Here is a 288,358-nt window from a genome sequence, read left to right as displayed (position 1 = left end):
ATGTAGAGTTCACCTTCCCACACAAACATATCACAAATGTATCTCCATGTGGAACAATCCTCACTGCAAACCAACCCAAAACTGGCAGAAGAACTCTTACACAGCCAAGGCTGTAAGAATGATATACCTGGGCTTCCCTGGTGGCTCAGGGGTAAAGAATCCACTGGGCAATGTAGAGGACATAGGTTCCATCCCTGGTCCAGGAGGATCCTACATGTTGCAGAGCTACTAAACCTGTGCATCACAACCATTGAGCTAGCACTCTAGAGCCCATGAGCTACAACTACTGAAGCCCTTCTCTGTGCTCTCAACAAGAGAAGCCATTGAACCACAATGAAGAGTGTCCCCCACTCGCCTGAATTAGACAAAGCCCATGATCAGCAACAAAGACCCAGCACAGCCAGCCATAAATAAATAAGTAAAAACTAAAAAGAAAGAAGGAAAGAAAGATACTCACAAAATTGTGCCTGAAGGGAAGAAAAGTAATCATATAGGGACCTGTGCCCCTGGTAGGAAAATGGAGACTGCGTGAGCAGACATCCATTATGGGAAGTGGCTGAGTTGAGCCACAGTCTGGGCATCCTAATCCTGGGGTCCAATGTAGAGGGACAAGTCCCCTTGTCTGGTTGAATGACTGCTGGGTCATAGAAAGGCTGGAGAAAGCTGGACTCTGCTCATAAGGAGAGAGGTCTTCCACAGCAGCTGCTGGGTTTCCTGTGACTACCACTCTGCACACCTTAGCTCGAGCTGAGCAAATCTCACTCTCTCCAAGCCACAGTGTGGCACTAGATCTGGGGCTAGAACCAGGGAAAAGACTTGACTGTGGGATGCAGAGGTGACCTAGCCCTGGGGTGGAGTTGGGGTAGAGCAGCAGCCATTTTTGGTGCTTACGCAGCACCACAGAAGCTGCCAAAATCTCTGATGGCAGTCATTCTACCACAACTAACCTCCTGACACATGCTGAGATTTCACGCGGGTCCCTGCCAGCCCTGAGAAGCACTTTCGCAAAAGGGTGGGGGTGGCAGAGGCAGGGGCAGTGACCAGTGGCTATGGGAGACAAAGGAGGCTTACACCCAAGGCTGCATATGAATGGAGCTCCAGATGCCTACACAAGAAGTACACTGGACCTCTGTCTGTGGGGGTTGGAGGGCACTCTCTTCAGCACTCCCCTCCTCTGGGGCAAATGTCCTGGTATGCGGAGAGGGAAAACACAAACTTAAAGGAAACAAAGCTAGCTCAAGCCTGATGCTCAGGGCTTCTGCTGCAACAACTTGGGCTCAGACTCCACCTTTGACAGGGTGGTGATGGCCACTAAGCAGAGAGGAAGTCCGGCCTCACACCCAGCACAGGACTAGCCCCGCTACCCCAGCCACACCCTCTACCAAGGTGGTAGCTGCATGTACAAATTGAGAAAAGACATAACTGGTGTCCACATCAAATCCAGCCCTCCCACCAAAGACATTGAGCACACACAGTCTGTAGAAGAACACTCCCACAGGAAGACATCCCTTCAAGAACTGAAATAGGCAACTATTTCACCTAAATTCAGAGAGGCAGAGAAAGTTAAGAGGATCTTCACAGGGGAATTCTATCAAACATACAAAGAAGAACTAATACCTATCTTTCTCAAACAATTCCAAAATATTGCAGAGATTGGAACACTCCCAAATTCATTCTATTAGGCCACTGTTATCCTGATACCAACCCAGACAAAGAACTACAAAAAAAACCCAAATGACAGGCCAATATCTTTGATGAATACTTTAAAAAATCTTCAAGAAAATATCTTCAGATGGCAAATATTCTTAAGATACCCAAACTGATTTATAAAATCAATGCAATCCCAATCAAAATTCCAGTTGTTTTTTTTTTGTAGAAAAACATTTTCATAGAACTTTCATGGAAATTCAAAGGAGCTAGAATAAACAAAGCCATAAAAAAGAAAGTTGGAGGATTTACCCTAGTAAATTTCAAGACCTACTGTAAAGTTAGTTTGCTATTGATGATAAAATAGACACATTCATAAGCAGAACAAAACAAGAATTTGAATGGGAAAAAATAATCAACCCTTACTATACACCATACATAAACATTAGTTTAAAAACAATCTAAATGATCTAATATAAAATGATAAAATTTCTATAGGAAAATAGAGATGAAAACATTACCCTCTATCCAGAATATATAAAGAACTGTTTCAAGTAAACAATAGACAAACATAACAGAAGATAATATGCTCAAAGTTGTTAATCATCAGGGGAATAAATACAAATTAAAACCACAATGAGAACTCACACAAAATAATGTCTAAGATTTGAAAAACTCACCCAAACTGGAAACAACCCGAACACCCATCAAAAGAATAAATCCAGAAGTTTTTGTATAGTCAGACAATGAATACTATTCATCAGTAAAAAGGAAGATATTTTCGGCCTTCCCTGGTGGCTCAATGGTAAAGGATCTGCCTGCCAATGCAGGGGGCATGGGTTCAATCCCTGGTCCGAGAAGATCCCTCATGCTGCAAAGCAACTAAGTTGTCCTTCATGCTGCCACAACTACTGAGCCTATGCTTGTGCTCTAGCGCCTGGGAACCACAGCTGCTGAGCCCACGTGTCACAACTATTTGCGCCTAGAGCCTATGCTCTGCAACAAGAGAAGCCACTGCAACAAGAAGTGCATACACTCCAAGGAAGAGTAGCCCCCACTCACGGCACCTAGAGAAAGCCTGCACACAGCGAAGAAGACCCAGCACAACCAAAAGTAAAGAAGTAAAATTATAAAGTGGGAAGATATCCTCAATACACATAAATACTTTAGTGAATCACAAAATGGTTATGCTGAGTGAAAGAAATCTGGATACAATAAAGCACATGGTCTATAACTCCACTTGTATAATACCCTAGAAAATGCAAACCCATTTATAGGGACAGAAAGATCAGTGATTGCTTGGAGACTTCATGAAGGGAGGGATAGATTACCAAGGGTCACATGATAACTTTTGGAGGTGATGGAAATGTTTTTTTTTTGATCGTGGTGTTCACGGGTGTATGTGCGTTTGTGCTCAGTCACTCAGTTGTGTGACTGTTTGTGATTCTATGGACTGTAACCACCAGGCTCCTTTCTCCATGGGATTTGCGAGGCAAGAATATTGGAGCAGGTTGCCACTTCCTTCTCCAGGGCATCTTCCCAACCCAGGGATCAAACACATGTCTCCTGGATCTCTTGCAGTGGCAGGCAGATTCTTTACCATGGAACCAATACTATGTCAAAACTGATCAAACTATAGACTTTAAATATATGAAGATTTACCTCATTTATATACCTTAATTATAAAATGAAACAATATCAGTGGACATTCTTTGTAGCTCTATACCAAGCAAAAGCAAACCTTGTTTCTCCCAAAAAAAAAAAAAAACTAGAATTTGATGCTAAAATATTAATTTTAGGGATGTATACTAAATGCATATAGTATGTATATAAATAAATACATATTTAATATTTATTGTGTACATTAAATCATAAGCTTCATGGAAGGTAAGCATTAACCATAACATTTGTATCTCTGTCTTCCATTGACCTGGAACAGAGACAGTAATGGAATTTTAATGCCTTTTTATGAAAGCATCTTTTATTAGACTAAAAAAGTTGGGGCAGTTTATCCCACCTTTCCTATTTAAGATCTATTGAAGAGTGTCAAAAGACCAAAAATGCATAAACCATATTAAGATGAAAAAAGAATGGAAAATTACCCAGAAACATATCAATAAAACAAAAATATATCTCTGCTAAGAAGACCATCAGGGTACTCTCAGGACATGAATTTATAAGAGCCTTTCAACTGAAACACACACACACACACACACACACTCCACTTTTATCTTTGCAATAAATGAAAAGGAGAATCATAAATTGGAGACCCCTCACACTGTATTTAAAAGTAACCTACAATTAACTTTAAAACAAGTTACTTTATCCAGACTAACTGAAGGGTAAAAGCTTTGAAAACACTCAGCTGTTCCAGTCAGTGCTTTTATGCATTTAAGTAATGGGCCATGCTTAGCGATGCTCTGTTTTCTGCCCTACACCAGGCAAACCTGTGTTGGGCTGTGACTTGAAACCCTATGCCCCTGCACATTTGTTAAGTTTGAATTCCAGTTGATGATCTCTCGGTCACTTGAAATCTTCCCCTAAATTTTTGTTGTTGTTGTTATTATCCTTTGGCTGATGTTCTCCAAAAACAAACTCCTAAAGAAACTCGGTTTTTCCTCCTAACGCTGACTCAGAAGAAATGTTCCCTGTTGTTTGTTGATTTTTAACTCCTCTGGGTGGCAGTGGAGAGGCTGAAGCGAATGGATTTGTCTCAAAACAGAGGGTATTTGTACACAGTTTTATGTTACACAGTACATCAGACACTTCAAATTCCAAAGTGCTGTTATAATTTTTAAATAATGCATCACTGAAATTTAGTCTTAGTGTAGAACATTCCAGTCCTCCACAAACATTTATGAGCCCCATTTTTTCCCGCTTATTAAACAGGAATCTTCCTGGCACATACATCGTGCTGTGCATCCTAGCCAAATAAACTACTGTCAGATGAAATTAGTAAAATTTAATGCATATTCATGCAAGGCTGCAAACAAATTTAATACCCACTATAAATAAATAAAGATCTTTTGATGTCAGGATGTGAAATTTCGGTCATCTTAAATTTTTGAGTCTCAATACAATTTAACATTGATTTGTTAAGGTAGTGTGCATTTTGATTGCCATTAGATCTAGTGAAATGATACACAGAGGCGGTTTTGCAGCTGTGGAAAGGATTACCAATAGTTTTGCCCCGCCAACAGTTAGCACTCTGAAAGAGCGTGAAATACTGCAGTTCATTGCTCTGTGTGAACATAATCGTTATACTGAGCTGCCTTGTAAAGAACTGTGATCTTTGAATTTTGGGAGTTGCTTAGGCACTGCAGAAATGAAAGAACAGTTAACTGGGAAAGTTTTAAAATTGGCATTGCAAAATAACTTTCCTAAAATGATTACACTGAAAGAAAGAAATGAGAAGAAACACCCATCCCATTCAATTTTCATTTTGCTGAGACTCAAGGAATGAGATTACAAAATTAAAAACTAAATTTTTCTATCAAACGGTAAGCATCTAGTTTGAGATGAGTAACAGAACTCTCTCACTGGAACTTTTTATTTCTTTGGCTCCCTTCATTCATGGAGAGAGTATGAGGAAAAGCAAGTAGTAAGCTTAGTGCCTGTGGATTTGGTGCCAAGCAGCGTCTGTGAAACAGAACAGAGAACATTTGCTTCTCTAGCAAGTCCTCCTAGGAGTCCACACTATCTCCCTAAAACACATCCTTTATGTTCTGTGGAATCTCAAGTTCACTGCTGAAATTCAGCTTCGTTACCAGAGGAGGTTCTGATCTGCAGTGGGAAAATACATCCTTACTTAGAGCATTCGTAGATCACAAGCATGGCAGGAATTTGTTAGTTAAATTGATCTCATTTATTCATTTTTTAAAAGATTGCATTTATTCAATCAAGGAGTTTGGAACTGTTTCATCATACTCTTCACTCTATCCTTCATATTTCTCATTGTTTTATTCATTTAGTTTATTTAAACCCCACTGTTATTTTTCTTTGAAATCATTTTCATGATGAACTATGGAACAAAGGCTGTTAGAGGTGTAAGGGGTTTGTTAAGTCACTTCAGTCGTGTCCAGCTATTTGCGACCCCATGGATTGTAGCCCACTAGGCTTCTCTGTTCATGGGATTCCCCAGGCAAGAATACTGGAGTGGGTTGTCATGCTGTCCTCAGAAGGGGCTTTAAGGATCATCTAATCCAATATTCTCACTTCACAGTTGAAGAAATGAGGGTTCTGGACATGAAGCTAGTTGCAGAGCCCAGAACTAGCTTTCTAAGTCCCCAGTTTGTAGTTAATGTTCTTTCTGTCTTTCCTTACTTGCTCTCAAGACACATGATCTCTCCTTTTTGGGGGGTGAGGAAACTCGAGCTAAGTTTTTACATTGGCAGCCTTATGTGTTATAATGGAAAGGCATCAGTAATCCTGCTTGAAGCAACATTTCTTCACTGCTGGCAAGTATGCAGGGAATTTCCACCATTAGATCATCATCAACAGCAGCAAAAAAAGATGTCTACTGTTTCTTATGAATGAATGTTGGGTCCAACACAAAGATTTGCCCTTTGAAAACTCCTACAATGATTCTGGCAAATGGATATTCTGTCCCTTGTCCCTTACCCTTTGACATTCATTAGTCCCAACACATTTCATCAGATACAAGGAAAATTAGAGTCATCTTTTCTTAGGATATTGGTCACCAGTCTTGAAGAATGTTCAAGGGGACTTCTGATATTATACTTCCTAAGTGTGTAGATTGCACAATGGTTCTAAACAGATACTGTATTAATGGTTTAGAAGTAATTGGGAGGAAAATAGGAAGGAATGAAAGAAGAAAGGGAAAAAGATAAGAAAGACAAAACTGATGGGAAAAAAGAAAGTCTGAATACCATTAATTGCTACAGGCTTGAGTTTTTCCTAACTTGGATATGGCCAAAATGACAAGTTCTATGAGTTGATAGGGCCATACAAAATTTGTCCAGACTAACAAAGGAACTCAGCATTAAAACGAATTTTCATTAGATTATTAAATGAGCTTGAGTCCATAAGAATAAAGAAATTGAAATTAGGGTTTTTCTAAGATAATAATAACCAAATAAAGTGAATAGAGAACTCATGAGCTTTAACCACAGCTAGAAATTTCCCTATCTGGTGCATCATTGTCTTCTGGTCACAAGTGGGTTTAGGATTTCCTTATTACTCTACTGCTTTGGCATAGGTGGAATGGAACACGTGGATTCCTTTTATTTATTTATTTGTCTATTTCTTTGTAGTTTAAAAAAATTTTATTTATTTATTGTTTTTGGTTATGTTGGGTCTTCATTGCTGGGCACAAGCTTTCTCTAGTTGAGGGGAGTGGGAGCTACTTTCTATAGTTGCAGTATGTGGACTTCTCACTGCAGTGGTTAATCTTGTTGCAGAGCACGGGCTCTGGGGACTCAGGCTTCAGAAATTGTAGCTCACAGGCTCTAGAACATGAGGGCTCAGTAACTGTATTACACAGGCTTAGTTTCCCTGCTGCACGTAATTGTCCCAGACCAGGGATCGAACCTATGTCCCCTGCATTGGCAGGTAGATTTTTAAACATTGGACTGCCAGGGAAGTCCTATTTATTTGTAATTTTTTTCTTAAAAAATTTTTTTAAATTTATTTATTTTTAATTGAAGGATAATTGCTTTACAGAAGTATGTTGGTTTCTGCCAAACATCAACACGAATCAGCCATAGGTATACATTTCCCAATTTAGTGTCCTTGAAACTTCAGTGTTGTATAGATAAAATGTTGTCATCCATGATGAACAGAGTGATAGCTTCTGGAATCACTGTATAATAATGGAAAAGTAGGTTATGCTGGTTTTGTGTTTTTAAATTTTTGATATACATATATATTTTATTGAGATGTAATTGACATACAACACTGTTTAAGGTATACAATATAGTGATTTGGGTTACATACATTTTGAAAGGATTATCACAATAGGTTTAGTGACATCCATCATCTCATATAGATACAATATTAAAGAAACAAAAAAAAACTACCAGGATTGATTATATCAGGGAGTAATTGTATCAGGGAAAGAGCAGGGATGAAGTCAGAGTCTCCAGTGTAGACCTTGATAACTGGATGAATGATGATGACATTCAATGGACAAAATACACTGAATAAAGGAGCACAGGGGGAAGAACTCATTTGGATTTGGAGATAAAAAGTAGGACAAATGCCGGAGATCTGGCAGGTAGTTTCATATATGGGTCAGAAGTCCAAGCGAGAGGTCTGGGTTGAATAGAAGATTTTGGGGATTGTGAGTTTAGGGATTTAACTGAATCAATGAGAACAGAAGCTACTCCCTATGGAGAGTATGAAGTTGAGAATTAATGAGGACTGAAGGCTGACATTGGGAGAACACCTACATTAATGAGATCCTCAGAAAAAAAATGCACAATTTGACTTCTACTATGTAGAGGAATAGCAATTAGTTAAGATGGTGGTGGTCAGGTTCTCTCCCCATGTCCTCTCGCGGTCACCCCACATCCTGTAAACAATGACTTCGCATGGTTATGTAACAGCTGAGATCACTTAGAGCAACACGCATCCGCGCCATGATGCACTCGCTTGACCACATGCCCCCTTTGTTCTGTATGCCTTTATAAGCACCACCTGAAAATCTCTTGCTGCGGTGGCAGTAGCAGCCATTAGAGAACAAAGCATGTTTGCAGTTCCTATGGCTCCTCAGATTTTTTCCAGCTTCCCGACTTGAGCTCTGTCTACCCTGGGTTCAGCGATCAGCGAGACCTATGGTGACAAATTTTTAACTGCTGAATAACAAAACAATAGCTATACTGTATAATTAGCTCAATACACTGTTTGGTCCCCCATACTTCGATTCTTTTAAAACTAATATATATTTCAGTAAGTATCAAATGACTCCAATCCTATAAGTATATTCAGCAGCATCATCATAAACAACAAAGTCAAAGCTCTAACAGCTAGATGGAGTGGATCCCATATGCCTCTTACCCTAAATTGGTGACATATGTATGTGGGCTCTTATCTCATTAGGCTCGTGATGTCTCTACAGCAGGTGTCAAAGCAGCAATCAGACAAGCTGATTCTGCATGTCCACACAGCTGGCATTCTTCACCCAAGCACGTGGCTTCATTCTTCCTTCTTTCATTCTTTATTGGTGCTCTGTCTTTGAACACCTAACAAAAATATTTCAAGGACATGTAGCAATTATAAGATATTCATTGACCTGCAGCAACAGAGTTAAAAGTAATAAGGGTTGCTATGAGTTAAAAGCAATTATGCTGTTTTTAAGGAAGCATATAAATGGAGTCACTGTTAGACCCCTGTGAACAGTTTGTTTAGAATACTTTAAAAAAGATAATGGATAAGAGGGGAAAGACAGTGGAAGTAAATTAAAAGAAAAAAGAGTAAGTAAAGTTGTACTTTTTTTTTTTTTTTTTTAGGTCAGTACTTTGGACACCTGATGCAAAGAACTGACTCATTAGGAAAGATTGTGATACTGGGAAAGATTGAAGGCAGGAGGAGGAGGAGACGACAGAGGATGAGATGGTTGGATGGCATCACCGACTCAATGGACTTAAGTTTAGCAAGCTCCAGGAAGTTGGTGATGGACAGGGGGGCCTGGCATGCTTGGCTTCCCTGGTGGCTCAGACGGTAAAGCATTTGCCTGCAATGCAGGAGACCCGGGTTCGATTCCTGGGTTGGGAAGATCCTCCGGAGAAGGAAATGGCGATCCACTCCAGTACTCTTGCCTGGAAAATCCCATGGACGGAGGAGCCTGATAGGCTACGTCCATGGGGTTGCAAAGAGTTGGACACGACTGAGCTACTTCACTTTCACTTTTTCAAAGTTGCACTGTCAACCATCAAGTATTATTTGGCTATACCCTGAGAGTTAAGACATTTTATTTCTCTCATATTTCAGAAATAGTTTAAGTGTTCTGTTTGCTCTGTAGATTTAATGTAGTTAGAAGTCAGGTCTCTGCTATTGTCTCTGCTAATCTCCTGCTATTGCATGCCAGTGAAACAGGATATTATTTTAAGATTAGAAAGACAATTTGTTTATTTTACATCCACATTTGGGGAAGAATACACGTTAGCCTTTTATTGCCATATACTGAGAATCACTGCCATGCACAGAATTATAGCCGTTCACATCAATGTGAAGGCTCATAGGACCACTAGAGCAAAATGCATTCTCTCAGATTGGAAGCAGAAGTGGTGTGTCCACTGAATAAATTCAGACTCCATACTTAATCCAAAAAACAAGATACACATTGACTCTTGATCTGAGGGGGGAAAAGATCATCAGTTCAGTTGGTCACGCAGTCATGTCCAACTCTTTGAGACCCCATAAATTGCAGCATGCCAGGCCCCCCCGACCCCGTCCATCACCAACTTCCTAGAGCTTGCTAAACTTATGTTCATTAAGTCGGTGATGCCATCCAACCATCTCATCCTCTGTCGTCCCCTCCTCCTCCTGCCTTCAATCTTTCCCAGCATCGGAATCTTTTCTAATGAGTCAGCTCTTTGCATCAGGTGTCCAAAGTACTGGAGCTTCAGCCTCAGCATCAGTCTGAAAAGGATCATAGTCAAGTCACAAGGCATCTGTGCCCGGACAGCCCTTCCCCATCTTTGGTCATAGCATGGCTGACTTGACATTAGCCAGGCCATCTTCCTGTCTATAGCTTTGTCTGTGCTGTGACAGCTGTGCTTGTGTACCTCGAGCAAAGAGCGAAGGACTGAAAGAAAAGAAACACTTGCTTACAAATGTCTTGCTTTAAAACTAGGAGGTCACAGCACAGTTACACCAAACCTGTCATAGGGCTATGTGGACAATGGCACCCAGAGCAATGCTCTTAGAAACAATGTGTTTCTAATGACTTAGCCAGTGTGACACTTCTAAGTGTCACATATGTTTTTTTAAGTTGGAATACGTTTTCCTGTTATATCTTAGGATACCTAGTATGACTGGAAGATTTTATCTTACAGTACATTTTCTTTTATTTTCATAGCATTTATAATTACCAAATATTTGTTTCAAAGACTGATAGTCTTCTTCTGTGTGCAGTTCAGATCAGTTGCTCAGTAGTGTCTGAATCTTTGAGACCCTATGGACTACAGTGGGTCATTATTTACGGTTTTAAACAGATTGAAAAATACATATCTTGAGATAAAAACTCTTTGCACAAGTAAATCAACCTAATCTATAATAGTTTAAATGTGTCTATGTTATTTCACACTGTGAAAGAGAAATTTTAGGTCTAAATAAGTAGGGGTAGTATCTTCAACTCTGACTTTGAGGTACTTTCTCAAAGTATTCTGTCACTTTTGGAAACTGAGTGGGGTTTTTCTCCTGCAGTTACATCGCTATAGTTCTCTGGCCAATTCCAGCTTATTCCACCTGTCTTACTGCACCGCCCAGAGCATGTTGAGCAGCAGATGTTCTGCTGAGAACTTGATGTGATTAGCATTCTGAGTCCTATCCATCTTTGTTTTAAAGGAGGTACAATTTGACCTATTAATTTTTTCTACATTGGATGTGATGTCTGTGTAAAGGCAAGATCCTCATTCACTCCTCTATGGAATTCTGGGGTATATTTAACATTATTTTCCAAATCTCTTATGTGAACAAATACATCAGTATCTTTCATTATCCATAGTTTGACCTACCAGTCCATTATTTTGCAATTCTGTTCCATTTTGCAGAGTACTATTTGAAGTAGTTTATAGATGACATGTTTGGAAAATACAGCCTGTGTTCACTGAATCAGCTAAGAGGAAAACAACTTTAAGGATTATTTATGACCTAAAGCATAGACTTGAATTAAAAAAAAACAACAATCACTTTATAGTGACATTATGAATGCTTTCGAAACCCATCCTAACAAAGCTCTACTTGACTGTTACTGCACATACTGATTCCTTTAGTGATGAACATATTTTTTGTAAACTCAATATGCACGTGGTAGCAAGCAGCATTTCAAATGAAGGAAAATGATAAATTTGTCCTTATGTCTCCTATATAAAATAGAAAGGGAAATATTTTTGTCATTTAATAAAAGAAAAATGGAAAATAAGTGTGCATAATCCATGCAAAATCATATCAATAAGCCTGATATTCACAGTTATCTTGATTCTAGCTTTGTGCTTCCCTTCTGGCCATGGCAAATATTAACCACCTTCTAATCTTTCGTGGTGCCCCAAAGATGAACAACTGAATGAACTTCTTCTCATATTGTTTTCACTTTAATATCTTTTTACTTTCATGTTAACATCTGTCTAAATGCTCCAGATAATAATCATATTTTAAAAGAGACTTTTGGTGGCTCAGCAGGTAAAGAATCTGCCTGCGATACAGGAAACTTGGTTTTGATCCCTGTGTCAAAAGTGATCAAAGGGAATAGCAACCCATTCCAGTATTCTTGCCTGGAGAATTGCATGGACAGAGGAGCCTGGTGGGCTACTATCCATGGGATCACAAAGAGTTTAACACGACTGAAGATAAAACTAAATTCGGCAGCTAATCTATAAAGAACAATATTTAATATGCCAGCAAATTTGGAAAACTCAGCAGTGGCCACAGGACTGGAAAAAGTCAGTTTTCATTCCAATCCCTAAGAAAGGCAATACCAAAGAATGCTCAAACTACCACACAATTATACTCATCTCACACGCTAGTAGAAGTAATGCTTAAAATTCTCCAAGGCAGGCTTCAGCAATACGTGAACCGGGAACTTCCAGATGTTCAAGCTGGTTTTAGAAAAGGCAGAGGAACCAGAGATCAAATTGCCAACATCCGCTGGATCATGGAAAAAGCAAGAGAGTTCCATAAAAACATCTATTTCTGCTTTATTGACTATGCCAAAGCCTTTGACTGTGTGGATCACAATGCTGCTGCTAAGTCACTTCAGTCATGTCTGACTCTGTGTGACCCCATAGACATCAGCCCACCAGGGGTGTCCCACCCCTGGGATTCTGCAGGCAGAACATTGGAGTGGCTTGCCATTTCCTTCTCCAATGCATGAAAGTGAAAAGTGAAAGTGAAGTCGATCAGTCATGTCCGACTCTTAACGACCCCATGGACTGCAGCCTACCAGGCTCCTCCATCCATGGGATTTTCCAGGCAAGAGTACTGGAGTGGGGTGCCATTGCCTTCTCCAGTGGATCACAATAAACTGTGGAAAATTCTGAAAGAGATGGGAATACCAGACCACCTGACCTGCCTCTTGAGAAACCTATATGTAGGTCAGGAAGCAACAGTTAGAACTGGACATGAAACGGAACAACAGACTGGTTCCAAATAGGAAAAGGAGTGCATCAAGGCTGTATATTGTCACCCTGCTTATTTAACTTCTATGCAGAGTACATCATGAGAAACGCTGGGCTAGAAGAAGCACAAGGTGAAATCAGGATTGTGGGGAGAAATATCAGTAACCTCAGATATGCAGATGACACCACCCTTATGGTAGAAAGTGAAGAGGAACTAAAAAGCCTTTTGATGAAAGTGAAAGAGGAGACTGAAAAAGTTGGCTTAAAGCTCAACATTCAGAAAATGAAGATCATGGCATCTGGTCCCATCATTTCATGGAAAATAGATGGGGAAACAATGGAAACAGTGTCAGACTTTATTTTTCTGGGCTCCAAAATCACTGCAGATGGTGATTGCAACCATGAAATTAAAAGATGCTTACTCCTTGGAAGGAAAGTTATGACCAACCTAGATAACATATTAAAAAGCAGAGATATTACTTTGCCAACAAAGGTCTGTCTAGTCAAGGCTATGGTTTTTCCAGTGGTCATATATGGATATGAGTGTTGGACTGTGAAGAAAGCTGAGCGCTGAAGAATTGATGCTTTTGAACTGTAGTGCTGGAGAAGACTCTTGTGAGTCCCTTGGACTGCAAGGAGATCCAACCAGTCCATCCTAAAGGAGACCAATCCTGGGTGTTCATTGGAAGGACTGATGCTGAGGCTGAAACTCCAATATTTTGGCCACCTCATGCGAAGAGTTGACTCATTGGAAAATACTCTGATGCTGGGAGGGATTGGGGGCAGGAGGAGAAGGGGACGACAGAGGATGAGGTGGCTGGATGGCATCACTGACTTGATGCACATGAGTTTGAGTGAACTCCAGGAGCTGGTGATGGACAGGGAGGCCTGGCGTGCTGTGATTCATGGGGTCGCAAAGAGTCGGACACAACTGAGTGACTGAACTGAAGTTAACTGAAGCTATTTTTGTTATTTATACCACTGGGTACAAATATTTAATTGCAAGAAACATTATTATTCAAATATGAAGCAGTATGAGGTAAGGTACATTGTGCCTTGTACATCAATTTGTACAAGTACTAAACCAAATCCTTACTGCTCATCAGATATTCTTAAACATATTACCAGCATTTATAACTATCAGAAATTACTGCATTTAGTTGTTGATTTATTATTTATCTCCTATTATGAATATGTAAATTCCAGAAGAGTAGGGACTTCTGATGGTCTTTCCCATTGCTCTATCCCAGGGGCTGTATCTCCAGCAATGACACAGACAAGATACCCAGGAAATATCAGTTGAATGGATAAATAAATGAATAAATGAATGAATGAATGCTATATATCAGGATCTGCATCTGGGGTCTAGAAGATACCTACATCTTCCTTCTAACTGTTTTATTTAATAGTTGGAAAAATGGAGTTTAAAGGGGATGAAATAGCTTGTAGCAATCTATTTGGGATTATCAGTAGTACAGGAGGTACTAAAATATGGTCTCTTAATTCCTGGTCTAGTGAACTTTCAAATGCAATTGAACTTGATCATGAATGGCAGTGATTTTTCAGATGGAAATGGTAGAAATTACTTCTCCAATTGAGGGGCCTGGTGGGCTGCAGTCCATGGGGTTGCTGGGAGTCGGACACGACTAAGCGACTTCGCTTTATTTTCTCACTTTCATGCATTGGAGAAGGAAATGGCAACCCACTCCAGTGTTCTTGCCTGGAGAATCCCAGGGACGGGAGAGCCTGGTGGGCTGCCGTCTATGGGGTCGCACAGAGTCGGACACGACTAAAGCGACTTAACAGCAGCAGCAGCGATCCTAATTATAATAAATTATAGTAATTAGACTACTGTGTATGAATATATGTATACAAAGAACTGGTAAATGAAGATACAAATTTGAGTATACTGTCTAATAATAACAATTAGTTGTTGTCTAATTACAACTATGTGCACCATATCTATGCTAATTAATAAGAGCCAATGGACGTAAATGGTTATAAGTTGAAATAGATTTGACTTTTTCTATAAAATTAAAATTAATGAAAGATCATTCTTATTTTAGCTCTTAGAAATTCTGCTTCTTGCTTCTTTTTAGATAATGTTAGCTTCTGGTATTAATTTGAACATTGTTTGGAATTATTTGTTATTCATTCAAAGAGTTTGTATCACAATATAAATGTCCACACATAAAACTTGTGTCTTCTGATGTTAGTCTCCTTGAAATCCTGTCTGTTATTTCTTCTGTCTTTCCTATACAGATACCATTCCCCAAAGAAATCTATTGCTCTTATACTTTTAAAAATCTTAATTTGCATTTTTTACAGCGATGAGTCATTACAAATATATTTTTACGATAGCTTACGATCACTGATGATAGATAAGCTGGAAGGAAGTCTCCTGAATATTCCAAGAGGTAAGGGAATATTTCAGGTCAAAATCTTTCCACAGTGTAACGACTAAGACTTTCCACACTGTAACTACAGAAACAGAGAACTTTCACCTGGAAGTAGCATCTTATTCTGAGCTTTCTCCCAGACTCGCATCAGTTAAACTTCCTTGACTTTGAAACTTTATCATATAGTTCATTAACAGACCTTCTTCAAATTGATTGGAAACCTAGTATAATGTGATGTCCAGGTTAAAATTCAGTAAGAAATACCAAGGAAAATATCATTTCTATATCATTTTCTTTGATTTTCACTTTTTGAATCTTTGAACTATGTCAGTCCTTAAAGGGCCTTGTGCTGACAGGACTAAGTGAAAATTCTTCAGAATGCCTTTCTAAAGGTACCTCCGGGTCGCTTTCCCTGTGCAACTCCTTCTTACCCCTGGGCCTTGTTTGCCGTAACCCAGGAGGTCATGTGATTTTTCCACTCTCCCTGACACTTACCATGTTTTATTCTCTGCTTAAAACCATCTTCTACTATTTCTGTGCAAACCCCTCTTTTAATACCCAGTTAATACCTCTATCATACCATTATTTTCTGCCTTCTCTCTGTTCTCCACAGAACATTTGTTACTTCCTTCCTTACCACACAGTATTTTACATTTACCTCTGATTACATTGTATAGTGATTGAAAAAATGTCTAGGCTGGTAACAGACTCAGTAAATCTGTTTGAATCAGAAACTAAGATTGTTTCTGTTTCTACAGGGTCTAGAACAGTATCTGGCACTCAGTAAGATCTCAAAAATTAATCAGTGAGTCATGGGTACATGAAGGAATTCATTAGCGACATGAAACAAATGATTTATTATCTGTATTAATTTGCTAAATGTGAAAAACCTGGTAAATACAGAGATTCCTCCATATGACTTAAATAAAAACATTTGAAGCATATAAAATGCCAAGAAAAAATTAACATTGTTTCAACTTTGCACATTTAAGCATAATAAACACATGCTATGATTTAACAGCTCAAAATAAAGGTGAAAAATTAGCACACAACCATCTGTTTTATGAAAAACCTTGAAAAATTGGTAGATCTCATTGTCCTCAAAAGTTTTAGTAATTTTTACAGTAAGAATAAAGGTCAAGGGATGTTTATTTCAGTTTATTTGAGATAATATAGACTATTCAAGGATGTCTATTGGTGGATCCAAAATTGGAATATAAATGAGATTTTGCTACAGTTAATGTATAGAATGTCTGTTTTATTTCACTGAAATTTTCCTCACTCAATACTTTGTCTTTTCCATTCTCCTTCCCACTCCCTGGAGAGATGAAGTTCTTTCCTTTTCACATATGTGCTCAATATGGAAACTAATTATTTCTTCCTGATATTGTAAGCAATGATATATAAGGATGTGTATTCATATACACACATTTATTAATTAAATATTATGAGTAATATGTAATACTAATATCTTTGAGTACTTATATGGAAACTTTTGCCAAGAGGCAATGTCTCATTTATTTCTTATAATTCTCTTTCAAGAAAAGTATTTCATGAATCAAGGCTCAGAGATAGCCTCCACTGGGAGGTGCATTAAAAAGGCAATGGAGTGTCTGAACTTTTAATTTTGTTAACCAGCAAAGAATCCTTTACAAGTTGTTCACAATTTTCTCCATCTGGAGATGGAGCTGTCAATTCACCAGTGGAAGAGATTTTGATTTGGTGGTGGAGGTTATGGGAACCACCAGAAGCCAAGCTTAACTTACACGAGTGTAAGACAAAAATCCCCTAATGTTCCTGGAAGAAATGGTGACCGAACCATGAACTTGAAAGATAATGCTTCTGCTGAGATGTTAGGGCTTCTATTCAGTACTAAACACTTGACACTTTCAGCAGGACCATTCCACACTGAAGACAATCTCCCACCAAATCTGCTTTTAAATTTCCTAATGCCTAAAAATACCGATAATTCTTGGGGGAAGAGAGACAGACAGAGAGAGAGAGAGAGAGAAAGAATTTTCTTTTTGCCTAAACATTGCTGTTACAAGGTCCATAAGAGTAGACTGTAGCAAAAAAGCACAGACCTGATTTCTTCCTCTTTGTGCAGGGAAAACACGACACTAACTTGACTTCACTTTGGTATCCCACACAGTGTTCTTTAAGGCTGATTTAGCTGTCTTTGAGAACCATGCTGGGGTGCCCACTGTTGTTTCCTTCTCTGGGCCATGGGGCCCAAGCGCACCTGGTGAGTGCTGAGGGGGCTTTTCTCCCTGAAGAAGTGTGTGTTCTCACTGTCGTGTTCCCATGGAAGCTTTGAGGGAGGGGGAGGCTGAGGCAGAAACAGAAGCTGCGCGTGAGCCATATGGAGTTTGGAATTTGAACTCTTCTTCCTTTGTCTAGTACTCTGGGTGGTTGGTCTAGGAACCAGAGGTGATGTTGACATCTAGTTTCCCATTGCTGGGTGGAAATAAAAGGAAGGCCACTTCTAGTGTTGGGTCCCACATACTTCCATTACTCTGGGGTATCAATAATTTCAGTAGTGACTTAGCCGTGTCTAACCGAGAGTGAGAACAGGGTATTAAGAGAACAACCTGGCAGAATACTTGGGAGGCAAAAGGAGGTGACCTGCAAAGCTCTGGAGCAGGGGAAGTCCTGTATGAGGGGAAATACAGATTTGCAGAACATACTGCTACTGCTGCTGCTGCTGCTGCTGCTAAGTCACTTCAGTCGTGTCTGATTCTGTGCGACCCCATAGACGGCAGCCCAACAGGCTCCACCGTCCCTGGGATTCTCCAGGCAAGACCACTGGAGTGCGTTGCCATTTCCTTCTCCAATGCATGAAAGTGAAAAGTGAAAGTGAAGTCGCTCAGTCATTTCCGATTCTCAGCGACCCCATGGTCTGCAGCCTTCCAGGCTCCTCGGTCCATGGGATTTTCTGGGCAAGAGTACTGGAGTGGGGTGCCATTGCCTTCTCCAGCAGAACACACTAGCATTGCTTAATGTGGTGATTTTCTGTTGTATCAACTCAGCTTCTATAAAATAACCTTCCCAAGAATTCCTTTTCAGCATGTTTTGAAGTTAGGATTGGCCAGGGAGAGACTGGAAGGCACACATGAAACAGCAGCGACCACGCTCTGAAGGTCAGTGGAGAGCGCCAGTGCTGTGCATTGTTGCTGATCTGCTGGCCTCGTGTGTGGGTGTTGGGCCACCACTGGCCTGCAGCCCTGCAGCTTCCCCCAAGTCTTCCTTTAGCTTCTTAGCTTCCTGGGCCAGGTGGGTGTGCAGCACCATGGAGAAAGGGATGAGCCCTTTCTTCAGGTCATCCACATCTCAAGTTTGGAGACGTTGGAAGACAGATGTGGGGTCTACTTTTTACTTGTGGCTTCCAGTTTGTCCTTTGGAGTACCCTTTTGCCCTCACATATTCCCATTTCACACCAGACTCTGGGCACTGTTGACCTGCTGGCACTTCAGACCCATCATCAGATGCACAAGTACCTTCCATTAAATTCTTTGTCAGCTCCCACGATTTCATAAGGACCAATCCCTATTTTAAAAAATCCCTTATTCTATGTCAGTTATAGCATTTTCCCTTCCCTGATCAAATGCTAACTGATACACTTGAGGAAACCCACAGACTAGAGAGAGGCATCTGGGTTGCATATGTTCTCAATAAAAATGTTTGGAAATACTGTGAATACCTGCAATTAGAGAGAATGATTAATACACTTATGAATCACAGTTCTATTATCATTCCCTTTGAAGGGTAATCATTTATCATCTTAAATAGGACTATATATTATATGTCAATAATGTCCAAGGATAAGCCAGGGACATACTGAAAATCCACGTGACATTACAGCATAATTATCAAGTTCAAATTCAAATATGCTCATTTAGTCACTAAGAACTCTGCTAAAATTTTTAGTTTAAACTTACAGATGATTAGTGTTCCATTCCATTCAGTTTTTTTTTAAGTGCTACCACTCCTATTTTACTGATCAAAGCAGGTCAGATAACTTTGATTACGTTCAAGAGATAATCATTCTGTATGTCCAGAAGTAGGAAGAGATTGAGAAATACTGACATGCATCAACAATAATTATCAATTAAGTTCTCCTAGTTCTTGATCAGTCCCTCCACATATCCTATCAGCTTCAAACCACATTCACTATGCCAGACACTGTATGCAAGGGACATAATTATGCAAAACAAAGATAGCCCTTTAAACTAGCCAGTTTGGGCATTCATTACTGTGACTGACAGCTGAAAGTAAGACTCAGAAAGCCACATCTTTTGAAATCATTTTTCCAGGCCTCTGCTCTGGCTCTTGACTCCCAGGATTTCAAATCCTTAGCGATACACTCTTAGATTCCAAACTTGCTTCTGCTTCTCCCATCTGTTTGGAGACCGCTGATTTTCAACTCATTTGTATTTCAGTTTCTCATTGTGCTCTGCTTTTTCCTTGCCTCTGACATCTGAAGCCTTTTCCAGTTCTGCCCTAGGGAATCCAAGGGATAGATCAGCCCCACCCCGTCTCTTGCTGAGGAGGTGTGATTCAGGTAAGTGAGGACACAGAGGTGAAATACAGATTTGTAATATAATGAAACAGTGCTATACTGTTTATGTATGAAGTGTTACAAATTCATCAATGCTGATGTAATCAGCATTGTAAAATGTGACCCCCATCAACTTCCTGCCCCGATAGCTATGTATTTATATTTGCACTCTGTTATTCTTCCATTCATTCTACAAATATTTATTATGCAACCAGCATATGCCACCCACATATGCTGCTTTCCTCCACGGTACAGATACCTCTTCTGCTGTTTCAGATTACCACCTTGGCTTTGGGGATACAGTAGATAACAGTGATTAGGCTGCTGCTGCTGCTAAGTGGCTTCAGTCTTGTCCAACTCTGTGTGACCCCATGGACAGCAGCAGGTAGAGTTAATCTGCCTGAGTTCAAGTCTTGACTCACACTGCTATCTGCTTAAGTTTTTTCATCCAGAAAATGAGGATAATGACATTTACCTCTTAGGAGTATTGTTAAGGTTAATACAAACAATGCTTTGAAGCCCTACCCTAGTGCCTGGAATGGTTAGGTAAATACTCGGTAGGTATAACTGTTATTATCATGAACGACCCCATCTTTTCATCTGCTATATGACCAGTTTTTCATTTTGTTATATTTTCAATCGTTTTTATTTATTCCTTCTACCCCATACAGTCTACAAATAAATGCTCCTGTCTCATTTATCAATAAATGTCCTCCATTCTATGTATCTCTCAAGCTTCTATTCTAGTCATTCCTCTTTCCTTTAGGATCAGAATACTTAGAATATTGACACTATTTTTTTATTTCCTTATATTCAGTTCAGGGCTTCCCTGATAGCTCTGTTGGTAAAGAATCCTCCTGCAATTCAGGAGACCCCAGTTTGATTTCTGGGTTGGGAAGATCCCCTGGAGAAGGGCTAGGCTAACCACTCGGGTATTCTGGCCTGGAGAATTGCATGGACTGTATAGTCCATGGGGTCATAAAGAGCCGGCCAGACACAACTGAGTGACTTTCACTTTCAGCTTCATTTCACTTTGAGCCCTTTCAACCATGCTGCTGCCTTGACTTCAAAAACTCTATTAATTTTCAAGTCCAAAGATCAAATTGGTCCTCTTTAATTTGACTTACCACATGTTTCCTGAAATTTTCTTTCTTTGACTTTTGCACTCTGCTCTTTCTGGTTCTTTGTCCCATTTTGAACCATTTCTTCTCCTTCGCTTTTGCAGAATCCTCCTATTCATATGCAGTTGGCTAGAGAATTCTGCCATTTCAACATTCTGTACACATCTCATATCTTTCCCTTCTTCTCTTTTCATACAAAGTTTCCTTGGCCCAGATCCTTATTGTATTTTATCTGAATCATTGCAATAGTCTTCAAATTGGTCATACTGTTTAGTTTCTTGACCCTACTCCATGTTTCTTCTATAGCAGTGATTTTTCGAAATACAAATATAATACATTTTACATTTCCCAGGCCAAAGCAGTATAGAGATAAATATATGCACAACATCAGTATCAAAATAGTTTTTCTCCTCTCCCAAAATTCAGTCTACTCATGCAAAAAAATCAGGAAAATTCCAATAGAGGAGAGTCCTACCATCTACCTGGCTAGTTCTCCTCAAAACTGTTAAGGTCATTGAAAAAAGGAAAGTCTGACAAAATATCACAGCTCAGAGGAGCCTAAGGAGATGTGACAACTAAATGTAATTCTAGATGGTGTCCTGGATAAGATCACAGAGCAGAAAAAGGACATATGGTAACTACTAAGGAAATCTGAATAAACTGTTGGCTTTTGTTAACAATCATATATCAATATTGGTTAATTAATTGTAATATAGGTACTGTATTGATATAAGATGTTAATAATAGGGCAAAGCAGTGAAAACTCTCTACTATCTGGTCAATTTTTATGTAAATCTAAACTGTTATGAAGAATAAAGTCTATTAATAAAAAATAGTATTCCTCTTTATATTTCACTGACCCCTCCCCATTGAGAAATCTCTAGATCTCTCAAATTCTTCTCCAACGTGGGAGCTTGGGGGGCTGATGGCATTCCGTGTATACTCTGAAGTATGTAGTCTTTTGGTCATCCATTATGTTCCTTCTCCCTTATTCTACCTCCTAAAGAAAAAAGAGAATAATGTTTTCTGCTGAAAGATCTGGAGTCCTCGCCAGGGCACTGATGCCAATGATGGTGTCCAAAGTTTAAGGCTCCAGTGTCCTTGCAAAGCAGCCAGTACCTTTCGTCCTGCCAAATCTACTGACTCCACTGCTGTTGATTTGATGGTATTGTCTTGGGATCTGAGATTCTCATGGGAATCTTGTGAAACAGTCCTTTTGTTTATTTTTTTGAAAAAACTTAAAAGCCTCTTGATGAAAGTGAAAGAGGAGACTGAAAAAGTTGGCTTAAAGCTCAACATTCAGAAAACGAAGATCATGGCATCTGGTCCCATCACTTCATGGGAAATAGATGGGGAAACAGTGGAAACAGTGTCAGACTTTATTTTCTGGGGCTCCAAAATCACTGCAGATAGTGATTGCAACCATGAAATTAAAAGGCACTTACTCCTTGGAAGGAAAGTTATGACTAACCTAGATAGCATATTGAAAAGAAGAGATATTACCTTGCCAACAAAGGTCTGTCTAGTCAAGGCTATGGTTTTTCCAGTGGTCATGTATGGATGTGAGAGTTGGACTGTGAAGAAAGCTGAGTGCCGAAGAATTGATGCTTTTGAACTGTGGTGTTGGAGAAGACTCTTGAGAGTCCCTTGGACTGCAAGGAGATCCAATCAGTCCATCCTAAAGGAGATTAGTCCTGAGTGTTCATTGGAAGGACTGATGCTAAAGCTGAAACTCCATCACTTTGGCCACCTCACACCAAGAGTCGACTTCATTGGAAAAGACCCTGATGCTGGAAGGGATTGGGGGCAGGAGGAGAAGGGGACGACAGAGAGATGGCTGGATGGCATCACCGACTCAATGGACATGAGTTTGGGTGAACTCCAGGAGTTGGTGATGGACAGTGAGGCCTGGTGTGCTGCGATTCATGGGGTCGCAAAGAGTTGGACACGACTGATCGACTGAACTGAACTGAACTGATTTAATTTTTAATTGTAGTTTCCTCCCACTCCCCACCCCCAACACCACACAGCATGTGGGATCTTCCCCCTAAGCCGGGTTGGAACCCATTCCCTCTGCAGTAGAAGCCTGGAGTCTTCACCACTGGACCACCAGGGAAGTTTCTGAAATAGTCTTGTAGATTCCTCACTTGTCATTACAATTCTTTCTTCTTGGACCTCAGGCATCAACCTACAGGACAGGATAATCAGAGCTGCAGACACTGCATTGCTAAGCTTAAAGCACTGCTCTTCTGTCACTGACTTTAAGAGTCCTAGGAACTCTTGCTTCTTACAGATTGACTTATTTTCCAGGATGTTTCTTGATCACTCGTGCAAACAGACTGCTGAGGGTCTGCACCACTTAGTCCCCCAAAACCTGTCCAGACATGTCTGAATCTGAGGGAGAAAACAGCACAGGCTCAAGTTACATAAATATGATCATGTTGTCCTGCTGTTTAGAATTCTTCAATGCCTCTTTTCTCTCCACTTTCCATGACCTCACAATGCACTCTCCAATATGGTTTAGTAGATCTCTCTGGGCTCAGCTGGAGACAAACCCTACCCTGACTCTCTAGTCTAGTGATGCTGAATTACTTTAAGCAACACATTTCATACATTAGACAAGCTTCTCATGTCTGCATGCTTTACCCGTTATGTCCAGAAGTAGCACATTTTCTTTATGTATTTTCACCACTGTATTAGTCTTTTGTATTAGTTACCTATTGAGGTTTACAATGAGTATTTATTATACAGTAAGTCCCTTACATATGAATGAGTTCTGATCCAAGAATGCATTCTTAAGTCCAGTTTATTTGTAAGTTCAACTAAGTTAGCTACTGCTACTGCTAAGTCACTTCAGTCGTGTCCGACTCTGTGCGACCCCATAGATGGCAGCCCACCATGCTCCCCCGTCCCTGGGATTCTCCAGGCAAGAACACTGGAGTGGGTTGCCATTTCCTTCTCCAGTGCATGAAAGTGAAAAGTGAAAGTGAAGTCGTTCAGTCGTGTCCAACTCTTCAAGACCCCATGGACTGCAGCCTACCAGGCTCCTCCGTCCATGGGATTTCCCAGGCAAGAGTTCTGGAGTGGAGTGCTACTGCCTTCTCCGTAAGTTAGCTAAGTACCCAACAAACACAATCGACTATATAGTACTGTACTGTAATAGGTTTATAATACTTTTCACACAAATAACATCAATATATAAAAAACAAACATACACAAAAAATAAAATATTTTTAATCTCCCAGCACAGTACCTTGAAAAGGACAGTAGTATGGTACAACAGCTGGCACACAGGAGCTGGCATCAAATGAAAAGGCAAGAAAAGTTACTGACTGGAGAAGGGAGAGGAGGTGGGAGATGGTAGGGCTGAAGAACTGTCAGCGATTGAAGACGGAGGGCAAACTGCAATTTCACTCACACCTGACTTTGATGGAAAGCGTACTTCCATCTTTGAAAGTTCACAACTTGAAGGCTAGTATGTAGGGGACTTCAGTTCAGTTCAGTCGCTCAGTCATGTCTGACTCTTTGCGACCCCATGAATTGCAGCATGCCAGGATTACTGTACCATAATTTCTGTGGGTCAGGAATCTGGTCATGGCTTGGCTGGGTTGTTTATCCAGGGTCTCTTACAAGGTTGTGATCAAGGTGTTGATCAGAGCAGTGGTCTCATATGAAGTTTCAATTAGGGGAAGATCTACTTTGAAGCTCACCCACCTTGCTCTTGGCCAGTTCAGTTCTACATAGGCTGAGGGACTGAGGGCCTCAGTTCTTCATTGGCTTTTGACACCAGCCTCCTTCAGTTCTCTGCTATGTGGCCCTCATAGGTAACTCACAGCATGGTAACTGGTTTCCACCAGACTGAGGAAGACAGCAGGAGAGAATGAGCAGGGGAAAACAAGTCTTTTGCATTCTAATAACAGAGGATTACTTTAACTTCTTTAAAGGGACTTCTCAAGTGGCTCAGTGGTAAAGAATCCATCTGCCAATGCAGGAGATGAGGGTTCAGTCCCCCTGGAGGAAGAAATAGCAACCTACTCCAGTATTCTTGCCTGGAAAATCCCATGGACATAGGAGTCTGGTGGGATATTGTCCTTGGGGTCGCAAAGAGTCAGAGAGTCAGACATGGCTTAGCACAGAGGCATACAACTTCTTTAAAGTGATGGGATACACCTGTTAGAAACAAGGCACTAGGCTCAGCCCACATTCAAACAGAGGGGATTATACAAGACCTGGAACACCCAGGCTGGGATCATTGAGGATGTTCTGTGATTGTCCTGTGGCAGCAATAAATCCCACCCATAATTGGTTTGCACGTCCAGACTGATGACACCACACATGCACCAAGATGGTACAAAAAGGTTTATTACTCACATAATGGGGTCTTCCTGAAGAAAGTAGGGCAGGCATAAAAGCCAGTCTGGAATGTCTTGAGAGAAGAGAGAAGACAGTGGCTTTAGTTTTTATTATAGTGAGGAGGTGGGGCCTTGGTCAGGGTTCCCACGGGAAAGGGGTTTGGATAGTTTAAACTTTTCCACCGGAACCAGTGGATGGAGCCCCAAGGCTTTCTCACTGTCTTGCTCTGATATGGGTGGAAGGGAAAGGGGGAGAATAGGGCATGAGAGGTGTCAGGAATCAAAGAGCAAAATGCAACTGAAGTCAGACTCCTTGTTCCATGAGGCTATTTTAGAGGCTGTCTACTGTATCCATTATCATATAGTTGCTTATTTTACTTATTTGCCTTTTATAAGATAAGAATGTATTTTAATTTATTTTTATGTTTATTATTTATGTTTTATGTTTATGCAGTGCTTGACATATCATGGTCACTCAATAAATGGCTGAATGAACAACTGAATGACTGCATATATAGACTCTCCCTTTCCTCTTGATTATTATTTATCCCCTGTTGTATGCCTATTGATGTTTTCAAGATTCAGCTCAGGAACTATCTTCTCTATGATGTTTTTCTGGACCTATTCCTCCTTGCCCCCTTTGCCCCCTTCTAGAATTGATCACCTTCCTATTTGTGGTCAACCAGTCTGAGCACAGATTTTTGTCATAGAACTGATGTACTAAGTGGCATTTCTTTCTTTCAGAACTGTATCCCTTGATAGTTTGAAAGCTCACTGAAGGCAAGAATTTGTCTCATTATAAACATTTGTACCCAAAGTATCTAGTATGATATCACACATAGATGTTCAGTTACTATTGCACAAAGGGTTCAGTTCATTCTCCCAAGGAGAAAGGAGTAAGACAAAGCTGCAAAAAAGTGGATATTTAGTCTGGATATTGAAGAATACAAGCTTGACATGTAGGGACACAGGATCGGGGAGACTTTAGAAAGAGAATAATTTAGACCCACTGAGTAGCAGTAGCAAAAACAATAAGTTACAAAAAATCATAGTGTAATAGTAAGATTTAGCTGGTTCGAGATGTGGCTAAAAAGGAGGTTCACGTCCGGGTTGTGAAACTTTGTAGGCTAGATTAAGAAGGGCAGAATGTCTCTTTATGATAATGGGGTTTTAAAACTTGGGTGCAGCTGTTAATGTAACTAAATCTATTTCAGGAAAACAATTTTGATGGCAGAGTAGAATGGATTTGAGTAGGAAGTGACCTGGAATCAATCAGGAGTAGGAATTTGTGGTTTCACTGGGACAAAGTGAACTCTGCTTGTGGAAAATCAGAGTGTAGATAGTAGGTAAGCACCAGCATTCTGAGCGATGCTGAGAGGAATCCAGTGCTCTGATATTTGCGAGATGTGAACAACAGAAAATTCCACTGAAAGGATTGTGAGGGTATATACGCAACAGAGATAAAGAATAGGGAAGAATCAACTAAAGAAGGAAAGATTTACTCTGATTATCTTGATAATTGATCAATCGGTATCCCCAGTAAGAACTTTAGCTCACTTTCAGTTTTGGATACATATACTATAAGACTAATGAAAGAAAACAAAAGAAAAGGAAAAGAACTTATGTTTATATAATACGTATATTATGCCCAAAGCATTACAATGAATACAGTATACAGTTTTTCCTGTTTCTGTGGTACTAATTTCATGGAAGTATATTATCTCTCCAACACTCTTTTTCTATTCTGAAGGAATTATTTCATTTTTCACATGTCAAGTCTCAAAACTATTTTCTAATATGGAATTTCACAGCCCAAGCTTTGTGTTCAAAGAAGAATGTTGCAGTTGTTAGAGGCTAGATTATCTTCCTGGAAAAGAAGAAATAGACATGCTTCCGGTCTTTGGTATTCCTTGTTTAAGCTGGAGTCTGAAGGCACCATGCTTAGAATCCACAGCCATAGACGCAGAAAAAGTCACCTTAATAGTGAGGCAGAAAACAGGATAAAGAGGTGCCCAATAGCTCTATTTTTACACTACTCTAGCCCTTCCAAAGAGCAGCCGAAGAATTGTGCAGGGAATATTTTTCAAGGATTTTTAACATTTCGGATTTGGCAAAATCTCAGATTTCACCAGATACTTTAGTAGGACCTCTCACATAATTTCAGTTGTAATTTTATTGTTAGATGATTAATAAAAATGCAAAATAACAAAATGCTTTTCTGAATTCAGTAAGCCTTTTAAATGAATTTATAGTCTACTATACATTTGAAACATTAGTAATACCTGTGTTAGTGTGATAGTAGGGTTTATTCAGTTGTACATTTGATTTATCTGAACCTTTTTAGTAACTTCATTGCCCTAAACAAGTTTTTGACCCACAGGTTAGAAACTAACTTGATCCAACTTCCTTACCTCACAGATGAGGGAACAAATGATTTAGAACAGGTCATTTACATGAATTGCTCAAGGTAACAAAGAGTTCTAAAGGCGGGGTAGAATCTGGAATTCCTGACCTTTAGACCAGTTAATACCAAATTAGCCGAAAACATTAGACCTATGAACATAAAGGCAGAATTAAATTATAACATGTTTGATAAATGGTCTGATGTATCAATTCTACTCTTCAGAAGGTGCTCTCAGATGCTGAATTCCCTGGCATGTATGACATGTCATACTAGGCCCTATATTGCTACTGAAAATTAAAAATTATTTTCCTGATTTGAAACAAGCTACACACAGAGTTTAAAAATCTAAGTATGAGAGAGTCTATCTACCTGCTTATGTATATATGCCCAAGAACTTGGTACTGTGGCTCTGTTTCTTTCATATTCATTTTTTCTCTTAGAGTGTAGGAAAGATGAATAAAGAAAATAAAAGCCAGAATAACTTGGCTTGCAGGAAGAGGAGCTAAAAAGGGTCAGAAGGGTAGACGTTTGAGATGCTCAACCTGTGTGTGGATGGCTCTGTTCCACTGATCCCACTGGAGGAGTGTATTTGAAGTGGCATAATAATTAGGCTCAAAAATTTACCCTCAGTGTACCCTTCAAACAAAAAGCTTGGGTTGAACCTTGTGGCAATTCATCTCAGTCATTTTTAGACCTCTGTATATTACAGCTGCAGAAGAGAAGTCTCGAGAGAACGAGGTTTTCTCCTTTTTGAGACCTAACATTGCACATTTTCTGATTAACCAGAGTGTTGGTAAAAACCACTTCCCTTTAAATTTCATATTGGTTATTTATTCTTTATGATTAGACCATTATGATTAGCCATTATGATTAAGCCATCAAAACCGCAGCATAAAATCATAATTAAGCCTCATTTTTTTGAACTTACACATGTCTTAAAAACCTTATTATTAGATTCAGTATCTGCAGACAGCAGTATAAAGTTTTCCTAGCCGGATTCTAAACTGTATGTATTATTTGTTTCAAATAATCAAAACTAGGAAATTATAATGACATTACAGAGTTAAAATACAGTTATCACTTCTTTCATGAAATATATTAAATATTTGTCTTTCCTTGATTTGTGAATGGTTTTGAGATAAATATAAGTTTGAATCAGATGACATAAAGGTTTGAATGCTATTTCTTTAGAGCAAAGTTAACATATAATCTTATGTACAACAGACAGTATTGTCAATCAAAAAGATCTTAAATATGCTTAAGGAATATGGCTTTCAACAAACCACCACTTGCTGACACTTAAGATAAGCACTTTAGAAGCGCATGAGAGTATAATGTTATGTTCTGGCACGGAGCCAGAATGTTTTATTTTCTTACCAACATTTTATTTCCCTGAACTCTAAAAGAAGTGACAGGTTATTTTGTCTGTAATGGTGGTTATTTTCAACTTCAAAAACTTTTCTGTGATCTTAAAACCTTATAATTTGTTCACAGTTACAAGTTAATACAGGCACGGAGCAGCATCTGTATGCAATTTTAGCTGAGAGATAGAGTGGGAACTTCTAGTCCTTCCAAACTTATTTCATTAGACATGCATTATTTAGGACAAGCATAGTACTGAGTTAGCTTGTGTCTGATCTGTTGGAAACTGGAAACATGGACATTTAGTCTTTTGACGGGGTGGGTCTTGGCGGTGTCCCCCATTGGGCTAGTTCTCTGTTATATGGACAACCAGGAAGAAGGGCAGAAAAGGAGACATTCTACAAAAGCTCTTTCTGCCAAGCTGTGTTGTAGTGCTTTCTCGTAGGCTAAATCACCTAGTGAAGGGAAAGTTGCTCAGTTGTGTCCAACTCTTTGTGACCCCATGGACTATACAGTCTGTGGAATTCTCCAGGCCACAATACTGGAGAGTGTAGCTTTTCTCCGGGGGATCTTCCCAGCCTAGGAATCAAACTGGGGTCTCCTGCACTGCAGACATATTCTTTACCAGTTTTCAGCTTCCCTTATAGCTCAGTTGGTAAAGAATCTGCCTGCAATGCAGGATACCCCTGTTCCATTCCTGGGTGGGGAAGATCACCTGGAGAAGGGATAGGCTACCCAATCCAGTATTCTGGCCAGGAGAATTCAATGGACTGTATATAGTCCATGGGGTTGCAGAGTCAGACACCACTGAGCAACTTTCACTTTCTTTACCAGTTGAACTACCAGGGAATCCCTATATCACCTATTTCAGCTCAGTTTAGTTCAGTCGCTCAGTTGTGTCCAACTCTTTGTGACCCAATGGGCTGCAGCACACCACGCCTCTCTGTGCATCACCAACTCCTAGAGTTTACTCAAACTCATGTCCATTGAGTCGGTGATGCCATCCAACGATCTCATCCTCTGTCGTCCCCTTCTCCTACTGCCTTCAATCTTTCCCAGCATCAGGGTCTTTTCCAATGAGCCAGTTCTTCACATCAGGTGGCCAAAGTATTGGAGTTTCAGCTTCAGCATCATTCCTTCCAATGAATATTCAGGACTGATTTCCTTTAGGATGGACTGGTTAGATTTCCTTGCAGTCCAAGTATCTCTCAAGAGTCTTCTCCAAAACCACAGTTCAAAAGCATCAAATTTGGAAAACTCAGCAGTGGCCACAGGACTGGAAAAGGTCAGTGTTCATTTCAATCCCAAAGAAAGGCAATATCAAAGAATGCTCAAACTACCGCACAACTGCACTCACCTCACATGCTAGCAAAATAGTGCTCAAAATTCTTCAAACTAGGCTTCAACAGTACATGAACCACGAACTTCCAGATGTTCAAGGTGGATTAGAAAAGGCAGAGGAACCTGAGATCAAATTGCCAACATCCATTGGATCACTGAAAAAGCAAGAAAGTTCCAAAAAATGTCTACTTCTGCTTTATTGACTATGCCAAAGTCTTTGTGTGGATCACCACAAATGATGAAAAATTCTTCAAGAGATGGAAATACCAGACCACCTGACTTGCCTCCTGAGAAATGTGTATGCAGGTCAAGAAGCAAAAGTTAGAACTGGACATGGAACAACAGACTGGTTCCAAATTGGGAAAGGAGTATGTCAAGACTGTATATTGTCACCCTGCTTATTTAACTTCTATGCAGAGTACATCTTGCGAAATGCCAGGATGGATGAAGCACAAGCTGGAATCAAGATTGCCAGGAGAAATACCAATAACCTCAAATATGCAGATGACACCACCCTTATGGCAGAAAGCGAAGAAGAACTAGAGAACCTCTTGATGAAAGTGAAAGAGGAGAGTGAAAAAGTTGACTTAAAACATCACCTAAGTCTGCAACAAAATTCACCTCTCCTTTGCTACATCTTTTCAGGTGTTCCTTTGCTGGGCATTGCCATGACACTACCTTTTTGAGTCTGCCCTTCCAAGACAGTGACTAATATACTCCAGCTTTCTCTGTTCCTTTTTTCCTTTCAGGCATTGTTCAACAGCCTTACCATGGCTTTCCAGAGATGCAGGACTTAACATAAAGTAGTCTGAGAAGAGAATTAAAAAAAAGTATTGTGGGCAAGGCTCTTCAAACCACACAGAGACTACTCTGCTTTCATGAAGAAATAAATCCCGTGAATAGTCCTATGGAAGTGAAGGTAAAAAAATTTACTTTTTAATGTTTATTTGAAAAGAAGGGAAGAATAAAAAGAATGACTGCAGTGTTTTGTTGAAGTCTTAATTATAAAAAAATATATGGAGTTGGGAGGCAAAAAATTTGTAATAAAGTTGGAGATGGTCTATTACTTATATGATCTTAGGATAAATGCTGGCAATGTCGATTTAAAGATCACAAGTTGGAGAAAAATGATAGGAACAGTATCCACTTTTTGAAAATTAACTGCCTTGTTATATTCAGTCTTTATATTTGCATTTGTGCCCAATGTTAAAGCAAATGATTAAAGCAAGTCTTCCCTGATAGATTATTAGACAAATTTGGTGGGTAAAATTTTGGATGGAGTAGGCTTTCTGAAGAAAGCTAAAGGTGAATCTGTATCACTTAAAAACAAAACCAGGGACTCTGCTTGTTAATTTCCATGCAAGGTTCTGCCGACTGGCAGTCAGGACAGGAACTGGGGTGCTTTGTGGTGGCAGCAGAAGGCTGGCAGTGAAAAGTATATAACAATGCCCCTGTTTTCTGTTTCCAATTCTTGCAGCATAGAGCTGGAATCCAGAAAATGTGCCGCTTTGAATAATTCAACTTTCAAGTCTGTTGGTGGTTCATGACAATTTTGATTTTACTTTTCCTTAACATTTTATTCTTTGCTTAGTTTTTGCCCCTAGTTGTTGGTTTTTTAAAATTCCTCTTCCTTAAGTTCTTTGATTTTAAGAATCAGTGTGATGATCTTCTTTAGAAATATTAAGCAAGGCTATTGAGTCAGAAACAGGATATACAAAGAAAGATATATGATAAAAATCAAAGACAACTTCTAAAATAAGAAATCAGCCTGAATTTTACAAAGCTTTATGGATTTATAATGACTCTCTCACCCCTCGCTAATGTTCTAGGAGAGCTTTAGAGCTCAGTTCTTACCCAGAATCTCCTTTGTAGATAACAAGCTTGACATGCTTTAAATATTTACAGTGGGGTCCCAGAGTGTTACTGAAAACAATGCAGCTTCTAGCATATGGACTATGAAGCCAGAATCTTCATTACTGTCACACATGGTGACAGAGTGGAAATAAACAGTCTAAAACAGGCAAGTCTGGAGAGGCTAGATCAGCTAAAGGATGATAAACATTCACATGTGTCCTCCCAATATGTGTTTTATTACATACGTTTGCGTTTTCTTCTGACTTAAAAAAAATAATTTTTGTTTAAACAGCAGGAAAATGTTTAATGAAGACAATGTACACTGAAAAATGGAATTACTATTTTCCTAATAAAAATTTTCTTTCTGCCTCTCTCTCTCTTAGACACACACACACACACATCTCTGAGCTTATCTTTGCTGGCCTTCATTCTCTTCTCCTCCATGCTGGCTTTTTCTCCACATGATCGTGAACATGGCTGGGAGCAGCAGCTCCAATGTTGTTAACATGGTAGGTTTGTTACTGTGAGGAAAGATAGGGGCCCTGTGTCTGCATATGACATTTCTATGGAAAAACGCTGATTAACCAAAGTTTGAGTCTTGTGTCAATCCTTCTTACCAGTCCCTGTTGCTAAAACAATTGAACCATTTGAATGGCAAGCCTGATTCATATGCCCAAGACTGGCAGCCTCACTAATATCAAAAGTTAGAGCCACGGAGGATCAGGTCCATCAAAGAAGAGCTGCATTTACTTGAGGAAGGAGAAAGGGGCATGTTCAGCAGGTAAAGATACAGGTGGCTGAAAGTGAGAGTGAAAGTGTTAGTTTCTCAGTCATATCTGATTTTTTGAGACCCCATGGACTGTAACCCACCAGGCTCCTCTGTCCATGGGACTCTCTAGGCAAAAATACTGGAGTGGATAGCCATTCCCTTCTCTAGGGGATCTTCCTGATTGAACCCAGGTCTCCTACATTGCAGGCAGATTCTTCACCATCTGAGCCACCAGGGAAACCCAAAATATCAAATTTAATTTTTTTGTTGTTGCACCATGAGGCATATGGGATCTTTGTTCCCCAACCAGGGATATAACCTGTCTCGCCTGCAGTGGAAGCGTGGAGTCTTAACCACTGGATCACCAGGGAAGTCTTTAAAAGTGTTAGTCATTAAGTCAAGTCCAACTCTTTGTGACCCCATGGACTATAACCCGCCAGGCTCCTCTGTCCATGAAATTTTCTGGGTAAGACTACTGCAGTGAGTTGCCATCCCATCCTCCAGGGGATCTCCCTAACTCATGGATGAAACACAGGTCTCCTGCATTATGGGTGGATTCTTTACCGTCTGAGTCACCAGGGAAACCCTCTACAGAAAATTAAGGGTACAAGCGGAATTGCCAGACACACTGTTTTGCAAGAACTGATAATGGGATCTTCCACAGAACATGACGACATCCTTATTATTTATTTAATGGACATTTATGAAGTGTCTCCAACTGTAACCCTTGACATTCAGTTTCTTCTGTCTTGGAATATAGGAGTGAGCAGTAGGTGAAACTCAAATGCAAATCCCTTTCCCTGGTGGAGTGATTTACTCAAGTTTCTTGTCACGTTAGGGTGTCCCCCTATAGCCATAAAAGGTTGTTTCTCTAATTCCAAAGTAATTCTGTAATTTGTCAGAGGCCACTGCTACTGGTATGTCATAGGATCACAGTCACACATGGTCTGTTGACTTCCTTTCCTCTGTGCCTGTTCATACACTGAGCTCACACACTTGCTGCTAGGCCTCTCATGACACCCATACAGACAGACCAAATCACAATTCAGGGTTTGTCATCTTCCCTCGGATATCATGCCCATATCCTCATGCTTTTCAATACTTTATTTTTATCCCTGATCACTCTCACCTTCAGCTGAAATAAGAAATAACTTTATTCCCTCCAATGAAATAATTTTTAAAAACTTTTTATTTTATGTTGGAGTATAGCCAAGTAACAATTGTGATAGTTTTGGATGGACAGCAAAGGGCCTCAGCTATACATATACATGTATTCATTCTCCCCCAAACTTCCCTCCCATCCAGGCTACCACATAACATTAAGAAGAGTTCGATGTCCTCTACAGTAGATACATGTTGGTTATCCATTTTAAATACAGAAGTGTGCACATGTCAATCCCAAACTCCTTAACTATCCCTTTCCCCATCCTTCCCGCTGTGGAAACCGTATGAAAAAACTCTTAACTGGCTCCCAAATAGCATCATTGCAATGCCTTAGAGATAAAAATCCTTTCTTAAGTTCAGTTTCTTAAATTTTTCTCCTGAGGTTTCTAAACCCAGGTATTGGGAACTGGTACCACTTATTATGGATCTTTCCGGTTTGTCCCTGGTGCGTATCTGCTGCTACCTCAAGACTGAGTCTTACCACCTCCACACCGTTCACTCAGGTTCATCTGAAGACCACACCCCTCATAGGTAACTAGATTTGCTTGACCCTGGACTTGTTCAAAGGTCTCAGTCACTGCTCGTTTAAGCAGACTCTTTGGATCTTCATGTAACTGGAATCTGATAAATCCATCTTTTTATTTCTTGATAAATTGAAAATTGGGAGTGAATGTACATTTGGAGCTCTTGTCTTACACCCTTTCTACATGGCTAACTATAATATGAAACAGAATGAAATAAGATCAAAACGAAAAGAATACAGAAAAGGTCAGGCGAATACAGACCAGGGACTAACTGATTCCAACTGGGGGAATCAGGTAACATTTAAGAAAAAGTGATATTCGAGCTGAACTTTGAAGGGTGGTTGGATTTTGATTGGGGTTATGGAAGCATTTCAGCTTGAGAGACAGAGTTGTGACATTCATAGTAAGTTTGGGGAAATAAAAGTCCACATCAACAGAACTTTGTAGGGCCAAAATGTATTCTTAGAGATTTATTTAAATTTTCCTCTTCATAGTGGGTCCAAATACAAGTTAAAATACTTATATGTTGGAAAATGAATACAGAAAATAGATTTTTGAATCCCTTCCATGAATACTGAAGAGTTCAATCTTAACTGGGAGGGAGCAAGCATTAAAAAAAGGGTCAGAGCAAGGAAATAATATTTATTTTGGAAAAGTATTATTGAAAACAATGCAAATGTTGGATAAAGAACTGCTAGACTGAAGATAAGGTGACCAGTTAAGAAACTACAGGGGAGACCCTCTAGTCACCTGTTGCAACCCAAGGAGCCCTGTCCATGTGGCAGGCAATACCGAGTTTCCACTGAGTCAAAGATCTCTGTTGTGTTCTTCTACACTGGCTTCTGGAACTCAAGTAAAGGCCCTTTCATTCTGGGTAAAATTCCTTTTGGTAGATTGGACCTAGGCTGGTCTTTGGAGAGCAATAAAGCTCTGAGCCTTTGGAGTGGGAGCACTGACTCCAAGGTCCTAGACAAGCAGAGAAGTAATGCCGCTGCTGCTGCTGCTAAGTCGCTTCAGTCCTGTTCGACTCTGTGTGACCCCAGAGACGGCAGGCCACCAGGCTCCCCCGTCCCTGGGATTCTCCAGGCAAGAACACTGGAGTTGGTTGCCACCTCCTCCTCCAATGCATGAAAGTGAAAAGCGAAGGTGAAGTCACTCAGTTGTATCAGTCGTGTCCGACTCCTAGCGACCCCATGGACTACAGCCCACCAGGCTCCTCCACCCATGGGATTTTCCAGGCAAGAATACTGGAGTGGGGTGCCATTGCCTTCTAGGGAGTATCAAGTAGTGAGAACTCACACAAAGGAAACCACTTGAATACAAGACCCAGCATCACCCAACCACCAGTAGCATTCTGTGCAGTACGTCTCATCTAAACAACAAACAAAACAAAAATACAAACCCAATCATCAGCAAACAGGATTACCACCTCACTCAGCCTTGCCAATCAGAGGAAAAACAAACAAAAACTCAGCACAAATCTCACCCTATATGAAGCTTACACAAACCACTGGACCAACCTTAGGAAAGCAGAAACCAAAAAGAAGAAAGAATTCAACCTTGAAGTCTGGGAAAAGGAGACTTCAAACACAATAAGTTAAAAAAAAAATAATGAAAAGGCAGACAAATACTACACAAATGAAGGAAAAAACTAGAAACACAGAAGTCCAAATAAATGAAGAGGAAATAGGCAAACTACTTGAAAAAGAATTCAGAATAATAACAGTAAAGATGATCAAAAGCCTTGAAAACAAAATGGAGAAAATGCAAGGGTCAATTAACAAAGATCTAGAAGAATTAAGAAACAAACATACAAACAACACAATTACTGAAATTAAAAATAGTCTAGAAGGAATCAATAGTGGAATATCTGAAGCAGAAGAACGAATCAGTGAGCTGGAAGATAAAATGGTGGCAATAACTTCTGAAGAGCAGAATAAAGTAAAAAGAATGAAAAGAACTGAGGATAGTCTCAGAGACCTCTGGGACAATACCAAATGCACCAACATTCAAATTATAGGGGTCCCAGAAGAAGAAGAGAAAAAGAAAGGGTATGAGAAACTTTTTGAAGAGATTATAGTTGAAAATTTCCCCAACATGGAAAAAGAAATAGTCAATCAGTCCAAGAGGCACAAAGAGTCCCATACAGAATAAACCCAAGGAGAAACACCAAGAAACATACTAATCAAACTAACAAAGACTAAACACAAAGGAAGAATACTAAAAGCAGCAAGGGAAAAGCAACAAGTAACATACAAGAGAAATCCCATATGCTTAACAGCTGACCTTTCAACAGAAACTCTGCAGGCCAGAAGGGAATGGCAGGATATATTTAAAGTACTAAAAGGGAAAAATCTATAATCAAGATTATAGTACCCTGCAAAGATCTCATTCAAAATTGATGGAGAAATAAAAAGCTTTCAAACAAGCAGAAGTTAAGAGAATTCAGTACCACCAAACCAGCTTTACAACAAATGTGAAAGTGACTTATTTGGTCAAGAAATACAAGAGAAGAAAAAAGATCTACAAAATCAACCCCAAACAATTAAGAAAATGGCAACAGGAACATATGTATCAATCAGATCAGATCAGTTGCTCAGTCATGTCCGACTCTTTGTGACCCCATGAATCGCAGCACGCCAGGCCTCCCTGTCCTTACTTTAAATGTAAATGGATTAAATGCTCCAACCAAAAGACACAGACTGGCTGAATAGATACAAAAACAAGACCCGAATATATATGCTGTCTACAAGAAACCTACTTCAGACCTAAAGACACATATAGACTGAAAGTGAGAGGATGGAAAATATATTCCATGCAAATTTGAAGCAAAAGAAAGCTGGAGTAGAAGTTTTCATATCAGAAAAAATAGACCTTAAAATAAAGAAGATAACAAGAGATAAGGAAGGATACTACATAATGATCAAGGGATTAATCCAAGAGGAAGACATAACAATTGTAAATATCTATGTGCTCAACATAGGAGCACCTCAATACAGAAGGCAAACATTAACAGACATAAAAGGAGAAATCGACTGTAACACAATAATAGTAGGAGACTTTAACACCCCACTCACACCAACGGAAAGATCATCAAAACAGAAAATTAATACGGAAACACAAGTCTTAAATGATATATTTGAATGAGGTGGATCTTATTGATATTTTCAGGGCATTCCATCCAAATGCAGAAGAATACACCTTCTTCTCAAGTGCACATGGAACATTCTCCAGGATAGACCACATCTTGGGTCACAAATCAAATCTCAGTAAATTTAAGAAAACTGAAATCATATCAAACATCTTCACCAAACACAATGCTGTGGGACTAGATATCAATTACAAGAAAAAATCTGTAAGAAACATGAACACATGGAGATTAAACAACATGTTTCTAAACTAACAGGTTACTGAAGAAATCAAAAGGGAAATAAAAAAATTTCTAGAAACAAATGACAATGAAAATATGACAACTCAAAACCTATGGGGAGCAGAGAAAGCAGTTCTAAGAGGGAAGTTTATAGCAATACAATCATATCTCAAGAAATAAGAAAAAAATCAACAGACAAAATAACTTTACACTTAAAACAACTGCAAAAAGAAGAACAAAAACCCCCCAACATTAGTAGAAGGAAAGAAATCATAAAGATCTGAGCAGAAATAAATGAAAAAGAAATGAAAGAAATAATAGTAAAGATTAATAAAATTAAAAGCTGGTTCTTTGAGGATATAAACAAAATTGATAAATCTTTAGCCAGACTCATCAAGAAAAAAGAGAGAAGAATCAAATCAACAAAATTAGAAATGAAAAAGGAGAGGTTACAATAGACAATGCAGAAATACAAAGGATTATAAGAGACTATTATGAACAACTATATGGCAATAAAATGGAAAACCTGGAAGAAAAGGACAGATTCTTAGAAAAGTTCAATCTTCTAAGACAGAACCAGGAAGAAACAGAAATTATGAACAACCCAATTACAAGCACTGAAATTGGAGCTGTGATCAAAAAACTTCCAAAAAACAAAAGCCCAGGACCAGATGGCTTCACAGAATTCTATCAAACATTTAGAGAAGAGCTAATGCCTATCCTTCTAAAACTCTCTCAAAAAAATTGCAGAGGAAGGAACACTTCCAAACTCATTCTAGGAGGCCATCATCACCCTGATATCAAAACCAGACAAAGACAACACACAAAAAGAAAACTACAGGCCAATATCACCGATGAACATAGATGCAAAAATCCTCAACAAAATTTTAGCAAACAGAATTCAGCAACACAGCCAAAAGCTCATACACCATGATCAAGTTGGGTTTATTCCAGGAATGCAAAGATTCTTCAATATACACAAATCAATCAATGTGATATACTATATTAACAAATTGAAAGATAAAAACCATATGGTAATTAATATATGCAGAAAAACCCTTTGACAAAATTGAGCACCAATTTATGATTCAGTTCAGTTCAGTTCAGTTGCTCAATCATGTTCAAATCTTTGCGACCCCATGAATCACAGCATGCCAGGCCTCCCTGTCCATCACCAATTCCCGGAGTTCACTCAGACTCATGTCCATCGAGTCAGTGATGCCATCCAGCCATCTCACCCTCTCTCATCCCCTTCTCCTCCTGCCCCCAATCCCTCCCAGCATCAGAGTCTTTTCCAGTGAGTCAACTCTTTGCATGAGGTGGCCAAAGTACTGGAGTTTCAGCTTTAGCATCATTCCTTCCAAAGAAATCCCAGGGCTGATCTCCTTTAGAATTAAAACTCTTCAAATAATAGGCATAGAAGGAACCTATCTCAACATAGTAAAGGCCGTATATGATAAGCCTACAGCAAATATTATTCTCAATGGTGAAAATCTGAAAGCATTCCTCCTCAGATCAGGAATAAGACAAGAGTGTCCACTTTCACCACTACTATTCAATATACTTCCGGAAGTCCTAGTTACAACAATCAGAGAAGACAAACAAAAGGAATCCCGATGGGAAAAGAAGAAGTAAAGCTCTCACTGTTTGCAGATGACATGATACTGTACACAGAAAATCCTAAAGCTAGTATCAGAAAATTACTAGAGCCAATCAGTGAATTTAGCAAAGTTGCAGGATACAAAATCAATACACAGAAATCACTTGCATTTCTATATACTAACAATGAAAAGTCAGAAAGAGAAATTAAGGAATCAGTCCTATTCACCATTGCAACAAAAAGAATTAAATATCTAGGAATAAACTTACCTAAGGAGACAAAAGAACTGTACACGGAAAATTATAAGACACTGATGAAAGAAATCAAAGGTGACATAAACAGATGGAGAGATATTCCATGTTCCTGGGTAGGAAGAATTAATATTGGGAAAATGACTATACTACCAAATGCAATCTACAGATTCAGTGCGACCCCTATCAAATTACCAATGGCATTTTTTACAGAACTAGAACAAAAAATTAATTAATTCCAATTCATATGGAAACACAAAAGACCCTGAATATCCAAAGCCGTCTTGAGAAAGAAGAATGGAGCTGGAGGAATCAGCCTTCTTGACTTCAGATTATACTACAAAGCCACGGTCATCAAGACAGTATGGGACTGGCACAAAAACAGAATTATAGACCAATGGAACAAGATAGAAAGAACAGAAATAAACCCATGCACCTATGGGTAACGTTACTTTTGACAAAGGAGGCAAGATTATACAATGGGGCAAAGACAACCTCTTCAATAAATGGTGCTGGGAAAACTGGGCAGCTATGTGTAAGAAAATGAAATTAGAACACGTCCTAACACCATACACAAAGATAAACTCAAAATGGATTAAAGACCTAAATGTAAGACTAGAAACTATAAAACTCTTAGAGGAAAACGTAGGCAGAACACTCAATGACATAAATCAAACCAAGATCGTCTATGACCCACCTCCTAGAGTAAAAGAAATAAAAACAAAAGTAAACAAGTGGGGTCTGATTAAACTTAAAAGCTTTTGCACAGCAAAGGAAACTGTAAGCAAGATGAAAAGACAATTCTCAGAATGGGAGAAAATAATAGCAGATGAAACAACTGACGAAGGATTAACTTCCAAAATATACAAGCAGCTCATACACCTCAATGCCAGAAAAACAAACAACCCAATCAAAAAGTGGGGAAAAGACCTGGGCTTCCTGTAGGAGATGCCTGAATGCTTTTCCTCTGTTGGTGGCTCTTTTGTGGCTCCTCTGAGACCCACCCCCAGTGGTCTCAGGACCTCCATATTGTAACATCCCCTGTCATGGGTGATACTTTCTCCAGCTTATCTTTCAGGGCAACGTTCAGCTTTTCAAGATCTGTCCTGGAGTAGAGCCAGCAGAGTCTTTCTCTGCTGGATTCCCACCCCACAACCAGACAACTCTCTTAGGCTAGGATCTGGCTTACTTCAGTGACATTTGTTTGGTCCACTAGAGCTGGGCTCTGGATCCGTGTCCTACCAAGCTCTGGAAACACAAGTTGGTCTTTCCTACTACCCCACCCTCTTCTCTCTACTCACCTAGCTGCCAGAGGCCACTGCGCCAGATACCACTGCCACTCTGCTCCAGGGGTGCATCTTATACCTAGGCTCTCTGCCCTCTGAACTCCAGGGATTCACTAGGTTTTCTCAAGGACTCTTCTACTTCACTCTTGTATTATACCAGGATGAATCAAGAGGTTTATCCACTTAGAAAGAGGCATACAATGGGAGAATGAGATGTCTGTTTACCTTTACTTTTGAGTATGCCACTTCCAAAGAATGTTCAAACTACCACACAATTGCACTCATCTCACTCTAGCAAAATAATGCTCAAAATTCTTTAAGCCAGGCTTCAACAGTATCTGAACTGTGAATGTCCAGATGTTCAAGCTGGATTTAGAAAAGGCATAGGAACCAGAGATCAGATTGCCAACGTCTGCTGAATTATCAAAAAAGCAAGAGAATTCCAGAAAAAACATCTACTTCTGCTTTATTAACTATGCCAAAGCCTTTCACAACAAGCTGTGGAAAATTCTTTAAGAGATGGGAATACCAGACCACCTGACCTGCCTCCTGAGAAATCTGTATGCACGTCAAGAAGCAACAGTTAGAACTGGACATGGAACAATGGACTGGTTCCAAATTGGGAAAGGAGGAGGAGGTCAAGGATGTATATAGTCACCCTGCTTATTTAACTTACATGCAGAGTACATCATGTGAAATGCCAGGCTGGATGAAGCACAAGCTGGAATCAAGGCTGTGAGGAGAAATATCAATAACCTCAGATATGCAGATGACACCAGCCTTATGGCAGAAAGCGAAGAAGAATTAGAGAGCCTCTTGATGAAAGTGAAAGAGGAGAGTAAAAATGTTGGCTTAAAACTCAACATTCAGAAAACTAAGATCATGACATCAGGTCCAATCACTTCATGGCAAATAGATGGGAAAGCAATGGAAACAGTGATAGACTGTATTTTTTTGGGGCTCCAAAATCACTGCAGATGGTGACTACAGCCATGAAATTAAAAGACACTTGCTCCTAGGCAGAAAAGCTATGACCAACCTAGACAGCTTATTAAAAAGCAGAGATATTACTTTGCCAACAAAGGCCCCTCTACTCAAATCTATGGTTTTTCCAGTAGTCATGTATGGATGTGAGAATCAAAGAATTGATGCTTTTGAACTGTGGTATTGGAAAAGACTCTTGAGAATCCCTTGGACTGCAAGGAGATCCAACCAGTCAATCCTAAAGGAAATCAGTCCTGAATATTCATTGGAAGGACTGATGCCCAAGCTGAAACTCCAATACTTTGGCCACCTGATATGAAGAACTGACTCATTGGAAGAGACCCTGATGCTGGGAAAGATTGAAGGAGGGAAGAGAAGGGGATGACAAAGGATGACATGGTTGGAGGGAATCTCCAACTTGATGGATATGAGGTTGGGTAAGCTCTGGGAGTTGGTGATGGACAGGGAAGACTGGTATGCTGCAGTCCATAGGGTTGCAAAGAGTAGGACACGACTAAGAGACTGAACTGAACTGATGCCACCTCCATCAGTCTATCCAAAGATTGTTCTTTGCTCCCATCACTAGGAATTCATCTTGTTAAAACCCCTAGGGAATTTCTAATGAAACTCTATCCTGATCTTCTATAGATTTTTAGAAGTGATGACTTCCAGAACAGTTATGGTAAGTCCTGTTATGCTGAGTCCTTTAGATCAGAGACATTGTACTTTTCATCCATTGACCTCAGATTTGGGACCTCAGCTGAAGACTCAAGAATGGAGTAGAAGTCCTATTTACTACGTCGGACACGACTGAGCGACTGATCTGATCTGATACCTAAATTATGTTTATGTGAAAATAAGCACATTATGTTGGAGAAGGAAATGGCAATGCACTCCAGTAAACTTGCCTAGAGAATCCTATGGACAGAGGAGCCTGCCAGGCTACAGTCCATGAGGTCACAAAGAGTTGGACACCACTGAGCGAACAAGCACAATCAACACATGCCTAAATATGAATATGAGTTAAAGGTTCTCCAGTAGGAGTGTGGGCTCTGGAGCCAGAGAGGCAAGATCCAAATCCAGACTCTGCTGCTTCTTAGATACATGACGGAAACACCCAGTACTTCACTTCCTTGAACTGAAAAATGGAGTGCTATTTTTTTCCCATCTTCTGTGAGACAGTACTGTGATAAATAAACGAATAATAAATTTAAAGAGCCTAGGTTATTGCTTGAGCATAGTAACATTAGCTACTATTATTGTTGTTCAGTTGCTAAGTTGTGTCCCACTCTTTGTGACCTCATGGACTACAGTGTGCCAGGCTTCCCTGTCCTTCACTATCTCCCAGAGTTTGCTCAAATTTGTGTCCACTGAAGTCAGTGATGTTATCTAACTATCTCATCCCCTGCCACCCCCTTCTCCTTTTGCCTATAATCTTTCCCAGCATAAGGGTCTTTACCAATGAGTCAGCTCTTTGCATCAAGTGGCTAAAGTATTTGAGCTTCAGCATCAGTCCTTCCAATGAATATTCAGGGTTGAATTCCTTTAGGATTGACTGGTTTGATCTCCTGGCTGTCCAAGGGACTCTCAAGAGTCTTCTCCAGCACTACAGTTTGATAGCATCAATTCTTTGGCACTCAGCCTTCTTTATCATCCAACTCTCGTATCTGTACATGATAACAGGAAAAGCCATAGCTTCGACTATACAGACCTTTGTCAGCAAAGTGATGTCTCTGCTTTTTAATACACTGTTTGCCATAACTTTCCTTCCAAAGAGCAAGCATCATGGCTACAGCCACTGTGATAGCAGAGTCCAGTGATTTTGGAGTCCAAGAAAACGAAATCTGTCACTGCTTCCACTTTTCCTCCTATTTGCTATGAAGTGATAGGACCTACTGTTACTTTTTTCTATTTTTGGTATTCTCCCAAATACCTCTTATAGTGGTCTTTGTTTCTTGCTGCTCTCACGTTACAATAATGGAATAATAGCAAAGATTATTATGACAGAATTTCTCTCAAATATCTGAGTTAAAAATATGTCCCTAAGTTATGAATTACAATAGATCCATTTCAGTTTGGTCAAAATTGTTAAGATCAAAAATGGATCCAGTCACTTAGCTAAGGGTGAATTTTGTTCATTGAGTCAATGAATTGGTATTAGGTGGTATTTGAAATTATGGTATTTTAAATTAATAAAATTACATTAATACAGAATTAATGTATCAGGGTTTATGGCTTTTAAGAATGGATAAGAGATCGCTGGGCTAGGGATGAAGAGACCTGAGTTCTATTCATCGGTCTACGATTAACAAAGTGTGTGAATATAGATAACTCACTTTATTCCCCAGGCCTTGGTTTCCACATTAGACAAATGAAGGGTTGCACTAGATAAGAAGACAGCATGGGGAAGAGTAGACTCTGGTGACAGAAAGAGCTAAACCAAAATGAACCCTGACACTTACCAGATCTGTACTCAATTAGCAAGTTATTTCATCTCTTTAAGTATAGTTCCCTTTGTACAAAAAGAGGATGCTAATAGTGCCTGTCTCCCCTGGTTGTTGTAAAGATTAGAGAGTTCATCTAAAGTGCTGAGCCCAGAACATGGCACATAATACATATCCCAGAATGTCATTTTAATAATGACTAACTACTGTTATTTCTGCTTTCATGATTAAGTCCTTGGATCACCACCTGAGGATGTGAAATTTGTATCTGTACTGACTGCATTCCCTGGGGTCAGCCCTCTGTCATTTGGCTACTGTCTCCTACTTTCTCCTGACACAATAGTTAAATATGATGATCTCTTTTTAGTAAGTGTACCTGGGTCTCTTTCAAATCATATTCTTTAGTAATAAGCTAAAAGTACATGTATGTCTTTCCACATGAAATTTGCCAGTAAGTAATCTACCCTTCCAGAGAAGGCAATGGCACCCCACTCCAGTTCTCTTGCCTGGAAAATCCCATGGACAGAGGACCCTGGTTGGCTGTAGTCCATGGGGTCACTAACAGTTGGACACGACTGAGCGACTTCACTTTCACTTTTCACTTTCATGCATTGGAGAAGGAAATGGCAACCCACTCCAGTGTTCTTGCCTGGAGAATCCCAGGGATGGCGGAGCGTGGTGGGCTGCCGTCTATGGGGTCGCACAGAGTCGGACACGACTGAAGCAACTTAGAGAGAGAGAGAGAATCTACCCTTCTTTTCCTTTCACTGATGTGTGTGCAAGCTTAGTCGTTCAATTGCATCTGACTCTTTGCAACCCCATAGACTGTAGCCTGCCAGGCTCCTCTGTCCATGGGATTCTCCATGCAAGGATACTGGAGTGGGTTGCCATGCCCTCCTTCAGGGCATTGTCCCAACCCAGGGATCAAACCCAGGTCTCCCACATTGCAGGTGGATTCTTTACCATCTGAGCTACCAGGGAAGGCACTTTACACTGATATTTTATATTGATCTTTTTACACTGATACTCTATACTGATTTCTTTTGGTCTTGAAGACAAGTGACCAATGTTTTGTTTTCACAGTATATTGAAGAAACCCATCCCATAGCAAAACTCATAGCAGTGATTTAAATAAATATTTATCAACATTTATTGTCTGGTATGTGCTTGGCTCTGTTAGATCCTGGGGCACAGTGTCAGAAAGGCATATCTCTGGCCTCAAATAGACTTACAGTGATTAGTTCCTAGAAATATGAGAAATTTGGTGTGCCTTCCAAAAGGTTGTGTATGCATGTATTTAAATAGGTCTTTAATAATTTAAAATTATTTCCAATAGGTGATATAATATTTCCAAAAATAATTTCCAATAGGTGATATAATCTTAGGAATATTTTAGAAGGCCATTTTATTTTTCCTCAATTGGTTCTAGTGGTTAAGAACCCACCTGCCAATGCTGGAGACATAACAGACACAGGTTCGATCCTGGGTTAGGAAGATTCCCTGGAGGAGGGCATGGCAACCCCACTCCAGTGTTCTTGCCTGGAGAATCCCATGGAGAGCAGTCTGGTGGGCTATGGTCCATAGGGTCGCACAGAGTTGGACATGACTGAAGCGACTTAGCACCCACCCAATATTTTTTTCTACTAGGTGACTAGGTCCTGCTGAAGAAAGTGGCCTAAACATGGGTTTGGTGCCAGCATAGACTCCTCTCCAGCCTTAGGTGGCTTCTCAGTGCTTCTTGGCCATCCTTAAATATCTCCCCCAGAATCTCCTTCTGTGCCCTCATCAGGACCAAAACCTTTCAGACTTTCTCAACTTATCTGACACTTCTCATCTGCTTCCTGACCTTCCTTTTCAGAAGGTGACTTGGTTACTTACCTTAGGGTGAAAGTCTAAGCCTGAATGTAGAATTCCCTTAACTTCCTGCCACCACATTGAAATGTTAATTTGGGTTATAACCTACCCTTTACCACCTGGGTATCTCTTTCTGGTCCACAGCCAGTCCACCTGCTTCTTCCCAGGATACTATCCCCTCCTGCCTCTGACTTCTCTCAGTCTTCAACTGTTTGCTGTCTACTAGCTCTACCCTGTTAGTGTTTGAACATACTCAAGACACTTCTGCCTTTAAAATGTTTAGAAAACAAAGCCCTTTTCAAGTATATGTCTCTCAGATGCCATTCTGTCTTTGCAAAGAAGTTATTTGAACTTCATTCTGAACTCACTGTCTGCACCTCCTCACCCCTTCTCCACATTAATCCTACTCCAGTTTTCTATCAGTGGCTCCATGAAGGTCCTCGATGATTTCCTTTCTGTGAAATCCAATAGATATTTATCACTCCTCATTTTATTTGACCTTCTTACTTGACTACACCTGTCCTCCTGGAAATACTTTGGTTCTTAAGCAATCTAATTTTGAATCATATTTCAACATTCTGTCCTGATATTTTAAGACAGCATTTTATACCATCCCAACAGCTCTTTATTTGAACTGTGATGAACCAAATGTGCAGAGGTAGGCATATCTCTATGCTTGTTACTATATTAAAAAAAAAAAAAAAGATATGATGTCAGAGCAGAGTGATTGAAAGAAAGAGATTGGGAGAGGAAAAGAGAGAGAGAGATGATAGATGTTTTCAATATGCTTTGAGAATTGTTGGGCCAGATTTTGAGAGTAGAGGTTGCTGGGGATCTCTGGTTACATGGCATTCAGGCACTACTCTGGAAAAAATAAAACCCTGAGTATTATTTTAACTCAAAAGAGAGACAAAGTGAGAGGGAATTTAAATAAGTTCACATGTGGGGCTTTGTAATAATAAGTGCAAAATCATGCCTGCCTGTTTTTACTGATTAGTCATAGATGTGGTTTCCATGGTGATTTCACACATAGGCAGAGCTCACCACCCTGCTCCTCCTGTCTTCATTCTGGCTTACATTAAATGAGACAAAGCACTATCAAGAATAATTAACAAATATTTCAGTGCTTTAAGCTCTGATCCAGATTGTGGAAAACCACTGTCAAAAATAGGTAACTTAGCTTACCACTCCTTACTTTGTATTCATTCAAGGAAACAGGGAACTACGTATTTTCCAAATTTCCAACTTCATATGGCTCAAGCTCAGCAGGAATGTTAGAATTCTTGCTTACTTCTGGAAGAAGGGAGAAAACGATTGTGAGAGATGATATCTGGTTTGCGTTTCAGCAGCATTTCTGTTCTGGATACTACAAACTTTGTGTGTTCTCAGCATTACCTCAAAGATAATGGAAAGTTACAATAGCACCTATTTGTATTTATCTAAAGCCACATAAGAGAAGGCAATGGCACCCCACTCCAGTACTCTTGCCTGGAAAATCCCATGGATGGAGGAGCCTGGTGGGCTGCAGTCCATGGGGTCGCTAAGAGTCGGGCACGACTGAGTGACTTCACTTTCACTTTTCACTTTCATGCATTGGAGAAGGAAATGGCAACCCACTCCAGTGTTCTTGCCTGGAGAATCCCAGGGACGGGGGAGCCTGGTGGGCTGCCGTCTATGGGGTCGCACAGAGTTGGACATGACTGAAGCGACTCAGCAGCAGCAAAGCCACATAAGTGAAAAAAGGCTATATAAAGAATTGCTTAGAAAGATATGTGTTCAAAGTGATTCCTAAGAGTTCATTTAATTTAGCTGTGCTTGATAGAAGATAGTTTTATCTTTAATTATATATATTGGATAATTTTGGTCAAGCAGATTATTGGTAGATAGATAGATAGGTTATGCTTACAGTTCTAAAAATATTTTCACCTAAAATATTAAACAAAACATATTTGCTTTTACTGTACTATGTGATAGGGACTATTCATGTTTCTTAAAACAGATTGAAATAATTTTAAAAGAATTTTTCTTGGAGCGAGCCACTACAAAAGAAATTTTAAGGTCCCCAGTGGAGGCCTTAACATGTATTTGAATTTCCAATACCTTCACTATTCAACTGAGAGTAAGTCTAGTAAAATATGTAACTTGGACAATGGGTTAATAAAATGTATATAGCAATAAAACAGGTAAAATGATTTTCTTATATGGCTCATAATTGGGTTCTGAAACCTACACTTTCCCAAGCATTTTTCATGCACTTGCAGACAAAATTAGGAAAAAGCAAACAACCAGAAAATAATACAGAATTATACTTGCTTCATAATGTCTTTCTTAAATTTTCTGTAAAAACAGCATGCTTTTACATGAAATACATTTTCTGTCTCAGTTTACACAGGTGAGTACATGAAATAATGGAGACCCTGCATTTCTGTTGAGTCTATTTCAGTTTTTATTACCCTTATAGTTAAAGGAGTTCTTTTTATATTTGTGTGCAGTGTAAAAGGATGGAACCAAAAAAATCAGTGTGCATAAATCTTATTTCTATAAAACATCTCAATAATAGTTGTGAATTCTTTTCACTTCAATGTGTTTGTGAAACTTGGTTGACTACATGTAATTCATCTGAGCTGCACAGACCTGCACTGGATGGAGAAATATTGGTTTCAGCTTGTGGTTCCCACCATATTTTGTTTCATAAAGGAGTAAAGAATTTCTTCAAGTTCCTGTATTATATCCCAAAATGCATATCTAATATCCATATTGACCTATTTCAGCCCACAAACTCTTCCACTCCCTGGAGATTGTGTGTTTTTTATACTTTATTTCAAGTCATAAAGTTACAGAGACATAAAATATTAGGCTTGTAAATGGTCACCAAAATTATCCAGGCTTGTCTTCATAATTTATTGATAGGAAAACACACTGAGACCTCAAAAGGCTAAGTAAAGCGATTTGACATGTTTGCTCTTTTTTTGTGTGTGACATTGTCCTTGAGTATCTGTCTAATTAGTCCACATTTTTATAAAATAAATGGTTATAATTTTTTAAAAATGTGACAATGTGTGTCGAAATGAAATGCCTGGATGGATTTTTGCTCAGTGTCATTTTCTCCTGAGTGCAGGCATGTACTTGGCTTTTTGCAAACACACTGGTAGAATCTTGTATTTAAACACTCGGTCATCATCTTGTTAGCCTGATGGGTTTCCAGGCACCTCCCCAGATAGAACAGAGTTGTATTATTAGCTCCTCCCTTGCTTCCAGAGTTTTGTAATTCAAGATGAGCTGGGTAAGAGCACTCTTTCTTCTTCTGCCCTTGGGAAGATAACATCCTTTCCTTCATTGGTTTGCTGAAGGCTCCTTGCCTTATTTTCACTCCATCCTGGTGGCATTTCAGCTTATTTAGCATTCAATCATGTCACTGGGGTAAACTTCAAGAATGGCTCCTGTGTTTTCTGATCTTCTGCCATTTTGTTCCCTGGTGAAAAACTACTGGTTGTATGCCACAGTGCTCATTTCCAATTTAACACCTCCTTAAAGGAAAGCTATTTTTACTTTTTCTAAATGTAGTATATCTTTGCTCTCGTTGGAGAAGACTCTTCAGAGTCCCTTGGACTGCAAGGAGATCCAACCAGTCCATTCTGAAGGAGATCAGCCCTGGGATTTCTTTGGAAGGAATGATGCTAAAGCTGAAACTCCAGTACTTTGGCCACCTCATGCGAAGAGTTGACTCATTGGAGAAGACTCTGATGCTGGGAGGGATTGGGGCCAGGAGAAGAAGGGGACGACAGAGGATGAGATGGCTGGATGGCATCATTGACTCGATGGACGTGAGTCTGAGTGAACTCTGGGAGTTGGTGAGGGACAGGGAGGCCTGGCGTGCTGTGATTCATGGGGTCGCAAAGAGTCGGACATGACTGAGCGACTGATCTGATCTGATAGGATTTTAAATAAAGCTTGGTGAAAATAATTTTTCCTGACATTTTCTATCCTAATAGATTGCTAGAATTTTGTCTTATTAGCAAAATGAATTGAACAATATATTATTTAATTAAGTCCAGAAGGAAGCATTTTGTTTATAGGTATCTTTATACTATAAACAATCAAGAACTTGCTTTCAATAATTTTTGACCAAAAGACCAACTTTTAGGAGCAAGACACATAAATTCATGATACTTTGCAGAATTCCAATTATAAAGGCCATTTAAACAGAAACAATTGTGTAAATGTTTTGAAAAACTTACATCCTTTTAAACCAGTTGATGCTTCCAATTCTATTTCATTTTTCATGGACCATTATTATTTGTCTCCATAGAAACTCAGTTGATATATTCAGTGTGAATCCATTGTGTCCAAAATACTTCTATCAAATAATCCTATAATGTTTATACAACCTACAGAAGTTATTTTTATCAGAATTTTCCTGACAATTTTTGCTTGTGAGATTTCTAGTCATGACTCTAGGTTTGGATTAAATTGTGTCTGGAGTTAAATATTTATCTTAAAAGATTATTTTAATATTTAATTACCTGAAGTTCTTTCAAACTTTTTCCATATAGCAAAAAAATAGTGAAGTTTCTTTATAGTAACATGTTACTCTGAAAATGTCTATTATACAATGTATTGCATCACATATACACAAAAAATGATACATATCATTATTATATGAAAATACACAAGATTTCAGACATATGAAATTTCACAAACTACCTGTACAACTAGAACAAAGATAAAGAAATTAAAAAGCACCAGCATCTTAGAAGCTCACCCATCTTTACTTCAATCTTTATTCTCCCCATCCTGAAAATTAGCCACTTCTAATAAATTGACTAGTTTGCCTGCTTTTGTATATTGCAAATAGATTGACTCATTTTGTATGCACTATATTTTGGGAGGAGGGGGCTCTAAGTCTTTCTCTAAATATTTTTTCGGTGAGATTCATTTGTGTTGGTGCATGGAGTTGTAGATTACACATCCTCATTCTGTCTAATTCCACTATGTACATATATCACAATCTGTTGATCTCTTTTACTGTTGATTGGTTTTGTGGTGTTTTCTCATTTTTGGCTATTGATTGCAAAAATAGTGCTGTTGTGAACATTCTTGTACATGTCTCTTATGTCTCTTCTTGAACTCACCAATGCGTTTCTTGTGAGAATATACTCAAGAGTTATATACTATGCATATGTTCAGCACTTTCTAAAGTGGTCATAGTGCTTTGCACCCCCAGCAGTGTCTGAGTATATCAAGTCATTATCACCATTTGGTACTTTTCATTTTTTAAATCTGTTTATTCTGTGGGTATGTGATAAAATGTGTAATTTTAAAATTGTGTGTGTTTTTTATTTTAATCTGCACTTTCTTGTTGGCTAATGATGTTGAGCACATTTTCCTACATTTATTGGCTGTTTTGATATACTGTTTAACCAAATATATTTTAAATATTTTGATTATTTTTATATTTTGTTGTCCATTTTTTTATTTCAAGTTTTTTCTAATATATTCTGGTTACAAATTTTTGTCAGATAAATGTACTATAAATAATTTCTTCCATACTTTTCATTCTCTTAATAGTGTCTCCAACAGAAGTTCTTAATTTTATTGTAATTCCAAGCAAAATTTTTACCTGTGTATATTTAGAACAAGTCCTTTGTCACATACACGATTTGCAAAGCATGTCTTCCACATTCTTTATTTTTCTAATGGTATCTTTTGATTAATGAAAGTTCTTAACTTTACTACAGTCATTTTTGATTGACACTTTTGTATCCTTTGTAAAAAAAAAAGTTGGGGTATGGTTGCTTTACAATATTGTGTTAGTTTCTGCTGTACATCAAAGTGAATCAGCTATATATATACATATATCCCACTCTTCATTTTCATCTCAGTGATTCTCTCATGATCACCTTCCTTTCTTGTTTCACTCCCTTCCCTATTCTCAAAAAACAGTTGGGAAACTTATGGACATCTAGGATGACTTTGTCTTATACCTCAACCACCTTTTCAGACCTGTCTCAGTTTTAAACAAGCTAAGTGAAAGAAACAATATTTTCTGAAATACGAATATTATTATCAATACTGTTTTATGCAACAGATTGTGCTTACTGTAAATCTTTCTTGACAAAATCTACAGACTATATTAGGAGGATGAAGAAAGAAAAGAACAGAGGAGACTCTTGGAAGCAGCATGTTGTTTTCCTCAAAAGTCAGAACAATTGCCTGGTGATAATGAGACATTTAAATCAGATTAGCTTTCCAAATAATTTAGATGTCACTCTGCAAAGTATGGATCTTCCCTGTAGCTCAGACAGTAAAGAATCTGCTAGCAATGCAGGAGACCTGGGTTCAGTCTCTGGGTTGGGAAGATCCCCTGGAGAAGGTAATGGCAATCCACTCTGGTATTCTTGCCCGGAAAATCCCATGGACAGAAGATTCTGTAGCCCACAGAGGCGGGTTACAGTACATGGGGTCACAAAGAGTCAGACATGACGGAGCGACTAACATTACCACTATGCCCTCCTTCTTGGACTTCCCACCCACCACCCCAACCCCACCCTTTTAGGTCATCACAGAGTACTAAGCTGAGTTTCCTGTGCTATGCAATAGCTTCCCACTAGTTATCTATTTTACACATAGTTGTGTATATGTGTCAACTCCAGTCTTCCAATTCACTCCACCACCTCTGTCGTGTCCATAGGTCTGTTCTCCACGTCTGTGTGTCTATTCCTGCAAATAGGTTCATCTGTACCATTTTTCTAGATTCCACATGGGAAGAATACTCTTTGACATAAATCACAGCAAAAATTCTTTTGACCCACCTCCTAGAGTAATGGAAATAAAAACAAAAAATAAACAAATGGGACCTAATTAAACTTAAAAGGTTTTGCACAGCAAAGGAAACAATAAACAAGATGAAAAGACAACCCTTAGAAAGGGAGAAAGTATTTGCAAATGAGAAAGAAAGAAAAGAAAGAAAGTGAAGTCATTCAGTCATGTCAGACTCTTTGCCCATAATCCACCAGGCTCCTCCGTCCACGGGATTTTCCAGGCAAGAATACTGGAGTGGGTTGCCATTTCCTTCTCCAGGGGATCTTCCCAACCCAGGGATTGAACCCAGGTCTCCTGCATTGCAGGCAGATGCTTTAACCTTTGAGCCACCAGTGAAGCCCATTTGCAAATGAAGCAACTGACAAGGGATTAAGCTCCAAAATATACAAACAGCTCACGCAGTTCAATACTGAAAAACAAACCACACAATCAAAAAATGGGTTGAAGATCTAAATAGACATTTCTCCAGAGAAGATATACAGATGGCCAAGAGACACATGAAAAGATGTTCAATGTTACTAATTATTAGAGAAATGAAAATAAAAATTACAGTGTGATATCACCTTACCCCAGTCAGAATGGCCATCATCAAAAAAAAATCTACACACACACAAAAAAATCTACAAACTATAAATGCTGGAGAGGATGTGGAGAAAAGGGACACTTACTGGACAGTTAGTAGGAATGTAAATTGATACAATCACTATGGAGCACAGTATGGAGGTTCCTTAAAAACTAAAAATAGAACTACCATCAGTTCAGTTCAGTTCAGTCGCTCAGTTGTGTCCGACACTTTGCGACCCCATGAATTGCAGCACACCAGGCCTCCCTGTCCATTACCAACTCCTGGAGTTCACTCAAACTTAAGTCCATTGGGTGGGTGATGCCATCCAGTCATCTCATTCTCTGTCATCCCCTTTTCCTCCTGCCCCCAATCCCTCCCAGCATCAGAATCTTTTCCAATGAGTCAACTCTTCGCATGAGGTGGCCAAAGTACTGGAGCTTCAGCTTTAGCATCATTCCTTCCAAAGAACACCCAGGGCTGATCTCCTTTAGAATGGACTGGTTGGATCTCCTTGCAGTCCAAGGGACTCTCATAGGACCCAGCAATCCCATTACTGGGCATATACCCTGGGAAAGACATGATTCAGAAAGACACATACATCCCAGGGTTCTTTGCAGCACTATTTATAGTAACCAGGACATGGAAGCAACCTAAATGTTCATCAACAGAGGAATGAAGAATATGCGGTATATGCATATAATGGAATACTATTCAGCCATAAAAGGGAACAAAATTGGGTCATTTGTAGAGATGTAGATGGAACTAGAGGCTGTCATACAAAGTGAAGTAAGTCAGAAAGAGAAAAACAAATATTCTATATTAACACATATATGTGGAATCCTTTTAAAGAAAGTTTTGCTGATCCCAAGGTCACATATATATTATGTTTTCTTTAAAAGTCTACTGCTTTATCTTTCATATTTAGATATGCAGTAAATCTGGAATTGATTTTTGGGTCTGTTGTGAGATAGAGAATCCTCTTTTAATTATTACTATTTAAGGGATACATGCCCATTGTAGCTAAAATTAAGAATACATATTAATTATGCTCTACCATCCAAGAATACCATCACTGACACTAGTGGGTATCTTTCCATATATGTCTTTTGCTCTCATTTCTTAGTTTTATTACTTAGTGATACTGTTGTAAAAGTTATTATTTTTTTTATTCCTCTCATTTATGAACCAGAAATAAGATGTCTAGTTTTTTGTTTTTTCCCTTGGAATCTCTCCCTTATCACCCATAACAAAAAACAAAACAAATCAAAAAAAGTTTGCCACTAGGATAATGTAACTACACATATTTAAGCTACACATATTTACAGACTAACTTCTCAAGGAGACTTTTGAGTTTCCCTTTTGTGGCAATTTTCTTCGTTTGTGGCAATTTTCTTCCACCAGTCATTTAGACACATTATCTTTAGTATAATTTAAGAGCCTATAGTTTGTTTTCTAGTATTTTATTCTGCTTGCATATTTATTAATTTCTTCATTCTGTTTTCCTTTGATTTTTAAATAATATTTGAATTACTTGCTAAATTATTTTTTCCTTTATTTTTTAAAGTTATCTGAAATTTTAAAATTAAATAAATTTCTTCTGAGTCTTGTTTTACTTTATCCCTACTATGTTCAGCTTTTTATTATTGCTGATATTCTAAAACAATCTTTTAGAAATCTTTAGTATATGTTTTCTACTTGACCTAAGAATTATTTTAAAACTCTCTCTAGAAGCATCTTTAATTTTTCTGCTTTTGTTATTTTTTTTATTTTATTGGACTGTGATCAAAGAATACTGTTGCTGTCAGAACTATTTTTATTTATTGGAATTTATGCATGTTACATGCTTATATAAAAGTCATATCTCAAGATACAACTATTTTATTACTTATGTTATTTAGGTCTTCTGTATTCTCACTTATGTTCTTGCCCTCTGCTATGTCATGAACTGATGGATGTATTTTAGAAACTCCTGCAATTAATCTGTTCTTTCTTGTATCGCCTTTTAATTCAATTTCTACTATGTGGTGTTTGTTTCTATGCAATATGGTTTTATATTTAAAACTGTGATGTATTTGTATTTTATTTTTCATCTTTATTGTTCAGTCGCTTAATCATGTCCAGTTGTTTGCGACCCCATGGACTGCAGCACGTCCTTCACTATCTCCCGAAGCTTGCTCAAACTCATGTCCATTGAGTTGGTGATGCCATACAACCATCGCATCCTCTGTTGTCCCCTTTTCCTCCTGCCCTCAATCTTTCCCAGTATTAAGGTCTTTTCCAATGAGTCGGCTCTTCGCATCAGGTGGCCCAAGTATTGGAGCTTCAGCTTCAGCATCAGTCCTTCCAATAAATATGCAGTGTTGATTTCCTTTAGGATTGACTGGTTTGATCTCCTTACAGTCCAAGAAACTCTCAAGAGTCTTCTCCAACACCACAGTTCAAAACCAGCTTACTTGGTACAATTTTCACTTTGTTCTGTTACTCAACATTTGTTTCAATCTTAGCTTCAACTTAAAATTATTCAAAACTATCATTCATTTTGCCATCATTTACCTATCCTCTCTGCATTTTGGCCGCCAGAAAAATATTCTCTGAGTTCTTGTATATTCAAAATTGTTTGTCTATTGTCTGTACTTAAAGGATAGTTTGGGTGGGTACAATCCTTGTCTCATGTTTTCTTTCCTCAAGTATGTATATTAAGGCTGTCATTCCACTGTCTTGAGATGTTAAATGTTACTGTGGAGAATGTGAATATAACCTATTTATTTTATTCTCATAAATAATATTTATTTTATCTGATTGGGTAAAAACATTTCTATTTGTTTCAAAGCCCAATAACTTTATTAGGAAATGTCTTGATGTTGACCTTTTTTGTCAATTCCTTTGTAGCCAGTGTGTCTTTCTAGATACACTGATTCAGGTGTTCTATTTCAACAAAAGCTCTCCTGAATCATGACTTTAACAATTTTTTTTTTCTGTTCTTCTGTATTTTTTTTTTCCTTCAGGGATGACTCAAAATACATGCATGTTGATTTCTAATACATATCTTTTTATTTTTTCCTCCCTAATCTGTCCATTCTTCTTTCCTTCTTTTCTTTCCTGCCATAATTTCCATTTCAACATGGTCACTTTCCTCATTTTTCCAAATTCTATATTTCTTAATATTTTTCAATTTTTTCTTAAACTGTTTTCAATTTTGTTTTAGTTGTGATGCTCCCCCCACTTCTTTTCTAAATTTTGCTAGAATATATTTTATTTCTTCCTTTTATCTTTCTATACTGTCCCTCATTTCCTGTATTTCTGATTTGAGGTCTAATTTCAAAAGAAATCTCTTCATTGTTTTATAATTAATTCTAAAATATTTGGTCACAATTTTTATCTGCTCCATAACCAGATTTCTCTGACCTTCTTTTTTCCAGTGGTAGGTAAATTTTGATCCTCTTTCCCAGCTTGCTTCTTAGAGTATATTTGCATTTATTGTGGGCAATCCTTAAGGAAAAAAAGCCATCTTTGAATTAACTGAATTTTTCTGGACCAGCTCAGCTACTTGTTGGGGTTGAGAGGTGCAGTAGCTTTCCAGCTACTTTCTTTCTGTCTCATCACAAAGCTTCCTATAGCTCTGGCTCCTTTTTTATTGTTTGCATAGCCTGTTTCCTCTGCTTCTCTTGACAAAACATGGTCTAGGAGAACTCCTGCTAATGAACCTGTTCACATACTCAACTTTTGATGTTTCACACAAGGTCTATAATTTTCAAAAAACAGGGCAAATACTCATCTTAAGAAAGTGTATTTTCCCCTCATATTACTTGATATCTGTGCCTGCCAAGCCTTCTTTCTCCTTTGTGAATATTTTGTTTATTTCTTTCCTTTATTTCTTTGTTTATGGTAATTGTTCTATAACCTTGGAGTTACCATTATCCTTTGTTTTTTAAAAGAATTTCCAGAAGAAGGCGAACTATCCAAATTTATGCAGCAATGTTCATCTTTTAAGTTGACTTTTCCACCATAATTGAAGAATATGAACTATGCCAGTCTTTAAAAACAGTGCATATGCATGTGAGACATTCTACAAGAATAAGGAAAGAACCATCCAAAAGAATCAGAAGTAATAGTGCCCTTGGCTCTTATAGGATTAGAAATAGTGTCTGTTCCCACTAACCAGACTGCAAAACCTTTCCATTCATAAGCATTCATGCACACAGGTCTTGCCTCTAAATAATTATTATTATAATAATACATAAGGGGAATAATTATCCCTATATTGAGCACTGCTTCACTGTTGCTTAATGCATTTTAAAAGTAGAATCAGAAGGGATCTAACTGCATCCCAGAACAAAGCTCAGGAAGATTTATAGGAATACAAACACATGTAGCACCCCAAAATATTCACAATATTCCCAGATGTAATATTCACATCCAATCAAAAATTATCAAGTACTCAAAGGTGCAGGAAAGTATGACCAATACTGAGGAAAAAAATCAATTAGTCAAAACTGGACTAAGAATTTTGTTCATATGTTAAAAACAGACATCAAAAGAATGATTGCAACTGCATTCCATATGTTCAAAAAGTTGAGTAGAGGCATGTAAACTACAAAAAAGACCCAAGCTAAAGTTCTAAACTATAGCTTGTGAGACAAAAGATACATTGAATAGGATTACTGTCAAATTAGACACTGCAGAAGAAAAGACAAGTGAATTTGAAGACAGCAAAAATAATAAACCAAAATGAAACACAGAAAGGAAGAAATAGTATTTAAAGAACTGAGCCTTAAAGAGCTATAAGACAATTTCATTAAATTTCATATATGTATAATTAGAACCTTTAAAGGAGAAAAAGGAAAAATTAAAAAAAAATTTTTGAAAAAATAATGGCTCCCAAGTTAGCGCATTTGATGAAAATGATAAACTTGCAGTCCCCCAAATTCAATGAACTCCAAAAACAAGACACATGAAAAAAATCGCCTCAGGGTACACCATAAACAATTCACACAGCAATAGTGATCAAGAGAGAAAATCATAAAAACAGTCATTACAAAGATACCCCATATACAGAGGATAAGGATGACATACCTTTATTGGCAAAACACTCAAGGAAGAAGACAATAGGTCAAAATCTTTAAATTATGAAAGTGAAAGTGAAGTAGCTCAGTTGTGTCCAACTCTTCGCGACCCAATGGACTGAAAGAGAAAGAAAAAAAAACCTCAACTGAGACTACTATTCCCAGAAAAAAAAGAAGAAAATAGGAAACAAATAGCAGGATAATAGAGTTGAATGTAAACATTAATTATATTAAGTATATATGGCATAAATATCATAATTAAAAGAAAGATGATAAGATTGGCTGATCAGTTCAGTTCAGCTCACTTGCTTAGTTGTGTCTGACTCTTTGGGCCTCCATGGACTGCAGCACGCCAGGCCTCCCTGTACATCACCAACTCCTGGAGTTTACTAAAACTCATGTCCATTGAGTTGGTGATGCCATCCAACCATCTCATCCTCTGTCGTTCCCTTCTCCTCCCACCTTCAATCTTTCCCAACATCAGGGTCTTTTCAAATGAGTCAGCTCTTCGCATCAGGTGGTCAAAGTATTGGAGTTTCAGCTTCAGCATCAGTCCTTCCAATGAATATTTAGGACTGATTTCCTTTAGGATGGACTGGTTGGATCTCCTTGCAGTTCAAGGGATTCTCAAGAGTCTTCTCCAACACCACAGTTCAAAAGCATCAATTCTTCTGTGCTCAGCTTTATAAGTTCAACTCTCACATCCATACATGACTACTGGAAAAACCATAGCCTTGACTAGATGGACCTTTGTTGGCAAAATAATATCAGTTTTTTAATATGCTGTCTTGGTTGGTCATAACTTCTTCAAAGGAGTAAGAGTCTTTTAATTTCATGGCTACAGTCACCATCTGCAGTGATTTTGGAGCCCCCCTAAATAAATCTGTCACTATGTCCCCTGTTTTCCCATCTATTTGCAATAAAGTGATAGGACCAGATGCCATTATCTTAGTTTTCTGAATGTTGAGTTTCAAGCCAATTTTTTCACTCTCCTCTTTCACTTTCATCAAGAGGCTCTTTAGTTCTTCTTCACTTTCTGCCATAAGGGTGGTGTCATCTGCGTATCTGAGGTTATTGATATTTCTCCCCGTAATCTTAATTCCAGCTTGTGATTCATCCCAGTGTTTCTCATGATATATTTTGCATATAAGTTAAATAAGCAGGGTGACAATATACAGCCTTGACATCCTCCTTTCCCTATTTGGAACCAGTCTTTTGTAAGATTGGCTGATAATTTCCCCTAATTCTCCTAGGTTATAGAAATTTTAATATTGGTACTTACACTGCATTTGGTAATGGAGGATACTTCCTCAAACAGTCTGTTTATAGTTCTTCTTCACGTGATGCTTATAATCTAGTTTTGTTTTCAGAAAAGTAAATAGACAATTAGAACATAGTGTAATAAATCCTTGGGAAGTGGAGCTTGGTTTTTTTCTATATACCTGTATATGAATACTGCAAATAACAAGGGTTAAAAGTTATTAATTCAATGGCCACAGCTTGTACTATTTTAACTATAATAATGAAAAATTCCCAGATCTGCTACAACATATAAAGAGTTTCTACTAAACAATTGGTCATTTATAATTAAAAATTAAACAGAAACTATGAGGGTCTCTTGGCAAACCCATTTTCTGTGCATTTACCATTTTCCAACTCTCTCCCCCTGTTAGGTCAGTGGTTCTCAACTGGGGCCAATTTGTTTCCCTGGCGGCACATTTGACAATGTCTAGAAATATTTGGGGTTGGCACAACAGGAGTGAGGTACTCCTGGCATTGAATGCATAGAGGGCAAGGATATTGATAAACATTCTAAAATGTACAGGGCGGCAACTCTCTAACAAAGACTCACCCAGCCCCAAAAGTCAATGGTGCCCTTGTTGAGAACCTTGGACCTGAGTGACCATTCATCCCAGTTTGCTCAGCACATCCTGTTTTCACATTGAAAGTCTTGCATCTCAGAAAACCCTCCAGTTTTAGGTAAACAGTGAAGAATGATAAACCTAAATCCTACCTATTAATACTAGAAAAGTGGCCTGTATTCATTAAGTTGTTTCTTTTGGTATGAATGCTCAGTGTCCTATTGTAATATGATAAAAATCATAGTCAGCATGAACATACATTAAGCTCATATTTTGTTCAGTATTATGCCAAATACGTTACCTCTTTCAGTCACCTTAATGATTGCCTGAGATAACTATCATTGCCTCTATTTTACAGTTGATAAAGAGTAGGCTTATAGAGTTTGAATATGTTCTTGAACTTTACACAGCTGGTCATGGTCAAATTCAGATGATAAAGCAAGGTCTATCTTGAGTATAGTGCACATATATCCTTGCTTTGAAAGATTGGAATTACTTCTTCCACACTGTGCCAATATCATAACATAGCTTGTATTTATAATGATAATTGTTGGCATTACAAATCAAACAATACATTTGATATAATTATGGCTTTGTTTTCCAAGTTGTTGCTGGTTATGACTGTGCTGCATGAGATTTGAGCTAGCATGAAGAATACAGTCTTCTCTTAAAAAGTATGGATTTTGAAACCAAAGAGATTTGAGTCTAACCTGGTATGTGATCTGGGTTGAATTACCTAATTTTTCTAAGTCTCATGGGGGGAAATGCATAAATAAATAAAGTAACCTTTCTAAAGTCCCTTGTATAGTGCTTGGTATGTCAAAGGAATTCCGTAAGTGGTAGCTATAATTGTCCATGTGGAGAAATGTTTGATTTAGATGGCATAGATTAGTTTATTCATGACATGTTCACCGGTAGTAAAGGAAAAAGGAAGAGAGATAAACAATGCAAGATAATAAAGAGAGATAAGTAAATGTTGTGATATTCATCACAACAGTTCTAGTCTGGAATAATGAAAAAAACTCTGGTGTCAGGGTTTTTAGAAATCCAGTCAGCTACTTAGATATTGTGTAACATTTATCTATTATAAAAGGAAAGAAATAATGCTCTTTACTAAACACTGTGCAGATTATAATGACATAAAATACATATCCTGTACATCTTCCTGCTTCTTTAAAACAAGAAAAAACAGTCCTGTTCCTAGGACATTGTTTCCAAAAAGTTAAAGCAGATCAAAAAAAATCAAATGCTCCACTGCAAATACTACTTTGAATGACAAACATTCTGTGATGAAAATGAAATATCTATTTTGCCTGCAGTCGGCAGTCATAGTCAGTTAAACAGGTGCAGTCCTATTTTCTGTTATTTGTATGAAGGTAGGCAGGGACGGGGAAGCCTGGTGGGCTGCCGTCTCTGGGGTCTCACAGATTCGGACACGACTGAAGCGACTTAGTAGCAGCAGCAGCAGGCACGACACCTGGGCTTCCCAGGTGGCACTAGTGGTAAAGAATCTGCCTGCCAATGCAGGAGATGTAAGAGATGCAGATTTGATCCCAGGGTTGGAAAGACTCCCTGGCAGGGGCCTGACAATCCACTCCAGTATCCTTTCTTGGAGAATCCCATGGACGGAGGAACCTGGTGGGCTACAGTCCATAGGGTTGCACAGAGTCATACGACTGAAGTGATTTAGCATGCACACACAGGCATGGTTCCTAAGGTAACGATGCATTCAGAGCTGCAGGGCAATCGGAATGACTCTAAATTACAGTATACTGAAGGTAACCACCAAATAGTTGTGGGTCAAGTCCATTTTTGCTTTGTTTAGAGTAACAGTAGGATTAATTTAGAAAAACACTATGAGAAGTCTGTAATTCTGTGATGAATAAAAAATGACACTTGTGAGCAAGGGGTAGATGAGAAGGGGATGGATTGTGGAAGAATTACCACTATCAAGCTGGGTAATTTCCTTGGCAAAAGTAAGAAAATCTTCCTTGGACAAGACTTCCACATTTGTGGTGAACAGATGGACCAAGGGCATGAAACAGAGGCTTGTTATGAGAGGTCAACTCAGAGGGAACAGTATTTTCATTGTTGAGAGCTCAGAGGAGAAAGAACAGCCAGGGACTAAATTGAGAGTGTATTTCTTTACGATTGTGAAGATTTATTCATCTAATTCCTTTATTTTTTATACTCATACTTTTTCTCTCCCTTAGTTGGATTTGGAGAATATCTGACCACTTCCTCTTTTTTTTTTCATATTGGTTATTGAGAGGAGCAATATGGAATCTGTAAATTAAACAGGTGGATTTGGGTAATGAGAAAGGAGTTCTGAAATGACACTTTTTGCTGCCACTGAGCTTTATCCAGCTTAACAAACCACAAGATGACACAACTGGGTTCAGAGCTACAATAAATGCTGAGGAAGATAACTGTGAATACATGGGGCTATTTGGGTATTATAAACAAAGGTCATATGAATACTGTGAAACTACCCGCAGAAAGTCTCCTAAAAACAATGGCCCACAGACAGGGGTAGATCCAAATTTTGTGGTGGCTGATATTTACATAATTTGGCGAGGCCCTTTATGCAAAATTAGGTACAAAAAATGAACATTGAAATGAAAAAAAAAATACGATGACTACTCTAACTTTGGAGACTGCGCTTCTTTTTTGTTGTTGTTGAATTTCTTTAGGTGATTGTCAGAAATTCTCCCCCAGGAGTTTGTTGATTGCACCTTTGCTTTCCACTCTAGTACTGAAACTCTCAACAACTCCTCGGGTGCACAAGGGGCCCTGCAAATGAGCCCTGGCCATTAAGCATCATTGGTAGCATCCTCTGCCTATAAGATTTTCCCGCTGTCGTTTACTTTATCTTGTTTGAGAAACCAAACATTACCGTGAAGCATAAATAACAGAAACTTTTCATCTGATGCTTGCCATTTCATTGTAAGAACTAAAACCTCACATACCTATCCCCTATCTGGACCTCGGCCGCTCAACTTGAGTCCTAGGTTTTACGGGTACCTGGATGGTGTCCAATTGGGCCTCGGGCGACTCACCACGCTGCACGCCCACAGCGGGAGCCCTCAGGGACCGCACTCCGCGTGCGGCTGGCAGCTGGGGGCGGGACGCTTGCTGGAGGGCGAGCCCAGGCCGCGCCTCCCGCTGATTGGCCCGGAGCGGCCCCTGGGGGCGGGCTCTCCCCCGCGCTAGCCCGGCCCCGGGTGGCTATCTTGGCACCGTTCCTGCTAGGTCGGCTTGCTTCCTCGCGCTGGGCTGGACTGGTGTAGAGGGCTTCTGAGGGCGGTGCGGGCGCAGAAAGCGAAGCGAGGCTGCCGAGAGCGAGCCGGGGGCTGCGGGGCTGCAGTGAGATGAAGCAGCGGCTCAGGGAGCGAAGACTGGCAGTGTGGCGCGACGGGCCGGCCGGGGGCCGAGGCTGCTGCTCCGGAGGCTGCTGAGTCGCCGCGGCGGCCGGCGCGGAGAGCGACAGGCGAGAGGCAGGAAAGGCAGCGGAGCGCTGGGAAGCCGGCGGGGCGGCGGGCGGCTCGAGTTGGCCTCCCCGGTCGGGATCCCCACTGTGGAACCATGCGGGTGGTCAAGTGGCTGACGGGGCTGCTCTACCAGCTCTCGCTCTTCATCACCAGGTCTTGGGAAGTTCACTTCCACCCCAGGCAGGGTAAGGTCACCGCGGGGCGACTTCAGGAGCGAGGTGGGGCGCGGGCCAGAGGGGTTGGGAGGACGGAGGCGGGGGAGCGACTCTGTCCTTTCGGGGACCGTAGCCCTGCCGGGGGTCTCGGGACTTCGGGATCCGTCAGCCCGAAGCATCCCCGGAGGTTGCGGCTATGCTGGGTTTCTAGGAATCGCGCGCGCAGGGACCACGTCTCCCTTCGGGGACCACGCGGCGGGGGCGCGAGGGGCAGGATGGCGAGGGCGCCAGCGGGCACGAGTTGGCGGCCACAGGGAGGAGAAGAGGAACGCGGGAAGGAGGTGGCTGCTGAGGACCCTGAATGTCAGAGTCCCTGCTTGGGGAGGGTGGAGAGAATCAGGGGTGTGGGAAAGCAGGCAGGCACACTCACAGAGCGCACGTGTGTGTATGCGCGCGCGCTGGCCAGCGTGTGTCCATTTGTCGCGCCCGGCCGGGGATATGGGGACCTGGGGCCTCGGCCCTTTGGAAAGGAAGTCTGGTTGATGGAGTTCGAGGCTGGGAAGTTGGAAACGGGTGGGGCTCAATGGCCGTATCGCTGTGATTGCAGAAGCCTTAGTGAGGACACTGGCCTCCTACGAAGTGGTGACCCCCGCGCGGGTCAATGAGTTCGGCGAAGTATTCCCACAGAGCCACCACTTCAGCCGGAGGAAGCGCAGCTCGGAGACTCTGGAGCCCACACCGTTCAGAACCCACTACCGAATCCGCGCCTACGGGCAGCTCTTCCAGCTGAACCTGAGCGCCGACGCGGCCTTCCTGGCTGCGGGATACACCGAGGTGCACTTAGGCACTTCTGCGCACCCGGCGGAGGAGCGCAGCGCGGCGCCCCCAGACCTACGCCACTGCTTCTACCGCGGCCAGGTCAATGCTCGCGAGGATCACACAGCCGTCTTCAGCCTCTGTGGAGGCTTGGTAAGTTCCCTTCGGTCCCTTAGCGTTTTCTTGGGATCCAGTTCAGTAAGCCGGGTATTGGCTTTTCCTGAGTGCGCGGTTGGGGGACCCAAGCGATCAGAGTGCGCCACCAGAGGGGTTAACACCTAGACGAATCCAAGCCAGAGGCCACTCCTTCCTGCAGGGGGAGAGGGGTGTAGAGGATCAGCCTGTCCCTCCCTGCTGGGCAAAACTGACCCTCTTTTGCAAAGCTGTGAGAAAAAGTGTCAGATGCTGAGCTAGTTGGGGAGGCAGGCAGGGCTCTTTGCCCTTACGTGAAGTGCGGTTTCCAGCAGGAGGGCAGGCTCTTTCACTTACACATCTATGCTAGACTCTGTTGAGGTCAACACCTCTGAATTTACTTAAATATGTTCTTCGAATGAAGAGTGATAGAAGAAAAAGAGAATGAATATAGGGTTTGAAAAGAGTTTTGTTTTTTTTTTTGGCTAGTGTGGGGATAATCGTTAATCTGTGAATTACAGGATAGGGAAAAGGTTGAATGTGTCTGTTTAAAATGTTCACTTAAAAATGTAGAGCATCTACAAAGATCTGGTGCCAGCAAATGAGAAATGATTATCAGAATGACAAGAGTAAAAGCTGTGGATTTTCTAAAAATCTCATTGTAGAGAGAGGAAATAAAGGATTCTGTGTTTTATTTGTTTTTCTCCTTCTAAAACAGAGGTTCTAAACCTTCTTTTTTTTTCCCCATCAACTTTTTCAGCATTCTAGGGGAAACTCAGGACCTCCTGTCAGCATAATTTTACCGTGCAAAATAGCATACATGTTCTTTAATTGGCTTTCTTTTAAATACTAACAATAATCAAAATGTTATAAGTATATAATTTGTGATGTCATAATACTTCCTTATTTATTAATGCATTAAATAATATCTGTTGGGGAGAAGACTACTTATATACTTTTGTGGTGGTAATGAGAATAAATAATCCAGATAGTTTCATATTGCATTATGTTAGTGTTGAAGTAGCTATTTTGGGGCTTCCCTGGTGGCTCAGTGGTAAAGATTCCACCTCCAATACAAGAGACACAGGAGATGAGGGTTCGATCCTTGGGTTGGAAAGATTCCCTGGAGAAGGGCATGGCAACCCACTCCAGTATTCTTGCCTGGAGAATCCATGGACAGAGGAGCCTGGAGGACTATAGTCCATGAGGTTACAAAGGGTCAGACACGTCTGAAGCAACTGAGCACGAATGCACAACTATTCTTTTGTTGCTAACAAAGTCACAATGACTGTAGTTTTACCTGCAATCATAATTGAAGGGAATGTTAGGTATCAGAGGTTAGGGAAAATAAAGATGTAACACTTTTCTATTCAAGTTCACAGAACCTGTAGTTGTGAATGCTTAATGTTAAAACATACATGAACTTACTTCATGTAAGTTAGTGTTCAAGAAGAGGACACTAATAATTTGGCTACAGGATTCTCTCCAAGTATTCTGGCTTTCGTTGGTCAAAATTTAGAAGAGTTTCAGAACATCAACATTATTTATTTTTTGATGAAGTAGAAAATTGATAACAGTTCCCTCTAGGCAAAATATAATACTTCCTTCCAGGGTAATTGATGTAAGATGTCTTTCTGGGTGTGAGTATTGGTCATTACTAAGTAGATTTGGAATGTCTCTTTGTTCTTTTCCCTGCTATTATCTTAGTATATATATCAAGATATTACATATATATATCAATATATTTATATATATATAAAATTATTATTTTGATTTATACATACAAGGAATGCCTTGGACAATTTTCTTTCCTGCTATAGATAAATATAAAATTCAACATCAGAATGGCAGAAACATGCTAATATTTACACAGTCATCTACACATAAAAGGAAAGAAAAATATTCTCTTTTCTAGAAACTTTCAAAATGTTTAGTTTGTCTGGACAATTCTAGATTTACTACCACAAATTTGCCACGGTCAATATGTTTTCTTGATTTAGTATTTAAGGCATGGAAAAAAGTCCAGATGGGAAACGTTGTTAGGAATGATGTTTCTGCTCATGTTGATTCATAATGTTGGTGTAGTTCAAATTATTTTTCAGCATCTCCTTTTTGAAAATGTTTTTAAGTCTTAACATAAGTTCATCCTTTCCTATCACTTCATCAATTTGGACATAGTTGTCTATTTATCCTGCGTTATTAATTTGATTTATGTATGTACTTTGCTTTTGATAGACTTATTGATATTATCAGAGTTTAATTTGATTTAACATTTAAAAACATATTTTTCATACCTACGTAACTCAGCTTTATCTCACTTTCTTTGTATGTGTAAGTCTGTGTTGAAGACATCAGTCATGGCAGAGATAGAAAATTTCCAGTAACACAGCAAATAACTAGAGGTACCAGGATCTAAAATTCTTTTGGAAGTGTGATGAGGACCAATTATAAGTCTGAATCACTAATGAGATTAGTGACATTTCTTTGATTTTTTTCACTTATGATATTAGTACTAGAGCAGATATTAGCTATTATTTTGGGCTTCCCTTGTGGCTCAGCTGGTATAGAATCCACCTGCAATGTGAGAGACTGAGGTTCAGTCCCTGGGTTGGGAAGATCCCCTGGAGAATGGAAAGGCTACCCACTCCAATATTCTGGCCCGGAGAATTCCACACACTGTATAGCCCATGGCGTAACAAAGAGTCAGACACGACGCCTGAGCAGCTTTCACTTTATGATTGTTTTATTTCTACTTCGACTCTCTCCTTAGCACTCTTTAGAATAATAGTTCCATCAGGTGGCAGAATTTCTGGTAGGCTTTAGAGTCCGTTTGTTGTAACACCAGATTTCTTTTTTTAATCTCAGATTAGTCTTTAGATCCAGATAAAGTTGCATTACCCACAACCTGAACCAGCTGAGTTTTTGCAGATCCACCTTGATGCAATGCCCAGGTTGTCAGTAATGCTCACCTACAGCCCTGGTCCTGCTTGTTTCTCAGATCATCTTTGTGACTTTGTATATGTGCTGCTGTAATGATCCAGCTTTGATCTCTGTCAGTCTATTAATAGCTAAATTTGAGATTTACTGAAGGATATTTAGAGCAAGTCTTACTGAGGTTCTCTTTTTCTGGTTGCTCCTTGCTTTTAGTTTTGCTTTTAATCATGAGTAGATGTTATACTTAGTTAAATGGTTTTCCCAAATATCTTGAATGAGTGTGAGACTTCCTAATTTTTCTTTTTTCCGTTAATGTTCATTATCTTGAACATTGCTGGATTCAGGCAAATGTTGACCATTGATGAAAATGACCTCATACAGGGCCATAAAGTGTTCTGAGGCCTTTGTATTGCTTGAGAGGAGGGTGGGGAAATCATATTGTCCTCCAGTTCCTCTGGCCTCCAGTGTCTTTTGTACCTTGGTCTCTCTGCATTTTTCTGGCACCAGCAGCTATATTCTGAGCCTGATGGCTTTTCTTTGTTCAGTTGGATTTCACTGACTCATTCCCTCCTGGGTTCTCTCTAGTGCTGTGTGTCCCTCTGAGTTCTGGCTGCAACACCTGTTTGATTTCTTGTCTGCCCGATGCATTGTGCAGCCCTCGACACAGGGTCACTTAACTCCTGTGCAGTGCTGTCCCCATGTAAGGTGGTTTGGTGATGCCATTGGTAATCTTCCAGACCCCACTAAGGTTCTGAGACCCTCCAGGGCATGGGGACTTGATTGTTCCCCTTGCCAGACTCTGCCCTGCCTCTTAGTTCAGTGTGTGTGTGAGAGGGCCTTGCAGAGAGAAATCCCTTCCTTGAATCCTGTGTAGCACGCTGAAGCACTTATCTTGGCAGTCCCCCTAGACCATCTAACTCGCCTTCTGCTTCCAGACCTTAACCCCCAGTGAAAGAGTCAGCGCACACACCTCCTTCCAACGGTTTCCTTTGCACCCATCCTTCTTTTCTTCCTGGAATCCACTAAGTTCTCCTTTCATGTCTCATTCACTTGACTTGTTCCCCTTCCATCTTCTCACTTGAAGTAGCATCTGTCCTTCCTTTCTCTGGTGGCTGCTGAGGAACTTGACTTTTAGAGGAAGGGAATAAAAAACAAATTACTATTTTCCAAACATCTCTGAGCATACAGCCTTTAAAAAAATTGACACCGTAACATATTTATTGATTCCTTTTAGTTGCTAGTGTTGCAACTCAGATATATAAACTAAAGCTTTCTTTTAATTTCTATTCAGCTATATTTTCCCTACTTCTGGAAGTCTTAGGTTTTACATGTTTTTCTCTTTCACTAAACCACTGAACCATAACTTGTATTGTTTAGTTTTCTTAAGTGTTTTAAGACACTTTAAGTGTCTTAAGAACCAGAAGGGGCTATGAGTCTGCCAGAAATTTTCTTTGTTTCATGTGGGTATAACTTTTGCTTTTCTAACCTTCCCTTCCCTGTAATTTTTCTTTCTAATAAGTATTTACCACATGCTCAAACGTTTCTGATTATTTTTATGTTTCTAAAATCTATAGTAGATATGAAAATACAGCCAAATCATAAAGTTACCTATAAGCAATATAATGGCTAATCAAACTCTGTTTTTAGTTCATTGATAAAGTCACAGACTATATAGTTATCAGGCCTTAATACCCCTAGATTCAACTACAGACTTTTTTTTATGGTCATATTATCTATCTTCTCATAATGTTGATAGACAGTTGCCAAAGTAGAGGTCAGTATTCCATAAGATATAATATTGGGGGCATATCCTTGTCAGGATGGCATGTGTAAATTGTACAGAGACATTCCCGACAACCCCTGTCTCTCAGCTCTCTTACATTACCTGGTGGGTTCCCTTCTTCCAAAGGCCCTCAGGGACTAACCCGACTGCCTAGACAATTAACTTCACTGTTTCTTGGTGGGATTTGAAGCAATGCAGTCTTTTTGGTTGAAAGAAACAGTTTCCAGATGTCATAAAACCAGACGTTGCATCTGGCTTTTACAGTATTCTCACGGAGTAGCTTGCAGTGTCTGTGTGCACTTTTTTGAAGTTTCTCATGTGAACCATTCTGCAGCATGTCAGACACTAATGCCCTCTGATGACTGATTATTGAGGTGCTCTAGTAACTCCTTGTTCAGACAGGAAATAACTGCATGGAAACCATCAATAGTGTCTTTACTGTTTTTTTGTCTTCTTGTAAAACTTTTATTTTCTAAACTTTCTATTTGCTCAGAAGTCCTATAGCCTTCGATCATTACACATGCTAGTCTGTATTTTTTGTTGGTAAAATTCACAAGGACCCCTTTTATTTATTCCCATACTCAGTTAAATAAACAACACTAGGGAGACTTCCTTATGCCTCCGCCTTTAACACTGTAGTGTTAGCCTAGGTCCTCAGATGGCAAGGTGGGGTTAACTGTGCAAAGAGTTTATTTAGGGGAAGTGTCTGTGTTAGAGAAAAGGAGAGAGCAGTGGAGTCTGAAACCGGTGCAGAGAGGATGACAGTGTTGGGTAGAAGTACCCCAGGCTGCAGGGCAGTCTAAGCAAGGTTCCGCAAAACTCCCCCTCAAAACTGTTTGTCCTTCAGAGGAATCCCTTGCCTCCTGAGAGAAAGTTTCCTCTTCATAGCCAGGCCACACTTGGTTACTGACTGAGTGGTGCATGGGAGATACTGCTGGGGCACGAGCACGATGGATTTCAAAGCCTACTGTGGGAGTCCTTAGCTAATTATGCTCAGCCTTCTCAGGGCCACCACACAGTGACGTCAGGCACACACACACACACACACACACGCATACACACATCCATTCGATGAAATAGTCTGTTAAATGCTGTTAACGGAGGAGTACAAGAAGTGCTGGGTGAACTTTGAGAAGGCTGCGAGTAAGAGTGTTATGACACCTAGGCTGTAGGAGGCTTCTCACCTGGACTTTGAGGGATGATTAACCACTTGGGGATGTGAAAATTCAAGGGCTTCTTGTGGGTCTCAGGTGCTGAAGCGTAGAGTGGCTTGTGGAGTAAGGGAGAAAATTAAGGTTAAGTTCAGATTAAGGCTTGAAATGTATTATGAGAGAGTGAGGGCTTAAACTGTAGGTGGTATATGAGTCCGATGTGTTAGGAGTGGTCTCCCCTTATGCACGTTGTGCAGGGGCGGAGGAGGCGCTGAAAAGACCACCGTTGTGGAAGGACGACCCCTGTACGGGTAGGGGAGGGGAGCCGCTGGAAGTGATGTGTTCCAGTGGCAAGAGGAGTGGGTCCCTGTGGGCACTGCACAGGGAGAACAGTGTTTCTCAATTGGGGCAGTTTTGTCCCCTAGAGAACACTGGCAGTGTCCGGGGAAACTTTTGGTGTCACAGCTGTGCAGGGGCCAGGGCAAGCTAGTGGCATCCAGTGCGTAGAGGCCAGATATGTTGCCAAACATCCCATGATGCCCAGAGCAATGAAGCATACCAAAATGTCAATGGTGCTGGAGTTATGCAACCTTGTAGGGGACCTATTAGAATTTTGGACCAGAAGAACAGTCAAAATATGGTTCTAATGACTCATGACTTAAATGACTGAGTGATCCTGTAGCCATTAACCAAGAAAGTCAATACCAGGAGGAGGTGGCAAGAAAGAGATACTTATTCTAGAAATATTTGTTTGATTTTACCACAGATATATTTTAATCTTCAGAAGGATTTGAGTTCATATTTACTCTTCTCTTTGTCTAGAATGTCCTTTTCCTAAAACTCCTACTCATCTTACTAGAGCCATCCTGAGCCTTCCTTTCTTTCTTTCTGATCTTCTCTAGGAAGAACTGACCAGGCCTACCTTCATTCCACCACCAGACTTTATGTACATCATATATGGAATTGTGGTCATTTGTCCACGTTTCTGTCATTTATAGATTTTAAGTAAGAGAATGATAGTCCTGTTTACTTTAGTACTTTAGTACCCAGTATAGCATATAGAAATGTTCAGTACTTGAATGAGTGATCTAAAGCAACTTTTATGTATATGTTCCAGGTAATTAGGTTAACTCTTTTCTGGAATTCAGTGCAAGAAAATTATTTTATCAATTTTAGTTGAAATACTTGGACATATTTAAATTTTTTTTTCATATAGATTGAATATTTTTCAGATGTCCAAGTTAGTTGTGTTCCATTTATTACTTCATTTATATGGCTTAGAGAAGGAAATGGCAAACCACTCCAGTATCTTTGCCTGGAAAATCCCACGGACAGAGGAGCCTGATGGGTTGCAGTCCACGGGGTCACAAAGAGTCAGGCTTGACTGAAAGACTAACACTTATATGGGCTTACACTGAACCTTTGTTACTTGTGGCTGTATTTCTGTTTATCTTGTAACTGCTGTTTCCCATAAAATAATGTTAATTAAGCTGTCCGTTTCATACTAATATTTAGAGGAAGAAATAGATCATTCTTTTCAACTGATCCTTATCAGTTCTTATGTACCAGCCACTGTTATATATGACATACAGTCCTGTCCTTATTACAACAGCAGTAAATCTATTAATTAAAAATATTCATGAGTTACATAAATGCTTTATTACCATAGTAACAGAATTGGAAAGGCATACCTAACCTCTTGACTCCCTCAGTCCAAAGGTGACACACACCACTTCTATCTACATTTTGTTGATGAAAACTTGTTGCCTGGCTCTGCCTAGATGCCAGGGGTTAGAAAATGAGGGACGGTGCTATGCCCATGAGGAAGAGAGGACAGTACATTCTGGTGATCACCAACACTTTTCACTGTAGGCTCTTTTTCTGTTCACCAAGTATACCTTTGCTTTTCTCTTCTTACACTTCAAACATATTTATATTGTATATAAGGAGACAAGCCTTCAGGGGCACTGTTTCTGCTCATGTGCAGGATCTCTGGGTAATGCACAGTCTTCGCCATAAAGTTCAGATGTGGCTCCTTGTGGTTTAGCTATTACTGAATTAAAAGGTAAATTATCTGCACCACCCCCAACCCAATATACAACATGGCTGTAATTCAAATTTTAACTTCCTACAGAATGTTGGGGTAGTTCTGAGGGTCTGTAGATTATTCTACAATGAAAGTGTCCAGGGCTTCTTTAGTCTAGGTTTATGTATCTTGGAAAATGTAATCTCGAAAACCCAGTTGACTTCTGATGGGAAGTCAAGTTTTGGTAATTGTTTCAAATTAGTTTCCTGTGACAGTTACCAAAGCTGAAAGGCATTTACATTAAATCCGTGAATTCCAAGACTATTCTATGAAGAGAAGCAAAATATTGAATTCTCATCTTTGGTAAACCAAATTCCAACTGTATTAAAGTATTGACAGAATAAACTTCCTGTATATTATAATCATTAGAGAAAAATGTAAAGGGAGACATAACGAGTGATAAAGATGCTATTTGCTTAATAATTGAAGAGTACCATATGTCAGAATAATTGTAAATAAATTGAAAATTTAAAGTGAAACTATGAAAATATATGCTGTAAATATGACAGATGGTCTGGCAGGTTTATGATATGTGTCCTTCTAGCTGTTTTATATACATAATACTTACATATAAATCTTTGTTAAGTAATACTGCTTTATAATGTTTTGACACTAGATCATGAGCATTTTTTCATTATACATCTATGGAGTAGTTCTTAGTCATTTCTTATTGTTTTAAATTTATAATTTATTATAATGGCTTTAGGCCTTATGTCTTCACAGATATTTTAGTAAGAGGTTGGGAGAGACTTTTCTGAGGACCACTACCCAGACTCCACAAGAATATGGCCATTTCTTTGACAGTTCTCTCCACTTCTAGTGAGTCCACATGACTTCAAACACATCTCAGTTCCTCCAGGAAAAAGAAATGTTACAGAATTTACTCCTTGTTAGGGATGTCTCTGGGACACTGTTTATATAGCTGAGTCATTTGGCTGCATGAATCTTAGGTAGATGGATCCACAGTCTGTTTTATATTCTTAATCCTTATGGGTCAGGACGTGGTGAGAGCATTGTCTTTTTTGGTGAGTATCAGCAGTGTTTCCTTTCATGTTCACAACTGGAGATCTGGAGTTGTCCTGTGGAGTGGGGAATAAAGAATGTTACCGGAAAACTAGCCAATCTGATCACATGGACCAGAGCCTCGTCTAACTCAATGAAAGTAGGCCAACAGTGTGGGGCCACCCAAGACAGACGGGTCATGGTGGAGAGGTCTGACAGAATGTGGTCCACTGGAGAAGGGAATGGCAAACCACTTCAGTATTCTTGCCTTGAGAACCCCATGAACAGTATGAAAAGGCAAAAAGTTAGGATACTAAAAGATGAACTCTCCAGGTCAATATGTGCCCAATATGCTACTGGAGATCAGTGCAGAAATAACTTCAGAAAGAATGAAGGGATGGAGCCAAAGCAAAAACAACACCCAGTTGTGGATGTGACTGGTGATAGAAGCAAGGTCCAATGCTGTAAAGAGCAATATTGCATAGGAACTTGGAATGTTAGGTTCATGAATCAAGGCAAACTGGAAGTGGTCAAATAGGAGATGGCAAGACTGAACGTCGACATTCTAAGAATCAGTGAACTAAAATGGACTGTAATGGGTGAATTTAACTCAGATGACCATTATATCTACCACTGTTGGCAGGAGTCCCTTAGAAGAAATGGAGTAGCCATCATAGTCAACAAAAGAGTCCGAAATGCAGTATTTGGATGCAATCTGAAAAACGAAAGAATGATCTCTGTTCATTTCCAAGGCAAACCATTCAATATCATGGTAATCCAAGTCTATGCCCCAACCAGTAACACTGAAGAAGCTGAAGTTGAATGGTTCTATGAAGACCTACAAGACCTTTTAGAACTAAAACCCAAAAAAGATTTCCTTTCATTACAGGGAACTGGAATGCAAAAGTAGGAAGTCAAGAAACACCTGGAGTAACAGGCAAATTTGGCCTTGGAGTACAGAATGAAGCAGGGCAAAGGCTAACAGAGTTTTGCCAAGAGAACGCATGGGTCATAGAAAATAGCCTATTCCAACAACACAAAAGAAGACTCTATACATAAACATCACCAGATGGCCAACACTGAAATCAGATTGATTATATTCTTTGCAGCCAAAGATGGAGAAACTCTATACAGTCAGCAAAAACAAGACTGGGAGTGGACTGTGGCTCAGATCATGAATTCCTTATTGCCAAATTCAGACTTAAATTGAAGAAAGTGGGGAAAACCACTAAACCATTCAGGTATGATCTAAATCAAATCCCTTATGATTATAGAATGGAAGTGAGAAATGGATTTAAGGGACTAGATCTGATAGACAGAGTGCCTGATGAACTATGGACAGAGGTTTGTGACATTGTACAGGAGACAGGGATCAAGACCATCCCCAAGAAAAAGAAATGCAAAAAAGCAAAATGGCTGTCTGAGGAGGCCTTACGAATAGCTGTGAAAGAAGAGAAGTGAAAAGCAAAGGAGAAAAGGAAAGATATACCCATTTGAATGCAGAGTTCCAAAGAATAGCAAGAAGAGATAAGAAAGCCTTCCTCAGCAATCAATGCAAAGAAATAGAGGAAAACAATAGATTGGGAAAGACTAGAGATCTCTTCAAGAAAATTAGAAATACCAAGGGAACATTTCATGCAAAGATGGGCTCAATAAAGGACAGAAATGGTATGGACCTCACAGAAGCAGAAGATTTTAAGAAGAGGTGGCAAGAATACATAGAACTGTACAAAAAAGATTTTAATGACCCAATTAATCACGACGGTGTGATCACTGACCTAGAGCCAGACATCCTGGAATGTGAAGTCAAGTGGGCCTTAGGAAGCATCACTATGAACAAAGCTAGTGGAGGTGATGGAATTCCAGTTGAACTATTTCAAATCCTAAAAGATGATGCTGTGAAAGTGCTGCACTCAATATGTCAGCTAATTTGGAAAACTCCGCAGTGGTCACAGGACTGGAAAAGGTCAGTTTTCATTCCAATCCCTAAGAAAGGCAATGCCAAAGAATACTCAAACTACCACACAATTGCACTAATCTCACACGCTAGTAAAGTAATGCTCAAAATTCTCCAAGCCAGGCTTCAGCAATATATGAACTGTGAACCTCCAGATGTTCAAGCTGGTTTTAGAAAAGGCAGAGGAACCAGAGATCAAATTGCCAACATCCGCTGGATCATCAAAAAAGCAAGAGAGTTCCATAAAAACATCTATTTCTGCTTTATTGACAAAGCCTTTGACTTTTTGGCTTTGACAAAGCCAAAGCCTTTGACTGTGTGGATCACAATAAACTGTGGAAAATTCTGAAAGAGATGGGAGTACCAGACCACCTGACCTGCCTCTTGAGAAACCTGTTTACAGGTCAGGAAGCAACAGTTAGAACTGGACATGGAACAACAGACTGGTTCCAAACAGGAAAAGGAGTATGTCAAGGCTGTATATTGTCACCCTGTTTTAACTTATATGCAGAGTGCATCATGAGAAACGCTGGGCTGGATGAAGCACAAGCTGGAATCAAGATTGCCTGGAGAAATATCAGTAACCTCAGATATGCAGATGACACCACCCTTATGGCAGAAAGTGAAGAGGAACTCAAAAGCCTGTTGATGAAAGTGAAAGAGGAGAGTGAAACAGTTGGCTTAAAGCTCAACATTCAGAAAACAAAGATCACGGCATCTGGTGCCATCAGATCAGATCAGATCAGATCAGTCGCTCAGTCGTGTCCAACTCTTTGCCACCCCATGAATCGCAGCACTCCAGGCCTCCCTGTCCATCACCAACTCCCGGAGTTCACCCAGACTCACATCCATCGAGTCAGTGATGCCATCCAGCCATCTCATCCTCTGTCGTCCCCTTCTCCTCCTGCCCCCAATCCCTCCCAGCATCAGAGTCTTTTCCAATGAGTCAGCTCTTTGCATGACGTGGCCAAAGTACTGGAGTTTCAGCTTGAGCATCATTCCTTCCAAAGAAATCCCAGGGCTGATCTCCTTCAGAATGGACTGGTTGGATCTCCTTGCAGTCCAAGGGACTCTCAAGAGTCTTCTCCAACACCACAGTTCAAAAGCATCAATTCTTCGGCACTCAGCCTTCTTCACAGTCCAACTCTCACATCCATACATGACCACAGGAAAAACCATAGCCTTGACTAGACGGACCTTTGTTGGCAAAGTAATGTCTCTGCTCTTGAAAATGCTATCTAGGTTGGTCATAATTTTCCTTCCAAGGAGTAAGCGTCTTTTAATTTCATGGCTGCAGTCACCATCTGTAGTGATTTTGGAGCCCAGAAAAATAAAGTCTGACACTGTTTCCACTGTTTCCCCATCTATTTCCCATGAAGTGGTGGGACCGGATGCCATGATGTTCGTTTTCTGAATATTGAGCTTTAAGCCAACTTTTTCACTCTCCACTTTCACTTTCATCAAGAGGCTTTTGAGTTCCTCTTCACTTTCTGCCATAAGGGTGGTGTCATCTGCATATCTGAGGTTATTGATATTTCTCCAGGCAATCTTGATTCCAGCTTGTGTTTCTTCCAGTCCAGCGTTTCTCATGATGTACTCTGCATATAAGTTCAATAAACAGGGTGACAATATACAGCCTTGACGAACTCCTTTTCCTATTTGGAAGCAGTCTGTTGTTCCATGTCCAGTTCTAACTGTTGCTTCCTGACCTGCATATAAATTTCTCAAGAGGCAGGTCAGGTGGTCTGGTATTCCCATCTCTTGAAGAATTTCCCACAGTTTATTGTGATCCACACAGTCAAAGGCTTTGGCATAGTCAGTGAAGCAGAACACTTCATGGCAAATAGATGGGGAAACAGTGGATACAAGTGGCTGCCTTTATTTTTCTGGGCTCCAAAATCACTGCAGATGGTGTTTGCAGCCATGAAATTAAAAGACACTTACTCCTTGGAAGGAAAGTTATGACCAACCTAGATGCATATTAAAAAGCAGACATTACTTTGCTGACAGGGGTAGGTCTAGTCAAGGCTATGGTTTTTCCAGTGGTCATGTATGGATATGAGAGTTGGACTTATAAAGAAAGCTGAGCACTAAAGAACTGATGCTTTTGAACTTTGGTGTTTGAGAAGACTTGAGAGTCCCTTGGACTGCAAGGAGATCCAACCAGTCCATCCTAAAGGAGATCAGTCCTAAGTGTTCATTGGAAGGACTGATATTGAAGCAAAATCTCCAGTGCTTTGGCCACCTGATGCAAAGAGGTGACTCATACAAAAAGACCCTGATGCTGGGAAAGATTGAGGGTAGGAGGAAAAGGAGATGACAGAGGATGAGATGATTTGATGGCATCACCGAATTAATGGACATGAGTTTGGGTAGGCTCTGTGAGTTGGTGATGGACAGGGAGTCCTGGTGTGCTGCAGTTCATGGGGTCGCAAAGAGTCCGACACGACTGAGCAACTGAACTGAACTGAACTGAACCAGAGGAGAGAGGACCCATCTTTTCAAAAACTTTGCAGTGAATCTCCTGCTTTAGGCTCCTGGGGCCAGTTACATGTTCTTCCTATCATCTGTTCATTCATTCAGTGTGTGCTTGTGTATAATATACCATTTCCTCGGCATGATTATTAGTGTAATAATGAGGAGCTGTCAGGGGAAAAATCCTTTTGCATTGAGTAGAGTGCCCTAAAATAAAGATAAAACTCAGAGTTAATCTTTATCATCTTTTATTACATAACACTTATACTTTATTTAGAATAAAAAACAGTGGCTGTAACATTTGTGGTTTTAGTGGAGACTTTTCCATCCTGTGTCAAAATGTAATGACTTTCAAAACAGTTATTGACATTATTTTAATACACACTTTGCCTTTCTAAGGAAGTTAGGTGCTGGACCGTGCTAAGTTTCTTCAATCGTGTCTGACTCTTTGTGACCCTATGGCCTGTAGCCCTCCAGGCTCTTCTGTCCATGGGATTCTCCAGGGAAGAATACTGGAGTGGGTTGTCATGCCCTCTTCCAGGGGATCTTCCTGAGACCCAGGGATCAAACCCACGTCTCTTACGTCTCTTGCATTGACAGGTGGTTCTTTACCTCTAGTGCCACCTGGAAAGCCCAGTGACATCATTTTAACAGACATTGCCTTTCTAAGGAGGTTAGATAGATAGAATTATTTGTTTGTTTTATAAGTTGTGGAAATGAGGTTTGAGATATGAAGTGGCTTGCGCAAGATTCCATGAGTGCAAAGTGAGGATTCAGACTTCCTTATTACAAATAGTGTCAAAGTGATTTTCATATGACTTAATAATTAAAGATTGAGAAACTAAACATTTTGACTTCATGATATTAATTACCAGTGTTTCAATCCTTAAATAAAAATCCGATTTTATTAATAGTTGGGAGGTATTTGTTACTAAAATATATTCTCAATATTGGCTCTAATTGTCTTGTTCAATAGTACTGCAATTTAAAGTAGTTCTGTAGTTGCCAATGTTAATGTGATTAGCTGTAAGTTTTTGGGAAAAGAGTCCAAATGGTTTATATTTTGTGCTTGTTTTTTACCCTTTAATAAAATCTGAGAATACATTATTGTTTGTGGCCACAGTACATGTGCTTGCCATGTTATTAGAAAAAAGTATGCATGAATGAATGTCACAATAGTGAAATAGAAACATTTTGGAAAAACAATTGTATGAAAATCCTCTAAACATATAATTTTAGCCTATGAGAGCAAATTAGAACTTACTGTATAATCACTTACTGCCTTTCAAAACAGTGTGGCAAGTAGCAGATTATTGCTTCAAGAAATTTGGAACCCCTTGCTCAAGTGAAGGCTAATTATTCTGCTTTTAATAGTCATCAAAAGGAAGAGTTTGGAATTTGATTGGCATTTCTCATGAATCAAGTTGCAGTGACTCTCTGTACAGAGGCAGTGGCTAAAAATATGGCATGCTCTAAATATAATTCTATGAGCCACCTGTTCCAATGCCTTACCAGGTTCCTTTCCAAGTTAAAAAAAAAAATAAGTGCTTCATTAGGAGCCTTTAGGCAAAGCTCTAATATTTTTATTATTTGTGCAGAAAGTCCTCTGCAGTGGAGTGGTTTTTAGGAAAATTGTTGGAAGCAAAATACTTCTTTCACTGATAAATACAGGTAAACCCCTTTGAGGACAATTATTTTTTTCTTGAACTAATTCTTTTAAAACATGAAATTTTGTTGAAGAAAAGACTTTTGAGTTATAAAAGTATTATTATTAGCAGGGTAGTATTATAGGGTCTTTCCTAGTGGCCCAGTTGGTAAGAAAACAGCCCGCAATGCAGGAGACTGGGTTCAATCCCTGGGTTGGGAAGATCCCCTGGAGAAGGGAATGGCACCCCACTCCAGTATTCTTGCCTGGAGAATTCCATGGACAGAGGAGCCTGGTGGGCCACAGTCCCTGGGGTTGCTAAGAGTCGGACAAGACCCAGCGACTTCACTTTCACTTTTCACTTTCATGCATTGGAGAAGGAAATGGCAACCCACTCCAGTGTTCTTGCCTGGAGAATGCCAGGGATGGGGGAGCCTGATGGGCCGCCATCTATGGGATTGCACAGAGTCGGACACGACTGAAGTGACAGCCGCAGCAGCAGCAGCAGCAGCTGCATGACTCCAGGAGGTATTAATGGACTTGATACAACCATATTCACCTTTCATATGAGAATGAAAGTTGGACCTGTGTGTGGGTTTATTTGAACATTACCACTGAATATAAAAAAGTTTCCAAGATATGGATATTTTCAGCATTGCTTGGGAAAAATGTGACATTATTCAAAACATTTTGGGGATGAGTAACAAGCCTCCTCATGTCTATTTGTATCTTTTACCAGGATGCTATCACATTTTCCCTCCTCAGCATGCTTTTTAAAATAGGCAGAAAGTGATTTTTCATTATGGGTCCCTTTACTCATGTTTCAGAAATAGTCTGTTACTTCTAAGTATAGTTAATTATTTTTCTGGGAAGGCAAATAAAGCTAGAATTCTGGTATGCATTGAAAATAAGTGATTTGTAGTTGTGTTTGAAAAAAGCACTGGTAGAATGAATGAAATATGCTAGAATATAATATACTAAGAAGCATACATATAATATACTAAGAAAAGATATCTATATATCTTTTCTACTCTATAGAATGTCTATATATCTGATGAAATTTCCTTTATATTAAGCCTTTAAAATGTGTATTCCTAATATATTTGCACATTATGTTACCAAGAATGCCTGAACATTTAAATTTTTAACATTGAAAGAAATCATGCTAATCTCAGCCAAGTCTCTAAACTATTGTAACTTAAAAATATTAGAGAAAAAAAAAAAGATCAGTAATGTGTATATGGTGTGGGGAAATCAGGTACATTACCATGTTACAAAAATGTTTATTTCTGTAAATATGTGTTGAGTGCCTGCCATGTCTCAGGCAATGGTTTAGATTTTGGAACTGTAGAAATAGTAAAGACTTGGCTACTTTTGTGTGGTAATAATTATGAATGTAGAGAAGAATTTATGACTATAATTACCTGAGTCATTTAAATAGCTTTGAGTGACTATTCGGTTAAAATAATGATTTAAATACGTTATTAATAATGAAATTTAAAGCAACAATTTGAAAGTTATTATCCCTAAATAATTTAAGGATATTTACAATTAAGAAATGGAAATGAAGCCTCATTCACTAAAACTGTAGTTGTCATAGCATCCATAATTCAGTAATTCATTTCTGAATTGGCTCTTCCCAGAAATATGCTTTTCTAAGTGGAAATTTGCCAAGTTTTACATGTAGGTAAACGTATATATTTGTCTTTGGAGGCATGATGAGTGCTTTTCACTGTCAAATGTAATGAGTACAGCAGGCTCCTGCCTGTTGAGCTTCTGCTGTGTATCCCTTGTTTGCAAATCTTCAGCCTCACTCTTCTCTGTCGCTTGAACCTGCCAAGCTTTTCCCCGTTACTGGGCCTTTCAGTCACTGCTCTTCTGTTTGCAGTGTTCTCCCAGAGTTTTCCATGGCTACCTCCTCATTATTCCAGCCTCAGCCCAGAGTGCCTCCATCTCTGGGATTCTGTCTCCCTGCCTCATTTTTTCTTTATTGCACCTATTACCACCAGGCATATTGCATTTTTTAAATCTGTCTTTTCCCTTATAAGTGTGAATTCTTTGAAAGCGGAAATTTTGTCACATTCACCTCTGTATGTCTAGTCCCTCGACCTCTGCCTGCTCTTTAAATATTTGTCAGCTGTTTTTTGGGTTTACCAGAATTGGTGTCCGATCACTAACACAGTGTACTGTATTAAGGCACAAACTATGGAGCCAGGCTACCTGGGTTCGCACCTTGATCCTGTTACTTACCAGGTGTAAGACCTGGACAAGGTGCTTTTACTGTTACTCCTTTGTCTCACCTGTAAAGTAAGGATAATAATAACTTGCCTCAGAGTTATTGGTAGGTGGAAATCAATGATGAATGTATATGAATGATATCTGCTGTATATTTCAGAATTAGCTACTGAGATAATGATAAATGCCTGTCCTCTGTGATTTAGCCTCACCAAACTGGAGAAAGAGATCTATTTCCCTCCCCCACTATGTCTACAAGACCATTCTCTACATCTGTATCTCCATTCCTTCCCTGCAAATGGGTTCATGAATACCATTTTTCTAGATTCCGTACATACGTGTTAATACGCTGTATTTGTTTCTCTCTGACTTCTTTACTCTGCATAGCAGGCTCTAGGTTCATCCACCTCACTAGAATTCACTCAAATTCATTTTTTATGGCTGAATAATATTCCATTATACACACGTACCACGTCTTCTTTATCCATTCATCTGCCGATGGACATTTAGGTTGTTTCCATGTCTTGACCATTGTAGGTAGAGCTGCTATGAACACTGGGGTACGTGTGTCTTTTTTGATTATGGTTTTTTCGGTGTATATGCTCAGTGGTGGTGTTGCTGGGTCATGTTTCATTTGTAAATTGAATTGCTTCTTCCATAGTATCTTCTCATTGTTTTTTATATATATGAATACTATTTAATCTGTATATTCTGTCACTAAATTCACTTAGTTTTTATAGTAGTTTTTCAATTCTTATTTGTTAAGGTGTACATTGATGAAGATGACAGTTTTAACTCTTCTAATTTTTTGTTTCTAATCTTTTATCTAATTCTGTTATCTAGAACAGGTGATACTGGGCATCCTTATATTCCTGACCTAAGTGGGAGTGCCTTTGTTGCTCATGATACTGTCTTTGGGCTGTGATAGAATTTATCTTGTTTAGGGAGCATCTGTCTATTTATATTTTATTGATGTTTTTAAAATCAAGAATGTTGACTTTTTTCAAAAAGCTTGTGATTTTTTTTTTCACATTTGTGTAAGTAGCTATGATGAATTAAGATTTCAAATGTTGAACCATAGTTATATTCTTATGATAAACTCCATCTGGTCATTTTCAGATGGAGTTACTGACTTTTGTTTGTTTATATAATTTAGGATTTTAGCTTGATAGTCACATGTGAACTTGTCCTATATTTGTTTTGTTTTTTTTTGTAGTTGTTTTGCTTTTGTGCTGTCTTAACTAGGTTTTACCATGTGTTTACACTATTCATAAAAATAACTAGTGTTTTTTTTTCATATTCTGAAACGGTGAAAATAACAGTGGAATTATCTGCTCTTGCTAGGTTTGGTGGGATTCCTCTATGAAATTATCCAGGCCAGGAGTTTCTATGATGTAACTCTGGTGTCTTTTTCTATTATTTGGTAGTAAAGAGGTTTGTTGGATTTTTACCATTTCTGAAGTCATTTTGATAAATAATATTTTCCCAGAAAATTATCTCTGTCATAAATTCTTCCTCTCACTGTCTGCTTTTCTGCTCTCCTTAGGCACTGACATCATGTAATCTTTCTCTTCCAGCTGCTGTACCATCACTGTCACCATAATTTAGGTTTTGTTACCTCCCTTCTGGGCTATAGCTTCTACCTTATAAATTCTAGTATTTTAACACACAGTGTCACTAGATTAAATTTTATTGCCTACAGTATTATTCATTCCTTTAATATATATTGTCCAATATGCTATGTGGTAGGCATGACAAGCATGCAGAGAAGACAGACAAAGCTCTATTCTCATGGACTTACATTTTGGTGAATGGTGTCAGAGAAGTAACACATATAAGTAATAATCTATCAGGTAGTGATAAGCATTATGGAGAAAAATGAAACTGGATAGTGGGGATAGACATAGGAGGCTGGGTAGCATTTTAATACATAGAGTCATGAGTGTTGAGCAGGGACCTGAAACAAGTCATAGAGGGAGCCAGCTGGGAAAAGTGCTTGAGGCAGGTTTAGTAAGACATAGGTCCTGAGCTAGGAGAATACTTGTCATATTTGGCAAAACCAATACAATATTGTAAAGTTTAAAAAAAAAAAAAAAGAATAGCAAAGACATCAGGATTGGAGCTCTAGAATGAGCCAAAGTGGAAGAGCAGAAGATGAAGTCAGAGCTCTTGGTTGTCTGTGTGTTTGGAGGGATGGGGTGGTGGAAAGGAGTGGGCAGATCATGCAGGACATTGTGGACCATGATAAGGAATTTGTATCTTACTGAGTGATTTGAAAAGTTATAATACTTTTTTTGTTTTTGTTCTTTTTTGAGAGCAACATGATCTCGACTAAAGACAAATTATTGTGGCTCCTCTGTAGAGACTGTAGAGGGCTATTGATGTAGTTCAGGAAGGAGAGAAAGTTAGATTAGTTCATGGATATAGTGGTAAAATTTGGGAGAAGTGGTTGGATTTCAATTATATCTTGAAGGTTGAGCCATTTAGATTTGCAGATGAATTGAATGTGAGATTTGAGAGAGAGCCATCCTTCATTTTTCTCAAAGGCTTTTGTCTGAAGCAACCTGAATAATACTGTTGCCATTTATTGAAAGAGAGAGCACTGAAGAATAGCAGTTTGGACTGAAAATAAAGAGTTTGGCTTTGGACATTTGAGGTTGAGAATGCTACTGTTGATCTAAGTGGAGATGTCAAAAAGCAAGTTGGATATTGCATTCTGGAGTTCAGGTGACAGGTCTTTGTGAAAACTCTTCAATGGCTGTCAACTTCTCACAAATTTTAGATTGCTAGTATCACACTCGAGATCTTTTATCTGACCCTAGCCTTCCTTTTTGGAGAAGGCAATGGCACCCCACTCCAGTACTCTTGCCTGGAAAATCCCACGGACGGAGGAGCCTGGTGGGCTGCAGTCCATGGGGTCGCTAAGAGTTGGACACGACTGAGCGACTTCACTTTCACTTTTCACTTTCATGCATTGGAGAAGGAAACGGCAACCCACTCCAGTGTTCTTGCCTGGAGAATCCCAGGGACGGGGGAGTCTGGTGGGCTGCCGTCTATGGGGTCACACAGAGTTGGACGTGACTGAAGCAATTTAGCAGCAGCAGCAGCAGCCTTCCTTTTAAGACTTGTCTCACACTATTACCTTACATAGACGAAGCCAAACAGGCTTTCTCACTTCTAGAATGTGCTAAGCTTTTGGCCATTTTGATGCTGTTGCCTATGCTATTCTTTCTAGCTGAAATCCCTGTCATTTCAACTCTGTTTATTGGCATATTATTCATTCTCCGTGACTTTATACATAAGAAGAAGACATGAGCTAGGAAAGGAAACATTATGTTCAGTTGATGACTTTAGTGAATGAACTCCTGGCTATCTTGTTCTGTGTCCTCATTTTAACCTGTGGGACAGCACAACACTTTTTCTACTTAGTGACAGAAGAAAATTAATTTTTATTTTCTTTATTTCCAGATGGGAACATTTAAAGCACATGATGGTGAATATTTCTTAGAACCTATAATGAAGGCAGATGGGAGTGAACATGAAGATGATCATAACAAGCCACATCTTATATACAGACAGGAATTAAAGAGGAACTATTTTCTGCAGTCTCACAAGCCTTGTGATGTTTCAGGTAAACTGTGAAGTAAAACTTTTTATGGTAAAACTGTAATATTATTTTTATCTTTTTTAGTTTAGAATTTATGTATTTTCTTTAAATTTTGATATATGTGATATTTTAAACAAATTTTCTTGACCCGAGGGATCCATTAGAAATTTATCTATAGGCAATTTTGTTGTACATTAAGTTTACATTCAAAAAAGTATTCAGTAGAGTTAGCCTTTGAAAAACATGAGGGTTACTGATCCCCTGCCCAGTTGAAAATTCGTGTATAACTTTACAGTTAATGCTCCTTATATGCAGTTCTGCATCCATGGATTCAACCAATCATAAATTGCATAGTACTGTAGTAAGTATTTAGTGAGAAAAACTCACATAAAAGTGGACCTGTGCAATTCTAACCTGTGTTCAGAGTCCACTGTATTTGAGATTTGTAACAAAGAATCAGAAATTTTTTACTTTAATCTGTTAGTGATAGTAGTATGATTTTTCTCAGCAAAATTCAAATGACTGAAAAAACTGAACCTTAGTAACAATAACATGTTGCTCAACTTTACATACTTTTAAATTTGTATAAAGGAAATATTTCAGATAGTTTTCTGGGACTTTTTTTGCTCAGCATTGTTTCTAAGGGTTGGCCATGTTGGTACATGTAGCAGCTGTTCATTTTCATTGCGGGGTATATATCACAGTTCACATATCCATCTTCCTGTCAGTGAACTTATGGGTTATTTGCCGTGTTTTGCTACTATAAAAAATGCTTCAGTGAAAATTCTCATCCTCATCTCTGTGTTTGAGTCCATCCAGAGTATACACATTGTTACTAGAGAATTCCACATTATTTTGCAAAGTGTTTTTTTTTAATCAATTTTTATTTCCAGCAATATATGAGAGAAGTATGTTCCTCTTTTTTTTCCCTATAAAATTCAAACTAATGAAGATTATTCATGGTTTAGAACTTAGGAATTGATGATTTCTATAAACTGTAAGTCTGTTGCTAGTAGAATACTTGTATATTGCATAGAAGTTGTATTAAGAGCTGAGTCCTTCTAATATACATGAATCTTCATCATATAATTTTATGTCACTCTATGAAGAATGGTGAAAAGCACCTGCACTTACCATCAAAGTATAAAATCTAGACAAGAGTGGGATTAGAAAGGATTTATTTGAGATTGTAGGTGTCCGTGAACTATGGTTCCAAACAGTGCATTGCCATCTGTTTTGGGATATAATGATATGTAGGCCTTTGAAGGTTTTCCCTGGGAATGCACTTCTTAACCTTTGCTATTATATGAGTGCCATTTTGGAGTGGTTCTCAGTGTGTCTAAGGCCGTGTTTTAAATCTATTGACATAATAGATGCCTTTCTTATGCTTTTAATATGAGCATAAGGGTTTCATTTTTATGGCTTCAAAGAAAACACAAATGGGTACAGCTCCACAATAGAATTCTACGGAAGGCAGCTTATGCTTGTTCTGATCCACCATTCACGAGCAGCTTGTTTAATGAATTGTTTAGCTTCTTAAGAAGAAAGCCACCAAGTAGACACTCTGAATGCGTAAATGTTTCACATAATGATATGCAGGGTTTTGCATTCACAATCTGTTCATTATCAGAAAGAGAATGGTTCAAGAAAAGCCAGACCCTTTTGTTTAAAAAAACAAAAAACAACAACAACAAAAAAAACCTTGTACTAAATTAGATTTGTTATAAAAACTACAAATAGCAAGCAAATAGAAAGCTATGAGTTTTAGTTTTCTTTTAATCATGATATATTTTCCCAAAATGTTTATCTACTAAAATGCTAAAGTAGTATCATTCTTTTCAATTCTTAAATTATCTACATTTTTAGGTATAATTAACATATATATTTTTAATCACTAAAAAGGCAACAATTAATGGCCTAAATAATTAGCTGCTAATCATCATCCTGTTAGTAAAATGGAGAGTTGTAAATGTCATTAGTAAAATGTTATCAAAGGTTTTTTTCTTCGTCCCCAGTTCACACACCGCTGTTCTGTAATACTTGCAGGATCTTATATATTCTAAAAACATGAGGAGAATTCTTCACTTAGGTAGGCCTAAAGCTTTAACTTACGAACCAAAAGAATTAATTGGAAAAGGAAAAGCTATTTTTTCCCCATATTTCTCTTGATTTAAATTTATTTAAAATTCTAAAATGCTGTAATTCATAGTCGCTTCAGTCTTGATGGATTAAATTTTTTTTTACATCAGATTTCATCATGTGGCCATATGAATTATGTTTGGTAGCTGAACCGTAGCCATTGTAGATGCCAGGTTTCCAGGTAGATATCAGGCATATTAGAAGTAAAATCCAGTGGAAATGGCCAAATAAGCTCATAAAACCCATGAGAGGAACAAACAACCACACAGTAACAAAATTAAAACCCAAGGGGGAGGGAAATCCTGAAAAGATTGATAGGAATGAAAATAACCCTCTGGATTCTGCTAAGCGTGGTTCTGCCATTACTCACTCTTCAAGGCAGATCAGAGCTGGTCTGTGTTCCTTCCTTATTCCCGTTCTGCCATCACTACTCTGTCTCTCTCTTCTCAGTGTCCTTTTCTTTCTTACCTTTCTTCCCATTTCTCTTCGTGGCTGTTATTGCTATTCCCATCTTCTAAGTTGAATATTTTTTAAAAGTGCACCTCTTGGCCACCGCTTTATACCACTTCTTACATAGTCTATGTGATTTTCTTTGTACTTCTCTAATTTTTAGCTACTAATTTAAATGATACAGAACTGAAACATGTTCATCTTCAGCTTGTCCTAAGATGAAATCTCAGGGTTACAACTGCCGGATGCCAGTGTTTTCTTGGATGTCCCAGGGTATCTTAGATTCAATACGTCTGAATCCAAAGTTACTCTCTCTTCCATATCCCGTTTTACCTGCACTCCCCAAAAGAAGCCTGTATGTTTTTGGTGTTCAAATTTCTGTTGAAATTAAGCATATGCTATACGATGCAAACTTAACAAGTATTACTTTTTAAAGTCCTGTTCAGTTAACTAGAAAAGATTAATTTATATTTGAATAACAGATTATTTGCTTCAACCTTTAGGTTTTCTTTTTTGACTTGTTAATCAGCATTCTAAAGTTCATAAAAGTAGTTTATTTGCTTAAGTGGCTATTCTTCATCTTATTATACTAGCAATGTTCTTAAGTTCAGTTTCATCCCAAGAAAAGAAAAATCCCAAACTGTGAAATTTGACCAACCTATTAAGATTTTGAGACTGTGAATGCTATGGAATAGAATATATCTATATATATATATATATCTTGTTGTTGTTTAGTCACTCAGTCGTGTCTGACTTTTTGTGACCCTATGGACTGTAGCTCGCCAGGCTCCTGTGTCCATGGGATTTCCCAAGCAAGAATACTGGAGTGGGTTGCTATTTCCTTCTCCAGGGGATCTTCCCAACCCAGGGATCAAACCCGTGTTTTCTACATTGGCAGGCAGATTCTTTACTGCTGAGCTCCCAGGGAAGCCCATATATATATATATATATATATATATATATATATATATATATATACATATACATATATATGGATGGATCTGTACTTTTCAAAGCACTCCTTATAGTCATGTGTCACTGTTCCTTAGAGTAATTCTGAGCTGTAATCATCCTTGGCTCATACATGTTTTCTGTGAGGGGAAGACCTAGTAGTAGTGTGACAATTATTTGTTCTATGCATATAGCATTATTTTATTAGCTGACCTATTTTGCCAATTGTGTGTTTTGCTTGCTATAATATTGAAATGTGCGTGTATTCAATAATTCATTCCAAAGAGAAGGATCAGTCTGCCATTTTTGATACTTACTTTGTGTTGTCATTATTATGTCTGTGGCAGTTCCTAGAACTTTGAAATCCTATTTTATTTGTGAATTCTTATATTATCTAGTTTTACTTGTAATGAAGTTAATGATTCCCGTTGGGTGAATTGTGTTTTAAATGGGATATGAAGAAGGGAACCCACATGCTGGGAACCAGAGGATATGTTTAACCAGTCTGATAGGTGCATTTTGAAAATATGTATCATGGAAAGTCACTGTGATCCTTCATATTTTAACTGTGGTAACAACAGTTCTTTCCAGGAAGGACTACCAGAGGACTACCCACTCTTAAAAATTTAACAGTTTTTAAAAATCTTCCTTCCTCTGTATTGGGATTATATATTTCATACTCTGTCTTTAAACTAGAGAATGTTTTTCTGGTAGGAATAATGATCCATTCTTCTAGTTTTGAAGCGTAGTCTTTTTCTTGATGTTGTCTTTGTACTAACTTGGGAATGATGGGGAGAATTGTGCTTCTCGAGGTATAAAAGAAACAATCATAATTATAACCCCTAATTGAAGAGTAAACTACACCTGTGTCTTAAACATAATAGTGTCAAACCACTTCTTATGTTTCTGTTAAAGGTTTGCTTATCTCTCGCTGTAAAATTACAGCTTTTTTTTTGTTGCTAGGCATTCTGATGTCAACTTGTTCTGGTTTATGTGTTCATCAAATCTCTGTTGAGGTGAGACTGAAATTGTTAATCCTTCTTTGAAATGCACTGTGAGTCTGTGTTTCTCTTCCACCTCCATTAAGAATTTTTCTGTCTTTGTTTCAGATTGATACACTTCCTGTTTTGAAATTTCTTATGTAGTGTTCTTAGTCACTTTGCAACTTGATTGTTTTCTATGTGTTTTACCTTGACCATAATATAAGCCTCACTGCTAGAATTGAATACATCTCCATTTACCCTTTATTGTAGCAGTACTTGTTCTTCAGTGCTCTGTCTCCACCATATGTTTCCTTTGGCTTCTTTCATATTCTTAGTCACTTGTTCTTTAAAGAAATTTCTCCTTAATGTTTTCTCTACAGGGAGAGGTATCTCCTCAAATTTCTAAAAAAATCCCTTTGCTGTAAATATGTTTATTTAGATATTTAAGATGCTCTTCACTTATAGAGATAAAAATGTGAATGGAATTATTAGTTTTTAGCTCTTTTACTAACTATATCTTAGTATAGTTTCTTACTCTACTAAAAGTTGCTATTCATTTTACTTATAATTAGCATCCTACTCATTCTCCTATGGTTAACATACCTGCCCATGATTTTGTCAGATTAAGATCATGGACTTTTGAATTTCTGGCTCTGTAATATTCACGATTTAGGGGCTGCTGTATTTATTCTGCACATAATTAACACTATCTTGTATTGTTTTAAAATTTCTTATGTGCTCTGTTATCCTACATCTCAGTTTTAAGATTCTTTGTTTATGCTCCTTAAACTAAAGGGTTATATTTTATTTCATTTTTATATTCCTCACAGCAACTAATACTATGTTATGCTTATAATACATGCCATGTAAATAGTTGAGAAATTGTTAGTACTAAAATAACTGTACTGCTTACAGATAGGTATGAAAGATGAGGTTCATTTAGAAGATGATTTGGGGCATCATACAAAGACAGTCTAACTCAGATATGAAAGTTGTAGAAGCTTAATGGAAAAAATAGCTCATTATCTGAAACCTAGAAGAAGAGTAGGGATTAGACAGGGAGATGATGAAAAGTATTCCATACAGAAGCAGGATGATCTAATACTGGGGAGGTAAACAGGGGAATGTTCATGGAGGTCAGTACAAACTGGATTAGGGGTTTGGGCTTTACCTCAGCACTGATCCTGTAGATACTGAGAGTCATCTCCTCAAGTAGGTCAAACAAAGATCCTGATATGGGGTCTGATTATGTCCTTTGGCCTGACCTTGGTCTGAATTAATTGCTGTTATTGGGAGACAGAGATGTAATCAGCCACATCAGTCGGCTGGTAGGGTCCGGTGAGTGTAACTGGAACTATTGACTAAGTGAATAGATGGGGATAGATACCTGAAGAGAAATCGGGGACTGTTGTGAGAAGTTAGGTGAATAAATGTTAGAGAGGGGACACTGCAGAAACACAAGATGGGCAGTTATAATACTGGTGTTATAAAAATTGTTTGGTGCCTATGAGCACTGGCAAAGGAAAATGCCAACAACTGATAAATACAGAATGAAGAGAATATTTCTGACATTAACAGATTAGTAGCTGAACTTTGTGTTGAAATATACAGAATGAGTAGAGGACTGAGATATTAATAACTAAAATACAAGCTATGGTACAAGTAAGAGAACTAATAATTTTGTTCTTAGTGTAACACTGTCTAGAATTTTCAGTCAGTTCATTTTTTTCTGCTGTCATGGTATTCAATAATTTTGCATACATGCTAGCAAATTTGGATTTCCTGACCACTTCTCAGTTTTTTATTTTGGTGATGGAGAGAATCCAAATAGAAAGACCAAGATGATTATTCAGGTTATGACTTTTAAATTTGTGCCACAAGAAAATGGAAGAAATTTCTGAATTCTTTCTCTTTTACTATAGTAATACATTCACTACTAGCCCTAGGGGACTCCATTTATAGCATTCAGCAGGAAGGAGAAAATATATGATGTAGGGTCAATAAATAATAAGCATGTCTGTCTTGTGGTGTGCTAGAAGAAGAATGAAGAAGGGACGCAAGAAGAGTTCGGTGGTGAAATATGTGTGCAAATTTTCCCTGCTCCATGTTCTGGGGTGAGCTTAAATTGAATAAGTGGAGAAAAGAGCTGACTGCTAAGAGGAGACTCTGGTTCTTGTTTCACATCAGTAACTCTGGAGGATGAAGTCTCAATTTGCCCCTAATGTGGGTTTGTTTATTCATTTGTTCATTCATTTATAATGTATATATTTGAGCACCTCCTTCACTGATGCTACAGTGGTGCTGGGGCATTATAACTCATCCCTGTACAAGTACAATTGCTGTGAGCAGGGTGAGAGGGTAGAAGGAGATGAAGTAAACATCTATGGGAGGCTAGATCCTATGATGTAGGTGAATCCAGGTTGTGGGACCTGGAGATTTCACAAGGGGAGCTTCTTGGTGAAGCTAGTGAAAAGCTTCTAGGTTTCCTTCAAGGTCTTTGAAAGGGACTTTGTAAGTGAGAGATTGAAAGTTAAGCTATTTTAGATTCATGGTGAACCCGCTTCAACATGTAGGACATTGTAAGACACAATAATGGCTTTGGCTATAACTTCAGCACTGGAAGCCACTGTAGGATTTTGAACGTAGGAGTGACCTACCTGATCAGCCTGTTTTTTAAAGATATCACTCGGATTGTTGTAAGGAATCCTGCAACGCTAGCAGAAGGGCAGAAGCAAGGAAGGTTAAGAGGATATTGCAGTAATCAAGTTGATAAATGATGTCTTGAATTGGGGCAATAGCCATGAAGTTAGCCATGTGTACAGATACTGTGTACATCTTAATTGTCAAGCTGATAGGTGGAGTGAAGGTGGGGGTTGAGAGTAAAAATTGTCACATATTATTTATAAGTTTTATATTTGTTTGTTTTTCCTGAACAAATGGAAGAATTGTCATTTACCAAGACGGGGAAGTCTGTGGAAACCATGGATTAGAAGAGAATATCAAGAAATTAGCCTTTAGATATTTTAAATTTAAGATGCTAATTATATATCCAAAAGGAGAATAGTCAGGTAGGCAATGGAATATATGAGTTGGAAGATCAGTAAGGAGTCTAAGCTTGGGATAATAATTTTGAAGTCAGACCATATAAATGATGTTTTAAGATAGTTTGTATAAAATTGTGTAGGGAATGGATTAGATGCAGAAGAGAAAAAATCTGGACTGAACAATGAGGCATGTTGATTTTTAGCAGTTGTGGAGATGAGGAGAAAACTAGGAAGACTGAAAAGTAGGGAGATAATAAAAAAGCTGAGGCAATAGTGTCCCAATCTAAGTGATAAAAGATTTTTCAAAAGATAAGACTAATTGGCTAAATGTGCTGAGAATTCAAAGAACATGAAGATTTAGAACTGATTATTGGATTTTGCAAAGTAGAGATGATTGGTGACCCTAAGTATTGTGCTAATTGGAATGAGTTCCAGAATGTTTTCAGGAATAAAGATTCATAAAATTAAGGTATTATGAAGGAGACTTAGATTAACTATCTTGCGTTCTTGCCTGGAGAATCCCATGGACGGAGAAACCTGGTAGGCTGCAGTCCATGGGGTTGCACAGAGCTGGACAGGACTGAAGCGACTTAGCAGCAGCAGCAGGCTTTGAGAGGACTAATCCTGTCAATGGTGAAAACTTTTGTAGAAAAAGTGATACATTAAGCTTTGGAATGCAGCATAAAATAAACTAAACTATATCTTTGAAATTAAGAGCTCAATTTATCCATTTCAAACTTTGATTTGTTCCTTTTGTCAAAATCCAGAAATAGTAAACTCAATAAAGTTTTTGAAAGCAGTGTAAATAAGTTTATTTCATGTAAATCAATTGAGATATTTCATAGGAATTTAAAACATTTTGCATAACATTTATTTTGAAAAGTGTTCATATATGTGGATCTGTTTTAGATATAATTTTTTTCTTCCATTGGCCTATTTATGATATTGTGCCAAGACAAAAAAAGCTAAAAACAGTCCTAAAAATATTATAGCTCTGTTATAAGTCTTGAAATGTGGTACAACAGATCCTTGATTTTATTCAAAATATGTTCAAGATTGTTTTGGCTATTCTTGATATATATATAGTTGATTTCTACAAAAGAATAAAAGGGATTTTTATTGGATTTAAATGGATTAATAGATCAATTTGAAGCATTGACATCTTTCCAGTATTATCTTCTAATCTATCCATATGACATATCCGTAAAGTCCTGCTTAATTTCTCATTTAATGTCTTCTAGATTTCTTTGTAGAAGTCTTGTATATGTGGATTCTTCCTGGGTATTTAGTCAGTTTTGACACTATTGTAAATGATATAATTAAATTTTATCTTCTAATTATTATACATAAAATGTATAAATTTTATATATAACAATTTCATTTTCTAATTATTATACATAAAAATGCAGGCACATTTTTATATTAATCTTGTTCTGCTTATATATTCTGTTTATCTGTTTATACTGTTGGGTTTTGTATATGAAAATATAAGACAGTTTTCTTTCTTTCTTTGAAAGATTATTTCCATATTTTATTTCTTTTTTTGCCTTATTGCACTGACTAGGATTTCTAGAACAATGTTGAATGGAAATTGCAGTGATGAAAATTCTTGCCTCATTACCAGTTTTGGAATGAAAGCTTTTGATGTTTTCTGATGTGCACAATGTCTATAACAAAATGTTGCAGGTCTTTCTTAGGAAGAAAAATCAATTTTTATCTGATTAAGAAAGTTCCCCTAAACTCCTGCTTCATAAAGAAATTTTATTAAGAATGGATATTGAATTTTATCAAAACATTTTTTCCTTCATGTACCAAGGTGATCATATTTTCCCCCTTTGTTCAGTTACTTGATTCTCAAATGGCAAATCTGGCTTGGGTTCTTATCAGACTAGTTTTGGTAATATTTTCTTTAGAGTTTCTACATCTATGTTTATGAATGGATTTGGTTTGTAATTTTTCCCTTATTGCATAGAAAAGAGCAAGGAAGATGAAAGACTATTGAAAAGAATGATTAAAATGATGGACTATGAAATATAAGCTATATAGTCATTTGTCATATACTCACTTGATATTATTTTAGAATTACTCAAAAAGTAAAGAAGTAAATAATTCAATAGATTTTTGGAGAGCAATAAATGTAAAATTTTCTATGTAAAGTATTAATTTACTAATCAGCCAGATTGTTCATTTTACAATTTTTTTTCTTCCAACACATGACTTAACTGCAAATGCTAGTGAAGTAAATTTTAATCTTTGATCGCTAGTATTGAGTCACATGATGCTTTTCTCATGAAGAAGATGCAAGATTCTAATTATTTTCAATTAAAATCTAATTCAGAATTGCAGCATTCAAAAAACAGCTCTGTTTAAAGACATCAAGACATGAGATTGTCTACTTTCACAATGAGTACAAATGTTGGGGAAAATTGCACAAGGATGGGCCAGGTTCTTGGCTGGTCCCAGCTGGTGTTCCTCTCTTTGTGAGGATCATTACTGGTAGAGTGAGAGCTGGGCCAGTGGTCAGGTCAGCGACAGACATCTGTTTCATGTGGAAAGCATCCAGTTCTCTGGACCTCCCCCAAGGAGGCTTCTTCCCTGTGCTTTTCTTCCTTGGAAGAGAGCCAGAAAACTGAAGATAAAAACTCCCTTCCCACTCTGATCTCATCTGCAGTTTGCAACTTCTTTTGCCTAATACAAATGTACCTAGATATAAAATAACTTCCTGGTGTACAATTGACAAAAATATTCTTTTAGAAAGTGGTAATTTGTTAAATTCTGAAGTGTAGCATAAGATAAACAAAATACCTGCTTGCAAATAAGAATTTGACTTATCAGTGATTTCAGAGTTTGATTTTATTCCCCCACTTTTGTTAGTAACTAAAAGAACTGGGCTTAATAAAAGCCTTTACAAAAGCAATGTGAATAAAAATTTAGTCTGTAATAAAGATGTTAATTACTGTTAAGATATTGCATAAAATTTTAATTTTTAACATTTTATGTTCATTTAATGACTGTCTTTTAATTAGAGCTCTGAGTTTTTCACTGTTAAATTTACTTTGGGAAATACCTTTAATATTTCTTTTTTTAAAAAAATTAAGCAAATATTAAAGTTTCAAAGAATATTTCGTACAAGAAGTCTATTTTCAGCCAAAGCTGTTTCAGGAATTTTAGAGTCAGGAAGAGTGTGTGTGTATATATATATATATATATATATATATATATATATATATAGTTTAAGAAATAAATTGTAATGACTGCAGTAACATTGGAATAAAGAAAAAGTTAAAGTATATCTTTGTGTTACATTTTATATTTTTATGAGTTATAACTTTATTTTCCAAAAAATCTGAGACATAAATCATAGTTAATAACACTACAGGAAGTGTAAGATTTTAAAGAGTTACTTAGTAATAGTGTGGAAAAATAGTATATCAGTTCAGGGATAGAGAAAATAGGGTGTGTGTGCATGCTCAGTCATGTCCAGCTCTTTGCAACCCTTGGACCATAGCCTACCTGGCTCCTCAGTCCATGGGATTTTCTAAGTAAGAATACTGAAGTGGGTTGCGATTTCCTCCTCCAGGGGATCTTCCCAGACCCAGGGATCAAATGGGCATCTCCTGCATTGAGGGCAGATTCTTTACTGCTGAGCCATCAGGGAAGATCCAAGTAGCATGTAATGCTTATAAATGCCTGCTTAGAACTAACTTTGTACTTTGGGAGGTGTTCTAGGATGCTTAGTAGTTAAAATTATCTCAAGGCAGTTCTGGAATGATTCCACATGAGGCAGATTGTCAGATAATATGGGGAAATGGAGCTCTAGGAGCAAGTCATGGAAAGTTTGGAAAGCAGAGGGAGTTATTTTATCTACTATTAAGTAATAGTAAGTGGCTGTGGTTCAGGAGTGGCTTGCCATGAAAGCTCATCTGAAAATAGGAAGACAAGACTAATGAGGTAGAATTCTCAATTGGTGTCTATTTTAATAGTGTTATGCTCTGTTCTAATTTCAGCAGTTGTGCACTCTTGCAAAATAAGCTCACTACATATCAATGAGATATGTAGTGTTCAGCATGAATTCTGAATAACTGACTTTTCTTTAAAGAATGAAATGTCACATTTCATTTACATGTTTAGTTGCTAAGGGTATAAATTTAACTCATTAAGATTTTCAGCATCTTTTCAAGCAGTTGTTATTATCAATATACAATATAACATTGTTATATCAATATATGTAATTGTACATTCAGATTCTTCTTACATTTGTATCATTTGATTAGTTTGTCTTAGTCTCACTTTTTTTTAGAATTTCTGAAAAGAGATAGGATTTTAAGACCTGAAAAGGCACTTCCTAAAATGCAAAGGGCAACACAAGTGGTCCTATTCTATGGAGGTTGGGGTGCAAAAAGCTGATAGGAGACAATGGATGTGTATTCCTCTCCATTTAACAAATCTTAAAGGTTTTGAATTTATGAATGAATGTATGCTTGTTTTTAACTCTTGATTTATGCAAGAATCCTGGATTCAGCTTATTAGAGAAATTGTCTTGTACATCTTCAGAGCTAGCCACAAAGGTTGACTTTTGATAATGTGGAAGAAAGGATATTTACTCTGTAATATTTACCAGTGTGCCCTTTGCCCTGTCAGAACACACAGCAGAAGAAACTAGAATTTCTTGCTATATGTAGGATTAATGGGAGTAATTTGGGGGTTTCCTTAGGATTAATGGGAGTAATTTGGGGGTTTCCAGTGTCCCCTTTTTTTTCTCCTTGAGGGCCACTAAAGTAAAAAGTAAAGTAAAAGATCAAGCTAAACCCTTTTATATCAGAATTTTAGCTCAACTCTATGGCTCTGTAATGCAAAGAAGACAAGACCCCATATTTTCATGCATATGACTAACTCCTCTTTTAATTTTGTAGGAGGCAGGATTTTCCATTATAACCTTAATTACTAAATTCTTAACATTCTGCATGAATTACCCACACTTGACCTTTAAAAGGGTCATGTGATGTGGAATTCAGATGTAATCATTGATATTGAGAAAATATGAATTCATCTCTTTGTTATGCCACTTATTTTTGGTGGCTGTTGAAATTTTATGTAACTTGTGTCACATGTCTCTCTTTTTAAAAGTACACTATAATAGTAGCTGATTCAGGGATGTAATGAGGACTAATGATGTAATAATGCTTTTATATTTCGTGTTTCAGCTGGCCACAGGCAAGTCCATGATGTTCTGCACATTTATCACTAATAGATGGGGTTCTAATTATTAACTTGTGAACCTCTTTAAAATAAAGAATTATAAAGTGTTTTATAAGCAAATTCTTTAACAGGGGTTGATATTTCTAATATTGACAAATCAGAGAACTATAGATTTTTATGAATTTTTATATTATGGAATACTACTGTTTTAAAAAATATGTTCTGAAATTATATTTATAAGCTATGTTAGCATGTACAGTTTACTTGACCCTCCTGTTCCTTGCTTTCTTCAAATAAAGATAATCAAAATACCCACCTTATAAAGTTGTTAATAATGAGATAATTTACAAGTACCTGATACATAATAAGCATTCATTGAATATTATGTTTGCCATTATTGTTGCTAGTAATATTAAGAAGAAAACTCAATAGGGTTGCAATATAGGACATATACTAGATCCAGAAAGCAATTTAAATCATGAGAAAATATAATTGAGATTTCACAGTATATGTAATATGATCGTCTTTTATTTCAAGGCACACTCAGTTCTTTGAGCTGAGAGTCCTATTGAGTATTTAACAAGTAGTTTGAAATATTGAAAGTCTAGAATGAGCTTCATGTGATTTCATGCTTGTTTTTAAAATGGATGATTACGTGCTGTTGGAGAATGTAAAATTTGTTTACTCATCTGGTTAAATACAGAGCAGGAATATCAATTCCAGCCTCAGCCCAGAGACCAGAATGAATGTTGTACTTGATATGTTCTTTTTTTTTTAATTCCAGTATAATTGCCTTACAATATTGTGTTAGTTTCTGCTGTACAGTAAAATGAATCAGCTTTAGGTATATATTTATGCCCTCCCTCTTGAACCTCCTTCCCACCCACTCCCTTAGGTCATCAGAGAGCACCAAGCTGTGCTATACACGGCATGTTCTCACTAGTTACCTGTTTTACATACTATTTGACAGAAATCACAGCAAGGCTCTTTTAGACCCACCTCCTAGAGTAAGAAACAAAAAAAACCAAAAATAAACAAATGGGATCTAATTAAACTTAAAAGCTTTTTTATAGCAAAGGAAACCATAAACAAGACAAAAAGACAACCCTCAGAATGGGAGAAACCATTTGCACATGAAGCAGCTGACAACTGATTGGATTACCCCTGCTCTGATGTGCTCCTCTGATAAATTTATTGTCTTGTTCCTCATTATATTCCTTTCTTCCATCTCCCTCCTTCTATCTTTCTTTTTTCTATCTCACTTCCAAATTTATCATCCTCACTTTCTTCCTCATTCTCCTTTTCCTTTCTTTCCACGAACATTTATTCAGTTCAGTTCAGTTCAGTTCAATCGCTCAGTTGTGTCCGACTCTTTGCGACCCCATGAATCGCAGCACACGAGGCCTCCCTGTCCATCAACAACTCCCGGAGTTCACTGAGACTCACGTCCATCGAGTCAGTGATGCCATCCAGCCATCTCATCCTCTCTCGTCCCCTTCTCCTCCTGCCCCCAATCCCTCTCAGCATCAGAGTCTTTTCCAATGAGTCAACTCTTCGCATGACGTGGCCAAAGTACTGGAGTTTCAGCTTTAGCATCATTCCCTCCAAAGAAATCCCAGGGCTGATCTCCTTCAGAATGGACTGGTTGGATCTCCTTGCAGTCCAAGGGACTCTCAAGAGTCTACTCCAACACCACAGTTCAAAAGCATCAATTCTTTGGCGCTCAGCCTTCTTCACAGTCCAACTCTCACATCCATACATGACCACAAGAAAAACCATAGCCTTGACTAGATGGACCTTTGTTGGCAAAGTAATGTCTCTGCTTTTGAAAATGCTATCTAGGTTGGTTATAACTTTCCTTCCAAGGAGTAAGCGTCTTTTAATTTCATGGCTGCAGTCACCATCTGCAGTGATTTTGGAGCCCCCAAAAATAAAGTCTGACACTGTTTCCACTGTTTCCCCATCTATTTGCCATGAAGTGATGGGACCGGATGCCATGATCTTCGTTTTCTGAATGTTGAGCTTTAAGCCAACTTTTTCACTCTCCAGTTTCACTTTCATCAAGAGGCTTTTGAGTTCCTCTTCACTTTCTGCCATAAGGGTGGTGTCATCTGCATATCTGAGGTTATTGATATTTCTCCCAGCAATCTTGATTCCAGCTTGTGTTTCTTGCAGCCCAGCATTTCTCATGATGTACTCTGCATATAAGTTAAATAAGCAGGGTGACAATATACAGCCTTGACGTACTTCTTTTCCAATTTGGAACCAATCTGTTGTTCCATGTCCAGTTCTAACTGTTGCTTCCTGACATGCATACAGATTTCTCAAGAGGCAGATCAGGTGGTCTGGTATTCCCATCTCTTTCAGAATTTTCCACAGTTTATTGTAATCCACACAGTCAAAGGCTTTGGCGTAGTCAATAAAGCAGAAATAGATGTTTTTCTGGAACTCTCTTGCTTTTTCTATGATCCAGCGGATGTTGGCAATTTGATCTCTCGTTCCTCTGCCTTTTCTAAAACCAGCTTCAACATCAGGAAGTTCACGGTTCATGTATTGCTGAAGCCTAGCTTGGAGAATTTTGAGCATTACTTTACTAGCGTGTGAGATGAGTGCAATTGTGCGGTAGTCTGAACATTCTTTGGCATTGCCTTTCTTTGGGATTGGAATGAAAACTGACCTTTTCCAGTCCTGTGGCCACTGCTGAGTTTTCCAAATTTGCTGGCATATTGAGTGCAGCACTTTCACAGCATCATCTTTCAGGATTTGGAATAGCTCCACTGGAATTCCATCACCTCCACTAGCTTTGTTCGTAGTGATGCTTTCTAAGGCCCACTTGACTTCACATTCCAGGATGTCTAGCTGTAGGTCAGTGATCACACCATCGTGATTATCTGGGTTGTGAAGATCTTTTTTTGTACAGTTCATCTGTGTATTCTTGCCATCTCTTCTTAATATCTTCTGCTTCTGTTAGGTCCATACCTTTCCTGTCCTTTATCGAGCCAATCTTTGCATTAAATATCCCCTTGGTATCTCTAATTTTCTTGAAGAGATCTCTAGTCTTTCCCATTTTGTTGTTTTCCTCTATTTCTTTGCATTGATCGCTGAGGAAGGTTTTCTTATCTCTTCTTGCTATTCTTTGGAACTCTGCATTCGGATGCTTATATCTTTCCTTTTCTCCTTTGCTTTTTGCTTCTCTTCTTTTCACAGCTATTTGTAAGGCCTCCCCAGACAGCCATTTTGCTTTTTTGCATTTCTTTTCCATGGGGATGGTCTTGATCCCTGAACATTTATTAAGCATATCCAAAGGGCAGAACATACTGCCCAGCAGTGTTTTTAGGCCTTGACAGAGTATATTGCTTGATAGTAGTGGGGATGATGGGCTGATGGGGAGGGGCTTGGGACTTCATCTTATCAGCAAAGAAGATCAATCGTAATTTCTTGAATAAGGATGAGATGAAAAGGATAGTCCTAAAAATGAATCATTTTGGATACAAATGAAGGGTGAATCAGCCGGAGAAGAGACTGATGATGATAGTGGGATCATTCAAGAGATAGTTTGTGTCTTATTTTAATTTACTATTCAAGCAGGCCTTAAGAAGTCAAGTGTGCCTTAAGAAGCATCACTTCGAACAAAGCTAGTGAACGTGATGGGAGTAGTTGAGCTATTTCAAATCCTAATAGTTGATGCTGTAAAAGTGCTACACTCAATATGCCAGCAAATTTGGAAAACTCAGCAGTGGCCACAAGACTGGAAAAGGTCAGTTTTCATTCTAATTTCAAACAAAGGCAGTGCCAAAGAATGCTCAAACTACTGCACAATTGCACTCATCTCACATGCTAGCAATGAGCTTCCTTAGTGGCTCAGATGGTAAAGCGTCTGGCTGCAATATGGGAAACCTGGGTTTGATCCCTGGGTTGGGAAGATGTCCTGGAGAAGGAAATGGCAACCCACTCTAGTTTTTCTGCCTGGAGAATCCCAGGGACGGAGGAGCCTGGTAGGCTACAGTCCATGGGGTGGTAAAGAGTCGGACACAACTGAGTGACTTCACTTCACACGCTAGCAAAGTAATGTTCAAAATTCTCCAAGCCAAGCTTTAACAGTACATGAACCATGAATTTCTGGATGTTTAAGCTGGATTTAGAAAAGAGGAACCAGAGATCAAATTGCCAACATCCACTGGATCATCAAAAAAGCGAGAGAGTTCTAGAAAAACATCTACTTTTGCTTTACTGACAATACCAAAGCCCTTGACTGTGTGGATCACAACAAACTGTGGAAAATTCTTCAAGAGATGGGAATACCAGACCACCAGACCTGCCTCCTGAGAAATCTGTATGCAGGTCAAGAAGCAACAGTTAGATCTGGACATGGAACAACAGACTGGTTCCAAATCGGGAAAGGAGTATGTCAAGGCTGTATATTGTCACCCTGCTTATTTAACTTATATACAGAGTACATCATGCAAAATGCCAGGCTAGATGAAGCACAAGCTGGAATCAAGATTGCTGGGAGAAATATTAATAACCTCAGATATGCAGATGACACCACCCTTATGGCAGAAAGTGAAGAAGAACTAAAGAGCCTCTTGATGAAAATGAAAGAGGAGAGTGAAAAAGCTGGCTTAAAACTCAACATTCAGAAAACTAAGATCATGGCATCTGGTCCCATCACTTCATGGTGAATAGATGGGGAAGCAATGGAAACAGTGACGGACTTTATTTTCTTGGGCTCCAAAATCACTGCAGATGGTGAGTGCAGCTGTGAAATTAAAAGATGCTTGCTCCTTGGCAGAAAATTTATGACCAACCAAGACAGCATATTAAAAAGCAGAGACATTACTTTACCAACAAAGGTCCGTCTAGTCAAGGCTATGGTTTTTCCAGTAGTCATGTATGGATGTGAGAGTTGGACTGTGAAGAAAGCTGAGCGCTGAAGAATTGATGTTTCGAGCTGTGGTGTTGGAGAAGACTCTTGAAAGTCCCTTGACTGCAAGAAGATCCAACAAGTCCATCCTAAAGGAAATCAATCATTGAATATTCATTGGAAGGACTGATGTTGAAGCTGAATACTTTAGCTCCAATACTTTAGCCTCCTGATGTGAAGAACTGACTCATTTGAAAAGACCTTGATGCTGGGAAGATTGAAGGTGGAAGGAGAAAGGGATGACAGAGGATGAGATGGTTGGATGGCATCACTGACTCAATGGACATGTCTTTGAGTAAACTCTGGGAGTTGGTGATGGTCAGAGAGGCCTGGGATGCTGCAGTCCATGGCGTTGCAGAGTCCGCAGCAACTGAGCAACTGAACTGAACTGATTGCAACAATGTTACTCTTAAGTGAGAACGCTTTGAATAAGTTTTGAGGCAATAATATTATTGACAACAGGAGCAATACAAGAAAAAATATGAAGAAGTGGCAAAACTTGGTGATCAGATACAAACGGTGAAGGAAAGACAGGAAGAGCCCAATTGTGGTGTAGAGTTTAGTTTCAGTATGGTATTTGGAGGTTATTGCCCACATTGATAGAAAAAGGGAAACTCAAGATGGGAAAAGAAAATTAACTCATTTTTATATCCTTTGAATATGAGGTGTCAGTAGAATGTTCAAGTCAAATTACAGATAATTTCATTATTGTTTGACAAACTTTTTAGTAGTTTATATTTGCATAGATTATTTAATCACTTTGCATTCTAGAATACTGTATGCTGTTGTAAGAGTTATTTTTGCTTTTGTAATTTTAAGTATTTTATGTTCTAGTAAGCAGATTATCATCATTGCATGATGTTTAAGATGTAGTGCTTTGGTCTAAATTAGTTTTGAGTCATACTACACTTGTTATTAATAAAAGACAAGACATTGTTTAAACATTTGAGTTAATGGAGCATTGCATAGAAATGGTGTAATTGAATTGGCAAAGAGCTTTGCATAATGCTCATTTATTTAGGGTATTTGGAAAGGTCATTTTTATGATCATTTATTATAGTACTTAAGCATAAATATCAGAAAAAGGTAATGAGATAAAATGTTTAGCCTGTAAGATAGTTACGGATACTGTTTTCAAAAATAATACTATAATTCAGAAACCAGTAAACAAATTCATTGTAATGATTTAAAGGAGACTGAGATATTAATGAAAGAATTTAGTAGTTGTCTAGTCACACCTCTCCTTATGACCAGTGCAAAAAGTCTGAGGTATATACTTCCATGTATTTCTGGCTCGTCACATAAGTTTTTATGAATCTGTATATTTTGTAAAAGTTTGTTTTCACAAAAATGAGATCATACTATCATTCATATTATTTTTCCACTTAACACTTTTTACTTAAAAATGAATCATGAACATCCTTCCTTATGAAAACACATAGACCTCATTCATTTTTTTCCATATCTGCATAACATTCCATTGTTGAATTATTCCTTTGTTGAGGATTGTTTGTTTACAAAATTTTAAATGTGGGCTCTTGGTTATTTTAGTTATCAAAGCCATTTGTCTTTGCAAAATTAGATTTGCAGAATCAAAACATTAGCAAAAAAACTTTCTAATATTCAGCATCTCTTTCCTAATATTTAGCATTTCTAAAACTACTGTATGATGGCGATCAGAATGGTCCTGTTATTTTAACAGTAGTTGGTTTTGTAAATTACTGTTTGTTAAGAACTTGTTAATAATAATAATGAAAGTCATGAATATATAAACCAATATAAAAAACAGCATTTGGACAACAGCCCATATATGGCCACACAATTGTGCTTGCACCCACCCTTTCATTTAGTCCACCTACCTCCCCTCACCTGATCATTCTAAATGTCATGCATGTCATCTCCCTGCTTTTTATGTAGTGTTATTGCATCCATATATATTTCTTAAATCTTTATTTTGTTTTTTAAGCTACATAAAAATATGTCGGATTTAATTTTTTTCATTTTTGTCACTTGTAATTAACAAAATTCACTCATATAGTTCTGTGTTAAAGCATGAAATCAGATTTCTTCCAAATCAAATATTTTACAAAGTCTGCACAATATTCTTATCATTATTTCATTTTCTATAGAGATCAAACCCCTGATATCTGTTTTGGTGAAAGTGTGTTTGTTGTTAAATTACAGTTTTCTTTCTTTTTTTCCTTTAACCTTCATTGTCAAGCAATATGTTTTAGTGGTTAAAATCATCAACTTTGAATCCAGATATCTAGGATTTCAATCTCAGATGTGCTACTTATTAATTAAATGTGGCTGTATTTTACTGATCTAATTCTATAAAGCCTTTGCTTTTTGATTGACAAATTTAAACTACCTTTATTTGTATATGAACCAGTTACTTTTTTTTTTCTGGTTTTTGAAATGAACCAGTTATTTGTTTTCATTTTTAGCTCAATCAGTTCAGTTGCTCAGTCATGTCCAACTTTGTGACCCCATGGACTGCAGCACGCTAGACCTCCCTGTTCAGCACCAACTCCCAGAGTTTACTCAAACTCATGTCCATTGGGTCGGTGATGCCATCCAACCATCTCATCCTCTGTCATCCCCTTCTCCTCCCGCCTTCAATCTTTCCCAGCATCAGGGTCTTTTCAAATGAGTTAGCTCTTCACATCAGGTGGCCAAAGTATTGGAGTTTCAGCTTCAACATCAGTCCTTCCAGTATACACTCAGGACTGATCTCCTTTAGGATGGACTGGTTGGATCTCCCTGCAGTCCAAGGGACTCTCAAAAGTCTTCTCCAACACCACAGTTCAAAAGCATCAATTCTTTGGCACTCAGCTTTCTTTATAGTCCAACTCTCACATCCATACATGACCACTGGAAAAACCATAGCTTTGACTAGACAGATCTTTGCTGGCAAAGTAATGTCTCTGCTTTTTAATATGCTATCTTAGTTGGTCATAACTTTACTTCCAAGGAGTAAGTGTCTTTTAATTTCATGTCTGCAGTCACCATCTGCAGTGATTTTGGAGCCCAAGAATATAAAGTCTGCCACTGTTTCCACTGTTTCCCCATCTATTTGCCATGAATTGATGGGACTGGATGCCATGATCTTAGTTTTCTGAATGTTGAGTTTTAAGCCAACTTTTTCACTCTCCTCTTTCACTTTACTAAGAGGCTCTTTAGTTCTTCTTCACTTTCTGCTATAAGGGTGGTGTCATCTGCATATCTGAGGTTATTAATATTTCTCCCAGCAATCTTGATTCCAGCTTGTGCTTCATCCACATCAGTGTTTCTCATGATGCACTCTGCATATAAGTTAAATAAGCAGGGTGACAATATACAGTCTTGATGTACTCCTTTCCTGATTTGGAACCAGTCTGTTGTTCCATGTCCCATTCTAACTGTTGTTTCCTGACCTGCATACAAATTTAATTAACTGTGCATGTTAATTCCTTAATCTCTGTGTATTGTGGATTACTCATCTATAAAGTGGGATTAATAATAGTACTCACTTTATATGCCACCGTTAAATAAGTTGGGCTTCCCTGGTGGCTCAGTGGTAAAGAACCTGCCTGCCAGTACAGGAGATGTGGTTTCCATTCATGAGTCAGGAAGATCCCTTGGAAAAGGAAATGGCAACCCACTCCAGTCTTTTTGTGTGGCAGATTCCATGAACGGAGGATCCTGGTAGACTACAGTCCAAAAGAGTGGGATATGACTTAGTGATTAAACAAAAATTAGATGAGTTAATATAAGTAAATTTGTTAGAAATGAAAATTTGACCCATAAACAAGGAAGGAGTTTGAGGTGCTGACTCCCCTGTTCAGTGTAAAATCTGCATTTACCTTTACAGCTGGCTGTCCATATCTGTATTTCTGCATCTTCAGATCTGCAGATCATAGTCCTATAGTACATATTTATTGAAAAACATCCATGTATAAGTCAACCCACACAGTTCAAGCCCGTGCTGTTCATGGATAATCTCTACTTGATTTATAATAGACAATATACATTGTGTTATTTGTATTTCATATTAATTTTATTCTGTTGCTTTTTTTTCTATTTCCTTACTTTTGCTGATTTTTCTGTTCTTAAGTCATCCCACAACACTTTGAATTTAGAATTTGTACTAAGTATCTTTTTCCTTTGGTAATGTGCTTATTTAACAGCAGTATATACGCATACCTATACTTACTGATTTTAAAGGAATATAATAATTGTATCCTTTTTGCACTAAGCTATGTGACATATCCCAATTCCTTCTTAGTCCACTGAAATTTTACAAAGTGATTATTCCACTTTTCACTGTCTCCAGCAGTATATGAGAGGCTCAGGAACCCCACATTATTTTACCATGGCTAGTTATTTTCAATATGTTTCATTTTAGCCATTTGGGAGGATATATAGTTAAATTTCATTGCATTTTAATGTGCATTTCCCAGATTATTGGTAAATTTTGGTACTGTTTCCTGTGTTTATGCCTTTGAATTTTGCCTTTTGTGAAGTATTCAAGTCTCCCTTATTTTTATTATTATCTTATTTGCAGTGGTTAATGATATAATCTGTATATAAGTCCTTTGTTTATATTTATTCCAGATATCTCTTCCTTTTCCCATAATAATGTTGTTTGGTGAACACAGTTCAAAGTCTTGGTTTACTCAAATGAATAGTCTTTTTGGTTAGTATTTTTTGTCTCCTAAAGTCCTTTCTCAAACAAAAATCAAGGTCATGAATATATTCTGATATATCATCATTTAAAAGACAGATGAAACATGTTTGAGATCTTTCCCTTTTTTTAAGTTCTTAGAAAAGTTTTGAGAAAGTAGTGTTATTTCTTCTTCAAATGCTTAGTCATGTTTGCTGGTGAAGCCCTTTGAGACTGGGTTTTTGGGGAAGAATTGATTAGAGTTCAATTTTTTTAAGTTATGTGGCTGTTAGACTTTCTAATTCTTTGTGGGTCAGTTTTGATAAGTTGTGTTTTTTTCAGAAATGTTCTAGAAAACATTTCTTAATTTGTTTGTATCAAGTTGTTTATAATATCTTCTTAATGTTTATTTTTCCCTTTTTAAAACAATTACTCCAGAATTGAATTTTAAATTTGAATTTGTATATTTTTTTGTTCTAAGGATTCTTTTTTTTTTTTTCCTGTGTATATTGTTTATCCAATGTTTTCATTCCAGTTTGTAGTTCTTCTTTCTTTCTTTCATTATTTCAGCCTACAGAGAGTTACCTATTCTAACTTACTGTCAATCTGACTCCTTCAAGCCACAGTACTTCCTCAATTGTGTTCTTGTTTAGCTTACTATTAACCAGTGAGATGTTTAATTTTGTAGCACCCAGGCTGGACAGAACTTTGGGGGCTATCTCAGGTGGAGATATTGACAGGCCCTGGTAACCAACCATTCAATTTTGTTTCTATGATTTTTGACTGTTTTAGATAGCTAATAAGTAGAATCAAATAGGATTTATACTTTTGTGGCTGGCTCATTTCTAGTTACCCTACTATCCTCAAGATTCATCCATATCAGAGCATGTAATAATTTCCTTTTTTAAAGATGAGTAACCCATTTGCTATATATACCGCGTTTCATTTATCTGTTTATCTATCAATAGATATTTGAGTTGCTTCCACCTTTTGGTTATTGTAAATAATGCTGCAGTGATCATGAGTGGGCAAATATTACTTAAAGACCCTGCTTTTAATTCTTTTGGATATATACTGAGATGTAGAATTGCTGGATCATTTGGTAGTTCTGTATATAAGTTTTTGAGGTACTTTTATACTATTTCCCATAGCGGTTGCACCCCATTTTATAATCCAACCAACAGTTCATGAAGGTTCCAGTTTCTCCACATCCTCATCAACACTTATTATTTTCTGTTCTTTTTAATATTAGCCATCCTAATCGGTTTGAAATGATATCTCATTGTAGTTTTGATTTGCATATCTCTAATGATAAGTAACATTGACCATCTTTTTATATGCGATTGTACATTTTTTACCTTTGGTAAAATGTCTATTCAAGTCCTTTCCCCATTTAAAAAATCAGGTTATTTTTATTGAGTCATGAAAGTGAAAGTTGCTTAGTCGTGTCTGCCTCTTTGCAACCCTATGGACTATATAGTCCATGGAATTCTCAGGCCAGAATACTGGAATGCGTAGCCATTTCCTTCTCCAGGGGATCTTCCTTAGCCAGGGATCGAACCCAGGTCTCCTGCAATTGCAGGTGGATTCTTTACCAGCTGAATCACAAGGGAAGCCAAAGAATCCTGGAGTGGGCAGCCTATCCATTCTCCAAGGGATCTTCCCAACCCAGGAATCAAACTCGGGTCTCCTGCAGTACAGGTGGATTCTTTACCAATTGAGCTATTAGGGAAGCCCTTATTGAGTTATAAGTATATATATATATATATGTGTGTATATATATATATATATATGTATATGTGTAGTGGGTATTACCTCTGTAGCTCCTCATCAGATATGATTTGCAAGTATTTTTCCCATTGCATTTTCACTCTTTTGATTGTATTCTTCAATGCACATACATTTTTAAGTTTGCAATCATGTTTGTCTGTTTTTTTGCGTTTATTGCCTGTGCTTTGGTGTCATATCCAAATAATCACTGTCAGACCCACTGTCATGGAGCTTTTCCTCTGCTTTCTTTTAGGAGTTTCAAAGTTGTTTTAGATCTTAATCCATTTTGAGTTAACTTTTATATATGATATAAGATGAAGTCCAGTTTCACTCTTTTGCATGGACATATCTAGTTGTCCCAACACCATTTGTTGAAGAACCTATTCATTCTTCATAGGCTGTCCTTAGCACACTTGTCAAACATCATTTGACCATATACATAAAGGTTTCTTTCTTGGTTCTTTATTCCATTGGTATTTATGCAGGTTATGCTATGGACATTCTTAGTGTTTTCTGGACATATGTTTTCCTTCTTTTAGGTATCAGGATTGCAATTGCGGGGTCATAGGATAGGTACATGTGTAATTTAAAAATTGCCAGATAGTATTCTGGAGTGGCTGAGACAATACTTGGTATTATCAGTCTTTTAAGTTTTAGCCATTTTGTTAAATCTTTTGATTGAATTGTTATTTAAGGATTAATTTGAGAAATAACTTTAAGTCCTTTGATATGTGTTCATTTTTTTTACTCTTCCCACTGGAGTATAAACTTTATTAGATGCTATTTGCTGCTTAATTTCTGATGTTTGGTGACATTGGGCAGGTACTCAGTGAAAGTTTATTTTGAATGAATGAAATGAGTGAACAAATAATCAAAACATGAATATTTACCTTTTTCCTGATAACTCTGGGATTTGTGTACATCGGATACATCTAAGATCTTCTCCAGGGTCAAATAATTAGTCATGAATATTTTGGTGGGCTTCCCTGGTGGCACCAGTGGTAAAGATCTTGCCTGCTAACGCAGGAGACATAAGTGATGCAGTTTCAGTCTCTGGGTTGGGAAGATCCCCTGGAGAAGGGTATGGCAATCCACTACAGAATTCTTGCCTGGAGAATCCCATGGACAAAGGAGCCTTGCAGATATGACCATAGCGACTTAGCACAGCACAGCACATTTTGGTGGTTGACTCACCTTAGGAAAAATATGGCAAGACAAAATGTTAGGAATCTATGTTCAGTTTGTCAGATGCCCATAGTCTCCCACTGAGCTATATTTTAAAACTTAACAGTGTAGTAATATTAAAAGGCAGGATAGTTTTAGAAATTAGGAAAAGCAGTTCATCTGTAGAAACATTGTTCAAGGACTTTAGTTTCATTTTTTACAACCATAGAGTTGCTACTAATTTTAAGGGAAATGAATTATTTTTGTAATACAGGTTTATATTCTGTCTAATCCTTGTAATACAACTAAATCTTGATTGTTGTAGTATTGATGATTTGACTTATGAACTATCCAGGACTTTTGATTTCTTCTTACCTGTTTGCTTTGATCTACTTTCCTGTTCTAAATATTTTCACCAAACAATTATCAGAAAAATTAGCAGAGAAAAATAAGAAAGAGAGTAGAGGAACAAATTGAAGGAGAAGGAAATAGAACAAACACTCAAGCTGCCTATGAAATTTTTTCCATTGGCACAAATAATCATGAATTTAGAAGTGACTTTTATAGAAGGACTTAAAGTGGTTGCCATAATAATCCCTAATGTTTTAGCAGTTTTAATGCTGTATTTATATATAAACAAACATTATCAAAGTAATCAGGTATTTTATATAATCAAGTATTACAAAATTTATATCAACATTTGAATTTCTGGGTTTGAAAAGCCATCTATTGCCATATGGATTCATTTTCTTTTGATGCTCTTTAGATGTTGCATAACAAAAAAATATATTTGTTTTCTGTGCTTTATGAAGCTTTATCCTATAAAATATAATTTCTCTGTAATGAGATTAGATGCAGTCAGTGGCTTGAGGACCCAATTTACCTACTGAAAAAAGCCTAAGTTCTCCCTGGTTTGTTTTTATTTTCTCCCCAGTGGTTAATACACATTTTTAATAGTCATGGCTGTTAAAGTAAGACTTATATATGGTTTTGTTACTGCAATATATGAAAATGTGAACATTATATTACTATGAGTAATAGTAATGCTTATGCTAATGTGGTGTAAGACTTTAAAATAAATTTTTTGCCCTTATATTTCATATTGGAAGCAGATGTAAAAATATTAAATATTTTTGGCCCTTCTATTCTGTGCAGTATTTTGAGTCACATCCAATTTAATGACTCTACATTATTATATTTTTCCCCCACCAGAAAGTGAAATAAAGAAAACTACTTTACCCTTTCATAACTACAGCGACGTGAATGAAAATCTCAATATAAAGGAGGAAAGAGTTTTAGGATACACTTCAAAAAATATATCTTTGGAAGATGAAAGAAGTCAATTGCATTCCAGGAAAAAACGTTTTTTATCATATCCAAGATACGTGGAAGTTATGGTTACAGCTGACTCTAAAATGGTTCATCATCACGGACAGAACTTGCAGCACTATGTACTAACTCTGATGTCAATTGTAAGTAAACTTAACAGGTCCTTTATATTTTCTAAAATGTTTTACATAATATTTTTTCACATTTAATTAAAAATTTCCCCAAACTTTAGATGTAAGCAAATTGTTTACATTTAAGCCAAAATATCTGAATGAAATTTAAATATATAGATGTATATAGCAAGTGTTCCATTCTGTTACTTGGACAATTTTTTAAAGAATCTAAAAACCTTTTAAACAAATCACTTAACAGAAAGTGCTTCAATCTTGACTTCATCATGTGAATGACTTCTGCCCCCTAGTGACAAAATTGATCTTTTGCCCTTTGAATCTGAAGTTTTAATCTTGTTTCTGTATAGAAGGAGGGAATACTAATTTTATTACTACTGCATTCACCAAATCAAATTGGGACACATATTTTAAGTTATAAAGGTATTTATGGTAATAAAAGGAGCTCTATTAATAATAGGGCTTTAACAAACTTGGAATGTAAGAGGAATCTTAAGATCGTGCCATTCGATCCCATCACTTCATGGCAAATAGTAGGGGAAAAATAGAAACAGTGACAGATTTTATTTTCTTGAACTCGAAAATCGTTGGATGGTGACTGCGGCCTTGAAATTAAAAGACATTTGCTCCTTGGAAGAAAAACTATGACAGACCCAGACAGTGTATTAAAAAGCAGAGACTTTTTAATCTTTTTATCACTTTGTTAACAAAAGTCCATGAAGTCATAGCTATGGTTTTTCAGTAGTCATGTATGGATGTGAGAGTTGGACCGTAAAGTAGGCCGAGTGCTGAAGAATTGATGCTTTCAAATTGTGGTGCTGGAGAAGACTCTTGAGTCCCTTGGACAGCAAGGAGATCAAACCACTTAATCCTAAAGGAAATTAACCCTGAATATTCATTAGAAGGACTGATGCTGAAGCTGAAGCTCCAATACTTTGGCCACCTGATGTGAAGAGGCAACTTGTTGGAAAAGACCCTGATGCTGAGAAAAATTGAGGGCCAGAGGAAAAGAGAGTGACAGAAGATGAGATGGTTGGATGGCATCATGGACTCAACAGGCATGAGTTTGAGCAAATTCAGGGAGAGAGTGAAGGACAGGGAAGCCTGGTGTGCTCTAGTCCATGGGGTTGCAGAGTCAGACACAAGAGTCAGTCAGACAGAGTCTGTCATTTAGTGACTGAACAACAACGAACAATAAGATCACAGTAGCTCTAAGAACTTTTGATCTGATGTTAACGTCTCTGCTGAGCAGTGGTGGTGGCATATGAATAGATTTCTAGGGCTAGTGAAGAGCACCAGTTCTGTGTTAGTGTAGCACTCTATATACATAAAAGTACATAGGCATACATTACATATGTTTGGGCTTCCCTGGTGGCTCAGATGGTGAAGAGTCTGCCTCCAGTGCAGGAGACCCAGGTTTGGTTTCCGGGTGGGAAAAATCTCTTGGAGAAGATCCCCTGGAGAAGGGAATGGCTCCCCACTCCAGTATTCTTGCCTGGAGAATTCCATGGACAGAGGAGCCTGGTGGGCTTGTCCATGGGGTCATGAAGAGTCAGACACAACTGAGGGACGAATGCACATACATATATACACACCTGTACCTACTGTCTGGGACATTCCTGGATTAAGTCCTGTTCTTTTGAAGTAATTGCTAAAAGCAGCTCTTTCATGCTCAGGAGTATCTTGGTTTAGCTGATGAAATTTATAGTTTCCTCTATTTATACAAATTCAGGGTATTGGATCATATCTCATATTCACAGGGAGGGAATTCAGGGCTGCTTGGCTGAAATGATGGCACCTGGACACATCTATTATAAATTTCACTTAGCAAGAACTCTCCAATCAACTTCATTGTGACTGAAAAGACCCTAAGACCTTGGTATTTTCCTTACATATAGCATTTTATCTTAAATTCTTATACGTGCTAGGAATACATTGCTTCTGTGTCTAAACAAAGTATCTGTTATGAAATGAGCACTCAATAGTTAGTAAAAGAATAAGTAGATAAATGATTAAGGTAATATTTTTTTCAGAATAAGTGACATTATAATGGGAAACAAACATATAATCTAAAATGACGCTTTGAAATTTGTGCAGTGTAGATGTATTTTATTTACTTGAATTGAATTTTTAAAGTGACAACACAGCTCTACATACAGATTTATCCTGATTACTTTTTAACCTCTGAATCCAAAGTAACGATCTAGATGTGTATAATTATCTAGATGTGTAATTATTTAGATACTGGTATGGCATGCTCATTGTGAAGGGCTTCTAATGAGAACACTGACATGGAGGATGTTGATTGATATATAGGAAATTATATCATTTATATGGAATCAGTTCAGTTCAGTTCAGTCGCTCAGTCGTGTCTGACTCTTTGCAACCCCATGAATCGCAGTATGCCAGGCTTCCCTATCCATCACCAACACCCAGAGTTCACTCAGACTCAGGTCCATTGAGTCAGTGATGCCATCCAGCCATCTCATCCTCTGTCGTCCCCTTCTTCTCCTGCCCCCAATCCCTCCCAGCATCAGAGTCTTTTCCAATGAGTCAACTCTTCGCATGAGGTGGCCAAAATACTGGAGTTTCAGCTTTAGCATCAGTCCTTCCAAAGAACACCCAGGACTGATCTCCTTCAGAATGGACTGGTTGGATCTCCTTGCAGTCCAAGGGACTCTCAAGAGTCTTCTCCAACACCACAGTTCAAAAGCATCAACTCTTCGGCACTCAGCTTTCTTCACAGTCCAACTCTCGCATCCATACATGACCACTGGAAAAACCATAGCCTTGACTAGACGGACCTTTGTTGGCAAAGTAATGTCTCTGCTTTTGAATATGCTATCTAGGTTGGTCATAACTTTCCTTCCAAGGAGTGTCTTTTAATTTCATGGCTGCAGTTACTATCTGCAGTGATTTTGGAGCCCCCAAAATTAAAGTCTGACACTGTTTCCATTGTTTCCCCATCTGTTTCCCATGAAGTAATGGGACCAGATGCCATGATCTTCATTTTCTGAATGTTGAGCTTTAAGCCAACTTTTTCACTCTCCTCTTTCACTTTCATCAAGAGGCTTTTTAGTTCCTCTTCACTTTCTGCCATAAGGGTGGTTTCACATGCATGTCTGAGGTTATTGATATTTCTCCCAGCAATCTTGATTCCAGCTTGTGCTTCATCCAGCCCAGCGTTTCTCATGATGTACTCTGCATACAAGTTAAATAAGCAGGGTGACAATATACAGCCTTGACGTACTCCTTTTCCTATTTGGAACCAGTCTGTTGTTCCATGTCCAGTTCTAACTGTTGCTTCCTGACCTGCATACAGATTTCTCAAGAGGCAGGTCAGGTGGTCTGGTATTCCCATCTCTTTCAGAATTTTCTACAGTTTCTTGTGATCCACACAGTCAAAGGCTTTGGTGTAGTCAATAAAGCAGAAATAGATGTTTTTCTGGAACTCTCTTGCTTTTTCAATGATCCAGCAGATGTAGGCAATTTGATCTCTGGTTCCTCTGCCTCTTCTAAAACCAGCTTGAACATCTGGAAGTTCACGGTTCATGTATTGCTGAAGCCTGGAATAGTGTGGGTTAAACTTGGGAATTTTATATGGTTGAAGAAGATATTTATTAATAAAATTGGGAAGGTGATAGAGATACTCAAGAAAAATACTAGATTTTTTAAGTACAGCAGGTTTTGATGTTAAATGACAACTCCCTTATCAGTGCTTTGGAAATACTGACTCTAAGAGGTAAAGGAACACAAGAGTAATTTTTGAATAGCTATATACAGTTTTGGTGATGGTACCATCCTCAGAAAAGTTTTGTCATGTGTATTTTATGATTAAAATCATTATAATCACAGTATCAATTAGAGGATATTGTGATGTACCTTGTGAAGTTGTCCATGGGGGTTTTAAAACCAGAGTTCATCAATAACAAAGTCAACCTTCTGCCATCATGAAAAGTAAATCTGTTCTGAGATCGCTTGAAACCGCAGACCAGTGCGTGCACGTACCATTCCCTAGATGTTTAATTACATTAGGAGAGCCCGTTTCAGTTAAGATGAAATGTTCATAGATGCTGTCAGTTAGTTTGTGTTTAGCTTTCATTCATAGGGAAATACTGCCACAGTTGAGGAACAGGGGGATATTCCAAATATAGATGTTGTTTTTGTTTAGTTACTAAGTCATGTCCAACTCTTTTGGAACCCCATGGACTACAGGAGGAAAAATTTAGAAGGATATATCTCCCTTTTGAGGTAGTTTTGGTTTTATACATACTTTTTCCTCTTCAGAGGTCTAATTTCAGATGACTTCAGATTACCTGGGTTTTTTGTTTTCTCTATCCTTTTTTCTTTCATTAAATGTTTAAATAAGGATATAGGAAAGTCAGCAGACTTTATGATTTTGGACATGCATTGTTATTTTATTAGTTAACAATAATGGCTATAGCTATGTTTGTAGATGTAAACCATATTAAAGGTAAAAAGAAATGTGGAGAAAGAGTCAACAGACTTGTTTTGCTTGGGAATTTCTTAGTTTTAGTATTAAAAGTCTTATATCCCTGGAAATCCCTCAGTCATGAGCAGACAGGGACAGTTGGTCATACTACATAGAGACTCGTCAAATATAATCCAGCTTGTTTTATCTGCACTTGTGAAGTCCATTTCCAGATTGCTCTAAAGAAGTAAGAGGAATGCTGTCTCCCCAAAACTGTCCCCAAATGTTGCCAGTTGAAGAAGCCATTCAAATTTTGTGTATGTCCTAATTTTTAAAGAGACATTAACTGTATTTATTCTGACACACTTGGCGTATTGATAATATTTTTTGGTCATAGTAATTTAGGGAAAAGACAAAAGCATGTGATTTACACCTGGAATATGATTGAGAGTCATTTAGAGAAAAGTTCAAAGTGATGAAAGAGATTTTGTGTTGAGCTCCAGATATAGTGGGGGAGAGTGCCAAATGCTTTCAGCACTGAGCAGATGGATTGTATACATACTTTAGAGAGGTGATTATCTACCCTTACTCATCCCATACAAAGTAAACAATTCTGCTGTCTTCTCAAACTTTTCCTTTTCTTTCAACAGTTTAACAATATCTGAGTGCAGTGAATATAGAAATAATGTGTGATTTAATTCACCTTTTAGAGTGCTTTACTCATGTTGTAAAAATAACTTAGTGATCTCTATTCAAAGAGTTTCTAGAAATAACATTAAAATTAGCTGGGAAAAATGCATTTGTGGTGTATAGTGTACTTAATGAAATCAGTGTGTGTTAAATGAGCAGAGATGTTCAGTTTTTCGCTACTCTAAAATTTTTCCTTAGAGAATTTGGGTGATATTATCATGGGAAATAGATGGGGAAACAGTGGAAACAGTATCAGACTTTATTTTCTGGGGCTCCAAAATCACTGCAGATGGTGACTGCAGCCATGAAACTAAAAGATGCTTACTCCTTGGAAGGAAAGTTATGACCAACCTAGATAGCATATTCAAAAGCAGAGACATTACTTTGCCAACAAAGGTCTGTCTAGTCAAGCCTATGGTTTTTCCAGTGGTCATGTATGGATGTGAGAATTGGACTGTGAAGAAAGCTGAGTGCCAAAGAATTGATGCTTTTGAACTGTGGTGTTGGAGAAGACTCTTGAGAGTCCCTTGGACTGTAAGGAGATCCAACCAGTCCATTCTAAAGGAGATCAGTCCTGGGTGTTCTTTGGAAGGACTGATGCTAAAGCTGAAACTCCAGTATTTTGGCCACCTCATGCGAAGAGTTGACTCATTGGAAAAGACTCTGATGCTGGGAGGGATTGGGGGCAGGAGGAGAAGGGGACGACAGAGGATGAGATGGCTGGATGGCATCACTGACTCAATGGACATGAGTCTGAGTGAACTCTGGGAGTTGGTGATGGACAGGGAGGCCTGGCATGCTGCAATTCATGGGGTTGCAAAGAGTCGGACACGACTGAGCAACTGAATTGAACTGACTGATCAGGTTAAAATGTCAATTTAAATTCATTATTAAACTATTAAATAGTATTTAAATTAGGAAAATTATACTTTTTTCAGCAGATTTATTTTGATATGCAATGACTTTCTGTTTAATAAACCTTGGAAATATTGTCAGAAGCCTCCATACTTTTGTTTACAAAGTTTGATTTGATAATATTTACCTTGTTACAGATTTAATAATGTAAATCTCAAGAGCATCATTTGTCAGGAATTAGCCCTATTTTTAAAAACACAGTTGCTATTAGAGGCATTTATCAACTAGAAAGTTTCACCTACATTACATTGACTTAATATCATTGCTTTCAATTCTTTGAGTTGTCTTTACTGATGTTATTTAGGATGGGGAAAATTTTCAACAATATTAGAATAAAAACTCATGATTTGCTTTCGTACATCACATTTAACCATTTTATGTTACCTTTTCCTTCAACTCAGTGCTCTACCTGTTCTTAATTCTTTGCATATATTTTCTTTGGATATATGTGGAATTTCATTTTCTAACTTAAAAACAATAACATCTTTCTGATGAGTAAGGATCTATGTAACAAAATCTCTTCACTTTGCTAAAATCAGTTTTTTTTTATAGATAACTTCAAAGGTGAAGGTGGTCAGAAGGTACAAATATCCAGTTATAAGATAAATTACTCCTGGGGAATGTAATGTACAGGTGGTGACTGTAGTTAGCAATACTGTATTTTGTATTTGAAAGTTGCTAAGAGAGTAGATCTAAAAAGTCCTATTAGAAAAAAAAATTACAACTATATATGGTAATGGATGTTAACTAAACTTATTGTAGTGGTCATTTGCAATACACACACACACATATCAAATCATTGAATACCTAAAATTAATACACTGATATATGTCAGTTCTTAATTTTTTTAAATGGCTTAAAAAAAAAAGATGATCTCTAAACGTGCCATATATGAACATTTGCTGAAGCTGTGTTTCAAAATAGTGGTCCGTTAATAGAGATATAATTTGCTTCGTGCTTTGCATGAACTGTATGTTGCCTGAGATTTTCTTAAAATATTTAAACAATTTATAGCATTTCTTTTCCTTTTGCTAATTATCTATGAAGCAATGTTTACTATTTTATGAGTCCTATAAAGCAATATGAATTCTATATGCCAGGGGAAAAAAAAACACTTACAGAATAAAGGACTGAACACATTTTAATTGGATCAATGAAAGTCCTAATGCATAGTACTCTAAAATGGAGTGATTACAGTTGTATATAATAATATTACATGGTTTTATAGAACAGAAAAGATACATTAGAAATCTGATCTAGTGTTTTCTACAGTATAGTCTCTGGGGTGGGATACTAGTCCTGTGGCTTGTTCATGGAGGGGAAAAGAGAATTTGGCCAGACAGTTGAGTGAGATGCTGCATATAATAAATACCTCTCTTGTACATTTAATATTTATGCATGTCAAAACTATTCTAGGCTAGTCAAGACTTAGCCTAGTCAAGACTCCATGAAGAGTTATCCTTAGAGTTAATCTACTCCAAGATATCCCTGAAGATATCTTTTTGCTCAACTTTTCTCCAACTGTGGAATAATTTTTTTCTTTAAAACAAATGTTCTCACACCCTTTTCCCAACAGCTTCTGGTGAATACTAATCCAATACACCAGGGCATTGTGACCAAGGGTGCTTGGTGCTCACTGTGGTGGGGGGAATTGAGGCAAAAAGTAGATAAATCTATTTCCAGAGCTGGATAACTGGCTTGTAACTAGTAAGAGCCAGAACGGAAATCTAGGTCTCCTGTCTGTGTAAGACTTCTGAGGCCATGGTCAAGTAACTGTAGCAGGACGGTGTCAGGGGGTAGGGCATGAATCACATCAGGGTCTAAAATAACATTTGTGCCAAGAGCTATTTAGGAAGTACTTAGGATAGAGTGCTGAAATTTCATAAGATCAGACAAAGTAGTCAGAGCTGAAGCTAGACTACCTCGGGTGGAAATTACTCCGCTGCTTCCAGCCACCTAACCTTGAGTGTGTTATGAATTTCTCTGTACCTTAATTTTCTTATACGTAAAATGGACACAATAGTTTCCAGCTCATAAAATTTGTTGTGAGAATTATTAAACGAATTAATACATTTAAAACTTAGATCACATCTGACACACAGTAAATATTCAATAAATATTATTTCTAGTTATGTATTTATGAGGAAGTTGCAAACATGATACCCTATCATTATGGTGGCCTATTATGGGGTGGCAGTTTTAGGGATAAGAGAAGCATGTTGTCATGATAATTAGAAAAGCTTCTGAAGTAACAAGTAGGCCTGATCATTTACCTGCCTGATTCACCATTCAGCTTAATTGAACAGTTATTCAATGAAAGCACCTCTAAATATCCAAAAACTGTAAAAAATATATATGTATAGAGTGTGAGCACATAGATTATAAAGGCCAATACATAAAACAGTAAGAAGTGTCTACAATTAAATAAGCAAAATGACCTTGAAGAGACATACCATTTAATTGTAATTAATTAATTTTTATTGGCGTGTATTTGCTTTACACTGTTGTGTTAGTTTCTGTTGTGCAACAGTGTGAACCAGCTATCTGTATACATACATGCCCTCCCTCTAAAGCCTCCCTCCCAGCCCCCACCATCCCACTCTTCTGGGCTGTCTCAGAGCACTGAACTGAACTCTCTATGCTGTACAGCATCTTCACACTAGCTTATCTGTTTTACACTCGAACGTGTATATAGAAATATGGCATTTTAGTGTAAAAGCAAAATACCATCCTGAGGATTTTTTTGGGGGTAGATATGAATAATTATTTAAACCGAACCATCTGTGTCTTTTACCCCTGGAAGACTGAATTTTTAATGGTATTAGGTAAGCCAGTAGATAGTTAATAAATATTGAAAGAGATAAAACTGTGAAGCTTTTGTATCCTTTGCTTTCAATTTGCCATTCTATGATAACTAATTTGAAACACATGAACTAGAATAAACATTATATGTAACATATGCCTTTTCTTCTGAATGTAGTAATAATAGCTGTCATTGATCACTGTGACCCAGACCCTGATCTAAATGCTTTTCTTTAAAATAACTAGTGTTCTTTATTTTTTATTGTTGTTGCTTTTGTTTGTTTGTTTTTAATTGGAGTATAATTGCTTTATGATGTTTTGTTGGTTTCTGCTGTACAATGGAGTGAATGGGCTATATGTGTATATATATATCCCCTCCCTCTTGAACCTCCCTCCCATCACTCCCTCCTGCGCCTCTAGGTCATCACAGAGCATTGAGCTGAGCTCCTTGTGCCAGACAGCAACTGGCCACTCACTATCTGTTTTACACGAAGTGGATGTGTGTCAGTGCTGCTCTCTTAATTTGTCTCACCCTCCCCTCTTCATTCCCCTCCCCGCCGCCCATGTCCACAAGTCCCTTCTCTATGTCCGTGTCTCTATTCCTGCCCTGAAAATAGGTTCATCAGCACTATTTTTCTAGTGATCTAAATGCTTTTTGTACACCATCTTATTTAATCTTTATAGCAGCCTGGTAATTAGGTGTTATCAACAAGTGGCAGTTAAAATTGGAATTAAAAGGACTCTGCTTCATAACATTGCCCATCTTACATAATTACTTGAATTATTTTTTTTCCTAAAGTTAAATTTTAAAAGAAATTTTGCTGAAGTAATATATTTAAAAACATAGTGTCAGAACACTGGGAATGTGTTTCTAAATTCTAGCTGGTTGCTTGGTCACTTGTCAATCAAGGTGCCACATCTGTTTTCTTCTGAAACTGAAAACATTTTTGTGGTTATTTTATAGTTTATATTACATATCCAGATTGTCATTTGTAGGCAGCACATTTCAGGCAATGCATAGAGAGAAATTAGCCATTTAGATACTTCACAATGCCTAAGCTTTTATCTCTGGAGGACCAGGAATGCATGCTGGCCAGTGACAAGTCTTCTCAGTTGGCTTTCATTAAAAGAGCCTTTGTGCTTACCTTTGAGGTGCTTTGTTTACCTTCTAGTTTGACTTAGGGAAACATCTACTTTTAATCTCACATGATCAGAGGATAACTCAGAAGGCACACGTATGGGTATACTTTGTTTTTTACAATAGATGCTCATTTTCCATGTAACTCTCTATATATTAGTTCAGCCATAGATTTTTCCACAGCTGCCATTTTAAAGTGAGCAATACTGCAATACTAGCCAATCAGCATGCAATTGCCAGTCATCTGCCTGTCTCTGTTTAACTGAACTCTTAACTCCACTGGGGTGACCATCACTCTTGCCAAAAAATACTAGAACAAAAGACATCTCTACAGGTAAAGATGGTCAATCTGTGTTTGTGGTTGTACAGCTAAAACAATAGGAAAAATGCTAGAAACTTTATTTAAGTTCATGCTGACCTACAGGGTCAGCATTTCCAGAGATGCTTTTGGGCCTGGTTCTGATGGTTCTCATGTTATTCATTATGTTGAAGCAACTTTGGCTGATAGCATCAGGGCTCCACTACTGGTTCTTTTAGTAAACTGTAAGCTCCACAAGGTCAGGGACCATCTTCTCTTCCCTGTCTCTGTGTCTGTAACCAATAAAGGAAGGAATATTTGCTGAATATTAATTAAATAAATGAAAGAAGTAGCACTTCCTGAAGGAATTGCTGTCTTGGTTTGGGCAGTGGTCCAGGAGATGGTGATCCACATTCAGAAGCAATTTTCATGTCATGGGTGGCCCAGCTCCAGAAAGGTGTATCTCTACAGAAATCCTAGGCAGAGGCGTTGGTCATGGAATACACTCTTGCTATCTGGCAACCTCCATGGTAGCTGTAAGAGGAGGATATTAATTGGTGAATTGTACAACACTTTCACTATGAGTCACAAACTGAGCCCATGCAGAGTCCTTTGTAGAATTGCATTCTCCAATTTTGGAGAGTGGAAGACCAGATTGTGACCTATGACTTCTTCTGCGGCTCTTTGCTGACTTGATGGACATGAGTTTGAGGAAGCTCCAGGAGTTGGTGATATACAGGGAAGCCTGGTGTGCTGCAGTCCATGGGGTCACAAAGAGTTGGACATGACTGAGTGACTGAACTGAACTGATGACTCTTTGTGATTCTTGATGAATTTGTCTCCATGGATTCTAATGGTGCTAAGCAATTAAAAACCATAAGCATATTCAGAATTGAAAATACCCAGTCATGGCAAGAAAGATTAGGTAAAACTACCAAAGAATAGGTAAAATTTATGTGTTTATTTTTATGGAGTATTTTGGTCACATAAATTGTGGATTGTGACACAATTTTTTGCTGAATCATCTAGAACAGTATTTCCAAGCCACAATTCATATTCAGATGCCTTGGAGATCTTATTAAACTAAAGTTTCTGGCTCACTTGTCCAGATGGGCCTGAGAGTTTGTATTTCTTTTTTTTTTTTTTTAATTAATTAATTTATTTTTTAAATTTTATTTTATTTTTAAACTTTACATAATTGTATTAGTTTTGCCAAATATCAAAATGAATCCACCACAGGTCGTGTATACCTGTGGAGAGTTTGTATTTCTAATCAGCTCTAGGTGATATGGACGCTGCTGATCAATGGATTAATCTCAGTAAGAAGATTAAGGATACTGTTTCTCAAACTTGGCTTCACATTGGAATCAGAAAAATGCCAGGGAGTTTTAAAAGATACTGATGCCTGTGTCTCAACCCTAGAGATTCTGATTTAATTGATAAGGGGGAATGTGGCCTGAGCTTTAAGGTTTATGAAAAGCTCCCTAGGAGATTCCAGTGTGCAAATGAATTGGAGAATTGATGATGTCAGATTGGTTTTAATTTCCTTTTGAGAAAAAAACATTGATTTTAGGCATCAAATCTTATACTTTTTCCTTGCAGGTTGCAGCAATCTACAAGGACTCAAGTATTGGAAATCTTATAAACATAGTAATTGTAAAATTAGTTATAATTCATGATGAGCAGGTAAGAAACAGTTCTAAAACTAATATTCCTAGTTGTAGTAAGCTCTTAGCAGGAATATATGTATGTAGATCATGAAATGGGATAATTGAAAAATACATGTTAAAAATCTTGATTCAGAAAGGAATGAGGTTGACTTTTTCCATCATGATGGAAATGAAATGAGAACAGAGGAAGTCACAGAAAGTAATAAACAATTTAAAAAGTTAAGGTTGATAACAATCAGATATTCACTTTTTATAATTCTACTGTTAGATTTAAAATATAAATTTTAGAAGTTAGTTTTTTGATCCGAAATATTGGATGCTTACATTGAGAAGCATCTAATTCAATTCTGTTTTCATCACAACGTTTTAAGGATTGCTAAAATATGTTTGAGGCATGAGGGAGCAATGAAGTGACTTCTTCATTTGCCTATAAAAATGCTATTTAATGAACTGCATAAACACTGACAAGTTTGGAAGGGAGAGGGCATGAATGTTTTGATGTAATATTAAATTGCTGATTTTTTGTGTGTGTAGGAAGGACCAGTCATCAGTTTTAATGCAGCTACCACATTACGCAACTTCTGTTTATGGCAACAAACTCAAAATGTTCTTGACGATGCCCACCCATCCCACCATGATACTGCTGTTCTTATCACAAGGTACAGTTCTAGAAATAACCCTTCCAATGAAATTGTTTACCCTTTCTCTCCTGCATGATCACTGATACTTCTTGTTATATCAGTAGTACATAGTAGTGTTCTATGAGAACTTGTATTATGAAAGATACCCTTGAATGAAAGCATTCTTCTGTTTCTTTCAGACCAGAACACTGGCCTGATTCCTTAGGAAATTAGCAGCATTAGGTTGCTAAGTAATGGCTTGACCTAAACAAAATGATTTCCTTAGTATGTTAATGACAGAATAACAGAATTAGGAAAATTATTTGAAAATTAACATAGTTATGGAACTGTGAACGCATTTTGTTTCTTCCCTATTTGACCTTCCAATCGCTTGGAAAAGAAAGCCTCTGAATTTTTTTTGGACTCCTTATACTTTTAAAAAAACCTATCTGCTCTGTGTTTTGTTGCTCAGTGTGTATCTTAATTACTGGGCTGCTTTTGCTAGGCTTTTTTCTCAACCCTATTTATTTATATGAAAAACAGCTGCTATTATTATAAAAATGATTATTTTACAAGTACATTGTTAATTCACACTGTTGTTTCAGCATCCGTCATGGTTTAAGAATCCCAGGTTTGTAGTTTGTTTTGCTTGGTTGGTTGGCCAAAGGGGAAAAAAATCTTTTGCTTGAAGATTAGACTCAGAGAAATGTTGACTTTCTAGAACCCTGAAATGAAAACCTTTAGTCAATGTAAAACAACTGACATAGTCCATGTGCTTTATCTGTTTTCCAAAGTAAAGCAGAATTGCTCACATTTATACACTGTATTCTAATGCCCTATGTTATGGCTAGAGATAACATATTAAAATGGGAGGGAAGAAAAGGGCTCTAAGAGGAGACCATGGGGAAAGAGACTAGAGAATTGTCATATTGAATGGTTAGAGACTGAGTAATGCAGAAGCAAAAAGTTTAAGCAACTTGGTAACATTTGAGAACATCATTATTTTGCAGCAGAGAATAATAGCTTTACTTCATAATGATGTTGAAACATCAAGAAAAGAGTATTACATATACTACTGCAAAGGTAAAGGCAGAGAGGTGAAAAATACATTGAGAAGGCTTTTCATTGAAAATGATTAAGCTCCAGCTGTTTATAGCAGTCACCTTTATACTGTACCTATTTGCTTATTGGTATGCAAAAATGGTGCATTACTCTAGGTTTAAACTTATTGAGAGCTTGAGAGAACTAGATCTTAAAGTCAGTTTAGGGCAATAGATATGTCAAAATTAAAGCTTTTTTGTCTTTGCTTTGGCTTGTTGCAAAAATATTTTCTAAAAATGCTTCAAAATCTTTTGTTTCAAGGGAAGACATTTGTGGAGCTAGAGAGAAATGTGACACATTAGGTAAGTTATTTTGTAAATATAGCTTATATAATTGTTTACTGAATTATTTAGGATGATGTTTAGATTATCTTTTAATTTACATATTAATCATTTTGTTTAGTTGTCTTGATTAATGATTATAGTGTCACTATTATTTGATTTTTGCTTCTATAAGCTTTAAAGAATAATAGGAACTACTATTTATATAACAATTACTAAACATCAAGTGCTGTGCAAAGCTTGACATATTTAAAGTATTTTATTATGTATCATTTGATCATACAAAATAGTACATAATAACTTATATGCAAATTTAAAACAAGAAAAATAAAATGAATGGACATGAATCCACTATCAGATTTATGAATTAGATTTAAGAATTAGAAATTTAGCAGTACTGTTCTATGGCCTGTGCTAAGTCCTTATTCTATCCCTTGCATTTCCCCAAGAAATAATCAGTTGCATAAATGTTCTATGTGCCAGTTCTTTCCATTTTTTTGAAAAATAGTTTTATGGCACATGTATGTATTCTTAAAAGAATCTGCTTGATTATGCTTATTTTTGAGCTTTAGTTCATGCATTTTCACTGTTACAGAATATTTCAATCACGGTTCACATATCTTTATTCTGTCAGTGAATATTTGGGCTGATTTCAGCTTTTTTCTATTAGAAACTTTATTATAAGACCCTAAGGTATATTCCTAAGATTAGAATTTCATGTCATTAAATGTGCTCATGTTCAACTTTATAAAATATACCAAATTATTTTCCAAAGTGGTACCAATTTTCATTTTTTATCAATAGTGTATAAGCATTTCTTTTGATTATATTCTTATCAATACAAGAATCTTCAAATTTCTCATTTTTGCCAATCTAAATTTAATATATTTCATTACAGTAGTAATTTTTAGTTCCCTGGTCACTAATGAGTCTGGACATCTTTTTATATATTTACTAGCCATTTATATATCTTTTCTGAGAGGAATGAAATAAATGAAAAAAGTTGCCTGTTTTTCTGCTGTAGTACTTTTCATTTTCTTATGCCTTTTAGTGTTCTTTATAACTTCTTGATACCAAACCGTTTTTGGATTATATGTATTGTAAATATCTATTAATGATTAGTTCCTTAGTGATTATTGTTGTATTTGTATGAAAAAGTATACTATAGCTGAATTTATAATTTTAGAGTTAGAAATTTTATGTCTTAGTAATGAAATTATAGCTTTCTAAGTATTCTGTAGTGTAAAATCTGAATGTATTATTCTGTTTTCTTATAAGGATTTAAAAATTTGTCCTTCCACATTTAAATCTCTATACTATTTGAGGTTTTTTGATATGGTATCAAATAAGGATCCAGTTTTATAAGATTCTTTTCTGTGTGGATATCCAGTTTCCTGAGATCATGTTTTGATTAGTTTGATTAGTTTCCTAGACTCTGCTGTACCTTTCCTTAGAATCTGCGATGCCACATATAAAATTTCTGTTTGCACTGGCATGTGCAAACATCCTGCTGTTTCATTAATCAATACTTTTTATTTAGTTCATCTACCAATTCCATAAATTCAAATTATATAGTTCTATAATAAATCATCATAATTCATAGAGTATATACTCCATCTAATTTTCTTCAAGAGTTTGTGGCTATTCTTGGACCTATGATCTCCTATAAAATTTTAGACCAGTATGTTAAGTCATTATGAAACAATTATCTATTTATGAAGGTCTTTTAAAATATTTTTTTAGTAATATGTATTATTTTCTTTCAGAGTTTATTGTGCCCAACTTTCATTTACCTCTTTTATTAGTATATTGGTGTATGATGTTGATTGATAGAAATATAATAAATTATTTGGATTATTGATTTTAAATATAGACACCTGATTCATTAATTAATCTCATAATTTACCTGTGGGCATTTATATCATTGTGAATTATGGCTGTTACTCTTTTCCCTTCTTCAATCCTTATAATATTTTTTCCTTTTTTTAAATTTTATTTTATGATATCAGTGTGCCATAATTTATTTAAACATTCACTTATTGAAATACATCTGGGTTGCTTCAGGTTTTGAACCATTATGAATACACTATAAACATTCATATACAGTTTTGTGTCTTCATTTTAAGCCTCATTTCTCTGGGATAAATCCTCAGGAGTGAAATTTCTGGGTCATATGGTAGTTGAATGTTTAGTTTTATTAAGAAACTACCAAATGATTTTCCAGAGTGGCTCTACCATTTTACATTTTCAGTAGAAAAGTAGTTGTAATGTATTTCCTCCACATTCTTATCAGTGTTTAGAGTTGTCTTTATTTTTTGACTTCAGCCATTCTGACTGGTGTATAGTGATGTTTTAGGAAAAGATTTTGATCATTTTTTCATGTTTATTTGCACTTGCATATCTATCTTTGGTGAACTGTCTGTATCTTTGTGTATAAAACTGGATTATTGTTTTTTTTTTTATTTTTTTTAACACTGAGTCTTGAGAATTCTTTATCTTTCTAGATGCTAGTTGTAATTTGATGTTTTCTGTCACTGTAGCTCATATCTTTATTCTCTTAACACAGTCTTTCATAGAGTAAAATCTATTTAGTCTATCAATATCTCCTTTTATGGGTTGTAGTTTTGACATCAAGTTTAAGAACTCTTTGCCTCACCATAGTTCTTGAAGATAATGTTTTTCTATAAGATTTGTGCTTATTTGTTTTGTCTATGAATGTCCAATGGCCCAATTGCTCTAGCAGCCTTATTTATAAGACTCCATTGAATTTTATATAAACTTTGTCCAAAATCACTTGGGCCTCTTTCTATGGGTAGATTCATGGGTCATGGATCTGATATCCATTTATATCATTGTGAATTATGGCTGTTATTCTTTTCCCTTCTTCAATCCTTATAATATTTTTTCCTTTCTTTTTAATCTTTTTCTTTCCCCCCCTTTTTTTTTTGTCTTAAAGTAAGATATAAACCTTGTTGAATGTTGAATAGAAATGATGATGATAGCCTTTTTTCCCTGGATTTTAAAGGGAATATTTGTAAAGTTTCACCATTAGGAACATTTGCCACAGGTTCTTCTTGGCTGATAAACTTATAGTTTTCTGAAACTTAGAAAATGTATACTTTTTATTAAAAAATTATGCAGATCTAGTAATGATCATATGATTATTTTAATCTTATGAATTCCTTTTATGAGTTTTGTAACACTAAACCAATCTTGATTAAGGTTTTTTCTTTTTTTTTGTTGTCTCTAAACACACCACTAGATTTCATTCCATGCATATATTTTCAGGAGTGAAATGACATTCCTTTGATTGTATTTCTCTGATTTTGATACTGTGCTACTGCTGCTAAGTCACTTCAGTCGTGTCTGATACTGTGAGGAGATAGCAAATTATCCAAGATGGCCTGGTCAGGCTCTCTCACCGCACGTTTTGTAAATAATTATGTAACAGCTGAGATCACATACAGCACTGCGCATGCGCACCACGAGATACTTCCTTGGTCACAAGCTGCTTTGTGCTATAAGCCCGTCAGTTTCACCACAAAAGCCGTAGCTGCTATGGCATTGGGGCTACATTGGAGTGGCATCATGGTTATATGAGGTTAAGCCATGGCTATATTACTGCTGCATTATGGTTACGTTGTGGCTGCTGCTACTTCTGCTACGTGAGTCAGGAGAGTGGCTGTGTTATGGCTGCTGTGCCAGCCAGGAGAGAATAAATGTGTCTAGTTCCTTCGGCTCCTTCCAGCCTCTCAGCTCACGCCTTGTCTAGCCTGCTGCTGCTGCTGCTAAGTCACTTCAGTCGTGTCCGACTCTGTGCGACCCCATAGACGGCAGCCCACCAGGCCCCCCCATCCCTGGGATTCTCCAGGCAAGAACACTGGAGTGGGTTGCCATTTCCTTCTCCAATGCATGAAAGTGAAAAGTGAAAGTGAAGTCGCTCAGTCGTGCCCGACTCTTCGCGACCCCATGGACTGCAGCCTACCAGGCTCCTCCGTCCATGGGATTTTCCAGGCAAGAGTACTGGAGTGGGGTGCCATTGCCTTCTCCTTGTCTAGCCTGGGTTCAGCGAAAAGTGCGGACAGTGTGAACAGCCAGACAGTTGGTGTCATGAGTAGAAAGAGTGACACAGATACCAAAGTTTTATTAACCATGCCAAATTTGTTGGGAGTATATTGTTTCTTTTTCCATTCTCTGGAAGATTTTATGTACTGTTGGAGTGATCTATACCTTGAAAGCATGGGAGATCCCACCTAGAAAACCATCTGGGTTTTATCTTTCCTGTGTGGAAATATATTTTACCATTTAATTTCTCCAAGGATAATCAGACTTAAAAAAACATCTTTTTGAATGATCTTTAAAAACTGTTTTTCTAGATATTATACCATTTCTTTTAGTCGTAAAATTTATAACTTAAATTATTCTCATAGCATTTTCTTTTAAACTCTCTTGTCTATAGCTGTCTACAAGCCTCATTTTATTTCCAATATTATTTATTTGAACTTCTTTAAATGGCTTAATTTCACTGAAATATTGTCTATTACAATTTGTCTTTTTTTATAGGATCAACTCTTTCTTTTAATCTCATTTTTATTTCTTTAATTTCTCCTTTCTCTCTCTCATTTTTTCTCAATTTACTTATGCTTGCTTAGCTCAAAAACCCCCCAAATTTTTCTTTTCTAATTTGTTTAAGACTACCCATTTACTTCAAGGTATCATTTTGCTATGTCCTACATGTTTTTATAGATATTTTCAATGACATTTAAAATTTAAAAATTCTAAGTATGTGTAAACCCATCTTGATTTCTTCACTTATTAACTAGACTTATAATTTAGAAATGCATTTAAAATTTTATGAGTGTATCGAGATTTACTGTTTTTTATTGAATTTCATTGTAGTTGCAGAACATGATCTGTAAGATACCCATTCTTTGAAGTCTTTTGATATCCCCTGTATGGTCTATTGTTCAGTCACTCAGTCATGTCTGACTCTGTGCGACCCCATGGACTGCAGCACAATAGGCTTCCCTGTCCTTTACCATCTCCCAGAGCTTGCTCAAACTCATGTCCATTGACTTGGTGATGCCATACAACCATCTCATCCTCTGTCATCCCCTTTTCCTCCTGATCTGTATTTCTGAGCATCAGGGTCTTTTCCAGTAAGTCGGCTTTTCCCATCAGGTGGCCAAAATACTGGAACTTCAGCTTCAGCATCAGACCTTCCAATGAATCCTCAGGATTGATTTCCTTTAGGATTGACTGGTTTGATCTCCTTGCAGTCCAAGGAACTCTCAAGAGAGCTCTCCAAAACCACAGTTCAAAAACATATATTCTTCAGTGCTCAGCTTTCTTTATGGTACAACTCTCACATCCATACATGACTACTGGAAAAACCATAGCTTTGTTTAGATGGACCTTTGTCAGTAAAGTAATGTCTCTGCTTTTTGAAATGCTGTATAAGTTTGTCACAGCTTTTCTTTCAAGGAGCAAATATCTTTTAATTTCAAGGCTGGAGTCACCATCTGCAGTGATTTTGGAGCCCAAGAGAATAAAGTCTGTCACTGTTTCCATTGTTTCCCCATCTATTTGCCATGAAGTGATGGGACCAGATGCCATGTTCTTAGTTTTTTGAATGTTGAGTTTTAAGCCAGCTTTTTCACTCTCCTCTTTCACTTTCAAGAGGCTCTTTATTTGTTTGCTTTCTGTCATAAGTGCGGTGTCATCTGCATCAGATCAGGTCAGATCAGATCAGTCGCTCAGTTGTGTCTGACTCTTTGTGACCCCATGAATCGCAGCATGCCAGCCCTCCCTGTCCATCACCAACTCCAGGAATTCACTCAGACTCACGTCCATTGAGTCAGTGATGCCATCCAGCCATCTCATCCTCTGTCGTCCCCTTCTCCTCCTGCCCCCAATCCCTCCCAGCATCAGAGTCTTTTCCAATGAGTCAACTCTTCACATGAGGTGGCCAAAGTACTGGAGTTTCAGCTTTAGCATCATTCCTTCCAAAGAAATCCCAGGGCTGATCTCCTTCAGAATGGACTGGTTGGATCTCCTTGCAGTCCAAGGGACTCTCAATAGTCTTCTCCAACACCACAGTTCAAAAGCATCAATTCTTTGGCGCTCAGCCTTCTTCACAGTCCAACTCTCACATCCATACATGACCACAGGAAAAACCATAGCCTTGACTAGACGAACCTTTGTTGGCAAAGTAATGTCTCTGCTTTTGAATATGCTGTCTAGGTTGGACATAACTTTTCTTCCAAGGAGTAAGCATCTTTTAATTTCATGGCTGCAGTCACCATCTGCAGTGATTTTGGAGCCCCCAAAAATAAAGTCTGACACTGTTTCCACTGTTTCCCCATCTATTTCCCATGAAGTGGTGGGACCGGATGCCATGATCTTCGTTTTCTGAATGTTGAGCTTTAAGCTAACTTTTTCACTTTCCACTTTCACTTTCATCAAGAGGCTTTTGAGTTCCTCTTCACTTTCTGCCATAAGGGTGGTGTCATCTGCATAGCTGAGGTTATTGATATTTCTCCCAGCAATCTTGATTCCAGCTTGCGTTTCTTCCAACCCAGCGTTTCTCATGATGTACTCTGCATATAAGTTAAATAAGCAGGGTGACAATATACAGCCTTGACGAACTCCTTTTCCTATTTGGAACCAGTCTGTTGTTCCATGTCCAGTTCTAACTGTTGCTTCCTGACATGCATACAAATTTCTCAAGAGGCAGATCAGGTGGTCTGGTATTCCCATCTCTTTCAGAATTTTCCACAGTTTATTGTGATCCACACAGTCAAAGGCTTTGGCATAGTCAATAAAGCAGAAATAGTTGTCTTTCTGGAACTCTCTTGCTTTTTCTATGATCCAGCAGATGTTGGCAATTTGATCTCTGGTTCCTCTGCCTTTTCTAAAACCAGCTTGAACATCAGGAAGTTCATGGTTCACATATTGCTGAAGCCTGGCTTGGAGAATTTTGAGCATTACTTTACTAGTGTGTGAGATGAGTGCAATTGTGCGGTAGTTTGAGCATTGTTTGGCATTGCCTTTCTTAGGGATTGGAATGAAAACTGACCTTTTCCAGTCCTGTGGCCACTGCTGAATTTTCCAAATTTGCTGGCATATTGAGTGCAGCACTTTCACAGCATTATTTTTCAGGATTTGGAATAGCTCAACTAGAATTCCATCACCTCCACTAGCTTTGTTCATAGTGATGCTTTCTAAGGCCCACTTGACTTCACATTCCAGGATGTCTGGCTCTAGGTCAGTGATCACACCATCGTGATTATCTTGGTCGTGAAAATCTTTTTTGTACAGTTCTTCTGTGTATTCTTGCCATCTCTTCTTAATATCTTCTGCTTCTGTTAGGCCCGTACCATTTCTGTCCTTTATAGAGCTCATCTTTGCATGAAATGTTCCTTTGGTATCTCTGATTTTCTTGAAGAGATCCCTAGTCTTTCCCATTCTGTTGTTTTCCTCTATTTCTTTGCATTGATCGCTGAAGAAGGCTTTCTTATCTCTTCTTGCTATTCTGCGTATCTGAGGTTATTGATATTTCTCCCAGAAATCTTGATTTCAGCTTGTGCTTCATCCAGCCTGGCATTTCGCATGATGTACTCTCCATATAAGTTAAATAAGCAGGGTGACAATATACAGCCTTGATGTACTCTTTTCTCAATTTTGAATCAGTCTGTTATTCCATATCTGGTTCTAGCTGTTTCTACTTTACCTGCATACAGGTTTCTCAAGAGACAAGTAAGGTGGTCTCATTTCCATCTCTTTAAGAATTTTCCACAGTTTGTTGTGATCCACATAGTCAAAGTCTTTAATGTATTCAATAAAGCAGAAGCAGATGCTCTTCTGGAATTCTCTTGCTTTACCTGTGATCCAGCGGATGTTGCCAATTTGATCTTTGGTTCCTCTGCCTTTTGTAAATCCAGCTTGGACATCTGGAAGTTTTCTATGTAAGCTCTCTCTATGTGTACATAAGATGGAGGAGCTCTATATAGTCAGCAAAAACAGGACCAAAAGCTGACTGTGGCTCAGATCATGGACTCCTTATTACAAAATTCAGACTTAAATTGAAGAAAGTAGGGAAAACCACTAAGCCATTAAGTGTATGAACTAAATCAAATACCTTTTGATTATATAGTGGAAGTGACAAATAAGATTCAAGGGACTAGATCTGATAGACAGAGTGCCTGAAGAACTATGGACAGAGTTTTGTAGCATTGTACAGAAGGCAGTGATCAAGATTATCCCCAAGCAAAAGAAATGCAAAAAGGTGAATGGTTGTCTAAGGAGGCCTTACAAATATCTGAGAAAAGAAGAGAGAGAGGCAAAGGAGAAAAGGAAAGATATACCCATCTGAATGCAGAGTTCCAGAGAATCGCAAGGAGGAATAAGAAAGACTTCCTAAGTGAACAATGCAAAAAAAAAAAAAAAGAGGAAAGCAGTAGAATGGGAAAGACTCGAGTTCTCTTCAAGAAAATTAGAGATACCACAGGAATATTTAATGCAAAGTCATACACAATAATGGAGAAGGAAATGGCAACCCACTCCAGTGTTCTTGCCCGGAGAATCCCAGGGACAGGGAAGCCTGGTAGGCTGCCGTCTATGGGGTTGCACAGAGTCGGACACGACTGAAGCGACTTAGCAGAAGACACAATAAAGGACAGAAATGGTGTGAACCTAACAGAAGCAGAAGATATTAAGAAGAGGTGGCAAGAATACACATAAGAACTATACAAAAAAGGTCTTAATGATCCAGATAACTACAATGGTGTGATCACTCACCTGGAGCCAGACATCCTGGAGTGCAAAGTCAAGTGGACCTTAGGAAGCATCACTAGCAACACAGCTAGTGGAGGTGATGGAATTCCAGTGGCGCTATTTCAAGTCCTAAAAGATGATGCTGTGAAAGTGCAGCACTAAGTATGCCAGCAAATTGGAAAACTCAGCAGTGGCCACACAACTGGAAAAGGTCAGTTGTCATTCCAATCCCAAAGAAGGGCAATGTCAAAGCATGTTCAACTATTGCACAACTGCTCTCATTTTGCATGCTAGCAAGGTCATGCTCAAAATCCTCCATGCTAGACTTCAACTGTATGGTCTATTATGTGGTCAATTAAAAAATGTGTATGTTCAAACAGAATGTGTATTCTTAACTATGTCTGTTAAATCAATTTATGCTGTTCAAATCAACTATGTATTTACTATTTTTTTTTTTGCTTACTAGGACACTAACCTGAAATATGAATATATCTTTGTTACTCTTTATTTTTAATTTGACATTAAAATTTCTTCAATTACAGTATTCAGATACTTTGTTTCATCTATTTTTGGGCTAACTTATTAGGTGCATATAAGTTTGATTTGTACTGTTTGCAGTTGTATAGTGACTTTTTACCTCTAATGCTTTTTCAAGAAAATATAGTCATTATAATTTTATTTTTATATTATGTCTAGCAATGCTATAACTAACCCAACTTTTTCTTGTTTAATATTTGCTGGGTATATCTTTTGTTTCAATTTTTCAGAGTCTCATTTCTTTAGATAAATCCATCATATAATTGGATTTAAAAAATTATATCCCTATTAATCTTTGTTACTACCAAAGTTTGTCCATTTACATTTATTCTAATTGTTTTCCATCTTTTCTTTCTTTTTATCTTCATGCTTTATTCCAGCAGCTCTAATGTGCATTTTATTGTTTTTTTTTTTCCTTTGGCTGCATCTAATTTGGTATTTCATTCATCTTCTGTATTTTCCATTTCAACATGTTTTACAATTTCAAAATTTCTACTTAGTTGTTATTCAAAATCTGCCTATTTATTTTGTTTATATTCTTTTTATATTTTCTCATATTTATCATTGCCTTTCATATTTACTGAAACATTTTATTTGGAGTAATTTTATATTCCATCTTTGGCAGTTCCCATATTCTAAACATTTGATAACCAAATATGTGGTTTCTGCTAATTTTATGCTATGTTTATTTGTTTGTATGTTTCATGATCTCTAAGTGTAAGTTCATATTTATATAAAAATCATCCATATGGTTAGTGGTGAACTGCTTAAAAAGTGTTCTTTCCTCTAGAGAGATTTTCAGTTGTTTTTGCTGTAACCTGAAGGGTGTTAATAACCAAGGTCCCTGACTTAAGGCAGGGACTTCAGAATCAGATTCTCTACTTTGAAGCTTCCTCTAGCAAGCTCTTAGTCTCTGTATCATATTGCTTTTCTCAGTATTTGCTCTCAGAGTAACTCCTATTACTATTCCTTGCTTGCTGTTTAGGATTTAGCACATGATATAAATCATATGGGGCTTCCCTTGTGGCTCAGCTGGTAAAGAATCTGCCTGCAATGCGAGAGACCTGGATTTGATCCCTCGGTTGGGAAGATCCCCTGGAGAAGGGAAAGGTTACCCCTCCAGTATTCTGGCCTGGAGAAAACTGAGTGACTTTCACTCACATGATATAATTGTTTATATGTATGTATGCATGCATTATTAGGTATGAGATGAGCAGGGACAGAATATATCTTAGGTCTCGGAGGTGTGTGATTTTGATAGTTCTCATACATCATGAGCTCAGTATTCATTTAAAAAGTAGTTTTTATTACTGGATGTGTTTCTTTGTGGTATAAGGACTGTCTAGAAGTTAATCTTCCACAAATGTGGAAGTAGGCACCTGCCACTCTAATTTTTACAACAGACCTCATTCTCTTCTCCTAGCAAGCTACTCTCTAACTTTGTAGATATATTCTGTATAATTAGATACGTTTACATATCTAGGTATATTATTCTATATATCTAGGCTTCCCAGGTGGAGAAGGCAATGGCACCCCACTCCAGTACTCTTTCCTGGAAAATCCCATGGATGGAGGAGCCTGGTGGGCTGCAGTCCATGGGGTCGCTAGGAGTCGGACACGACTGAGCGACTTCACTTTCACTTTTCACTTTCCTGCAATGGAGAAGGAAATGGCAACCCACTCCAGTGTTCTTGCCTGGAGAATCCCAGGGACAGGAAGCCTGGTGGGCCGCCGTCTATGGGGTTGTACAGTCAGACACGACTGAAGCGACTTAGCAGCAGCAGCAGGCTTCCCAGGTGGTGTTTGTGGTAAGAGCCCGCCTGCCATGCAGGAGATGTAAGAGATGCGCGCTGATCCCTGAGTAAGGAAGATCCCCTGGAGAAGGGTACTGCAGTCCACTCCAGTATTCTTGCCTCAAGAACCCCATGGACAGAGGAGCCTGGCAGGCTATAGTCCATATGATCGCAAAGAGTTGAACACAACTGAAGTGACTTGGTACTCAGATATATATGTTTTATATTTCTTAGATTATCTTTGCCTTGTTTTCACATATTTATACTAAAAGTTAAGTATGAATATATTTGCTATATTTTTCTATTTTAAAAAATGATTTAAAACTAAATTTTGGGTTATTCACTCCCCATTCATTTTTTGCAGTTTTCAGCTACTCCTGTGCACATAAATCATACTGATGTCTAGAAACATAGACTATGCAAATAAAAGTAGTCCTGTTATCCTTTAAATCAAGAGTAGCAGTGATTATAATGATAGCTGATATATTTGAGTGCCTATGTATCAAACACTACATTAAGGTTTAACATGATTATACTCATTTAATCTTTGCAACAAACCTATGAAGACCTATTATTCCAATTTTATACATGAGGATAAATAATTTGCCCAAGGCTACACAACTTGTATTAACCCAAGTTTTAGTATTTTAGTTTCCCTTCTAAAATATGTGGAAAAAATAACAAACTAAGAATAGTTCTTAATAACAAATACAAGATACTGGCAATAATTACTAGGTTTCCTGCTTATATCTCCTTTTGCAAGTAATATTGTCTTAGTCTGGGCATATTTTACAAAGTAAGTTAAAAATTGTTATTCTTCAAGATGATAGATTGGTGACTTGTGCAGCTTCTTGCACTTTCAAACACAGGGAGTGTGTCAAATTCGGGCTGTGCTAGTTTATTTTGTTAATATCTCTGCCCAGTTTTAGAGAGCCCTGAACGAGTGAATGAGTGAATCTAGGCATAAACTCTCAGCCAACTGCTTGGTACTATAAGGCTATACATTCACTTTGATTTTTGTTAGTCTTGTTTATCTAATGGGCATGCTTGAGCTTGATCTTTAATCATATGCAATGCTAATTTTTACAGATATGTCATGTGGCTAAGATGTTCAACTTAGAATATATCCATCTTTAAGCTGGAAGGAGTTGCCATTTCTTCCTCCAGGGGATCTTCCAGACCTAGGAATTGAATCTGGGTCTCTTGCATTGCAGGCAGATTCTTTACCATCTGAGCTATAGGGAAGTCTTTAAGCATGAAGCAGTTTGGGTGGTAATGGAGTCAATGAAAAAAGTGAAAAGTTAAAGTATTAGTCACTCAGTCATGTTTGACTCTTTGCTACTCCATGGGCAATAGGTTGCCAGGCTTCTCTGTCCATGGAATTCTCCAGGCAAGAATACTGGAGTGGGTATATTCTCTTCCCCAGGGGATCTTCCCAACTCAGGGATTGCACCCATGTCTCCTACATTGCAGGCAGATTCTTTATGGTCTGAGCCACCATGGGAACCCAATGGAGTCAATATTGTATTTCAAATACCCAGCACTGTAAATGAATAGTACACTGGAACTGAGCCACTAGGCAAATTGAAAATACTAGTGAAGGCAAGGGAACAGCACATATTCTTAAAAAGCAATGTGTACAGTTTAACTTATTTTGACAAAGGAGAAATACAGAATTGACTAAAAATTGTGCATACAGTATGAATTTTAAAATCTTAAAGACAATAATAATTCTCTCATTCTTTCTCAGAGGACTGTTAAAGAAAGAATATCTTTCTTTTTTTTTTTTCATTCTTGCTTTGGTCTTGATTCCAACTAAGGAAAAGTTCTTTTGGGGGCGACTTTGCCCAAGCAAGGCTTTTTGGCATTAGAGTCAGAAAGAGGGCATCTTTCATTTTTGTTAAGAATGTATTGGTGAGTGAACACATTAGTTTGACTTTTTTACAGTATTTTTAGATTCTTTAGTTAACTTCTATTTCTTTTTTTTAGGTACACATAATAGGAAAGACCTAAAACACAGTAGCTAATATGTCTGTTTATTTTATATTAAGAAATTTCTAAATGAAAAATTTTACAGTAAGAAACTGGTTATTGTACATATGAAAATATTTTTTTTAATCAAAGGAATCATCATAGGAGAGAAGATAAATTTGTAAGCAAATGTTGAAGGATAGCAATAGTAAAAGCCATGGTGTTATGTTAAAAAGTAAAATGGAATGCTAACTTGATGATGAAATATGGAATATTGTAATGAGCATTTATTTTATATTTCTTATCCTAGATTAAAAGACTATATCAGTTGTAACTATTGTCTTTGGTGTCCAGCCAGTTCATATTGTCATCATTTTTCAGCAGCAATTCCAGTTGCAAGTTGTTATTTAAATGAGTGGCTCGATCTTGATGTGTGATACGTTTTCCACTGCTAAAATGGTTACAAAATCAAGTGCTTCCAATGATTATGTCATTATCATGCTTTATTTAACATCTATTAACTCCAGGCACTATTCTAAGTATTTAACATATTTTTAGTCATTTAATTATCATATGGTAATTGAATAAGTGTCTGCTGCTTCAAAGCTTTAAAAAATTAAATAAAATTTATAATTTATATTGTTCTGGACTATTTTCTTTATTAGTACTGTTACCAGTTTAGACATTCATTACCTTTCTTACTAATAACCCTGCTGCTGCTGCTGCTGCTGCTGCTAAGTCGCTTCAGTCATGTCTGACTCTTTGTGACCCCATAGACAGCCTCTTACCAGGCTCCTCTGTCCCTGGGATTCTCCAGGCAAGAACGCTGGAGTGGGTTGCCATTTCCTTCTCCAGTGCATGAAAGTGGAAAGTGAAAGTGAAGTCGCTCAGTTGTGTCCAACTCTTAGCGACCCCATGGATTGCAGCCCTCCAGGCTCCTCTGTCCATGGGATTTTCCAGGCAAGAGTACTGGAGTGGGGTGCCATTGCCTTCTCCACTAATAACACTAACGTGGCCTAAAATTTCATTCTTCCTGTGGCCTTTTCCTTTTCCTGTCTTTTAAAAAATTGTTTGCTTATCCTATATTTTGGATTATTTTCTTCAGTAAAAGTATATGGTTTCAGCTACAGAAAATCATTCTGTTCTTTTTTTTTCTTTGCCTTATAAAACATCTGTGCAATATTAACAGTCAACTCTGCATTTATTTCTAAGTAGTAATGCCAAATGATACATGCTTTGGTGCTTTCTTTATGATTCTGCTATTCCCCATTTTGTTGAAATACAAATATGAAATTTTTCAGGTTTAGCAGAATTAGGTACCCTGTGCGATCCTTTACGGAGCTGCTCCATTAGTGAAGAAAATGGACTCAGTGCTGCCTTTACCATAGCCCATGAGCTTGGTCATGTGTAAGTACCTTCTGTCACCTCAGTAGTGTGCCTTCTACATAGCATTGCATGAATGTCTACAATTCTGTCTTCAACTGAGGAATTAGCATCTTTATATCTTTACAAAATATTAGTAGTGTAATTTTAACCCCTGAAATGCTAACTCTGGCTCTTTTGTGATCTATGTTAGGTCAGACAGGCTACACAGATCAACAGACTAAGCAAAGAACTAGAACTTTGGAACTCTTTTCTTTCATTTACTGTATTGGATTATATGACAAGCACTTCTGGCCTCTATCCCTTGTTATCCTATGCATGACCAGGTACTGTGCTCTACCGTCTTATGGGAGGGCCTGTAGGGTCCCCTGGTTCTAGGGAACTCCCCCAAATATTTCTAGTATCAATTCATTTCTTGCTCTTATTGCTCAGAGCCCCAACAGAGTATGTGGTCTGTGGGAATTTCTTAATCACTGAAATATTTTCTTAAAACTTTTTCTCCCAGATCTATAGTGGTTTTTTTTGGTAAACATTTGGAATTCTCCCATCTGTTCTTATATTATTAAAAATTCCACTGGGGTTTTATGCTCTAAGAATGTGGAGGCCGTGATTTCCCCGTGATACCTGTGAAGCTCCCATAGAAAGTCAGAAATCCCTAGAAATTCATCCTCTGAAAAATGATTCCCAATGTACCCACCGTACTCTTTTGATTTTTTGGTTATTTGCTAATAAGGAATTGAAGCTGGAGCTGCTTTGCTTGAACTCCATTGTCTTTTCCTGGTCATGCCTTGACATCCTTAGAGTATTCAACTGGAATAATTTCAGGCAGAGATAATTTTTATTAAACTATTTCCTCTTCAGTTCCCTGTAGCATAGTTATATCTCATGATCACCCACCAAATGCACACTCAGATTTGTATGTGTTTGCTGAAGTAGAGCTGGTTCAGCAGCATGCCCGAGGTATATCATGCATTGTGGTAACATCCTGAAGGCAGTGTTTGCTGGTTACCAAGGGTGTTAACTAGTACAGTGTTCTTGCAAAGGATACTACCTTTTATTTTCTTCCCAAGAAATTTTTTAGGTGTGTTTAGAATATCAGTAAGTAGTTTAATTAAAACACTGATATTAAGTACAAATTTTGACAGGTAAGGACTGAATCAAGTGGTTTCAATATCCCTTCTAGGGGATCCTCAAATAATATGTAGAATCTGTTGCTGACCATCTGATCATTTAATGTCATTGCCCTTGTAAAGATTTGATTGCTATTTGGAAATATTTTTACTATTCCAGTTCTATCAGTAATCGCTTTATGATTATAAACCAAAAAGAGCAGTTAAGCTGTTTCATGTGAAATAGGTGGAAAGCATAAAGTGATATGGAATTAAGAATTAAATAATTTTTTTTGTTTTTTAATTCTGTAGTGATAGTCAGTAGTCTGGAAGTTACTGTGGTAGAGCCTTTACCTAATCTTTCCACACACATTGCCTCGGGTATGCATGTTGGAAATTATAATTGTTTTATGTGAATGCTGTGTTGATCTTGTGATGAGGTGAGCCAGAATCCAAAGAATTTGATTGTTGAAATTCACATACCAAAGCAACAGACTGTGCTACTGATCAGAGTTATAATCTACTATTTTTTAAACATCATGCACTTCTAAACATGAAGGTAACCCTAGCATTTTAGTACTTTATGAAGAGATCAAGAGTACAAATCCTGATATAATCAGATTGATCTACATTTTAGATTATATTATAAAATAAGAGATCTGTTTCTAATGTTGTATACATTTCATTATTCTTTTGTAAGTGTTTATTTTTATTTTTAGATTTAATGTTCCACACGATGATAGTTTTAAATGTAAGGAAACTGGAATTAAACATCAGTATCATGTCATGGCTCCAACTTTAAATTACCACACAAGTCCTTGGACCTGGTCAAAATGTAGTCAGAAATATATCACTGAATTCCTAGAGTAAGTGATTTCGTGTTACTTTAGTTACATAATTGAACATTTATTAGATTGTAAGTTTGAAATGTGTATTCTTTTAGAATAGTTCAATCTCTGTTGAGTTTTTTATTGCTTAAATTTAAGTTTGCTTCCACTGTACAAATGGATGTTTAAAGACAAAGAGTTTTATTATTTCATTCTTAACTATATTTTTTTTTGGTGGGGGATTTAAATTCAGAGCTTTTTTTTTTTTTTTAATTTGGGTTCCTGTTACGATAAAAACTCCTTCTTAGGGGGATGCTAAATGGGAATCAAAGCTTCCTTATGTATTAGAATATCTTCAGAAGCTGATATTAATATTTTGAGAGGAGTTTGAGTGGCTCAAGTTTGAGGTGTCCTTGAAGGACAGAGAATACCTCAAGTCAAATTATGAATATTCCAAATAGTTCCCTAAAGAGATGTGGAGTGTCTGGGTTTACCTGTCCTTTGGAGGCTATTGCTAGCTCAGATTCAGATTGTTCTGGTCTTGCCTCTTCATCTCCTACATTTCTCTGCTTCCCAACTTATCCAAATGGTGTTTCTATCCTAGTTATTGAAACTGGTTCTAAAAGCAAAGCCAAACTCTTTCCAGGTAATCTTTTGGTGTAAACACAATATTGTTTGATTTTTTTCTACTACATATTCTAATCACCTACTTATACAGTTTCACTTACCTATCTCTATGAGAACTATGGGAATGAATGAAACCATCTTTTGGAATATATATTTATAAATGTATCCCTTAGTTATGATTAGCAGTGATTATTTATCCTTGTATGGGAACTTGATTTAAAAGCACAGCACATAGTTGCTGATCTGTACATGGTAGCATATGGCTTTGTTCGATTGCTGACTGAAGCACTGATTAAAAATACCAGTAGGTATGCTTATTTTTGGAAGGGGTGATATGATTCTTGCCAATGGGTATTTTAAAAGTTACATGTTCATTTTTTGGGGACAAAATTTATTATGCCCTCTAGCCAGTAAAAAATTCCCCCCAAAATATTTCTTCTAATTATTTCAAATTAACAAATGGTTACTTTTAACTGAATTGGAATGGCTGAACATTTTCACAGTTTTCTATATACTATATATTACTTGACAAACTAGGAGTAGCAAATGCACATTTTTTGCCACTATCTACTATTTTGCAAGCTCCTTTAAAGATATTAAATCATGCATTTAATAGCAACTTGCAAGGCAGCCATTTCTACTCTCAATTTGAAGATGAGAAGTCTTAGACCCAGGGAGACTGACTAACTTGTTCACACCATGCAATTCGGAAAGTGGTGACACCCAAATGCAAAGTCCCAAAGCTGGCATTCTTTACTCTGCATTATATTCTTTTCCTAAGAAAATCTGTTTGAGACAGAGACAGCATAGCACTTTCTGAAATTCCTTTATTTTGTTGTCAACTATAAAGGAACTTTCTCAGATGATCTGAAAATGTTACTTTTTACATTTTGACAGATTGGACATTAGATATAGGGCATTCCTGTTGGATAGCAAAGCAGACCAAAAGTGTAGTGTGATCAACATAGGAATGCATGTTTTAAACATTATATTTGATGCATTTTTGTTTATTTTTCACTATTCTTTTAAAAAATTTTTACTTTTAAGGCAGTTGTGGGGATTAAATGAGAACAAACACATAGAATAAGTCCTTTATAAACTGTGAAGTTTTCTTATTGACTTTGATGTGAGTTGGTTTTTAAATTATGAAAAAATACTGATGTTCTCTTTGAAAATGCAGAGCTACAGAAAAATGTGGTAAAGAATCTTCTACTGAAATACATCCATGTGTATTCACAATATTTTGTTCCCTGTTGTTGTTGCAGTACCGGTCATGGGGAATGCCTCCTTGACAAACCAAATGGAAGAATATATGATCTATCTTCACAGCTTCCTGGATTAATGTATGATGTAAACAAGCAATGTGAGCTTATGTTTGGTCCTGGATCACAAGTGTGTCCCTATTTAGTAAGGAAAATTATGTTCTTTTGTTTGAAAACTATCATAAAGTTGTAGTTAAGATATATTTCAAAATGTACTTTATTCTCTTGGACAGGTAGTGTGCTGAACTTATCTTCATTTTTAAATATTAGAAAAATTTGGTGTTTGTCAGAAAGAGGTTTTTAAAAAAGGGAAACTATAATTTATTGAATACTTATTATTCGCCAGGTGCTGTTTTAGATGGGCTTCCTTGGTGGCTCAGATGGTAAAGAATCTGCCTGCAATGTGGGAGACCCAAGTTTGATCCCTGGGTTGGGAGGATCCCCAAGAGAAGGGAATGCCTACCTACTCCAGTATTCTTGCCTGGAGAATCCCATGGACAGAGGAGCCTGGTAGACTATAGTCTATGGGGTCGCAAAGAGTCACTCTTTGTTAGTCACAACTGAGTGACTAACTTTCACTTTCACTTTGTTAGATACTTAAAAATTATCTTTCAGTTCAGTTCAGTTGATCAGTCATGTCCGACTCTTTGCGACGCCATGAATTGCGGCACGCCAGGCCTCCCTGTCCATCACCAACTCCCGGAGTTCACTCAGACTCAGGTCCATCGAGTCAGTGATGCCATCCAGCCATCTCATCCTCTGTCGTCCCCTTCTCCTCCTGCCCCCAATCCCTCCCAGCATCAGAGTCTTTTCCAATGAGTCAACTCTTCGCATGAGGTGGCCAAAGTACTGGAGTTTCAGCTTTAGCATCATTCCTTCCAAAGAAATCCCAGGGCTGATCTCCTTCAGAATGGACTGGTTGGATCTCCTTGCAGTCCAAGGGACTCTCAAGAGTCTTCTCCAGCACCACAGTTCAAAAGCATCAATTCTTCTGTGCTCAGCTTCCTTTATAGCCCAACTTTCACATCCATACATGACCACTGGAAAAACCATAGCCTTGACTAGATGGACCTTTGTTGGCAAAGTAATGTCTCTGCTTTTTAATATGCTGTCTAGATTGGTCATAACTTTCCTTCCAAGGAGTAAGCGTCTTTTAATTTCATGGCTGCAGTCACCATCTGCAGTGATTTTGGAGCACTGTTTCCCTATCTATTTGCCATGAAGTGATGGGACCGGATGCCATGACCTTCGTTTTCTGAATGTTGAGCTTTAAGCCACCTTTTTCGTGCTCCTCTTTAACTCTCATCAAGAGGCTCTTTAGTTTTTCTTCACTTTCTATCATTAGGGTGGTGTCATCTGCATATCTGAGGTTATTGATATTTCTCCTGGGAGTCTTGATTCCAGCTGGTGCTTCCTCTAGCCCAGCGTTTCTCATGATGTACTCTGCATAGAAGTTAAATAAGCAGGGTGACAATAGCAGCCTTGATGTACTCCTTTTCCTATTTGGAACCAGTCTGTTGTTCCATGTCCAGTTCTAACTGTTGCTTCCTGACCTGCATACAGATTTCTCAGGAGGCAGTTCAGGTGGTCTGGTGGTCCTATCTCTTGAAGAATTTTCCACAGTTTCTTGTGATCTACACAGTCAAAGGCTTTGGCAGAGTCAATAAAGCAGAAATAGATGTTTTTCTGGAACTCTCTTGCTTTTTCGATGATCCAACGGATGTTGGCAAATTGATCTGTGGTTCCTCTCTGCCTTTTCTAAAACCAGCTTGAGCATCCGGAAGTTCATGATTCATGTATTGCTGAAGCCTGGCTTGGAGAATTTTGAGCATTACTTTACTAGTGTGTGAGATGAGTGCAATAGTGCGGTACTTTGAGCATTCTTTGGCATTGCCTTTCTTTGGGACTGGAATGAACACTGACCTCTGAAAAAGTTGAGTTGACATTTTTATTGACTCTGTAGCCAAGATTTTGTCTTCTTTTGGGGGTAAATTTAGGATTTAGTTCTAATAAATGTCAATACTTTGGTGAATCCATGCCTTGCTTTCCCAAGCAGAATACTCATTTCATTTTCTTCAATCCTGTGCAGACCTTTGCCAAATTGCTTACTATACTATTAGATTGTGAAGATCATTGAACCAGGAATCTTACCTTGTTCATTCATTTAAATAAAGATATACTCCAAGGATTTAGTTCAGATCTGTCGTATAATAGGAGCCAAAAAAACAAATGTTTACTGATGGTTGAATGAGTGAATACATGAATGATTTATGAATGAATGAATGGATGTATGAATAAATGAAAGGTACTTAACAATGAGCACAGGGACATGTAAAGCATACTGCATATAGTGAATATTATTCCTAAAATCTTAAATTTATTTTTTATTTTTTTATTTATTTTGTATGAAATGAGATGCCAGTCCAGGTTCGATGCATGATACTGGATGCTTGGGGCTAGTGCACTGGGACGACCCAGAGGGATGGTATGGGGAGAAAGGAGGGAGGAGGGTTCAGGATGGGGAACACATGTATACCTGTGGCAGATTCCTTTTGATATTTGGCAAAACTAATACAATTTATAAAGTTTAAAAATAAAATTAAAAAAAATCTTAAATTTAAAATGACAATTATTTATGTCTTTTAATATCCACTCTGAAGAGGGGAAGATTTACGTCAATTATTTTTTATAAAAAAATACATTTTTTTTTTCATACTGACTTGGATACTGAATGAACTTTGAATTTAAATTCAAAGAAAGAAAGGGATTATTTTGGGCATAGCTCCTGTGAGCCTCTGTGGATTTTCATATCTTGTGAAAACTTCAGAACCCTATGTTCAAAAATTGAAAGTATGCATTATATTTACAAAATAGGAAACCAAGATACATTATACAGTTTTTCTATGCACATTATTCATACATTCCACTGTTGGATCAAAAGGACTTTTGGAAACTCCTTGTGAATAACATTTAACAACAAAAAATCCCTTAGAAAAATGTCTTGCAAAGAGAGAAAAGTATCTCAGTAATTTTGAATGCTTCACTCCAAGTCATCTCTTCCATTGTTCAGTGTTTGATGATAATCCAATTTTTTAAAAACTAAATGTTGCCATTTTATGTGTTTAGAGGAAAATTGATGACCAAGACTGACTTAGTAAAGGTTATTATGTGTATCTGTGTTAGTTGTTCAGTTGTGTCTGACTCTTTGCAACTCCACGGACTGTAGCCTATCAGGTTCCTCTGTCCATGGAATTTGCCAGGCAAGAATACTGGAGTGGGTAGCCATTCCCTTCTCCAGGGGATCTTTCTGACTCAGGGATCGAACCCAGGTCTCCTGCATTGCAGCCAGATTCTTTACTGTCTGAGCCACCAGTGAAGCTCTAGTAAAAGATTATTACTGATTATTTCCAGCTCTGACCATGAAACCAGGAAGTATCTAGGATCAATGTATAAATCAATGCATGATACTGAATTGATCTGGTTGTTGTAGTGTTATTTTTACTCTTGCTTGTCTGCCTTTTATTACTCTGCAGAAACAATGCAGGCGTCTCTGGTGTACCAGTGCAGAAGGAGTTCACAAGGGCTGTCGCACTCAACACATGCCACTGGCAGATGGAACAAACTGTGGTCCTGGGATGGTAGGTTTTCTCGAAGGGTGAGTTTTGTATCAAGAGATTATCCAAGGATGTGATTGCTCTGTGTTTCAGCACTCTTCATTATTCACCGTCATATTTTCTTCTGCTAGTTGAATTAATGTTTTTGCTGTATTTGTTTAATGTATGTTTTCAAGTGAACTAGAATTTCAATTTTATCCTTTTTTCAAGATAAAGCAGATGGATATTATAGTTACATAATTACATGGACATTTACTTATGTAAGCATATTATAGTCTTGTTATTAAAAATGTGTCTAGCCATAAGTATTTCAGAAAATATCTGAAATACTCCCAAATTTAAGGATTTACCATTGTATACATTTCTCCTAAAAATTCAGATAAATATAAATGAAAGTTTTAAGTTTCTTCAGAACTTTATTGGTTTTAGTGTTTTAAAATACATTGTATCTCTAAGACAAAATGTCAATCATACTGCATCTTTTCCATTCTAGCATCAGTGATAAACTTATGTAAATCTGCCAACATGATGTGAAGTGACTGGGTTCACCATGATAATGAAATGTGATCTATTACATATATTGATTTGTGGATATTGAACAATCAGATCAGATAAGTCGCTTAGTTGTGTCCGACTCTTTGTGACCCCATGAATCGCAGCACGCCAGGCCTCCACATCCCACTTAGTCAAGTGTGTGATCCTTTTAATGTATTGTTGAATTCAGTTTGCTAATATTTTGTTGAAGGTTTTTGCATCTATGTTCATCAGTGACACTGGTCTGTAATTTTCCTTCTTGTGATACCTTTGTCTGGTTTCATTATCAGGGTGATGCTGGCTTTGTAGAATGAATTCCAGAGCATTCCTTCCTCTGTAATTTTTTGGAATAGTTTGAGAAGAATGGGCTTCCCTGGTGGCTCAGCTGGTAAAGAGTCTGCCTGCAATGCGGGAGACCTGGGTTCGATCCCTGGGTTGGGAAATCCCCTGGGGAAGGGAAAGGTTATCCACTCCAGTATTCTAGCCTAGAGAATTCCACAAACTTGTATAGTCCATGGGGTCGAAAAGAGTCAGACATGAGTGAGTGACTTTCACACTTCCAGAAAAATAGGTGTTACTCTTCTCTAAATGTTTGTTAGAATTCACTTGGGAAACCATCTGGTTCTGGACTTTCAAGAGTTGGGAGTTTTTAAAATTATTGTTTCAGTTTCATTACTAGTGAAGTTCATAAACTGGTATTTTTACATTTTCTTCCTGATTCAATCAGGTAAAATTGTACATTTCTAGGAATTTATCCATTTCTTCCAGGTTGTCCATTTTATTGGCATGTAAGTGTTCATCGTAATCTCCTAGGATCCTTTGTGTTTCTGTGGTGTCAATTGTAACTTCTTTTTCATTTTTTATTTGATTGATTTGCTGCTGCTTAGTCGCTTCAGTCATGTCCGACTCTGTGAGACCCTATTGACTGCAGCCTGCCAGGCTCCTCTGTCCATGGGATTTCCTAGGCAAAAATACTGGAGCAGGTTGCCATGCCCTCCTTCAGGGGATCTTCCTGACCCACGGATTGAACCATATCTCCTCTGCTGCAGGCAGATTCTTTACCATGGAGCCACCAGGTTTTAGCCTTCTCTTATTTTCTTGATGGATCTAAATAATAAATTTTGCTTATCATTTCAAATATCAGCTCTTAGTTTCTTTGATCTTTTCTATTCTTTTTTTGTTATCTACTTTATTAATTTCTTCTCTTTCTGATCTTTATAATTTCTTACCTTCTACCAACACCGAGTTTCATTTGTTCTTTTAATTCTAGTGCCTTTAGGTACAAGGTTGAGGTATAAGGTTTATTTGAGATTTTTCTTCTTCCCTGAGGTAGGCTTGTGATGCTACAAATGTTCCTCATAGAACTGTGTTTGCTTTCATTACATCGTTTAGATTGTTGTGTTTTCATTTGTCTCCAGGGTTGTTTTTTTTTTTTACTTTAGTGACCTATTGGTGGTTTAGTAGCACAGTGTTTAGCTTTCACACTGTGTCTTAGTTTTCTCTTTGCAAAATGTTTCTTGTAGTTGATTTCAGGTTTAATAGGGCAATGGCACCCCACTCCAGTACTCTTGCCTGGAAAATCCCATGGACGGAGGAGCCTGGCAGGCTGCAGTCCATGAGGTCGAGAAGAGTCAGACATGACTAAGCGACTTCACTTTCACTTTTCACTTTTCATGCACTGGAGAAGGAAATGGCAACCCACTCCAGTGTTCTTGCCTGGATAATCCCAGGGATGGGGGAGCCTGGTGGGCTGCCGTCTGTGGGGTCACACGGAGTCAGACACGACTAAAGTGACTTAGCAGCAGCAGGACTGTGGTCAGAAAAGATGCTCAATATGATTTCAGTCTTCTTGGTCTTATTGACTGCCAGATTCTGTCTTGTGCGGAGACTGCTGGCCACTTGCAGGTTTGATGGGGTCCTGATGTGGCTGACTGCATGGTCAGTGGATGCTTGGTCTTGGTGCTGGCTCACTGGTGGTTGGACCTCGATTCCAGGGCAGTTGGCTGAGGTTCCCAAGAGGTCCCAGAGCTAGTGCCAGCCTGCTGATGGCCTCCTGATGGGTGGTCCAGGTCTTTACACAGCTGGCTATGGAGCCATGGTGTTCCCAGGAATGGTGTCTGTGGGGTCCAGGGAATCCAGGTGCTTGTCCCTGCCCACTAGTGGCTGAATCTGGCCTCAGAGCTAGTAGTTGCCCATGGCGAATGGAGCTGGGTTCTGGGGTCCCTGTGTACCTGGGATGTCCTGGAGCTGGTGTTAGTTTCCTGGTGGGTAGGCTAAGGCCCAGGAAGCCCTAAGACTGATCGGATCTACTGGTGGCTAAACCTGGTCTGGGTTCCTGACTTCAGGGCCCTGCTGGTCCCAGAGTCAGTATGGGCCAGCAGGTGGTATGGCTGGAGCCCAGGGGTTACAAGCGCTGGTACCTGCCCCCTGTTGGATGGAGTCTTCTTTGATGGCTGGCTGCAAATCTCTTGGAACTTTGGGGTTAGTGATGATCCACTGGTGGTTGGGGCTGGGTCCTGGGCCCTCTGGTGGTCAAGACCAGCTTTTGGAGTGGCTGGGGTCTCAGTAGGTCCTATGGCAACTGGATGGCTAGAAGATGGGTCTGTGTTCCCTCCCAGGTAATTGCTTGCCATGGGGTGACCCAAAGTATGTGCCAGCAAGCTAGTGAGTGGGGCCAGGTCCTGATGCTAATAAGCTAGCAGGAGTGAAAGTGGTGCTTGCCAGTACCAGTGTCCTCGTGGTGGGATGAGCTCCCTAAAATGCCTTCTGTCAGCTTCTGTGTTACCAGGGTGAGGCCCAGATGCTTTCTTTCTTTTTGGGAAGCTCTCCAAAATCAGCAAATGGGTCTGACCCAGGCTTCTTTCAAATTTCTGCTTCCTCTCTAAGTCTTGAAGCATGTGATATTTTGTGTGTGTGTGTGCCTTTTAAGAGTGGAGTCTCTGTTTCCTACATTTTCCTGACTTTCCTGAAAGTAAGCCTTGCTGGCACTCAAAGCCAAACACTGTGAGGCTCGTGATCCTGGTGCAGGACTCCCAGGCTGGGGAACCTGCTGTGAGGTTTAGACCTCTGGGTCCTTGGGAGAACCTTTGTAATTCTAATTATTCTTTTGATTGTGGGTTGCCTACCCAGGGGTGTGGGTCTTAACTACACTATGTTCCCTCCTACCCAACTTGTTGTGGTTCCTTCGTTATATCTTTAGTTATAGTCTTTTCTTCTGGTCTTCAGGTCACTGTCATTGATAGTTGCTCTATAAATAGTTGTAATTTTTGTGTGTCCTTAGGAGGAGGTGAGCTCAGGGCCCACTATCTTTGCCCCATCTCCTGTCTGTTCTTTATTTTAAAGTAAATGAAACTATCTAGTATACTCTGTCTTGGCTAGGAGCTAGTGGGTCAAGCTTCTTTTGGTCAACATGATGGTTTTGAATTTTATTCATATCATTGTGTGCATCAATACGTCTTCCTTTATGTTGCAGTTTAATTCAGCTGTGCCATAATTTGTTTACCATTTTTCTGTTGATAGATAGTTGGGTCATTTCAAGTTTGGGGCTTTTATGTATAAAGCCACTGTGAGCATCCTTATATAAATCTTCTTGTGGCCATATGTTTGTATTTCTCTTGAGTAAATTGTTAGGTTATAGGGTAGGAGTGTGTTTAACTTCATAAGAAAGTACCAAACTATTTTCCAAAGTACGTGAACCATTTTAGACTCACCAACCAATATAAGAAAGTTTGAATTGTTCTGTATTCCCTGCCAATTTATTTTGTTAGCCTTAACAAACTTTTAGCCATTCTAGGGGGTACGAAATAAAATTTAATTCTTATTTTGGCTTGTATTATCTTAATTATTATCAATTTTGAGCATCTTTTTTTTTTTATTAGCTCACTTAACTATTTCCCCAGTGAGACAGTATGAAGAGTATGGGTTTGTTGAAGTCCAGGTAAATATGGTGAGATACCAAGACCTACTTTAAAACCCATGTAGATTAAAAGTAGAGGTGACATTTGGCATAAAATGTAAATCATGCTAGGTATAAATTCCCTTTAAAAAAATTAACTGAAAATAGTGAGTCCCTATACATTAGCCATATTGAGTATTAAGAGGTCCTATTATTCAAGGAAAGTTTAAACAAATATCCTATAATTTTTCCTTTAGTTCTTTTATCTTGTGACTATCTTACGTGGGTGATGTCTGTTAAATGCTTTTCGTAGAAAATCTATTTGCATGTAGACATGCTAAACCCATCTGACAATGAGTTAATTTTACTGCACAATGAACAACATAGCATTCTTTTTCATGGTCTGTTCCTTCAGAAACAAATAAATAAAAAGGAAATGTGCCAGGATTATTTAAACATTTCTGGAAGATGCCCACAAAATTTACATGCACACAGTATATTTTATTTTGAGATTTTGTTTTTGTTCACTTCTAGTATGGCTTTCTCATATTAAATGATTTGTTCTAATGGAGGGCACAAAGCATTTTTTTTTTTCTGATAATAATCTTGGTTATAGGATTAATTCATTCAACAAAAATTTGTCAAGGGCTTCCTACATGTCAGATACTATTCTAGGTGCTCAGAATATATCAGTGAACAAAAGAGGAATGATCCCTGCCCCTGTCCTGGAGCTTATATTCTAGTTGGATACTGCAGTATTACGAACAATATAATGGCACCATGAATAAGAGAAATAGAGCAGAAAAGGGATTAGATGTTGTGTGATAGGAGAGGGCAGATTTGCAATTTAAAATATGATGGTAAGGGTGATCTTATGGGAAGTTGCCTAATGAGCTGTTTTAAAGGAAGTGAGGGAGTTTGCTATGAGGACATCGCAGGGGAGTTGAGCTCCAGGCAAAGGGAATAGCCAGACTTCTAAATCTGGAATTTTCCTAGAGTGTTCAGGGAAGAGCAAAGATGACATTTCGACTGGAGTGGAATGAAGAGAGAGAGAGAGAGAGAGAGGTGTGTGGGAATTACTAGAAAAACTTTCAGGTGTTATGAGAATTTTGTGTTACTCAGAGTGAGATAATTGAAAGACTTGACAGAGGAGTCACCTAATTTGACTTAATTTTTAAACTATGTTAAAAAAGGATCATGGCTGTTCTGACAACTTTTGAGACTAAACTCTAAGGGCCAAGAGTAGACAAGAAGGAGATGTACTCAGGGAGCTGTTGGAGTAAAATAGATGTTGGCGGCTCAAATCAGGTGATGATTAAAAGTCAACTTTATATATGTTTTTAAAGGAACTAGAGCATTTGCTAATGTATTAGCTATGGAATATTAGAGGAGGAAGAGATAAGATGACTATGTATTTGGCTAATAACTGAGATCCACTCAGCAGATTTTGAGGAGGCAGGTTCAACTTTGGATATGCTATCCTTGAAGTGGCTATTAGACATTGAAACAAAAATGAGGAAGCAGCTGTCCATTGAGTTTGGAGTTCAGGAAAGAGATCTGGACTGGGAGTGACTGATGAAACAGATGACTAGAGGACCGTGCTCTGAGCCCAGAGACATTAAGAGATTAGAAAGAAGAAGAAATTGCAGAGAGAAATCATTAACGAGAAAAGAAAACCAAGAGTGGGTAGAGTCCTGGAAACCAAGAGAAGAAAAAGTGTATCAAATAAGAAAAATGATTAGCTATGTCACATGCTATGTCATATAAGGCAAAGAAGGCAGAGACTGAGAACTAGCCACTGGTCATGGTGTCCTGGAGGCCACTGGTGATGTACACACAAGCAGGTTCATGGAAAGTGGGATGTGAAAGCCTCTGGCTACAGTCAGGTAATGGCACCCCACTCCAGTACTCTTGCCTGGAAAATCCCATGGATGGAGGAGCCTGGTAGGCTGCAGTCCATGGGGTCATGAAGAGTCGGACATGACTGAGGGACTTCATTTTCACTTTTCACTTTCATGCATTGGAGAAGGAAATGGCAACCCACTCCAGTGTTCTTGCCTGGAGAATCCCAGGGACGGGGGAGCCTGGTGGGCTGCTGTCTCTGGGGTTGCACAGAGTCAGACACAACTGAAACGACTTAGCAGCAGTGGCAGCACAGTCGGGTAATGAGAGAGAAGAGGTGGAGAGAGTTAGACCACGAACAAAGACAACTCTTTGAAGGAAAAATAGGACAATAACTGGTGAAGGAAATGAGATCTAATATTTTTGTTTAAAAAGAATGAGTGGAGTACTTCTCAAACTATCTCTCGTAAAGGACTAGTATTCTTTTTAAAATATTTCTGGTCATTTATAAACATGCTATTGTACAAAATGGTAAAAATGAAATGAAGAAAGACATTCCAAGTGTGAGCCAAATTTTCCTATGGAAAACAACATGGTGGTTCCTCAAAAAGATTAAAAATAGAAACGTGACCTAACACAAAAATTTCTGGGTATATATCCAAAAGAATTGCATTATTCACAATAGCTGAGAAGTAGAAGCAACCCGTGTCCATCTGTGGATATATGGATAAAGAAAATGTGATATATACATACAATGAATATTTTTCAATTGTTAGAGGAATGAAATTCTGACACATGCTGGAACATGGATTAACTTTGAGGACGTATTGCTAAGTGAAATAAGCCAGTCCTAGAAAGACAAATTGGCTTCCCAGGTGGCGCTAGTGGTAAAAAACCTTCCTGCTAATGCAGGAGACTTAGGAGACAGGGTTTGATCCGTGGTTTGAGAAAAATCCCCTGGAGAAGGGCATAGCAACCCACTCCAGTATTCTTGCCTGGAGAATCCCATGGATAGAGGAGCCTGGCGGGCTACAGTCTATAGGGTCGCAAAGAGTCGGACATGACTGAAATGACTTAGCACGTGTGCAGAAAGACAAATACTGTATGATTTCAGTTATATGAGATATACAGAGCAGTCGAATTCATAGAAGCAGTAGAGTGGTGGTTGCCAGGTTTAATGGGTGCAGCGTTTCCGTTTGGGAAGATAAAGAGCTCTATGTGATGGTTGCACAGCAATGTGAATGTTCTTAATGCCACTGAACTCTACACTTAGAAATGGCTAAAAGAGTACATTTTGTTGTGTGAATTTCACCACAATTAAAAATAGAACAGGGCTTCTCTGGTGGTCCAGTGGTTAAGAATCCTCCTGCCAATGCAGGGGCATAGTTTGATCCCTGGTCAGGAAAGAATCCACATGCCATAGGGCAACTGAGCCTGCTTGCCTAGACCCTGTGCTCTACAACAAGAAAGTCACTGCAATGAGAAGCCCACACACTGCAACAAAGAGTAGACCCTGCTTACCACAACCAGAGAATGGCCATGACCAGCAACAAAGACCCAGCACAGCCGAAAATAAATGAATAAATAAATATTAAAAAATAAAACATAAGCTGATTTTATAATTATTAACTTTAATAAACAAAATTAATCAGTCAAAATCTTCTAAGTCTTCTGAAAGTTTCTAAATGCTTACTTTCATCTTCTGTACTCATTTTCTCCCAGTTGACAGTGACTAGTTCAAAGACCAGCATCTGTGCATGGACTGCAGTTTGATTAGCTCTCATATAGTGGCAACTGGAACAGTGATGATGTAGGAGAGATGGGAGAATTGCTGGAGTGGTGAGAAGAGATGAGATTAGGTGCACGATGGAGGGACTGATTTTGGATTTTTCATATCTACTAATGGGCAGGAAGGCTGCGTACTGGGCAGAAGGGATGGTGGGAGATTTTGGGTGTTGGGTGGGTGGAAGAGGTTGTGGGACATTTTGGACACATTCTTTTGTAGATTTCTACTTTCTTGATGAAAACAAGAAACAAAGTGATCTTTGAGACTTTGAGTAAGATAGAGTAGAAAGTTAGCCAAAAGAGTAGGAGAGTGATAGATACCTTTGCATAAAAGGTAGAAACATGGTTATATACCATATTAATCAAATATTTGTTTGCTTCTTTTTCAAAAACACTTTCCATTATTAAGTTTTCCCCATAGGTATAGGTCTTCCCTCTCCAGTGAGACTTCAGCTCTCATAAGCACAGTAAATTTCCTGTTCTTTTTTGCATTCTGTTGATTTGTTTACAGTTACTCAGTATATACTCAGGAAATATTCACAAAATGGTATCAAATGTAATTTCATTTCTGAATTGATAACATTCTGCTTAAAGTTGTATGCATTTTCTTCTACTGGTCTTTCTGCTGTTGTTATTATTACTGTGATGTCCTAACTAGATAACACACGAATCATTTCTTTTTGTGTCATTTTCATAGCATTGCCACCATGGGCTATGTGTAAATAAAGAAATGGAAACACGTCCTGTAGATGGCGATTGGGGACCATGGGGACCTTACAGTTCTTGTTCAAGAACATGTGGAGGTGGAATCAAAAGCACAAGCAGGCTCTGTAATCGCCCCGAGTATGTCTTTTTTATGTCACTGTAAATTAAGATTATCTCAAGGCACCAGAAAGTAAACATCAGTTTCATTCACTTCTAAAACTGGAGGTCAGTCTGTAAGTTTCTGAGATTCAGAAAACTTCTGGAATACTTTAAGCCATATTACTCTCTATCTTGGTAGATTCAGACCTTAAAAAAAAAAAAAAAAAAAAGTAAAATACTTTTAAGAATTTGAGTTAAGACAGCCATTTTCTTTCTTTTTTGATTTAGTGTAAATTTGAGAAATAGTTGCAAATAACAACAGTAATATAATGGCATTTTTACTTTTACTGTGCTTTTGTTGAAAGAGCCTGGCCCCTTTCAACTGTGCTTTGGTTTTCCTGGGTAAAATAGGTAGTTTTGTTACCGGTTCTTACTGTTTGGTATAATTTGTCATGTCATATTTTCTTTTTCTTATTTTCATCTTATAGTTGCTTCAGTGTCTTTAGCTTGAATAAGTACTGAAGCACAGATCCTGCTCACCAAACTATTTAAAAGAATTTAGGCATTCCATAAAAATTTTTAAAAATGGCTCTCTTATTATAGATATAAATAAAGAATTTTTAATGCAGAAATATGACATTGTATGAATAGAGTATGACTTAGTTTATTTGAATTTTAAAATAGTTGAATTATGCTGAAAGTCTTCATGTAAGTTTTTAATCTTCCAACATAAATTGAAATGGCGTTGGATGTCTATAGATTGATACCATGAAATTCTTTGAACTGAGTGATATGTAGGATATACACAACAAAGAGTCATATATACTTCTTTTTAATTTTAACATGGTGTCATCTTCGTTTGTGATCATCTTGGGCTCACTCTATATGTCTCCCTGCCTCCAAAATGAATAAACAAATCCCCACCATTAGTTCCTTGTTAGTTAATCTAGTTGTGAATAAGACATCATTTCTGCCCTCCGGGCCACAATGTCCATGTTCAAATGGATTTTCTATAGTTCCTTAACCACAGAGTTGCTTCCCAATCATGTTACGTACTTCTGTTAAAAACAAAAAGTGTTAGTGGGACATCAGTGGTTTTCCAGATCCTGGAAAGGGATGGAACAGTTTTAGAATGAAATGGCAGAAATAACCTTGTACTGATGTGCTTTAAACTGTAATGAATTTGACTAGGCCAAGAAACGGAGGCAAGTACTGTGTGGGCCGCAGGATGAAATTTCGATCATGTAACACTGATTCATGTCCAAAAGGCAAGCAAGACTTCCGTGAGAAGCAGTGCTCTGATTTTGATGGTAAACATTTCAACATCAATGGTCTCTCCCCTAACGTGAGGTGGCTTCCAAAGTACAGTGGGAGTAAGTAATTAGAATGTTTTTTTGCTGTGAACAGTTTTGAGACAAAGGAACACACAGCTGTGTCCGTGTCCACCCAAATTTGACTTTTTCTTACAGTTGCTGTAAAAGATCGTTGTAAACTCTATTGTCGGGTGGCTGGAACCACTAGCTTCTACCAACTGAAGGACAGGGTTGCCGATGGCACTCCTTGTGGAACTGAAACAAATGACATCTGTGTTCAAGGCCTATGTCGGGTAAGTAAAATTACTGCATTTAAAATGACTTTCAGAATACTGTTTTCCTTCTATTTTTCTAGCCAGATATTACTTCTGCAACTTGATATACATTCTTATGAATTTCAGTGCAGCATCCTTTGTTGCTACCCTGCTGTCTATAGGAACATGGTTAGGAGCTATTGTTTGCCGTCAGGAGTGACTCACGAAGCAGTAAGATGAGTTTGCTGGTTTTGTTTTGCTTATGGTGCTCAAAATCAAGATGAGGGATGAAGTCAACTTCCTAAGATGTCTCAGGACCCAAGGAATGCAAAGTCCTTTCACTAGTTTGAACGTGACCTTCTGTGGCGACACTTTTTCCCTCTGTGTTGGAAGTGGTGATATCCTCCCACCCTCTTTCCATTCTCCTACTTATATGCATTCGACAAACTTTTACCAAATTTCTATTTGGGCTCCCCTGGTGGCACTAGTGGTAAAGAATCTATCTTCTAATGCAGGAGACACAGAGACACAGCTTTGATCCCTGGGTCAGGAATATCCCTTGGAGGATGAAATCGCAACTCACTCCAGTACTCTTGCCTGAAGAATCCCATGGACAGAGGAGCCTGGATGGCTACAGTCCTCGGGGTTGAAAAGAGTCAGATATGACTGAGTGCACACACGACTGAGTACACACACACACACTCTGAATGCAACATACTGTTCTAGTCACTGAGATGAAAGGATAGAAAAGAACACCCGCCTCTGACATGGTGACAGATCTGTGGGGGAGATGGGTGCACACACAGGGCTGTGGGCTTATCTGCAAGGTGGCATGTGGACATTGTAGATGGCGTGTCTTAGTCATGGGGAAGTGGGTAAAGGATTTGGGGAGGCTCATGCAGGGTGTGAGTCTGGATCTAATTATTAGGATAAGAAAGTTTTAGGAAGGTGAAGAAGTAAGGGACCAAGGTTGGAGGTGGCCACCAGCTGATGGTTGTTAGGTGAAAGTGTTTTCCGAAGTCCTTGAAGATCCAAGGATTTGGAGTTAAGCAAGAGGGGTGATTTGAGCATGTTAAAATCTTCAGAATGTACTGAGTTGTTAGGAAACTGGAGTTAGGTAGGCCATTTAGCAGGGCTTCCCAGGTGGTGCTAGTAGTAAAGAGCTGGCCTGCCAATGCAGGAGATATAAGAGATGTGGGTTCGATCCCTGGGTTGGGAAGATCCCCTGGAGGAGAGCATGGCAACCCACTCTGGTATTCTTTCCTAGAGAATTCCATGCACAAAGGAGTTTGGCAAGCTGCAGTCCAAAGGATTGCACAGAGTTGGGCATAACTGAAGTGACTTAGCACACATGCACTCAGGCAGGATTTTAGGTGAGAGCAGATGAGCCCCTGAATGAAAGCATGTAAATTGCAGATGGCAATCCTAAAAATGGATGGTGAGTTTGAGAACTAGGATAGTGAATGTTGTCTAAAGAATATAAGTATCATCTTGTGAACTCATTCCTTAAGTGGAACTTAATAGGACCAATTCTTCTCCCTATAACCAAACATCTGTTATTACCTAGGTGATAAAGGCCTTGCACCCAAAGGGCTAATGAGATGTTTAGAGAAGCTGAAAATAACTTACAGATTGGAAATAGCTTTCAACTTCCCTGATAGTTCAATTGGTAAAGGATCTGCCTGCAGTGCAGAAGACCCAGGCTTCATTCCTGGGTCAGGAAGATCCTCTGGAGAGGGATAGGCTACCCACTCCAGTATTCTTGGGCTTCCCTTGTGGCTCAGCTGGTAAAGAATCCACCTACAATGTGGGAGACCTGGGTTCGATCCCTGGGTTGGAAGATCCCCTGGAGAAGGGAAAGGCTACCCATTCCAGTATTCTGGCCTGGAGAATTCCACGGGCTAGTCCATGGGGTTGCAAAGAGTTGGACATGACTGAGCGACTTTCACTTCACTTTATTTGACTTTTAAATGTGAGAAAAGGGCACTTGGTGCCTGAAAACTTGTTTTATCTAAGTTAAACCCAGAGAGTCAGATATAATGAGAAAATATGACATATGTCTGAACATAAAGATGCATATTACTTTCAGAAAATATCTGGATGAAATTTTCATTTTGGAAATATTTACCTTGTAAATACAAGTCATAAGGCCTATGAATTTTTCTTATTCTCCTGGTCACTAAATTTAAAAGAGTGTTCCAAAGAACTAAGTGTTACTGCAGTGTATGCAGAGGGCACCATCTGTGTGGAAAAGAGCTGCATTTGTTCTTTCAAAGCCTTGGGTCAAACTGTGTACTCTCACCTTTATTTATTTACTCATTTGTTTCTGAAACACTTTATTATGCTGGATATTAATTTTAAGGAAGTAAGTTATTTCTTTCAGATATGCTCAGTTTATCCCCAGAGTTCTAAGGTCATAAGTTAAAAAAAAAAAAAAGTAAATCATCAACGACCTCTTTTTGAAGTTAGTGTAGTGTGTTACTTTTTGTCCCATTTGAATCACATGTCCTTAAAGAATTACTCTCAAATAATCGAAATAGGAATCACTGTCAATATTTATTACAATGTGGATTCTTAGTTTTTAACCTCCAGGAATTTTTAAGAACATCTAAGAATCTATCTTTAAATCCCACACCAGGTGATTTTGATGCAGGAAGTATGTAGATGATCCTTTAAAAAACTGCTTTTTCAACCAGGTTAACAGCTGTGTGAAAATACCGGTGTACATATAACAAGATCATTAGATATTCTGAAAAAATCCTGTTGTATTGAATTTCCTGTTAATTGAAAGAATGTTTTTGGAAAGAACTTTGTAAAGCCCTGTTAGTGGTTTGCTGGTCATTTTAATAATCTTGACTGTAATTATTATATTTTGAAGCAAGCTGGCTGTGATCATGTGTTAAACTCCAAGGCCAGGAGAGACAAGTGTGGTGTGTGTGGTGGGGATAACTCCTCCTGCAGAACAATGGCAGGTGTCTTCAACAGTGCACATTATGGTGAGCTTTGCATTTCTTTCCAGTTTTCTCTTTGGATATAATAATGGGACTATATCATTAAGGAATAATAGTGTTGGTTTGTTATTGTTTATTCTGTATTTTAGTTCAAAATGATTAATTAAATCTTGTACAAGTTGTATGATTGAATTAATGAATTTACCTGCTTAAGACAAGTTTAATTCTTAAAAAAAGTTTAGGTGCATTTATTAGAATAAATCCAGTACAATTTGACAATGATGTGTAAATAGTCCCCCTGTCGTACCAGTTAATGAAGTGTTTTTACTGCTGCTTCTGCAATCTATATTGTATATGTTTATAATCTTTCCAGGAAGTTTGCTTTCAATTATTTTTAATCATCTGAACCACATGCTTTCTGTGTGATCTGGCCTATCTGTTGGTTTTTTTTTTTTTTTTTTTTACTCTTTTTTTTAAATTAATTTACTTCTTTTATTTTTATTTTCTATCTGTTGTTTTTTATTGATGATATATTGAAACTGATTGAAGGTGAAGGATGAAGCCGTTAACTTAAATGTTAATTTGGAATTATCATTACATTTGATTTTTCAGTAAGTCTGGATGACAGATATAATTGATATTTGGCCATGGCTTCATTTTTCTTGAAAATTTTTATGAGAATATATCAGATATTTTCCATTAAATTTTCTGAGAAGTGTTTTTTATTTTATGGTAATAAAATAAACCCATTAAAACTTTCTTTGCAAAATAAATGATGTATGTTTTACAGTTTTATTGTTCAGCTTCAAATTGTATTCACTTGTTTTTGAACAGAGTTAAGGTAGTAAGAATTGATTCAATTAAAACAGAGTCATTTAGATCACTATATTTGTATGAAAAGTGTAGAACATTTACTACTCTGGTCATGCTTATGCATCTAAGTTACTAGATGATTTGACATTATTTTTCTAGTTGTTATGATTCTTTATTTCTTGGAAACCGTATATATTTGATCCCTTTTTATCATCAGTGGCACACATTTATCAAAATCCGGTCTGTATTCACTGAAAAGTAATTTTGCTATATAAAGCCGAATGCACAAAATTAGAATTTAACCTTGCAAAATTGTGCTATGAATTAATCAGTTTGCAAAGGGAAAAAGATTAAATGCATGTGCAGGTTCTGAACAGCATTTGTCACATTACTGCCCCCTAGTGTTAGCTTTCATCTTGTCACATTTGCAATGCCTTGGAATACTTGAAAAGCATAGCAAAGACATAAATAGTGGAGCTGGTAGGAACATTTTGTAGTGAAAAAGAATCATGAGTCAAATTATTTCTGTAGGCTTATAATCTACAACCAGTATGCATTTAATGTATACAGAATAACCATACCATTTATCACCTTATATTTAAATGTGATATCTTAAAGAGATATAAATAAATAAGGCTGCTCTGAAAACACAAGACAATCTCATATGAGACTTAACCTCTTTTAAAACTTCCTCTTCTAAAGTTAATTTCATATTTATAAAATTTAATGTATATGAAAAATTTCAACTCTTTTTGTTTTTATATTAAATGAAAGAGGAAAATCCTAGTAAGAGAAAGGAAAACCTTAGAATAATATCACTAGAGCAGAATTAATTGTTGACTTAAAACCTGAGAGTATTTGGAAAACGATGTGACATGAGTGGTTTTAGTGCAGGAAAAATGTTTCTTGTTTAATGTATATTTGTATATGTAATGTAATGTATATTTGATATAGTGTTTCCTCATATTTTGAGAAGTGCCAGTGTTATTGAATTTGGTCTCATAAAACATTTCTCTAGAGTAAACTTTTTACTTTTCTCTTGACAATTTGTTAGTAGACTTTAAAAAATAATGTAAAATTTGGGGGATAGCTATGGAGATTCCTGCTTACACTGGAACCTAAAAGCTTAAGAAAAATATTTCTCTTTAACGTTCACTATTTTGCTGTTCACTGAGTCTGTGTAAACATCTAGCAATGGTCAACTATTTTTATATCTCCTGGATTTGTGAATAGCATTTGGAATCCTGTATTTTTCCCCATTAGGAAGTATAAAATGTAACAGTATTGGTCACATTTTAAAATTAATGCGTGTGTTAAGTAGTTCAGGAGCTAAATTACTAGATTCATTTTTATTCTATATTCAGAATTTTAAAAGTAAGAGAAATTAGGAAGTGCACCTTAAGAATCCCAAACTCTGTATTTCTAGACAACAACCACTTTTTGTTAATCCTTAGTAATTTGTATAAAACATTGATTCAAAAAGAATAAGCACATATCATCTTTCAGAGATAAAATGAAATTAATTCTGACTATACTATTCAGATTTTTTACTCAGCAGTACTAGCCTCTGGGCCATCTGCTTTTTGTGAAAGTTAACATGTATAAAATTATATTGCAGGTTATAATGTCGTTGTAAAGATTCCCCCAGGAGCAACAAACATTGATATTCTTCAGCACAGCTATTCTGGAAAACCAGAAGATGACAATTACCTGGGTAAACATTTTTAGTTCAATGGCAGCCAGTATGTGCAGTTTCATGGAGGTCTGTGGTTGTAAATTCTTGGAAGGCAAGAAGAGCCCCTTGAATAAACATGCAATTTCGACTCAGACTAAGCCAAGTCATCTGACTCCATATATGTGTTCTCTTTTTGAATTACATACCATATCATGTTTTAAAGATACTGAATTAAATTCTGGAAGACAAATTAAGCTTTTTTCCCCATGAGGGTGTTTTAGATAACCAGGGGTTATATTCAGTTAAAGTTGTGTGTGTATTTAGAATACAGTTCTCTAGTTATAAACCTCATTGGGGTTAAATGTTTTTAAAAAAGTGAAGTCGCTCAGTCGTGTTCGACTCTTTGCGACCGCATGGACTGTAGCCTACCACACTCCTCTGTCCATGGGATTTTCCAGGCAAGAGTACTGGAGTGGGTTGCCATTGCTTCTGCAGAGGATCTTCCCAACCCAGGGATCGAACCTGCGTCTCCCACATTGTAGGCAGATTCTTTACCATCTGAGCCACCAGGGAAGGGAAATGTTTTAAAATTTTTTTCTTAAATATCTTTACCATGTAGTACAAGTCTTTAAATACAGTTTTTATTGTGATTGTATCTTTATTGCTCTTGTGTGACAGAAAGAGAACTATAGTTTCATATTTTTAGATGTTAATGAACATAGTCCTAATATATTCTCTTTTAGCTATTTCTAGAATATACATTCCAGTTGTTATTTACTTTTTGGAAATTGACTTTAAAGTATTTCACTTAGGCCCAGAGATGAAAAGAATGCTTTACAAATCTTTTGTTTCTGTCTGATAAATACCTTAATATTGACTTACATGTAATTCACTAAGCTGGCGATATAAAGCTGATAATGCAAAAACACCTGCCTCACATTAATGAAATGTGAAATATTGGCTCAAGTAATCAATGCTTTGAATTGATTGGGAATCTGAATCAATAATGAACAGCCCATTTCAGAAATTATATTTGGCTTTATAGAGTCAATTGTAGAAAGAACAACTGCTGAATGGATGCAGATTTTCCTTCCAGGGTGGTGAAAAAGTTTCGAAAACTAGTAGAGGTTGCACGACATTGTGAATGTACTACATGCCATCAAGTTGTTCAACTTAAAATGGTTAATTCTGGTTTCGTTAATTTCATCTCTATAAAAAAAAATTCCTAAAGAAAATCAAACGTAAATGTTTTAACTGTTTACATTTAGTAGCACTTCTTTTTCTTTTGCACATACATAGATATATGCCATATATATCATTTGGCATAGACATTTGCCATACGTATTATAGATAATTTATTATGTCTCTCTTAGGATCCAAATGTAGATATTTGATTCTGCTCAAGTTTAAAGATTAGAAATGTTCACTACTAAAATATCAGTATACTTTGTAAAAGAACTACTAATGGAAATATCAAAATCTAAATAGGGGAGCAAAATATATGAGTGGAGTCTTTAGAAAGGACTTGTAATTTGCTTTGGTAACTAAAAATAATGAAAGGTATAGAGTTTTTCTCAGTAAAGTTTTGTTTATTTCCCTTAATTTTAGTGTAACAGGCAGTCCTTTAAACAGGCCTGTCCACTTCTGATAATGTGCAAATATTCAGGGTGATCTTCATTTTGTTGGTTCTTCACTGAATTCAGTGTAGTGTATAAAGACAATCACAATAGCCCACACAGACACAGAATCACCAAACATATTTGGTAGTATTCCCTTCAGCATTGGTTTAAGGCGTGTAGTATTTGTTAAGTTTAGTCATGGTAACTTGTGTGCTTTGGGTAGGGTTTCCTGGAAGACCAAATAAGTGTTTTCCAAAAAGATTATTCCACTGAGAAGTATAGTAAATCAGCAAAGATGTATTTAATTAACATGGGGGTTTTATTAGTGTAAAATTTAAAATATTAGACACCCTCTCGAAAATTTAAACTAACAGCACAGTGCTTTACAATTTATACATTAAAAAAAAAAAAGTTTCCAAATTTTATTCTAATTAAAAGCCTGTGAGTTGGGAATTTTTATTATTCCTATTATGCAATTAAAAAGCAAGTAGTTTATCCAAGATCACATAGTAATTAATTGGAACAATTTGAATTTAAATCAGCCGTACCAAGTCCTGTGGTCTTTTTACGACCACAACACAGTGGACACCATGCATTTTTGTATTTACAAAAGTAACAAATTATGAATACATACTCTGTTCCATACTCATATACACATGTAAATATTAGTGTATAGATAGGCACACATATACTTATTTGATATGCTGATGTTAATACCTGTCCATGGGAAAGTGCAAGAATCACCAGGGGCAAGAACAGAGGGGGCAGTGGGAGGGTTCTGAAAAAGTAGCCACTCACACAGGCGTGACCAATGATGAACGCCTCCCATGAAAAAGATCCAGATGTTTACAGAGGGAGGAGTAGACAGGCATGGGCTTTTAAAATATTGACCCTAGGATGTTGAAGCTTTATACATGTTTTCCAAGGTAAACAGAACACTACAGCAGCCTGGCTGCCCTTTCTTTCCTCCCCGTGGATGACCAGGATTGATTTAGCTGATCTGTCTGCATGACTTCTCTCTGTTTTTCCACTTCCTGTATGTCTCTCCTGGTGCTGCATGCTTTGTGGAAGATGACCTTCTCAGAAAGAAAAATTATAGAGTGAATGTATTTTCATGGGTTTGGCTGATACGCTGAAGTTTCACTGCTTATGGGTTAGATACCACTTTATAGTAAAATAAAGTTTATTTCCTCTGTATTAATTTGTATTTATATTCTCTAACTGCAGAAGAAAAGAATGTGAATTGTAAATGTTAAAACTGTTTCTGGACCGTTGACTGGTTTTGCTGTTTCATGAGCACTATCCTTTTACAGCATTATCGGACACTCAAGGGAATTTTCTTTTGAATGGGAATTTTGTTGTAAGTATGTCCAAAAGGGAAATCAACGTACAAGGAGCTATTTTTGAATACAGTGGTTCAAACAACTCAATTGAAAGGATTAATAGTACTGATCGACTGGAAGAAGAACTTGTTTTGCAGGTAAATTCTTAGTAGTTGTTACTAAGACAATTTTAATCATATTAGTAAAATATGATGCTTAAGTAAATGATTTGTATTTATTATTAAACATAAAGTGATATCTTTTAAGAATATATCTTTTATGAATTGATTGTGTGCCCCTTTGTATTTTTATTGAGGTTTTGTGTGTGGGTAATCTATACAACCCTGATGTACGTTATTCCTTCAATATCCCCGTGGAAGAGAAGAGTGATCTATTCACATGGGACCCATATGGACCGTGGCAAGACTGTACAAAAATGTGTCAAGGTACACTAGAATTAAATAAAAGGGACATAAGTTCAGCTGTGGCATGCTGGTATAATTTGGGGTGCTCTTGAGTCTGGCTGCCTGTGGAACCCACATACTTATACCACATAGACTTACAAAGGTTTCCCGTCTTTGTTCTCTGTCTGCTTTTCTCCGCACTCATTCTGGGCTTCTTATGCTTAACAGCCTCCCTTATCTCAGCCCTTTTCAACGTTTTGCATCACAGCTCCTTTCCTACCATGTCCTTAATCTCTTTCTCGCAGTTACAGAAAGGTTCACTTACCGTGACACTGTTTTCTAGTGAAATGCTCACCTTCTTGTCCTTTTTCTTCCATCCACTTTCCCAGACACCCATCTTCTTTTAGTGTTGTGGGGTCAACATTCTCCCATCCTCTTATTTCCCTTCTCTGACCACAGGGAAATGTGTTTGTACTGATGGATGAATAACTGAAAGGAGCGCAGGGGGAGATGAAAAAGCCGTGACGTTATAGTAGAAAAGCAAGTGAAGAGACTGGTATCTTTGGGCAGTCTATAATTATGAATACCTGGTTGTGTGATGCTACCTTTATTTGAATCAGTAAATGTTTATCGACAGACTATTGTTTTGGATTATTAGGACCCTGATTTTGCATTCAAGTTTTAAAGTCTAGTGGATGAAACACAAGAATGAGTAAATTTTCTTAATTTTAAATGGTAAAAGCCATGCCACAAGTATGCATCGAGAAGACCCCAGGAGAGATGGAATGAGCAGTTTGAGGTGAAATGGGAAGATAGAAATAGGTGTAGAGTGGAAAAGTAGTTCCCAGGGGCACTAGAGACAAGGTCTGGAAATTAGGAGAGCAGTGAGTCAGAGGAGAAGCAGCTCCGAACAGTACAGAAATGAGCTGAAGAAGGTAGGTGGCCAGAGGCAGTAATCACAGAAGATGGGAACTTGAAGGGCATGTTAACAAACTGACCTCAAGGTACCAAAGGAATGGTGGTATCCCATCCCAGAAAAAGGCACAGACTTGGTCCTGTGGTACTAGAACAGCAGTGCCCGGATGCTGGTGTGGAAACAGGCATTCCTGTTTGAACAGTGTCTCCGGGGAGGGAGACTGAAGCAGATGATGCCAGGCTGACTGGTACAAACACTGCAAGTAGGAATAAAGCTTTGGTAACACACAAGACAGAGGAATTCATGTCGACAAAAAGAACCTGGTTGTGCTTATAGAAGAGCATAGAGAAGTGGTTTGGGCATCTGGGACCAGTATTCCAACATAACTGGGTAAAACTGGTCTGTGGCAGTACATATGGGGAGCTAGAAGAAATCTAAATAAATAGTTGAATGAAGGAACATTCTAAAATATGGGGGACACACCAAATAAACACATAGCAAGATGCAAAATGAAAGGCTGCAGAAGGCATCTTGAGATAGTTTGAGAGTCTGAACCAGGAAAGATCTCTTTCCTACAGAAGGAAAGGAGCCATTAATTCAATTGCCACAAAGTATATACTATGATTATAGTTCCTTTTGTATGTGTGTAACTTTTGGGTTTCTCTAAAGTGAAGTTTCTTTAGTTTTGTTTACTTGTTTCCCTGTGCACTGAAAATGATCAGGCTCCAAACATTTTGTGAATGCTATAAATTTTGTGTTAATATTTTGGAGCTCTATATTCAGTGTATTGGTTTCAGCTTTCCTTTCCTTTTTCTTATATGTTGCTCCTTTGGCCCTCTCCTCTCTTGCTCTCACTTGGCCATGTTGCTTTTCAGGCCTGTTACCTGGCTGTCATCGTGTGCTTTCCCTTCTTTATCATCCTGTGAGGTCTCTTTAACTTTCTTCTGTGTTTGGATTCCCTGTGTCCCAAATTCTGTGAATTCCTCTTTTTATTTCCTCCACTGAGGATAACATAGCTGTCGGACATTTCCTGAGAAAGCAAGGCAGTTTTTAGAGACCTTTCCTGTCTGAAAATGGCATTATTTTGTTCTCACCCTTGATTGATAGCTTGGCTCATATAAAATTCTGAGATAGATTATTTTCCTTTAGAATGCTGAAAATCTTGTTTTCCAATTTCCAGTGCTTGGATATGATACTTCCTGGTATAGAAATTTTGTGTCTCCCCTCCTAAATTCCGGGAGTGAGAAATGTCAGGACACTGTGTGTTGGGTTGGCTTTTCCTTTCATCTATTTCCCTGGTAATTAGGATGCCTTCCAAACTGGAAACACAGATTCTTTGATCTGAGAAGTTTTATGTATGATATCTTTGATAATTTCTCCACATTAAATTTTCTCTTCTATCTTTGTAAAATTTATATTGTCTGGATATACAGCCTCCTGGTCTGATCTCTTATCTCGTAATTTCCTCTCCAAATGTATATTTTTTCCTTAGTGTTTCTTATCAACAGCTTGCTTTTGTTTCATGGATGCAATACCTGTGTCAGTGAGAGTATTAATTATAGTCTTGGAACTTTCTTCTTCTCCCTGACATATTTATTTCCTTTTAATTCTGTTTCTGTTTATTTAGGTCTCTTTTGTGTGAGTTGTCTTTCCTATATTGCCTACTGATCCTTTGATGTTTATTCATATTTAAGACTAAAATGCTAATTGAAAGTCCTGTGTGGATTAAATAAGTCTTCTTATGGTTCTTTACTGTGTCTTTGGGGGAAAGGCTCAAATGTTGCTGTCACTTAATCTTTCTTCTTGAGCTAAAGAGTTTTCCAAGAAAGGAATTCTCCCATCTTCTGATGGCCAGTGAGGGGACTGGAGAAACTGTAAAAATTGGCTTGGAGCCAGAGGGAAATGGAGGGTGAGCCCAGTGGGCCTGAATCTCATCATATCAGTATGGAGACTTTTACTGAGTCCCTCTCTTTTCAGTACAGCGCTTCCCCAGCTTCCCTCAGCTGCTGTGTCTGTGCCCGCAAGTTCGTGTGCTCTGGAGCTATGCTATCCAGTATCCGGTATGGTAGTTACTAGCCACATGTGCCTAGCCCATTGAAATATGGTACGTGTGAAATGCACAATGAATTCTGAAGGCTTAGGATGAAAAAAGAATGTGAAATATATCATCAATAGTGTTTCTGTTGACCTCATGTGGAAATGATCCTATTTGGGTATTTGTATCTTTTTACTTTTTCATGTCACTACAAGACCATGTGAAATCACATGTGGTTCACATTGTTTTTATTAGATAGTGCTACTGTTGACTCTTAGGTGGAAGTCTGACTGTTCTTCATGAATACTTTTCAATCACATCTCCATTTTTTCAGGCCTATGCCTCACACATTCACCTCTTCAGGGGAACCTGGTGTTTTTGATTCCTGGGCTTTGCTTGGATTCTGTGGCATGAATGGTTTGTTTCTTACTTTCTTCCTCCACAGGCTCAGGTTTCAGCTTCCTTGGCTCTGTTAAAATAGTAATTTCCATCTTCTTTTCATATTTAAAATTTCCTTTTCCTGCCTACTGTTCCCTCTTTTATTCTTTTTGTTCTTTCAGGTTTTTGCCTTTTCAAAATTCTTTATAGTTATTTCAGATGGTATGCATGCAGAGATAAACATGCATGTTCATGTTTCGCCAACTGGAAGATTACAGTTGAACTTGGAGAAAACAGAAATTTGATCATGCCACTGACAGCTTGAGCTTTTTCCTATCTCTTCATTGTGGAAAGTGCAAAGTTCAGTCTACTCTGGCCTCTCTGACTTCTCTAAGTTTCCTTCATTGTGGTTATGCACCATATAAACAACTGCTAAATCTCAATGACTTAGAACAACAAACATTTATTTCTCGCTCATACTGTGTGGTAGCTGCTAATTGGTTCTGACTCTTCTTCAGCTTGTTATTTGCATCCATGTCATTCTCAAACAAATTAATAGACTTTATTTTTTTAGAGGGGTTTTAGGCTTGGGTTCAATCCCTGGGTTGGGAAAGTCCCCTAGAGAAGGGAACAGCTACCCACTCCAGTATTCTTGCCTGGAGAATTCCATGGACAGAGGAGCCTGGCAGGCTGTGGTCCATGGGGTCACAAATAGTCAGACACCACTAAGTGACTTTCACTTTCACACTAGGTGTATAGAAAGTTGAGCAAAAACTACAAGAAAGTCTTATATTCTCTTTTCTTCTACAACCCCTCCCCAGTTCCCCTATTATTACCATCCTGCATTCATGTGGCATGTTTATTCCAGTTGGTCCATTACTATCAACTGAAGTCTGACCATGCTGCCTTTTCATTCAGGATTCCAGGCTTGAATGATCAGCCCCATCTGGAGAAGGCTGTTTTAGAAACAGAGAGATAAGAGTTGGCAGAAGCAGGAAAAGACTTTGAGAGCTTCTGCTTGGAACTGGAATAGTCATATTCCCTTTCAGGTGGTTGGCACAAACCTGCTGTCAATGGGCAGGGAGGTCTGCTCCTCCTCCGGGAAGTTATAGAAATGTTGTAGCAAGTAGAGATGTATAATTTTGTTGCAGTGAAAAGGCAAGCAAATAATGGGGAGCAGTAGTATACTATATCATATCAGCATGGACCCTGCCCACTCAGTTCTCCACTAGCAACCCTTCCATCCAGCTGTAATAAATTTCTTCTTATTTCACACACTTGCCCCACCTTCCTTACGTCTCCTTACTCAGCAAACTCCTCAGTGTTTCAGGATTCAGCTCGCTTATTGTAGAAAGTGATTCCTGACTAGTTTAATATGCTAGCCTATTTGTACGCTATGTTGGAATTGTTTTTGCTTTCTTAGCTGCATCCTTCAAGCTTTTAGCAGAAGTAAATTATTATGGAACATCTCCTTATGTGAGTTTTCCTTTAATTTTTATTTTTCATTTGATTTTGGCCAAGGTCTTCATAGAAGAAAAATTACTTGTGTACGTAAGAGTGATCATATGGTCGTGTCTGATCAAAGCTGTGACCACATACCACTTCCATTGCTGGTGACTGAAAGGTGCAATACAGACTGTGAACTAAGGTAAGAAAAAAAGAAATAACATATAATGTAACCAGATAAAAATCAATAAGTGAGATAAGATGTAAAGAATCTACTGCACTGCCTGGTATAAGGTGGACATGTAATTAATGTCTGTCCTTTCCCATTCCCTTAAAAAAACTTTAGACCCACTAATTTATTGTGAAACTCAGCAATTGGTTTGAGTTTTTTATTCATAGTATTTGCTGAATTTCAGTATAGAGACCTCAATATTTTGTGTAAGAAATGGAAACAAATTTGTCTGTAAAGTAAATACAGGAAAACTCTTAATCTGAAAACCTATGGTTTAAAGCTCTGAAACAATATATTTAAGCATGATCCTCTAATTCCCACTGAACTCATGTACCAATAAACTTTTAAAGTTTGAGGATTAGAGAATCAATAGATTGATTTGTCTATCTTATCAGCATTGTGTCCACTGTTAAGTAATAAGATCCTAGATCATGGTAGGCAAGTTTTTTCTTCTAAAATTCTTGTCATTTGTTTTCTTGTGGTGGGTCTTACAGTGATGCTAAGAGCAATAACCCCATCTAGCAGGCGACAGTCAACATTCAGAGATGGCCAGAATCTCCGTTACTCAGCAAGGATGAGAATTTTTATGTACTTGTGGTGGTGTTTGGAGACATATGGTGCAAGGCTCGTGGTAGAATGGCATGTACAAGTTGCATCCGCTGCCTTGCAGTAGAGTGAAGTGCAACGAAATCCTTGAGCTGCTGTTCAGATGGAAAGAAGCTCCATGAATTCTCTTCTTTGCTGTACTGCTGCGCTCATACTGTCTGAGAGATTGCTTGAGTGTAATTGGGATAATTTGGCTAACACTGGCAGATTTTACTTGTGGAAAAAAAATGTTCTCTCTGAAAGCATGTCTAAAAGTAGATTATATGAGTTAATGAGAAAATGTGATATGCTTTATAAAGACGAGTTTACCAACTTTTAAAGGCTTTTGATGTAGTCATGTTCCCCGATGTTCTCTGATCCTCAAATAAAGATGTTGCATAGGGAGACACCACCTGATTATAGGTCAGATATATTTGGTTATAGTTTCAAATCTGCTACTTAGTAACCTTAATCTCAATCTTAATCTCAACCAGTTGTTTTCAAAAGTCTAGGGAGAGGCTTGGGATTCCTAGGAAGAGAACCCAGATGTCCCTGGGGTTCCTCTAGGGTGAGGCTTGTGGTTCCTCCAAATGCCTGGGTGTAGTGCTGGTTCCTTACCTCCAGCTTTTATGGATTTGGAGTAAATATTAAATTTTATTTAGAGTAAAGTAAAATTTCTGACAGAAGCCAAGCATATATACCATTTGAATGCACGGCACCACTGAGCTTCATTTTCTCATCTATATGATGAAAGTTTGGACTCTATGATCTCTAAGAAGTTTTCATCACTAAATCCATGATATATCAAATATTTTTATTGTGGCTTGTCCATAAATTCTAACATAATTTTTAAAATTGAATAATATGTGTGAATTTTTCTGAATCCATGTTTTAAATTGTGTTCATCAGCATACCTTCTAAGCATAATAACATCATTTTTATAGGTGGCACATCATTGGCAAAAGTGAATGTTCAGCCCTTTGCGGTCAAGGATACAAGTCACTGGACGTCCATTGTATGAAGTATTCCATTCATAACGGACAGACTGTTCCAGTAGTTGACCACTACTGCAGTGACCAACTTAAGCCTCCAACCCGAGAACCCTGCCATGGTGATTGTGTCTTAACAAGGTGGCATTATTTAGAATGGTCTCAGGTACAAAGAAAAAAGTATAGCTTAAGAAAAGTTGCTCTTTTATTTTACCTCTAATTAAATATTTGTCACTTCAGAGAAGCGTTTTGTTAAACTTTTTATTTTGTGTCCATTTTTCACCACTTTTCTTTTTTTAATCAGTGCTCCAGAAGTTGTGGAGGAGGGGAGAGGTCTCGAGACTCTTACTGTATAAATAACTTTGGCCACCGTCTTGCTGACAGAGAATGCCAGGAACTTCCCCGAGTGACAGTAGAGAATTGCAATGAATTTTCCTGTCCCAGTTGGGCCACTAGTGAGTGGAGTGAGGTAACATTAAACACTTGAGGCTTAGAATTATTATAACATTGTAGAGGAGATCTTTGTAATGGAAGGCTATGTAATCCAAAAAAATATTTCAATTTGCTTTATCATTTGGTAAATAACTGTATTATCAAGGTAGTAAAATTTAAAAATGGCTGGTCCTTAAGCTATTTACAGTATCTGGCCCAAAATGACATAATTGGTGTTTAATCTATAACCATTTTCATAGTGGGCTTTCCTGGGGGCTTCCCTGGTGGCTCAGATGGTAAAGAATCCTCCTGCAATGTGGGAGACCTGGGTTCAGTCCCTGGGTTGGGAAGATCCCCTGGAGAAGGGCATGGTAACCCACTCCATTATGCTTGCCTAGAGAATCCCCATGGACAGAGAAACCTGGCAGGCTACAGTCCACGGGGTCACAAAGAGTCAGACACAACTGAGTGACTAAGTACATTTTCATGGTGTGCACAGTAGGCTGAGATACATACTTGTTCTCAGGTCAGTTTTGTACCTTTATTTCTGGAACAAATAGATGTTGTGCTGGGATTTGGGCAGCAGAAATTTGGGGTGGCTGATTTTACCCCATGAAGATCTCTGGTTTTTCTGAGGCATGGAGGGAAAATGTCCTTAAGGATGGTCTTTAACTGTATTTGAATATACAAATTGATCATTGCATTTTTGGGGGTATTTGTGTTGATTAATACTGAAAGTAATGGTCAGTTGGATTTTTCCAGTGTCTGGTTACCTGTGGAAAAGGAACAAACCAGCGGCAGGTGTGGTGTCAACTGAATGAAGATCACTTGAGTGACGGCTTCTGTGACCCAAGCACCAAGCCTGAGTCTCAGAGACCCTGTGAGCTTCATGCGTGTACTTCCTGGCAAGTAGGACCTTGGGGTTCTGTGAGTATATGACAGTATATGGATTTCTGCTCCAATCCATCATTACAGAATAGCACAGAATTATAGTATATTCAGTCTTTTAGTGGCTGCATCTAATTTTGGGTTGGCTCTTGGAGAAAGATTTCTGAAATGTAAACTGTACCTGTATAGTTTTTTTAGTACTGCTAATTTTTCTGTGGAAAATATTCTAGCTTTGACTTTTAACTCACTTTTGTTAGCTACAATACTACAAATTTCTGTATTCAGTATCCTCCATAAACCATAATAGAAAAGAATATGAAAAAGAATATATATATGAATAACTGATTCACTTTGCTATGCGCCAGAAATTAACATAGCATTGTTAATCAACTGTACCAAAGTAAACAATTTATGCTTTCATCCGGAGAAGGCAATGGCACCCCACTCCAGTACTCTTGCCTGGAAAATCCCGTGGACGGAGGAGCCCAGTAGGCTGCTGTCCATGGGGTCGCTCAGAGTCGGACAGGACTGAGCTACTTCACTTTCACTTTTCACCTTCATGCATTGGAGAAGGAAATGGCAACCCACTCCAGTATTCTTGCCTGGAGAATCCCAGGGACAGGGGAGCTTAGTGGGCTGCCGTATATGGGGTCGCGCATAGTTGGACACAACTGAAGCAACTTAGCAGTAGCAGCAGTATGCTTTCATCAACTTTATGTAAACTATTCATTTTCATGATTGGTGCCTAAATTATTCTTTCTCCTGTATTTAGAGTAGGCCTTGTTGGGAAGTTTTGCCAAACAGGTGGCTAGGAGGTAATCTGATGGATGAGTTGTGGGCAGCTTAGTATTCTGTGCAGATTGCCACACTTGCCAGGAAAACTGCTCTCATCTGCCCTTTAACTCTTTCCTGTTCTTTTCTTTCTTTATCTCTTCAAAATTTACTTAGTATATTGTGACATGCATACACCAGGTCAATTTTGAAAAGTATTTAGTTTGCCTAAACTGTATTGACTCTGCCACCAAAATATGAAGCTTCTATTGGTAGTTTTACATGACAACTTTTTAAAGATACAATAATAATTGCCATTTCAATTTCACTATTTTCAGTTCAGTTCAGTTCAGTTGCTCAGTCGTATCCAACACTTTGCAACCCCATGGACCACAGCACACCAGGCCTCCCTGTCCATCACCAACTCCTGGAGTTTATCCAAGCTCGTGTCCATTGAGTTGGTGATGCCATCCAACCATCTCATCCTCTGTCGTTCCCTTTTCCTCCTGCCCTCAATCTTTCTCAGCATCAGGGTCTTTTCAGATGAGTCAGCTCTTCGCATCAGGTGGCTGAAGTATTAGAGTTTCAGCTTCAGCATCAGTCCTTCCAATGAACACTGATTTCCTTTAGGATGGACTGGTTGGATCTCCTTGCAGTCCAAGGGACTCTCAAGAGTCTTCTCCAACACCACAGTTCAAAAGCATCAATTCTGTGCTCAGCTTTCTTTATAGTCCAACTCTCACATCCATACATGACTATTGGAAAAGCCATAGCTTTGACTAGACTGACCTTTGTTGGCAAAACAATGTCTCTGCTTTTTAATATGCTGTCTAGGTTGGTCATAACATTCCTTCTAAGGAGTAAGCATCTTTTAATTTCATGGCTGCAGTCACCATCTACAGTGATTTTGGAGCCCCCCAAAATAAAGTCTGTCATTATTTCCACTGTTTCCGCATCTATTTGCCATGAAGTGATGGGACCAGATGCCATGATCTTAGTTTTCTGAATGCTGAATTTTAAGCCAACTTTTTCACTCTCCTCTTTCACTTTCATCAAGAGGCTTTTTAGTTCCTCTTCACTTTCTGCCATAAGGGTGGTGTCGTCTGCATATCTGAGGTTATTGATATTTCTCCCAGCAATCTTGATTCCAGCTTGTGTTTCTTCCAGTCCAGCTTTTCTCATGATGTACTCTGCATAGAAGTTAAATAAGCAGGGTGACAATATACAGCCTTGATGTACTCCTTTTCCTATTCGAAACCAGTTTGTTGTCCAGTTCTAACTGTTACTACTTCCTGACCTGCATACAGATTTCTCAAGAAGCAGGTCAGGTGGTCTGGTATTCCTGTCTCTTTCAGAATTTCCCATAGTTTATTGTGATCCACACAGTCAAAGGCTTTGGCATAGTTAATAAAGCAGAAATAGATGTTTTTCTGGAACTCTCTTGCTTTTTCGATGATCCAGCAGATGTTGGCAATTTGATCTCTGGTTCCTCTGCCTTTTCTAAAACCAGCTTGAACATCTGGAAGTTCACGGTTCATGTATTGCTGAAGCCTGGCTTGGAGAATTTTGAGCATTACTTTACTAGCATGTGAGATGAGTGCAATTGTGTGGTAGTTTGAGCATTCTTTGGCATTGCCTATTTTATTAGTATCTGTATAAATTTGAATAAAGATGTATGTTGATTAAATTTCCTCATTTTAAGTCTAGAATCTGGAATAAAGGACTAATAAAAATATCTACTGAAAATAGATTCTTAACTGTGTACATGTTAAGAAAATTAAGTTTATGTAATGTCTGAGCAATGGTGTTTCGTATCTGCTTATATTCTTCCAGTGCACAGCCACGTGTGGACAGGGGTACCAGATGCGTGCTGTGAAATGTGTCAACGAGCTATTTAGTGCAGTGCTAGATGACAGACTGTGCCATGGAGCTAGTCGCCCAAGTGAAAGGCAGGTAAACGACACCTCTCCATAGATTATAAACCAAAATGTTTGATACAGGAAGATTATTGATGTGTTAAAATTATTTCCATATGTATTTTTCCACTTAAACGTATATGCCTTAAAAATGTATGTGGGCATCAGAGAGTTTATTGTTCTTGGTTTTGCCAGCTTTATTGATGGATTTATTTTTACTCTTTATCTTATATTGGATCATTCATTTAACTTATGTTTCCATCCTTTGAACAACAGAAGGATGATGCATTATTATGAGTATAATGAACTTCTCAAGTGTGGCTTAAGGTAGTGATCTGTGTTCATTCAGAAGGTTTCAGCTTAGTGATATTTTTCAAAGACTATTACTCTTTTCTTTTTAAATCACTGGGCAGAATGATCCAAACTTTAACCTTCAGAGTCATACTATCCACTTCTAGCCCTTGATAGTACTTTGTACTTTTGGAAAATAAAAACCTTTACATCGCTTATTTGTAGTTTACTATGCAGCTGTTCTTGACTTACATATTTGAAAGAAGAAATGAAGTATAGGATTTAGTATCAATCATAGTGTTTAATTCATTAATGTTTCATGAGGTCCATTTTTCTTTCAAACAGGATTGTATTGTTATACCTTGTCCAGTTATCCCTAAAATTGGGGCCACTTCCTTGCCAGCTGTTCCCATGAGAAAGATAACACAATGGCGATATGGTTCTTGGACCCCAGTAAGTGAATTTCTTTAAGAGAGACAGTATTTCTACTATGGAGGCTTTCAGTTGCTCCAGATTTGCCAAATTAATATATACATTCATTCTCAGGTATTTTGATGGAGATGATGTTAGAAGAGCATAGGGTTTCAGATCAGATCAGATCAGTTGCTCAGTTGTGTCCGACTCTTTGCAACCCCATGAATCGCAGCACGCCAGGCCTCCCTGTCCATCACCAACTCCAGGAGTTCACTCAGACTCATGTCCATTGAGTCGGTGATGCCATCCAGCCATCTCATCCTCTGTGGTCCCCTTCTCCTCCTGCCCCCAATCCCTCCCAGCATCAGAGTCTTTTCCAATGAGTCAACTCATCGCTTGAGGTGGCCAAAGTGCTGGAGTTTCAGCTTTAGCATCATTCCTTCCAAAGAAATCCCAGGGCTGATCTCCTTCAGAATGGACTGGTTGCATCTCCTTGCAGTCCAAGGGACTCTCAAGAGTCTTCTCCAACACTTCAGTTCAAAAGCATCAATTCTTTGGCGCTCAGCCTTCTTCACAGTCCCACTCTCACATCCATACATGACCACAGGAAAAACCATAGCCTTGACTAGACGAACCTTTGTTGGCAAAGTAATGTCTCTGCTTTTGAATATGCTATCTAGGTTGGTCATAACTTTCCTTCCAAGGAGTAAGCGTCTTTTAATTTCATGGCTGCAGTCACCATCTGTAGTGATTTTGGAGCCCAAAAAAATAAAGTCTGACACTGTTTCCACTGTTTCCCCATCTATTTCCCATGAAGTGATGGGAATTAGGTAATTTAATGACTAAATCCTGTTCTGTCTTTCAAGAGCTCTGTTTCTGTGGGCAAGAATTTAAGTTTTCTAGATCTGTTTTTTAATCCTACCAAATAAGGATAATATTTATGTCATAGGTTGTTATGAGAAGCAGATGTGATATTAGACTTTTATTAGATTTGGAATATATACTTGCTTAGTCTTATATGAAAGATATATTTTTAAGTTTCATATATTCTCTGAATATTTTAATTATGAGATCCTATCTTCTCTATTACCTAGGTCTTTCAGAGTTGTCTTAAATGTTATCTTAAGATTCTCTTATCTATAATCTTTTCTTTAATTTTGACAAATAGCTAATCACTATTCTGAAAAGTTGAGTGTTTTGTTTTATTATCACAAGCATCTGATTTGTGAAGTTTATTTTTTAAACTCATTGAAATATTCACTGCCCTGTCTTTGACTCAGAAATGATTCCAGGTGATAATATTTATAAATTCAGTTTTTTCAAAAATCTTGAGGTTTAGAAATTTGAACAACAGCCAAGTGTAAGGGATGTAGGAGTGTCCTGTATAATGCTTTGGTATTATTCAATTTTTCAGTGCTCTGTGTCTTGTGGAAGAGGAAATCAAGCCCGCTATGTAAGTTGTCGTGATGCTCATGATGGAATAGCAGATGAATCATTTTGTGCCCACTTACCCCGACCAGCTGAAATAGCTGTCTGTTTTAGCCCTTGTGGAGAGTGGCAAACAGGGAATTGGTCACCTGTAAGTACTTTTTTGCAAAAAAAGTGAAATGAGAAATTTAAATATAATATTTGAACTTTGAGGTAATGCAGTGTATTGGCTAAATTTGTGATCAGTGTTCAGCTTCCTGTGGCCGTGGAAAAATGACTCGCCAAGTTTTATGCATCAACTATCATCAGCCAGTTAATGAGAATTACTGTGACCCCGAAGTCCGCCCTGTGATAGAACAAGAATGTAATCTGGCAGCCTGCCCTCCCACGTACAGCCACTTTCCGAGTTCCTCTGAGCAGCCAAGCCATTTTCCAGGCAGGAATTTTCCATTAACTCACAAACCAGAAGATAATCAAAATCAGGGGATCCATCCATCAATCAGAGAAAACCAGTGGAGAACAGGACCATGGGGATCAGTAAGCCCTCTTTATTAGTTATACTAATTCTGTAATTTTGTTATGTTATATGGCCTTTTAACAGAAATGTACATAATGACATCAGATGCTTTTACTGCTAATTATTTCTGAAGATCAGTAGTTTAAATCTTAAAAAGATTAAGCAATTTTTGATGCAGATTGCAAATCTCTTGAGTTCTAATTGAATTATACCCTAATGTGGTATTATGATTATAGAGGAATCCATTTGAAGAAAATCTTAAGAGTCCATTATAGTAAAAATGAAATCTTTTAAGTGTTAAGATTACCAATGTCTATGAAGAAAAAAATCAAACCCAGAAACTACTATGATAACAGTGCAGTAAGCTGGTATAAAACCATGATTACTTTTACAAAAGGTACAATTGTGGTTTGTATTTTGTATGAGATTAACGATAGCAAGTAAAGAAAAACACTGTGAAAGCTGAGAAACTTAACATCATCTTTTTTTTTTTTTTCCCTTCTTAGTGAGACCTGAAAACTTGAATTCCTTTTTACTTAATGCCTAGGACAAGGGTGAATTTTTTATGGCAAACTTTAAAGATTTACCTTCCTATCAATAAATTTTAATGAAACCCCTAGTAATACCCAGGTTTTTTGGACAGATATTCTTTCTTCAAATTATGATTCCAAAGGGAGGGTAATTTGGCGAGCTTGAAGTTGAGTCAAAGAACTGGTTTTCTTTTATTTTGGTGTTTTATAATGTACTTTTGTGACATGGAGTCTCAGTCTGTGTGTTCCTGTGTTCCATCCTTTCCAGTGCTCTAGCAGTTGTGCTGGGGGTGTTCAACGTCGAGTTGTGGTCTGCCAGGATGAAAATGGACAAAGTGCCAGTTACTGTGATTCAGCGTCCAAACCCCCAGAGTCAAAGCACTGTGATTCGGGACCTTGTCCACAGTGGAACTATGGAAGCTGGGGAGAAGTAAGTCCTACTGTCTCCTAAACTTGCGGAAATTATGACAGCCCCTAAGACCGAAAGTTAAGCACTTCATACTCTTCCTGTTGAATAATCTTACTTCACTACACTAGACAGATTTTTTAAAAATTGAGTCACTAAAACTATAATCTTTTAATAGACATTGTATCATGGTATAAATCACTCATTTATGTTAGGAAATATATGCTCCAGATTTTTGACAGAATGCTATGTGCTAGCCAGTAGGTGACTTCCTAATACCTCTCTACGGAGAAGACAATGGCAACCCACTCCAGTACTCTTGCCTGGAAAATCCCATGGACTGAGAAGCCTAGTGGGCTGCAGTCCATGGGATCGCTAAGAGTCTGACACGACTGAGCGACTTCACTTTGACTTTTCACTTTTCATGCATTGGAGAAGGAAATGGCAACCCACTCCAGTGTTCCTGCCTGGAGAATCCCAGGGACGGGGTAGCCTGGTGGGCTGCTGTCTATGGGGTCACACAGAGTCAGACACGACTGAAGCGACTTAGCAGCAGCAGCAGCAATACCTCTCTAAAACTAGTACATTATTGTCTTAATTTCTTAGAAAATTAATTGATATAAAGACAGAAAAATAGAGTGATATGTAGGCCATGTTAATATCCTATTATGGAACCATTCATTTGATGAATCTAAAATGAATAGCTATCAATTATTGAGCACTTTCTTCATGTCCTGACCTTCTTTTAGGCACTGGGATATGAGGATAATTTTTAAAATGGTTGTAATGAATACTAATTCCACCTGTATTATGCATGAGAAAGAAGAAAGACTTACATTGGCTTTGGATAAATAAAACAAGCCACCTAATTTAGTCAAATATTTGTGTTTAATGATTTTTTTAAATTAATTTATTTTTGATTGCACTGGGTCTCTGTTGCTGCGCTCAGGCTTTCCTTAGTTGCAGCAAACTGGGATTCCTCTTTATTGCAGTGCTCGGACTTCTCATTGCAGTGGCTTCTCTTGTTGCAGAGCACAGGCTCTAGGCGCATGGGCTTCAGTAGTTGGCAATGCGCGAGCTCAGTAGTTGTGTCGCACAGGCTTAGTTGCTCTGCGGTATGTGGAGTCTTCCCGGACCAGGGATCAAACCCCTGTCCCCTGTATCGGCAGGAGGTTCCTATCCACTGCACCACCAGGGAAGTCCCCTGTTTAATGATTTTCAGTACCTGTTTTCTCTCCATAGGGAATTTGGAAATCGTTGTTTAAAGATACACTTCTGATCAGGTGCTAATAAATATAAAGTATGTCTTTAAAATATATTTTTACAATTTTCCAAAATGAAAGTAACTTTTTCAGTTGTGAGTTAATTCTTGTGAAAATTCAAATAATTTGAAAAATTGTGAAAAGATATGAACTTTTAATATTTGGTACATTTCCTGCCAGACTTTAGTTCGGTGTGGGTTTCAGAAATAGGTTCATTAATTATACATGTTGCTTTGCCACCTGCTGTTCTCATGTAATAGATATATTCAACATCTTTCTATCTTTATAAATTTAGATTTCCCTTCATGGATACATGTCTATGTATCTTTTGATAGGATACCATATACAGGTAATAGGTAGTTATTAACTATTACAGTACTAATTTTCAAACTTTTGTCTTTTAAAATAAAAGGATGGAACTGAAACTTTGATTTTTGAAGAAATTAAGAGTTATGAAGAAAGGATAAACTTTAAGCTTTAGCAGTTCTGATTATGTACTCATCACTGAATCAACCAACATAATATTCTCTTTGAAGCCACATAGTTTTTCTCTTCCTTCTTATTTTTAGTGTACACAAACATGTGGAGGAGGAATAAAATCGAGATTTGTAATATGTCAGTTTCCCAATGGCCAACTGTCACAAGAGCAAAACTGTGAAATGTTGAACAAGCCACCTAGTGTGGTGCAGTGTCATATACGTGCTTGCCCTGATGATGTATCATGGCATCGGGGACCATGGAAATCGGTACGATAGCACTCTCATTTTTATCCTTCTGTTTTGTTTTATTCTGTCCCTTTTACTTTAATTTTCTCTCTTTATAAATGGTGATGCACACATTTTATCTTCCAATATTTTTTTAAAGCAGACCATTGGCCATCTTGGCTTGTGTCATTAAATTTGATAGTTTGAAAGAGAATTCATTCAAGTACTGTAATATATACATATATATATATATATATATATATATATAATAGTTTTACATGTATTTATTTTTTATAAGTGAATTTTGAACCATAGCACTAATCTAATGGAGGTGTTTTTCTCCAGTACCGTTTTGGCTTGCCACAAATTAATTGAAAATGTTGTACTATTTACATTTGTACATAATGTTAACATTGTGCTTGTAACAATGGCAAGTTAAGGCTGTGTCTTGTTTGAGTGTATAACTGTTTGTGGCTTTTGTCTGTCAATGTCCAGTAACTGATCTAAAAGCAAATAACATTTTTATCATTGTTAAACTTTAATATTTTGTTTGGAAATGTGAAAATATTGTATTAAAAAAGAGAAATTTACTTACACAAAGTAAGTTAATTGTTTACAATTTGTTACATACATCATGAAAAAGTATGATTTATATAATAATTTATATGAATGTTCATATCTTCCACTGTGTGGAGTTACTGTATTTTGGGCTGTTTTAATTTTTTATTTTTTGAAGCCATAGATAAAAATTCATAAATAGTCATGAATGATTAATTTCTTCTAGTATTTTTCAACTACCCAGGCTTTGAAGAAAAATTAATATATAGATACATTGAAACTAGCATTTTGGTCAATTTTGATATTTTAAATCACAAACAACCAAGTATACTTCTTTCCAGTGATAAAATGATTGGAGCCTGTAATCTATTTATAATTAAGATTATAAAGTTAAACAGTTCTTTATTTGGAAAATAATTAACTCTGATTTTATACCCAAACCTGATGTATGCACGTGTTTTGCTTTACCCAGGTCAAAGTTTTACAGTGAAATGTAAACCTGTTTCAATTCATGCTATTTGAAGAACAGGTCAAGTTCTAGTTCACACTAAATTCATCTTTTTAGTCACTATGACTGATACAGAACAGCAGAGCATTTTAACTTTAAGGGAAGACCTTAAATTGCTGCATTAGAATTAGAGCCATAACTTTCTGGGAACTAACAAAAGCATTTTGCTATAAAGCATATGTCGGAAAAGGTTCACTGACCATGTGCTATATCCTAGGGACTACACTGTCATGATAATATAAAGACATATTTGTTATCCTGTGGAGTTTACAATCTAATTGGAGAGATTTGAAGTCCTGTAACAAGTCACTATAGATTTTTTTTTGTTAGGCATTTTTGGTTGGAAATTCACTTTCTCTGTACTATATCTGTTACATTTTCTTTTGTTTTATTCGTTTAATTATAAGCCTCGTCATTAATAAGACTTAATCCATAGATTGCCTTCTTGGAATTTGCCTCAATTTGGACAGCAGACATAAAGGTTTTATTTTCTCTATTCATTCATGAATTCATTCATTCACAAAGCATTCAACATTTACTCATGGCTTCTGCTTTGTGCTCTATATTGAAGTTCCTAAAATAAGTGGTTTGAATCAGATCTTCTATATCAGGGATCAGCAAATTATCAAACCTGGCCCATTGTCTATTTTTATAAATAACTTTTATTGGAACACAGGCATGCACATTTTTTATGTATTATCTGTGGCTGCTTTTGAGACTTTCTTAGACTCAATAGAGACTTTCTTTTACAATAGAGACTGACCCTCAAAGCCTGAGATATTTACTATTTTGTCTTTCTGGGGAAAGTTTGTTGATACCTGTTCTATTTAATAAACATCATAAAACTTTAAAAATTTGACATACCTAAATTTATAGCATATTGGAATTGCAAATATTCATTTGGAGTCAGTTTTAGATTTTTTTATCCTTTGTTTAATAGTTTCAAATATTTTAAGGTTTATCAATCTTTTCTACATGTTCACTATAGTATTTATATAATTTTGCCCCAGCTTTATTGAGAGATGTAGTCATATTGTGTAAGTTTAAAGTGTACAACCTCACAAAATTTTGATTGTGTTTGATTGCATCAAATGCTATATTCCAATAATTTGTATCATGATATTTTTTGGTATGTCATAAGTGAAAAACCCAAATGTTCACTAAAGACCCTTTGCAGAGATAACTTTGTCAACCTCACAAAAACAAGTGACCAAGAAAACAATAATTTCAAATTACAAAATAGTAAAACAGAAGTATATAATTCTTCATTGTTTATTACATGTCTATCCCACAAAGGAGTTCATTGATTAATTCAGGCTTTGCACTAGTAAAGAACTGTAAATTTTTTTATAAATTGAAGATAATTTAAAAATTACAATAATTTTATTTATTAACTTTTAATAAAGTAAGTATATATCAGTAAAGTTTCAGGATTTCTTATTATATGAAGAATTTTAATCCTTAAATTAGCCTTTTATATTAAAAGGGTTTAAGGGATCTGAAGTTTTATTGTTAAAACCAGTTATAACCTTTTAATTTACCTCTTTCAGTGTTGCTGCGTATTAGCCAGATTTCAGAATACCTCTTATTAACATATCAGGTTAATATTCTTTCATGCATAACTTTAATTTCAGAAGATCCTATTTACTAGGTTAGAAAAGTAAGAAAACGTGTATATATGTATATAAGTAAACATATATAAATGACATGAAATCTTAAACACTTTTCATTTTAAAGTAAAATTAAAGTACCAAGTGCTAAATAATTAAAATGTAGCTAGGAATGAAGTTGTAAATATACATGTAAATTTTCTCTGTGTTGGAAACTTTGTGTTGTAATAATCTATAAGCATGATTAAAGAAAGAAAGTAATCTTAACATATATCTGTTAATGACTACATTTTTGTGACTAGTCAATGTGAAATGATTGTATTTTAACCCTTGCTTATTAATGATGTGTTGCTGGCCTTGTGCTTTTCTTAATTCACATGTATGTTGTATTTTTATTCCTTGAACCAATATCCAAAATGTTTTAAGTCACTGAACTGATTCTGTAAAGAATGCCTTTTTTCTTTTGAGGGTTTTTTAAAATAACAAATTGTTAACTTTTCTTATTAAACATTTAATTGTTGAATAGTATATGTTTTCATAATTTTACTGAGTATGTATATAAGCTACTGTTATTTTTATGTAATTCTATTAGAAATTAACATTGGTTTTTTAAAAATAAGATTTATTGTTTAGCTATCACTTTTTAAATACTAGGAATTTTAATATTTATATACTATAAATAATGAATAAAAATTTATGGTGTGAACAAACTTACTTAGTAAATTAATAGATGTACTCATGCCCAGGATAGTCTTTAAAAGGTGAGTAAAATTTTTATTTTTCTTTGATAAAGTGAGGGGCACTACATGTAACATAGACTATTTTAGCAAATGCTCTTTAAATAAATTTATATTATATTAATTTCTGTATATTTCCCCATAGGCCTCATTTAAGTAATTCATTTTCCTAGAATTCATTTCAATTCATTTCATTCTGTACATAAAATCAGTTCATATTTGGTAAGAAAATAATGTGCATTCCATTGTTTTCTGGAGTTGATGATCCAACAGAAGTAAAGAGAATAATTTTTTCATTTAAGATTGTTTTTTCTTCTAAAATTGAGAAAATATTTTTTAAAAAGATGAAAGCTTGGTACTTGAACCCTCTTGATCCTAGTGCTTTTCTCAAAGCATTTCTTTATAAAATAGTACCCTCCTGTAGCACTGTGTTAAAACATATATATGTATACGTGTGTGTGTGTGTGTATGACTAAATTTCTATTAAGATACAATGGAATGTGACAAATAAAAACACTTTCAGAAATGGGCATGGGGTAGCTGCACACACCTAGTAAATTTGCAGTTTGTCAATTTAACAGTTTTGTGTAACAAAAGAACATTGAGGGTCTGAGCAGAGGGGTTGGGCTCCCACTCAAGGTGGAATGCACTTGGAAAGGAACTTGCTCCTAAGTCCAGCAGCAGCCAGGGGAACAAGGTAATGTGTGGGGAAATGGTTTCAAGAAGCTGTCAATTCTTTGTAGAATGTTCAGTAAAAGTATAGTAATTGGTTATTTTCTTAAATTTGGAAAAGACACACATAAGTATAGCAAAGGGCTGGAAATCTACTTCATTACCAATTTATCATGGAAATCCACTGAAATAATATTTCTATTTGTTATATTGCCATACAGTTCTATGGTACATTCAGTAACTCCCCCAAATTCTAAGCATCCTCTACATGTTATAGGCATTGTGTTAGTCACTAGAAGTAAACTGGGCACAATCTCTGTGTATAAGGAATTTGCAGTTTAGTGGTGAATGTATGGCACCCCACTCCAGTACTCTTGCCTGGAAACTCCCATGGACGGAAGAGCCTGGTGGGCTGCAGTCCATGGGGTCGCTAAGAGTTGGGCACAACTGAGCGAATTCCCTTTCACTTTTCACTTTCATGCATTGGAGAAGGCAATGGCAACCCACTCCGGTGTTCTTGCCTGGAGAATCCCAGGGATGGGGGAGCCTGGTGGGCTGCCGTCTATGGGGTCACACAGAGTCGGACATGACTGAGGCGACTTAGTAGTAGTGGTAGTAGTACTAAATAAACAGATGATCAGAAGCAGAATGGGATTCCTATCTCTTTTCAGTAACAACCTTGTGATTTATAATAGTGAAGACTCATAATATTAGGGGCTTAATAGACTATAATTATTCAAGAATTTGTAATGAGGATTGTACTTGACAGTTCAGTTCAGTCGCTCAGTCGTGTCCGACTCTTTGTGACCCCATGAATCGCAGCACACCAGGCCTCCCTGTCCATCACCAACTCCCAGAGTTCACTCAGACTCATGTCCATCGAGTCAGTGATGCCATCCAGCCATCTCATCCTCTGTCGTCCCCTTCTCCTCCTGCCCCCAATCCCTCCCAGCATCAGAGTCTTTTCCAATGAGTCAACTCATCGCATGAGGTGGCCAAAGTGCTGGAGTTTCAGCTTTAGCATCATTCCTTCCAAAGAAATCCCAGGGCTGATCTTTCAGAATGGACTGGTTGGATCTCCTTGCAGTCCAAGGGACTCTCAAGAGTCTTCTCCAACACCACAGTTCAAAAGCATCAATTCTTTGGCACTTAGCTTTCTTCACAGTCCAACTCTCATATCCATACATGACCACTGGAAAAACCATAGCCTTGACTAGACGGACCTTTGTTGGCAAAGTAATGTCTCTGCTTTTGAATATGCTATCTAGGTTGGTCATAACTTTTCTTTCAAGGAGTAAGCATCTTTTAATTTCTTGGCTGCAGTCACCATCTGCAGTGCCATAATTATTATTCCAACAATTCCTTCTAGAAAGCCTAAACTAGTATGATATATTCCATTACAACCTGGCAAGAGATGAGTGGTGTTGAGGTCTCTATGCTAGAAGAATACTTTAGTTTTTGTGTAATTGCAACATCTTTTTCTTTTTTTGTGTATGCATAGATTTCATGAGTCACCAAAAGGGAGGATGTGGACTGATTTATAGTTTGCCCTAGCTGTGATGCTTTGAAAACAGTTTTAGAGGCACAGATGGGCCTTGCAGGTTTGACATGTGCAATCTAGGCAAAACTGAAGGAGATGATCTAATGGTGAGAATGTAAAGACATTTGTATGTGTGTTTGGTTGAGTGACGTTAGAATGTAATTTGAAATAACTAAAAAGTTAACTTTATCATTATATTTATAGTTAACTAAAAGTTTATATAGTTTATAGTTAACTATAGTTTGTAGTTAACTAAAGTTAACTATTGGAGAAGGCAGTGGCCCCCCACTCCAGTACTCTTGCCTGGAAAATCCCATGGATGGCAGAGCCTGGTAGGCTGCAGTCCATGGTGTCGCTAAGAGTTGGACATGACTGAGCGACTTTACTTTCACTTTTCCTTTCATGCATTGGAGAAGGAAATGGCAACCCACTCCAGTGTTCTTGCCTGGAGAGTCCCAGGGATGGGGGAGCCTGGTTGGCTTCCACCTATGGGGTCACACAGAGTTGGACATGACTGAAGCAACTTAGCAGCAGCAGCAGCAAAGTTAACTATATCATTAAATGGTGATATATGTATTTTTCTTAATATTAAAAAATAGACAATCATGTTTCTGTTGTAATTCTATTTTTCCAGACATAGTGCTTCAGAATATTTAGGATTCATGTTGATGTATGGCAAAACCAATACAATATCATAAAGTAAAATAAATAAATAAATAAAACACTTGTTACAAAAATATATATTAAAAAAAAAGAATCTCTGGAAATGGATTTTTAGATGTTTTAGAAGAACGTAGTCTCAGTATTCTACAATATCTATGTGCTATATAAAACTATATATATAAAATATATGGGCATTATAAATATTAGCATGTTTATTAGATACTCTGATTTTTTGTTATAATTTTGTATCAACATTTGGTAGCTTGAGAATAAGATTTAGTGCCTATATAATTGACAACAAAGTCAAACAATATTTTTAAAAGTCTATTTGACATTTCTACACAATTAATTTCTAAGTTTTTAATTATATGTATATTTCTCAGTAAAATAGTTTGATCATATACCCTTATATATTATTATATAATCTATACATTACAAGCATAAACTAACATATAAATGTAATTTATAGAATAGATACAAATAAGAATTTAAGAGGATAAGATGAATATTTAATATATTTTTAATATTGTGGATAACAACATTTTTCTCTGTTTTTTCAATAGTGAGCTATTGTTATAGTCATCTCATTTTTAAAAGTGGTAGAATGTTTCATTATTTTCATTAGTTTGAAATCTTTGTTCAGCACAGGTAGAGTGGTTCAAAAATCTGAGTTATTCTAATATGTGATTTCAATAGCTTCCATAGCTGAAAAAATTACTTTGCAAAAGTGCATATCTCCATGTAGCATTACTACTGAATGTTCCTGTTATAAAGTAGTAATTCAATTTAAATCCAATATTCTAGTTATTGAAAAAAATTTATTGAAATTTAACAAATTTCCATTTTCCATTCTGTCATTCACTTCTTGAAAAGTATTATCCTAAAAGGAGTTATATCTTTGTATTTTAACAAATAGTGTTAAAACTGAGTGACACTTTGAAAGCTTTGGAAACAATTTAAACATATTAGAAAATTTTGCTCCAAAGTTTTAAATACAATGGAGAGTTTTTATAGTTGGTATATTTACAGTGAGTGAGTGAGTGAAGTCGCTCAGTCATGTCCGACTGTTTGCGACCCCGTGGGCTGTAGCCCTCCAGGTTCCTCTGTCCATGGGATTCTCCAGGCAAGAATACTGCAGTGGGCTGCCATTTCCTTCTCCAGGGGATCTTCCCAACCCAGAGACTGAAGCCGGGTCTCCCGCATTGTGGGCAGATGCTTTATCCTCTGAGCCACCAGGGAATCCCATAACACTAGAAATACATCCAAGCATTTCAAAATGTTCTCTCCTTAGGAGAAGGATTTTAAAGAAGCAGTTATTATTATCATTATTGTTTCTGCTGCACCAGGTCTTAGTTATGGCATGAAAACTCTTAGTTGAGGCATTTGGGCTCTAGTTCCCTGACCAAGGATTGAACCCAGATCCTCTGCGTTAGGAGTTCAGAGTCTTAACCACCAGACCACCAGGGAAGTCCCCCCAAAGCAGTGTTTTCCCATGCAGTGTTAAATGTCTCCTTTGCCTTAAAGAGAGATTAGGAGTCTATTTTGTTTAAGTGACAGGTATCACATTTTTATCGTTATCATAGAAAAAATTCAGCAAATTTTGAACAAGCCTCTTTTTGTAATAGAGTTAGTAATTACTTCATCTTCATGAGCCCACTTGGTACTTTGAATACAATGTGTAAAACTCTGGAGAAGGGCATGGCAACCCACTCCAGTATTCTTGCCTGGAGAATCCCATGGACAGAGGAGCCTGACAGGCTACAGTCCATGGAGTCACATAGACTACACATGGCTACACATAGTCACATACACTATGGCTACAGTCCATGGAGTTGGACATGACTGAAGTGATTTAGCACACTGGGCCTAAAACAGAAAAAAAGCAGCAGCGGTGTGTCATGACACTCATCTCATTAGAGTGTTACAAATGTATAAATGTGTATAATTGTTCATCTTTCTAAATGGGTGTGTGTGACATGTGCTGAGTACACTGAAGGTGAGTTGCAAGTGATGCTCTCCCTGCCAGGATACCTGATGTATTATATGCTTGACATATCAGGCTGGCATATAACTCCATAAAAACAAATGTGAACAGAAATATTAAAAATGTTTTGGGTACTCCATTGAATCATCTTGTCTCTGAGATACACTTAAAGATTCAGTAACATCTCTAAAATCTCATACGCTACACAGGAAAGACTGGAATTATGTAATTTATTTTCATAGACACTATCATCTGCTTCCTGGTTGTACTCCCCCACCCCTAAGATTGTACTTAAACTCACTAATGTACCTAAATCCAGTAGGAAATTACTCTATCGTGTCCTATTGTGATATGACCTTTGTACTAAAACTGGTATCATATGATATATATATCATATTATATTCATATATTTGGGATAATTCAATGAAGTATTACAAAGTTTTTGGTAGATCACATAACAAATTCTTCTATACCAGTTGTAACTGTGCTCTAAGGTGATCCTCTAAGACCACTCTGAGCTATTTTCAATCTTCTTGAACTTTTGACATTTTGCAGTTGTGACCCAGGGAAACTCAGAGACTTTGGAGGTAACTATGAAGGGAATGGTAGCTACTGAGCTGCCAAAAAAAATCTCCCATCAATCCATTCAAGGTTATAAAGAGTCCATCCTTAATAGGTACTGGGCTAAAAAAGCTCAAGATGAATAAGAATGATATACTGTATTCAAAGGACTCACAGTTCAGGGAAAAATAAATACACACACAAATAACTGTAACAAGACAGAAATAAATGTCATGGAAAGTGAGAAAATATTATGTATCCAGTTGGAGAAATGTAAGACTTTCTGAAGAAGGCATGAGCCCTGATAGAGAGATAGGATTTAAGTGGGAAAAGAGGTACCAGATTGGAGACTGCTCTGAGCAAAGCCAGAGGCCAAAAAAAGTAGTTTCATTTGACTGGTGTCAGTTGGTTTGTGAGAGACAAGGGACAGGAATAAAGTTAGAAATATGAGTTGGGCCACAACAAGGAGGAACAATGAGTGTTATACTTGAGAGTTTTAAAAATTGAAAATTCTATAAGTTTTTTTATATGCCATTGAATTTTTTGGAGTAGGATCACAATGGTGTTTTAGGAAGATTTATAATAGGCATTTCTCATCATGAAAACATTCAGAACATGAGAGACTAGAGAAATCCAGGACAGGACTCTTCTAAAAATTTAGGGTGATGATTTAGGGACCAGGAGAAGGCAATGGCACCCCACCCCAGTACTCTTGCCTGACAAATCCCATGGATGGAGGAGCCTGGTGGGCTGCAGTCGATGGGGTCGCTAAGAGTCGGACGCGACTGAGCGACTTCAGTTTCACTTTTGACTTTCATGCATTGGAGAAAGAAATGGCAACTCATTCCAGTGTTCTTGCCTGGAGAATCCCAGGGACTGGGGACGCTGGTGGGCTGACGTCTCTGGGGTCGCAGAGAATCGGACATGACTGAAGCAACTTAGCAGCAGCAGCAGCAGCAGTTTTTATCACATATTTACAGATGACTCACAGCACTCAAACTGTAGTGGAGTAGATGAAGCCGGTAGAGGAGAGATTCATGGAACTATTGGACTTTGCAAATGGGAGGAAAAGATGTGTAAGAGAAAACCTTGTCAAGATATTATTATATTGACAACTTTACTGTCAAGATAATAAAGCTGAGAAGAGTTATGGTTGATAATTATCAGATCAATTAAGTTTGGGTTTTAAGAGAGTAAACATTTGGGGCAATGAGTATTAGAATTACAAACTGCAGATTGAAGAGCTCATTTGATGATGTATAGCTTGGTTTTGTGTTAGTTTCATGTAAGAGAATGTAATCTTGACTTTACCAAGAGAAATATGATTTTTCATTTACCAAAAAAGCTTTGAAGCAATACTATTATTCTTAAGCTTCCTGAGTCTTTAAATATTAAGTCTCTCCTCTATCTTTAGATTAAGAATTGTGGTAGCAGGCCTAGGTTTGGGTTAAAATTGCTATTGTTTAGCAGAGTAACTTTTAGAAAGTTACTTAACATTTCTAAGATTTTGTTTCTTAGAGTATAAAGTAGTGCCTATCTAAAGAGGACAGTTTTTAGTATTAAAAGGAACAATAGGAAAAGTGGTTGACATAGAGCTCATTACTTAAAGATTCCATTACTTTGATTTGTATTATCACTGATCTACTAAGAAGTACTGGATATTTATGTAGCAGTTAGAAAGTGTTAGTGATAGTTATGCAGTACTAGATGTGGAGGGTAAAAATACAAATGTATCAAGAGATAGAAGGTAGTACAAATTATAGGTTAAGTACATATTACTGGTTAAGAAAAGACTAAACACAAATTATACATTTAATTATGACTATCATAATTTTGAGACAAATGTTTGTTTTGATGTGTAATTTATCAAGAGCAGGAAATATAACTTTAACCTAGTTCCAGTTCAGTTCAGTACAGTTGCTCAGTCGTGTCCAACTCTTTGCGACCCCATGGACTGCAGCATGCCAGGCCTCCCTGTCCATCACAAACTCCTGGAGTTTACTCAAACTCATGCCCATTGACTGGTGATGCCACCCAACCATCTGATCCTCTGTTGTCCCCTTCTCCTCCTGCCTTCAGTCTTTCCCAGCATCAGAGTCTTTTCCAATGAGTCAGTTCTTCCATCAGGTGGCCAAAGTATTGGAGTTTCAGCTTCAACATCAGTCCTTCCAATGAATATTCAGGACTGATTTCCTTTAGGATGGACTGGTTGAATCTCCTTGCAGTCCAAGGGACTCTCAGGAGTCTTCTCCAACACCACAGTTCAAAAGCATCAATTCTTTGGCTCTCAGCTTTCTTCACAGTCCAACTCTCACATCCATACATGACTACTGGAAAAGCCATAGCCTTGACTAGATGGACCTTTGTTGGTAAAGTAATGTCTCTGCTTTTTAATATACTGCCTAGGTTGGTCATAACTTTCCTTCCAAGGAGTAAGCGTCTTATTTCATGGCCGCAGTCACCATCTGCAGTGATTTTGGAGCCCAAGAAAATAAAGTCTGTCAATGTTTCCACGTTTCCCTATTTACCATGAAGTGATGGGACTGGATGCCATGATCTTCGTTTTCTGAATGTTGAGCTTTAAGCCAACTTTTTCACTCTTCTCTTTCACTTTCATCAAGAGGCTTTTGAGTTCCTCTTCACTTTCTGCCATAATGGTGGTGTCATCTGCATATCTGGGGTTATTGATATTTTTCCTGGCAATCTTGATTCCAGCTTGTGCTTCTTCCAGTCCAGCGTTTCTCATGATGTACTCTGCATATAAGTTAAATAAGCAGGGTGACAATATACAACCTTGACGTACTCTTTTCTGTATTTGGAACCAGTCTGTTGTTCCATGTCCACTTCTAACTGTTGCTTCCTGACCTGCATACTGGTTTCTCAAGAGGCAGGTCAGGTGGTCTGGTATTCCCATCTCTTTCAGAATTTTCCACAGTTTATTGTGATCCACACAGTCAAAGGCTTTGGCATAGTCAATAAAGCAGAAATAGCTGTTTTTCTGGAACTCTCTTTTTTGATAATCCAACGGATGTTGGCAATTTGATCTCTGGTTCCTCTGCCTTTTCTAAAACCAGCTTGAACTGGTTTTAGAAATTCACGGTTCACGTATTGCTGAAGCCTGGCTTGGAGAATTTTGAGCGTTAGTTTACTAGCATGTGAGATGAGTGCAATTGTGTAGTAGTTTGAGCATTCTTTGGCATTGCCTTTCTTTGGGATTGGAATGAAAACTGACCTTTTCCAGGTCAGTTTTGAACCTAGTTCCAAAATCTAAATAAAAACATAATTGAAAATACTGTGACAAGTTATCAGATTTCTGGGGAACATAAATCTGGTCCAGTTATTACAATTGCCAGAGAAAGGCTCATCCACAGTAGAACCATTTTTGTTTATAGGCTGTAATTTTCTTTCGGAGTATAAACATATTTGGGCCTCCCTGGTGGCTCAGTGGTAAACCATCCACCTGCAATCTAGGAGACACAGATTTGAACTCTGGGTTGAGAAGATTCCCCTGGAGAAGGAAATGGCAATCCACTCTGGTATCCTTGCTTAGAAAATCCCATGGACAGAGGAGCCAGGTGGGTCCTCTGGGTCTGGGTTTTGAGTCCTAAGGGTCTCAAAAGAGTTAAACACAACTTAGCAACTAAACAACAACAATATAAACATTCACAGAAGTTTCTTTCTTATGGTAGATTTTACCCATCATAAACAAACTGACAGGTAGAACCAAAAAGCATTTTCTGTGATTAAAGATTATTCACTATGTTTGGGATATCATTAAATATAGTGTAAGAATTAAAATGTGCAAATTATACTGTATAAATGGTGATGTGTGCTCTGTGAGAATATAGTCTTTATAGGAGAATGAAAGAATAAAAGGAAATTTTTACTGCCACACTAATAAAAAATGTTTCCATATTCTACCACCAAAGTTTGCACCCTTCCATCTAAGGGAAACTTTTTCACTGTTTATTCTTAGGCCTTTGGAGCATTTTCACATCTCAGAGTAGGGACGATAACCAGGCTTGGCTCCTCCCACATCAGTGTCCAAGCTCAAAAGAACAGTAGGAGTTCATATGGGCTCCTGTTTCCAAGTCAGCATTTTGCTGCAAGATCTTAATTTTAGATACAACCAGAAGATTGCATTCTTCTCATCTCTGCTGACCCACAGGGTACCCCATAGAATCAGAATAACAACATCAAAAATCTTGAGGAAAGAGATGTAAATTAGATGAAACTTTCCTTTCTGTATAATTTTTGTAGAACTAAAGTTCATCCAACTCTACCTCATTCAAGTAACATAAACTGCATATTTAAATAATCTTAGGACTGGAAAAGGTCAGTTTTGATTCCAATCCCAAAGAAAGGCAATGCCAAAGAATGCTCAAACTAACGCACAATTGCACTCATCTCACACGCTAGGAAAGTAATGCTCAAAATTCTCCAAGCCAGGCTTCAGCAATATGTGAACCGAGAACTTCCTGATGTTCAAGCTGGTTTTAGAAAAGTCAGAGGAACCAGAGATCAAATTGCCAACATCCGCTGGATCATGGAAAAAGCAAGAGAGTTCCAGAAAAACATCTATTTCTGCTTTATTGACTGTGCCAAAGCCTTTGACTGTGTGGATCACAATAAACTGTGGAAAATTCTGAAAGAGATGGGAATACCAGACCACCTGATCTGCCTCTTGAGAAATTTGTATGCAGGTCAGGAAGCAACAGTTAGAAGTGGACATGGAACAACAGACTGGTTCCAAATAGGAAAGGCTGTATATTGTCACCCTGCTTATTTAACTTATATGCAGAGTACATCATGAGAAACGCTGGACTGGAAGAAACACAAGCTGGAATCAAGATTGCCGGGAGAAATATCAATAACCTCAGATATGCAGATGACACCACCCTTATGGCAGAAAGTGAAGAGGAGCTCAAAAGCCTCTTGATGAAAGTGAAAGTGGAGAGTGAAAAAGTTGGCTTAAAGCTCAACATTCAGAAAACGAAGATCATGGCATCTGGTCCCATCATTTCATGGGAAATAGATGGGGAAACAGTAGAAACAGTGTCAGACTTTATTTTTCTGGGCTCCAAAATCACTGCAGATGGTGACTGCAGCCATGAAATTCAAAGACGCTTACTCCTTGGAAGGAAAGTTATGACCAACCTAGACAGTATATTCAAAAGCAGAGACATTACTTTGCCAACAAAGGTTCGTCTAGTCAAGGCTATGGTTTTTCCTGTGGTCATGTATGGATGTGAGAGTTGGACTGTGAAGAAAGCTGAGCGCCAAAGAATTGATGCTTTTGAACTGTGGTGTTGGACAAGACTCTTGAGAGTCCCTTGGACTGCAAGGAGATCCAACCAGTCCATTCTGAAGGAGATCAGCCCTGGGATTTCTTTGGAAGGAATGATGCTCAAGCTGAAACTCCAGTACTTTGGCCACCTCATGCAAAGAGTTGACTCATTGGAAAAGACTCTGATGCTGGGAGGGACTGGGGGCAAGAGGAGAAGGGGACGACAGAGGATGAGATGGCTGGATGGCATCACTGACTGGATGGACGTGAGTCTGAGTGAACTCCGGGAGTTGGTGATGGACAGGGAGGCCTGGCGTGCTGTGATTCATGGGATCGCAAAGAGCTGGACACGACTGAGCGACTGATCTGATCTGATCTGATCTGTGTGTATTTGCTCATACATTTTTTCTATATGACATTTATTCGGTAAACGTTTATATATATGGTTTCTGACCTTATTAAGTTTAGAATTCTCATTTATTCTTTATTTCAGCACCTTTAATGTGTATGCATACTTTGATAGAAAATCTAAGTATTTTTGTTGATGCATAATTTAAACATGAAAATCATCCTAATATCTAAATTTTTATTGTGCTAAGAAGGATATGCTATTTATTTAGATATATTAAATAGGCCATTTAAGATTATGGTTTAAACTGAGAAGAGCACTGGAGACTTTTTTTGTATTTTATGAAATTAAATATTTTCTTCAAGTTAAGAAACTGCCTGCAATGTGGGAGACCTCGGTTCAATCCCTGGATTGGGAAGATTCCCCTGGAGAAGGGAAAGGCTACCCACTCCAGTATTCAGGCCTGGAGAATCCTATGGACTGTATAGTCCATGGAGTCGCAAAGAGTCAGTACGACTGAGTGACTTTCACTTTCACTTTCAAGTTTTTTGTGACTGTGTCACTATCAAACTATGAGGATTTCTTTATAGTTACTTTTAAAGTCAAAATATGGAGAAAACTTTTAAATAAAACTCATTTCCTTATCTATTGGGAAAATGTTTCCATATAGAGTGCTTAGGAAGTTTCTAGAAAAGTTATTAAAGGAGAAATTAGTTGGAATGTTTTTATTTTACATCTGTTGTAATAAAAAACAGATTATTTTTTCAAAACTATTTTATCAGAAATTAGAATTTAAAAGTCTGGGAATAACTTCAGGATTTCACTCGATACCTATGTCATAGTAAATGCTGCTGCTGCTGCTGCTAAGTCGCTTCAGTCGTGTCTGACTCTGTGCAACCCCATAGATGGCAGCCCACCAGGCTCCCCCGTCCCTGGGATTCTCCAGGCAAGAACACTGGAGTGGGTTGCCATTTCCTTCTCCAATGCATGAAAGTGAAAAGTGAAAGTGAAGTCGCTCAGTCGTGTCCGACTCCTAGCGACCCCATGGACTGCAGCCCACCAGGACCCTCTGTCCATGGGATTTTCCAGGCAAGAGTACTGGAGTGGGTTGCCATTGCCTTCTCCGTCATAGTAAATGAAGCAATATCAAACTATAAAATTTATTTGAAATTCTTAAGAATTAAAGGATGGCATATTCTCCAACTGAAGGATGTCCTATAATTCATGTGTGCAGAAATTTTCATTTTCTCACTTTAGTAAATAATACAATTTTTAAAATAAACCCCTAAATGTATGTATCTAAAGAGATTGTTGTGATATTTGAAATATTTTAAAAATACTGTTTTCTTACATTGTTTGGTATTATATCTTTAAAATTGGGAAAGACTTACAATTTCCTCTTTCATATCCTACTACACAAAGCATACATTATTAAGTTTCTCATCTGAATTATACACAGTTTCTATATTGATGAACATTTCTAAAGGTTGGAGACTATGCATAACACAACATAACCCACTTCTTTCTAAGAAAATTATGTGATTTCTGTTCTGTATTTTGAGCTGAAATTGATATATATGAAATATTAATCTGTAACTTTCATTCTGCACCCTGAAGTAAGAATACATCAAATTCCTTCTCCACAGGGCAAATATTTGAAGGCAGCTATTTTTCTGTTTTCCTAATTAAATATATCTATTTTGTTCAGCTCTTCAATCATCACAATCACCTTGTCATTACTCTTGTAAAATCTGACATCTAGAATTTCATTCATTGGCAAAATTGGTCTAACTGTTAAGAATATAGCTAGAAAGAATATTGCCACCTTTGATATGAACACTGTGCCCAATATAATCAATATTGCATCAAAATTCAGTTCCTAGTTGTCACCTAGTCTTTTTTTATACTATTTACATCAGTATAAGCCTAATATGTATAGTATATGATAGGGTTATGAATCATTTTTTTTATCCATAGCAGTAGATATTTTTAAGCAAAAGTATAGAACTTCCATTTTTCTGTAATATTTTGGATTCACGTATCTTTTTAAATTCTTATATCTGAATTTTATTTTTAAATTCTTTTCCAGTGAAAGGATTCATTTTATTTATTTTTAAAATTTTATTATTGGAGTATAATTGCTTTACAATGCTGTGTAAGTTTGTGCTGTACAGCAGTGTGAATCAGCTAGAAGTATACATATATCCCCTCCCTCTTGAGCCTCCTCCACCCCATGCCGTTCCTCTAGATCATCACAGAGCACTGAGCTGAGCTCCTTGTGTTATACAGAACCTTTGCATTATCTAGCTATGTTACACATGGTAGTGTATATCTGCCAATGTTACTCTCCCAATTTAACCCTCTCCTCTCCCTTTGTAGCCACATGTCCCTTCTGCACATCTGCATCTCTATTCCTGTCCTGCAAATAGGTTCATCTGTACTGCTTTTCTCAACTCCACATGTATGCGTTAATATATGATACTTGTTTTTCCCTTTCTGACATACTTCATTCTGTGTGACAGACTCTAGGTTCATCCACATCACTACCAATGATTCCAATTCATTTCTTTTTACAAGCGAGTAATATTCCATTGGTATAATATTCCATTGGAGTTGGTGATGGACAGGGAGGCCTGGCATGCTGCAATTCAGGGGGTCGTAGAGTCAGACATGACTGAGCGACTGAACTGACTGAATATTGCATTGTATATATGTACGACAACTTCTTTATCCATTCATCTATTGATGAGTGTTTAGGTTGCTTCCATGTCCTGGCTTTTGTAAATAATGCTGCAATGAACAGGGGTACATGTGTCTCTTTCAGTTATGGTTTTCTCAGATTATGAACCCAGTAGTGCAATTAGTGGGTCATATAGTAGTACTGCTAAATTGCTTCAGTCGTATCCGACTCTGCGTGACCCCATAGACGGCAGCCCACCAGGCTCCCCTGTCCCTGGGATTCTCCAGGCAAGAACACTGGAGTGGGGTGCCATTGTTTTATAGTTTTTTAAGGAACATCTATACTGTTCTCTTAATGGCACCCCACTCCAGTACTCTTGCTTGGAAAATCCCATGGACAGAGGAGCCTGGTAGGCTGCAGTCCATGTGGTCGCTAAGAGTCGGACACCACTGAGCGACTTCCCTTTCACTTTTCACTTTCATGCATTGGAGAAGGAAATGGCAACCCACTCCAGCGTTCTTGCCTGGAGAATCCCAGGGACAGGGGAGCCTGGTAGGAGGCCGTCTATGGGGTCACACAGAGTCGGACATGATTGAAACGACTTAGCATACTGTTCTCCATGGTGGCTGTGCCAATTTACATTCCCACCAATAGTGTAGGAGAGTTCTCTACTCCATACCCTCTCCAGCATTTATGGTTTGTAGATTTTTTGATGATGGCCATTCTGACTGGGTGAGGTGATACCTCTTTGTAATTTTGATTTGCATTTTTCTAATAATGGGTTATGTTGAAAATCTTTTCATGTTGACCATCTGTATGTCTTCTTTGGAGAAATGTCTATTTAGGTCTTCCACCTATTTTTTGCTTGGGTTGTTTGTTTTTTAGATATTGAGTTTGCATGAACTGCTTGTATATTTTGGAGATTAATCCTTTGTCAGTTAAATAAATCCTTCTAACTTTATGTCAAAAGTAAATTGGGAAGCATGCTTTTCATGTTTTCATAAAGTAATGAATAGTGTTCTCCATGCAGACTCAGTAGTTATGGCATGGGGGTTTAGTTGCCCATTGGCACATGGATCTTAGTTCCCTGACAAGGGATCAAACCCATGTCCCCTGCATTGTAAAGCAGATTCTTAACCACTGGACCACCAGGGAAGTACCCCAAATGAATTTTGATTCAGTTGATAGTTTTTCTTATGTCACTGTGAAGTCAAGTAATGTACCTTGAAGCACTGCTCCTTTCTTGAATAACTCTTTGATTTTCCTGGAGTTAATAATTGCATCCTTTAAAAATTTGCTTAGTTTCTCTTAACATTCCAATTATTATTTTTTCTCTTAAGCTTGAACAGTTACATAAAAGCTCTATTAATTTTTTTCCCCTAAATGCTCAGATAGTTTCTCTTTCCTAAACATTTCCCAGAGCCACCCACCCCCAAACCCTGATCTTCTCCCTCTGATCTGGTTAGGGTGAACTTAACCTTGCTGATCATTCTTTCATCCTGTGAGGTCTTTTCACTCAATTTCTATTTTGATGACTTTTTCTTGCATCTCATTTACTTTTTTTATTTACTCTTTTATATGAAAGCACTTTTCCCTGTATATTCTTGAAAGATGAAAAATGGGAGATTCATTTTTCCTTTTGTGCAAATCTGAAAATGTCTTTAGTCAGTCCTCATATTTCCTTGATAACTTGGCCAGTTATAGAATTCTAGCAGAAAAATAATTTCCCTCAGAATTTTAAGGCTTTATCTTATTCTTTAGCCTTTTGAGAAATCTGGTGATTCTGAATCCCTGTTGTAAGTGCCTTTGACTCTGTGCCTATGCCACTGAAACTTTGGTATCCTTGTCCTTGTTGTCCTGATATTGCATGAAGTGGCTTAGTGTGTGTGTGTGTTTAAAATTCACTTTGTTAGGCATTCTGTGCCATGCTATGTGCTGTTCTTAGTCACTCAGTCATGTCCAACTGTCTGCGACCCCATGGACTGTATCTTGCCAGGCTCCTCGGTCCATGGAATTTCTCCAGGCAAGAATACTGGAGTGGGTTGCCATTCCTTTCTCTGGGGATCTTCCCCACCCAGGGATTGAACCCAGGTCTCCTGCGTTGCAGGTGGATTCTTTACCATCTGAGCCACCAGGGAAATCCATAGGCATTCTATAGGCCTTTTCATTAAGGAGATTTGTGCTGAGAAAATCAATTTTATTATTTCTTTGGTAATATCTATGCAACTATTTTCTTTGTTTTTCTTTTCTTCAACTCTTTCTCATTGAATATTAGAGTTTTTGAATTTTGTTTTTATTATCTTATGGTCTATCTCTATCATTTGGTTTTACTTAATGGGAAACTTTGTCAATGTCTAAGCCATCTCTTGAATTATTAATGTTATTATATGTTTAATTCAAAGTCTCTTCTTGCCTTCTCATTATTTGGGGTCATACTAGTCTATTCTTTTGTCCATATAACATCTAGTTTACCTCACATTAATAACTGTTTTTTGAGGGGAGAGTCTCTCTTAATTGTCTGTTTATCCTTTGGACCCATTTTTTTAAGGATAAGAGTGGGAGTGGTTTTCTGGTTTTCCTAAGGAATTTTTTTTTTTCCCCCTAAAGTTGATAATCCTTTGCAGCTCATTCTTACTTAAGAGTTAGGCAATAGAGAATTGATATAAAACTGCATTTGGATAGAGTTTAGTGGCGGGTGATTCCCCCTGTAAGTCACTATTTTAGATCTTTTCTCTTGGAGTCTCCGTTTCTCAAAGGACCCTGGAATGCCTTGCCTGTGAGCAAGAGTACTATGTGCCAAGAGACCAAGGGTCAAGAATTCAATGTGAAGAATTCCCTTGTTCGTCCTCCAGCATCCTCAGTTCTGGGGCTCCCACATTTAACTTCTCTATAAAATAAACCCCTAATCTACCCTCATAGCTCAGTTTGTAAAGAATCCGCCTGCAATGTAGGAGACCCCAGTTTGAATCATGGGTCGGAAGATCCGCTGGTAAAGGGATAGGCTACCCATTCCAGTACTCTTGGGCTTCCCCTGTGGTTCAGCTGGTAAAGAATCTGCCTGCAATGCGGGAGACCTGGTTCGATCCCTGAGTTGGAAAGATCCCCTGGAGAAGGGAAAGGTTACCCACTCCAGTATTTTGGCGTGGAGAATACCATGGACTGCATGGGGTTGCAGAGTCAGACAGGACTGAGCAATTTTCACTCACTGCCTAAGGAGGAGTGGAGGAGTTGTAGCTTTCCTTGTTGCATCCAGGTACTGAGCCACTCACTGGTCCTGCTGGTACAAGGTTGTCTTGCTTCACACTGGTCTTCTTTTCTCTTCTTGCATCTTCCAAATCTATTTTATATACTTTGATATTGTGGGTTGAAAATGAAAATCGATCAGGGAGGGTAAATGAATACATATGGTCGCTCCACCATTTTTAACTGAAATTGATTATGGTTTTTTGACCATATGTCTATTCACCTTCTATTCTATTTTCTTTTCTTTCTCTCCACTCTGAAATAACTTGAGGTATGTCTGATGTGTTTTTTAGTATCTTGGTAAAAAGAATTTTTTTTGCAGGAAAAACAAGATAGGATCTTACTGAAATTCACTTGAAGTGGTTACCCTCCTTCTCTCACCTATGAATAATCTCTAAATGTAAGAGCATTGAACAATGCACCTGTTCCATTCGAGTGTTTAACAGAGAAACCTACACCATAGATTGTATTTTCATGACATATTTTATATTTTCTGAGGATCTGTGAAGGAAGAAAAAAGACAGGGGAAAAGAGGTTTAATATGACGTTAGAGTATTGTGTCAAGCACTGTTTTAGATTCATTCATTCATTATCACCTTTAATCTCACAAGCACCCTGAGGTGCTGTTATTGCCGCTTTATGATGAGAAAACTGAGGACCAGAAAGGTTAAGCATCTGGCCAAAGGCTGTTCAACAGCTGACAGTTGAGTTTCAAGTGTAGGTCTGTGATTCTAATCTCATGTCTTTTTTATTATTCTATTTTCCACACCACAGTGGTAAAAACTATAAAACCCAACCTTAAATTTTAACATAAATAATTTACTTTTATCTGATTAAGATGATTTTAAAATTAGCTTAAAATCACTCATAATTAATCCCTATAACACTCTCACAAGTTTTATTGCATATGACAAATAGACATAAATAGGTGCTGTGGATATTATTCCTTTAATTTCAACTTTGACTTTTCCCTTATCAAAGCCTTCATAGAGCTCATTTTTTATTTCTCATCGGAGAGTTCTCGGTACATATTCCTTTTCAGACCCTTATAACCCTACTGGAAAGCAAATTTCTTGGCTTGACTTCTGCTAATTCCCACAGCTAGTGCAAAAACATTTGAAGAAACTTGAAATGGTAAATCCTGCTATTTTGTTAGCACTTGATTTTAAGAATTTTGTAAATGTTACCATAGTAAGTAATGCCTTGAAAGTCAATATATTTTTAAAGGTTTCAGTTAGTTATTTTTCTGATTTCGTTAACTTTTTATGGCCCACCCACACTGAATAGTTTTCTGTTTTTTTCCATTCAGGAAAGCAGATGCTCATGGTTCTAAATGTAAGCTCCCAGGGGATAAAATAGGAGTGGGTTTGCATCATGGAATGTGCCATACCATCTAACAAAAGTAATGTCCCAGTTGTTGTCATTTATATAAAAACATCAAGAAAAAGTAAATACACAATAATGACCCATAACAAATTGTTAAAATTAGACAAGATTTGTATTAGTCTCTCATGGAGAAGGAAATGGCAACCCACTCCAGTGTTCTTGCCTGGAGAATCCCAGGGACAGGGGAGCCTGATGGGCTGCTGTCTCTAGGGTCGCACAGAGTTGGACACAACTGAAGCAACTTAGCAGCAGTAGCAGCATATTAGTCTCATATTGACAATGATATTTTTTCCCTCAGTTCAGTCAATTCAGTCACTTAATAGTGTCTGACTATTTGTGACCCCATGGACTGCAGCACACCTGGCCTTCCTGTCCATCAGCCACTCCCGGAGTTTACTCAAACTCATGTCCATTGAATCGGTGATGCCATCCAACCATCTCATCCTCTGTTGTCCCCTTCTCTTCCCACCTTCAAACTTTCCCAGCATCAGGGTCTTTTCCAATGAGTCTGTTCTTCACACCAGGTGGCCAAAGTATTGGAGTTTCAGCTTCAGCATCAATCCTTCCAATGAATATTCAGTACTGATTTCCTTTAGGATTGACAGGTTGAAACCCCTTGCAGTCCAATGGACTCTCAAGAGTCAACACTACAGTTCAAAAGCATCAATTCTTCAGCACTCAGCTTTCTTTATAGTCCAGCTCTCACATCCATACATGACTACTGCAAGAACTAGATGAACCTTTGTTGGCAAAGTAATGTCTCTGCTTTTTAATATGCTGTCTAGGTTGGTCATAACTTTTCTTCCAAAGAGTCAGTGTCTTTTAATTTCATGGCTGCAATCACCATCTACAGTGATTTTGTAGCCCCCCAAAATAAAGTCTCTGCCACTGTTCCCCATCTATTTGCCATGATGTAATAGGACCAGATGCCATGATCTTAGTTTTCTGAATGTTGAGTTTTAAGCCAACTTTTTCACTCTCCTCTTTCACTTTCATCAAGAGGCTCTTTAGTTCTTCTTCACTTTCTGCCATAAGGGTGGTGTCATCTGCATATCTGAGGTTATTGATATTTCTCCAGGCAATCTTGATTCCAGCTTGTGCTTCATCCAGTCCAGTGTTTCTCTTGTACTCCACATATAAGTTAAATAAGCAGGATGACAATATACAGCCTTGATGTACTCCTTTCCTGATTTGGAACAAGTCTGTTCTTCCATGTCCAGTTCTAACTGCTGCTTTCTGATCTGCATACAGATTTCTCAAGAGGCAGATCAGGTGGTCTGGTATTCCCATCTCTTTCAGAATTTTCCACAGTTTCTTGTGATCCACACACTCAAAGGCTTTGGCATAGTCAATAAAGCAGAAATAGGTGTCTTTCTGGAACTCTTTTTTGATGTTCCAACAGATGTTGGCAATTCGATCTCTGGTTCCTCTGCCTTTTCTAAATCCAGCTTGAACATGTGGAATTTCACAGTTCACGTACCGTTGAAGCCTGGCTTGGAGAATTTTGAGCATTACTTTACTAGCGTATGAGATGAGTGCAATTGTGTGGTAGTTTGAGCATTCGTTGGCATTGCCTTTCTTAGGGATTGGAATGAAAACTGACCTTTACCAGTCTTGTGGCCATATAATTGTAAAGATTTGTGTTACTCAGAGAGTCGATAAAATCTCTGAACAGGAAGTCTTTCGATGAGTTCCATTTGCTAAGCAGATTTTATAGAGGAGTCTGAAATGTGCATTACTCCTTTGTAATACACACAAACCATACTATTAGAAAGTTAAAACAATAAACTATAAGTTTTAAATTAATAGAAGTTTTTCTTGACAATTTTTTGCTACAAATAGTGCTTACGTTTTGAATTAAAAATACATTTACTGAGAATCCCATGGACGGAGGAGCCTGGTGGGCTACAGTCCACGGGGTCTCAATGAGTCAGACACGACTGAGAGACTTCACTCTCACTTTACTGTTACTTCTAGCACAATAAACCTGAGTTCAGTAACTTATGTTTCTGGGTTTGTAATGATTGTTTGTCAGGTCTTATTTTTGAAGAAAATGAATCCAATTATTGAATATTTTAGTTATCATTTACTGAGATGATTTTTCATTCTGATTTTCTAGTGTTTGTGTGTGGAAAATAATGTATGATAAGTGAAAATTTCTGTATAAAATACTTGCTTGAGTTAATGCAATTTTGCTTTGGGTTTTACATTAAAAAATAATCACAAAACTTTTCCATATTATAGTAAATTATCTTTAAGCATTACCTACAATTGAATTAGCCAAATGAATTATGCATGAGATAATCATGTTGTATTGATTAGTTTTGAATTGTAAATGTATTTTGTGTTTGTTTATAAATATATACATATATACTCTAAAATTTTAGAACATGAAATAGAAATTAAAATATTCTAATTTTATGATATAAATATAGTGAAAATTTATTGGATATGTTTATTATTAGGCATATGTTTCTTTGTCCTTTAAGTTGAAACTCAAACATCTTTGCAGATAAACCTGACTTGAAATGTTTTAGATGTCTGAATTTTCAAATTTTATATATAATCAGATGCAGTACAACTGAATGAAATATTTCAGTAGTACATGTTTTAAAAACCAAATGCTGTCTTGGGTTGTTAAAGCTACATAGTCAAAGGGTGTCTGTAACAGGTTAAAAAGGAAATTTTCAGACTCCATTAAACTTTAAAACTCTAAGTATAATCTTTCAGGAAATACTGTGAATGGGGTCCCTGTTGATAGATTTAGTATCTTGCTCCTTACTGCACATATGCATCGAATTAAAGGAACAGTAGCAGTACTATTTTATAGAGTTGACACTTCATTTAATATGCATATTTTGACTTTTTTTTGTGTGTGCTTCTGTTTAAACACAGAGATACTCTACTATACTTTGGCTGTTTCTTGCTATGTTAATGTTTTACTTCTCTAATAATTTAGGAGCTCTATTTTAAACAGTATTCTAGCATTGTAGGGAATGCTCTTAATTACAAAGTAGTTGTACAAAATTCATATCTAATATTTTTCTGTGCATGCATGAGCACTAAGTTGCTTCAGTTGTATTCCACTCTGTGTGACACTATAGACTGTAGCACCCCGGGCTCCTCTGTCCACAGGATTCTCCAGGCAGGAATGGTGGACTGCATTGCCATGCTCTCCTCTAGGGGATCTTCCTGCCACAGGGATCAAATCCATATCTCTTGTGTCTTCTGCATTGGCAGCAGGGTTGTTTTTTTTACCACTAGTGCCCCCTGGGAAGCCCACAGTTTTTCTGTAGTGGGGCTTTTCTCTTAGGTAGATAGTTATCATTGGCTTCCTGAAATTTCAAAAGCCATGCTGCTCCTGGGTTTAGGTTTGGCCTGTTTTTGTTTTTGTTGTTGTTTGTTGTTTAGCTTCTTTATTCTTAAAAATCAGAAAGAAAAATGAAACATACATAGTGTTTTATTCAACAGGATATCTAATTTCTGGTCTGTTTGACCTGAAGCTCTATTATTTCCCTTTGTAATATGTCATTTCATAGACAAATCTTTTGTTTCATTCGTGTTAAAAAGACATTTAACATGATCATGAAAATGTCATTCTAAAAAATTATCTAGAAAAATAATGATCAAATATATCCCATGAGAAAAATTTTAAATTTAGCTTTGCTACAGAAGTATATGATAGTTTAGTTTTGAAAAGTACAAAACAAAGATAGATAATACATATTCCTACAGAGAAATCCACTGATACTTTTGGAGTTTCCACAAGGACTAAAAAAAACACAACTAATCCTCTTAAAGTGTTTCAAGAAAGACATTTCAAATACCCAATTATGTTTTAGCTACTATGATATGTTTGTGTTTAAATCTACATCACTCCATTTTATTCCTGGTAAATTGATGCTTCTCATTCAGTTGCCCTTGTCTTGATAGAAAGGATTTTGGGTTTGTAGTAAGAAGGTGTATTGAATGATTGCATTTCTGTGAGTTTAGCTCTCCTAAAACAGACTCTGTGTGAACCCCTTTGTCACTTGGTAGCAGATTTTTCTTGGTTGTTTGAAGAAATTAGCTAATATCTGCCATACCATAAGCAATCAGGTAGACATGACATCCAGTCATCTGGTTGTGAGCTTTTACTTTTTCAACTAATGACTATGAACCTTGCTGTATATGAAACAAAGAGATGATGCAATATCTAGAAATAAAGTAAAAATTTTTTTCTTCATCAGATTGCCTAATGACATAAGAATTAGTTTCAAAAAACAATCAGAAAAATCCAAAAATTTTGAAAAGCAAAGATAAATTGATTAATAGGGCTTCCCTTGTGACTCAGATGTTAAAGAATCTGCCTGCAATGTGGGAGACCTGGGTTCGATTCCTGGATGGGGGAGATCCCCCAGTAGGGAAAGGCTACCTACTCCAATATTCTTACCTGGAGAATGTCATAGACAGAGGAGCCTGGCGAACTACAGTCCATGTGGTAGCAAAGAGTCAGACATGACTAAGTGACTAACACTTTCACTTTCAACTTATTTATATTCAGTTTTACATTTGCTTGTTAATCATTTTTTGTATAACATCATTTTTTGTAAAACTAAAGTCAAGGTATTTCTGATAGCTGAAAAACCAAATGTCGTAACTTTAACCATCCCTGAAATGGTTTGTGAAAAAGTGTAATATTGAATAAAATGTTTATATAGTACCATCAAATTTTGATAATAGTTTAATATTTTCTTTATCAGCAATTGAATAAGAGTGTTAAGGAAGCTGTACTTTTATTATTACAAGATACTTCTAGTTATGATGAATTGACCATGAATGACTAACTCTGCTCACTTTGAAAATGGGGTCATCACCAAATTTACTGACTGAAGTCCGTTTAGAAAACTGGAAATTATTTAGGCTATATATCAAATTAATTTAGAAATTTTAAGTGGAAAACCAAGAATCTATATGAATTTCTGAGGTTTTCTTTAAAATCTGTACTTTCGCTGATTGTTTGCTTATCTTGATAGTCATTAAAAATATTTAATGTAGAACTTGCTGTTAATGTTAGAGCTCTTTTCTAATATTAGGTATTTATAATAATAATTTTCTAATATTTAGAATCATATGTTAGTTTTAATACTTATCCTTAGAGTTATTTAGCTAAAATTTACATAAGGAACATAGAAACAAAAATATATTCCTTCGTTCATAGAAAACGCTATGCAGGAGCATTGAAATAAACATTTCTAGTCAAATTTCTAGTCTAGATACACTTCTAAATGTATTTATAAATTGTATGTTAGTGACTCTGTCTTGTCCAACTCTTTGCAACCCCATGGCCTGTAGTCTGCCAGGCTCCTTCTAGTCAAACTTAATTAAAATAATTAGTAATTAATTCTTACACTTAACTTTGACTCCACTTGTTATTCAGTAGGCCAAACTTTACGTTCTTTTTTTTTTTTTTAATCTACTTCTTAGCTAAAATTGAGGGTGACCATTGCTATGTAAAATAAGCATTAAATTTAAAACGTATCATCTAAGTCAGCTTATGTACCACCAGTGAAATAGCTATTATTTTAGAAGGCCTATGGTTCATGGTACACAGGAATTACTTCTTCCTTTGATACGAAGAATAGTTCATAACACATTTAATTAGAAACAAGTGATTCTGGGTTCTTTTTCATTTTCCATGATTTCCTGCAGTAGGTCTGTTCCCAGGAGAATTTATAGTCTAGCAGGTAAATGAGACATGGAACAGGTAACTGAGTATTGAGGGAAAAAAGCTGTGTAAGAGCCACACCTAATCTAGTCTGGGCTCTGATATCAGGAAAGGAGGAAGGGAAAGTAATTTAAAATTTAGCATTGAAAAATTTGTAGGGATGCAATGGAAGAAAGGTGTTAGGATTGGAGGAAATTACATGTACAAAGGGATGGGGATGAGCAAAGCATTTTCCAGGAAACGATATTCTTTATGTCATCTTCCCATTTTCTTTTACATTATGAGAGACATTTTCAAGGTTGTCCTTCATGTAATCAACACTATATTTTGCAGGATTCTTTATTAATTTTATTTTTACATTTTGCTATAGCTTTATAAATTCTTTAGAGTTTTCTGAGTCCGGTCATTTCTCTTGTTTAAAAAATCTCTTTCTCCTCACCTTTGTGTCATGTCATGACATGTGCTGAGTTGTGTTTGACTCCCTGTGACCCCATGGGCTGTATGTAGCCTGCCAGGCTCCTCTGTCTGTGAAAGTTTGCAGGCAAGAATAATGGAGTGGGTTGCCATTTCCTCCTCTATTCCTTACCTTTACCCAGACATTTATATGAAATAGTTGTTCTTTTACTAATATTACATGTGAAAAATAGGGGTTGAATGAGATTTAAAAAATTATCTAAAGTCACCCAGTTTGTTGTCAATAAAAGGCAATTTACATATGGCTAATGTACAGTGTAATAGTTACTTTTCAGGGCTATTTTTTTTTTTAATTAGGATACAAACTAATTAACCCAGTATCAGTATGTTTCCCAGTACTTTCAGAGATGATAGAGACCTAGATCACCATTAAAATTTATGAAAGTCTAATGTTCTCGCACACACCACCCCCCCATGGTTTCCCATTTCCTAGAACTGGAGCTAGATAAACTTCATTACCTTATTTTATTTTGTCTTGCAATTTAAGTTTGTAGAATTAATCAACAAGTTTCTCACAAATTGTCTATTTATTCTTCTATAGTATCCTTATATGTAAACAAAAAGAGCAATAGTCCACATTTATAATATCAGAAGGAATCTTATTCTGTAATTATATACAACTTCACTTGAAAAACTAGACTTTTGCTCCAAAGTTAATAATGTGAAAATGGATTCATTAATTCCAACTGTCCATTTTGGGATTGAATGTGCCACCCAGCCTGTACAATTCTGGATATTCCATTGCATTTTTAGGGCTTGCAAATTCTACAGTTGTTTCATATGTTCTGTTTTCCTTAAATAGGCACGTGTCTTCACCTAATTTATAAGAATAGTCAATTCAGGTTACTTGTATTTAATGTCACCACTTCCTGTAACTAATCCTCTACAGTATTTATGGAAAAATCTCAGAAGGAGATTGTCTGTCAAAGGTGTAGAGGTGATTTTTAAAGAAAAAAATTCTGAGAAGCATGCTGGAAATGAGTTATACAGTGTTAATATATCTTCAAGGAGATAAAATTGTATCAGGGACATAAAATAGAGAAAAGCAATGGAAAGAGTTACTGGGATCCCAGAGAAAAGAATGGCCAAGTTGAATCTTTCTACCAAATAAGCTATTTTTTAGGATCTTTACAACTCAGAATGTATTGTGGTTTGAGAGAAGGAAAGTAATATTTCACTACTTATTTACAATGTGACTGCCTCATTCCAACTAAAACATGACTCTTTGCATAACATATTCTCTTACTTAAATCCCCACATGAAATTCATCAGACATGACAAAATAATATTCCTTTTCAGATCCTGGGGAAAGAGTTCTTTAAAAGTGTTATTGAAGCATAATTTACTTAGCAATTCTTTGATTTTATATTTTTTGTCTATCTTTCTTAGAGCACCTTGAGTTTAATACCAGTGAATATATTTCATGGAAATATAAGTTGTTTTAATAAATTATTTTAGAGTTTAATAAAAACAAATTAGGACTGCTTGCACCCAGGATCACCATCAATTAATCAGCTGATATTTATTGTACCTACCAGTTGTGGGTCACCTGGATGATCTAAAAGGTCCTTGACTTCTAGAACTTTGGGTAGACAAAGGATGAGACAAAAATAGAAAATGATGAAATGCTAAAAGCAGAGTGAGACAGAAGAGTTCAGACAAGTGAATGATATGTGTCCATAGAGTTGACTTTAAGCTTTAAAGATAAAGACTATTTAGAAACACCAGGGCAAGTGAGTAGTCCAGGTAAAAGGAAATAATACCAATCAGGCATTGCGGTGAGTGAAGATGTCACCTTAAAGGGAAAGTAATCATATTATGCCTAATTAGAGCAAAGGTTGTGTGTTGAAAAGAAACAGAATACGACATTGGAAAGGGATGTTGACTGAAATTTGGTGGATCAAGAAAGCAAAGAAGAGTGTAAGTTTGGTTCACCATTAAAGACAATAATGATGCATTGTCAGTTCTTAAGCAAAGAAAAAAAGCAATATGCTTAAAATTATGTTTAACCATAGTCTTGGTTACAGATTAGAATAACAAAGAAGAGAAAGAATCAAAGGAGACTTTGAGTTACATGAGGAGAAGCCAGTCTTCACTTTAGCAGTGAACTATAGTGTCACAGTTTACATTCCATACAAAGATGTTGCTTATAGAGAAAATGTATTGTTCATTCTAAAGTAGTATCTTTGGCTGAATGTCTCCTCTTATGTTACATAGTTTCGTTAAGTGAATTGGTCATTCTTATAAAAAACATCAACAATTTACTGCATGTTTACTGTGAGATTCTTGGATTCTTGGCACTGATAAAAAAATTATGAGAATGCTGAAAAACAGAGACACAACGGCAATGTCTAGATAAGACACAACAAACAAATATATAAGACCATCCACCTTTGTCCATCAACAAACCTACATCTTCAAGACTGAGTTTAAGTATCACATCTTCCTGAGTGCTTACCAAATATCCCATAAAGAAATGGCTATTTTTCATGATTGTCTTAATTTAATCATAAATTTTATTGTATTATTTTAATTTTTTTTTTTACTGTCTTATATTTTTATTCTGATCTTTATGGAGTAATATTATTTAAGACGTACTCTGGCATTATTCCCCATCTATTTCCCATGAAAAATGGGACCATGATCTTAGTTTTTGTCCCATCTAATGATGCCATGATCTTCGTTTTCTGAATGTTGAGCTTAAAGCCAACTTTTTCACTCTCCACTTTCACTTTCATCAAGAGGCTTTTTAGTTCCTCTTCACTTTCTGCAATAAGGGTGGTGTCATCTGCATATCTGAGGTTATTGATATTTCTCCCGGCAATCTTGATTCCAGCTTGTGTTTCTTCCAGTCCAGCGTTTCTCATGATGTACTCTGCATATAAATTAAATAAGCAGGGTGACAATATACAGCCTTGACGTACTCCTTTTCCTATTTGGAACCAGTCTGTTGTTCCATGTCCAGTTCTAACTGTTGCTTCCAGACCTGCATACAAAGTTCTCAAGAGGCAGGTCAGGTGGTCTGGTATTCCCATCTCTTTCAGAATTTTCCACAGTTTATTGTGATCCACACAGTCAAAGGCTTTGGCATAATCAATAAAGCAGAAATAGATGTTTTTCTGGAACTCTCTTGCTTTTTCGATGATCTAGCGGATGTTGGCAATTTGATCTCTGGTTCCTCTGCCTTTTCTAAAACCAGCTTGAACATCTGGAAGTTCACGGTTCACGTATTGCTGAAGCCTGGCTTGGAGAATTTTGAGCGTTAGTTTACTAGCATGTGAGATGAGTGTAATTGTGCGGTAGTTTGAGCATTCTTTGGCATTGCATTTCTTTGGGATTGGAATGAAAACTGACCTTTTCCAGTCCTGTGGCCACTGCTGAGTTTTCCAAATTTGCTGACATATTGAGTGCAGCACTTTCACAGCATCATCTTTTAGGATTTGAAATAGCTCAATTGGAATTCAATCACCTCTACCAGCTTTGTTTGTAGTGATACTTTCTAAGGCGCACTTGACTTCACATTCCAGGATGTCTGGCTCTAGGTCAGTGATCACACCATCGTGATTATCTTGGTTGTGAAAATCTTTTTTGAACAGTTCTTCTGTGTATTCTTGCCATCTCTTCTTAATATCTTCTGCTTCTGTTAGGTCCATACCATTTCTGTCCTTTATCGAGCCCATCTTTGCATGAAATGTTCCCTTGGTATCTCTAATTTTCTTGAAGAGATCTCTAGTGTTTCCCATTCTGTTGTTTTCCTCTATTTCTTTGTATTGATTGCTGAGGAAGGCTTTCTTATCTCTTCTTGCTATTCTTTGGAACTCTGCATTCGGATGCTTATATCTTTCCTTTTCTCCTTTGCTTTTCGCTTCTCTTCTTTTCACAGCTATTTGTAAGGCATCCCCACACAGCCATTTTGCTTTTTTTGCATTTCTTTCCATGGGGATGGTCTTGATCCCTGTCTCCTGTACAATGTCATGAACCTCATTCCATAGTTCATCAGGCACTCTATCAGATCTAGTCCCTTATATCTATTTCTATTTCTCACTTCCACTGTATAATCATAAGGGATTTGATTTACGTCATACCTGAATGGTCTAGTTGTTTTCCCTACTTTCTTCAATTTAAGTCTGAATTTGGCAATAAGGAGTTCACGATCTGAGCCACAGTCAGCTCCTGGTCTTGTTTTTGCTGACTGTACAGAGCTTCTCCATCTTTGGCTGCAAAGAATATAATCAGTCTGATTTCAGTGTTGACCATCTGGTGATGTCCAGTACATTGGCCACCTCATGCGAAGAGTTGACTCATTGGAAAAGACTCTGATGCTGGGAGGGATTGAGGGCAGGAGGAGAAGGGGACGACAGAGGATGAGATGGCTGGATGGCATCACTGACTCGATGGACGTGAGTTCGAGTGAACTCTGGGAGTTGGTAATGGACAGGGAGGCATGGCGTGCTGCAATTCATGGGGTCGCAAAGAGTCAGACACGACTGAGTGACTGAACTGAACTGAACTGAACTGACATTATTCATTTAATAGGTGATATGTGTCATTTGGATTACAAGCACTTTGAGGATAAATCAAAGGCAAAAGTTGTTTAATGAATCTATACTTATATGCTACTTTTGGTATGGTAGAAACGTGATAATATTCACAGAAAGAATAAAATAATAAGTGTTTTCCCATCTTCCATAAGTATTGCTGCATTCATATCATGAATATTCACAAATGATTACTGTTTAAAAGGGACATTCAGGGAGAGTAATGAATGCTCTTTTGTTCAAAAGGTCACAATTGAAAAATTAGAAAAAATTATATGAACCTGAGAAGAAAAACTTTCTTTGTGTGTCTGTGTGTGTGTGTTTTAAAATACAGCTTAATATATTTTTAATTGAAATATAGTTGATTTACAATGCTGTGTTTGTTTCAGGTGTAAAGCACAGTGATTCAGTTATATATACAAGTATATCTATTAGTTTTCATATTCTTTTCCCTTATAGGTTAATACAGAATTTTGAGTGTAGTTCTCTGTACTATGTAGTAGGTCCTTGCTGGTAAAAGCATTCTTCTGTGTGTGAACATGCATGTACACTCCCTGATAATATATGCTTGCTATTCAACAGTATGTGATTTTTAAAAGTTTAGTATACTTTATACTAAAGTATAAAATATGTTATATTCTTTGAAAAAAAATAAACACTGAAGTCAAGAAGCAGGCAGGGAAGTACCTAAGATAAACAGCCAGGGGAAGTACATCATACAGAAAGGTAGATCTGAAAGAGAAGATCAGTAGCAAGAAGGAATGAACACAATACAATTTATGAAGATCCATTAGCAATTCACACAGAATTAAATATGTTTTAAGTCACATGTAAGGGTGTAGGTGTTAAGGGAAAGAGAACATCTCAGATATGGTAATAAGTCTTAATAATCAAGGCAACAAGTTCAATTAATTGCCTATTCAAATGGGATATACCATTGCAATCTAATAAAGGTAAATTATCCTCAAACTATTCATTTTTTAATTTAAAATATTTAGGCAATATGTAGTCTATATTAGATATGCAGTCTTTGAACTCATACATAAAATGCATAATATATTATCTAATGTTCTCAGAACTCAGTATATGTTTTCAAATGAAACCATATGTGACCAGCCATTCCAGGAGAATGACAGGAGTTATCTGGAATCCATGTCTTCTTAGCTTAACTCTTCCCTGGTGCATATATCATGCTGAAAATTATCAACATCCTGAGAGTTTATGAAGGAAAATGGTAGGAGAAGCTAATACTCACTGAGGATGCACCATGTGTAACAGGGCCAGACAGTCCATACACTTTATCTCATGTTAATCTTCATAATAAACCAGTAATATTGGTGAAATTATCATCTTTATAATGAAGAAACCGAGGCTTCAACAGGGGGTGAAATATGTCTAACATCACCCAGCTAGTAAGTGGCAGAGCTGGTATTTAGTGCTAGAGCCCCAGCTCTTCTCCTCTGCAATGACTTCACTCATAAAATGGTAACTGGTTGAAAACAGAAGCCAAATTATTTAACCTGTATATTTACAGAGATTTTAGTTAGTTTTCTGCAAAATATTTTGGAGGGTTTGTGTTGGAATGATACCATTGCCAGATTGATTAAAAAAAAAAAAACCTCAATTGAATCATGCTTAAAAAAAATAAATTTGGAGGATTTCCCTGGTGGTCCGGTGGTTAAGAATCTGCCTTCCAATACAGCAGATGCAGGTTCAATCCCTGTTCGTGGAACTAAGATCCGCACGCTATGAAACAACTAACCCCTCTTGCCATAACTGGATAGTCGTGTGCTGTAACTAGAGTCTGTGCACTGCAATGAAAGATCCCACGTGCCACAATAGAGACCCAATGCTGCCAAATAAATTAATGTATTGAAAAAAAATTTTCTGCTTTCTCATATTTTCCTACCTTGAGAGTTTTTTTTTTTTTTTTTTAACATTCAAAACATAGTTTGCACTGTGGCAAGACATATAGGGTTAAAAATAGAGTAGGACATGACCGTACAAAATTGAAAGCAAGTTTTTTATTAGAATATGTGTGGTAACGGTAGTTAGTTGCAGATAGTCTTTAATCTTAAAAAAGCTAAAGCATTTATGTGCCAGAAGAGTGCTTAGTGTATGGTAGTTAATCAATACTTTTTATAATATAAATGGTTACCTTATGATACCAACATTGATTTATGGTCTAGGGCAGACTGGCAAATTTTAAATTCTCTCCTTAGAAATATCAAAGTATAATTTGATAAAAATATCAAAGCAATGATGTTTTGATTGTTTCATTTCCTGCTTCTTATAGATAAATCAGTCAAGGTAAAATGAATCAAGTGCATTCATATTTATCTTCCAGTGCTCAGCTTCCTGTGGTAAAGGTTTAAAATACCGTGAGGTGCTTTGCATTGACCAATTCCACGGGAAATTAGAAGAAAAATATTGCAGTCATCTACAGAAACCTCGAACGCATAAAGCTTGTAGGTCTGTCCAATGCCCTTCATGGAAAGCCAACAGATGGAAGGAGGTATGTAAGGTGTTTTATGGTTATATATGTATTTTTGGATTTAAAAAGAAAATCTTAATTCATTCTGCATGCTTTCAATAACCTTGAAACCCACTAAATGTGTTTTATTCTATTACACATTTTTTTTCACACTATGCTCTGAATTGATACTATACAGTGTTAACACGTTTGCTAAGTTCATAGTTTAATAACAAATTAGTCTTGATTATTTTGGGGGCTATAAACTTTACAAGAAATTCTGTTACTGAATACTAGGGAGGCTACCAATGATTATAACATTATTCCAGGTGGTCTAACCGTAAAATACATATGTTGAGGTATTTAGTAACTGCCTTGTTACGGCACTAAAGTCTTGGATTTGCACTGAGGTAGCAACTTGGAAAAGGGACTGGTAAGTTCCAGATGGATCATAATTGGAGATGGTTTAAGAGTTAGGGACATGACAGATCCAGGGAGCCTGGCTGGTCTAAGGCCAGAGTGGACACACTTGGAAAGACTCAGCAAAAACAAAGCTTATACTGAGATGAGAACAGGGCTAAGAATGTCAGGTTGTAGAAGCAGGCTGATGGATACTTGCTTTGGCACACTCAGAGAGGTAAACTCCAAATCTAAACTTGGAAAGGCATGTATTTGAATGTGGTTATTCAGCAAAGACCAGTGTGGGTAATAGTAAAGAGGAGAAAAACATAAATGAGGCCAGAAATGTTAACCAGAATAATTTCCTGAAGCTTGATTTCAGTGGGGCTAAGCTTTCAGCAAAGCTACCTGGCTGCTTGCCGCCGTATCTCAGGGTATGTATCCATCTCTTAAAAGAGCTAGTCCTGCCGTGGGGAAAAGAAACCCATCTTCTGCTGATGGAACTTTCTTGTCTTTGTCTGATGTAGGAGCTACATTAGGAAGACAGGGACTCAGACAGGAGCTGGGAGTTGGTTCCACTGGGCCCCTAAATTTTATCCTTCACTCCTTGAGACTGGGGCTTCCCAGGTGGTGCTACTGGAAAAGAATCTACCTGTCAATGCAGGAGACTCAAGAGACATGGGTTTGATCCCTGAGTTGGGAAGATTGCCCTGGAGGAGGGCATGGCAACCCACTCCAGTATTCTTGCCTGGAAAATCCATGGATAGAGGAGTCTGGTGGGCTACAGTCCATGGGGTCACAAAGAGTCGGACATGACTGAAGTGACTGAGCATGCACACACAGTAAATGAAATTATTTTTCATGGTTTAGCAGAGACCATGGTTTAAAAGATTTCACATTAATCTGTGAATGCCACTGCTACCCACTAAGTCGTTCAAGAAAGAAACCCTGGGTCATCCTGTTTTCCGTGACCCCACAGTTATTCCCTGAGTGAGTGAGTGAGTGAAGTCGCTCAGTTGCGTCCAACTCTTTGCGACCCCGTGGACTGTAGCTCCCCTAGCTTCTCTCAATTCTTCCATCAGCGTCACTCTTGCGTCTCCATGGCAATCACCCCAGTCTAGTTCATCATCATCTGTTTCCAGGTGACCTCGTAACATACATTTTTGCCATTATTTACTTACATATAGTATGAGCTCTGGAAGAAGTCTTAATTCTTCTATGACTTAGTTTAAAGTCTTTGTGAGTGCGTGCTCAGTTGTGTCTGACTCTTTGCAACCCCATGGACTGTAGCCCGCCAGGCTCCTCTGTCCATGGGTGTTTTCAGGCAAAAATACTGGCCTGGGCTGCCATTTCCTCCTCCAGGGGATTGTCCCAATCCAGGGATTGAGCCCATGTCTCCTGTGTCTCCTGCATTGGCAGGCAGACTCTTTACAACACTTATCTAACCATGCCTATTTCTTTAGCATTATCACAGGCCTCAAAATCTTAGATACAATGGATATCTTGTTCACTAAGTGCCCAGCTTAGTACGGAGCTACATACTTCTTACTTTGAATTCTATAATTCAGTTGCAAAAAAAAAAAGGACCTGCCATCTGTTAATTTATACATTTTTCACGTTGTGGTTTTGCTTAAAGTAGGGGTAGGCTTTATTTTATCTGGACCAAGATGTGGCAGGGTAACGACAAAGCAGCTTTCCACTGGAGAGACAAACCTTCCAAAGGCCCTGCACCCCGCACGTGGCAGAAACCTTTCAATTCTGACGTCAGGTGGGAGATGCTGGGGGATGGGAGTGGGAGAGGCTCCCCTTTTGGCCAGCAGTAGCCCTGGTGATCCCCAGGACTCTTTCGCTGCCTTGTAGCTGCTGTGGTTGCTATTCGTGAGGGACTCTTCCTGACCCTTGGCCTCCAGTCCCACAAGAGCTAATCAATCACTGTTGCTAACAACTCAGCCTTGGCTTGCCACCAAGTCTGAAATTATATAAGATTCACTAAAGGAACATATTCCAGGGGTTTGTAAGATACAGATATGACTATGTAAAGACTATAAAAATCACAGATGCTTTTGTACAGAGTCGACCTTCTTCTCTTTGAATTGATTTTCTTGTCATAGAAATTAGCTTCATACACCCACACAGAACCTAAAACTCTGCCAAAAACAAATGACCACTTGTGAAGTCATTGGTTTTTGATTTATTCTATAAAAAGTACCCACATGGAGTTAATGATCGCAGGCTGTCGCTGTGCTACATATAATAATATATTTAACAGAAGCATAATTTCAGAGGTAGTTAAGAGATAATTACTGGTTACTACTTTGTTCTGACTGCATAAATTGTAACATTGCTTTAATAGCACTCACTAGAAAATAATTTCATTTTATTACTATTTTACATTATACCTCCAATGGAAAGATTTGTTTGGCAAATTGTGACCACAGAGGTGTTCAATGAATTTTGAAGTTAACACTTCTGAGTTGGTATTTGATATCATTTTTTTAATGAAAGGATTTAGTAATGCATTTTAATGACTGCAACCAAACAGGAACAAACATTACTGCATAGAATTTTGTCTCCTGAGTCCAGATGTATGCCATTAGATACAACAGAAATACTAGAATCATTTAAAAAGAAAAAAAAAAAAGGCTCATCCTCTTCTTTTTGGAACCAGACATTTTTTATTTATGTTTTCACATAATTTTACCCATTTGAGAGTACCAGCTTTACTTATAAATTCAAGTTTTTAAGGCTAGGCCGGTGTTAGATTCCTCATGTCTCATGCTTAGTTCAGTGCCATCCCAACATAGTTTACATGCTCAGAAAAAAGTTGTTCAGAATTCTCCCCTCCCCTTGATCAAGAGAAACCTGCTGGACAGCTTAGAAAGGACCTAATCTCAGGCCTTCCTAGTGAATCAAAAACCTTGTGACTACAGTCACTTACTTGGTTCCCCTTCTTAGAGACCCATCATTTTCTTTCTAGTATTTTAAGATCAGAGCTGGAACCAAAGGTGATATGTGTTCCAAAAATCTCACAAATCTGTTGGTTAGTGCCCTCTTTCCCAAACCCCCTGATCTGGAAAAAGAGTTTTTTGGAAACTATCTGCTAAACGCTGGCATGTTTAAGTGATTTGGTATTTCTCTGTAATTCCATATTTTCTATATTTCCAAAATACACACACACATGCACATATGTATATAGTCATACTTGAAAAAGTTCCACTGTATACATATATATCTTTTATAATCTAAAAGATAGTAAACCTTAAGCTCCCACGGGCCCCTCATCTTTATACCCAGGTTGAGTGTTTCTTCCAGGAAGACAGCTTGGAGCCCAAGGTGAAGGAGGATGCCTCTTTGCTCTGGGAATGGGTGAATATGGTTCTCAATCTTTTCTAGCTAGTGCCAGCAATTCTGTTTTTGCACTTGTCTGCTGCCTGTGAAATCTCTTCCTTTATCATCTTTCTTGATACTTAAGACAGTCTGTCTTTGAGTGGGCTGAGATGACTAATACTCTTTGGTTTGAGGCGTGTGTTGAGAAATTTTTCAAGGCAGGGATAATTGTATCTCTGTAAGAAAAGTGAAAAAATAGGAATAGGAAGGAAGCAGCAAGGGTCAGTGACCTCCTAACACTGTGTGAGAGACTTCTGTATTCCTCACAATTGTAGGTCTTATTCATTATGTATATGAGGAAACAAGGCTTAAATGGTCTAAGTAGCTTGTGCAGGTCACTGGCAGGAAGTGATGGGGAGACAGACAAGCATTTGAATGCTGGTCTGAGTTTTCCCTACTGTAATTGCTGCCATAATTATTTTATTTTTATCATTTTACATTAGCTTGTCTTTATATTTTCTTAGCAACATCTTTTACTTCCTTAGCAACCTATTGCTCCTCTTACAAAGCACCCAAAGTCAACAACTGCAGAATGTCACTGGGCTACACATAATAATGCATTCAAGAGAAATATGGTTTCTATGTTGTGTTGAGTTCATTACAGGCTTATTTATATATAAAAAAGTCTGTTGCATCAATTTAAGGTATACATGGATGTCACACAACATAGGTCAATAACTGAAGGTTCTATTGATCATGTATTAAATCACTAGCAACATATTAGATTACATTAATAGGTGAAGTGTTCATATCTTTGCACTAATAAATTCTGCTCAGATTTTTGGAGTAGTACCTATTCTGAGACCCACACTAAAAGAAAAGTCTTGCCAAATTACCGAATCCCCAGAGAAGCACAATTGAATTATAACTCTTTTGTATAAGTTTCATTGTATTCTGTTGCAAGCAGGAAAAGCCCTGATTATTAGTGGCTTGAACTCAAAGACATTTATTCTTTACATAATAAAATCAGAAAGTCACTAGATTTAAGTTAGATTCAGGAGTTCTACAATGGTAAGGATGCTGGATTGGCATTTCTGTAGTTCTGTTGATCAACTGCTAATGGTCGTAAAACAGCTGCCACAGTTCCAGGCCTCACATCTTTATACTTTCTCACATGGAAGTCAGTATGCATTTGTTCTATGTTGGTAGGGAGGACAGATTCTAAACGGTGGGTAAAAGTTGAAGGAAGAATATTTCAGCTCAATATAGGAGAGAATTTGCTAACTTCGGAGTCAGCTAAACCAAAACCAGAATGCTTTAAGGATATAGTGAAGGTACCCATATTGAAGCTATGGAAGTCTGGATGGATTTGATGTTCATTCACTCACCACTGCTGTAAAACAGATTTCAGTATTGAAGAGAAATTGGAATTAGATATTTCTAGAGTCTTTTTTTTTTTTTGGAGAAGGCAATGGCAACCCACCCCAGTACTCTTGCCTGGAAAATCCCATGGACGGAGGAGCCTGGTAGGCTGCAGTCCATGGGGTCGCTAAGAGTCGGACACGACTGAGTGACTTCACTTTCACTTTTCCCTTTCATGCATCAGAGAAGGAAATGGCAAGCCACTCCAGTGTGCTTGCCTGGAGAATCCCAGGGATGGGGGAGCCTGGTGGGCTGCTGTCTGTGGGGTTGCACAGAGTCAGACACGACTGAAGCAACTTAGCAGCAGAGTCTTTTTTAACTCAAAATCGTCTCTTACTGCTCCAATACAATTACATTTTAAATGATTGTTTCTTAAATGACAGAGTGAATTAGCATTAATGAACCCATTTTGGCAAAGCATGTTCTAACATTTCTTCATCTGTGTTCCGTAGTAGCTAACGTGGCTATTGTACCTGTGGATTGGCTAAAATGTATCTTCTACACTTCCACTTCACACTTCAGGCTTATGTTGGACAGTTGTAGTGTTGTAGCACATTTATGCATAAGTAGGAGATTTGGCAGACTTCTCCTATCTGAATTAAATTATACAGTGGTGGTGAGTTAGTGCCTTAAATCAATTATTTGTGTCATACTTATAATAATGACCTCAAATTGCCTTCATATGAGTTACTTGGATTTTTAAAGAAAGACAAAATTTAACATGCTTATAAATATGTGGCTCTATAAAGCTGTTGAATAAGGGTGCCTATTTTGGAGTTAGGGATATACCTTGGGAGGTCATTCTAATAGTAATATATTGCTGGACTTAAGAGTGAGGTATCATATCTTCACAGCATTTACAACTGGAAGAGGAGCTAATGGGCAAAGGCCCTAAGTTCTCCTTTGGAAATATTGGATTTGAGGTGCCTTTGATAAATCTATGTAGAAAACACATGAAAATCTTGTCAATAGATAAAAAAGTATAAAAAGTAGTGTTAGTTGTTCAGCTGTGTCCAACTCTTTGCATTCCTGTGGACTGTAGCCCTCCAGGCTCCTCTGTCAATTGAATTCTCCAGGCAAGAATTATGGAGTGGGTTGCCATTCCAGCTGGAGAGAACAGATTTAGAAATTATTGGTATATAGAAGAAATTGCTCAGAGAGACCTCAGAAGGTATAAAGAGAAGCAAGTTATAAACCCTGGGAAACACTAACATTTAAAGGCTAAACAAAGAAAATAAAGTCAATTAAGGACTCCAAGAGAAAAGTACCTGGAACCAGAGAGGATTGAAGCCAGAATGGCTCAACAGAACATGATTAGTGGTGCTGAATGTGTCAGTGAGATTAACTAAGAAAAGACCTGAAAAGTTTTTGCTGGACTTGGCAGTTAGGGTTATTGATGACACTCAGCTAAGAAATATTTCATTTAAGCAATGGGTTCTCTTCTCTGTTCAAATCTGAAATACATCAGTTACTCTTTTATATTCTTCTCTCTTAAAAAAAGAAAAGAAAAGCAAGCAGTAGTCTAATAGTCCAGTTTTTTTCATTTTTTTTGTTTGTTGGTTTGTTTCCTTTGAGGATAAGCTCCACAATAGTAGTTACTCGTGGCCTCAGTGGAGTCTTCTAAACCTGTGCTATGGTCAGTCAGGATCAATCAGCAACTTGGATTATTGCATTACAGAATATTATATTTGTGTGACAAAATGTTTTACTAAGCTGTCTTTGTGAATTTCTTTCTCAGGAATATTTTTTTTTCAGGTTTAGAGGTAGAAAGTTTTCTGAATATAGTTTATATTTCTGTAATTATTGCTGGAAAATATTCGCAGGAGTCTTATTTTATAGGCTAAACATTTTCGCCAGAGGTTGAAATAAGCAAAATCACATCCCAACATCTTCACCTGCTTAATATTGTGCCCTGGACAAAATATACAAAATAATATGTGATTATTATCTGCATACAAAGGAGCCATGTCTTTTTTTTGAAAACATTCAACAAGTTGGCAAAATTCAACTGCAAAAGCATTGATTGAGGGTTAGTATAAATAACCTACGGGCTTCCGAGGTGGTGCTAGTGGTAAAGAACCAGACTGCCAATGCAGGCAACAGAAGAAACATGAGTTCGATCCCTGGGTCGCGAAGATCCCCTGGAGGAGGGCTTGGAGAATCCCAGGGACAGATGAGTCTGGTGGGCTATCGTCCATGGGATCATGAAGACTCAGACACAACTAAAGCAACTTAGCACGCGCGTATAAGTAAGCTACGTGGATATGCAGAGTATTCTTCGTAAGTTAAAAAATAATATAAAAATTTTCTTTTGAGTCAGTGGTTGCTATTTACAGACACAACCCAAAAAACTAAATTTAAAGGGGCCTCTAGAGTAAAACTGCTATAAGAATCTATTAGAGAAATTTGAATCTATCAAGTGAACTACATTTTTTAGCATTTGTGGCTTTAAATGTTTTTTTAAGTTCATGATGAAACTATATTCTGCAGATAAATATTTACTGTTAGGAAAGAGAGATCAATGACTCTGGGAATCTTGTAGAAATAAAGACCTTAATGAAAAACCTGAATTTTTACCCTTATACTATCACAGTTGGGAACAATGATAAGGCCCCACATAACACTCAATATGACCTCCAGTCCCTTCTGGAATAACAAAGAGTATAAAAACCAAGCTCACAAATTAAATAAATACCCTTAGACATTGTCCATACTTTATTACTGTTGGCATCACAGCTCTTGGTTGTGGTCAGGCTCTGTTGTTTTACGGCTTGGCCTTGTGGAGCTGAAAAAGCCCTGAGAGGCTGCCAAGTCCTTCTCCGTTCCCTGGAGGCTGCAACAAGGAGAGTTTGAAAAGAAGTGAGCTTAAATCTGCTTCACCAGTGACTCCAGGCAGCAGCTCAGGCAAATGACCTAACATCTCTGAGTCTCAGGACCTCAGTCTTGGTATGTCCTTTGGAGATCTGCTGTCAGGAATAAATGCGTGGAACAAGTTCTATGAAATTTTACAAACAATGCAAAATCTTCTTTGTGTAAATAAGGCAAATGAGACCTGGAGAGGTTAAGGCAAGGTTGCCTAGGTAAACTGTAAGTTGACGCAGTTTCCTCAAACACCTCTTTATTGAAATATAATCATTAGTCAACAAATATTTGGACTCCCAAGCTATACTACCTACTATAGGTGTAAAGATGAATAGAACCCAAACTTGGAAATTATTGTTGCTTTGAGGGAAATTATGCATACAGTGTAAGGATTTAAATAATTTTCAAAAGCAATGTAATAGTAGAATAGTTTGATTGAATGTTGTGGCAAATTTTGTAGATATTAAGCATGTTTAAGTCAGAAGAGAATTACCAATTTGGATGGAGTATCAGGTCATAGTTTCTATACAACTTGAATAAATATTGCAAAATAAAGAACATCTATTTGTGTATTCGAATAGCTGCTCCAGACCAATGTTAAAAATACTTCCTGCATGTATTTTCTTATTTGTGATATAATATCAGGCTATGTTAAAAGAAACAAGAAAATAGGTCATGACTCTATTTTGTGATTTTTACATAATTTGATGTTTGTTAGTTGATTATTCAAATCGTTTGGGCTTCTTCATAGTGCTCTGTGACCTGCGGCTCCGGAGTTCAGCAACGGGATGTGTACTGCAGACTGAGAGGAGTTGGTCGGGTGGCGGAGGAAAAGTGTGATCCATCCACACGGCCTTATTTTCAGAGAGAGTGTTGGCATCGGAACTGCACACAGTACCACTGGGTGGCAGGAGAATGGGTGGATGTGAGTATTGTCAAGTAAGCTTTCACACAGCCGTTCAGTGAGAGAGTGTTCTTCATTTCATCATTGTATTTCTAGTGCTCAATATCGTGTAAGAAAAGAGAGACATATCGGCAAGTGAAGTGCGTGGATGCACAAAACATTGAAGTGAGTGAGAGTTTCTGTGACCTCGCAACCAGACCTCTCGCGATCAAAAAGTGCAGAAACTCTCCCTGCAAGTATATCGTGATAACAGGAGACTCATCCCAGGTAAGGCAAAGAAAGGAAGTTGAGGATTTTCACTCTTAGAAAGTAAAATTGAATCTCAAATTTGATACAGTTGAAACTGAGTCTGAATTTGAATACCGGAGCGGGTAATAGTGTGTATATTAACCTAAGAAATAAAAGCGCTGGGAGATTAGATGATGCAAATACAAGAACAGTGACATACATGTTAAATTCTGGTGCATTTCTGAAGTGTCAAGCGGTGATAACTGGGAAACCAACTACCAGGAACAGTTTGGCATCTGGCCCTGCATAGTTGGCTGCTTTAAAAAATGTTTTTCTTCCAATTTTATTTAGGTATAATTGACCCACAGCACTGTACAAGTTTAAGGTGTATATATGAAGTATATACCTTATTTATTTATTTATTTATGGAAACTTAGATTGCTGTCATATCTTGGATGTTGTAAGTAACGGTGCTATGAATATTGGGGTGCATATATCTTTTTGAATTAGTGTTTTCATTTTCTTCAGAAAAATATCCAGAAATGGAATTGCTGGATCATATGGTAATTCTACTTACAATTTTTTGAGGAAACTCTATAATATTTTCCACAGTGACTGTACCAATTTATATCTCCACCAGAAGTGCATGGGGATTACCTTTTTTCCACATCCTTGCCAACACTTGTTTTTTTTTAATCTTTTTGATTATAGCCATTCTGACAAGTCTGAGGTGATATCATGGTTTTGATTTGAATTTCCTTGATGATTAATAATGCTGAACATTTTTTCATGTGTCTGTTGGCCATCTGTATGTCTTCCTTGGAAAAATGTCTATTCAGAGTCTCTGCCCATTTTTCAGCGGGATTGTTTGCTTTTTTTTGGGGGGGGGATACTGAGTTGTGTAAGTTTATTTATTTTAGGTATTTTCTTATCAGATGCATTATTTGCAAATATATTGTCCCATTCAGTAGGCTGCCTTTTCATTTTTTTGATAGTTTCCTTGGCTATGTAAAAGATTTTTAATGTGCCGAGGACCCATTTGTTTGCTTTTGCTTTTGTTACCCTTGCCTAAGGAGATGTATACAAAAAAAAAAAGAAAAAACATTGCTAAGCCTGGTGTGAAAGAATGTATTGCCTATGTTTTCTTCTGGGAGTTTTATGGTTTCAGGCACTATATTTAAATCTCTAGTCATTTTAAGTTTATTTTTGTATAAGTTGTAAGAAAGTTGTCCAGTTTCATTCTTTTGCATGTAGCTGTCCAGTTTCCCCAATGCCATTTATTGATAAGACTGTCTATTCTCCATTGTATAGTCTTAGCTTTTTTGTTGTTTGATTGATCACATAAGCATAAGTTTATCTGGGGGCTTTCTGTTCTGTACCATTCATGTGTGTGTCTGTTTTTGCGCCAGTACCATAGAGTTTTGATTACTATAGCTTTATAGTATAGTTTGAAAGCAGAGTTTGGTACCTCCAACCTTTTTTTCCCCTCAAGATTGCTGTGGCTATTCAATTCAAATTTTAGGATTCTTTGTTCTACTTCTGTGAAAAATTCCACTGATATTTTGATAGGGATTGCATTACATCTGTAGATGGCTTTGTGTAGTATGGACACTTTAACATATTAGTTCTTCCAGTCCAAATGCACGTGCTACATCTTTCTGTTTATATGTGTCTTATTCTGTTTATTTCACCTATGTCTTATAGTTTGCCAAGTGCAGGTATTTCACTTTACTGGTTAAATGTAGTCCTAGATATTTTATTATTTTAAAGGAGGCTATAAATGGAATTAAACTTTTTTTGTCTTTATGACAGTTCATTATTAATGTATAGAAATGCAATAGATTTCTGTACATTTATTTTGTATTCCACAACTTTACTGAATTCATTTATTAGCTCTAATAGATTTTTGGTGGAGTCTTTAGAGTTTTCTATATATAATATCTTATCCTCTGCAAATGGTGAAAATTTTGCTTCTTCCTTTCCCATTTGAATGCCTTTTGTCTCTTTTTTTATCTGACCACTATGGTTATCAATTCTAAAACTATGTTGAATAAAGGTGATAAGTGGGTATTCTTGACTTTTTCCTGTTCTTAGAGGAAAAGTTTTCAACTTTTCATCATTAAGTGTGATGTTAGTTATTGGTTTATCATATATAATTTTTATTATTAATATATTTAGGTATGTTGCCTGTACTATTAAGATAATCATATGATTTTTATCCTTCATTTTCTTAATGTGGTGCATTATGCATGTTGACTAGTGGATATTGAAACAGTCTTGCATCCCTGGACTAAACTCCACTTGAATTTGGTTTGCTAATATTTTGTTGAGGATTTTTGCATCTATGTTCGTCAGTGATATTAACCTGTATTTGTATGTATGTGTGTGTGTGTGTGAGATATTTGTCTAGTTTTTGTAAGTTTTGGTATCAAGCTAATGTTGGCCTTGTAGAATGAATTGGAAAGTGTTCCTTCATCAATTTTGGGGATATTTTGAATAGATAGATGTTAACTCTTCTCTAAATGTTTGGTAGGATTTACCTGTGAAGCAGTCTGGTCCTGGATTGTTGTTTTTTAAGAGTTGCTTTACTACTGATATAATTGCATTACTGGTAATCAGTCTGTTCATATATTTTGTTTTTTCTTGGTTCAGTTTTGGGAGACTGTACATTTCTAGAAATTTATCCATTTATCCATCCATGTCTTCTAGGTTGTCTAATTTGTTGGTATATAATTGTTTGGAGTAATCTTTTATGATACTTGTATTTCTGTGATGTCAGTTGTAAATTTTCACCCTATGTTTTCATTTTCTTAGTGTCTTTTCATGTACAAATATATTTAATTTGATGAAGTCATATTTATTTTTGTTCACTTATACTTTAGGTATCATATCTAAGAAAATAAGGTTACAAAGTTTATATTTTCTTCTAAGAATTTTATAACTTTAGCTGTTACATTTAGGTATGTGATCCACTTTATATTATTTTTTTGTATATGATGTAAAGTGGGATCCAACTTTATCCTTTTGCATGTGGCTATCCAGATATTTCAACACAATTTTTGGAAAAATTATTCTTTCTGCATTGAATTATCTGTTATTGAAGAGTTATTTCTGCATTCTCAATTCAGTTACCTGACCTATGTGTCTATCCTTATATTGGTTCCACATAATCATGGTTTTATCGTAAGGTAGTTTTATAGTAAGTTTTGAAATCAGGAACTGGAGGGAACAAATTTTGCTTTTCTTTTTCAAGATTATTTGCTTATGCTGTGTCCCTCACATGCCTATGTAAATTTTAGGATCAGTTTGTCATATTGTGTGTAAACTTGAGCATCATTGAATCATGATCAAGTTGAGGAATATTGCCATCTTAATTGTCTTCTAATCCATGAATATGACCTGTCTTTTCATTTATTTAGGTCTTATTAATTTCTTTCAAGGATGCTTTAAAGTTTATAATTTTCATTGTGCAGACCTTACACTTCTGTGGTTAATTTTGTTTCTAAGAATTTTGTTAATTTTTTATGCTTCTGAAAATGAAATTGTACTCTTTTCATTTTCTGCTTATCCATTTATAATGTGCAGAAATATAATTAATTTTTGTAAGTTACAGCACATTTATTTCTTTTTTTGTGTAGATTACTTTTCTATATGCGGAAGTATATCGTTTGCAAATTCACGTAGTTTTACTTCTTCCTTTAAATGTGGATGCTTTTTGCTTCTTTTTCTTGCCTAGTTTCCCTGGCTAGAAACTCCAAATCTGTTGAGTACAAGTGGTAAAAACAGACACCTTCCTCTTTGGAGGAAAATTTTCATAATTAAATATGTTAGCTATTAATTTTTTGTAGATTCTGTTATCATGTCCTTATATACCTAGTTTGCTTAGTGTTTATATCATAAAAATGTGTTAGATTTTGTTAAATGCTTTTTCTGCATCTATTGAGATACTTATGTGGTCTTTGTATATGAGTCTATTCTTATAATGTAGTCCATTGATTGATTTTCATATATTGAAACAATCTTACATTCCTGGGATAAATTTCACTTTGTCTTGATGTACAATCCTTTTTATTTGCTTCTGGGATTGTTTTGTTAGTGTTTTGTTGAGTGTTTTTGCATCTATATTCATAAGAGATATTGGTCTGTAGTATTTTTTCCTTGATATGTCTTCATCTAGTTTTGGTGTGAGGGAAATACTGGTCTCATCAGGAAGTGTTCTTTTCTAGTCTGTGTTTTGGAAGTGTTTTGGAAGAGTTGGTGCTAATTCTTCTCTAAACATTTGGGGCAATTCACCAATGAAGCCTCTAGTCATGGATTTTTGATTATATGAAATTTTTTGATTATTAATTCAACCTATTTACTTGTTTATGGGTCTACATGGATTTCTATACATGTTCTCCCATCTCCCCATAGTTTCTTTACTACTATTTGTTGTTCTTTGTGACTTTTCTGAACTAACTGTAACATCTGTTTTCTTTGTCACATGTGGTCACTAAAGTCTCTATGTGATTAATTTAGTTTTAAACTTATGACTGGACAATTACTTTTTGAGTTATTTGGAACCAATAATCTCCAGTCTTTGCCAAGGGGCCCTGTGTAATGTGTGAGCACCTTTAACAGACAACTGTTCCTTAACTTTACTTCCTGCTTATGCAGAATCTTGACATCAGTCAGGAGTGAGAGTGTAGGCACTTCTCAGTTATTTCCTAAGTTTGCAACAGCCCTAGATAAACACTTGTCCACAAGGCTTTAAAGGCTCCAACAGAGTCATAAACAACCAGGAGGCCATGAACATCCACAAGTTTATCTAGAGCTGTTGCAAACTTAGGACATTTCTTTTCCAAGCTTTTCCTTTTAAACTTTTTTGATTTGCCCATTGATTGCCTGCTTATCCACCTCCTGTGGAAGTTGCAAAGTTAAACATAGCCTTTAATTGTGTCCAAAAATGCCCTCAAGGAGAAGGCTTTTAGCACTGGGCAAATGCTGAATAAAGTCAAATAAAGAGAGACTTGCAAGGGAGGTCTTTCAGAAAACCACCAAACAGTTCAAATAATGATAGTTTTCTGGAAATGAGGCTTAGACAGTTCAGTTCCTCTGGTGGCTTCCAGGCTTTTGTTCCTATCTATGTTTGCAGAGGTATTGATTTTCAAGGCCATGATAGGGCTGGAGAGGGGGAATGGGAATAGGGCACCTAAAACATACAAAAGTCTTCTTCCCAAGACTTAGCCTTATTTCTTTAATAAATGCTTCTAGGATTGCTGCAAGCCTTTGGTTAGTTTACAAAGCTCGGAAAAATTTGATTTTCACAAGTTTTGCCAGTTTTCTCACTGCGTTTATAGAAGAGAACATTTTCAGACATTCTTGCTCTGCTATTTTCACTGATGTCACTCACCCCTCAGGATCGGCTTTGATAGATGGATTTTTCTCATCATAGTTTATATTTTCCTGTCTCTTTGCGTGCTAGTTATTTTTATTGTGAATTTTGATTGTTATTGTGTTGGCTACTGGATAGTTTTTATTCTTGTATCTGTATGTATATTTTGAACTTTGTTCCAGAATGTAGTTATTTTGTTTGTAAGCAGTTTGCTCTTTTCTTGTCTAGCTCTTACAATTTTTTTATGTGAGACAGGTGCGTTGTGACACTGGTCTTACATAAAGAAAATCCCAAAGCATTGTTTAGGCCTTCCCTGGTGGCTCAGATGGTAAAGAATCTGCCTTCAATGCAGGAGACCTAGGTTTGATCCCTGGGTCAGGAAGATCCCCTGGAGGAGGGCATGGCAAACCACTCCAGTATTCTTGCCTGGAGAATCCCATGGACAGAGGAACCTGATGGGTTAAGTCCATGGGATCAGAGAGTCAGACATGACTGAAGTGACTTAGCATGCTTGCACAGTGCATTGTTTAGTCTAGGGTTAGCTATTCCCCTCTACTGTGCCACAAGACCCTTTTGAATACGGTACCTATTGCTGCATGTATATAAGGTTTTACAGTCTGAATGAAGGGAACTGACACTGTATCTGGTCCTGTGTGAGTGCCAGATACAGTGATTCATTTTTTGATCAGTCCAACCTTGGCCTCAGTTGGTGTCCTCACATGTTTACACTAGTCTGAACTCTGCTGTCCCACTGGGGTCCCTTTCCTTGTTCCAAAACCTGGGCACTCTCTCAAGGCAGGAAGCTGGAGGAATTACAGGGTCATTTTGTTTCCCTCTCCCAGGGACCACTATCCTTTATCGCCTAATATCCAGTGTCTTAAGAGCTATTGTTTTATATATTTTGTCCAGGTGTTTCTGTTGTTTTAGGTTAGAAGGTAACTCTATTTCTTGTTATTCCTTTTTCCTGGAGTCAGAAATTTGTTTGCCCATTTTTGCTCTGGATCTTTCATTTATATCTAAATCACTTACCTATTCTAGTCAATGGTAATATACATCACATTGTGTGTATGAAGATAGATGTATGCTAAACTTATATAGAGTTACAAGTATGTTAACACTAATAAATGTCCTTTATTTCAGTTAAGAACCATTGATGTTTCATTTTTCCAAATCTGTGCTTATCAGGAGATAACTTTTCATTCAGTTAAGCTATTCTTAAATATCAACAAGAAAAATAAGCGAAGTAAAAAAAGAACCCAAATGAGCAAAAAACATAGGCACTACAAATAGTCAGTCCTGAATCCAGATCCTTTCCATTTACTGGGAAAGTTGCCTAATGTCTCTGAACCTTTGTTTACCCATCTGTAAACGAGGCTAATATATAGGATTGTGTGGGAAAACTCTAAGCAGTGAACCCTTAAATCTAAGGGCATCTTCTTCACCCCTTGTAACACTGTATTTTTCAGTGTGCAGGTAACTGTGGATTTAGTTATCGACAAAGGATTACATATTGCATTGGGGTCCAATCTATGGAGAAACATAAGCTTCATGAGCTGTGGCCTATAGGCTATCGAGTATGCCCTGTGCTGCCTTCCCCTCAGGTTTACAAATGCAATTTTAAGACCTGTTTGCATATGGCCACTTGGAAAGTTGGAAAATGGAGCAAGGTCAGTATGTAATTATGCATTTAAAATCTTATGAATGAGACTTTCTAGTTGTGGGGTGCATGGCTATCTTCACATCTATCTAGATATCAGAGTTGACTCATACCCCTGTTTTCTAACAATCACTATCAGTTATTTGTACAAATATCTAGTCTCTATGTTTCCTATAACTTGGTTTATGACTAATCCTGTGTCTGTTCCTCAGAGAGCCTGGCACAGTGGCTTGCATTTTGAGCAATACTTAAGCAGTATTTTTTAGTTCAGTGAAAAAGTAAATAAATGTAACATATGAGTAATACAGGTTATTTGCACCCTGCTCCATTTCCAATTTAACTGATAGAAAGCAGGTAAATATTGCTATGCAAACTTAACCTGTATCACTGAGTAAAAACTCAGGAGTTTGAATAACCATCATTAAATAATATTTATCAAGGATTTACAACATATTGCTGAGATAACTATACAAAATGAAGGGAAAGAAGTTAGTAACCAAGAAAGAATAGATTCAGTCTCTTAAGGATTAATCCCACTTGTGACTCTCCAGCCTCCTGGACGTTACTGATCATCAATTTGTTCCAAAAGGACCTAGTCAGGGAGGAGGAGATGTGTATTTACTGGCCTTATTATCCGTCTTATAGTTTACCTTCCAATTTTGCTCTATTCACAGTGCTCTGTGACTTGTGGAGTTGGGATGATGGAGAGAAGAGTGGAATGCATGGCCGATAATGGTCTGTCCAGTGATTTATGTTTAAAGCATTTAAAACCAGATGCTCAAAAGAAATGTTATGTCAGTGACTGTAAGTTAAGACTTCAAAAATATATTTAGAAACTAAGTATTTTAAAGAAGTTTTAGTTAAAATTTGAAAAAAAATATTTAGAGTAGTCATACGCTCCACAAAATGAAGGTTTCTTTTTTCAGAGTATAACAATATTGGTATAATTAAGTTAAATTCATGTTGTGTCTGTAATATGTTCATTGTTGATAAGTTGTACTCACTTGTCCTTGAAGGTAAAACATTTACCAGCTGTAAAGAAATACAAATGAAAAACAACATTACCAAGGATGGTGACTATTACCTTAACATTAAAGGAAGAATAACAAAGGTATTACGTAAACAGTTTCTATTGATTTTGACACTGACCATTGACTTTGAAACAAGCTTTTCCAGATCTTTGCATTTTCCCTTTAGATCTATTGTGCTGGCATGCACTTGCAGAACCCTAAGGAATATATATCATTGGTCAAAGGTGAAGAAGACAACTTTTCTGAAGTGTATGGTTTTAGGTATGAGCTATATTTTGCCTTCTCTGTGCATTTTTATGGACCATAAAGAGAATTAGAAGTTCCAGAGATCGGAGTGGTAGTTGAATAGCTCGCAGCGGGACAAGTAATTTAAGAGCAGGTGGACATATTAGGACATAAGCCAGATGTTGTCCATGCCTGTTCAGTAATCAAACTTTGGTTATTAACATGTACTCACAGAAAGACTGAATAAGGGGATGCTGTGGGTGAGCAATGGGACAACAGAGGAGGGTAGAATTTAAGACCTGTGTATGTTTTCATAGAAATCAAGTTCATTTCGGTAACAAAAGCTAGGAGAACTACAGCTGAATTATTTTTCTACAAACTGGTCTTGAATTTCCCATTGATCATTTTGTACATTAACCTTGAGTGATTTTTACTTCTTTCACATTTAACTTGTTGACACAAAAAATATTGAAGAGGGTTTCTTTTTCCCTCCCACTTCCAAAGTTACTATTTACATTATGGTCTAATAACTGTACCTAACACCAAAATATTCTAATGTTGTTATAGACTACGAAATCCATATGAATGTCCCTTTAATGGAAGCAGGAGGCAAGACTGTGAATGTAAAAATGACTATATGGCTGCTGGACACACTGTTTTTAGCAAAATAAGAATTGATCTTACTTCCATGCAAATTAAAAGTAAGTACTAAATCTCTAGTTGTATAATGAGAAACATTTATTTGCTGGTGCAAGTTTAACAATATGCTGTATGGTGTGTGTGGTGACTGGGGTCTAGCATAGTACAATAATTACTTAAAATTAAAAAAAAAATGTTATTAGCTACGTACTTCAATTCAACACTATAGACCTTGGGAATTCTTAATAAAAATGTGGTGGTAATGACACTGTTATTACTAAAGATACTGTTGTAGTAAAGATATCGCCCTTCCGAGGTATAACCCTGTACCCTAAAATTCCAAATTACATTAAAAACAAGGAAATCAATATTTTAAATGTAGTTGTATAAGCTTCCTGGAAAGGTTTAAAGTAATAATTAACATTAGTTTCAGGTGACAGTTTGTCTAATATTTTCTTATACTTTGTCTGCTTTGATTTTTTTAACGACCTTATACTAGATAAGGCAGTATTTCATCATATTGTTACAAGTGATAAAATTAGGATACACTTACAGAATTAAGTGACTTGCCCCACTTCTTGGAGTTAGTAACTGGCATTACAGAGATAAAGTCCCTCCCACCCACAATCCCAGATTATGGACCAGCTGCCTTTCTAGGAATCAATTTACAGAACAGTAAAGTTGAAGTATATTTATGAACCCTGACATACACTGACCATCAGACAGTCTACCCTCCTGGATATTACATAGTGACATGAAAAGGCAAAGAAGTTCATTTCAGAAGCAGAAACTCTAAATCAAAATTAAATCACCAAAGCCTAGCATAGTGCCTAAATCATAAAAAGAAACAAAAAAATGTTTGTTGAGACAGTGAATGCATGAATACGTAATCTCTAACTTGCAGTCATATGATGGTGAACTATAGTGGCTACCATGTGCTAAACACCCACCGTTACTGTAGTGGGTAAGGATTATGCTGCTTTGGATATGATCATAAACTGAAGTTAGACTCCTGAGTGTAAGCTGTCTTCATCCGGTTACTAGTCTGTGACCTTGGGCATGTCTCTCTAAGCCTAAATCCCCTCATTTCTAAAGTAAGATGCCTCTCAAGCTTTTTCTTTTTTTTTTTTAATGTCTTCTTTCCTTCTTTTCTTTATTTATGTTTTGTTTTTGGATAGAATTAAGAGATAATACTTGCAACATACCTAGTAAATTCCCTGTAGGTAGTAAGTGCTCTATAAATAATGTTATTATTTAATAATATATGCTGTGTCAGCATTGCTGAGTAAATAATGGACATTTAGGAACTGATTTGCTGTTCATTAACTTTTTATTTTTCATTCATTTATCTAACAAACCTGCCATTTTGCCAGGCATTGGGCTGGGCTCTGAAGATACAATATTAAATGTATACACTTTCCACTTGCTTTCATTGTCCTTCCTCAGACTTGTGTGCCAAAACTCCAGTCTTGATTAAATTAAACCTTGCACCTGCTCTGCATCTGCACCATGAAATTTGTGTGTGGCAAATAATACACAGGCCTCCTGACTGATTTACTTTAAATGCTGACTCCTGAGCTTGCATGGACCCTACTCCATTCCTCCTCCACTCCTTTCAGTGTCTAACTCACAGCTTCTTCTCCAGCTTCAAGTTTCTAAAATTTCTAATACCTCCACTCTAGTCCCTAATTACTGATGATTTGTTTCCTCTCTCATTGAGAAACTAAGAACAACAAGAATGGAATTTCTGCAAACTACCACTGAAATGGTGCAGGACCCTATGGTCCTTGCCCTTCATGTTGCTTGCCTTCTGTCTGTAGAGAAACTTTAGCCAAAGAGTAAGTTTAATCAGAGAAGTGAGAAAATGCAGAAACAAAGGAAAACAGTCAAAGGAGACCAATAGTCATTAAGCAAAGTCAAAGATCTTTAGTTTCTCCCAAAGTGAAAGAAAGTAAAGTCGCTCAGTCATGTCTGACTCTTTGCGACCCCATGGACTGTAGCCTATCAGGCTCCTCCATCCATGGGATTTTCCAGGCAAGAGTGCTGGAGTGGATTGCCATTTCCTTCTCATTTCCTTCTCCAGGGGATCTTCCCAACCCAGGAATCGAACCTGGATCTCCCGCATTGCAGGCAGACGCTTTACCATCTGAGCCACCAGGGAAGCCCAAGGGCTATAGATAATATTCTGAGCCATATCCTTTGAGCTGTCTTATAGATACTGAAACTCCCACCATGTTGAAGAAGATAACTACATGATGATCATCAGACTGTAGCTGTGACATAAGCTGCCACAATTTTGAGAACTGGCCTTAAAGAAATGGGAAGAAACTGATCCTGGAACTAAAGACTCTGTGTGTGTGTGTGCATGATGCTTCAGTCGTGTCTGACTCTTTGCGACCCCATGGACTATAGACCTCCAGGCTCCTCTGTCTATGGAATTTTCCGTGCAAGGAGTGGGTTACCATTTCCTCCTTCACGGGATCCTCTTGACCCAGGGATCCAACCAGAGTTTCTTATGTCTCCTGCCTTGGCAGGCAGGTTCTTTACCACTAGCACTACCTGGAAAGCCTGGAACTAAAGACTAACTGTACTTAAAACAATCAGGATGACTCTGATCAGACTACTGCACGACTAATTCCAAGATGACTCTCAGAGCTGACTGTGCTGTTTTTGCATGTAGCCCCCTCCCTCTGTCTATAAAAGCTTCTGCCCACTGACTGTCAGTGGTGGGGGAACCAGCTTGTGGATAGGAGCCTGCCCAGTCCTCTGGTTGCTGGTCTCTGAAATAAAGCAACCTTTCCTTTTCACCACACTTAACTATTTGGGATTCCCTGGTGGCTCAGATGGTAAAGAGTCTGCCGGCAATGCAGGAGACCTGGGTTCAATCCCTGGGTCAGGAAGATCCCCTGGAGAAGGAAATGGCAACCCACTCCAACAGTCTTGCCTGGAAAATCCCATGGACAGAGGAGCCTGGAGGGCTACAGTTCATGGGGTCACAAAGAGTCAGACACGACTGAGTGACTTCACTTTCTGACTCTTTATTAGCTTGAGACCTGGGTTCAATCCCTGGGTCAGGAAGATCCCCTGGAGAAGGAAATGGCAACCCACTCCAACAGTCTTGCCTAGAAAATCCCATGGATGGAGGAGCCTGGAGGGCTACAGTTCATGGGGTCACAAAGAGTCGGACACGACTGAGTGACTTCACTTTCTGACTCTTTATTGGCTTTAGAGTGGCAAGCAGTTGGATCCCACTTTTGGTAACATCACAACTACTAACCCACCTAAACCTTGACCTAGACTTTGCCTTCTCTCCTGGTTACTGTGGATGAACTGTTCCCACTCCCATTTGAGGCAACCCTCTCTACTTGTGCTTTGGGTTTCTTGCTTGGAACCAACTCCAGAACATTATTTCAGCAAACTTTCCTTTCTCTCTTACATCACCAGTTTTTCCTCCATTTCTCTAAATCCAGTGACAAATTCTTGGTTTTTATTTCACTCGATCCATCAGCAGCATTTGGCTTCCAGGAGTCCACACGCTCATCATTTGGTACCTGTCTTGGTCACTCTTTCTTCCATTTTTCTCACTGTTTCTCAACTTGGTTCTTTATCTTCTACAACAATGAGTATTGAAGAAATTCAGGACTCCATCATTTCCTTAGAGGTCTCTTTCAACCTACAGATTTCAAACACCATCTGTTAAATGACAGTCCCAAATGTATAGCTCCAATTTGGACTGCTGCCCTGAATTTCAAGAGTCAACTCCCTTCTCAGCATACATACATCTAATAGGTACCTGACAATGTATCCACAACTCAACTTTCAATGTTTCTTCACAAAAACTCCTTCTACCCCTAATTTTCACCATTTCAATATATGGCAACTATAATCTTCTAGTTACTCTTGTTGAAACATAGCAACATCTTTAACTCCCCCCCTTTCTCTCACACCTGCATGCCATCCATTACCAAGTTCTACAAGCCAAATAGGGGACTTTCATCAGAGCCTGATGATGTTGGCACCTGATCTTAGGTTCTAGAACTGGGAGAAATAAGTTTCTGTTAAGACACCCAGTCTTTGAGCTTGTTAGGGCAGCTTGAGCTAAGACACACACCAAGTCCCTCTTTGATATTCCTCATTAGCTACTACCTTGATAGAAGTCTATATTCTTTTTTTCCACCTGAATTCTTATACCTGTGGAGTGGCATCCCTGTTTACTCTCATAGCGCTCAAGTTCCTTTTTACCTTTCCTCCTACTCCTGACCTAGATTCTCTTCTCAGCAGAGAAGCCAGAGTGATCCATAAAACAAGCCATGTCATGCCTCACACATGATCTGCTTTCATCTTTTTAACAATTCCAACCTTTGCTCAAAACTCTCCAAACATCTCCCATCTAACTCATAAAATAAAAACCTTGCCAGTGGCCAGTAAAACTCAACACGACCTTCCCAACCCATTATTTTTCTGCTCCTTCCCTCCACATTCCTCCCGTGCATGAACTGCTTCAGACACACTTGTCCCTTTGCTGTTCTTTCAATACATCAAGCATCTACCCCATCCCTCCTTTAAAGCCTTTGCACTTTCTGTTCTATCTGCCTAGAATGATTGTCCCACAGTTATATGTTGGATTTACCACTTAATATTTTTTGAGTCTCTGCTTAAATATACTTTCCCAACGAATGCATCCTAGACCCTCTCCATGCCTAAACTTCCTTTTCCCCTGTCCTTTTCCTGGTTGTTTATTTTTCCTATAGCAATAATCACCTGTAACATATGATAGTATCTACTCTGTTACTTATCTCTCTCTCTGATAGCACTCAGAGTCCATCGGGCCCTGTTTCATTCACTTGCAGTACTTATAATAATGCCCAATACATAATATGTTCTGAAGAAATATTTGCTGAATGAGTCAACTTTCCTCAAGAAGCTATCTTGAGGAAATCTTGAAGCCAAATTTGTATTAACCAAAGAGAGAAAATGGAGTTTCAGGAGGCAAAGACATCTTGAACAAAGCATGGGATGGTGAAGCATCTTGGTTCCATCAGTGATTAAGTAATCCAGTTTTGCCTAAGCATAAAATGAGTGGATGTTGGTAGCAGTTTGTTAAAGAATTTCCCAGAAAGAAGATCACAAATGACAATGTATACTAAACTATACATTGAATTTATCTTTTTTTTTTCTTTTGAGTTATGAGGACCTTTGGGGTAAAAGTATAAGCAAAGGAGGAAACAGACTTATTTGGAGGGAAAACAAATTTTATCCATGAAGATGATTAGAAAGCTAATATTATTAATAATATAATAGTTCAGATAGAAAGTGATGAGGGTCTAAATTATTAAGGACAAGGTTTAAGACAGAGAGCATGAGAACCTGAGAGGAATATTAAAGAGGCACACTCTGTGATTTTCTAACAGACAGAATATGGGGATTTGTGGCATGAAATGTTAATTGTGACATGAAAGGATAATTGCATTTAGCTTGGGACCTGTTATTGTTCAGTCACTCAGTTGTGTCTGACTCTTAGCAACACCATGGACTGCAACATGCCAGACTTTCCTGTCCTTTACTTTCTGGAGCTTGCTCAAGCTCATGTTTATTGAGTTGTTGATGCCATCCAACCATCTTGTACTCTGTTGTCCCCTTCTCCTCCTGCCTTCAATCTTTCCCAGCATCAGCATCTTTTTCAGTGAGTCAGCCAAATATTGGAGCTTCAGCCTCAGCATCAGTCCCTCCAATGAATATTCAGGATTTATTTCTTTTAGAATTGACTAGTTGGATCTCCTTGCAGTCCAAGGGACTCTGCAGAGTCTTCTCCAACACTACAGTTCAAAAGCATCAATTCTTGGGCTTTCAGCTTTCTTTGGACTCTTTAAGTGAAAGCTATTTTGGGGTTATCCAGGTAATGGTATAGGAGACCACAGCAAAGGATGATTTGAAAATCGTGTCTGTTTGCCTCAGCCTAACCCTAAGTGACATACATAAGCAATGGGTAAATGTTCAACAATCAACTCTTAACAACCAGGAAAAAAGTTTGATTTGTATTATTTTTCAGTTTCTTGAGGTATATATTCCCACCACGACCAATTTTAAGCTACCATCATGAGCTCATTTTGCATGCAGATAGGAAAAGACACACCAAACTTGTTCTCATGATTGGGTACAGGCTGACCTGGCACACCACGGAAGGCCTCCTGGATTTGGAAACTACTCTTAGAGATATGATAAATATTTCCAGAGATGCTACCTTTGGGGATTGCCTCTAGGGGACTAGTGTCATCACTGGGGCATGCAGTGGTCTTGCAGCCTTCTTGAAAAGTATTTGAAACAACATTAGCAGAGGTGAAATCCACTGACTGAATGAACATTAGTTGTAATATTAAGTGGTTTAAGCATCAAAAAGTGATTGGGCCAGCTTATCTTCAGGGTTTCTCCTATTTTTGAGCCAAGATCTCTATTTTTTTGATACTTTATGTAGAATCCCCAGCATTTTTTCCAATCAAGAAATTTTGTTAACACCATTAGAAAAAATAAAATAGGAATGAAATAATAATATAATGTAATAATATAAGAAATCAAAGAAATAGCATACTTTTTAGCTGGGTGTTTTTGAATTCCCTAAATGAATTGATAATGTGTACTCTCTATAAGCACTTGCATATTGCTTTGTCATAATTTATCTTTTTTAAAATTTGTTTGTTTTTTTGGTCACACCACAGTTTGTGGAATCTTAGTTCCTGGACTAGGGATTGAACCTGGGCCCTTGAGCAGTGAAAGCACTGAGTCCTAGCCACTGGAATTCCCTATTTATCTTTAGTATGTGTCTTGGTGTGTTCCTCCTTGGGTTATCCTTCCTGGAACTCTCCGTGCTTCCTGGACTTGGTTGACTGTTTCCCTTCCCATGTTCAGGAAGTTTTCAGCTATTATCTCTTCTAATATTTTCTCAGGTCCTTTTTCTCTCTCTTCTCCTTCAGGTACTCCTATAATGCAAATATTGGTGTATTTAATGTTGTCCCCAAGGTCTCTTAGTCTGTCTTAGTTTCTATTCATTCTTTTTTCTATATTCTGTTCTGTGGCAGAGATTTCCACCGTTCTGACCTCCAGGTCATTTGTCCATTCTTCTGCCTCAGTTACTCTGCTGTTGATTCCTTCTAGTGTACCATTTATCTCTGTTTGTTTGTTCTTTAGTTCTAGGTCTTTGCTAAGCATTTCTTTCACATTCTCAATCTTTGCCTCCGTTCTTTTCCCAAGATCCTAGATCATCTTCACTACCATTATTCTGAATTCTTTTTCTGGAAGGTTGCCTATCTCCACTTCATTTGCTTGTTTTTCTAGGGTTTTATCTTGTTCCTTCATCTGGGATATAATTTTATGCATTTTCATCATGATTAACTTTATCTAATGTGGTTTTGTTTTAGCTGCTTTGAGACTATCCTTCTTCTTGCTTCTACTTGTTTGCCCTTTGATAGATGAGGCTAACAGGCTTGTGTGAGCTTCTTGATGGGAGGGAATGGTGATGGTAAAAACTGGGTCTTGCTCTGGTGGGCAGGGCCTTGCTCAGTGAAGCTTTATTTCATTTATCCGCTGATGGGTGGGTTTGTGCTCCCTCCCTGGTAGTTGTTTGGCCTGAGGTGACCCAACCTGGAGTCTATAGGCTCTATGGTAGGGTTAATGGTTAACTCCAAGGGGGTTTACACTGGGGGACCTTCCAGTGCCACCATCCCTGTGGTAAGTCCCTGCCAACCCATGCCTCCACACCTATTTATATTTAAATAATGCTTCTTCTAATTTTGTTCCTTGACCCCACTTTATCTATTTTAGATATTCACTATGATCTAAAATACAATAGAGCACATATTTAGCTTTTAAAACATCTGGATTAGTTACAGATGTCCCTGCCATTTTTAGGGCAGTTTTTGAGATGAACATTTTTATGTTAAGTAAAAATTTGAGAGCTTAATCTATGTTATGTATGACAATTGTGCAACAGTTTTGCTTAAGTTTTGGATTAATTATATGAATGTATTTAAGAATATAATGTGAAGACTGTATGTTTTGTATTCAATGAAGATTTGAATACAGTGTCTTAGTGCTGAAAAGTTTCATTTATTATTTTCTAGCTACAGACCTTCTTTTTGCCCAGACAATATTTGGAAATGCAGTTCCATTTGCCACAGCTGGAGATTGCTATAGTGCTGCCAGATGCCCACAGGTATTTCATATTTGTTTATTATTTTCGCACTGAAAAAAATTAATAATATTTGTCCTCATTTATTTTCTTGACCACAGTACTGCAAAAACATAAGTAAATAGAAAATGCTAACTTCTTAGATGAAATTTATTGCAAAGCTTATAGATAAACTTTGGAAGAAAAGCATCTTTGCTAATATTGCATTTGTTTGAAAGGTATAATATAAGAATTTAAAATAGTTTAGATCCTGTTTCTCCTTCCACAATGCTTTATTATTTTTAATCTTTCCACTTAGTTCCTAGAAATGAATAGACATATATTACAAGGTAAAGAAATGCATCACAAGCATGTGACTTTCATTACACTGCTACTAACATCAGTTATTTTAGCTTCCTGGGCCTGTAACATTCTCAGAATAATTTTCTATTATTTGTGAAGTAATACATTTCCATGTCTTCTTGGTTTTATTCTTTCTTTTCCAGGGTCCTCTTCATATATTTTTTTATGTCACCTTTGAGATTTCTAGTACAAAGTGTGTTTTCTAGAAGAAATTTACTATCTCATTTTTAATAAAGGATTTTATAGAGTTGTTATGAGCGAGCAATATTTTTATAATAAGATGGAGAGATAAAAGCTAGGTGAATATAGCATCATTAGGTAGATTTATTGAAAATTTTAAAATCATGCACAGGAGGACTAATTATAATATTGATGTCATTTTGAAGACAAGTAGTCAATAGTTTGCTTGTATTGTCTTTTCCAGGAATTTTGTATTCACAATTTCCATCAAATGGCATAGAAGATATGCTTAATGTTAAAAAAAAGAGGACTTTTTCTGTATTAGAGAAGTGCACTTAAAGGAGGTCACTAGAACTATAGGCTCAAATGAATATGAAAAAAGTTAACTGAGATAAATATATAAATCTTAGACCCAGAAATACAAATAGAACCTGGTAAAGGGATATGAGGGCTACCCTGGTAGCTCATTCCAGTACATTTTAGTCAGTTCAGTTCAGTCACTCAGTTGTGTCTGACTCTTTGTGACCCATGGAATGAAGCATGACAGGCTCTCCTGTCCATCATCAGCTCCCTGAGCTTGCTCAAATTCAAGTCCATTAAGTTGGTGATGCCATTAAACCATCTCATCCTCTGTCATCTCCTTCTCCTCCTGCCTTCAGTCTTTCCCAGCATCAAGGTTTTTTCCAAAGAGTCAGCTCTTTGAGTCAAGGGGCCAAAGTATTGGAGCTTTATCTTCAGCATCGATCCTTCCAATGAATATTCAGGACTGATTTCCTTTAGGATTGACTGGTTTGATCTGCTTCAGTCCAAGGACTCTCAAGAGTCTTCCCCAGCACCACAGTTCAAAAGCATCAATTCTTTGGTACTCAGCTTTCTTTATAGTCCATCTCTCACATCCATACCTGACTACTGGAAAAACCATAGCTTTGATTAAACGGACCTTTGTCGAGAAAGTAATGTCTCTGCCGTTTAATATGCTGTCTAGGTTGGTCATAGCTTTTCTTGCAAGGAGCAAGCATCTTTTAATTTCATGGCTAGAGTCACCATCTGCAGTGATTTTGGAGCCCAAGAAAATAGTCTGTCACTGTTTCCATTGTTTCTCCATCTATTTGCCATGAAGTGATGGGACCAGATACCATGATCTTAGTTTTTTGAAGGTTGAGCTTTAAGCCAACTTTTTCACTATCCTCTTTCACTTTCATCAAGAGCCTCCTTAGTTCTTCTTCGCTTTCTGCCATAAGGGTGGTGTCATCTGCGTATCGGATGTTATTAATATTTCTCCCAGAAATCTTGATTCCAGCTTTTGCTCAGTTCAACTCGGCATTTTCCATGATGTACTCTACATATAAGTTAATGAAGCAGGGTGGCTATATACAACCTTGTCTTACTCCTTTCTGGAACAACAGACTGGTTTCAAATCAGGAAAGGAGTATTTCAAGGCTGTATAGTCACGCTGCTTATTTAACTTATATACAGAGTACATAATGAGAAATGATGGACTGAATGAAGCACAAACTGGAATCAAGATTGCTGGGAGAAATATCAATAAACTCAGATATAAGATGACACCACTCTTATGGCAGAAAGTGAAGAAGAACTAAAGAGCCCCTTGATGAAAGTGAAAGAGGGGAGTGAAAAAGTTGGCTCTAGTGCACTGGGAAGACCCAGAGGGATGGTATGGGGAGGGAGGAGGGAGGAGGGTTCAGGATGGGGAACACATGTATACCTGTGACGGATTCATTTTGATATTTGGCAAAACTAATACAATTATGTAAAGTTTAAAAATAAAATAAAATTTAAAAAAAAAAGAAAACTAAGATCATGGCATCTGGTCCCATCACTTCATGGCAAATAGATGTGGAAACAGTGAAACAGTGACAGACTTTATTTTGGGGGGCTCCAAAATCTCTGCAGATGGTTACTACAGCCATGAAATCAAAAGATTCTTGGTCATTGGAAGAAAGTTATGACCAACCTAGACAACATATTAAAAAGCAGAGATATGCTTTGCCAACAAAAGTCTGTCTAGTCAAATCCATGGTTTCTCCAGTAGTCATGTATGGATGTGAGAGTTGAACTATAAAGAAAGCTGAGCACTGAAGAATTGATTCTTTTGAACTATAGTGTTGGAGAAGACTCTTGAGATTCCCCTGGACTGCAGAGGATCCAGTCAGTCTACCCTAAAGAAAATCAGTCCTGAATATTCATTGGAAGGACTGATGCTGAAGCTGAAACTCCAATACTTTGGCCACCTGATGCAAAGAATTGACTCACTAGAAAAGACCCTGATGCTGGGAAAGATTGAAGGCAGAAGAAAGGGACAACAGAGGATGAGATGGTTGGATGACATCACTGACTTGATGGACATGAGTTTGAGTAAGCTCCAGAAGTTGGTGATCGACAGGGAAGCCTGGCTTGCTGCAGTCAATGGGGTCACAAGGAGTTGTACACAACTGAGTGACTGAACTAAACTGATATTGATTTGGCATACTGTACAAAGAAAATTTCAAATAAAGGTTTTGACTTTATGGTTTGTAGAGAAACACAAATGCCAGCTACGAAGCAGGAAAATTCCTTTACTGAGTAAGTGGTTGAAAAGAGCATCTTTTGTAATACTAATTATCCATCTTCCACTGTATTTAATGAAGATGTGGCCTGTGTTCATTTTCTTTCCCCACAAAAATGCATTCAGTACTGTACAAGCACAAATCTAGGCAAAGGAAGTGCCTAGATCACAAGTTTTGAGAAAACTCCAGGAGTTAATTATAGACAGGGAGGCCTGGCAAGCTGTAGTCCATGGGGTCACAAAGTGTCGGACACGACTAAGCAACTGAACTGAGATGTTCTTCTGGAATTCTATTATTTTTTTTAGGATCCAATGTATGTTGACAATTTGATCTCTGGTTCCTCTGCCTTTTCTAAATCCAGCTTGAACATCTGGAAGTTCTTGGTTCACATACTGTTGTAGCCTAGCTTAGAGAGTTTTGAGTATTACTTTGCTAGTGTATGAGACGAGTGCAGTTGTGTGTTGAGGAAACGTGGTCCAAGGAGAAGGGAAGGGCAAACCACTTTACTATTCTTGCCTTGAGAAACCTATGAACAGTGTGAAAAGGCAAAAAGATATGACAGTGAAAGATGAACTCCCCAGGCAAGTAGGTACCTAATATGCTACTGGAGAAGAGTGGAGAAATAGCTCCACAAAGAATGAAAACAATGCCCAGTTGTGGATGTGACTGGATGTCAACACAAAGAATTGAACAGTCTTTGACATTGCCTATCTTTGGGACTGGAATGAAAACTAACCTTTTCCAGTTCTGTGGCCACTGCTGAGTTTTCCAAATTTGCTAGCATATTGAGTGCTGCACTTTAATAGCATCATCTTTTAGGATTTGAAGTAGCTCATCTGGAATCCATTTTAGTTCGCTGATCCCTAAAAAATTGATGTTTACTCTTTCCGTCTCCTGTTTGACCACTTCCAATTTACCTTGATTCATGGGCCTTCCATTCCAGGTTCCTATGCAATATTGCTCTTTATAGTAGTGGACTTTACTTCCATCACCAGTCACATCCACATCTTTCAGTGTCATATCTTTTTGCCTTTTCACAGTGTTCATGGGTTTTTCAAGGCAAGAATACTGAAGTGGTTTGCCATTCCCTTCTCTACCTGACCACATTTCCTCAATACTCTCTACCATGACCCCATCTGTCTTGGGTGTCCCTGCATGACATGGCTCATAGTTTCATTGAGTTAGACAGCACTGTGATCCAAGTGATCAGTTTGTTTTCTGTGATTGTGGTTTTCATTCTGTCTGCCCTCTCATGGAAAAGGATAAGAGGCTTGTGGAAACTTCCTGATTGGAGGGAATGGCTGTGGGGGAATCTGGGTCTTGCTCTGATAGGGAGGGTGCACAGTAAATCTTTAATCCAATTTTCTGTTGATGGATGGGACTGTGTTCCTTGCCTGTAGTTTGGCCTGAGGCCAAACTTGATGTGGAAATGGGGTTCCATTAGCTCAGTCAGTAAAAAGTCCTGACAGGAGCCTATCAGGCTACAGTCCATGGGGTTGCAAGAGTCAGACAAAACTTAGCAGCTAAACCAAATGGTGATAATGGCAACCTCCTTCAAAAGGACTCATGCCAGGGCTGTTGTATTCAGTGCCCCGACCCCATGGCAGGCCACTGTTGACCCACATCTTCACTGGCTACTCCAGGACACTCACAGGCAAGTCTGGCTCAGCCTCTTGTGGGGTCACTGCTCCTTTCTCCTGGGTCCTGGTGCACACAAGGTTTGGTTTGTGCCCTCCAAGAGTCTGTTTCCCCAGACCTGTGAAAGTTCTGTAATCAAATCCCACTGGCTTTAAAACTCAGATTCCCTGGGGGTTCCTAAAGGAAATCAGTCCTAAATATTCATTGGAAGGACTAATGCTGAAGCTGAAGCTCCAATACTTTGGCCACCTGATGGGAAGAGCTGACTCATTGGAAAAGACCTTGATTCTGGGAAAGACTGAAGGCAGGAGGAAAAGGAGATGACAGAGGATGAGATGGTTGGATGTCATCACCAACTCGATGAAAACATGAGTTTGAGCAGGCTCCAGGAGTTGGTGCCAGACAGATAAGCCTGATATGCTGCAGTCCATGGGGTCACAAATACTTGGACATGACTGAATGACTGAACTGAATTGAACAGGTAGCTCACCTGCAAGCAGGAGACCCAGGTTTAATTCCTGGGTCGAAAAGTTCCCCTGAAGGAGGGACAGGCTACACACTCCAGTATTCTTAGGCTTTCCTGCTGGCTCAGTAGGTAAAAAATCCACCTGCAATGTGGGAGACCTGGGTTTGATCCCTGGGTTGGGAAGACCTCTGGAAGAGGGCATGGCAACCCACTCCAGTATTCTTTCCTGAAGAATCCCATGGTCAGAGGAGCCTGGCTGACTACAATCCATGGGGTTGCAAAGAGTCCGACATGACTGAGCGACTAAGCACAGCACACAGCGCAGTGATATGAAAATGACTTCAATTCAGTTCAGTTCAGTTGCTCAGTTGTGTCCGACTCTTTGTGACCCCATGAATTGCAGCACCAACTCCCGGAGTTCGCTCAAACTCATGTCCATCAAGTGAGTGATGCCATCCAGCCATCTCATCCTTTGTCATCCCCTTCTCCTCCTGCCCCCAATCCCTCCCAGCATCAGAGTCTTTTCCAATGAGTCAACTCTTTGCATAAGGTGGCCAAAATACTAGAGTTTCAGCTTCAGTATCATTCCTTCCAAAGAACACCCAGGACTGATCTCCTTTAGAATGGACTGGTTGGATCTCCTTGCAGTCCAAGGGACTCTCAAGAATCTTCTCCAACACCACAGTTCAAAAGCATCAATCCTTCAGTGCTCAGCTTTCTTTACAGTCCAACTCTCACATCCATACATGACTACTGGAAAAACCACAACCTTGACTAGATAGACCTTTGTTGGCAAAGTAATGTCTCTGCTTTTGAATATGCCATTTAGGTTGGTCATAACTTTTCTTCCAAGGAGTAAGCGTCTTTTAATTTCATGGCTGCAATCATCATCTGCAGTGATTTTGGAGCCCCAAAAAATAAAGTCTGACACTGTTTCCCCTGTTTCCCCATCTATATCCCATGAAGTGATGGGACCGGATGCCATGATCTTTGTTTTCTGAATGTTGAGCTTTAAGCCAACTTTTTCACTCTCTTCTTTCACTTTCATCAAGATGCTTTTTAGTTCCTCTTCACTTTCTGCCATAAGGGTGGTGTCATCTGCATATCTGAGGTTATTGATATTTCTCCCGGGAATCTTGATTCCAGCTTGTGCTTCTTCCAGCCCAGCATTTCTCATGATGTACTCTGCATAGAAGTTAAATAAATAGGGTAACAATATACAGCCTTGATGTACTCCTTTTCCTATTTGGAACCAGTCTGTTGTTCCATGTCTAGTGCTAACTGTTGCTTCCTGATCTGCATACAGATTTCTCAAGAGGCAGGTCAGGTGGTCTGGTATTCCCATCTCTTGAAGATTTTTCCTCAATGTATTGTGATCCACACAGTCAAAGGCTTTGGCATAGTCAGTAAAGCAGAAATAGATGTTTTTCTGGAACTCTCTTGCTTTTTTGATGATCCAGAGGATGTTGGCAATTTGATCTCTGGTTCCTCTGCCTTTTCTAAAACTAACTTGGACATCTGGAAGTTCACGGTTCACGTTTTGCTGAAGCCTGGCTTGGAGAATTTTAAGCATTACTTTACTAGCGTGTGAGATGAGTGCAATTGTGCAGTAGGTTTTTTCATTCAACCACCCTAAGTCCAATATGACTCATGTAGACTATGTAGTAATGTCTAAACTGCCCAGTATAATTGTAAGGTACCAAAACAATGTTGAGACCAAAAGATTTATTTGTACTTGACACTGGAATATTATATTTATTTAAAATTTTCTGCCTGAGAAAGATAAAATTTTAATCTATCTAGGAGTAGAATCAGGGGGAAAAAGGGGAAGGTCTAAGTCATGTTTTGTAAAGAAAATGAAGAAGGTAGCCAGGAAAAGGGGTTAGATTAACTATCATTAAGTATGTTGAGAGTGCCATGAGAGAGCAGTGGCATCGGTATGTGTTACTCAAGGAGATATTAATGGGACAGAAGATTCCAGCTTAAGGTAAAGAAGACTTTTGTCAGAGAGAGTTTTCCAGTAAGGAGACACTCTGCAAAATCTGAGGCCTCAGTAAATCACTAATTTTTATCCATATTTTTGTAAATTGATCTTGTATTCTGCAAGCCTGCTAAATTCATTTATTAGTTGTAATAATTTTTTGTTGGATTCCTTAGGATTTTCTGTATACAGAGGAATGTTATCTACAAATAGTTTTACTTCTTCCTTTGCAGTCTGGATTTTTTTTTTTTTTTTAATTTCTTTATCTTGCCTCATTGCACTGTCTAAAACTTTGAGTATACTGTTGAATAGAAGTGGCTACAGTGGACATCCTTGTCTTATTCTTGATTGCAGAGGAAAAGCATTAAGTCCTTTATCATTTATTGTGTTAGTTGTGAGTGTTTTGTAGATGCCTTTGATCAATTTGGGAAGTGCCCTTCTATTCCTAATTTAAGTGGTTTTATCATAAATGTCGTGTGTGTGTTCAGTCATGTCTGACTCTTTGTGACCCCTATGAACTGTAGCCCACCAGGCTGCTTTGTCTTTGGGATTTTCCTGGCAAGAATACTGGAGTTGGCTGCCATTTCCTTCTCCAGGGTATCTTCCTGACCTGATCAAACCCATCTCCTGTGTCTCTTGCTTCTCCTGCATTGACAGGCAGATTCTTTACCGCTGAGCCACCAGGGAGGCTCATTATGAATGCTGGATTTGTCAAATGCTTCTTCTGCATCTGTTGAGATAATCCTGTGGTTACTGTTCATTACTATAGTGATAGTGAAATGGTGTATCACACTGATTTTTGTGTGTTGAAGCAGTTTTGCATTCCTGGGAGAAATCCTTGATGATATCTAATCCATTTTGTATGTCACTAGATTTGGTACACTGTGTTGAGAATTTTTTGTCTGTTTACAGAAAAGATAGTGGCTTATCATTTTCTTTTTTTGTGATGCCTTTGTCCGGTTTTGGTATCAGGGAAATACTGGCTTCATAGAATAAATTGGTAAGTACACCCCCGCTTCTAGTTTTTTGGAAGAGTTTGTGAAAAAGTAATGTTTGGTGGGATTCACCAGCAAAGCCATCTGAGCTTGGGCTTTTCTTTTTGAATGTTGTTTTATTTACTAATTCAATCTCTTTATTTATTGTGGATTTTTTCAGATTTTCTAGCTCTTAAGTCTATTTTGGTAGTTTTTTTCCCATAGGAGTTTGTCCATTTCATCAAAGTTATCTAAATTGTTGGCTTACAATTGTCCATAGTACTGCCTTATAATCCTTTATAGTCCTGTAAGATTTGCAGTTGTTCCTGATTTCAGTGATTTGAATCTCCTCTCTTTTCTTGATTTTGTTCTTTTCAAAAAACCAACTTTTGATTTTGCTGATTTTCTCTGTAATTTTTCTCATTTGTTTCTTCAGTTTCCACTCTATTCATTATCATTTCTTTCCTTCTGCTTGCTTTAGATTTAATTTGCTCCCCCCTCCCCACCTTTTTTTTTTTTTTTTCAGTGCTTAAGGTAGAAGTTTAGGTCATTGGAATGAGAGCCTTTTTATCTTTTAATATGGGCATTTACAACTATAAATTCCCCTTTAAATACTTCTTTTGCAGCATTCCTGAAGTTTTGGTGTTGTGCATTCATTTTTATTCATCTTGAGTGTTTTCTATTATCATTTGTGATGTCTTATTTGACTCACTGGTTATCTAAGAGTGTGGTGGTTTTGTTCTTGCATCACTGAGTCTTGTCTGACTCTTTGCAACCCCATGGACTGCAGCACACCAGGCTTACCTGTCCTTCACTATCTCCCAGAGTTTGCTCAAATTCATATCCATTGACTCAGTGATGTTATCTAATCTTCTCATCCTCTGTTGTGAATTTCCCACATTTCCTTCTGTTACTGATTTCTACTTTCATTCCATTGTGGTTGGAAAATACGTTTTGTATTATTCAATCTTTTGAAATTTATTGAGGCTTGTTTTATAGCATAGCATATGGCTATCCTGGAAAATGTGCAGTGTGTGCTTGGAAAGAATGTGTGTTCTGTTGTTGTTGGGTGAAGTGTTCTCTGGATGTCTGTCAGGGCTAGTTGGTTTAAAGTATTGTTCAACTCTTCCATTTCCTTGTTGATCACCCTAGTTATTTTATCTATTGAAACTGCAGTTATTATTGCTGAATTATCTACTTCTCACATCAATCTTTTAGTTTCATTTACTTTGTATGTAATTTATTTGAGATTTTTATTGCACATGATTGTCTGTTTATAATTGTCATAATTTCCTGATATATTGACACTTTTGTCTTTATAAAACGTTCCCTTTTATCTGTAGTATCATTTTATGTTTTAAGGTCTAATTTATCCGATATTATAGTAGCAACTCAGCTTGTTTATAGTACGTGGTATATATATTTTCCTCCCATTTGCTTTTGACTTATATAATTCCGACTCTTAATACTGTCTCCTACAGAGAGCATTTTGTTGAATTTCTGCCATTTGATTGGACTGTTTAATGCTATTATTGATATATCTGTATCTTTGCCATTTGCCATTTTGTTTTTTATATGTCATATCATTTCTGTCCCCTTTTTCTGTTTTTTAAAAATTCAGTGAATGTTTTCAAGTGTAACATTTTAATTTTCTCACTATGTTTTTTTTAATTTAATTTTATTTTTAAAACTTTACAATATTGTATTAGTTTTGCCAAATATCAAAATGAATCCGCCACAGGTATACCCGCGTTCCCCATCCTGAACCCTCCTCCCTCTTCCCTCCCCTACCCTCCCTCTGGGTCGTCCCAGTGCACCAGCCCCAAGCATCCAGTACCGTGCATCGAACCTGGACTGGCAACTCGTTTCATACATGATATTATACATGTTTCAATGCTATTCTCCCAAATCTCCACACCCTCTCCCTCTCCCACAGAGTCCATAAGACTGATCTATACATCAGTGTCTCTTTTGCTGTCTCGTACACAGGGTTTTTGTTACCATCTTTCTAAATTCCATATATATGCGTTAGTATACTGTATTGGTGTTTTTCTTTCTGGCTTACTTCACTCTGTATAATAGGTTCCAGTTTCATCCATCTCATTAGAACTGACAGCAAACATTATCCTCAATGGTGAAAAATTGAAAGCATTTCCTCTAAAGTCAGGAACAAGACAAGGGTGCCCACTTTCACCATTACTATTCAACATAGTTTTGGAAGTTTTGGCCACAGCAATCAGAGCAGAAAAAGAAATAAAAGGAATCCAAATTGGAAAAGAAGAAGTAAAACTCTCACTGTTTGCAGATGACATGATCCTTTACATAGAAAACCCTAAAGACTCCACCAGAAAATTACTAGAACTAGTCAATGACTATAGTAAAGTTGCAGGATATAAAATCAACACACAGAAATCCCTTGCATTCCTATACACTAATAATGAGAAAACTGAAAGAGAAATTAAGGAAACAATTCCATTCACCATTGCAATGGAAAGAATAAAATACTTAGGAATATATCTACCTAAAGAAACTAAAGACCTATATATAGAAAACTCACTATGTTTTTAATTGCTTTCTTAATAGTTGCTCTAGGGCTTATAGTGTACATCTTAATAGAATTTACTCCAGATTTATGTTACCTAATTGCAGTGACATAGAAGTATTACTCCTACATATACTTTTTGCCCTTTCCTTTTCTGTTGTTGTATTTGTAACGCATACACCATCTAACCTATATAACAAACCCACAATACATTTTTATAATATTACTTTATATAATTTGGGGCTTCCCTTGTGGCTTAGCTGGTAAAGAATCCACCTGCAATGCAGGAGACCTGGGTTCGATCCCTGGGTTAGGAAAATCCCCTGGAGAAGGGAAAGGTACCCACTCCAGTATTCTGGCCTAGAGAATTCCATGGACTGTATAGTCCATGGGGTTGCAAAGAGTCAGACACGAGTGAGCAACTTTCACTTTCACTATATAATTTTATATCTTTTAGAGGTAAGAAATGAGAGAACTTTCGAGTTTTTTTGTGTGTGTGTAAAACTTTTTGCTTCTCTTCATTTCCTCCTGTGGATTTCAGTTATCAGCTGCTTTCATTTAATTATTCCCAAACATCTTTGGTTCCACCTGCTTCATTTGTGGCAATCTTTTCAAGTATGTTAAATTTCTGTATGTGTGCTAAGTCGCTTCAGTCATATCTGACTCTTTGCAACCTATGCACCATAGCCAGCAGACTCCTCTGTCTGTGGCATTCTCTAGGCAAGTATACTGGAGGTTGCCATGCCCTTCTCCAGAGGATCTTCCCCACCCAGAGATCAAACCAGTGTCTCTTACATCTCCTGCATTGGCAGGTGGGTTCTTTACTACTAGCGCCACCTGGGAAGCCCACATTTCTGTATATTACTGGTCAATGGTATAATTACATACATGCTGGTTTAAACAATTACTTTTAAATAAGTTGAGAATAAAGAAACATACAATTATAATGTCTTTTATAGTTGCTATTGATGAAATTATCTTTACTTGTATGCTTTACTTCTGTGGCAACTTTAAATTCATTCCCTAAGTCTGTGAGTCTAAATATGCCATCCCACTGTCCTCTGGCTTCTAGATGAACAACAGAACTCAGCAATTTATCTTACTGAGATTCCCATATATGTGCTTATTTTTCTGTAGATGCTCTCAGATTTTTTCCTTTGTTTTTGACTTTCAGCATCTTTCTTGTGATATATTTGGATATGGATCTCTTTGTGTCTACTCACTTGGAATCCGTTGACTTCTTAGATGTGTAGATTAATGTAGTTTCACCAAACTTACAAAATTTTCAGCCAGGATTTCTTCAAATATATTATCTGGTCCTTTTGGTACTTCCATCATCCATGGTTTTGTGTACTTATGGTGTCCCTCATTTCTCTGAGGCTCTATTCATTTTTCTTCATTTTTTTTTTTTTTTGCTACTTTTTCAGCTTGTATCATCACTATTGGTATCTTTTCAAGTTTGCTGATTCTTCTGCCAGCTCCAATCTGCTGGTTGATCCCCTCTAGTGAAATTTTATTTTGGTTATTGTACTTTTCAGCTCCAGAATTATCCTTTACGTCTTTTTATAAATATAATGTTTATCTCTTTAGTGATACTCTCTTTTGATGAGACATTATTATCATACTTTTCTTACTTTTTTAAACATGGATTTTCTTTAGTTCTTTGGACATATTTTTAATAGCTGCTTTGAATCTTTATCTGCACACTCTGACATCTGAAACCTCTCAAAGGCAGTTTCTGCTGCCTTTTCTGCCGTTATATGAGTCATCCTTTCCAGTTTCTTTGCATGTGTCACAATTTTTTGTTGAAAATGGATCATTTTAGATAGTATATTTTAGCAACAGTGGATGCTAAATTTCCCTTCCCCTTTAGGATTTGTTGTTTGCTTAGTTGTTTATTTGTTTAGCTCCTTGACTGGGCTATTTCAGTGACATCTATTTCCCCTGTGATATGTAGCCTTTAGTGTCACTCCTCAGAGGGCTCAGCCTGGGACATGTACACAGTCACCCAATCCTTCTGGAAAGACAGTGTTTTTAGCTGGGCTCTCTTTGATGAAGTTTCTAGCTGGTCTGCCTCTACTGATATCACACTCAACTCTTACCCACTACTAATTGGTAGATGATGGCTCTGTTCTTTCAATAACATCCTGGAGGCATAAATTACTCTATGGTCTGAGCCAATTAAACTCAAGCCCCAGGGCCAGCGTAGGCTTATAGGTCAGTCTTTGAGGTCAGGTCAGAAAAACCTCAAAAAGAGACATTCTTAGCTATCTCTTTCCCTGATTTTCTCTGTTAAACTGAGATCTGACCTACTGTTTTGCTTGTTGCTCTCATCCAGTTACTCCCATGCTCCTCTTAACTACACACCACTAAAATCTTTTCTTTTTTTTTTCAATAGCCCCTTTAGGCTTGAACTTTCTCATTTTCTGTCCCAAATACTCAGGCTACTTAAGAAAATCTGTGAAACTCTCTTTTCTTACAACTTGATTTTTCCCTGAGGAAGAGCCTTTGCACCCATTCTGTGGATTGAGTGGGTAGATCCCACTTTGCAGATCTAGATCCCCAGTCTATAAGCAGAATGCTGGGTCAGGATATTATTCCCTGGTCTTCTCAGCTTGTACTGCTCAGCATGAAACCTGTGCCCTACCAGTGATTTTAAGTGGGAATGATTCAGGCCTTGAGTTCTTGGCCAACATTGCCTGGGGCAGATCTCCTGACCACTCAGTAAGGACTGAGTGGTGGACAGGAGCTGCAGATCTCTGTAGTTCTTACCTCTGATCCAGCTTCTGTAGCACAGAGCTGGGTGAGATGAGGAGGGCTGGTGTCCTGCCTGCCTCCTGCTGCCCTTGACATATACCCTGGAGAAAGCTTATCCCTAACAGAGAGCTGGGGGAAATAAAATCCTCTATTCTTAGCTGTACCCATGAAGAGTGGAGCTATCATCTTGCTGAGGTGGGGAAAAGAGAAGACAGGCCATAGACAGGTCATGGTTCAAATGTCACAGATGCTTACTCTTCTAACCTATATTTCATAGATTTTCTTGAATGTTTCTCCAACTGTTGTATAACCTTAGGATGATTTCAGTCAGTACAGTCACTCAGTCATGTCCGACTCTTTGCGACCCCATGAATCGCAGCACGCCAAGCCTCCCTGTCCATTACCAACTCCCGGTGTTCACCCAGACTCATGTCCATCGAGTCAGTGATGCCATCCAGCCATCTCCTCCTCTGTCGTCCCCTTCTCCTCCTGCCCCCAATCCCTCCCAGCATCAGAGTCTTTTCCAATGAATCAACTCTTCGCATGAGGTGGCCAAAGTACTGGAGTTTCAGCTTTAGCATCACTCCTTCCAAAGAAATCCCAGGGCTGATCTCCTTCAGAATGGACTGGTTGGATCTCCTTGCAGTCCAAGGGACTCTCAAGAGTCTTCTCCAACACCACAGTTCAAAAGCATCAATTCTTCAGTGCTCAGCTTTCTTCACAGTCCAACTCTCACATCCATACATGACCACTGGAAAAACCATAGCCTTGACTAGATGAACCTTTGTTGGCAAAGTAATGTCTCTGCTTTTGAATATGCTGTCTAGGTTGGTCATAACTTTCCTTCCAAGGACTAAGCGCCTGTTAATTTCATGGCTGCAGTCACCATCTGCAGTGATTTTGGAGCCCAGAAAAATAAAGTCTGACACTATTTCCACTGTTTACCCATCTATTCCCATGAAGTGATGGGACCGGATGCCATGATCTTCACTTTCTGAATGTTGAGCTTTAAGCCAACTTTTTCACTCTCCTCTTTCACTTTCATCAAGAGGCTTTTTAGTTCCTCTTCACTTTCTGCCATAAGGGTGGTGTCATCTGCATATCTGAGGTTATTGATATTTCTCCCGGAATTCTTGATTCCAGCTTGTGTTTCTTCCAGTCCAGCGTTTCTCATGATGTAACTCTGCATAGAAGTTAAATAAGCAGGGTGACAATATACAGCCTTGACGTACTCCTTTTCCTATTTGGAACAGGTCTGTAGTTCCATGTCCAGTTCTAACTGTTGCTTCCTGACCTGCATACAGATTTCTCAAGAAGCAGATCAGGTGGTCTGGTATTCCCATCTCTTTCAGAATTTTCCACAGTTTATTGTGATCCACACAGTCAAAGGCTTTGGCATAGTCAATAAAGCAGAAATAGATGTTTTTCTGGAACGCTCTTGCTTTTTCCATGATCCAGAGGATGTTGGCAATTTGATCTCTGGTTCCTCTGCCTTTTCTAAAACCAGCTTGAACATCAGGAAGTTCACGGTTCACATATTGCTGAAGCCTGGCTTGGAGAATTTTGAGCGTTAGTTTACTAGCATGTGAGATGAGTGCAATTGTGTGGTAGTTTGAGCATTCTTTGGCATTGCCTTTCTTTGGGATTGGAATGAAAACTGACCTTTTCCAGTCCTGTGGCCACTGCTGAGTTTTCCACATTTGCTGGCATATTGAGTGCAGCACTTTCACAGCATCATCTTTCAGGATTTGGAATAGCTCAACTGGAATTCCATCACCTCCACTAGCTTTGTTCGTAGTGATGCTTTCTAAGGCCCACTTGACTTCACATTCCAGGATGTCTGGCTCTAGGTCAGTGGTCACACCATCGTGATTATCTGGGTCGTGAAGCTCTTTTTTGTACAGTTCTGTGTATTCTTGCCATCTCTTCTTAATATCTTCTGCTTCTGTTAGGTCCATACTATTTCTGTCCTTTATCGAGCCCATCTTTGCATGAAATGTTCCCTTGGTATCTCTAATTTTCTTGAAGAGATCTTTAGTCTTTCCCATTCTGTTGTTTTCCTCTATTTCTTTGCATTGATCACTGAAGAAGGCTTTCTTATCTCTTCTTGCTATTCTTTGGAACTCTGCATTCAGATGCTTATATCTTTCCTTTTCTCCTTTGCTTTTCGCTTCTCTTCTTTTCACAGCTGTTTGTAAGGCCTACCCAGACAGCCATTTTGCTTTTTTGCATTTCTTTTCCATGGGGATGGTCTTGATCCCTGTCTCCTGTACAGTGTCACGAACCTCATTCCATAGTTCATCAGGCACTTTATCTATCAGATCTAGTCCCTTAAATCTATTTCTCACTTCCACTGTATAATCATAAGGGATTTGATTTAGGTCATACCTGAATGGTCTAGTGGTTTTCCCTACTTTCTTCAATTTAAGTCTGAATTTGGCAATAAGGAGTTCATGATCTGAGCCACAGACAGCTCCTGGTCTTGTTTTTGCTGACTGTATAGAGCTTCTCCATCTTTGGCTGCAAAGAATATAATCAATCTGATTTCGGTGTTGACCATCTGGTGATATCCATGTGTAGAGTCTTCTCTTATGTTGTTGGAAGAGGGTGTTTGTTATGACCAGTGCATTTTCTTGGCAAAACTCTATTAGTCTTTGCCATGCTTCATTCCTTATTCCAAGGCCAAATTTGCCTGTTACTCCAGGTGTTTCTTGACTTCCTACTTTTGCATTCCAGTCCCCTATAATGAAAAAGACATCTTTTGGGGTGTTAGTTCTAAAAGGTCTTGTAGGTCTTCATAGAACTGTACAACTTCAGCTTCTTCAGCATTACTGGTTGGGGCGTAGACTTGGATTACTGTGATATTGAATGGTTTGCCTTGGAAACGAACAGAGATCATTCTGTCGTTTTTGAGATTGCATCCAAGTACTGCATTTCAGACTCTTTTGTTGACCATGATGGCTACTCCATTTCTTCTGAGGGATTCCTGCCCGCAGTAGTAGATATAATGGTCATCTGAGTTAAATTCACCCATTCCAGTCCATTTTAGTTCACTGATTCCTAGAATGTCGACATTCACTCTTGCCTACTCTTGTTTGACCACTTCCAATTTGCCTTGATTCATGGACCTGACATTCCAGGTTCCTATGCAATATTGCTCTTTATAGCATCGGACCTTGCTTCTATCACCAGTCACATCCACAGCTGGGTATTGTTTTTGCTTTGGCTCCATCCCTTCATTCTTTCTGGAGTTATTTCTCCACTGATCTTCAGTAGCATATTGGGCACCTAATGACCTGCAGAGTTCCTCTTTCAGTATCCAATCATTTTGCCTTTTCATACTGTTCATGGGGTTCACAAGGCAAGAATACTGAAGTGGTTTGCCATTCCCTTCTCCAGTGGACCACATTCTGTCAGATCTCTCCACCATGACCCGCCCATCTTGGGTTGCCCCATGGGCATGGCTTAGTTTCATTGAGTTAGACAAGGCTGTGGTCCTAGTGTGATTAGATTGACTAGTTTTCTGTGAGTATGGTTTCAGTGTGTCTGCCCTCTTATGCCCTCTTGCAACACCTACCATCTTACTTGGGTTTCTCTTACCTTGGGCGTGGGGTATCTCTCCAGGGCTGCTCCAGCAAAGCGCAGCCACTGCTCCTTACCTTGGACGAGGGGTATCTCCTCACCGCCACCCTTCCTGACCTTCAACATGGGATAGCTCCTCTAGGCCCTCCTGCGCCCACACAGCCACTGCTCCTTGGACGTGGGGTTGGTCCTCCTGGCCGCTGCCCCTGGCCTCAGGCGTGGGGTTGCTCCTCCCGGCTGCAGCCCCTGGCCTCGGGCTTGGGGGCATGGAGTAGCTCTTCCTGGCCGCGGCCCCTGACCTCGGATGCTGGGTAGCTCCTCTTGGTTGCCCCCCTGACCTCGGATGCGGGGTAGCTCCTCTTGGCCATTCCTGCGCCGTCGCAGCCTGGCACTCTCAGACGCTGCCCCTGACCTCGGACATATTCCAAGGCCGTGGGGTAACTCCTCTTGGACGTGGGGTAACTCCTCTTGGCCACCACCCTTCAGGCATGGGGTCCTCCCGGCTTCTGCCCCTGACCTCGGCCATGGGGGAGCTCCTCACAGCCGTGCTTAGTGGGCCGGTCGCAGCTGCCTGTGCTTAGTGCGCCGGTGATTTCAAGAGAATTTAAATGGTTGTTGTATTTTATAATTTTTTTATTGCTTGAAATGAAACATTTTGTTCTGAGATAACCATTGACATGTAGCTCTAAGAAATAATACAGGGATCCCATGTACCCAGTATCCCCAAATGGTAACATCTTATAGGATTATAGTATAATATTGCAACTAGGATATTGACATCACTACATCAAGATACAGAACATTTTCATCATCACAAGGACTTTATAATGACAACTACTCCCCTTGCACCACCAGCTTCACCTTATCCTCTAGAAACCACTAATCTAGTCTTCCTTTCCATAATTTTTGTCTTTTTTTGTCTTTTATATAAGTAGAATCATATTAGTACATATGTCTGTAACTTCTAGCATTTTGAAGAGTGGTGATAGTGAATATGCTTTAATTGCTTCTGATCTTAGGGGGAAAGCAGTCAAACTTCCATCATTAACTGAATTGTTGGCTACAGACTTTTGGTATGTTTTCTTTATCAAGTTGAGGAAATTCCCCTCTATTCCTGTCTTTCCCTATGTTTCACTCTTTAGTCCACAGGTCTCTTCAAATTGTCGTTCCAAAAGTGCTCCCTCTCTTGGCTCTGTTTTTTAAGGTAGATAACTTTTCAGAGGAATCTCAAGTTCTCACTCAATCTTTGAGCCTGGTCAGCTTGATTCATGTCCATTCTTCTCTTTCTCTCCTTCTCTCATGTTGGTCTACCAGACGATTGGTCTCTCTCCAAGATGATGACTCTCTGACCTACATCTTTTATTTAGTTCTTTTCCCAGGACTGTGTTTCCCCTGATGAACTCCCCCTTCTGAAGTTTTATATTGCATCTCTTTGAACACCTGCTCTAAGGTCAAGGATGTGTAATCTTAAACTTTTACTGCTCTAAACAATCTTTTCCCTCATATATGTATTTTTAAATAACATTTCCATTTTTACTCTTTTAAATGGAGATTATTCATTCTCCAATGACCAACTCATGTCAAGACTGGTCAGCTTTGTCCAATAATCCGTTTTCCTTCTAATCTCTTCCTTTTGGTCATGTACTTGATATGATCAGAGAGAAGGAAATTGAAGATGCCACCTAGAGATGTGAAGAGTCTGCTACAAGGTACCATCATTTTGGGAAGATCATGAAGTTCTGGAAAGCTGGTCCTTTGTATAACATGTTGAATTGAATAAGGTCTGGAAAATGAGAAGATGTATGACATATGTTCACATAGAGACTTGTAAACAAACATTTATGGCTGTGCTCAGTCACTCAGTTGTGTCCGACTCTTTGTGATCCCATGGACTATACCTCTGTTCATGGGATTTCCTGGGAAAGAATGTTGGAGTGAGTTGCCATTTCCTTCTCCAGGAGTCTTCTCAACTCAGATACTGAACCCTTGTCTCTTGCATCTCTTGCAGATTCTTTACCCCTGCACCACCTCAGAAGCCCCTGGTCAATGAGACATCAATAAATTTCACAGGAGACTGATACACAAATAAGTAATAAATGGTCATTTTCCCCTACAATATCTTGAGAGAGTTTGTAGTTATAAACTAGGTAACCCCAGTTTACAGTTGGAGAAAGAGACACTCTGTGTCAACAACCTTTCTAAGATCCTTGAGAAAGTCAAAGGCAGCATCATTATAGTAATAAAATGCTCCTCCTGCTCATCAAGGTGAGATGTCTTCCCCACAGAGTTCTCTAGGCATTTCTGGAACACAAAGCTTTATTTCCAAAATTAGATGTTACTGGGCATAAGTATGTGCTGCCAAAAAAAGATATACCCATTTTTTTCCCAGTCTGTGTCCAATTGCCTGAAGTTACTGTTACTAAGAGTACAAACTGCCCAGTATTCTTGAAGATATTCTGTCAAATATATAAACCAGATTCTGTGTTAATTTATACAACATTTTCATGAATACTCTCCAGATGTTTAATGTCACAGAAAGAGCTTATTCTGTTGTTTAGCATTCATCCAAACCACATCCTCTGTGTTTGCATATGACAGGGCACCCCAGGACATAAATGCTAAAAAGAGAATGGACACATATGGCAATATTCAGGGAAAATAAACTTTGCCACATTGTAATATAAGATGAAGTTAAGGAGTGTGATGTGACTTTAGAATACATATATCAAAAGTGAAGTGAAGTAAAATGTTTGGTACTTTTCACAGAGCCACAAAAAAGAGAAATCCCCAATGTGTATCTCTTTATCTATTTTGTAATTAATATTGATTATACGAGAACAGGAGAAATGCCCAGTGCCAAAGGATCATGGCCAGCATACATTTTGAGTATTTGGAGCCAGTTTTTAAATATTTTGAATGTGTATCCTTTGTTATAATGTGTCGAGTTAGATATATATGCATACCCTTTTGATTATATTGCTTAGATCCTCTTTCTCCTTATTCTTGTCCTCTTGACCTATCTTGTTGCTAAAAGTGGTATATTACAATTTCCTATTATTAGGGTGTTTCTACCTATGTCTCCTTTCATCTCCTGTAGTTATGCTTCATAAAAGTAGCTGTGTTATTTGGTGTATAATATTCATGTGCTATATCTTCATTGTGGATCATGGTTTTCAGCACTTCCTTGTCATGTTTTCCTGATTTCAGACTTGAATTCTATTTTACATTATCAGGATTTGCTTCACTTGCTCTCTTTTTATGCCCAGTTTCCAGGTATACTCTTGCATGCATGTGTGTGTGCAAAGTCACCTCAGTCATGTGCAACTCTTTCCAACCCTGTGAACTATAACCCCACCAGGCTCCTCTGTCCATGGGATTTTACACACAAGAATACTGGAGTGGATTGCCATGTCCCTTTCCAGGGTATCTTCTTGACCCAGGGATCAAACCCACATCTCTTCTGTCTCCTGCATTGGCAGGCAGGTTCTTTAGCACTGGCACTACTTGGGAAGTCCGTGTAGTCTTGCACATCCTTTTTTTTTTAATTAATTAATTTATTTTAATTTTTTTAAGACAATCACCGTAAGTCAGCACAGTAATTCTCTCTTCACTGCCGCACATACTTTTAATTTTTGCTTTTCTGAGTCACTTTGTTTGAAATGTGTTTCTTACATATAGAATGTAGTTGGGTTTTGCTTTCAAGTCAATTGGAATGTTTTTTTCTTTAGATGTTATATCCATTCACATTTTAAATTGAAAAAGCTAACAGTAAAATTGCCTTTATTAGTATACAGTTTGAAACATGTATGCAAATTCATGTTGTTAGCACCATAATCTGAATATAGAACAACTCCTTCACACTTCCTCCATGGAGTCAATTCCTTCCTCCCACCTACCTCCTGGTAAACACTGATCTTTTCTTCATTGCTTTAATTTTGCATTTTCTGGGATGACATAGAAATGTCATAGAAATGAAGTCACACAATGTGTAACCTCTTGAGATTGGCCTCCTTCTCATTACATTGGTCAATGTAATGCTTTTGAGGTCTATCTGTTTTTTGCATGCTGCATGTGTCAATAATTTGTTCCTTTTCATTGCTAAGCATTGTTTCATCAATCAGATGTCATACAGTTATCCTACAGTGTTCATTTGTTGGAAGAAAATGGGTTGTTTATAGAATTTGGAAATTATGGATAGAGTGGATATGCTCGTTTGTGTACAGATTTTTGTGTGTACATGTATTTTCATTTCTCTGGGATAAATGCCTGTGAGTGAGATTGTAGGGTCATATGGTATATGTATGTTTAACTTTATAGGAAACTTGCAAACTAGTTTATTTTTGTTGTTTTAATTTATTTTTAATTGAAGAATAACTGCTCTACAATGTTGTATTGGTTTTCACCGTACGGCCATGTGAATCAGTCATGAGTATACATGTATCCCGGCCTTCTTGGACCTCCCTCCTACCCACCCCCCATCCAAACTGTTTGATACAGTGACTGTACCATTTTAAAATTCCCATCAGCAAAGATTAAATTTCTAGTTGTTTTTCTTCTTTGTTAGCACTTAGTATTGTCAAGTTTTTTATTTCTCCATCTTCAGTGATATCTTTTTGTAGTTTTAATTTATATTTCACTAATAATGTTAAGGCAACCCACTCTAGTATTCTTGCCTGGAGAATCCCAGGGACAGAGGAGCCTAGTGGGCTGCCGTCTATGGGGTCGCACAGAGTCGGGCACGACTGAAGCGACTTAGCAGCAGCAGCAGCAATAATGTTAAGCATCTTTCATGTGCTTATTTGTCATCTGAGTATCCTTTTTGGTAAAGTGTATATCCAAGTCTTTTCTCATCTAAACAATTAAGTTGTTTGTTTCCTAATTGTCCATTAATGTTTATAGTTTTGACAGTTCTTTTTTTAAAATTAGTTAATTAATTTTTGGCTTCCCTGGGTCTTTGTTGCTGCTCATCAGCTTTCTCTAGCTGTGGTGGCAGGGGTTTCTCTCTAGTTGTGGTGTGTGTTCTTCTCATTGCAGTGGTTTATCTTGTCGTCGAGTATGGGCTCCAAGTGCATGGGCTTAGTTGCCCCATGGCATGTGGAATCTTCTTACACCAAGGAGCAAATCTTTCTACATCTGTGTCCCCTGCATTGGCAGGCAGATTCTTATCCACTGTACTACCAGGGAAGTCCTGAGAGTTCTGTATATAGTCTGGATACAAATCTTTTGTTGTATATAAGGTTTGCAAATGTTTCACTCATGGTCTGGACCTTATCTCTTCTTTTTCTTTAGTGTCTTACACTTAAGTGGAGGTTTTAAAGTTTAATGAATTCAAATTTACCATTTTTTTTTTCTTTATGACATTTAGTGTCATATTTAAGAACTCTTTGACTTAGTCCAAGTTACAAAGATTTTCTGCATGTTTTCTTAAAAAAATTTATAGTTGTATGTTTTACATCTAGACCTATGATTGATTTTGAACTAATTTTGTATGAAGTTGGAAGAGTTTTGCCTATAGACATCCAATTGTCCTAACACCACTTGTTGAGAAGGCAGTTGTTTCTCTCCTTTCCACCTTTGTCAAAAATCAAATGGAGGGGACTTCCTTGGTGGTTCAGTGTTTAAGAATCTGTGCTTCCAATGCAGTGGCTACAGGTTCTATCTCTAGTCAGGGAACTAAGATTCCACTTGCCATGTGGTGTGGCATGTGTCAATTGCACATATTTTGAGTCTATTTCTGACTCTCTGTTCTGATCCATGTCTCTCTCTCACCATCACAGCACTGCCTTGGTTATGATAGCTTTATGTTTGGGTGTGGATGTGTGTGTGTGCTCAGTTGCATCTGACTCTTTGACCCCATGGACCATAGCCTGATAGGCTCCTCTGTCCGTAGAATTTTCCAGGCAAGAATACTGGAGCATGTTGCCATTTCTTACTCCAGGAGATTTTCCCATCCCAGGGATTAAACCCACATCTCTTATATCTCCTGCATTGGCAGGCAGGTTCTTTAACACTAGCACCACCTGTGACAGCTTTATGCTCACATGTGTGCTAAATTGTGTCTGGCTCGATTGTGTCTGGCTCTTTGCATCCCTATGGACTGAAGCCTAGCAGGCCCCTCTGTCCATGGGGTTCTCCAGGCAAGAATACTGAAGTGGGTTGCCATGCCCTTTTCCAGTGATAGCCTTATAATAAGTGTTAAAACAAGGTAGTGTGGGTCCTTTAACTTTATTCTTTTTTTTTCAAACTTGTTTTAATTATTTTAATTTCTTTATAAAAGAAATATAAATATAAAGTTATATAAATTTTAGAATCAGTTCTCTTTTTGGAATTGCATTGGATCCCTTTCATAGTAAAATAGATGGGACAAACTTTATTTTTTTTTCTAATTTTATTTTATTTTTAAACTTTACATAATTGTATTAGTTTTGCCAAATATCAAAATGAATCCGCCACAGGTATACATGTGTTCCCCATCCTGAACCCTCCTCCTTCCTCCCTCCCCATACCATCCCTCTGGGTCATCCCAGTGCACTAGCCCCAAGCATCCAGTATCGTGCATCGAACCTGGACTGGCAACTCGTTTCTTACATGATATTTTACATGTTTCAATGCCATTCTCCCAAATCTTCCCACCCTCTCCCTCTCCCACAGAGTCCATAAGACTGTTCTATACATCAGTGTCTCTTTTGCTGTCTCGTACACAGGGTTATTGTTACCATCTTTCTAAATTCCATATATATGCGTTAGTATACTGTATTTATGTTTTTCCTTCTGGCTTACTTCACTCTGTATAATAGGCTCCAGTTTCATCCACCTCATTAGAACTGATTCAAATGTATTCTTTTGAATGGCTGAGTAATACTCCATTGTGTATATGTACCACAGCTTGTTCATCCATTCATCTGCTGATGGACATCTAGGTTGCTTCCATGTCCTGGCTATTATAAACAGTGCTGCGATGAACATTGGGGTACACGTGTCTCTTTCCCTTCTGGTTTCCTCAGTGTGTATGCCCAGCAGTGGGATTGCTGGATCATAAGGCAGTTCTATTTCCAGTTTTTTAAGGAATCTCCACACTGTTCTGGCCACAGCAATCAGAGCAGAAAAAGAAATAAAAGGAATCCAAATTGGAAAAGAAGAAGTAAAACTCTCACTATTTGCAGATGACATGATCCTCTACATAGAAAACCCTAAAGATTCCACCAGAAAATTACTAGAAATAATCAATGACTATAGTAAAGTTGCAGGATATAAAATCAACACACAGAAATCCCTTGCATTCCTATACACTAATAATGAGAAAACAGAAAGAGAAATTAAGGAAACAATTCCATTCACCATTGCAACGGAAAGAATAAAATACTTAGGAAGATATCTACCTAAAGAAACTAAAGACCTATATATAGAAAACTATAAAACACTGGTGAAAGAAAGCAAAGAGGACACTAAGAGATGGAGAAATATACCATGTTCATGGATTGGAAGAATCAATATAGTGAAAATGAGTATACTACCCAAAGCAATTTATAGATTCAACGCAATCCCTATCAAGCTACCAACAGTATTCTTAACAGAGCTAGAACAAATAGTTTCACAATTTGTATGGAAATACAAAAAACCTCGAATAGCCAAAGCGATCTTGAGAAAGAAGAATGGAACTGGAGGAATCAACCTACCTGACTTCAGGCTCTACTACAAAGCCACAGTTATCAAGACAGTATGGTACTGGCACAAAGACAGAAATATTGATCAATGGAATAAAATAGAAAGCCCAGAGATAAATCCACACACATATGGACACCTTATCTTTGACAAAGGAGGCAAGAATATACAATGGATTAAAGACAATCTCTTTAACAAGTGGTGCTGGGAAATCTGGTCAGCCACTTGTAAAAGAATGAAACTAGACCACTTTCTAACACCATACACAAAAATAAACTCAAAGTGGATTAAAGATCTAAACGTAAGACCAGAAACCATAAAACTCCTAGAGGAGAACATAGGCAAAACACTCTCCGACATACATCACAGCAGGATCCTCTATGACCCACCTCCCAGAATATTGGAAATAAAAGCAAAAATAAACAAATGGGACCTAATTAACCTTAAAAGCTTCTGCACATCAAAGGAAACTATTAGCAAGGTGAAAAGACAGCCTTCAGAATGGGAGAAAATAATAGCAAATGAAGCAACTGACAAACAATTAATCTCAAAAATATACAAGCAACTCCTACAGCTCAACTCCAGAAAAATAAATGACCCAATCAAAAAATGGGCCAAAGAACTAAATAGACATTTCTCCAATGAAGACATACAGATGGCTAACAAACACATGAAAAGATGCTCAACATCACTCATTATCAGAGAAATGCAAATCTAAACCACTATGAGGTACCATTTCACACCAGTCAGAATGGCTGCGATCCAAAAGTCTACAAATAATAAATGCTGGAGAGGGTGTGGAGAAAAGGGAACCCTCTTACACTGTTGGTGGGAATGCAAACTAGTACAGCCACTATGGGGACAAACTTTAAAACTGTAAAACCTAATGACATAATGGGGATGTATGAACCAAGCAGTCAGTCCAAGAAGTGGAACTTTAAAGCTTGCATCTATTTCTATGCTTTCCCTCTGTATCCATAAGTATATTTTCCTTTAATGAAGCTAATTATTCAAGGAAGACATTCCTATTTGTTGAAATCTTAGTTCTTTGGAATCACCTTACTTCCACTTGTGATTCATCTTGTCACTGGAAGGTTTTCTTTTTTGTCCACCCTCACACACTTCCCTTCCTCTTGACTCCTACCTCTGGCAACCATCAGTCCATGCTTCCCTTCTCAGATCAAGACTAAGACCTTTCTCTGTACTCCCATAGTTGTTGTTATTCAGTCACCAAGTCGTGTCTGACTCTTTGTGACCCCATGGACTGCAGCACATCAGGCTTTCTTGTCTCTCAGCATCTCCCAGAGTTGTCTTCTGATTTCATGGCTGCAGTCAATGTCTGCAGTGATTTTAGAGCCCAAGAAGAGGAAATCAGTCACTGCTTCCACCTTTTCCCCTTCTGTTTGCCATGAAATGATGGGCCGGTTGCTATGATCTTAGTTTTTTAACTATTTCATTTTAAGCTGGGCTTTTCACTCTTCTCCTTCACCCTCATCAAGAGGTTGTTTTGTTCCTCTTCACTTTCTGCCATTAGAGTGGTACCATCCACATATCTGAGGTTGTTGGTGTTTCTCCTGGTAATCTTGATTCCAGCTTGTAATTCATCCAACCCAGCATTTCTCATGATGTGCTCGGCTTATAAGTTATATAAACAGGGTGACAGTAAATAGGCCTTATCGTACTCCTTTCTCAATCTTGAACCAGTCAGTTGTTCTGTATAAGATTCTAACTGTTGCTTCTTGACCAGCATACAGGTTTCTTAAGAGACCGGTAAGATGGTTTGGTATTCCTGTCTCTTTAAGAGTTTTCCACAGAGTTATTATTTTATAATTGTTATTATCCACAGAGTTGAAGGCTTTAGCACAGTGAATGCAACAGAGGTAGATGTTTTTCTAGAATTCCCTTGCTTTCTCTGTGATCCAGCAAATGTTGGCAATTTGGTCTCTGGTTCCTCTGCCTTTTCTAAACCCAGCTTGAACATCTGGAAGTTCTCAGTTCACATAATGCTGAAGCCTAGCATGCAGGATTTTAAGCATAACATTACTAGCATGGGAGATGAGTGCAATTGTTTGGTGGTTTGAACATTCTTTAGTACTGCCCTTCTTGGGAATTGGGATAAGGATTGACTTTTCCACTCCTGTGGCTACTTGACACCAAGTCTGCCACTCAGTTTTGAACAAATGAATGAAATGTATTTTTACCTCAATTGATATCATCCCCAGTTTCAGATGATCTGTTTTTCTACTTCTTAGTACCATTATGTAGCTTTTGAAGAAGGACTAAAGACGTAAGCAAAGCTCTTGAAAATTAATCTGGAGGAAAGAAGCAATAGATATTTCTAGACCCAACTGATTGTGTTAATGACCACTTGACTCTCTCATTACTCAGTTGGATTTTTTTTCTTTCACTTCCAGTGTATATACATTTGAATGCTTCCCAGCAGGGTTGAGCAGGGAGGTAAACGATAAATATTAAGTTGTGAAAATACTGCAAGACACAACAAGAGTGCCATAAATGGTTAGTTACAGAAGAGCTACTTCACAGAATATATTTCCATTTCTTTTGTTTGGCAAGAAGCTGACTTATGAGTTAATGTGGGATTAAGTATTTAGTCCAAAACCTGTATCAGATGACTAAGTATCAAATAGTAGAATATATCCTTAGAATTAGTTTTAATTTAAATATTTACTAATATAAAATTCTGATGTGTCTAGTGTTAATGTCATTCATTATCACAAGTATAAAGGGTTTAGATATGTATTTATATATTAACTTTTATGATGCTAAAATTTAATATTTATAATATTGCACTTAATTCATCCATTTAAAAACACTTTCTGAGTACCTGAATGGGCCTTCCTGATGGCTCAGATAGTAAAGAATCTGCCTGCAATGCAGGCCTTTTCTTCATATAAAATCTAACACCTCTGACATACCCTAAAGTCTCTGCATAATTTGGCTGCTGCCTACCTCCCTAATGGGCTTCCCTGGTAGCTCAGCTGGTAAAGAATCCACATGCAATGCAGGAAACCCCAGTTCAATTCCTTGGTTGGGAAGATCTGCTGGAGAAGGGATAGGCTACCCACTCCAGTATTCTTTGGCTTCCCTGGTGGCTCAGCTGGTAAAGAATCCTCCTGCAATGTGTAAGACCTGGGTTTGATTCCTGGGTTGGGAAGATCCTCTGGAGGAGGGCGTGGCAACCCATTCCAATATTCTTGCCTGGAGAATCCCCATAGACAGAGGAGTCTGGAGGACTATAGTCCATGGGGTCGCAAAGAGTTGGACATGACTAAGTGACTAAGCACACACACACACTGGGCTCCTAGGCCTTCTTTTGGAATCTAGGATTACATCAATGAAGCAAACATACAGGTATTTTAAATTCCATAACCAAATGATGTATATAATAATAAACTTTCTTTGGAATTTATCTAAAACAAATTATTTCTGTTTTGGGGAAAATTCTGCATATATTATCATTGTATTATAAATACATTTGAATCTATTTTGATTTTAAATAAGTATGTGATTGATAAGAAATATAACTTAATAAACTGAATTGATACATAATTTTTAGCAATTGTAGTAATTGATATTACAAATATATGTGAAATCTATTTTACTTTTGCTTTCATGAAAGACAATATTTCCCGTCACATAACATAATCCTTAATGTTTTATCACAGTTTTGCTCAAGATTCCTGTGCCCTAGGCCACAGAATATTGTGATGTGATCTAAGACTGGCCTAATATAGCTCTAAATCTATATGTATATTGAACATTGGCATAGGCTTAGTTAGCATTCATTAAATACTTCAGCTTTTCAGTTTGTGATTCTGTACTGTGAGATCATATACATGAATGCCACAAATTTTATCCATTTTAGTCATGTGCTTTCTTACTTAACAGATATTTAAAGTTTAGTTTTTAACAGTGATAGTCTAGAATATTTTGACATAAAATGGTTCTTGTGTCTTGAAAATAATTAGACCATAATGCCACTAGGGGGCTCACATACCATGTGTGTAATTCATGTGGTATCACATATCTGCATAACACTTTTGGGTACTTAAAAGGATGTGATAGCTGGGACCATAATACTATATTCAATAGTTTTTGTGTGATAGATGTAAGGGCACAATAACAGAAGGAAATACATTAAATAGATGTAACTTATCAGTGAAATTAGCAGTGAGAGGTCAAAAATTGAAACTGGATAAATGCTAGTCTGGTACCAGTCCCTATGACGCCCCTTCTATCTAGACTTGCTGTTGCTGATGCTATAGGAATGTAAGCTCCAAGTGTCCCCGGGCCAAGATGGCGGCGCGGCGCTCCACACACTGGTTGCTGGTGGCTGTGGGGACCCCGCGGCTGCCGGCTGCAGCGGGGAGAGGGGCCCGGCCGCCCATGGCGGGCGTGGTGGGGCGTCGCTGGGTCGCAATTTGAGCGTCACCGCCTTCCCGCCTTCCCTGGGAGGTCGCGGTCCCGGGGCGCTGCTGACATTGAGACCCGGTGTCAGCTTCACAGGAGTAAAACGGTACCCTTTTGTTTGTACTGCCTCCTTCCACACGAGCACCCATTTGGCTAAAGAAGATTATTACCAGATACTAGGAGTGCCCCGGAACGCCAGCCAGAAGGAGATCAAGAAAGTCTATTACCAGCTTGCCAAGAAATATCACCCAGACACGAATAAGGATGATCCCAAAGCCAAGGAGAAGTTCTCCCAGCTGGCAGAGGCCTATGAGGTCCTGAGTGATGAAGTGAAGAGGAAACAGTATGACACCTATGGCTCCGCTGGCTTCGATCCTGGGGCCGGCAGCTCTGGGCAGAGCTACTGGAAAGGAGGTCCCACGGTTGACCCAGAGGAGCTCTTCAGAAAGATCTTTGGGGAGTTCTCATCCTCCTCTTTTGGCGATTTCCAGAGTGTGTTCAATCAGCCTCAGGAGTACATCATGGACTTGACGTTCAATCAAGCTGCCAAGGGCGTCAACAAGGAGTTCACCGTGAACATCACTGACACCTGTGAGCGGTGTGATGGCAAAGGGAACGAGCCCGGCACCAAAGTTCAGCACTGCCACTACTGCGGTGGCTCCGGCATGGAAACCATAAACACAGGCCCTTTTGTGATGCGCTCCACGTGTCGGAGGTGTGGTGGCCTGGGCTCCATTATCACGTCTCCCTGTGTGGTGTGCAGAGGAGGAGGACAGGCTAAGCAGAAGAAGAAGGTGGTGATCCCCATGCCTGCCGGAGTTGAGGATGGCCAGACTGTGAGGATGCCTGTAGGAAAACGAGAAATTTTCATCACATTCAGGGTGCAGAAAAGCCCTGTGTTCCGGAGGGACGGCGCAGACATCCACTCAGACCTCTTCATCTCCATAGCTCAGGCCATCCTCGGGGGCACCGCCAGAACAGAGGGCCTGTACGAGACCATCAACGTGACGATCCCCCCTGGGACTCAGTCAGATCAGAAGATTCGGATGAGTGGGAAGGGCATCCCGCGGATTAACAGTTATGGCTACAGAGACCACTACATTCACATCAAGATCAGAGTTCCCAAGAGACTGACAAGCCGGCAGCAGAGCCTGATCCTGAGCTACGCGGAGGACGAGACCGACGTGGAGGGGACAGTGAACGGCGTCACCAACACAAGCACTGGAAAACGGTCCACTGGGAACTAGGCAGGGAGCAGCAGCACCTCCTCGTGGCCAGGGCACCTTGGACGCAGGAGGATTCCCCACGGCAGCACTGAGCCCCTGCCTGCAGAGGCCTCCGGGCCGCCTTGGCAACAGCAAACTCTCGTGACCACGCAGCTCTTCACGGAAGGTCACTGCGGACGGGACAGACCCTGGGCAGTCAGGCATGGCTGGCCTCAGGGCTGGTAGTTTCCTGTCTGTGGGTAGGTAACTTGGCCTCTTCAGGCTCTGGCAAAGTCAGACAGCTGGACACTTCCTGCAGAGCTGAAACTCTTAATTTGGAACTGAATGTGGTTAAAGAATTAAAGGCCATGCTTACAGCTTGAAAATGAAGCCTTAAGCTGCACCAAGTTGTGACGTGATTGATTTCCCTCTCAGCAAACCTCCGGGACGTTCCAGAATGAGTCTTTCCTGACAGGTTGTCCTTTCCGGGAACCTGGGGCACATGCCCCGCTGGTGTCACCCACCCTTCAGCTGGAGTTGGTTTTAATTCCCAAAGGTACTGAGCAGCTGGAACCTGGGGGCCTGGGGCCTGGGGTGATGCCTAGAGGACAGTCCCTGCAGAGGCCACTCTTGATCACATGGGCTGTGATCTCCGTCAGGACGGACAGGGTGGCCCTGTCCCCCGACAGTGGAGTTGTGTTGTTCTAAGGCACGCGTAAGGGGGGCTCCTGCCCTTCTGCTGGACCACAGCTGGCATGGCCTGGGGCTGACGGAGGGCCTCTCAACCCCAGCCCTGCCCCGCTGCTATCAGGGCCTTGGGTCTCACCACTCACTACTGACTTGTTTTCAGACGTATGTTTAAATTATTCAATGCTGAGAATCATTGTCTTTTCCCGTGCGAGTGTTTGTTCAGAGGAGAACGTAGTCTCAGCAATCGAAGGTTCTCCAGCATCCAGCCAGACCAAGCACCATTTCCCAGCCTTGGCTTCTGGGACGTGCAGGTTCCCCTGTGTTTCTAGATCCCCCCGCTGTGGCAAGACAGGCTAATGGAGAACCCTTCTGACTAGTGTCCTTTCTGTTTCCCCCCCATAATTTACTAAAATAAAGCATCTGCTAGTGTCTGCTCTAAGAATGTAAAATGATTCTGTATCAATGTAAATAAGATTATCTACTGCAAAGAGATATTTAAAACCTGAAAAAAAAAAAAAAAAGTAATGTAAGCTCTAGCTGTCAATCACTAGAGTCCAAGGACTGGACAGAATTACTCTTCAACAAATAACACAATCTGGCATTATTTCAGTTTTCCCTTGTAATTGAGAAAATTTATTTGTAATAAGTTAAAAAAATCTTTAGCTTGTTCATTTCGTTAGTGTAAGAAAGTGTATGGTTTGTATCAATGTTCTTTCATTTTCTAAAGAACCTAGGAAGGCAAGTTTTTTAGATCATGCCAAATCATGTGTTTCCAGCCAAGTACATGCTTAAATATTTTTTTACTAATTCCATCTAGTCTTATTTTTTTATTTTTTATTTATAATCAAGGGACAGTTCAGCATTAATTTGGCAGGAACTGGGATGAAGATATCCAGTACAGCAAAGTGGCTGGCTCAGGGCAGTTATGCCTCTGTGATCATTCACAGATCACAGGTAAGTCCTGCTGGACCAAAAAGCCTGTCTGAAATACTTCTGTGCTGTGAAGTAGTATTAAATTCCTCTACCTTAAATCCAGAATTATGAAGTTAATGACTAATGAGTTCTTTCATATAATGGGGTATGTTACATTATGATGAGGTATAACTAACATGAAATTATGGAATGAGGTTCTTTTTTTTTCATGTGCTTATGGAGGTTTTATATATATACACATTAATGTTTAGGCTATACATATCTGTGCATGAAATCAAGTGCCAGAGCATATAGATTTAAGTAGTTCAAGTTTGGGGCTAATGGTTTGTAAAACAGGTGCTTCAAAAAGAGGTAGTCTTTTTAGCTATACTCTAATTATTAAAGACTTACATTTTAATATTTCAAAGTGAGAGGTAAATTTTTGGTTTATTTTCCTCACTGCTTTGATTTAGTGATTTAGTGATGTCGGAGTCATTTGTCATTTAATGAACATCCTTTATAGTTTCTTCAAGAATTAGGAATATTTTTATGGTTGTATGAACATTTTCCTCATCTATCTTTATTTAGAAAATATTGTCATGATTTGAGAGAATAGCCCTGAAACATGTATATTACCATGTGTGAAACAGATCACCAGTCCATGTTCAATGCATGAGACAGGGAGCTCAGAGCCGGTGCACTGGGATTTTAATTTTTCCTATAGCACACGTATTATCTAAAGTATTATCTAATGTGCTATCCTCCTAATTTTGGTGCTGGTGTAGTGTGCTAGCACATAAAATTTATGAGATGGCTCCTGGTACTTAGAATTACCACATCTTAGATAGCATGACCTGATCTACATTAAATCAAGATCTGTGTTATAATTTCTGTTCTCACCTATATTGCACCATTTAAATCAGTACCATCAACAGTCCCTGCCGACTCCAAGGTTTTATAACTTTTCTTTCTTTTGCTAAAAGTGACTTCATTCCTATATATGAATACTACTTGTAAATGAAATTCAATTTTCTGATATTTGCAGACTTTAAAATACTTTATTTCTGACTATTATGAAATTGTGTTTTAATTAATAATTAAAGAATTTATATTTGTATTATTTCTATCATATGGGTAAACAGTAGGCTTTGAAAATGGCTATTTAATTCTAAATATTTATTTGGCAAATTTAGGTCTCATCCTTTTGGGTAGAAGAATGGAAATAAATCAATTACTTAGTTAAAATATGTTCTGAGCAGGTATAAAATTTAGACAGTGCAATGCTGACTTTATCCAGTTGTTAGGTATCTTCTGGTTAAATGACAGCTGGCCAAGGGCAGCAGTAAAAATGAATATTTAGTACAATCATTCCTTTCGCATTTAAGTTTTATTGTAGACTATTTGTTTACTTAATTAAGAATTTCTTCCTCAATCAAAGATTTTGCGCATGAAGGTATTTCCTGAGATCTGATACATGGTGTGAATGAAACTCTGACTTATGAAACCCAAATGTACTTATGGAAATGAACACATATTTTCATTTCCTAGTAAAGTTAAACAAGATTAGGGGTTTACTTGATCCATTTGAGGACAGGAATGTATATAAATTGGAATTTTTACTGCCATCCCCTTCTCTGTTTACTCAGATTCTCTAGAGTGTAGAAAGCTTCTGAAAGAAGAGGCAACTTCAAAAGCCCCTGATCTCAAAACATTCTTTATCCTCAAAAGTTTCAGGAACCCAGTTTCCTTTCCTATCCTCCCTCCTTAGATTAAAAAAAGAAAAACATAAATAAATAAAGCAAAACTTACCTTTTACAGAAACCATAAGAGTTCAAACTATTTTTGTTTCATCCTATCAAAAGGCCTTTTGACTTTTGGACCTAAAGTTGGAGGACAGTCTGGAAAGAAAATCTACCCTGTCCTCATCACTTCCTTCACCAGCCTCTGCCCACCCATTCCTCAGTTAGCAGCTCTGCTTTTCTAAAAAAAAAAAAAAAAAGCGAAGAAGAATCTCCTTTTTTGTTGTTGTTTAGTCACTAAGTTGTGTCTAACTCTGTGTCTAATTATAAGTATTACTTTCAATCCAGTTTTTTCCCTCCATTCTATCACCTTTTATGTTTTCTTTAAGCTGTGTTTCTAATGCTTCCAGGAGATATTTGAAGTTAAGGTCAAGTTTGCATAATATCCTTCTTTTATTTAGTCCATGAGAATCTTATATAAAATCCTAATACCTTTCTTTTATTCAGTCTGTGAGAAACACTGGACAACAAATTGTGAGAGGTTTTAATAAACTCATTGAAGCAAGTAGATACCTTGATGAAAAATACGTGGATTGAGATGAATTGTCTAATGTAAAGTGTGGTTTATAATCATCAAGTGGCTAATATGAATCTCGGGTTCTCTAATTCCTGTGACCACAGATTTCAACTAATCCTGAAATGGCATAATCTTTGACTTCAAGTGTAATTGTTATAGGAAACTTTGGCTAATTATTTCAGCCACATGATTTAAAGCGTTTGCTTTTCTGCCTTGTGCACACAGATACCAGCATGTAACAGATTCTCCTGTATCTCTGCCTCTTCTCTTTTCAGGATGGAACCAAAGTCTATGGCAGATGTGGAGGATTCTGTGGAAAGTGTATTCCTCACATGACTACTGGTCTCCCAATTCAAGTAGTGTGAACATTCAGAAGGAAAGTGTGTCCCAAAGAGGAGACATTCTCTGGAACCTGCAAATAGCTGGTGCTTGTTTTTTTTATTCCTTCCTGAGATTTATGTCTAAAATATTTGTGCCTTTTTTCTAGGATGCTCATGAGGAGTCAATCACTGCTTGATTTTTCAAGGCCTTTGAAGTAAACTGAATGATACATGGTTCTAATCAGGATCCTTAAAAGGATGAAATAATTTATGGTAGGGCATACAGGGATGTTTGAACTATGCTAAGATAATACTGCTGTTAACAGATTGCACTGGACCAGAATTATGTTATGCCTGTAAACACACATGTAAATATCTGCTCACATCCTACTGTACAATGAAATGCTTATTCTACTTGTTAAAATGGAGCAAGTAAAAATTAGGAAAATGAACTTAAATCATAAACATTATTGAATCTGTCAGGAGAATAACAAATCAATGGTCACATCAAAAAAGTACATAGCCATTATACTTTCTACTGATACAGCTTAGATACCTTGTTTTATGTTTCCTTTAATTTTTAACTGTGCATTATGGTGCTTCAAAAAAATCATCCTAAAATATAATATAGTTTTGTAATTAAAGTATATAGTTGGGTTAAATACTAAACATGAAATTTTGTGGGTATAATACAGAATAAGATATGATATAGTAGAATTTCACTTAAAAACACCTACCTCTAATTTGATTGTACTTATAAGAGCAATATATTGTTTTTAAAATGTTTATATTCTATCATGTCTTTATAACTTATATGCCTATATGTCTACTCTTAAAAAATTTATTTTCTCAAAGTTATGTACTGTATTTTATTAATCAAGTAGAAAATTAAGAATTATTGACATTTTGAAGAACCTGTTTTGGTAAACATAAAATTATGTTTACATATGCAAAATTTTTATTAGAGAGTTCAAGTTATTTTATATCTGAGGTCTCTCAAATCCAGAACATGAAAGATAGTATAAAAATTAACTATTCATGAGTAAATGCTCAGGTATTAAGATTTTTTTAGGTGAATAATTTAATTGTGTATTATACAACCATTTGATTTTAAAAGAATCATAGATAATATTTTTCTATGATAACCTCCTCTATAAACCAAGGAAGCTGAATCTAATGATAGATTTTTGCCAGGAAATAGTAGTATAGTAATTTTACCCACAAAGTTTTTCTTTTTCAAACTATTAGGGGTATTCTGTACCATATAAGGTACTAAAGCAATTTTGTACCAGTGTGGTTAAATAAACATTTAGGGATCTCTGTATCAGAAAAGAAGTATTTTGCACTATGTGCCTGAAACCAGTTACAAACATTATTACAAAATGTATAACATGTTCTAGAAATGTTTTTATGCATAAATAAAATCATATAATTTATAAACATTTGAATAATAAAGATATTTGTGTGATACATTGGGACTTTGCTTTCATTTTCCTTACATGTAAAAAAAAAGAAAAAAAGAATTCTTAACCAAAAGAAGTCTGTAACTGGAAAATCTCTTCAGAAATTCTAAAATATTTTACTCTAATTGTTGCAATTTCAATGGAAATAGCTCCTGCCTAGTGCACACCCTTATGGAAATAGGGGCATGGGGCTGACAGAAATTTGCAATGACTTCTGTTTATAGAAGGGGTACCATGTATGCTCATATTCAGTTGGCCAAATTAAATCACATGACCAAATCCTGGGCAATGGGACGGGGAAATATACTTCCGCTACAGGGCACGATGGCCAGATGTATGGAAATGAGTGAGGACTCACAATCTTCTCCCAAGAGAGGGAGAAGATCCTTGGGAACAATAAGATTTTATGTCCACCTGTCTTCAACTTCACCAGAAATTGCCAGAGTACTACTTTCTAAAGGGATGGAATAAATTTAAATTACCATTGCCTCTGTGTACAAATATTAGAATATCTACATTCTCAGTGACATGTCAATTTTTTCTGATCTGATTGGGTAGAGAGCAATATTCAACTGTTTGAATTTATATTTTGTCTAACACAATTGCACTCATCTCACATGATAGGAAAGTAATGCTCAAAATTCTCCAAGCCAGGCTTCAACACTACGTGAATTGTGAAAATTTCAGATGTTCAAGTTGGTTTTAGAAAAGGCAGAGGAACCAGAGATCAAATTGCCAACATCCAACAGATCATTGAAAAAGCAGGAGAGTTCCAAAAAAGCATCTATTTCTGCTTCACTGACTACAATAAAGCCTTCAATTGTGTGGATCACGACAAACTGGAAAATTCTGCAAGTGATGGGAATACTAGGCCACCTTACCTGTCTCCTGAGAAATCTGTATGTAAGTCAAGAAGCAGCAGTTAGAAACGGACAAGGAACAACAGACTGGTTTCAAATTGGGAAAGGAGTACGTCAAGGCTGTATATTGTCACCCTGCTTATTTAACTTCTATGCAGAGTACATCATGAGAAACGCTGGGCTGGTTGAAGCACAAGCTGGAATCAAGATTGCCAGGAGAAATATCAATAACCTCAGATATGAAGATGATACCACCCTTATTGCAGAAAGTGAAGAGGAACTAAAAAGCCTCTTGATGAAAGTGAAAGAGGGGTGTGAAAAAGCTGTGTTAAAATTCAACATTCAAAAAACTAAGATCATGGCATCCGGTCCCATCACTTCATGGCACATAGACGGGGAAACAATGGAAACAGTGACAGACTTTATTTACTTGGGTTCCAAAATCACTGCAGATGGTAACTGCAGCCATGGAATTAAAAGACGCTTGCTCCTTGGAAGAAAAGCTATGACCAACCCAGACAGCACATTGAAAAGCAGAGTTCCACCTAGTCAAAGCTAAGGTTTTTCCAGTAGTCAGGTATGGATGTGAGAATTGGACCATAAAGAAAGCTGAGTGCTGAAGAATTGATGCTTTTGAAGTGTGATGTTGGAGAAGACTCTTGAGAGTCCCCTGGACTGCAAGGAGATCCAACCAATCTTAAAGGAAATCAGTCTGAATATTCATTGGAAGGACTGATGCTGAAGCTGAAACTCCAATACTTTGGCCACCTGATGGGAAGACCTGACTGAATGGAAAAGACCCTGATGCTGGGAAAGATTGAAGGCAGGAAGAGAAGGGGACGACAGAGAATGAGATGGTTTGATGACATCACTGACTCGATGGACATGAATTAGAGTAAGCTCAGGGAGTGCTGCAGTCCATGGGGTCACAAAGAGTCTCAAAGGACTGAGGGACTGAACTGAACTGTTGAGAGGGCCTTGTAGAGTAAAACTTACAATTAAAACTTAATCAAGTAAAACTTAATCCAGTTATCTGCTGATGAGTGGGGTTGAGCTCCCTCCCTGGTAGTTTTTCTGTCTGAGGCAACCCAGCTCTTTGATCTAAGGGTTGTATGGTCAGGTTAATGGTGACCTCCAGCAGGGTTTAGGCCAAAGGGGACCTTCCCAGAAAGTTGCTGCCAGTACTTCCATTCCTGTGGTGAGGCCCTGCTGACCCAGGCTTCCACAGGAGACCCTCCAACACTAGCGGGTAGTTTTGGTTCAGTCTCCTGTGGAGTCATGGCTCCTTTCCTCTGAGTCTTGGTGTGCACAAGGTTTTGTTTGTACCCTCCAAGACTTGAGTCTTTGTGTCCCCCAGTCCTGTGGAAGTTTTGTAATCAAGTCCCTTTGCCCTTCAAGGTCAGCTTCCCTGGGGTTTCCCAGTCCCTTTGTCGGGTCCCCAGGCTGGGAAGCCTGACCCGTGGTCCCAAACCTTCACAACAGTGGGAGAACTTCTTTGGTATTATTGTTCTCCTGTTTGTGGGTCACCCTTGCAGCGGCTATGGGATTTGATTTCATCATGATTAACCCCTCCTACCATCTTGCTGAGGCTTATTCTTTGTCTTTTGACATGGGGTATCTTCTTTTAGTAGGTTCCAGCATCCTCCTCGGAGAAGGCAATGGCACCTCACTCTAGTACTCTTGCCTGGAGAATTCCATGGACGGAGGAGCCTGGTAGGCTGCAGTCCATGGGGTCACTAAGAGTCGGACATGACTGAGCGACTTCACTTTCACTTTTCACTTTCATGCATTGGAGAAGGAAATGGCAACCCATTCCAGTGTTCTTGCCTGGAGAATCCCAGGGATGGGGGAGCCTGGTGGGCTGCCGTCTGTGGGGTCGCACAGAGTCGGACACGACTGAAGCGACTTAGCAGCAGCAGCATCCTCCTCCTGTTGATGGTTATTCAACAGTCAGTTGTGATTTTGGTGCTCCAGCAGGAGATGAGTGCCTGTCCTTCTACTCTGCCATTTTGAACCAGAAGAAACAAAACTATTTAGTATTTAATTGTGAGGAAATAACGCAGTCCTGGAATGGAGTAGATCAACACTTTTAACGCACAAAACCTGTTCAGTTTACTAAACAAAGCAAAAAGATTTCATTCACAGTGTTTCATAGTTAAGTCTGCCTGAGTTTTTGATGTACTTTGCATTTTCTATCTTTTGGGTCTCATAATAGACACACAACTTTAACCTCAATGTTGTAAATTGTAAAATGGTGGGAAGAAAAATTTCACTGCTTGCCCTCCTAATATATAAATTATGAGATTAAATGGGCTATTTTTTGTGAATATGCCTTGAATGGTAGAAAGTCCTAAATTAGCTATCTTCTTTAATGTTAAACATAGAAAATAATTCCAAAAGGGCTCTAGTGACCAAGCAGCAGGTTCTGAAGGTCTGCACTCCAGTTCTGCTGCTTATGTAAGCTCTATGACCTTGGGAAAATAACAGACTTTTTATGAACATTATGGTAACTATACATGTGAGCTGTTAGTAGTATCTTTCTCACTTTGTGGCTAAAATATTAATCTATAAAAATTTGGCACTAGGTCAGGTTCATAAGTTAGGTTAAAAACCATTTTTGCTTAAACATTCTTATTGTGGAAGATATGCAGTACATGATATTTACCACCTTACCCATTTAAAAAGTTCAGTTTAGGGATATTCAGTACTTCAGCCATCGCCACCATCCATCTTCAGAACTCTTTTCATTTTGGAAATCTGAAACACTGTGCCATTAAACAGTAATTCCCCATTTAATGTTCATCCATGTTGTAGCATGTGTCAGAATTTCCTTCTATTTTTAAGACTAATAATATTTCATTGTATACACAATCCATTGCTTATCCATTCAACTGTCAGTGGACATTTGGATTCCTTTCATGTTTTAGCTATTGTGAATAATGCTCTGTCAAGATGGATGTACAAGAATTTCTTTGAGACTCTGTCTTCTTTTGGGTGTATACCCAGAAGTGAAATTATTGATAATATGGTTGTTCTGTGTTTATTTTTTTGAGGACCCACCATACTGCTTCATGCTGTTTTCCAAAGTGGTTGTTCCATTTTACAATCCCATGAACAGATCCAATTTCTCCATATCTTCACTGACAGTGATTATTTTTAATGTTTCTCCAATGCATGAAAGTGAAAAGTGAAAGTGAAGTCGCTTAGTCGTGTCCGACCCTCAGCGATCCCATGGACTGCAGCCTTCTAGGCTCCTCTGTCCATGGGGTTTTCCAGGCAAGAGTACTGGAGTGGGGTGCCACCGCCTTCTCCGAATGTTTTTGATAGTAGCCACACTAATGGATGTAAGGTGCTATCTCATTGTGGTTTTGATTTACATTTTCCTAATGATTAATAATTTTGGCATTTTTATATGCTCATTGGTCATTCATATACCTTCTTTGGAAAAATGTCTATTCAAGTTCTTTGCCCATTTTTTAATTAGGTTGTTTGTTTTTGCTGTTATTGTTGGGTTTTATTCTGGATATTACTCCTTTATATGCAAGTATATATTTTCGGTTGCATAGTTTGCATCAATGTTTATAAGGGTGTTGGTCTGTGGTTTCCTTTCCTTCTAGTGTCTTTGACTTCGATGTTAGAGGAATGCTGGCCTCAGAGGATGAGAAATTTGAAGTTAGAAAATGTTCTCTCACCTTCAAATTATTTTTTTAAAGTTTGAGAAAAATTGGTGTTAGTTTTTCTTTACATGTTCAATGGAATTCACAAGTGAACCCATTAAGTTCAGGAATTTTGTTGGAATGCATTTGATTTCTGATTCAACCTCCTAACTAGTTATCAGTTTAATCATGTTTTCTATATCTCTGTGACTCAATCTTGATTGGTTTTGTGTTTCTCAGATTTGTCCATTTCATCTAAATTATCCAATTTGATGGCACAAAGTTGTTCATCTTACTCTTTATAATCCTTTTTGTTGTCTATATTTATTGTTGATGGTAATGCCGCCACTTTCATTTTTTATTTTAGTTATTCAGTTCTACTCTCTCTTTTCTTAGGCCAACTAAAGGTTTTCAGTTTTGTTCATATTTTCAAAGAATCAACTTTTGGTTTTATTGATTTTTCTTTATTATTTTTATGTTGTTTCATTTATCTCTAATCATTATTTTCTTCCTTCTGCTAGTTTTATTTTTAGTTGGTTCTTTTCTAGTTCTTTAAGTTGCAAAGTTAGCTTGTTGATTTGAGATATCTCTTCTTTTTTAATGTGCTTGTAACAATAAATTGCCTAGTTAGCATTGTTTTTATGTTCCCAAATGGTGCTAGTGGTAAATAACCCACCTACCAATGCAAGAAATACAGGTTAAGTCCTGGGATGAGATTCCCTGGAGGAGTGCATGGCAACCCACTCCAGTATTCTTACTTGAAGAATCCCATGGACAGGGGAAACTGGCAGGCCACAGTCCATAGGGCCTCAAAGAGTCAGATGAGACAGCACCCACATAATTTTCAGTGTATTCATCTATAAGTATTTTCTAATTTCCCTTGTGATTTCTCCATTGATGCATTTGTTGTTTAAGAGTATGTTGTCTAATTTCTACAAATTTGTGCATTTTCCAGTTTTAGTTCTATTTTATTTTCTAACTTTGTTAGATGAAAAAAAAATACTCCATTATAAAAAAATACTCTGTATGATATCTATCTTATTAAACCTATTAAGACTTAATTTGTGCCCTAACATATATTCCTTGCTGGAAAACGTCCACTGTTCAGTTGAGAAGAATGTGTGTTCTGTTGTTGTTACAGTTTTGTATATGTCTGTTAGATTTAATTGGTTTATTGTGTTATGAGTTCTCTATTTCCTTACTTCTGTCTGATTGCTCTATCCACTATTGAGAGTAGAGCATTGGTGTCAATTATTGCAGAAATGTCTCTTTCTCTCTTCAATTTTGTCCATTTATATTTCATGTATGTTTGTCATCTGTTATTAGTGTAAATGCTTCTAATTATTATATCTTCCTGCTGTGTTGAAACTCTTACTTATATATGATGTCTTTCTTTGTCTCATACCTTTATTTGATTTAAAGTCATTTTGTCTATTAGTATAGCTTCTCCTGTGGCTCTCTTGTTTAGTATTTGCAAGAAATATTATTTTCCATTCTTCAAACCTATTTTTGCCTTTGAACTAAAGTGAGTCTCATTTCTTTTCCATGGGGATGGTCTTGATCCCTGTCTCCTGTACAAGGTCATGAACTTCAGTCCATAGTTCATCAGGCACTCTATCTATCAGATCTAGGCCCTTAAATCTATTTCTCACTTCTACTATATAATCATAAGGGATTTGATTTAGGTCATACCTGAATGGTCTAGTGGTTTTCCCTACTTTCTTCAATTTAAGTCTGAATTTGGCGATAAGGAGCTCATGATCTGAGCCACAGTCAGCTCCTGGTCTTGTTTTTGCTGACTGTATAGAGCTTCTCCATCTTTGGCTGCAAAGAATATAATCAATCTGATTTTGGTGTTGACCATCTGGTGATGTCCATGTGTAGAGTCTTCTCTTGTGTTGTTGGAAGAGGGTGTTTGCTATGACCAGTGTGTTCTCTTGGCAAAACTCTATTAGTCTTTGCCCTGCTTCATTCTGTATTCCAAGGCCAAATTTGCCTGTTACTCCAGGTGTTTCTTGACTTCCTACTTTTGCATTCCAGTCCCCTATAATTAAAAGGACATCTTTTTTGGGTGTTAGTTCTAAAAGATCTTGTAGGTGTTCATAGAACCATTCAACTTCAGCTACTTCAGCGTTACTGGTTGGGGCATAGACTTGGATTACTGTGATATTGAATGGTTTGCCTTGGAAATGAACAGAAATCATTCTGTCGTTTTTTGAGATTGCATCCAAGTACTGCATTTCAGACTCTTTTGTTGACCATGATGGCTACTCCATTTCTTCTGAGGGATTCCTGCCCTCAGTAGTAGAT

At 37.9% G+C, this 288,358-nt stretch overlaps 1 protein-coding gene and 1 pseudogene across 3 annotated transcripts; both read left to right on the top strand.

Annotated features, from left to right (window-relative positions):
• Positions 1–64,121: 64,121 nt before the first annotated feature.
• ADAMTS20 (ADAM metallopeptidase with thrombospondin type 1 motif 20) lies at positions 64,122–281,539 on the top strand. Of its 3 annotated transcripts, XM_027542620.1 has the most exons (39): positions 64,122–64,569; positions 65,147–65,508; positions 86,224–86,386; positions 112,844–113,103; positions 124,966–125,049; positions 125,568–125,692; positions 127,016–127,056; positions 141,413–141,518; positions 143,323–143,469; positions 145,323–145,464; positions 148,853–148,957; positions 157,687–157,832; positions 158,985–159,166; positions 159,263–159,399; positions 162,239–162,356; positions 164,743–164,838; positions 167,732–167,898; positions 168,057–168,186; positions 172,995–173,121; positions 174,681–174,891; positions 175,030–175,194; positions 175,920–176,084; positions 178,650–178,769; positions 179,369–179,476; positions 180,852–181,016; positions 181,112–181,402; positions 182,181–182,342; positions 184,150–184,326; positions 219,129–219,296; positions 228,016–228,189; positions 228,265–228,435; positions 235,237–235,437; positions 236,102–236,231; positions 236,444–236,538; positions 236,625–236,719; positions 237,251–237,384; positions 245,437–245,528; positions 277,371–277,475; positions 280,025–281,539. In XM_027542620.1, exons 1-39 carry the CDS (start codon positions 64,479–64,481, stop codon positions 280,112–280,114), a joined length of 5,748 nt encoding a protein of 1,915 aa, XP_027398421.1. In that variant the 5' UTR covers positions 64,122–64,478; the 3' UTR covers positions 280,115–281,539. The 3 variants fall into 3 exon arrangements, with proteins under 3 accessions (XP_027398421.1, XP_027398422.1, XP_027398423.1); XM_027542621.1 differs by lacking the exons at positions 178,650–178,769; positions 179,369–179,476; XM_027542622.1 differs by lacking the exons at positions 64,122–64,569; positions 65,147–65,508; positions 86,224–86,386; ... (2 more) ...; positions 125,568–125,692; positions 127,016–127,056 and adding exons at positions 135,981–136,021; positions 141,688–141,820.
• On the top strand, positions 274,498–276,238 carry LOC113893020 (annotated as a pseudogene).
• Positions 281,540–288,358: the final 6,819 nt, after the last annotated feature.

The sequence above is a fragment of the Bos indicus x Bos taurus genome, chromosome 5 (genome assembly GCF_003369695.1).
Source record: "Bos indicus x Bos taurus breed Angus x Brahman F1 hybrid chromosome 5, Bos_hybrid_MaternalHap_v2.0, whole genome shotgun sequence".
NCBI classification, from domain to species: Eukaryota; Metazoa; Chordata; class Mammalia; order Artiodactyla; family Bovidae; genus Bos; species Bos indicus x Bos taurus.
This window is presented reverse-complemented; position numbering and strand designations above follow the sequence as displayed.

Coding starts and splice junctions, on each gene's coding strand:
- ADAMTS20 (XM_027542620.1), top strand. CDS start 64,479: ATGCGGGTGGTCAAGTGGCTGACGGGGCTGCTCTACCAGCTCTCGCTC. Junction 125,050..125,567: donor TTATAATTCATGATGAGCAG/GTAAGAAACAGT, acceptor TTGTGTGTGTAG/GAAGGACCAGTCATCAGTTT. Junction 175,195..175,919: donor CCACTAGTGAGTGGAGTGAG/GTAACATTAAAC, acceptor GGATTTTTCCAG/TGTCTGGTTACCTGTGGAAA.